Genomic DNA, 286,136 nt, shown 5'->3' on the forward strand with positions numbered 1-286,136 from the left:
AAAAGACCATCAGGCTGCAATTGCTGTGGATTGTGAGAGACAGGGCCAGCCTGACCATGAGGCAGCTTGGTGCCCAGCATTGGCGTACCCAGGATCAAAACTGGGGGGGGGGACACCAGCCACACCCCAGCCACGCCCCCAGCCACCCAATTGGCTGGCTGGCAATGACGTGGCCAGGATCCCTCCAGGAGGCATGGTCAACATCCACGCCCCCCAGAGGAAAGGGGGCCATTTCCAAGGCAGCACACGGATCCACCAGCGCTTGCACTCCTGCCTCGCCCGCTCCTTTAATGGCAGCGGTGACTAACATGAGGCAGCAGCAGCAAAACTGTCGCCGTTGAAGAAAACCTGGACCTGGACCAAATGAGGTGCCGCGGAGCATTGTGGGGCAGCACTTTCTGTGCTGTGCTCGCTGTGACTTGAAGGAGTGTGGGCTGAAGTTAGCCCAGGTCCAGGTCCAGGTTTCCCTCGACGAAGGCAGCTTCGCTGCCGCTGCTGCCATTTCGCTTCAGCCAAGCAGGCTGAGGCGGAGCACAACAGGCAGCGTCCCTGCCTGTCCTCTCCAGCTGCCCTGCTTCTGGGGGGGGCAGCTGCCCCCCTGCCCCATGCTGGGTACGCCCATGGTGCCCAGCATGGGCAAACTGCCTCTGGTGCAAATCCATCCAGAACACAGAACACAGCTCCATCTAGACCAGTAAAACTCCCAACTAATAGCACTTCCATCTTGTCTGGCTGAAACTTCTGCTTATTTACCCTCATTCATTCCATAACCGCTATCCATAGAACATGGTTCTATGCAGCTGCAGTTTTTAATTAGTAATAAGAATAATTAATTTCCCAATTTATAACCCTGCACCTTCCTCCAAAGGAGCCCAGGAAAACATTTCAATAGGAATACAATTAAAACATCTAAAAACAGTTTAAAACAACCTTCTGAAAAGATGGAAGGAGGGTGTACTTGAAAATCTTCTCTACTGAAGTTAGTAAATTCAATTCAGCACTCTAAAAGCATATTATGGCTGGTCAAGCTATTTGTGGTTACAGCAGCATTGTTTATTGTGACTCGCTGTCTTTATCCTTATTATGCATTTGGTTCTGGCGAGAGCTGTTAATGAAGATGCATGAGATTTCCAGCTCAACCATCAGATTTGCAGCCTGTTTTTCAGCAAGAAATATTTTTGGTCTCTCTATGGAAGATCGTAACAGGCGGCATTTCCAATTAGCTGATCATACTTGCCTTTGTCTTTTAAAACAAGAGATTGGGGGGGGACATTTCATGCTAACGGAGGGATCTGTTATATGAGCATTTGCATATTCTGTGTCTGCAGATGTTAAGTATCACCATCGTATAAAAGATGGCTCCGTCTTTGGACTGTACACCTGCCATAACCTTAGCCCAGTCATCACAGTGGAAACTTGTTTGTGTCAGCTGTGGGGGGAAACGCTTCCGCCTATTTGTTTGTTCTCCTGCCTGTGCTCTGTAAGAATGATATCATGGATCTTTCTGTCTGTCTCAGGTCTGTAAGCATGTACATGCATGTGTTTAGCCAGTTCCACCCTAAGAGAGCCAGTGTGGTGTAGTGGTTAAGAACGGTAGACTCGTAATCTGGGGAACTGGGTTCACGTCTCTGCTCCTCCACATGGCAGCTGCTGGGTGACCTTGGGCTAGTCACACTTCTCTAAAGTCTCTCAGCCCCACTCACCTCACAGAGTGTTTGTTGTGGGGGAGGAAGGGAAAGGAGAATGTTAGCCGCATTGAGACTCCTTTGGGTAGTGATAAAGCGGGGTATCAAATCCAAACTCCTCCTCCTCCTAATGTCTCAGGATGACATTTATCTCTGCATAAAGCCAGATTTATCAAACATAGTACCTTTTTTTTAAAAAAAAGTTTCTCAAATGCAGTTAAAGATCTCTCAACCTCTCTTTTAGGGATTCCTCATGCAGGTGGCACTGGGGTCTAAACCACTGAGCCTCTCGAGCTTGCCGATCAGGAAGTTGGCGGTTCGAATCCCCGCGACAGGGTGAGCTCCCGTTGCTCGGTCCCAGCTCCTGCCAACCTAGCAGTTCGAAAGCACATCAAAGTGCAAGTAGATAAATAGGTACCACTCAGCGGGAAGGTAAATGGCGTTTCTGTGCGCTGCTCAGGCTGCTGAGATGCTGAGGGGCAGGTTGTGGACAACGCTATGGGTGCCATGTGGTCTGTGCTGTCCCCTCTGTGCTAGCCTTCTGCCCTCCAGTCCTTTCACAAGTATTGGAGTAAGCAAGTACTGGTCCGGTTGGGTTCTGTATGTGACTTAGCAGAGGGCACCACCTTGTCCTTCGCCTCAGGTAGCAAAATGTCTTGAGCTGGCCCTGAGTGCTAATAGAGTGCCGCGCTGCCCTCCTCCATTCCAGTGCTTTCCAGATATTTTGGACTTGTAACTCTCATCGGCCTCAGCCAGCACATTAAATAAGTCCCTATTTTCATGAAATGTTACTGCAGGAGAACTCAAGTGGCCTTAGGCAATTTCTCATCGGCCCTCTACATCTGTAGCATGGCTATGATGTGCCAGATTTTTACAGGATCATTGCAAAGGCAGAGGCCAGAAGCTGCCCCTGCCTTATCAGGATTCGATCTCAGCCTGATCTTATTGAGTGTCTGTGGAATTCTTAATCTGTCCGGAAGTATGAGCTGCTTTTCCCCTCTTCAGTTTCCTGCACATGGGGTGTGGGGTGGGGACCTGCCTCCCTATATCTCAGACCATTGTTCATCTCTAGCAAGTAGTGCCCGTGTGGGAATTCTACAGAGATCATGAAGCAATACAGCTCATCTGTGTTGCTGTTTTTAAAAAGGAAAAGGGGGGGTAGCAGAGGAGAGAGCAAAGCCAGCCTCCAGCCAGCGGAAAATAGACTATGCCAAGAGCATATTGAAAAGCTGTCTTCAGCCCGGGCTGGCCAGTTTAACAACTCCATTCCCTGTTCCAATTTGCACACTAGGCTCTTTGACGCAACAGAAAAATGTTCCCTCCCTGTGTGTGTGTGTCCACCCCCCTGCCCCCGTTTCCTCTGAAACCTGCCTGGACAATTTGGGTTTTATGAATTTTTCTCTTCAGATGCGAGTTGATGTGAGGATATCTTCTTGACCAGTTCATTCCATGAGGCTGGGTTCTCTCTTCCCCGCCTCCCAGCACACACTCACCTTCCTGTTTTCTGTCAGGAAACTGGAAATGAACACAAGGCTCTCATTGCAGATCTGCGCCTGAACTCCTGACCATTTGACAGTCAAGTGCTGCCCTGGCAAGCGGCGTTTGCAACTCGGTGGCGAGTTAGCAATGCTCAGGAATTAAAAAGCCGGTGAGCCTTAAGTGTGGGTTTTAAAAAATCTTTGCATTTTAAAGAAGTCTTCCGTGATCTCCGGTGTGTCTTATGAAAGATAATAAATTATCCTCATTTTGAAAAGTTGGAACAAAGTTACATCTTGCATCTCTCAGAAGACAGCAACGCCCAGCAGCATGGAAAGTACATGTAGGACATTTGCTTACAATTTTGTAAGTAACAAAGAATTTTAGGATAGTCAATTTTGGAAGATGTATACTTTTGAATTCCATACCTGTCTAGTAATTTCCTTGTAACCTGTACTTGCCTGGTACGGTAGGCTTTTATCTGAAATGCTTTTTAAATTGATCAAAACAGCAGTGCACTTTTTAAAGGAAAAGCAGACGAAGAAAATACTCCTTTCTCTGATCTCTGACAGAGGTAAGTTCCTTGTTCTCTCATATTAGAAAGCATATCTTGAAAAGAACATGCCCGTTCACAACTGGGCTGCATTTACAATGTTGTCAGTTGCCATTTCTGCAAGCCAATTAAAATTAAATGCATTTTTTTAAAAAAACCCAACACTATGGATTTCAACATCTTACTTGCAGCAAACTCGAGTGTTTAATAAGGCTTAGTCCTTATCTAGTTTGTGCGTTTAGGATGGTTACATCAAGAACTCCAGATATTTATCAATTATAACAATGAAATTATATGAAATTGCTTTTAAAAAAATAATCTGTTGAGAAGTCAGATCTCCTTCAGCATGTGGCAAATGGATTTTGTGTATGAGTTACCAAATTTAGGATGCCAAAGAAGATGGACAAGCGTAATGTCAAGCATTTCACCTTGTGGGGATTTTCCAGTAGTGTATGAGCTTATTTTGTTTCAAAGCAGACCGTATGCATTTCTTATTTAATAGTTATTACCAGGGTGAACCTCATGGGTGATGAGGCAACTGCCTCAGGTGACAGGATCCGCAGAGGCACCAGATCCCAAACCCTGCTTGTTCCCAATGTAAATCTTCACTCAGTCCTTCTCCCCTGGCGAGGAGGAAGGTGCCATTTTGTGGTTCACCTCAGGAGCCAAAATGTCTTGGGCCAGCCTTGGTTATTACTTACAGAATAGAGATTTGCAAATATAATGACCCAGGGCTCCAGGAGAGAAGATCACAGCTATTTTGCTCCTCTCCTCCGACCCCACTGCTGTGAAGTAAACCAAGCCATGATTTCGTTTAACATTAGGTCTGAAACTGGGCACCCCTGTTTAATTTGCTCATGGCTTTTGAAGATGGTAGTCCAGGCATGTCAAAGTCTGTTTTGGGCGCTGCTCTGGTTCGCCTGAAGTGGCTTAGTCATGCTGGCCACATATGACCCAGAAGCTGTACGCTGGCTCCCTTGGCCAGTAAAGCGAGATGAGCGCTGCAACCCCAGAGTCGTCCGCGACTGGACCTAACAGTCTGGTGTCCCTTTACCTTTACCTAAAAATTTATAACATGATTTGGGAATTCAAAAGATATTTTGGTTAAATTAATATAATTTAGTTTTGCTTGGTAAGTGAAAAGTGTGTAAAATTGCATAGGATTCATTAAAAAAATTATTGCCAAGTACCAGTACTTGCAGTTATATTATATATCAATATTTATTATTAAGCATTTTCTGGAATTTTCCGGTAGTGAAATTAAAATTATTTGCTCTTCCAAAAGCAATTTATGTGCTTCTTTATTATACTTATCAAGCTAAATGTTGTTCAATCAGAAAAATAATAATAGCTGAATAGAATTCCTCATACCCAAAAATGTATTTCTAAGACCCAATGACACACCCTACCCACCGACGGAGGAACGGGGGGGGAGCATACTGCCGCCGGCACCATTGGGGGAGTTCCATTGCCACCTCCCCGGAGATGCGCCGTGTAGCCCCCACCGTGCTGGGCACCAGCCCCCGCGGGTGGTGTGACACGCCCCCAGGATGCATGCCACACCCCTGTGGGCGGTGTGCCATGCCCCTGGGACATGCGCCACACCCCCACGGGCAATGTGCCACGCCCCTGGGACGCACACCATGTCCCCGCCTGCTCTCTGCCCCCGGTGCCAGGGCATGCAGCTTCACCACTGACCCTACCAGGGCTGTCCTATCATCTCCCCTGATCAAAACGCTCAGAGAGACCTTGAGATGAAGAACGAAATCAAGGAAGGATCCCAAAGAGGAAATGTTTTAGTAATGGGTGACTTCAGTTACCCTCCCACAGACTGGATACACATGTGTTCCAGTCACAATAAAGAGTTACTCTTCCTCGATACCCTAAATAGTTGTGACTAGAACAGTTTGTCATGGAACCAACCAGAGGGAGAATGACTCTCGACTTAAGTGGCACCCAGGACATGGTGCAAGACGAGGGGATTGGTAAAAGGGAATTGAAGCACAAATTCAAGAGGGTCAAGTAAGTCACTCCAAAATACTTGGGGTTACTTAAAACACGATATTAGAAGCTCAATTGGTGTGCATACAGCAGATCAGGAAAGGTACCACCAGGGCCAAGAGGATGCCAGCGTGGTTAATAAGCAGCGTAAAATAAGCTATTTGAGGCAAAAAGGCTTCATTTGAAACAATGGAAGTCTTGTCCAAAAGAGGTGAACAAAGAGGAGGAACACAAACTTTGGCAAAAGAAATCAAAGGAGACAATAAAGGTTGCTATAATAATAATAATAATAATAATAATAATAATAATAATAATAATAATAATATGAGTGGCAAATGTAACACCAATATTTTAAAAGGGATCCAGTGGGATCCTGGAAATTACAGGCTAGCAAGTTTAACACTTGTCCCTGGAAAACTGGTGGAAAGTGTTGTGAATGATAAAATAACCAAGCGTATAGAAGAACAAGCTTTGCTGAAGCAGAACCAGCATGGCTTCTTCAATGGTCAGTCTTGACTCACTAACCTATGGTATTAGCATTCTTTGAGAGCACCAACAAGCATATTGTCATAGTGTACTTGGACTTTAGAATAGCATTTAACATGCTAAGCTTACTCAGGAGTGTTTCATCAACGACTCCTGAGTAAGCTTAGTATTCATGGAGTAAGACAGGCATCCCCAAACTGTGGCCCTCCAGATGTTTTGGCCTACAACTCCCATGATCCCTAGCTAACAGGACCAGTGGTCAGGGCAGATGGGAACTGTAGTCCAAAACATCTGGAGGGCCGAAGTTTGGGGATGCCTGGAGTAAGGAGAATTCCTCTTGTGGATCAGGAACTAGCTAAGTAACAAGAAGCAGAAAGCAGTAGGAAGAAACAGAATTCTCCCAATGGATAGATGTGGAAGTGGAGTCACCACCAAGGATTGGTATCGGGGCCTGTGCTTTTTAACTTGCAAACAGGTAGGTCTTCCCCCTGGTGTCAAAATAGCAAGTGTCAGCATACAATCTGCTGCTAGTATAGTAGACAATTTTGCTCATAACATGTATCAAAGAAGCATGTTATGAGTCAGATACTAGTTACAGGTAGGTAGCCATGTTGGTCTGATGTAGTAGAAACAAACAAACAAACAAGCAAAAATTCCCCCTTCTAGTAGCACCTTAGAGACCAACTAAGTTTGTCATAGGTATGAGCTTTCGTGTGCATGCACACTTCTTCAGATACACTGAAATAGAAGTCACTGGACCCTTATGTATAAACCCAGATGCCAACTTTGCTGCCACATACACCCGCACAACACCATTACTGGCCCCAACAACATCAAACATACCATCTCAGGACGATTTAATTGCTCATCTTCTAACATCGTGTGTGCCATCAAATGCCAACGGTGCCCTTCAGCTCTCTATATTGGACAAACAGGCCAAACCCTATGCCAAAGGATAAATGGACATAAATCTGATACCAGGAATCACAAGACAGAGAAACCAGTAGGAGAACACTTCAATCTCCCAGGACATTCTGTACAAGATCTCAAAGTACCTGTCTTATTACAGAAAAATTTCAGAAACAGACTGGAAAGAGAAGTTGCTGAATTGCAACACATTCCCAAGCGTAAAACCATGGAGAGACCTGGTCTGAATAAGGACATTGGATTCTTATCTCATTATACATGATAAAGCTTTCTTATGCCATCTCACCCCTTGCTTTTTCCTGCAAGACCAATTGGAGTCGTTAACAGTCGTTAACAGGTTTACCACACCTATCAGCCAATCACCCATTCCCACCACCCTTCTGAGTAATACCCCTCCCCACCCTCTCACTATATATAAGGGTCTGGTGACTTATGTTTCAGTGTATTTGAAGAAGTGTGCATGCACACAAAAGCTCATACCTATGACAAACTTAGTTGGTCTCTAAGGTGCTACTGGAAGGGAAAAAAATTATTTTATTTTTTGTTTCGATGAGTCAGATACATTTGTTTTCATAAGATGCAAAAGGAATATAGTATATGATAATTTGAGAATTATTGTGAAAGAGCTCATTTAGTGAAAGAGCTGACAAATAAGGCTATAACAGATGATCCTGAAAGTGTATGCAGGATGGCACCTGCTGTATACTGTAGTATGGATGTATCTGCACATGCAGATGTTTTGGAGGAGTCAATTGATTCAACTTAAAGATACATTTAAATTTAACAAATCTGTATTAAGATACCTGAAGGAGCGTCTCCACCCCTATCGTTCTGCCCGGACACTGAGGTCCAGCGCCGAGGGTCTTCTGGCGGTTCCCTCCCTGCGAGAAGTGAGGTTACAGGGAACCCGGCAGAGAGCCTTCTCGGTAGTAGCGCCCACCCTGTGGAACGCTCTCCCATCAGGTGTAAAGGAGATAAAGAACTAGACGACTTTTGGAAGACAGCCCTGTTTAGGGAAGTTTTTAATGTTTGATGTTATATCGTGTTTTTAATATTCTGTAGGGAGCCTCCCAGAGTGGCAGGGGAGGCCCGGCCAGATAGGCAGGGTATAAGTATTATTATTAATTAAATTTTAACTACGGTAGTTTTTTTTTTTAAGAGAAACGACACTATCTACAAAAAACCCAAAAAAACCAAATGGCGCTGTGGGTTAAACCACTGAGCCTAGGGCTTGCTGATCAGAAGGTCAGCGGTTCGAATCCCTGTGACGGGGTGAGCTCCTGTTGCTCGGTCCCAGCTCCTGCCAACCTAGCAGTTCGAAAGCACGTCAAAGTGCAAGTAGATAAATAGGGACCGCTACAGCGGGAAGGTAAATGGTGTTTCCATGTGCTGCTCTGGTTTGCCAGAAGTGGCTTTGTCATGCTGGCCGCATGACCTGGAAGCTATACGCCAGCTCCCTCGGCCAATAATGCGAGATGAGCGCGCAACCCCAGAGTCGGTCACGACTGGACCTAATGGTCAGGGGTCCCTTTACCTTTACCATGGAATGATGCTGCAATCATTAAACTAGCACAAGATGCACCTATAAAGTATTATCACTTTTCAAATATCCCAGTTTGAAAATCCCATTTTTATTACTCAGGGTTTTTTCCATTTAAGTAGAAAAGAGGCAATCTTCCTTGTCTCTTATCAGGTTTTTCTCATACCTTGTTGCACAAACTGTTCCCAGAAGAGGTAAAGAGGTCACGAGGAGAGCTCTTTCATACAGCAGGACCTCCAGAGTCTGTTGTAGGCAGATTGGGGGGGGGACTAATCCCCCCTCCAACTTGCTGCTGTCTTTGCAGCGTAATTACCTGTGTTTTAAAGATTGCTTCAGTTCCCTAGGACAACCACAAACATTTAGCAGAGCATGACCCCAGAGAAAACCCTTGATCCAACTGGCTTTAGGCAATCTGCGGCTTGCTAAAGCTTGTAGGTGAGTTTGTGGGACCAGCCACCAATACCCCAAGGCCCTTACAATTGGGAAACACTGGCCTGTGAGCACTCCAATGGGAGAATAGCCTTCACCAATGGTGCCATGGGCTTTGAAGACACTCGAACTCAGGACGCAAGGGAGAAACATGTGAAGAGGAAGGCACGCTTGGCAAACCCTCACCGTGATCAACTCCTGCGCGGAAACCTATGTCCCCACTGTGGAAGGACGTGTGGATCCAGAATTGGCCTCCACAGTCACTTATGGACTCATTGTTAAAACCGTGTTTATGGAAGACAATCTTATTTGGTTACGAGTGATCGCCAAAGAAGAAGAAGACCCTAAGGCCCCATTTGCACTTTACATTTAAAGCAGTATATGCTGCTTTAAAAAGCTGTGACTCCGCCCCCCCAAGAATCCTGAGCACTGTAGTTTGTTAAATGTGCCGAGAGACCCCTATTCCATAGCTGCCAAGTTTTCCCTTTTCTCGCGAGGAAGCCTATTCAGCATAAGGGAAAATCCCTTAAAAAAAGGGATAACTTGGCAGCTATGCTATTCCCTTCAGAAACCTACGATTCTCAAGAGTGGTTTAACCACCAACCCATCTTTCCAGGGAAGACTGGGAACTGTGAGTGTAAAAAGGGTCTCCTAAAACTCTCAGCACCATTAAGAAACTACAGTTCCCAGAGTTCTTTTGGGGAAGCCATGTATGACAGCTATTCATAGACAGGTATTCATGTTGGTTATCTTTCCAAGAAATATCAACAACCTCAGGTATGCAGATGACACAACCTTGATGTCAGAAAGTGAGGAGGAATTAAAGAACCTTTTAATGAGGGTGAAAGAGGAGAGCGCAAAATAGGGTCTGAAGCTCAACATCAAAAAAACCAAGATCATGGCCACTGGTCCCATCACCTCCTGGCAAATAGAAGGGGAAGAAATGGAGGCAGTGAGAGATTTTGCTTTCTTGGGCTCCTTGATCACTGCAGATGGTGACAGCAGTCACGAAATTAAAAGACGCCTGCTTCTTGGGAGAAAAGCAATGACAAACCTAGACAGCATCTTAAAAAGCAGAGACATCACCTTGCCTACAAAGGTCCGTATAGTTAAAGCTATGGTTTTCCCAGTAGTGATGTATGGAAGTGAGAGCTGGACCATAAAGAAGGCTGATCGCCAAAGAATTGATGCTTTTGAATTATGGTGCTGGAGGAGACTCTTGAGAGTCCCATGGACTGCAAGAAGATCAAACCTATCCATTCTTAAGGAAATCAGCCCTGAGTACTCACTGGAAGGACAGATCGTGAAGCTGAGACTCCAATACTTTGGCCACCTCATGAGAAGAGAAGAATCCTTGGAAAAGACCCTGATGTGGGGAAAGATTGAGGGCACAAGGAGAAGGGGACGACAGAGGATGAGATGGTTGGACAGTGTTCTCGCAGCTACGAATATGAGTTTGACCAAACTGCGGGAGGCAGTGCAAGACAGGAGTGCCTGGCGTGCTATGGTCCATGGGGTCACGAAGAGTCGGACACGACTAAACGACTAAACAACAACAATCTTTCCATCAATCTTCCAGCATCCAGATTACTGGAGGCATCTGATGTGCTGTGTTTTTGCCAGTTAACATCAGGAAACATTACGAAATAGTAAAATATTGTATGCCACAGGGTTGCCAAGACTCCTGAGATTCATACCTTGAGATAAAGTGGAGTCTGATGGACAAGCCAGGGATATAGGAAACACTGACTCTCCTCTCAAGCAAACACTGACTCTCCACCCTAAGATTTTACCTTCTGCGCTCAAAGTCCCTGAGTATATGACCACCCAAATCTCGGAGACCTGGAAACTCTGAAGCATAGAAAGACCGTAGTAGACCCTGTGCTAGGGAAAGAATATTTTAGAAATGGGCTCTTGGCTGCCAAGCTCCCATACCAAATATATTTACTTTCACCTTGGCAGCCTGCCATATCCCCAAAGCCTGGAGCGCATAGCAGTAGTTATAAGGACGAAGAGAATGGTATGTTTTGATGGTGACTTAATTTCTCAAAAGAAAGTGCAGTGTAGAAGTTTGAAAGTGACATAAAAATGCAGGAATTTTTTTTAATCAGGAGAGATTTTGGCAACCAAGTAGGCGGTTTTAAATTTAATTTTTCTTGCATTTCGCGCCTCTGACTTAGTGATCTCTCTAGTCCACAAAAGCTTCTTCTAGCATGAATTTTGTTTGTCTTTAAGGTACCTCAAAACTCATGTTGTTTTTGCTGCAACAGGCTAACATGGCCACACTTTCTGGATATATTATTTAGTACTCTGTTGGCATTTAAGTCATGAGTAGACTCTTGCCTATGAGCCTATTCCATGATTCAAACTTAAAGGAAGTGATATATCAGGCTTTCCCAAAATTGTCACCCACTGTTGTTGGACTACAACTCCCATCATCCCTATGGTCAGGGATGATGGGAATTGTAGTCCAAAACCAGCTGGCGACCCAAGTTTAGGAAACCCTGAATATATATGGAGAGGGGGGGAGGGGGAGTAGCTATGTCAGCCTGCTGCAGCATATACATTTATTTAGACTTTAAGATACTGCAAGAGTCTAGGTTTTGTTGTTTTTGTAATTTCTATTATTACTTTAAGAGACTGGTGTGCTGATTGATGTGTGTTGTACGAAGCCTGGCCATACTGAAGTGAAGGATAACACGAACGTTTGCTTCGCAGCAGGGCTAACTACACTAAATTAGAAAATGTTGCCAAATGCACGCCTTGAGTTGTGCATATGTAAACAGCCCACATGCAAAACCTGCCAGACCGGTAACACAGGTTCAGATGACAGCAACAGACCTGTGTCTTTCAAATCCAGTATGTCCAATCATGTATTAAAGTGCAGGACCGGGGTCTCAGTGAAGGGGCACATGGGTGCCAAACAAATAATGCATTTGGAATACAAGGTGTGTTTACTAGCACTCCCTTGGGGCCAGGGCCAACTCCAGACATTCTGGCACCTGAGGCAGCCCCCCAAATGGCAGCCCCCTCGGCGCCAGGGTAGAAGGGGTGAGGGAAGATCTACATCAGGAACAAGGGCTAATAAATATTGGCACCGGGATCTGCTGCCCCAGTGGATCCTGCCGCCTGAGGCGGTTGCCTCATCTTGCCTCACGGGTGGGCCGGCCCTGCCTGGGCTCACAAGCACTGGCTTTTCTGGATGACTGAGGATCCCATCAGTGCCCAAACATCATTACAAACATGCAAAACCAAGTCGCTTCCCTTTAAATGCAAATAGCAGCTTCAGAGGAGCTGGTTTCGTTTCAAGAGTGGCAGGAAGAGAAATGCTCAGTTAGGTGGGCTTTGACCTGATCAAGCAGAGCTCTGCTTATGTTTCTTCTCACTGCTCCACACAGGTGGTTGCTATCATATCTACGGCCGACACAAACATACTTCTAACACTGAATTATGTATATTTGCTTCAGCATAGAAATTACTTTTGCACCAGGCTAAGTGCCAGCTCAAGTAATTAAAAACGCTTATTACGGAAGATCTGGAATGTCACCAAGGAAGTCCAGGAACACTCCTCTGGCTTCTCATTCCAACAGGCCAGTGTAAGTACGTACATTGTTTGTACAAACTTGCCACAGTGAAACAGAGAACTTGTATTGCCTCTAGTTTCACATCTGATATGGCCCAGGCTCACAGAAATGATGAGTTTTGTCTGGGATGGTCAGCGACAGATACAATCGTGCCTGAAAGCAAAGCAGATGGTTTTAGGGATGGCGGTGATGCAAGTGAGCTTTGAGATGTTCTCAAGATGTGCACTGGCATACTTTGAAAAAGCAATTAGGAAGACCATGGAAAGATGATCACTTGAGAAATGGTTATTTATTAGCCACAATTAGGGTTGCCAGACTCAATAGAGGACAGGACTTCTGTGCCTTGAGTTGCCCTGCTCTCTTTTGAGTCTGGAAACCTTAAAGAGAAACCAGGAGACCCTTTGTTTAATTTCCAAGCAAAGAGTCTGCTGGTTTCTCTTTAAGGTTTCCAGACTCAAAAGAGAGCAGGGCAATTAAAGGCACAGAAGTCCTGTCCTCTATTGAGTCTGGCAACCCTAGCCACAATAGCAATGTCTGCTGTAGTAGTACTCTACAAAGTCAGCTGGAAAATGCACAGAGGTTTATTCTGGATGCAACTGAAGCTCTGTTATACCTTTTGATGAAAGCTAATTTTGTCCAGGCTTGCGCACTCTCCAGTTTGTATTCCAATAAGAAAAATGCAGCCTCGCCTCAAAACTTGTTAATTAACAGCACCTACTGGGCCCTTTAAGTCTGATTGACTGAAATTATATCAACCTTTGCTTCCTCATTTGTTGCTTTCCCAATAAAGCAGAACCCAGAAGCTGTGGGTTTACTTGAAACATCTGTAATAAACATTGTAGCAGATTCTCATCTTCACCGAATGCTTCCTGTCTCGGAACAGTCTTATCTTCTGCGCCAGACAATGGAGCCTCGATAAAGGTACAGCCCAATCGCCTTAATGGAAGTGGAATTAAGTTAGCAGCACAAAATACTAAAGAGGGACTGGGAAAGTCTTCAGTTGTGATCTCATGTCTGGGAAAGGAAACTCGATCCATTATGCTGAATGCAAATCTAGCATGCTGTGCTCATGCAACCTCAATGAAAAAGTCGTTTCATTCAGAAAGCGTAATGTGAAATACTGTAATAAAAATAGGGGGGGGGGAGGTGGGATGGTGGTGGTAGTCCTGGAAGTTACCTAAAGGAGTAGTAGAATGATGTAATGGCCAGTGGGAGGAGGCAGAGTCCCTCTTCACTCAGTTCCCCCTGCCTTTGGACATTAGAAGAAAGTGCAAAGCTGGCTGCTGAAAATTCCTTTTGCTGAAGAACCCTGCAAGGAAAGATTAAGGCGGACAGAATAACCTTTCCTGTAAGTTTTTCACTTCTCTCTCTGACTGTTAGCATGTGTTATTTGGACTAAACTCCCATTGCTTGGTCCCAGCTCCTGCCCACCTAGCAGTTCGAAAGCACATCAAAGTGCAAGTAGATAAATAGGGAAGGTAAACGGCGTTTCCATGCGCTGCTCTGGTTCGCCAGCAGCAGCAGCTTTGTCATGCTGGCCACATGACCCGGAAGCTGTCTGCGGACAAACGCTGGCTCCCTCAGCCTATAGAGCGAGATGAGTGCCGCAACCCCAGAGTCGGACACGACTGGACCTGATGGTCAGGGCCCCCTTTACCTTTACCTTTTTTAAAAGCAACACTCGCTTTTGCTCTGGCCTCTCCTTTCCCTCCTCTCCTTTTCCTGTCACCCCCCCCTTGACATTATGATTCTAAGGTCTTTGGGACAGAGACCCATCTCTTTTTTGCCATTCCATTCATGAATACCGATGACGCTTTCTACGCAAAATAATAATATGCAGTGTTAAGCTGTTTAGCAAAGCTTCCTGGAGTTTAAATCGAAAGCATGTTGCTGGGCAGTGTAAAATGAACAATTCAAACCGTACCTATTTACCTGGAAGTAAGCCCTATTGATTTCCAGGTACATTACTTTCAAGTAGAGGGATATAGTAGTGGGACACAAGTTTATGTCCTATATATGCACATGGAGACAGACATTGTGCAACAGAGCTTCCAATATATAATGTGACAGTTGAGATTCCTAATTACCGGTATCTAGGAATAGAACAACACTGTTTAAATTTCCACAATGCACAATTACGGACGTACTGGGAACTTTCTGCTCAGATGTTATAGTAGGTGTTATTTTTCCAGTACTTTCTGATCCTACACTTTCTCCAAGTACTTCAAGGCCATGGCCACAGCCTCTTCCCTCCTACCCCCAACCTCACAATGTTATCATGTTGGTGGCTTCGAGAACACTGTCCAACCATCTCATCCTCTGTCGTTCAGCAAACCATGAGTTAGATTTCTTCCCCCACGAGGTACAACCTCAGCCATGCTACCCCCTCCTAGCCAAAGAGAACCAAACAGATCCATGCAAATTTAAGTAACTGTACTACCTAACTACCAAAGATTTACAAAGCAGGTAGAATTTCAACTATTTGCCTCTTTAGTGTCCTTTGACTTATGTTCCCACCTCCTAAACAAACAGGAAAAACAGGATTGTCCTATATGAGAATGAGAATGCCTTTGGATGATAACATCAAAGTTTTGCTTTTTAGGGGTCATAAGACTCTTTGCTGTTTTTGCTCCAACCGACTAACTCTGGCTACCCCTCTGGAAATTTAGAAAATAACTAACACATGAGATAACAGGGTTTATTGTGGGAAAAGATGCAACTCACCTGAGAAAAGCTATACACAGAATACTGGGGCCTGTGTAGTCATTAGGGAGGGGTTATTTATTTGCAGTCCTTTTACTTTGCTGTGTCCCCACCTGAAATCGCTCAAAGCCCTAAATGTGTACCGGAGTTACAAGAAAACAAATTAGCATATGGAAATTGCATGCAAATTTATGCCATGGACCTTTTAATAATCTAGCGACACCCCTGCCATTGAATGCCCCCTGACCTTTCATTGAATATTCCTCCCCCGCCCCAATAAGTTCCAAAACAGGGTGGGTGGGTGGGAGGAGAGCTGGTGCAGTAGGGAAGGATATCTGAATAAGGGCCTGTATATTTAAGAAAGTATTGCTCTTGAGAACCATTTGGCAGTTGCTGTTTGAAGAGCTCTCTGACCAAAACCTTGAATGTTGCTGCCGCTTTAAGAAATAAACAGGAGTATTCATCTAAACTGCTAAGGTGTAATTTTAGTTTATACCCGTTAGCACACAACTAATCCTTTCACGGCTTCTATCACTGCTGTCAAAGGCGTAATTGTGGAAAATGAAGTGTAGGGACACAGCTGCATTTCATATTCCTTGTGGACCTCCTTCGATGAATAGATATCTGTCAGAAGCCACTTTGCACTTGGGAGACTGGAGGGTAAATGCCTAAAAGAGGGGAAAGGTGTTAAGCTGGTTTTTTTCCATTTTTTATTAAGGGTTTTCTTGGTTTGCAAAGATGTGTTAAGCTGTTGACACTGATACAGGAAGAATGGAGGGAGAGGCAGGCCTCAGCCTGGTGCTAAAACTCAGTAGCTTGTTTTTTTAAATTAAGAATGCCCAATGCATTCCAACCGTAGGCAGTCCTCGGGGCCAAGCAAATGACTTAAAAATGGATGTTCAAACGCATATAAATAGCCATAAGAAATATGAAGTAAAGATGATGTAATACTGCAAGAATGACACAAACAGATTTTCCGGAACATTCACACAGTGCATTTCTAAGCGCTAAGAAACCTGGAGGGATGACCATATGACGGTGCCGCCTGCCGAGCTTACGCTGGCTGGCAGTGGTTCCTTAGGCTCAGGAAGAGGGTCCTTCCCATCATCTGCTATATGAATGGCATCCCATGAAACGGTTAGCAGACATTGCAGCTTGGGTGAACTAGATTGGAACAAGTTTCTGGAGTTCAAAGGCTTTATGCATGCAGGAACTATTTATAGGATGAGTGGTGAGTGGAGACAGAAGGGAGGGCAATAGCAGACATCTTGTCTGGAGACAGCAGCAACATGGCTCAGTTCTTTAAGGTGAAGTTAACTTCGACATAGAGGCTTACAAACAAGTGCTGGCTGGGTTGCTAGATGAACAGTGCCCACTGGTGGTTAAAAGTAACACATCCAATAACTGAACTATGGCCTTCTCGGTAGTGGTGCCCTCCCTGTGGAACACCCTACCTTCAGATGTCAAGAAGGAAATAAACAACTATCTGACTTTTAGAAGACATCTGAAAGCAGCCCTGTTTAGGGAAGTTTTTAATGTTTGATGCTTTATTATGTTTTATATATTCTGTAAGCCACCCAGAGTGGCTGGGGAAACCCAGCCAGGTGGGCGGGGCATGAATAATAAAATTGTTGTTGTTGTTTTATTATCAATATAATCAGCAGTTTCCATCAGCAGAAACATCCCAAAGCGGATCAACAATAAAACAACTGCGAATCCAAAGAGATACAGGCTGAGATAAGAATCTCCACTTGAAAGGCTTGCTGAAAAAATGAGGTCTTCAATAGGCACCAATAGAGAGAATAGAGACGGCACTTATCTGATATGTAATGGGAATGAATTCCAGAGGGTGGGCTGATTCCTACAACACATAGAATGGACCTCCTTGTGAGAAGATGCAGAGTACTGTGTACAGTAATAAGCTGGGTATGTAATTTGTGATATGGTCTTTTAGGGCGCCATCTGATTTTTTAACTGGATGTGCCAAGGAAGTTGGGCCTTTCAGAGGTTGCTGAGCCATGCTCACCCCCTGCACCCCCAAGGATGAAGAATAAGACATTTACAAGGTAAGGACCATGTCCATGATATCAATGTAAATCATTTGCCACCTTGTGAAATGAACATTGGAATTAAAAAATCTTTCAAGCATCATGATTGTGGAAAACTAATTTGACTTGGGTAAAACATTCAAAAAAATAGGTGCTAAGCTTGAACAGGGCATGGGGGCGGGGGGGGACACTTGTACACCACATTGCCTTTCCCTTTCTTAACACGTCAAGGCTGAGCTTTCCTTATATCACTGTGGTCACCGGAGGCAGATCTGTTGGGGCAAAGGAATCACTGCCCCACCAACCTCAGCCTGCTGCCAGCCAGCCCCCAGCCCCACCCCACAACCAGACTAGCCATTGCCTGTCAGCTTCTCATTCTTTAGTCTAAAACAGGGGTGGCCAGCTTCCAAGAGATTGCGATCTACTCACAGAGTTAAAAACTGGCAGTGATCTACCCCCTTTTTGGGGTCCAGGTCAAAGTTGTTGAGCTTCTTTAGGGAGGAGGAAAGTGATGCTGAGCTTTTTTTTTTTTGGAAGGAAACCCTTGTTTTTGGTGGTTCCGCTCAAAGTTGTTGAGCTTTTTTGGGGGAGGAAAGCCCTATTTTTTAAGGGGTGCAGGGCAAAGACGTTGAGCTTTTTTTAGGGGAGCCAAAGTTTTTTAGCTTCTTTGGGGGGGAGCCACTAATCTACCAGTGATCTACCACAGACACCCAGTGATCTACTGGTAGATCATGCTCTACCTGTTGGACATGCCTGGTCTAAAACATGGGTAGGCAAACTAAGGCCCGGGGGCCAAATCCGGCCCATGGACGGTCCAGGAATCAGTGTGTTTTTACATGAGTAGAATGTGTGCTTTTATTTAAAATGCATCTCTGGGTTATTTGTGGGGCATAGGAATTCGTTCATTCCCACCACCACCACCCCCAATATAGCCCGGCCCCTCACAAGGTCTGAGGAACAGTGGACCGGCCCCCTGCTGAAAAAGTTTGCTGATCCCTGGTCTAAAAGATCGCCTCACCTTTGATATATGCATCTGATCTGACAAGGGCCTCCTAGAGATGCCAACTTATCAGAAAGCCTCTTGCACACAGTATAGTTCAGTACTTTATTACGGCCATAGGCCCATATCAAGATATCAACACAAAACAATGTACATCGTACAACAGAACAAAACAAAGCAAAAGTAAACAAAATCAATTCCATTCATAAAATCCTATCCCTATAAATATTATAAAATTACAATTACAAGGTAAAAAATATCACTTAGATCATCTGGTCACCACTATAAATCAAACATTAGGGCAAAAAATCAATAATCATAAAGTAACCCATTTTTCCTCTTGTAGGATAGAACTGCAATCAGGTATCTAGCTACAAGGAGTGATCTACTTGGCTCATTATCCTGTAACAGATATGTTAACTGGGATTCCGAAGTCTTATCCAAAGTTTCAGATATTAAGGGGGATAAAAATCTGGTCCGAGGGACCATGTGCAAGGGGCAACAGAATAATATATGATGGAGGGATTCTATGGATCTGTTGTCACATGCACACAGAACTGAACTCTGACCTTCCGAGAACCTATTATTCACAACATTGCAAGGAAAGACATTAAATCTTGCCTTAATAAAGGCAAACCTATGGGCCGCGCACACAGTATAGGAATCGGACCCTTTATGCATTGCGGCACCTGCCCTTTGGAATTCCCTCCCCTGGAATACTAGGCAAGTGCTGTTACTGTAGTGTTTTCAGTGCTTGTTGAAGACCATCCTCTTTCGACAAGCAAGGACCTTCCTCGGTCCTGTACCTGTACTGGAATTGCTTTTAATTGTTTTGTCACTCTTGCGCCTGCTGCCCTGGGCTCCTTTGGGAGGAGGAAGCGCAACATATAAATGTATATCTTCACCTCAGCGTTTCCCACGTAGAACTCAGCAGCAATAGGACGAGGGCAAAACTAGAAGCTCTGTCTGTCGTTGGCTCTGCTTGCATGCCTCTCTGCCTTCCGCTCTCAATGGGCAGCAGCTGACATGGACAGAGATCTGAGAAGTACATTGCGGCCAGCTCAGACTTCCTCTCCAAGCAAAGGCCAGTCACACAATTCAAACGTCCACACTAAATAACACAATTCCAGATGGGTGCTATTGACAATGAATCAACTGGAGTACCAAGTTCAATGAGTCAATTCACAGAATCGCCGTGGATGGAGAGGATTTGGGTGGGCCAGCTTTATCAGCCAAGAGGCAGAGTTTTAAAATTGACGTTCTCTAACACTGCAGCAGGTGGCGCTGTGGTTAAACCACTGAGCCTAGGGCTTGCTGATCAGAAGGTCGGCGGTTCGAATCCCTGTGACGGGGTGAGCTCCCATTGCTTGGTCCCAGCTCCTGCCAACCTAGCAGTTCGAAAGCATGTCAAAATGCAAGTAGATAAATAGGAACCGCTACAGCGGGAAGGTAAACGGCGTTTCCATGTGCTGCTCTGGTTTGCCAGAAGCGGCTTTGTCATGCTGGCCACATGACCTGGAAGCTATACGCCGGCTCCCTCGGCCAATAATGCGAGATGAGCGCGCAACCCCGGAGTCGGTCACGACTGGACCTAATGGTCAGGGGTCCCTTTACCTTTACCTTTACTTAGGTCCTACATTACCACTGCAGTAACAGCAAGAAATTGAATAATCAGAAACTACTTATGTAACTGAAGACTAGGCGTGCCCCGGGGTGGGGTGGTGGGGCTCTTGTTCAGAAAAGAAACGAGGGGATGCCTTTTTTGCCATCTCAAAATGCTTCTTTGCTCCATTTCAAAAAACCATTAATTAAAAATCATTGGCAGTTGTCCATTAAATCAGCCATCAATGACACTACTACAGATCCAGGAGTCTTTGCCCTGAGAACCTTTTGGTGGTCTCAGAAGAACTTCCAGTGGGCCCCTTTTGAGACAGTCTCCACCCGACCTTTATTTTGGATCACATAACATGAACCAAAGAATACCATCCTTGGAAGGCCCCAGTGCAAAACCCAGGCTACATTGGCTCATTAAGTACGTACCGAGAGCCCAGACAATCAACCTACATTTAAAAAATAAAATAATGCACCTCTGAAGGAAGCTATTAAACACCGGGCACTAGGAAACTGTTGATCAGGTTTCATTTCCACAGATCATATCTTGCAATGAGTCAGACATGAGTAAAACGGCCTCTTTTGAAGATGAATTTCCTCACACAGTGTATTCATCTAATTTGCCTTTCAGATCGCTCTCCATTGCTGCCAGCCAACAAGACTGAAACGGCATCGGCTGATGCCATTGAGTTGCCTCACACTGTTGCCTTTTTACGCTTGCCTTTTGATGCGTGCAATGCTGCCCTGTTCCCTCCACATTACCTGCGTGCCGCTAAGAGAGCATTCGTCAACGAATCCAGGTGTGCCCATGCACGCAGCTTGCAAACTGGGTCCTGGGAAAAGCTGCTGCAGACCTTAGACCCGGCACAGGAGGGATATGTGGGCGCTGCCGCCAGATGCTTAGCAGAACATGGTTCGCCGAGGGATCGTGGCATGGCTCCCTCGGGTGGCCGTTCTGCTGGTGGTCCTCTGTTGTGCGGTGTCCGTGCTCTACATGCTGGCCTGCACCCCGCGAGGGGACAACCAGCAGCTTGCCTTCCCCAGAGTCAACAGCCCCACGGGAAAAGAGGAGTACCAGGCCATCTTGCAGGAAAGGGAAGAGCACCACTGGGACTACATCAGCAGCCTGAAGAGGCAGATTGCAGAGCTGAAGGATGAGCTCCAGGAGAGGAGCGAGCAGCTGAAGAACATGCAAGGCCACAGCACGGACTCGTTGGGAGTGGGGATAGACCAGCGGGACCCCGAGAAGCCCCAGAAAGCCCTCTTGCAGTTCCTGCATTCCCAGGTTGACAAAGCCGAGGTGCACACGGGGATGAAGCTGCCCAACGAGTATGCCGCGGTGCCCTTTGAGAGCTTCACCCTTCACAGAGTGTACCAGCTGGAGATGGGTCTGACGCGTCACCCCGAGGAGAAGCCGGTGCGGAAGGACAAGCGAGATGAGTTGGCGGAGGCTATTGAGCATGGCTTGGAGACTTTGAACAGTCCAGAAAGAAAGAGCAACACAAACCGCCGGGCGTATTCCCCCTCTGACTTCATAGAAGGTGTGTATTCTTGGGAGTCACTCAGGGATTGGTGAGGGAGTTTCTTGGAGGGGATTCCTTAGACAAGGTGGGAGGCTCCTTTTCTATCCTCAGGTAGAAGCTAAGCTAGGCTTGAATGGGCTTGTAAGTGCCGGTGTTCCAATGTCCCTTTGGTAAAGCTCAGTAGCAAAATACAGAAAGACTCTAAAAACTGAACAGTAACAACAAAGGGCCAATTCTACCTGGTGCCTATCTCTCTGATTACTTTCCCCAGATAATCCGTATCTGTGTTCCCAAATCACATTTTGGGGGTGTATAATTCCCAAACATCTTAGGTAAATACCTAAAAGGCTTAGTGCGTGAAATGGGTTTTTAGTGAAAATGAAACCAGAACACTTATACAAACACTCTGATGACAGAAGGCGGCCTGTTTGAGGCAAATTTTGCTTTTTAAATAATTGTATCACATTTCTAATTACAGGTAGGTAGCCATGTTGGTCTGAGTCGAAGCAAAATAAAAAAAATTCCTTCAGTAGCACCTTAAAGACCAACTAAGTTTTTATTTTGGTATGAGCTTTCGTGTGCATGCACACCTCTTCAGATACACTACTTCTTCAGTGTATCTGACGAAGTGCGCATGCACACGAAAGCTCATACCAAAATAAAAACTTAGTTGGTCTTTAAGGTGCTACTGAAGGAATTTTTAAATTTTGTATCACATTTGTATCCCATCTTTCCTCCAAGGAGCTCAAGGTGGCATACCTGGTTCTCTTCCTCCCCACTTTTTAACCTGCCAACAACCCCGTGAGGTAGATTAGGCTGAGAGACTGCGATTGGCCCAAGGACACCTAGTGAGATTTGTGGCCGAGCAGCGAGTTCAACGCTAGACTCCCCGATCCTAGTCCACCATTCTAACCATCACACCACATAGTGCAGAATCTGTGGGTTTTTTTGGCAAAATTCCCCCCCCTACCCACATCCACTACTTATCAACCCCCCCAGCCAACCCCAGATGTTTTCTCCCGGGTAGTATGCTTTCAGATATTGGAACCCAGCTTAGCGCAGGGCAGGATGACAACGGAAATTAAGCTTTGGGGGAGAAAGCCACAGACACAGGTTTAAACCAAAGGCCCTACTGCCATCATTTGAGCCTTGTTAGGTACAGTGGTAAAGGTAAAGGTAAAGGGACCCCTGACCATTTGGTCCAGTCATGACCGACTCTGGGGTTGCGGCGCTCATCTCGCATTATTGGCCGAGGGAGCCGGTGTACAGCTTCCAGGTCATGTGGCCAGCATGACAAAGCCACTTCTGGCGAACCAGAGCAGCACACTGAAACGCCGTTTACCTTCCCGCTGTAGCGGTAGCTATTTATCTACTTGCACTTTGACGTGCTTTTGAACTGCTAGGTTGGCAGGAGCTGGGACCAAGCAACAAGAGCTCACCCCGTCGCGGGGGTTTGAACCGCCAACCTTCTGATCAGCAAGCCCTAGGCTCTGTGGTTTAACCCACAGTGCCACCCGCATCCCATGGTACAGTGGTACCTCAGTTTAAATATACAATTGGTTCCGGAAGTCTGTACTTAACCTGAAGCGAACTTTCCCATTGAAAGTAATAGAAAGTGGATTAATCCGTTCCAGACGGGTCCGCGGAGTACTTAACCTGAAGCGTACTTAACCCGAAGTATGAGTGTAATTGGTTCTGGAAGTCCGTACTTAACCTGAAGCGTACTTAACCTGAAGCGAACTTTCCCATTGAAAGTAATGGAAAGTGGATTAATCCGTTCCAGACGGGTCCGCGGAGTACTTAAACTGAAAGTACTCAAACCGAAGTGTATTTAAACCGAGGTATGACTGTATATCTAATTTCTGCTAAGTGCAGCAACCAGTTTTTGTGTTTCATTTTTTTATACTTGCAATCAAATTAAAAATACAGGCAACAAAAAGGAAGAATAAAATATAGCAAGGTCGATATTTTGAAGAAAAAATGAAAGGGAATGGGAAACTGAGGAGCAAAGTAACTGTTGACCAAGTTTGGGTGTGCAAATTATTTAGCTGAATCATAAGGGGAAATGAGCATCTATATTTGCTTGGAATGTGGTCAGAAACTTGGAAGACTTCTATATACAAGAAAAAGGGAAATCACGGCACCTTTAACAGCTTTTTAAAATAAAACAATGGAAGGCCTTCCTTTCTGCACTTGCTGAGTAACTTTGTATACAGTATAATCACTGCATCCCAAATTTGATCAATCTACTGCTGTTGTTTGGGAGATGTCCAGCACGACTTCAACCTTCTCTGCTGCACACAGTTGCTTAAGAAGCAATTTTGACTGATTTTCTTTCCTCTCGGCACTCAGAGGCAGCCTTCTTAAGAAAAAGCAAAGCACAGGACAAACTCTTCTGGCTTGCATATCAATAGCAAAACTGCTTAATTGTCTCCTGAAAGTCTAGCATAGAACTTCATCCCACCTGACGCAACTCCTCTAGCTGCAAAGTCATCTACATTCCTACAGAAGAGAATAACAACACAGCTTCAAAATTAGTCGACTTCTTAACTCTTTCAGTGGCAGTTCCTTGCTTCAGGATTAGGACTTCCACTCATGAGAACGGGAAACACACCAGTTGCTGCAATGGCTTTGTTGAAATGTGTTTTTAAAAGTGTGCGGCTTTCCAAAGGATGGCGTATAAAGCAGTTTTATGCAATTCTTTCACAGAGGCTGTGTTGATGACACATGCTTTCTGGTTTTTTTAGGGGTTCAGGCCAAAGTTGTTGACCTTTTTTAGGGAGCGGGGAATGACCCATTCTAGAGGCCGGCACAGGGAGAGTGGGCGGGGCTGGAAGGGGACCAGCGATCGACCGCGATCTACAAAAACCTTGCAGGGATCGACCTGTAGATCGCAATTGACATGTTGGACATCCCTGTACAGTAGTATTGCATGGGATTCGGGGGCTCATCTAGACGAACCCCTGGCAATACAGGAATCTCAGCTAAAGCATCCATGACAGATGGCCACCCAACTTCTGCTTAAAAACCTCCAAGGAAGGAGAGTCCATTACCTCCTGAGGGAGACTGTTCCACTGCCGAACAGCTCTTACCATCAGAAAACACTTCCTGATGTTTAGTCAGAATCTGCTTTCTAGTAACATGGGCTTGAGAGCAGGAGAAAACATTCTCTGTGCGACAGCCCTTGAGATATTTGAAGATGGCTATCATATCTCCTCTCAAGTCTCCTCTTTTCCAGGCTAACGCTAAACATACCCATCTCCTTCAAGCGATCTTCATAAGGCTTGGTTTCCGGACCCTTGATCATCTTGGTTGCCCGCCTCTACACACGTTCCAGCTTGTCAATATCCTTCTTAAATTGTGACACCTAGAATCGGGCAGAGTATTCCAGGTGTGGTCTGACTAAGGCAGAATAGAGTAGTACTATTACTTCCCTTCATGGGCATAGCCATGATTTTTGTTGGGGGGGGGACATGTCTTTTGTTAGGGAGGGCAGAACCTTAGTTTGCTATGTATTTTCATTGATTTTTACTGATTCAGCTGCCCCTCTTTGCTCCCCCCTCCGGCTATGCCCACACTCCCCTTGATCTGGACACTAGACGTCTGTTGATGCAGCCTAGAATAGCATTAGCTATTTTTGCTACATCAGTGAGGCCAAGAGGGGAGGAGGTCTTGTTGTCTGGGCAGCCCAGGACTTCCATACACACTGCCCACGCTTACGCCTCCACAGTCCCCCCCCCCGATGGTGCACTCTTCCATTGTCTCTTGAGATGGACAGATGCCAACAACAGCAGCAGCAGCAACAACAACAACAAATAACACTGTTGACTCATGTTAAGCTTGTGGTCTACTAAGACCCCTATATCCTTTGCACATGTGCTATATTTTTGCAGCTGGTTCTTCCTGTAAAACTTTACATTTGTCCCTGTTGAAATCCATTTCGTTTGTTTGCAGTATTATGGGTGGATAAGTGGAATTATATCAGTGTTGGACCACGAGGAAGACAGGCTTCAGGGAGGGTCTACTCGGCTGGCGCTGGTGTCAGCTGTTAGCTGGGAGACTGAACAGCCTCAGCAAAGCCCAGCTCATGAGGAGACCCTCCCTGGAGCCCAAAGAGGACCCTTTTGGAATGGGAAAATCAGACGATATCTAAGGGAAGCTGCAGCATCAAAACCTTTGGGAAGCAATTTGACTGCCAGTGCCAAGGAGATTTCCCAGTAAACACACTTTACACAGTGGCGGAGGAAGGGGGCAGGGGGGGCAGTCTGCCCTGGGTGCCATCTCTGATGGGTGACAAGAAGGGACCCCGCCGACAAGAAGCTGCCACCGCTGCAAGCGAAGGATCCTGTTGCCACGAGCGGAGGACCGTGCCGCTGCCGCCGCGAGCGGAGGATCCCGCTGCCCATACCACACTCAAGTGTGCGCCCTACATAGCGCCGCCGTGCATGCGCCATGTGGGCAGTTTGCCCCTCCCCTGTGGGCAATTCGCCCCGCCCCTCGACACCCCACCCCGGGTGCCGGAGAGCCTTCCTTCGCCCTTAACTTTACAGAAGGCTACTCAAATTCTGCGCTGTTTTTATAGTTGAGTTTACACAAATCCCAGTTTGTAATGTTGCTTTGTCTTCATCTTGCTTGACAAGCCCTCTGAGGGCCAGCAGGAAAAGTCCCTAAATATGTGTGTCCCTCCCGCTCCCCAGCCAAAGCACCCCCATCACAAATATTTAATAACCAGCCAATTTCTCTCTTAATTAACTGCCTACTTTATGTGAATCAAATGGAATGGGAACAGCTGTTGGGACTGAAGAGTGTCTGAAAAACCAAAACAGAACTTTGCTTAACTCTTCCCTTAAACATTATATTTTTCCTTGCTAACCGCTGCATTCCCCTTTGTTTTCCTGACAGGCCTTCGCCGGACAGAGAGAGATAAAGGCACCCTGTACGAGTTGATATTCAAGGGAGGCAAAGCATATGAATTCGAGCGAATTGTCCTATTCAGACCATTTGCCCCCATCATGAAAGTTAAGAAGGAAAACCTCAATATGGCCGACACCCTTATCAATGTCGTAGTCCCACTGGCTAAAAGAGCCAGCAAGTTTCGGCAATTCATGCAGAATTTCAGGTGAGTAAAGTTGCATGCTCTCACTGCCTTCCCACATCCATGCCCCAATACTTCATCTTTGGTAATAATGGCTTTTCTTACAAATATGCAAGCAGAGAATCAGCACAGGAAAGGCTGCATATTTTGTTTCGCTTTAATTATTTACAATTTTATTAAGTTTCTTTCAGGTTTTACCTTACCCTTATCCCCTAGCTTAGCGGAAGAGTACAGTCAAACCTTGGTCTCTGAATGCCTCCATTTTAGAATGTTTCAGCCAGGGGCGTAGTTAGCTGCTCTGGTACCCGGGGCGGTGGTGGCGGGGCGATCCGCCCATGGGGGTGGTGTGGCACGCTGCCCATGGAATCCGCCTGGCGGATGCAAGCCCCATGCTGCCATTTCGGGCAGCGTGGGGGCCCAAGCTACCACGTCACTCCCAGGAGAGACGCGTGGCTCGGGAGCGCTGCAGGCCAGGCCCCGCAGTAAGTGCCACCCCTGCGGAGTGCCATTTTGTCACCCCCTCAGGGATGACACCTGGAGCGGACCGCCTTCCCACCCCTTCCTACGCCCCTGAATACTGAAAACCCAGAAGTAAGTGTTCTGGTTTTTGAACGTTTTTCAGAAGCCGACACAGCTTCCTCTTGAGTGCAGGAAGCTCCTGCAGCCAATCAGAAGCTGTGCCTCGGTTTACCTTCGACAACCAAGGTTTGGTTGCTTTTCATGCCAAAGGCCCCGGTTTCATTCCTTGGCATCTCATGGCCTTACCTTCCAAGTCCCGGACTGCAGAATCTGGGACCGGCAGCCGTGTGACACCGGAAGTTGCGTTGACGTAACTTCCGGTGTCACTTTGCCCTTCTATGGGCAGCAAAAATGGCCGCCACCGGCTTCAAAAGTAGCTTCTACACATGACCGGAAGTGTGTCAACACAACTTTCAGTGTCGCCCCGCCCATCTATGGGCACCAAAAATGGCCACTGACGACAGCGGAAGTCGCGTTACGCACTTCCGGTCATGCGTAGATGCAACTTTTGAAGCCGGCGGCGGCGGCCATTTTTGGTGCCCATAGAAGGGCAAATCAGAAAGAAAAAAAATGGCCGCCGGCAGGAGAAAATAACGGAGAAAAACGGGAGACGAAGTGATACGGGGGACCATCGGGAAAAGGTAAGTAAAAACAGGGGTTTCCCGGGGAAAACGGGGTACTTGGCAGCTATGCTCATGGCTGAAACTTTGTACAGTACAGGATGAAAAAAGAGCAAACCAGGCTGGGTCTTTAGGCTCTCTCCAGCTACTGCAGAAAAATCCGAGTCCCCAAAACCCAGTTTTAACCAATCGTATCCAGGGAGGTGCATGCACATAAATGCACACAGAGTGTCCCTGCCCTTCTATCCCCGCATCATATAACACATGATACTCAAGCCGAAACTATGAAAACCACACAAAACCAGTAGAAGAACTAGGGGGTGGGTGGGCGTTACTGTGGCCAGATCATGCATAATGGAAGGAAGGAAGCTTAAGCATTTACTTCTGTTCCAGGGAGATGGGCATAGAGCAGGACATGAGAATTCACCTCACTATAGTTTACTTTGGGAAAGAACAAATGAGCGAGGTCAAAGGAATCCTTGAAAACACTTCCAGGTGAGTACGAACCCGGGTGCCGTCCTTTCATCGGAAATCAAAGGGAAAACATTAGTGGCAAAGCCATGTTTTTGTTTGGGTTGGAAGGCCTGTTTTTGTACCAGCAATGTTGCATGACCCGGCTGTGGTTTCTCAGTGGAAAGAGGAAACCGCTTTGTTGTGTCTACATGCTCAGAGGCGCATCTCATCACATGTTAACGCCTAATAATAGTTTCTGAAACTGGGTACCTGGGCCAGACAGAGTGGGAGGGAGCAGGAGAGCCTATTGGCCTTGGCTCCAAGCTCAAATGGGGCCTCAGATTTAGACACTTGTTAATTTTTTAGCATTTGTAAGTTCCACATTTTTTAAAAAAATTGCTCCTCAGACTAAAATGTGACACACGCTGTCAGTTTTGAGCTGCCACTTTAAGCAACTAAGAGATGCGATTGGGCAAAAGCCTTTTTTTAAAGGTTTTGTTTTGTTAACTGCTTTAGTTTCTGTCATATGAAGGAGGTAGAAATGCTCATAAATAACAGGAAAAAATATACCTGCTCTAATGGCAGTAGCTCAGGAGCCTCAAAAGCTGGAAGAGGCAAAAGCCTTTCTAGACCTGAAAGATGGTCAGCTGGATACTTGGATCAAGCTCAGCTCCCTGTTAGGAAAAGAAATTCCAGTTAATATTATTATTACTATCTACTAGATCAGGGGTGGCCAACTCTCAAGAGACGGCGATCTAGTTTCAGGATTAAAAACTGGCAGTCATCTACTGTACCTCTGTTTTTTAGGGGTTCAGCTCAAAGTTGTTGAGCTTTTTTTAGGGAGAAAGGAGCCCTGTTTTTTAGGGGTTAAAAAAAGCTTTTTTGGGGGGGGGGAACTTCCATTTTGGGGGGGAAGGGGGTTAAAGGCAAGGGACAAAGGGGTAAAGTCACTCACAAAAGGAGCGCTATGGATGAAAACAGCAGCACAGAGAAAGCTCCGTCTTCCCTTCCAGAGATGAAACGACAATGGAGGGCAGGGCTAGGGGGCGTGGCAGGAGTTTTAGCGACGCTAAGGAAAGGGAGCCAGAGATCGCAATCAACCTGTTGGACATCCCTGCACTAGATAAACTCGTTTCAGAATTTGTCCTGCACTACCCACCGGTGGCGCTGTGGTCTAAAGCACAGAGCCTAGGGCTTGCCGATCAGAAGGTTGGCGGTTTGAATCTCCGCGATGGGGTGAGCTCCTGTTGCTCGGTCCCTGCTCCTGCCCACCTAGCAGTTTGAAAGCACATCAAAGTGCAAGTAGATAAATAGGTACCGCTCCGAAGGGAAGGCAAACGGCATTTCTGTGCACTGCTCTGGTTTCACCAGAAGCGGCTTAGTCATGCTGGCCTGGCCACATGACCCAGAAAAACTGCAGACAAACGCCGGCTCCCTTGGCCAGTAAAGCGAGATGAGTGCCGCAACCCCAGAGTCGTCCGCGACTGGACCTAACAGTCAGGGGTCCCTTTACCTTTACCTATCCTGCAAGATCTGTCAAATGTAGCTGAGCCTTCTAGCATGTGGAATTGTAAATAGTGGCAACCAGAGGGAGTGGAACCATTTCCCTCTGAGCTTGAGCAAGTGCCAACATTTATGACACTTCCGTGTCTACTAAAAACACATTTGTACTCTCAAGCCTTGTCTCCGGCAAGATGCTATACTCTTTAATGCTGCCCTGAGTTACCAGCTGCTTTCAGTCTTTTGTGATGCTGGTGTCCGGTATGTATTTTAAGATTGCCGTTCACCAGCTCGAGACTGATGTGAAGGGCAGTCTAGAAAAGTTTGAATTTAAATATAGACTAGTTACAGGTAGGTAGCCGTGTTGGTCTGACGCAGTCAAAACAAAATAAAAAAATCCTTCCAGTAGCACCTTAGCTTAAAACCATTCCCAAACTTAAAACCATGGAGAGACCTGGTCTGAATAAGGACACTGGATTCTTATCTCATTATACATGATCAAGCTTTCTTTAGCACCTCAGCACTTGCTTTTTCCTGCAAGACCAATTGCAGTCGTTAACAGTCGTTAAGAGTCATCAATAGGTTTACCACTCCTATCAGCCAATCACCCATTCCCACCACCCTTCTGAGTAATACCCCTCCCCACCCTCTGACTATACATAAAGGTCTGGTGACTTCTGTTTCAGTGTATCTGAAGAAGTGTGCATGCACACGAAAGCTCATACCTATGACAAACTTAGTTGGTCTCTAAGGTGCTACTGGAAGGATTTTTTTTATTTTGTTTTAAATAAATACTCTACTATATTTCCCAAAGCACATTTTGTGGTGTGGTTTCTCATCAAGGCACAATCCAGCTCAGCCAACTTAGCATTCAGGATTCAAGGCCATTCCAGCAGCCACCACAACAAATCTGTTTGTCATTAAGGTGCCACAAGACCCTCTTATTCCTTCACTGGTGACGAGTGCTCCTGTTCGGTGCACAACTCATACCTCTTCTTTGCTTTGTGGTTCCTTTTATTTCCCCAATATATTATTTAGTAATGCAAAAAAAGGCATTATATTGTTTTTTCAGCAGAAAGTACTGTGCAGATCACACTATTACATTAAACTTAACAAAAAATAACGAGTAAGATCAACTACCTTCCCCAAATCTTTGATTCCGAAAAGGCAATAAAAACCACCCTTATTTCAGTAACTCTATTTAAATATCTTGTTACGTTTTCTCTTGCATGATTATACCTGTAAGTTATGCTTATGTAGCAATGATGATTGGATCTTAAAGCAATATCCCATGATTTCCTGAACATTGCCCAGAATTATGTACCATTTTAAAAACATGATGACATTACCAAAAGCTCTGCACTTAATTGCCCCATATTCTCCAGCATTAATCATCAGGCATCCTTTATAAGTGCTTCAATTTGTGGGTGATTAAATACAATAAATAAAGGTAAAGGGACCCCTGACCATTAGGTCCAGTCGTGACCGACTCTGGGGTTGCGCGCTCATCTCACATTATTGGCCGAGGGAGCCGGCGTATAGCTTCCAGGTCATGTGGCCAGCATGACAAAGCCGCTTCTGGTGAAACCAGAGCAGCACATGGAAACGCCGTTTACCTTCCCGCTGTAGCGGTTCCTATTTATCTACTTGCATTTTGACGTGCTTTCGAACTGCTAGGTTGGCAGGAGCTGGGACCAAGCAACGGGAGCTCACCCCGTCACAGGGATTCGAACCGCCAACCTTCTGATCAGCAAGCCCTAGGCTCAGTGGTTTAACCCACAGCGCCACCTGGGTCCCTACAAATACAATAAATACCCCGACTTAAAAAAATATGTATCACATTTACTGATGTCAGAGTTTTATATATTTTATTCCCTATTCAGTTCTAGGTATTCTCCTGGATATTAATTCCCAGATCCTATTTGGGGGGAATGTTGTTGTTGTTGTTGCTGCTGCTGCTGCTTATTTTAGCTCTTTATTTGTCTTCCTAAAGAGGCCAAATAATGCTTATGTTGGACTACTGCAATGCGCTCTATGTGGGGCTACCTTTGAAGGTGACCCGGAAACTACAACTAATCCAGAATGCAGCAGCTAGACTGGTGACTGGGAGCAGCTGCCGAGACCACATAACACCAGTCTTGAAAGACCTACACTGGCTCTCAGTACGTTTCCGGGCACAATTCAAAGTGTTGGTGCTGACCTTTAAAACCCTGGCCTAAACGGCCTCAGCCGAGTATACCTGAAGGAGTGTCTCCACCTCCATTGTTCTGCCCAGACACTGAGGTCGAGTGGCGGTTCCCTTACTGTGAGAAACCAAGTTACAGGGAACCAGGCAGAGGGCCTTCTCAGTAGTGGTGCCTGCCTTGTGGAATGCCCTCCCATCAGATGTCAAAGAAATAAAGAACTATCTAACGTTTAGAAGACATCTGAAGGCAGCCATGTTCAGGGATGTTTTAATGTATTTTAAATCTCTTGTTGGAAGCCGCCCAGTGGCTGGGGAAACCCAGCCAGATGGGCAGGGTATAAGTAATTGATGATGATGGTGCCATTCCTCCTTATATAGATCAGCCAACTTCAAGAATTATACCTTCATTCAGCTGAACGAAGAGTTCTCAAGAGGGAAAGGCCTGGACGTGGGTGCACGGTTTTGGAAAGGAAGCAATGTTGTCCTCTTCTTCTGTGACGTAGATATATACTTCACAGCAGAATTCCTCAACACATGTAGACTGAACACACAACCAGGTATAGCTATCCTTAGATTTAGACCTTGGTCTGTTTTGCCAACATAGAGCGCTCATCCATGCTTGTCCCATGCCTGCAAATCATAGATCCAAGTGTTTCTCCGCTTTTCTAGGCATGGGTCCAAGTGGTTTTGCCTTTGCCCCGCTGCTTTCCCCTGGAAAACCCACTCTTTAGTGCTAAATTGGAACAAATGGCAATCAGCAGGAAACCCGACTGCTTCCCCACCCCCATTCAGTGCTAAACCACGGGCTTCCCTGGGGGAAAGTGGTGGGGCAAATGGAAGTTTGGATGAGCCCCTTTGACACAAGGTTAGTTGGGATCCCATGCACTCAGCAGTAAAGTTGCTACCCAAACGATATCCACTTTAATCAGCAGAACAAAGAAATCCAAAAAGTTGGATTCTTTTTCTACAAAAGGATGCAAACCCCCAAGGGCACTTAAATTGAAGGCTGTGAACAACACATTCCAGAAAAAAAATGTACAGTATATGCAAACTTAGCACAAATAACCCAGTTTTTTCCACACTCTCTCATTTTTAGGGAAAAAGGTGTTTTACCCAGTTCTTTTCAGCCAGTATAACCCAGGCTTAATTTATGGACACCACGATTCCATTCCACCTGTAGAACAGCAGTTGGTAAGTAAATGGGTTAAATGGCTTTAAACGATGTTTTAAATCCATATATACTAAAAAAGGCGCACTTAAACGTTATCCCGCCTAAAATATGGAACCGTTTCAGCTCAAAATCTTTTTAAAATTGTGACGCACCAATTAGAAGGCCAAGGAGCTTAGAACTGTGGTTTAGGAATATGCTGAGAAAGGGCTGCAAGGGAACTTTCGGACTTGTCTCTATTTTCAGGTGAGATTCGATCACCATCAAATTCATGTTGCGCAGTTATAGTTCATTGGGAAGTCTTGTGCAACAAATCTGTTCCCCCCCAAAATTGGACTTTTTGAAATAAGGGGGCGTGATACGGAAATGCATTGGGGAGTTTGGGACAAGGCTCGCTTCGATGCAGCATCAGCTAACACCCCCCAGATAAATCAGAATAAATGCTCATTAAAGAGGCAACATCATCTAATCTGCCTGCAAACAAATCAGGATGAACACGCAGTAATGATGTCATCTCAAAGCGGCCTTAGTATTCAAATCCCAAACCTCAGCTTGTCTGAAATCAGCAAAAATATGAATACAGTCATACCTCGGTTTAAGTACGCTTCGGTTTGAGTACTTTCAGTTTAAGTACTCCACGGACCTGTCTGGAACGGACTAATCCACTTTCCATTACTTTCAATGGGAAAGTTCGCTTCAGGTTAAGTACGCTTTAGGTTAAGTACTCCATGGACCGTCTGGAACGGATTAATCCACTTTCCATTACTTTCAGTGGGAAAGTTCGCTTCAGGTTAAGTACGCTTCAGGTTAAGTACGGACCTCCGGAACCAATTACACTCATACTTCGGGTTAAGTACGCTTCAGGTTGAGTACTCCGTGGACCCGTCTGGAACGGATTAATCCACTTTCCATTACTTTCAATGGGAAAGTTCGCTTCAGGTTAAGTGCAGACTTCCGGAACCAATTGTGTACTTAAACCGAGGTACCACTGTAATGGACTATTACATTCCAGGGCTACCTTGAGACACTCTTTCTCTGTAGCCTCCCCAGGCTGCAGGGTGGGGATAATAACAATGGCCTGCATTTGTATTAGCAGGGCAAATTTTAAAATGTTTTAAAACTCCACAAGTCCACTTTTTTTCATACAAAATAAAAGTCAAGAGTCCAGGAGTCTTTGCTTCTACTTTGTTTGGTGCTGCTGGTGACTGCTGACCAATCCTGGATTTCTCCATGATTTCAAGCATCACTAACAAGCCTTGTCTCCAGATGATGGAAGTGTCAGTCTACTTACTATCTATCTATCTATCTATCTATCTATCTATCTATCTATCTATCTATCTATCTAATCTATCTATCTATAGAAGTCTATAGCAGCATGAGAGTTTCAAGGAGGGATCCAGTAGCAGATTTATTTGTTATGGATATAGCTAAAAACGCAGGTGGCGCTGTGGTTTAAACCGCAGAGCCTAGAGCTTGCCGGTCAGAAGCTCGGTGGTTCGAATCCCTGCGACGGGGTGAGCTCCTGCCAACCTAGCAGTTTGAAAGCACGTCAAAGTGCAAGAAGATAAATAGGGACCGCTACAGCGGGAAGGTAAACGGCGTTTCCGTGTGCTGCTCTGCTTCGCCAGAAGCGGCTTTGTCATGCTGGCCACATGACCTGGAAGCTGTACGCCGGCTCCCTCGGCCAATAATGCGAGATGAGCGCCGCAACCCCAGAGTCGGTCTCGACTGGACCTAATGGTCAGGGGTCCCTTTACCTTTACCTTTATAGCTAAAAGCAAAGACTGTGTAGGGACCTCACAGACTAGGTGGACCAGCTGAAGACATGCTAAGTCCTTATTGTGTCTCTGATTCTAACATGTGCGATGTAGCTCTTAGAATATGAAAGAACGGCAAAGGTGACAGATAAGGGAGTGTTAACTGACTGCAGCTGGAAGCAGCTATCGCACAGGGATAAATGATCTTTATGTGAAATATGCACACACCTTTCTTTCTTCCAGGTTATAAAAAAGGAGACAGGGTTTTGGAGAGACTTTGGTTTTGGAATGACTTGCCAATACCGCTCTGATTATATCAACATTGGTAAGAAATGAAATCAAATTAATATTAATTTAGATATTAAATCCGATCAAGGCTTGTTCCCACAATGCCAAATTGGTGCTACCTTTATGTGGGGCACAATCAAGCCTTTTCTCTGGACCCTTAAGGCTCCCAAGCCATTTTGGGAATACTGTACAGTGGTACCTCCGGTTGTGGACGGGATCCGTTCCGGAGCTCCAGTCAGATCCCAAGGTTTCCGTAACTGGAGGTGCTGCTTCTGCGCATGCGTGCGGCGCAGTTTCTGCACATGTGGGTGGCGCGTAGAGTGCTTCTGCGCATACGCGCATGGCGAAAGCTGGAAAAATACTTCTGGGTTTCCCAAAGGATACGTAACTGGAGGTGAATCCAAAAGACTATTGGAAGTAAAGAAACACATTGACTGTCAGCGCAGTTGATTTCTCGCAGTGGCAACCCTCTTGAAATACTTTCCCATCAACTCCAGGGCCCACAGGTCTCTCTCCGTGTACCACAATCGCATGAAACCTGTCTTTTCTTTCTTAGGAGGATTTGATCTCGGCATCAAAGGGTGGGGAGGAGAAGATGTACATCTGTACCGCAAATACCTTCACAGCAACCTCCTTGTGGTCAGGACGCCTGTCCGGGGCCTCTTCCACCTCTGGCATGAAAAGCACTGCCTGGACGAGCTGACCCCGGAGCAGTACAAAATGTGCATTCAGTCCAAGGCCATGAATGAAGCCTCTCATGGCCAGCTGGGGATGCTGTTCTTCAGGCGGGAGATCGAGGCTCATCGGCGCAAGCAGAAAGCAAGCCATAAGAAGTCTTGAAGCCAAAGAAGGCCTTACTTGGAGATAAAGACCAAGAACCTCAATAGCTGACTCAGAAGGGTGTTCCCAAAACCACACTCGCAGGAGAGGAAATGCTCTTCTCTTGGTTATTCCTTGCGGGGCTTTTGATACCACCTTAGCCTTTTATCTGTGCCACACTGCAGCATTGGGCGATGCCATTGTGGCATGGAGAATAGCTTTCCCCCAACCCCTCAACGGTTTGATATTTGAAGGACAAACAAAATGGTTTTCCAAACTTTTGACTGATGCTGCAATAGGATGACACAAAGCTTTACATTTTATCAAATGGGTAGCGAGGTGCTCCTAAACTTGGATTGAATGAAATCCCAGGTTGATCTTTACAGAGTGGAGGCCAGAGGAGCCTGCAATGTTGAAATGAGCTTACTGACGATAGCCCCGATCCACTTTTTTCTAGACCAGTGGCCCTAGATAGGGAATGCACACACATATCTGGGCCACGTGCGCAACCAACCCAATTCAACAGGCGTTATTAGATAAGCACCATAACACAATGACTGGGGTCCGGGTCCGGGCTCTCTTGCCAGACAAGCATTTAGATGTTTATCCAACGACTCCTAGCAGCAAGAAAGCGAACAATGAAAGTGGAATGTATTAGCTCTATATGGAAGCCAACACCATTATCACAATTCTCTCTCTCTCTCTCTCTCTCTCTCTCTCTCTCTCTCTCTCATATACACCCACCCACACGCCTCAGAAAGCCATATCTTCTGAACTTCTGCGGAGTCAGTAAAGATAATATGGTCACTTTTCCTTGAGTGCTATCAGCTACAGTATCCTTCTTTGCTTATCCTCAACAAGCACACTTTGGGTTTTGTGTCCCTTTGTGCACACTTAACATGCAAAGAGCTGCTGAGATGTAGCACAATTTTAACGGAATTGCAAAATGTTTTTGTGAATAGATCTAACGTCGTCAAGTGGATTGGTAAATAAAGCCAAGAGGGCCTTTTACCTAGAAGCACCAGTCCTGACTTGCACTGAACCTCATAAAGTTTGGAGACATTAAGGAGAGATGGATTTAACAGACAATGATTTTTTTCTCTATGACTTGACATTAATATTAGCTGACTTGGATTTTTCTTACTCTTACGCGCTTGAGGTTCCAGCCTTTCAAACAGAGCATCATTTAAATACAGACACAGATGAAAATAGAAGGTATATATTTCCTGACATACTGGTACCTAGCTGTACAAACAATTAGATAATACTGATAATTGAAAAGCAAGGCTCTATAGTGGAGCCTTGTCCAGATTCTGCACATAGAAGGCAAATAGTCTCTTTTAAAATTTCAGCCACTTTGTCTTTCATTTTGGCAAATCTTGATCCAGAGTTTCTCACTCCAGGCCCCTGCAGACAAGCAGTATTTTTTATTCTGCAACATGTTACTGACTCAATAATAGTGCATTTAGCGATGGATTTATACTGGACCGTCCACACATGATTCCACTTTATTAGTCGTTCTGCGCTGCTTCCTCAATGGTATTGCAGTGGCTGCTGTCTGGAGGGGCACTCTTTGTACTATAGCTCTACCAAAGCAGGACAAAGAATAAACTGGAACATTTCTGGTACAAAAAGTGACAGGACTTTGGGAAAAAGTAACAGGAAGTGCACTGATTGGAAAGGAAGCAGTGTGTCCACCCTGAAACATTTGAAGGCACAAACAGTATTGGAAGTGGAATCAAGTACGAACAACTTTCCCAATCCCATCATGAAGGCACAGTGGGGGCCCAGCCACACTTTTCCTTTTCACCCCTCGGTTGAGTGCTAAACCACAGGTTTTCTGGGGGAAAGCAGTGGGGCAAAGGCAAAACCACCCAGACCCTGCTTTCAAGGCACAGGGGAAGAAGCGTGAGTCTAAAAACGGTGGCCCTCCACAGTGAATTGAAGAACACAATTAAAATGGGATTCAGGCAATGGACGAGTCCATTCCTTTACAGAGAGACGGCTTGGTTAAAAAACCCACAACATCTCCCAGCAAAAAAATAGCAACACTCCTTTTTAGCAGCCCTATTTCCATACCAAGAGCCGGCATTCAAAATCCCCATCATTGCACCCGCAACACATGAGCATCCGTTGCGAAGGACTGTTCTTTTATCTGCTGATCATTTACTCTGCAACAGTCTGTAATGCATTGGGTGCTGAAGCAGGTAGTATGTCTGTCTGGACGGCTGTGGAGTAATGAAAGGCAAACAGAGCGTGGGGACAAATTTCCCTTCATGCACGCTGGAGTCACTTAGCATCTGCCACCTGCAGAGACTGAGCATCTAGCGAGTTCTGGAGAGGGCTGAAACTGGGAGAACTCTCCTGCATGGATGTGCCACACTGGCAGGTTTTAAAGGCACCCCAACAACTGCAAAGACAAAACGGGGATAAGCCAGGGGGGACAGGATTTCACCGGGGTCTGATTGCAGGAAATGCAGGCAGTTTGAAGATACGAACAGAGGCCTTACTGCTCTTGTCCACATTCACTTGCCACTGGCTAATGGGAGCAACCCTATTTCTGCATTTGTGGCTTTCGCTAATAATACAACCCTTTCAAGTATTTACAGGAAATGTGAATTACACTTTGGAAATGTTCTATGTCGCCTGATTGAACAGGAATACACAAGGGCAGGATTCAGCCTGAACAAAGGTGTCTATGGAAAGTTTTAATTGCTGTAATTATCTTTCAAAATAGATTTATTCTTTTTGCTATTTTCTTTACGATTCTGCCTCCTGTTCCTTTGTATCTTCTTGTCACTTGCGGCAGCTATCCAGCTATTTCAATTAGCAAAACGTACTTGCACCATAACTTCGCCGTTTCCGAGGATATTGTAAAAGCTGAAGGGAGCTAGCTCAACTTCTGCCCGCTTCACAGCTATCCATTCAAGAGAGGTTCTTCACATGGTAGAGGATGGAAATGTCAGGCTTCACTCGAAAAGATCAAGGTAGTCTGGCTCCTCCCCTTGCTGGCCACAGGGGTAACACAGAATCTCTTTTCCAAAAGAGGTGATGGGCTCCTCCTAATAGGAAGAAAGCCAGTACAAATTTAGGTTCCAGGGGTCTAAAATCCTCCACAATCAGCCATTCACTAGATACTGGTCAATCAGTTTAGAATCCTAGAATTCTAGTGCTGGAAGAAGGGACTCTGAGCATCATCTAGTCCATGGATAGGCAACCTAAGGCCTGGGGGCCGGATCCGTCCCAATCACCTTCTAAATCCGGCCCGCAGATGGTCCGGGAATCAGTGTGTTTTTTACATGAGTAGAGTGTGTGCTTTTATTTAAAATGCATCTCTGGGTTATTTGTGGGACATAGGAATTCGTTCATTCCCCCACCAAAATATAGATAGATAGATGATAGATAGATAGATAGATAGATAGATAGATAGTCCGCCCCCCCACAAGGTCTGAGGGACAGTGGACCGGCCCCCAGGTGAAAAAGTTTGCTGATCCCTGATTTAGTCCAACCCCCTGCAATGCAGGAATATGCAGCTGTCAAACCTGCAACTTTGATGTTATCAGCAGCACGCTCTAACCAACTGAGCTATCCAGGCTGGTAATCAAAGCAGGCAGATGAGCAGCATTTAAGGTAGCTGAGGATACCATCAGTAGATATCAGTCTAGCTTGGGGTAAACAGAAATCTGATTTCAGACAGCAATCATGGCGGGCTCTTCGCCCAGTGGATTCGAGGTCAGCTTTAAGACAACATATACAGTGGTGCCTCGCAAGATGAAATTAATTCGTTCCGCGAGTCGTTTTGTATTGCGAAAATTTCGTCTTGCGGTTTTCCAATTTAAACAAATCAAAGCAAAAAAATTCGTCTCGCGAATCAACAAAAAGATCGGAAAACGCTTTCGTCTTGCGAGATTTTTTGTTGCGCGAGGCATTCGTCTTGCGAGGTACACAAGACTTTTAGAACCACGTGTACATTCCAGCAAGTGAACTCCTGGAATAAACTATAGTAGTAGCCATGCTTTTTTGCTTTGTGTGTCTGGAGATCTACTTCTCCCTTTTGTGGGGTGGGTGGGTATTGTTTTCTATAAAAGTGGTGCACAGACATTCTTCTCTTTCAGTTTTCATCATTCACCTTGCTCCAAAGATAAGAAATATGGAAACATTTTAAAAAGCAGTTGTAGAACTGCTCTGGTGAAAGGAGGGGGAGTGATATAATATAAGCAGGGGTGGCCAACTCCCAAGAGACTGTGATCTACTCATAGAGTTAAAAACTGGCAGTGATCTACCCCCTTTTTGGGGTTCAGGCCAAAGTTGTTGAGCTTCTTTTAGGAAGGAGGAAGGCCCATTTTTGAGGGCTTCGGATCAAAGTCGTTGAGTTTTTTCAGGAAGGAGGTAAAATGCTGAGCTTTTTAAAGGGAAGCCACAGTTGTTCAGTTTCTTTGTGGAGCGCAAATGATCTACCAGTGATCTACGGCAGACGTCCAGTGATCTACCAGTAGATCACGACCTACCTGTTGGGCATGCCTGTAATATAGTATGTCCATATCACCACAAGTGCCAACCAACAGGTACTAAGGGAGCAAGCCAACAAGCAGGCCCACCCTCCAGGGCGGGGGCACTTTACCTTTCCCATCTAGAACTGGTTCAGTAGCCTTGAAGCAGAAAAGGGCATATTTGTATTCACAACAGTGAGGATAATCCCAGATTGGGACCAGCTCCTTAAAATGTTGCATCGTTCTTTGTCCTTACATTCTGATAACACTTAAAAAGGTAAAGGACCCCTGACAGTCCAGTCCAGTCCAGTCACGAACGACTCTGGGGTCGTGGCGCTCATCTCGCTCTATAGGCCGAGGGAGCCGGCGTTTGTCCGCAGACAGTTTTTCCAGGTCATGTAGCCAGCATGACTAAGCTGCTTCTGGCGAAACCAGAGCAGCGCACGGAAACGCCGTTTACCTTCCCGCTATTTATCTACTTGCACTTTGACGTGCTTTTGAACTGCTAGGTTGTCGGAGCTGGGACTGAACAGCGGGGATTCGAACCACCGACCTTCCGATCGGCAAGCCCAAGGGCTCAGTGGTTTACACCACAGCGCCATCCGATAACACTTACAGGGCACCTAACATTGCATTAAGTCCTGCAGAACAGCATTTCGTGCAGCAAGAAGCTTCAACATAGTCATAGGATGAGGTGACGTTGAGCATTACGAGAGGCGCACCTTGTGGTAATCGACCAGGTCAGCCAACGTTGAATGTTGCTGCTGATCCACACCCAGGAAGCTGCACGAATCCCCGGATGCGTCTATCAGGAAGTGCTTGCAGCCTTTGGCCGACAAATACGAGAGGACGTAGCCTTTGATCTTTTCACTGACCCGGATCAGGAAGCTCCCAGGTGCCAAACCGCTTAGAAGTTCTTCTGCTTTCTTGGTGGTTAAAATGCCTGTCCCAAAAATGAAAGGCGAGAGCTAAACAAGAGAAAACTATTTGCTGGCTTGTTGCGCATTGGAAGGATGATATGAAATCTCCTCTAATATAGTGGACCAGCTCCCAGCCTTTTCAGTAGGGTGGGTCATAAAAAAAAAAAAAAATCGAAAAATTCGTAAAAAAAAAATCCGGAAATGTTTCCTCCCTTGATCTTATCTCAGGCGTATGGTATAAACACAGTCAAATTTCAAATTTGGGACAAATCAGTTAATATTTAGACCCTGCTCTTACAGATTGAAATTTTGCCTCACTACGAGTAATAAAAACATAGGAATTTGACTCGGTGAAGGAGGTTACTAGAGCATCTAGGATAGTTATTGGAGAGAAAAGACGTGATGCTACCATCAAATCAACAATGAACAATCACTCTAAATTCCCAAAACAAGAGACAAAGAAGGACTTTGCACCAAAACAGACGTTAAGTGTAATGCATAAAAGCATATTTTTAGCATGATATAATATGGTGTACATGTACAATGTATATATTGCATAAGGCATAATTTTATTACAGTAATTACACAAAATGTAAGCATTTAGTACAATTTATACCAAGTAATTAAGTATAATGTGATGTTTTGACGCAACACATAATATGAGTGGCATTTTATTGTTCATGTTTACTTGTTTAGTACACCGTTTGCTTAATTGTTCCATATAAAAAACCATTGGCTTTTCATGTAAATTATAAACATGCTTTATCTTAAATAAATAAATATTGCAGAAAATAATAGTATGCAACTATTATTGCTCTACATAAAACCTAAAATTTATGTTTATTAGTTCACAATTTAGCATACTGAGAATTAAATAAGTCAAATTCCTATGTTTTTATCATTCGTAGTGAGGCAAAATTTCAATCTGTAGGAGCAGGGTCTAAATATTAACTTATTTGTCCCAAATTTGAAATTTGACTATGTTTATACCATACGCCTGAGATAAGATCAAGGGAGGAAACATTTCCGAAATTTTTTTTTTATGACCCACCCTACTTTTCAGTGACCTGACTGGCTCAAGATCTCATTAGCCATCAGACCACTTTCCCCCAGCTTAACTTTAGACCTACTGTTGAAAAACCTCTTTCATGGCCTCCCTAAACACTGCTGGATTAAGTCAAAGCTATGTGTGTCAATACACCTGCTAGGCAGAAAAACAACATGGGGTGCCATAGGGCTTGTGCTTTCCTGCTTCCCTTTCTGTTTCCAAAACAAGAGAGAGAACACCTTGTTCCCATCTCCCACTATGATAAAGCTGGACAGGCATGAACCCTTGACTCATAATTTCGACGACTTCCAAGATCCCTGCTGAGTCTGGTTGGTCTTCCTTGGAACCCAAACACGAAAGCAAGGAATACTGAATGAAATCCCACTTTTTTTTGTTAGTTCACCATGTGTTACACGGCTACACTGTTAATGGGATTTGTTCCCATCCCAGAATTCTTATGCAGAAAGCGAGCACACTGATTTCCTGATGAACCAATGAATACATGGGAATGATTCCCACGAGAGGTGTGTCAGCTGAGTGAATGGTTCGCAGAGGCTATCTGGGATCGTTCATCATTGCAGTGTCCAGGGCACTTAATTTATGGTGTAATATAAGCGAAAAAGATGTGCCTACCCCAAGGAGCTCACAGCCTACATATGGGCCACAGGAGAGACAATAGGTTAAGGAAGGCTGAGCATATGATAGTATCAAGAAACCTACAAATGCCCCGTCTTGCAGTGTGTCAGGAGTCCAGGTTCCCAGCTTGATAACGCAGTAAGCGTAGGTAATTAAAAATGAGGATTTATTGCAAAAACAAACAGATAGCTCCGGACAAGCCTCTGGCATCATTACTCAAGGTGACACTTCTGAAGACTCCTTCTGGCTGCGACAGAAGATATTGAACTCATGACTCTTACGTCTCTTGTTTTGTTTCCAATCTAGCAGCCCTCCCATTCACCAACTCCTCAGACTTAGGGGATCAGCCCCACCCTCTTCTTGTTCTGAGAGGCTGTCTCTGGATCTATTCGCTCCTCTTTGTGCTTCCTGTGAGTTTTGACTGTCTTCTGGCCTGCTCTCCGCTACTGTCTTATCAGTCTGCTCATCAAGGTCAGGCAGAGCCAAAGTCTGCAGCTGTTGGCTCTCCTCTGCTTGATCTGAGCCTCTCTGTTCCTGGCTGCTTACTGCAGTTGGCTGTAAATCTTTGCTTGGAGCTGGCTCATTCCTGACACAGTGGTCCTTAGCTTGGGCTCCCTTGCCCTATGAAAGACAGGAAGACCAGGTACTCACCATGGAACCAAGGTGCTACCTGGCCCGTGGATTTCTCAAAACCAGCTCGGAGAGGCTGCTGCTCTTCTTTGAACCACCGAATGATGGCCTCCTGAGTAGAAGTGGAGACAGTCCTTTGTACTGTGTGCTTCCTGTTGTCACAATAAGAAGAGAAAAAGAAGTGGGGAGCAGATTATGATATTTGAGTTTGCACTGGATTTAAGTTCAGTGCCATTGCAAAGATAAGCTCCTTTACAAAAATGCAAATCATGATTTAGAATAAATTGTGCCTGTTATAGATGTTTCGGAGGGTACGTGGACCGGACACCCTTCTAGGAGTCTTGTCACAAGGGCTGAACCAAACTCTCTCCTGGCTTCCCACCACTGCCAATGACCTCTTGCTTCCTTTCTTTAATTTGGGACCCATCTATTTGTCCAGCCAAGCAATAAGAGGATGAGGCAAGCAAAGGGTGTTGACCCCTCTCCTTGCTCCCTTCCATGCGTTGATCACTTAGAGAGGGCTGATAAAGATAAGGCCCAGGAGGGTCATGGCAGCATTTCCAAGGAGCTGCAGGAGTTGGCAGCAGGCATGGGGCCACCACTAGTAAGCCCAAAGATTCAAAGGGTGCTTATTCTGGCTGAGATTGACAGGAGCTGTACCCCAAAACATTTGGAAGGCAGCAGGTTAGTAAAGACTGTTCAACACGTCCCCCAATTTACTTCAGGTAAGAAACATTCTCATTCCCTTTTAAGGTTTTTTATTGGCTTTGATTTTCCTTATATATATATTGGATTCAGTTAGGTCTCATAGGCATTTAATTGTGTGTCATTAACACGTAAACATTGTGTGCTTTAAATGTGCTCCAGGAAAAACCCAGCCTGCCCACTCATCACCAGCCCTCTGCCAACATAGCTGTTTGTTCCTTCATATAGCCTACTGTGGCTTTTTGTATAACTCTAGGAAGTGTGCCAGGCCACGTCAAAATAACTCCCATTGGCCTTTTTCGCACAGAAACACTTCCCCTGGATGGCCAGAGGCATCAGTCACCTCAGCTAGTCACATTCAGGTGTGTTCAAGCCTGATGTAGCCGAACTATGTCCCAGAATTGCATTTTAAAGGCCAATTGCACCATTTCAACAGCTTCAGTATCCATATAGATATATACAGAGTACAACGTGCTCAGGAGGAAAGGGCTCAACAGGAGGAAGAACAATTCAGGTTTCCTTTCTGAGTTCTCCCTTGGCCTTCCCCTCCTCACCAGCCGCAGGAATCCCATGCCTGCATGAGATGTTGCAACACTCAGAGGGCAACAGCTTCTCCCCTACCGACTTAGTCAAAGCCTTCAGGGTTACTAACCTGTCTGGTTTGCCGTTGGTCATTCCGGAACTGAGATGCTTAGGTTTCGGTGGCAGAGGAGGAGGAGGAGGAAGTGGTCGTTTCTGCTCCCCTGTCTTAAAAACCGCGGAAACCCCCGCTACTTTTCCTTTGCGGGTGCCTTGCAACGACAGCCTCTTGTAGTCATCCCGGGCCTGTCTGGCGAGGGAGCGCCGCCTTTCGTCGGCTGCTTTTGCCCGCTCCACTGAAACAGGGGAAAGGATGTTGTTATTTGCTCTTGGATGGAGGTCCAGACAGGGGTGGAGGAAGGGGTGCGGTGGGTGCGGACCACCCCGGGTGTCACCGGGGCACTCACCACGGGGCATGCAGGGCGCCCAAGCCACATTTCTCTTCTGGGAGAGATGTGGTGGCTTGGGTGTGCGCAGGCTCCACACTGCCCAAATGGTTCACCTGCTGCCTTTCCCCCAGCTGTAGGGCAGCTGAGTGGGAGGAGGCAGGCAGACCCCACCCCTAGCCCCGCCCCAGGCACCCGAGCGGCTTCCTCCACCGCTGGTTCCAGAGGCAATTCTGGTACTTCTGAAATTTCAATGCGCACAAAAGGGCGAAGAAAGCCAGACAGAGCAAAATAACAGATGGAACATGATTTGGCAACGAGAATGGGGATTCGTACTGAACCCAGTCAATGCTGTATTGCTGCCTTGGTGCTGACTGCTGTGGTTTCATGGTAGTTCTCCAGAGGTCTTTCCCAGCTCTGCTATCATCTGCTATCCTTTTGGTTGCAGACACCAAGGACTGAACTAAGCCCATGGAGGCTTAGTTTAGTCAGAATCAAGTATACACACCCCAAGTTAATGCCGAATACATTACTTCTGGTAAATGAACCACCATAGAAGGCTGTTAGAAGGCCATGGAAATTTATGTCCCAGGTTTTCTAGACTCGTCTACCCATGTACTATCTGAAACCAAAGGGGCATATTGGTTGCCAGATGTATTCAACCAACCACCCAAACAAACAAACAAATGTCTTTATTGGCACCACAGTATAAAACGTTTCAAGTAACTGGAATAATTAAAAAGACAAAGGTGAGGCTATCAAAGGTTATAAGGTCACACTATGGTTGTGTGCATTTGGATATCCAGGCATAGGCAAACTCAGCCCTCCCGATGTTTTGGGACTACAACTCCCATCATCCCTAGCTAACAGGACCAGTGGTCCAGGGTGATGGGAACTGTAGTCTCAAAACATCTGGAGGGCTGAGTTTGCCTCTGCCTGTGGTACACCCTGTCTATTTCCCGAAAGGATAGTTTGTTGGGAACCCTTTCGGGCAAAATTGTGACTAAAAAGGAAGGAAGCTACTAAAGCAGTAATATCTTTGTCCCGATCTGCCAGGAGAAACCTTAATTTGGCTTCTTCTCGGAGTTGTGGGCCAGAGGTCCAACATTTTGCTCAGCATCAGTTGCCGAGGTCTGCTGTGTAAAGGGCAATCTAAGAGAATGTGGTTCATTGAATCAGGTACTGAAAAACGGGCTTGAAAAACGGGCTTGAAAAACGGGCTTGAAATGGAACGTGTGAGAATCTGCCTTTGGATTGAAATATATTGTTTTCTGCTCTCCCACCCCACTACAAGGCTATTTAAGCTTGAGCATCAAACTCTTCAGTCTTAGCAAAACCAGTGGGTCCCTGGTGGTGAAGGTGGCTGCTGGTCTTGGGCTTAGATTTTTTGGCACCATTTATAAGGAGCCATGTTACGGATTGGTTACAATACCACCAGTAACATGAAATGTTTAAATTAGATAGAAATAATGGTTTTTCGGACCAAAGCTCACAACTGGAAAAAGAACGTCTACAAAACAAAGAGAAACTTTTGTCTAAAATGTAGAATCTGTTATTAGAATGAGCTTATTAAAGCCTCAGTGACACACTGGGTACTAGATATAGGACACAATATAGATTTTAACCTCTGGGAAAAAACTCTGGAAAAGCGACTTGAAATTTACAGCATGCTATTTTTTGAAGGAGAACTACCGGTACTTGAAAATGATTCACAGATGGTATTTAACTCTGAGTAGGCTTGCTAAGATGTACAAGACAGAATCAGATAAGTGCTGGAGATGCAAAGAGGTGGAGGCAATGTTCTTTCCTATGTGGTGGACATGTAAAAGGGTAAAAGAGTAATAGGGAAAGATCTATAATGAATTGGGGGGGGGGAATGTTTAAAAGTACTTTCCCAAAAAAACCCAGAATCCTTTCTGTTGGGGATAATTCAGACTGAAATTCCCAGGTGTCAGAAAAGGTTATTATGTATGCTACAACTGCGGCCTGCATTTTGTTAGCCCCAAAATGGAAAATGAGCAAGGTCCCAACCAAAGAAGAATGGCAACTTAAGTTGACAGAATATGCACAACTTGCAGATTTAACATATAGATTAAGAGAACAAGAAGAACATACGTTTAAAGAAGATTGGGATATGTTTATTGAATATATGGGAAATAACTGTGTACAGGTGAAAACGCTGGTAGCGTTAAGATAAATTCAACAGTGTAAATAAGTTTTGGTGGATGCAATAATGGAATACTGATTGGTATAAAAGGTAAAGGTAAAGGGACCACTGACCATTAGGTCCAGTTGCAGACGACTCTGGGGTTGCGGCGTTCATCTCGCTTTACTGGCCAAGGGAGCCGGCATACAGCTTCCAGGTCATGTGGCCAGCATGACTAAGCCACTTCTGGCGAAGCAGAGCAACACACGGAAACGCCGTTTACCTTCCTGCCGGAGCAGTACCTATTTATCTACTTGCACTTTGATGTGCTTTCAAACTGCTAGGTTGGCAGGAGCTGGGACCGAGCAACAGGAGCTCACCCTGTTGTGGGGATTCAAACCGCCAACCTTCTGATCAGCAAGCCCTAGGCTCTGTGGTTTAGACCACAGCGCCACCCACGTCCCACTGATTGGTATAGTTTTTGTAAAATATGCAGGGATTTATGATATGTAGAATGAACCATGGAAAGAGAAGAAGGGAAGTCATTGATATATTAAGGATGTAAAATGAGTATTTTAAATTGTAACACAGAAAATTTAATACAAGAGAGAGAGAGATTTGGCATCATTTTGAGGAGCAGGTTGGAGTGCAACTCAACAGTCAGTGGGGGAGAGTTTGTTGGTGTGTTTGAGCCCACTGAGGTGTGTTTCTGAGCCTCCTTCAGCTTCAGAAAGGAAAGTTGGCTTCGCCTCTGTTTGCACAGCTGTTTGCTCATGGCTTTTTAATATGGGCGTTTCTTGGTGCCAAGACTGAGCCTCAGATTCACACACAAGGGGAAGGGAGGCGGTACAGCCTTTGGGGTTCTCCCTTTTCTTGGGGAAGTGGGAGGCTTACATACACACATACATTGTTGTTGTTGTTGTTTAGTCGTTTAGTCGTGTCCGACTCTTCGTGACCCCATGGACCATAGCACGTCAGGCACTCCTGTCTTGCACTGCCTCCCGCAGTTTGGTCAAACTCATGTTCGTAGCTTCGAGAACACTGTCCAACCATCTCGTCCTCTGTCGTCCCCTTCTCCTAGTGCCCTCAATCTTTCCCAACATCAGGGTCTTTTCCAAGGATTCTTCTCCTCTCATGAGGTGGCCAAAGTATTGGAGCCACACATACATATTGGGGCATAATCAGGCTGTGTACACATCATATATTTACAGCACATTTAGAAAATACTTTCTCCCCTTCATGTCCCCTCCTCACACCAGGGCTGCCTGTGCCAAGAGACGGAAGCACGAAGCTGCAGGAAAGGGAGAGGGCAGCAGCAAAAAAAATGTGTCAATCTGCCACTGGATCGAATTGCTGGAGATATGATAACCATCTTCAAATATCTAAAGGGCCACCGCATGGAAGGTGGAGCAAGCTTGTTTTCTCCTGCTCCGGAGGGTAGGACTCGAACCCATGGCTTCAAGTCACAAGAAAGGAGATTCCGACTAAACATCAGGAAGAGCCTTCTGACAGTGCGAGCTGTTTGACAGTGGATCAGACTCCCGCGAGAGGTGGCGGGCTCTGCTTTACTGGAAGTTTTTAAGCAGAGGTTGGATGGTCATTTGTCATGGATGCTTTAGCTGATGTTCCTGCATCACAGGGCCTTGGACTGGATGGCCCCTGAGGTCCCTCCCAACTCTACAAGTCTATGATTCTATAGTTCTATAATTGTCTAGAGGAGTGGTGGGCTCTGCCTCTTTGGAAGTCTACAAGCAGAGGCTGGACAGCCACATGCTGGCAACAGTCTAGCCTAGAGCTGGTCCAGGAATAGAGATCTACACCAGGAACAAGGGGGAAATAAAGATCTGCATTGGGAACAAGGCTGGGAGGAGACCAGCAGCATGTCCTGTTTGCTATAGAGATGGCATGGGTTGGGGGGCTGCTGAGGAGGTGACAGATTCAGCCTCCAAGAAGCATGCTGCAATGGCTTCAACTGGCTGGCTAATCCAGGTGAGGGTAGCTAATGGGATGGGACTTAGTCAATAGAGGCCAACACTGGACAGCAACTCCCTTCATCCCAGGCACCAAGAGTTTGAGACTCAGGTGAGAGCTGAGTGCAGGGTGGGGACCAAGGTGGACAAATGACCCCAGAAGGAGCACAATGTGTCCCCCAGCAGAGGTACTCACACACACACACACACACACACACACACACTCAGCATATATAACAATGAAGAAAACAGAAGAAAGGGAAATAAACTATGTCCAGGAATGGATTCCAGCCTACACTCACTTCCTCCGACAATTCAGTAAAATTATTACAAGCCCAGAGAGAAAACAGAACAGAATTTGAATGCCCAGTCCAGCACAAAACAGATTTTCCCTCTTGATCACCAACTCATATCTCTAATTGCTCCTTGCAATGCAGAGCTCTGCACAGCCATCGCTCTCTCCCCCAGAGCCTATGAAATGCTGGCAGTCGGTGTCAAGCCCAATCCATGTTTCCAAGTTTATTGAATAAGGCAAAACTATTCAGAGGAGGAATTTAGGACACAACCCCCCCCCAGCCACCTTTAAGTTAGGCATTAATTTTTCCAGCTATAGCAATTCTCCAGAGCCTGCTGTAATCAGCTCTCCACTATTAATCAACTCGAATCTCTCCAATATCAAGCCAGTTCCAGTCTGGCAGCAATAAGCTGAAACGCTACCTATTTAAACAGAATTTTAATGTGATTAAGTTGCTAGATCCTCGTGCCAGTCAATAAAGCTGTGGCCTTTTTTACATTCCGATATCCTGAGTCTAGTCTCTTCATTCCTTGTCTATCTGCATTGCTGCCTTGCAATGATAGGGCATGGAGCACATTATCCCTCAGCGCCACCTCCCAGGCAATGCAGAAGAAGCTGACAAAATTATTCAAGTAGGAAGGAAAAGCCAGAGAAAGACCTTTGCCTGCCTGCCTGCAAGAGCCAAATGTGTTTGGAAAAAATGGATGGTGCGGGCACTCACTTTTGACTCTGGTTTGGCAGGTTTTTGCATTTTTTTCAAAACCTCTGTTTAACCAGAGGTAAGATTGAGATTTTACTTTCTTGGGTTCCATGATCACTGCAGATGGTGACAGCAGTTACGAAATTACGGTAAAAGACGCCTGCTTCTTGGGAGAAAAGCAATGACAAACCTAGACAGCATCTTAAAAAGCAGAGACATCACCTTGCCAACAAAGGTCCGTATAGCTATGGTTTTCCCAGTAGTGATGTATTGAAGTGAGGGCTGGACCGTAAAGAAGGCTGATCGCCGAAGAATTGATGCTTTTGAATTATGGTGCTGGAGGAGACTCTTGAGAGTCCCATGGACTGCAAGAAGATCAAACCTATCCATTCCGGAGGAAATCAGCCCTGAGTGCTCACTGGAAGGACAGATCCTGAAGCTGAGGCTCCAGTACTTTGGCCACCTCATGGGAAGAGAAGACTCCCTGGAAAAGACCCTGGTGCTGGGAAAGATGGAGGGCACAAGGAAAAGGGGATGACAGAGGATGAGATGGTTGGACAGTGTTCTCGAAGCTACGAACATGAGTCTGACCAAACTGCGGGAGGCAGTGGAAGACAGGAGTGCCTGGCGTGCTCTAGTCCATGGGGTCCCAAAGAGTTGGACATAACTAAATGACTAAACAACAACAACAACGAACATTGGGACAAAAGAATTTGCAATGGCTGTTGTCGTTGCAGGTCTGTTACTCTGTGTTTTAAAAAATATTTTGAATATTGTGCTTTTATTTCCAACGGTATCTTTTAGGTAACTTGGTAAACATGAAGGTGCAGCACATGCAGGTTGCAAACAAGCCAACTTCTCTCAGACTTTCAAGCCCCTCTCCCTGTCTCCAGTCAGACCAAGGTAACCTTGCAATGGAATTTCCCCAGGATTCAGGAAATGCATACAGGGGAAAAACAGCAGCTTGTGGCAGCCGTGTGTGTGTTGGAAGAGGTGGAGTCAGAGAGAACAGCTGCACCGGAAAGAAAGCCACTGAACCAAAGCAGGGCAAGCCTGAGGCTGACAAACACCAGCAACTTCTCACCAGATTAAATTCAGGATAGGCTTTTGTTCCTTTTGTGATATAAAGGTTGGTGACAGGAGTGGAGTATTTTAGTACAAGTTATTCAGCAATGGAGGTGGCTTGCTCATATTTGTATGTCTCCGTTTCTGATCTCTGTGCTGATAGTTTGGAAATAAGCAAAAATAACAAACAGGAGCCTTAGGCTGTGTACACGTTACCTGGTTAATGCTCAGCCTGGGAAGAGGGGCTGGTTGTGAAGCCGCTCCGCGAATTGTAGCTCTCAGCAAACGACAGTTCCTAGGATTCTTTAGGGAAAGCCAGGCGTGTGCAAAGTGGAATGGTACTTGCTTTGAACGGATCCTAAATTTAATCTGATAGGCATCATCCTAAATTTAATCTGATAGGCATCATCCTAAATTTAATCTGATAGGCATCATCACATAAGAGATCTAACAGGAGCTTACAAGTTTCCAACCAAACAGGATCTTCTTTGTCCAACTTCTCCATTGACTCGTAGGTGCGATTTAGGGTCACTTCCTGTGCTCTGCTCTCATTCACAGTTGTATTCATTTCCTCTTCTTTCCTCTGTCATATATATATACATACACACACACAAAAAGTATTTTGTTTAGTGTGACCCTATCTACTTCCTGCATGGCAATCATATTTACAGGTAATGGACAGTTCAGCAATCCCTCTGATAAGGGTCATAAACTTCTAATGAGGTGATTGGCAGATGAGTCGACAAAAGCTTTAGTCACCTATCAAAATTTGTCATCTGACTAATCTTTAGGGCCAAGGGATCGCTGTTGAGCAACCATGTAAATGAGCCTTTGCCCAACTCGATGATTCAGAAATGCAACAGGATGCTGGGATATCTTTTCCCTTGAGCTGCACTTTTAATGGCAGGCGTCTGGCAAATAAAACAGGGTCTGCCAACATGGTTCCCCTCCAACATGCTGTGGTTCCAAACGACCAGCATCTCTGCCCCACTGACCATGCAAGCAGGGGCTGATGGGAGTTACTCTAATAACCTCTGGCCAACAGCATGCTGGCTATCCCTGGAATAAGGGATAATTTTCAGTTTTAGATGGAGAGGTTTATCCAGGCATGCTTGGCGGGGACATGGGATAGGGCCTTCTTGGTAGCTGCTCCCAAACTTTGGAATTTTCTCCCGAGAGAAGCTAGACTGCCTCCCTCCTTGCTCTCCTTCCTTCCTCAGGAAGCTGAAGACTTTCCTGTTCCAATAAACTCTTGGGAACTGAATGCTTTTAATGAGGGGGCTGGTGCTGTGCTGTTTTGGTTGTGTTTGTCTGTCTGTTACACACACACACACACACACACACACACACACACACACACGTACGTTTTAATTCTATCTGTGTTTAATTCTTTTTTAACGATTGTGTTTTTTCTCTTAAGCTTTTTAGCTGTTCTTATTTTTATCTGTCAGCCACCTCGAGTTCCCTGTCGGGGAAGGTAAATATATAATACAGTGGTGCCTCAACTTACGAATTTAATCCGTTCCGAAGGCACCTTCGTAGGTCGAAATATTCGTAAGTCAAAAAGCGCCATTGGAAAGACGATTTCCCATTGGAAACGGAAAAATTCATAAGTTGAAGAAACCCTATCTAAAACCACCGCGGTTTCCGTTTGGATGTTGAGAAATTCATAAGCGTGCGGCCATTTGCCCCATTCATAAGTCGAAAAATTCGGTTGTCGGGTCGTTCGTAAGTCGAGGTACCACTGTATCTATTCAGCAGCTGCATTGCAGGGGGTTGGGAAAGCCTTTGTGGTCCTTCCCAACTCTGCAGTTCTAGGATTCTAGGATTCTATTCTGTAAGGCTTGTTACTGTAATGACTTTAAAAGGGTTTCCGCCTGATGATGGCCTTCGGTGCGAGGTGGGTTGAAAACAAATAAAACCACTCCAGATATAAAGGATTTGGTGACAGATGACAGTATAAGATTTCTTAAAAACTATTCATTAAGTGGCAGCTTTGCTTTCAGTGTGTACATATAAACATGTGCGCGCGCACACACACACACACACACTCTGTCTGGTCAAACAGATTTTGTAGGTATTGGGCGTTCTACAAAACTACTTTATTAAACTGGATAATGGAATGAACACAGCATGGGGCATTATGCCTTTTATACACCACTTTCAACAGCGATTTTGTAAATGGCGCCAACTGCTGAGGAGGTTGGGAGATGCCTGTCCCCATTCCATGTCTATTAGTTACTACGGTCTACAAAGTGTGAGAAGCTAGTCTGTTCTAGGGCTTCCGCTTCTTCTTTAAATGAAAGCGGAAATCTTTGAGAAGCGGCCGTGCCCCAAATTTCTGCAATGGCTGAGCACTGAGCATTTATACGATTTACTTACAATGTGCAGCAGGCTAGTTGTCTGGTTTGCTAAATGTGCAGCATCCCAATTTAAGGGCCTTGGGGTGGGGGGTGTTTAAGATCACACTTGTCTCATGATTTGATTTTCATTCAGAAGCATGGCTTATATCTCTAGGTGATTCCTGCATTGCAGGGGGTTGGACTTGATGACTCTCGGGGTCCCTTCCAACTCTACAATTCTATGATTCTGAGACTAGGAGACAACAGTGAATACAGGCAAAATGCAGTTGCTTCCATAAGTTCCTTACCTGCCACAAGCCGTACTTCCTTGAATGATTGATAGAGTCTGCCAACATCTGTTCTATACCTCTTGGCTTACTTGTGGGAGCCTAAAATTCAACCAAACAGAAACACAGGATTGTCAGCTTTTCAAACCCTGATTCCAAACCTTGAATCTAATTGTGTTTCAAAACATACAGGTTGAAGAATCATCCACAGTCATAATCAGAATTCTTGAATTTTTAGGCCCACAGAGGAGATACATATTTTGCTTCATAGTGGTGTAACAGAATGGAGAGAGTGTAAATGAGGGAGACCTGGGTTCAAATCCTCACTCGCTTGTGAAGCTCACAGGGAGATTTTCAGCCAGTCGCTATTGCTCAGTCTAGTATACCTCACCCAAGTTGTTATGAATTAATGTACCAAAATGGCTTTTAAGCGGTTTACAAGTATAAAATCGATCTTAAAAGCCATTAGTGGTGGACGCCATTGAATATTTGGACATGAATCCAGGAAACACAGCTGCCTTTGTGCTAATCGATGCTGAAAAGGCATTTGATAACGTCTCATGGAAATTCCTCGAACAATTAATAGAAAAACTTGAATTGGGACATATCAATCTTAAAGGCAATATACCATAATCAAATAGCGAACTTAATTATAAACAATGAAATGACTGATTATTTTCCCATACAAAAAGGAACAAGACAGGGGTGCCCAGTTTCCCCCCTTTTATTTATACTAATATTGGAGGTGTTAAATGAGGTTATAAGAAAAGAAGATGAAATAAAAGGCATACCCTTAGGGAGAAATATTAATTTACAGTATTTGAAGACAACTATAACAAAACTTGGAGAGAAATAAAAAACCAACTGGAAATTTGGCAAAGGCTAAAATTATCCATATGCGGTAGGATTTCAACTATTAAAATGATTGTTTTACCAAAGCTATTGTTCTTGTTCCAAATGCTCCCGATAATTAGCAAATATGACAGTTTTGAAAAATGGAGAAAATATGTTTCATGATTTATATGGCAAGGGAAGAAGCCAAGAGTAAAGTTTAAATTATTAACGGATACCAAAGGGGGGGCCCTTTGGACTGCCGGATCTGAAACTATATTACCACGCAACCTGTCTCGGATGGGTCAAAGATTGGGTCATGTTAAGTAACACAGAGATTTTGGATGTGGAGGGATGGAATAATCGTTTTGGTTGCCATGCTTATTTGATTTATGATAAGGTGGCTGTAAATAAGGATTTCTTGAACCATATAATCAGAAAGCCCTTATACAAAGTATGGGTAAATTATCAATGGCTACTGGAACCAAAGATACCCTGTTTCCATCAGAGGTATTAGCGGTAAAATAAATATATACTGTATGGAAAAGAAATGGCCAACATACCAACAATTATTAATAAAAGAACATGGTGTTTTAAAACTAAAACCATACGAAGAGATTAAGGATTACTGCAATATCTGGATACAATACCATCAAATAGCCCATTTGTTTAATGAAGATAAAAAAATAGGTTTTGAACAGAAAACTTCTAAATTACAAAGCGAACATTGCAGTCAAATAAAAAAAAAATATCGAAAATTTACAATCTACTCCTTGAGTCGGAATTGAAAGATGAAGTAATAAAAGAAACAAAGATAAAGTGGTCACAAGATGTGGGCAAGACAATACATTTAGATAGGTGGGAAAAAGTATGGAGTGTTGACATAAATTTCACAGCTTGTTATTTGATAAGAGAAAATATAATGAAAATGCGTTATCGTTGGTACCTCACCCCAGTAAAATTGGCAAAGATTTATAAAAAAATATTCAAACCTTTGTTGGAGATGTAAAGCAGAGGTGGGAACAATGCATCATATGTGGTGGGGGTGTAAGGTGATTAAACACTTATGGACCAAGATACATGAAGGGCTGAAAAGAATATTTAAGAGCACAATTCTCAAAAAGCCAGACGCATATCTGTTAGGCTTAATAACCAACGATATTCCCAAAGATAAAAAGAGTATATTCCTCTATGTGACAGCAGCGGCCAGATTACTAGTGGCAAAAAACTGGAAAAGAGGAAAAATACCAGAATTATCAGAATGGAGAATTAAGATTTGTGAATTTATGGAAATGACAAAATTAACAGCATCAATTAGGGGCTGCCCCAAGCAAAAAATTAAGAGAGAGTGGGAGTGTGTAGAGATATATACACTATATGGGATAATATGGATATGGAAATCAATTTTAACATAAACGTAAAAGGAAAGATTCGCAAGAATATAAGATGATATTATAAAGGATAGGATTATTAACTAACACAACAAGAAACAATAACACAAATACCAATAAGATCTCATATGGGTGAGGGGAAGTCAGGGGGGAGGGAAGTAGAGGGTGGTATTTGGAAAATTATATGTGATATGAAAGAAAAATGATTGTGTTTTTAATTGGAATTACAATTTAGGTTGTAAGTCCCTCCCCCCTTGTTTTTACTTCTTTTTCTGTCACAAAAACTTTAAATAATATTTATTTTAAAAGCAAAAAAGAAAAAGCCACACATAATGAAAATATACCAAAAGAACCCACCCCTGTTAAAAGGTATAACCATTAAAACACTTCAGCTAGGGAAGGAAGTTCAAATTCAGGGGAATTCTTGCCTAAACAGGTGTGTCTTCAAGAGCAGGCAGAATGCCAAGACTGATGGGGCATCTCACATTTCTGTAGACTAGGGGTGAACAAAGGCTTGATTATCCATTTCCTTCCAATGTAAGGAAGTGACCTAGCTAAGCCTGGCAGGACAGCTTACTCTATGGCATTAACCCCTTCGTGCATTCATTGGACTTAAGCACATTGGTGATCTGAGACTGGTTATCCCACAAAATCACCCTTCCACAAAGATGGCAAAGCACAGAACTTAGTCACAGAAAAATGCTCTTCTGTATCTAGGAATATTTAATGTTGCTAAAAACATAGCAGCTCCATAGTCACTGCTGGGTTGTAGACCAAAGTGGTAATGAGCAAGTCCCATTTCCCAGAGCTAATTAATTGTGCAAGTGAAGATCTAGAAGTGTGTTTAATGAAGCTGAAATATACTCGGAGTCGAGAGTGAATTTCATGCTCTTTATTCAGCTCATAGTCATCAAGGAGGAGAAGAGAAGACGAGTGGCTCTTTTCCCAAAACCATCTGCTTATATACATTATTTACACAATGGGCCTTGCGTGATTGGCTACTTCAGGGCTACACCTGTGGGCCAATTATATTGTGGATTGACTTCTGCCTGCAACCTGATTGGCTGCTCCTACAGGCCAATCAGGTAGCAGATTCACTTCTGCCAGCCGCCTGATTGGCTGCTCCAGCAGGCCAATCAGGTTGCGGATTCACTTCCACCTGGAGTTGGATTGGGTAGCTCCCGCTGATTCTGAATCCTATTGTTCTAGGATTCAGCTCAGTACATAACACCCCTCCCCTCTAAGTTCCAGTCCTGCCCGGGAAGTTGCATTCGTAGTCCCCAAGGTCTGCTGGCCGCCTCCGTGTGCGTTGTGGCCTGGGGTGTTCCTTGGTCAGGGGTTCTGGTTCTGGCTCGTGTTCCGAGGCTGCTGGCTGTGCCGGGGCTGTCTGGTCTGGCGCCACTGAACCACTAGGTTGTAGCTCTGGTTCCGGTGTCCTTCCAGCCTCGGGGCGCCCCTCTGTGCCTACTGCTTCTGCTTCCCCTGCCCACCCCTCTCGCTCTACGGGCCTCACTGCCCTGCTGTCCCCTTGGGACCCCTCTGTCCCGCTCTCCTCCCGGGTTCCTCCTGGGAATCGTCGCCGTAGCTGGTCGCAGTGGCGGCGCCAACATTGCCCCCCTTCCGTTAGTACCTCGTACGACACGGGACCGGTCACCTTGGTGACTGTGGCGGGTACCCATGCTGGGCCTGCCCCAAAATTCTTTGCATACACTGGGTTCTGGGCCACAAATGTCCGGGGGTTCCTGCCTTTCCCCACCACTACCTCATCCTGAGCTCTGTCAGGGTGAAGTCGGTCCAGTCTAGTTGCAAGGCGCCGGCCCATTAGTAATTCAGCTGGGCTCCGGCCCGTCGTTGTGCTTGGGGTGCTGTGCTGTGCTAGAAGAAATGCGGCAAGGCGGTATTCCCAGTCCCCTTGTGTCATGCGGCGGAGGCTGTCCTTGGTGGTCCGCACCATGCGCTCCGCTTGGCCATTGGTGGCAGGGTGGAATGGTGCTGAGCGGATGTGGCGGATGGCGTTCTGCGCTGTGAAGGTCTGGAACTCCTCTGACGTGAATGCGGTTCCATTGTCCGAGACGAGGGTGTCAGGGAGCCCGTGGGTCGCAAACAGTTTACGTAGTACCCGGATGGCTGCCGCCGTAGAAGTGGATGGTACCAGTGCGACCTCCAGCCATTTGGTGTAGGAATCCACCACTATGAAGAATGTTTTTCCCTGGAAGGGGCCAGCGAAGTCCACGTGCAAGCGTGACCATGGATGTCGGGCGGACTCCCAGGGCTGGACTGGGGCCCTAGGGGGATCCGGGCGGGATTCTTGGCAGGTCTGGCAGTGTTGGACCCAGGCCTCTATCTCTCTGTCAATCCCCGGCCACCACACATAACTCCTGGCAAGGGCCTTCATCCTCACTACCCCTGGGTGTGTCTCGTGTAGGGCTGTGAGGACCCTTTTGCGGAGGGGCTGGGGAACAACAACCCTGCTTCCCCATAACAGGCACCCCTTGTGGGCCGACAGTTCATGTTTGCGGTTTGTGTAGCCAGCGAATTCTGGCCCGGGGCTGCTGCTGGGCCATCCTCGCCACACCCAGTCCAGGACCCGGGAGATGACCCTATCTTTTGTGGAATGGTGCGCAACTTCTTGTGCCTGAATGGGTCGGTCGGGAAGCAGCTCCAGGGTCATAACCTCTTGCGCAGGCGCTGGGTCGGGGCCTGTTTCTGGTAGTGGTAGCCTGCTGAGGGCGTCTGCGTGGCCCATCGCCTTCCCAGGGCGGTGGATTAGTGCATACTGGTAGCCGGCAAGGAAAATTGACCACCTGAGGACACGTGGAGACAACACTTGGGGGGTCTGCTTCTCAGGGGCAAACAGGCCAAGCAACGGCTTGTGGTCAGTCACTATGGTAAAGGGCCGCCCGTACAAGAAATCATGGAATTTTTTTACGCCCTTCACGATTGCCAGACCCTCCTTGTCAATCTGTGAGTAGTTTCGTTCGGCTGCAGCAAGCGTCTGGGAGAAGTATGCCACCGGCACCTCTCTTCCATCCGGGAGTTGGTGTCCCAGGACAGCGCCGATGCCATAGGGAGAGGCGTCGCATGCCAGCACCACTGGCAGCCTCTCGTCGAAGTGTGCTAAGACCGAGTTCGAGACGAGCAAGTCCTTGACTGCCTGGAATGCGGACCTTTGTCGCTGGCCCCACACCCAAGGGGCCCTTTTATCTAGGAGTCTGTGTAGGGGCTCCGCTACCGCTGCCTTATGGGGAAGGAAGGCATGGTAAAAGTTCAATAGTCCCAAGAATGACTGAAGTTCGGGCTTGCTCTTGGGCGCTGGGGCCTCACAAATGGCCCGTACCTTGTCACCGGTTGGATGGACCCCTTCTGCGTCCACCTTAAATCCCAGAAAGTCCACCTGCGGCACTCCCAGTAAACACTTTTCCCGCTTCACCTTGAGGCCCGCCGTCTGGAAACGGTGCAGGACGGAGCGGAGGCGGTCCTCAAATTCCTCTGGTGTGGGCCCGGCGATCAGTACATCATCGAAGAAGGGGGTGACGCCAGGAATCCCTTTAAGGAGAGAGTCCATTAGATTCTGGAATATGCCTGGTGCCACGCTAACGCCAAATTGCAGCCGCTTTACTCTGAATGCCCCTCTGTGCGTCACAATCGTCTGGGCCTCTGCTGTGGCTTCGTCCACAGGCAACTGTTGATACGCTTGGGCCAAGTCCAGTTTGCCAAAGATTTTTGACCCAGCCAGGGTGGCGAGGACATGGCTGACCACTGGCACTGGGTATGCATGGGCTGTGAGAGCCTTGTTTATGGTGTATTTGTAGTCTGCACAGATGCGGACCGAACCGTTAGGCTTGACGGGTGTGACAATTGGAGTTTCCCAGGGGGCGTTGGGCACCGGCTCCAGCACTCCTTGCTCCACGAGCCGGTCCAATTCCTCGTCTATGCGGGGTTTCAGGGCGAACGGGACCCGGCGGGCCTTGTGCCTGATGGGTCGTACAGCGGGGTCTAGCTGTAGGGCAATGGGGGGTCCTGTATATCGTCCCAATGCCCCATCGAAAACCCCTGGAAACTCTTTGCATATGGCGTCCACGTCCACTTGTAAGCTAGTGCGGTTCACCCCGGTAACGGCTAGCCCCAGAGGTCCAAACCATGCCAGTCCCAGTAAGCTAACGTAGGGGCCCTTAACTACCAGCAAGTCCAATTGTTGCTTTCGCCCTCGATATTGCACCCTGAAGGTTCCCACCCCCATAGTAGGGACCTTACGTTTCTGGAAGTCCCGGAGGGTGAATGGGGCCGGCCTTAGTTTGGGACCCCCATTAGGGCACAGTTCCCTTAATGTTCGGGCCGAGATTATGGATAGAGTTGAACCCGTGTCCAGCTCCATGCGGCATGGGGCTCCCTCTATCTGTACCTCTATATAAATTTTCTCTGTGCTGGGATGGGGCAACTGGAATACCTGATAGTCCGTGATCTCCGTCGAGTTGCCTTGGTGCATGGTGCCGTGTGACCTGGGGCTCCTGGGTCGGTCATCTGATGCTTGTCGACGTGTGAGTCGAGCCCGACACACCCGGGCGATGTGTCCTAATTTTCTGCACTGCCTGCACTCTGGGTTGCGGAAACGACAGGTCCTCCTCTCGTGGTTCTCCCCGCAGCTTGCACAGTTCCCTCCTTCTCGTCGAGGCTGCTGTGGTGTGTGTGCTGCTTGAGTGCGCCGCTGTACTCTGTGTACTTCCTCCTTGTCAGATTCGGATTCGTCGGTGAGGTCTTCGTGGTAGACCCTCGGTTGGGATGGCGGGGCCGGTCGTGCCTCTTGCGTTGACCTCTCGGCGGCTTCGGTTGCCAGGGCTTCCTCCAGAGCAATCTGGAACGTGAGGTCTTTTTTGGCGTAGAGGCGTCGTTGCAACATCTCGTCCCTCAGGCCACCGACGAGGCGGTCACGAAGCATGTTCTCCAATTCTGAGAAGTTGCATAACCGGGCGGCTTGGCGGAGGGAGGTCACAAACCCAGTTATGGTTTCCCCCGGGGCTTGCCGCTTTGCGTAGAAGGCATTTCGGCAAGCTACCACCGAGGGCTGTGGTGAGAAGTGCTCCTTCAGCCGTTCCATTATTGTTTTGTAAGAGACGGTAGCGACATCTCTAGGTGCAAGGAGAGCCCGGGCGATTTCAAACGTCTCCTCTCCACAGACGCTGAAGAATGTCGCCCTCTTCATGGCATCGTTGGTGACTTCTTTCGCTTGCAGGAGGAAGTTGAAACGGGCGGCGTACCCTTCCCAGTCTCCTGATGCTGGTTTGAATGGCGAGAAGCTGCTGTCGGTTGCCATTCTGGGTTCCTTGGGTCCTGGAGCTGAAGCCTGGATGCACGGTGCGATGCAGCGGTGCAGCAGGTGGCGGTGCTGCGGTGCAGTGCGTGGTGGCGGTCAGCTCAGCAGGATCCCACCTTCGTCGCCAGTGAAATATACTCGGAGTCGAGAGTGAATTTCATGCTCTTTATTCAGCTCATAGTCATCAAGGAGGAGAAGAGAAGACGAGTGGCTCTTTTCCCAAAACCATCTGCTTATATACATTATTTACACAATGGGCCTTGCGTGATTGGCTACTTCAGGGCTACACCTGTGGGCCAATTATATTGTGGATTGACTTCTGCCTGCAACCTGATTGGCTGCTCCTACAGGCCAATCAGGTAGCAGATTCACTTCTGCCAGCCGCCTGATTGGCTGCTCCAGCAGGCCAATCAGGTTGCGGATTCACTTCCACCTGGAGTTGGATTGGGTAGCTCCCGCTGATTCTGAATCCTATTGTTCTAGGATTCAGCTCAGTACATAACAGAAGCCAACTGCTTTTTTTAACCCAAGGGGCAGAAGAAGGGCCAGTGACTAGTTACCAAGTTTGACCTCCAAATTCTGATTTAAGCACCTCTGTCAATGCAGTAAGGAGAACTCCCATCCTCCTCCTGCCTGGTGACCGACCTACTTAACAAACATTCCTTCCCATTACATATTAACATGGAGACAGACTCGTTCAGCTCTCAAGACTTTTAAGAGAAAACTCGGCAGGGGGTAAATTACTTGTTCTCAAGCAAGAAATATTACAGTGAATCCAACTTCATTCACATACTGGGAGTCCTTGGAGCACCCCAAAATTGCCTAACCTTGGCTCCCATAGGTTCAGGTCGGGGGTCACAAGCAAGAGACTTCAGCCAGGAGATTGAAGCAAGACAGCGGCCAGTAGGCCTGATCTTTATTGTTGCAACAAGACTTCCAACCACCACATGGAAGAAGCAGAGAGAAGCCCCCGAACAAAGGATGCCCCCCTTTCTTACAAGTTTCCCAAATTACCCATAACACCCTTAGTAAAACATCATACATTTGTCATAACTATATCATAAACTGGGAGAGGTCTTCTGACAGATACCTGAGCACCAGCCTGGATTGCCCTTTCCCGCATATGACCTCCAGATTCCAATCTTTAGGTGAAACAAAGGAAAGTATTTACATTTTCCTGTTTTCCCAGCCAAGTTAAACACACCCTTTGTTTTGACTGAGACCCCAATCCACTGAGGTTGGGTTTGGATTGTTCTCGGAAGGACTACCTGTCTGGCACTCAGGTGCAAGGATGCCAGCAATTATCACCCACTCACTTCAGAGATTATGGCTGCCCCTATCCATGTCCCAAGTTGCTGAAAAACTCCAGGCACGCCTGGAAGAAGTGGACCATTTGGATCCCTTCCAGTCGGGATTCAGGCCTCATCATGGGACTGAAACTGTCTTGGTCGCACTGGTTGATGATCTCCGGCGGGCTAGGGACACAGCTGAGAGCTGTTTCCTAGTTCTGCTGGATCTCTCAGTGGCTTTTGACACCATCGACCATAACATCCTTCTGGACCGTCTAGAGGGCTTGGGAGCTGGGGACACTGTTATACAGTGGTTCCGCTCCTTCCTCCTGGGCCGTGTTCAGAAAGTGGGGGGGGGTGAGTGCTCAGACCCCTGGGCTCTCACTTGTGGGGTGCCTCAGGGTTCTGCCCTCTCCCCCATGCTTTTTAACATCTATATGCAGCCGCTGGGAGATATCATCAGGGGGTTTGGGCTGGGTGTTCATCAGTATGCGGATGATACCCAGCTCTACCTCTCTTTCAAACCAGAACCAGTGAAGGCGGTGAAGGTCCAGTGTGAGTGCCTGGAGGCAGTTGGAGAATGGATGGCGGCTAACAGATTGAGGTTGAATCCTGACAAGACTGAAGTACTGTTTGTGGGGGACAGAAGCCGGGCAGGTGGGGAGGACTCCCTGGCCCTAAATGGAGTAACTGTGCCCCTGAAGGACCAGGTGCGCAGCCTGGGAGTCATTCTGGACTCACAGCTGTTCATGGAGGCGCAGATCAATTCTGTGTCCAGGGCAGCTGTCTATCAGCTCCATCTGGTACGCAGGCTGAGACCCTACCTGCCTTCAGACTGTCTCGCCAGAGTGGTGCATGCTCTAGTTAACTCCAGCTTGGACTACTGCAATGCGCTCTACGTGGGGCTACCTTTGAAGGTGACCCGGAAACTACAACTACAATGCGACAGCTAGACTGGTGACTGGGAGCGGCCGCCGAGACCACATAACACCGGTCTTGAAAGATCTACATTGTCTCCCAGTACGTTTCCGAGCACAATTCAAAGTGTTGGTGCTGACCTTTAAAGCCCTAAATGGCCTTGGTCCAGTATACCCCCATCGTTCTGCCCGGACACTGAGGTCCAGTACCGAGGGCCTTCTGATGGTTCCCTCGTTGCGAGAAGCCAAGTTGCAGGGAACCAGGCATAGGGCCTTCTCGGTAGTGACGCCCGCCCTGTGGAACGCCCTCCCATCAGATGTCAAAGAGAAAAACAGCTCCCAGATTTTTAGAAGGCATCTGAAGGCAGCCCTGCTTAGGGAAGCTTTTAATGTTTGACAGACTATTGTACTTTAAGAAAATTCCTTCCAGTAGCACCTTAGAGACCAAGTAAGTTTGTCATTGGTATCAGCTTTCGTGTATATGCCACACTTCTTCAGATACTGAGATATTGTACTTTATGATTTTGTTGGAAGCCGCCCAGAGTGGCTGGGGAAACCCAGCCAGATGGGCGGGGTATAAATAAATAAAATCATCATCATCATCATCATCATCATCATCATCATCATCATCTTCAGGCCAAGGCATACACGGTGCAGGAAAGCTGTGATCAGATCTCCCATTTTGAAAAAGACTTCAGGGGTCTGAATTGAATGGGGTTGTGGTGCTGGCTTGTAGCTAACCCTTTCGCCTGCTCAGAGTAGCATTCCCCAACCTGCTATTAACCTTGCTGAGGATACAGAAATAAACTTTCATTGTTGGATCTGTCTTATCCCCCAGCTATTAGCAGCTTCAAATGAGAGGATTCGAAGCAGAATAGCTGAAAGTGGGAAAGGGTTAACCCTCCCCACTACCCCAGGTTATAGCCCTGATCCAGTTTGATGGTCCCCATGGCAGCTTTAAAGTCTTCCAAAAGTATGACAAGATCTGAGTACATATATTTCCATTCATGTGTAGTTTGGCCCCTTAAGCTTTGGTTTCAAGAAGGCACCATCCAATTCACAGTGTATCTCTCTCAATTTCAGCCGAACATTAACATTTGAGTAGTAACATAAGACCAGAAATTTACCTGGGCATATTCTTGATTTCTGGCATTTTCAGGAACTGGTTCTTTTTTCACCCCTTTGCACACATCCAAGTTTGCGAGGTTTTTACCGCCTCCTTGCGATTCTGACCCAAACTGGGTGTCTGATGGAAAATGCAGAGGTGACGTGACAGAATGTTCTGTGAAGCCTTCCGCTAGGTTTCTTCTGTAAATGGACAAAAAGAGGATTTTGGGAAACGAAACAAAAAATTAGAATGAGCTTTAGATCAACAAATTGGGGAGGCCAGGGATGATAGGGAGATGATGTCATGCATACAGCCCCCCCCCAAAGGGTCATTGTCTCACACTGAACGCGTATTAGCATGCAGTGTGTACATGTGGACGAGGCGAAACACATGCACTCCCACCCTCAGCACTCCCATCATGCCAGTCCTAACATTCAAACCCTAGAGGCGTAGGGAGAAAGCAATAACCTGAAGATGGACAACTTACCAAGTCATGTTAGCAGCATTTTTAGAAGGCTCCCTCCCTGCCTCCAAGAAATTGCCCCGGAGGCAATTTTAAACAGCTCCCGTAAGCCATGTCATTTTATGAGTGTAAAGTAAAGGACCCCTGACAGTTAAGTCCAGTTGCAGACGACTCTGGGGTTGCAGCGCTCATCTCGCTTTACTGGCCGAGGAAGCTGACATTTGCCCGCAGACAGTTTTCCCAGGTCATGTGGCCAGCATGACTAAGCCGCTTCTGGCAAAACCAGAGCAGTGTACAGAAATGCCATTTACCTTCCCGCCGGAGCGGTACCTATTTATCAACTTGAACTTTGACGTGCTTTCGAACTGCTAAGTTGGCAGGAGCAGGGACCGAGCAATGGGAGCTCACCCCGTCATGGGGATTCGAACCGCCGACCTTCTGATCAGCAAGCCCAAGGCTCAGTGGTTTACACCACAGCACCACCCATGTCCCTTTTATGAGTGTAAAGTAAAGGTAAAGGGACCCCTGACCGTTAGGTCCAGTTGCGGACGACTCTGGGGTTGTGACGCGCATCTCATTTTACTGGCCAAGGGAGCCGGCATACAGCTTCCGGGTCATGTGGCCAGCATGACTAAGCTGCTTCTGGCAAAACCAGAGCAGCGCACGGAAACACCGTTTACCTTCCCGCCGGAGTGGTACCTATTTATCTACTTGCACTTTGATGTGCTTTCAAACTGCTAGGTTGGCAGGAGCTGGGACCAAGCAACGGGAGCTCACCCCATCGTGGGGATTCGAACCGCCGGCCTTCTGATCAGCAACCCCTAGGCTCTGTGGTTTAACCCACGGCCTAGAAGTCTTCAGCAAACAAATAAATAAAGGCTCAAGTACCAGAAAATCAGAACTGGCCCTAGCAAATGGGGACCATTGGATGGATGTGTTCACCAACTTACAAAGTAGCAGCGCATCTCAGGAAAGAGCCAGAGGCAGGTTACTGCCTTCCAGCCAGCGTCAGAGGCGGGGAGGCTGTAGCTCAGTGGACAAGCATTCACTCTGCATGTAAAAGGTGTCTGGTTCTGCAGCCTTATTAGCTGATAAGGGTTCTTAAGTTGCGCCCAGGCAGGGACAGAGACAGTCAATAACGACACTGGGGTTGAATCCAGAGAAAGAATAATTTTTTAAAAATTATTCTTATTTAAGAGACTCTTGGTGGTCAAGCTTCACGACAAGAGTAAAGAAACAAAAATTTGCAAAGCTTCTTATACACTTCTTGGGCTCTTTTCCCCTCCTCTGTAAATGTGTGCACGCAAGGGGGTCACAAGTACATATAAGGAAGATCCGTGTCCGGTCCTGTGCATAAACACATGCTGACTCATGCTACCCCGGTAGCATCTTCCAGCAGCCTTGAGTAAGAAGACTATGCGTCAAGCATAGCAGCTTCCAGCGTCAAGCTCATCCACTGATAAGCCCCTCTCTGTGTTCCAGACAAGGCCAGCTCTTAGCCTTGATAGCAAGCTGTCTCACTGTTACATTACACTTTGGCACACAGAGAGGCAAAGAGGAAAGCATTTTAAGCAAGACATCCCAGGGATAGGAGGGGGGGTTAGCCATACAGTCAGAAATCATACAATGCAAGCAATGCAAACTATAGGATCAGATCTAGCTCAATAACACAATTGGCAAACCCCTCCCTTCAGTTCAAACCCTGGCATCTCCAGACATCCCTGCCTGAAACCCTGGAGTGCTGTGACCAGTCGGTGCAGACAGCATTAAGCTAGATTGGTCTGGTTTGCTAGGTTCCTATGTCATGCAGGATGGCCATTCTGCTAGTGGGAATAAAGGTCTTGAAACTGACAGCCATACTCAGAACTACACTATTTCCCTGTTACTTCTTTTGTTAAACTCCACCCCAGTCTCCAAGCGGTGCAGAGGTATCAGGGGTACCAGGCATGCTTGCCAGGGTCTGTGTTCCCTTGGGGGACAATGAGGCACAGCGGAAACTGTGGTGTCTTTATGACATATGGTTTCTTGGCACATATATATGTATACCTGTGCCTTGATGGGGTGTGTGCAGAGCATCCACATCCCAAGAGGGTCCGGTTCCTTCCAGCCTCAGACTTCAAGAGACACCAGACATCATGTCTGACCCTCTCCGCTGCATAAAACAGATACCCTGCCTCATGCTCTGGCTCCCCACTCCAGCTTGCAAAACTGACATTTTTTTCTGTTCAGTTACATAATCCAAAAGGAATTCCTACAATCTTATTAAAACCATGGGTAGGCAAACTAAGGCCCAGGGGCCGGATCTGGCCCAATCGCCTTCTCAATCCGGCCCGCAGACGGAATCAGTGTGTTTTTACATGAGTAGAATGTGTCCTTTTATTTGAAATGCATCTCTGGGTTATTTGTGGGGCCTGCCTGGTGTTTTTACATGAGCAGAATGTGTACTTTTATTTAAAACACATCTCTGGGTTATTTGTAGGGCATAGGAATTCATTCTTTTTTCTTCTTCCCAAAATATAGTCCAGCCCCCCACAAGGTCTGAGGGACAGTGGACCAGCCCCCTGCTGAAAAGGTTTGCTGACCCCTGCTTAAAACCCTTTTGTCACCACCTACTACAGTGATGGGCAACCTTTTGAGCTTGGTGTGTCAAAATTCGCCAAAAAACCAAGCATAACTCGGGTGGTGTGTCACTTCGAGAAAAAAACCCACAATTTCATGATATTTATAGTTTAAATAACAAAAATGTATAATTCTAATATATAACTGTATTTAATAAACTAAAAACTAATTATTTAACCAAACCAAACCAAAAACCTCTTATTTATCACAAAGTGCCCAGAGTCGTTGAGCTTTTTTGGGGGAGCTGCTGGAGGTTTGGGGGAGCTGTTGGAGGTTTTTTTGGGGGGGGTGCAAAAGCTGCTTTGCTTTGGGGGGGGTGTGCCCCGAAGCTGCTGCGCTTTTTGGGGGGGAAAGAGAACAGAAATAAATGACGAATAATACCTTCGCTGGAACTAACACGCAGCACCGACATAGTCTGCCAAAGCGCCAGAAAAAACAGCACAGAAAGGGTTAAAAAACCAATCTCTGGCTACCAGCAGCAACAACAACAACAACAACAAAGGGACCCGGGTTTTAACAGCAGAGACAAGCTGTAGCGGAGACAAGCTGTAGGAGGAGCGGGAGAACAAATGGGGGGGGGAAACAACAATAGCACGAATGGGCCAATGGGGCACGTGCCAGCAGTGAGGGATCTGCGTGTCACGTTTGACACGCATGTCATAGGTTCGCAATCACTGACCTACTAACACATAGCTGCAGGACCTACCCCTCCTTGTCTGACATAGTCTTCCTCTTCCTAAAGACTTCCTTGATGGGTTAATGCTGAGACCATTATTAGCTTTGTTCCTCCAATGACCCACACTCAACTAACTATGCCAACATGAACTGGACCCAGCAGAATTTGGCACAATTTAATCAAACCTTCATTCATTCTAACTTTTACAAAATTCAGGAATTATGGGGAGCATCTAGCAGCCAGGAGTTTAGGGGATCCTTGCTCCCCCTCCCCCCCCAAACAACAACCTTTTAACACTATTAATATTTTGAGTAGGCAAGAGAAGTGCATTTGGAACTGGATTTCACACTCACACAGCATAAATTGACAAAGGCAGGTCTTTAAAAGGCAAATATGGTTTGCAGAATCTTTCACCTGAACCAAGCGGTTCCCGGTTTGTACTAGTCAGTGCCTGATCCCTTCGTCTGTCAGGAAAAACCAGCCAGCCCGACCGGTTGCGCCAGATTTTTAAGTATTGTTCTGAATGTTTGGAAAGCCATACCAACCTTTTCGCCCCTGCTTCTTGAAGCGACTGCTGCTTCACTTTTTCAGCAAGGAGGTCACTGCAGAGCTGGTCATATGGCTTGTCCAGGGAATGCTCGCCCATCACCCACACCCAGACGTCACCGTCTGCTCCGAGCTTCCACTGAACGGATTTCCCATGGACTGCAAAACAAGAAACAAGGTTCAGTAGGAAGGCCCCATGAGAAGGGGCGTGTGACCCAGTCCAGTCCTTACTGCACAGACTTCATCCCAGCACAACCCATGATGGAGTGTGGGTTTTCATAGCTTATTGTCAGAGCGCATGGCTGGCATAATGAAAGCCCATTTTCAGTCCCTAGCAGCCAGTTAAAAATTTCATTTAACAGGCCTGGGAAAGACCTGCCTCTGTCTTCTGCTGAGATGGGCTGGCAGAACAGACAACCCTAGGTTAAATGCACCAGTGATCTTATTCTATAAACTGGGGGGTCTGCGACTCTCCAGCTCCTTAGTTATCCCAGTTCCTTTGACCAGAACACACCAGGTTTACTTCTGAGTGGCTGATTATGACGTTGTGTGTTTCATGCAAACAGTTTCCACAGTAATCTCCCAGCAATGTACAGTCATACCTCGGGTTTAAGTACACTTCGGTTTGAGTACTTTCAGTTTAAGTACTCCACGGACTCGTCTGGAATGGATTAATCCACTTTCCATTACTTTCAATGGGAAAGTTCGCTTCAGGTTAAGTACGCTTCAGGTTAAGTACGGACTTCCAGAACCAATTACACTTATACTTCGGGTTAAGTACGCTTCAGGTTGAGTACTCCGTGGACCGTCTGGAACGGATTAATCCACTTTCCATTACTTTCAATGGGATAGTTCACTTCAGGTTAAGTACGCTTCAGTTTAAGTACTCCGCGGACCGTCTGGAACAGATTAATCCACTTTCCATTGCTTTCAATGGGAAAGTTCGCTTCAGGTTAAGTACGGACTTCTGGAACCAATTGTGTACTTAAACCGAGGTACCACTGTAAATAAATAGGCCCACGTTTGTTTGGATGTGGTAGCTTGCAGGTTTGCAGTTATCATAAGGAAGCTTGCCAAGTGGAGAATGAGAGCCTATGGTATGGCTGATTTATGCTTTCATCACTGGGATTTCCGGTTCCTCCAATGAAACACACCCTTATTACTGTTATTGATCTGATGCTTTGACACAAACACAATTGTATTCCTGTTACGGTACTTGGATTCCATTTATTGTAAGCCACCCTGGGAGGTCTTCAGAATCAGCTCCACTGAGATACCAAGGGTGGTAGTTTTACTCAGAGTAGATATTAATTGCCAGGTGGTGGTGGTGGGACGACGACTGCAATGGCTTCCATTTTGTTTCTGGGCCCAGTTCAAAGTGCTGGTGCCAACCTATAAAGCCATAAATGGGTCAGGACTGCAATATCTCAAGGACTGCCTGTCTCTATATGAACTGACCTGGACATCTGAGGTCCTTCTTTGTGTGCCTCCTCCATGAGAGGCTTGGAGGGTGGCAACATGAGAGCGGGGCCTTTTTTGTGGTGGTTCCCTGTTTGTGGAATGCTCTCCCCAGGGAGGCTCGGCTGGCACCTATGTAGCATACCTTTAGGCGCCTGGTGAAAACATTCCTCTTCAACCAGGCCTTTGGCTAATTGGTAAACAATCTATGGCCTTTTAGACTGTGTGTGTGGGTATCGCTTTTGTTTGTTATTATGTTATGTGTTTTTGTGTTTTTATATTGTCAACTGCCCTGTGATCTTCGGAGAAGGGAGGTACAGAAATTTAACAAATAACAACAAAAACAAAGGGGGAAAGTTAGGCAGAGTTGCTTCATTTCCATGAGAAAGGAGAGCTGTGTGTGACAGCTGAGGATTTTCTCCCTATGAGTGATCTACTAGGAACTGGACCTACCTGACCCACTTCAAAATAAATTTACTGAACAGCCTGATGCTTGTGTATTTAATGTATCTTTTACTTTCTTGGGCTCCATGATCACTGCGGATGGTGACAGCAGTCTCGAAATTAAAAGACACCTGCTTCTTGGGAGAAAAGCAATGACAAACCTAGACAGCATCTTAAAAAGCAGAGACATCACCTTGCCTACAAAGGTCCGTATAGTTAAATATATGGTTTTCCCAGTAGTGATGTATGGAAGTGAGAGCTGGACCATAAAGAAGGCTGATCGCCAAAGAATTGATGCTTTTGAATTATGGTGCTGGAGGAGACTCCTGAGAGTCCCATGGACTGCAAGAAGATCAAACCGATCCATTCTGAAGGAAATCAGCCCTGAGTGCTCACTGGAAGGGCAGATCCTGAAGCTGAGGCTCCAATACTTTGGCCACCTCATGAGAAGAGAAGACTCCCTGGAAAAGACCCTGATGTTGGGAAAGATGGAGGGCACAAGGAGAAGGGGAAGACAGAGGACGAGATGGTTGGACAGTGTTTTCGAAGCTACAAACTTGAGTTTGACCAAACTGCAGGAGGCAGTGGTAGACAGGAGTGCCTGGCGTGCTCTGGTCCATGGGGTCACGAAGAGGCGGACATGACTAAACGACTAAACGACAACAACAGTGAAGCATAGTGACTGAGGAGAGAGCGAAAGACCTCACCTCAAATCTCACCTCTGCAATGATCTCACCAGGTGGCCTCAGGTAACTGCGGCTCTGTCTGTCTGTCTGTCTGTCTGTCTGTCTGTCTGTCTGTCTCTCTCTCTCTCTCTCTCTCTCTCTCTCAGCCTTCCTTCCCCCTCCATCCACACAGACTTCTCCCCTCTCAAATTTAGGAATAATAGTACTATTGACCTGCATAATAGGCTTCTTATGATTATTAGTGATCAAAAGACTTCCATATAATGCTTGGTATTAACCTCCATCTGTAGGGAAGTACTTTATTACACCCTACCCCAAAGCTTCACCTGAAAACTTGCTTGAAGGGCACAATAGAAATCTTAATAACAAATAACAACAACAACAGCTCATTTTCTTCCCACTAGATCTCAAATGCCCACGCACCAAACAGAGCCGCTTGTTGACTGACCTTTCTTCACTGCCAGCTGTGGCGAAGTAACCGGGACTTCTCTTTCCTTCCACCTTCTGATCTGCTCCTGCCTCATCTTGAAGAACAAGATTTGCTTCTGCTCCTCGCTCAGCTCTGCCAGGAGCTCCGGGTCCACGTACATGTCTGCCAGGATCTGCTTCAGCATGGCTGCAGAATGCTCCTAGGCAGGAACGGAGGAGACCTGTGGCGCAAAGACTGACCCCCGGGGAGACAGGAAAAGTCACTCTTCTCCTCGCCTGGCCAGGAGAAGCGCCTCGGTGGCCAAAGGGGAAGCAGAACCCTTTTCCCACCCAAGAGACACAGCAGGAATGCAGGCTGCCCAAATGGCAATTACACACTCCCAAATAGCTGCACCTATTTTAGCTCCGACTTCCTGCAAGGACTTAAAAAGTAAACAGAGAGCTCGCAGAGGAAACAAATAAATCAAGGACTTGGCTGCCCTTGGATGGAAACTGAGCATCCGGAGCTAAGCAGCCCTTTCACCTACCTCTCTCTCCATATACGTGAACAAAACAACAATTAGGTTAGAAGGATGCTTTGAGCTGACAAGAACGCCTCTGTCAAAGCACTCCCTGCATAGCTAAAGTCACAGGTGTGGCTTACCTCTCTGACTCAGCAAACTGTGCTGTTAGGAGACCAGGAAGTTAATGCATCAACCTCGGGAGAGAGGTGAACCGTAACCTTTCTCCTCACTTCAAATCTTAAGAAAGGAATCTCTGGCCAATGGCAGAAGAGGACGTGCCCACAGGTAAAAGTGATAGTGACAATGAGTAAACACCAACGGAAAGAAGAGAGGTATTATTCTTCCTGGTAAACAGGCATGCACATGGGTGCAATCACACCAGTTCCCAGCACTTGTGACAGGTGGAATTTCTTGTGCCAACAGGGCCTTCCCACCCAATGTAAATAGCAGCTGGAGGGGGGGAAATTTTTGGACTGCAGTGGTTGTGTGTGTGTGTGTGAAGCTTCCCCTCCCAGTGGCATGGGCTTGGGGGGGGCAGGAGGGGGCAGTTGCCCCCCCTAGAAGCAGGGCCGCTGCCCAGCCTGCCCCGCTGCCCTCCGCCACCCGGTGCCGTCCCCCTTCTCCCTGGCTGGCTGTGGGGCGGGTGGAGGGAAAGCCAGCCAAACGCTTTGCGTGGCTCTGGAGTTTTCCCTCCACCTGACCCACAGCCAGCCGGCTAGAAGGGACGTCTCCCTTCTCCCTTGCTGGCTGCGGGGCGGGTGGAGGGAAAGCCAGCTTTCCCTCCACCCGCCCCGGCGATCACGGAGGGGGAGGAGGGGATCGGAACAGCCCGATTTCAGGCTGATCCTGGCACCCCCTCGCCCCTGCTGATCGCGGAGGGGGAGGAGGGGGTAGGAGCCGCCCGATTTCGGGCTGATCCTGGCGCCCCCTCGCCCCTGCCGATCGCGGAGGGGGAGGAGGGGGTCAGAGCAGCCCGATTTCGGGCTGATCCTGGCACCCCCTCGCCCCTGAACGACCATGGCTTTCCTTGCCCCACTGTGGCCCCTCCCCCCGTGCCTTGGCCCCACCCCTTGCCCCCCCTAATTTTGATCCTGGCTACGCCCCTGCCCAGTGGTCCATTTGCTCCCTTGCTCCCATAGCTGCTGTTTACATTTTAAAACAATGCACATTTTAATTGCATCAACACCATTAATATCGCAACGAGTATGGCCCAATGTAAACTTGGCCCGATGTCAAGACAAGCTCAAAGAGGGTGGTGGTGAGAAGTTAAGTGGAGTTATCAAAACCACTCACAGGACACAAAGATTTTACTACGTCAAAAAAAAAAGTTTTTCAAATTTAATCATGGGGTAGCGGTAGGGGCACACCTCTTTTTTTAATTCAATCCAATGATTCAAATATGAAATCCACCCATGTCTAGAAAATTGTCCACCATGCCTGGGCATAGAAAGAAGAAGGTAATTTTAGACAATTAAAACTTTTGCAATGACAGAAAAGCACACCCAGGAAGAAGTATAATTATCAAATACTTTGCAAATAAATAATCACAGGCTAAGACACGTCACACACACACACACACACACACACACACACACACACACACACACACACACTACCAGCATTCTCCAAGTGCTGATCCATAGGCAAGAGGAAGGTCTCAAGGCTCGGCAGGCTTGGGGACAACTTGAAGGTTTGCAGAAGTACAAAAAATATTTTGGGTAAAAGAACCAAATGGGCATCCCCTGCAACAGCCCAACAAGAAGTGGACTGAGCGTAGGCAAAGAGCATTGATTGATTGATTGATAGGGGGGGTGGAAAACAGGGAGAGAATGTGGAAATAAAGCATTCCTGATAGGCTTGGGGCATAAGCAGAAGTGATCTATGCATAGCAGCTGGCTTTGTCATCCTGGTGCTCCCCAGAGCTTTGGGGCAGCAACTGCACTGCAGCATTTTGTTGCAGGTGAGTTTTTGTCACTCTCTCTCCAACAGTGAACTTTGTGCTGACAGGACTGGAGCCAAAATGGGGCGCTGAGCAAAAAAGTAGAGAGAGGGTGGTATCCAGATGCACTCAGACAAGCAATATACCTATTTTTAAAACCAAAGGAGGCATAAAGGCAAAGCAGGAATAAAAACAAGAAGACCGGAGCAATGAGGTAGCCCACAGGAGTCATAGACAATAAGTGCTAGTTGGAAAATAATAAGGGCTCCTAAAACGTTAGAATACCCCGGAGGACAGAACGAGAGGAAGACTGGAGCACTGAATAGGAGCACTCAGATTAGTATCCACCTTTTAATGCAACAAACCATGGAGTCTAAATATGACCAGGTGAGTCTGCATTAGGACAGCAGCCTGGGATTTCATGTTTTGAGTCATTGCTGATTTCCCTACCACTCAGAAGGGCTTCAGTTTGATCCTGATCTGCAGACATAAGAAAGTGCACCTCTAACAAACAGGGAGATAATTATACACTTCCTTACATGAGGGATACTGTGGTTAGAGTTAGGGTAGTTGTTTGGCTATTTTTAAGCGCTTAAACGTGCCCTTCGCATTGGCTGGGTCCCGTTCCCCCCCACACCCCTTGCCCCGGCCAACAGCAATAGCTGCAACAACAATATAATTCAAGAGTCTTGGCGAAAACATGTTGTGCATCTGTTTGAGGACAGTTTTTGGGAAGAGAACTCTGCCTTGCTGAGGGTCCGTGGAAGAGATGCACTTGGTAAGCACAGATTCGGTTATTGTACTAAATTTTGTTTGCACACTAGAAAGGAAGCCTTGTGTTCGTAGCAGCTCTGTGACACTCTTTTCTCTCTCCAGTGCTGCTGCATCTTACAGAACTTAAAGCTGAGTTTCTAACATGTCAGTCAGTGCAGACCATAATGAGCTAAATGGACGGATGATCTGATTTTGCTTCTATATTTCTGTCTACACACACCTGTACCTTGTACATGTGATACTGAGTCGCTTCCTGGCAAAGATGTGAAACTGGAGTAGCTCAGTTGGTAGAGCATGAGACTCTTAATCTCAGGTTTGTGGGTTTGAGCCCCACGTTGGACAAAATATTCCTGCATTGAAGGGGGTTGGACTACATGACCCTCAGGTTCCCTTGCAGCTCTGTGGTTCTATGTGTGTATGTTGATAGTGTTATATCAATTGTTTGCACGAATTTTGTTGGGTGTGTGTCGCTGCTATTGGCGTTGTTGTTGTTTTTTGTTTCTTTATTTTAGATTTTGCTGTGATTTGTGTGGAAATTGTTCAGTTTGGTTGTGTATTTTTAAACATTTCATTTATTATATATGAGTACTTTTTTTATGCAGTAGTTATGTATTTTCAATGTTGTAGGCCGCCTTGAGCATGGTTTGAACTTTGGAAAGGCGACATACAAGTAAAATTATGCATGGATGCATGTATGTATGTTAATGTATTCCCCTGGATATACACTGGGTTTTTATTTACTTAACACTAACATTTATATTACGGGATGTGGGTAGTGCTGTGGTCTAAACCACTGAGTCTCTCAGACTTGCCGATTAGGAGATCAGCGGTTCAAATTCCCGTTACTGGGTGAGCTCCGGTTGCTTGGTCCCAGCTCCTGCCAACCTAGCAGTTCGAAAGCACGTCGAAGTGCAAGTAGATAAATAGGTACCACTCCGGCGGGAAGGTAAACGCCGTTTCCATGCTCTGCTCTGGTTTCAGTGTTCCGTTGTGCCAAAAGTGGCTTAGTCATGCTGGCCACATGACCCGGAAAAACTGTGTCTGCAGACAAACGCCAGCTCCCTCGGCCTGTAAAGTGAGATGAGCGCCACAACCCCAGAGTCGTCTGCGACTGGACTTAACTGTCAGGTGTCCTTTACCGTTACCTTTTATTGACCATATCAAAATGCTTGGTCCTAGGATAGTAATGCCAACAGGTGACCCAAAAGCTGGTTTTGGTCTCCGAAGCCATTTTATGCGGCCTCCGGTAATGAACCTATCATATTTTAAACAAGATGTGACAAAGCATTTGTCTAAAGTTGCAGTGGTAAAATGGGTTGGGTTGGGGAATCAAAGTTGTAAGACAGAGAGTCACTCTCCTACATTCCATTGCCTCCTGTAACATTCACAAAATAACAGGGGATTTAAAAATTAAGTACTTATATTTAGGGGTTTTCCTGGGGGGCCCGGTACTGAGAGGTCTTGACTGCTAACATGACACCAACTTTATTTTTTGTGCAGCCCGACTCTAATAAAGGGGGTTTCTTTTGTACACTTTCGTCTGCCAGAATGCTGCTTGGTGAACAGAGCTATCCCCAAGAGATTAAAGGGTTTGAGATTCGGGCACTGCCCCATATTCTGCTCCATCTAAAAACATGTTTGCAAATGTCTCTTAGTAAGGTGGTCCACAAAGGGAAGAGATGTTGAGCAACTTGGTCAGGTGCATTGTATGTTAGACATATGGAAATTGCACAAATTAGTTCCTTCCTGGAAGGCCAAAGGCAGCAACACTTCTGAATACCAGTTTCTAGGAACCCAGAGAGGGGAAAGTTTCCCCTTAGTTCTCAGGTCCTATTTGCTGGTTTCCCCACAGGCATTTGCTCCTCTTTTGTGGCTAACGCAGGCAAAACAGTCTGATTATGATTGTATAGCAGACATTATTGTTTACCCAATGTCGGCCCACAGCGAAGTAAGTAATCTATCGATATCTTGCTTTTCTACCCATAAAGCATTAACACACACACACCTATTTAAACCACTTTGCCTGACTGGTTCGACTGTCTGACAAGCAATCACATTTACAAGCACTGGCAAATATTAAATAGATGTTTTTGGTAGGTTTAAAACCCCAAGTGCCAAGTTCCTTCTAGGAACAGGAACAGTAAACAGCTATTCTTGCCAGGCTACATCACTTCTTCCTTTAAAAATAAATAAATCAGTTTTCGTTCAAGATTTCCTTGTGTTACAAAATACAGTCATACCTCGGTTTAAGTATGCTTCGGTTTGAGTACTTTCAGTTTAAGTACTCCACGGACCCGTCTGGAACGGATTAATCCACTTTCCATTACTTTCAGTGGGAAAGTTCATTTCAGGTTAAGTACGCTTCAGGTTAAGTACGGACTTCCAGAACCAATTACACTCATACTTCAGGTTAAGTACGCTTCAGGTTGAGTACTCCGCGGACCCGTCTGGAACGGATTAATCCACTTTCCATTACTTTCAATGGGAAAGTTCGCTTCAGGTTAAGTACGCTTCAGTTTAAGTACTCCACGGACTGTCTGGAACGGATTAATCCACTTTCCATTACTTTCAATGGGAAAGTTCGCTTCAGGTTAAGTACGCTTCAGGTTAAGTACAGACTTCCAGAACCAATTGTGTACTTAAACCGAGGTACCACTGTAAACAAATAGGCTACATCAGTTCTGACTGCAAGTGTGTCTGTTGTGGAGGGGCAAACAGCAGAATGCTCTCCCAGGTAGAAAGAGTGCCACCCAGATATACTCCCCTCCTACAAATATTTCACTTGGTGATATTGAACAGGGGGCAAAAGGAAGAGCTCAAGTCTCCCCTTAACCTCAGACCCAGAATCTTGAGCCCAATGAACAGGCTTCTTCGGTAGCAACTGAAATGGCAAAATACTGCTTTGCTCTTTCGTTGGCAGCCCCTCGCAATGATGAAACACGCAGACCTGCATTTTCTCCTCGGAATTATCCTTTCTCCTGCGGTGAGTATTCCCCAGGTCTTCAGTCCCCAGCATCTCTAGTTAGGGCTTGGAGAAACTTCAGTCAGAACCCTGGAGAGCTGCTGCCAGTCAATACTTGAGCAATGTGGCAGCTTCCTCTGCGATTCCTATATGTCCTAATGATCAAGCCAAGGGAATCGAGTGGCATTGTGGTCTAAACTATGGGTAGGCAAACTAAGGCCCGGGGGCCAGATGTGGCCCAAGCGCCTTCTAAATCCGGACCACAGACGGTCCAGGAATCAGCGTGTTTTTACATGAGTAGAATGTGTCCTTTTATTTAAAATGCATCTCTGGGTTATTTGTGGGGCATAGGAATTCGTTCATTTTTTTTCTTCAGAATATAGTCCGCCGTCCGCCCCCCAAGGGCTGAGGGACCGTGGCCCGGCCCCCTGCTGAAAAAGTTTGCTGATCCCTGGTAAACCACTGAACCTCTTATGCTTGCCGATTGGAAGGTTGGTGGTTCGAATCCCTGCGACGGAGTGAGCTCCCGTTGCTCTGTCCTAGCTCCTGCCCACCTAGCAGTTCGAAAGCACACCAGTGCAAGTAGATAAATAGGTATCGCTGGGGCGGGAAGGTAAACGGCGTTTCCGTGCACTCTGGCTTCCATTGTGCCAGAAGCGGTTTAGCTATGCTGGCCACATGACCTGGAATGCTGTCTGTGGACAAACAGTGGCCCCTCAGCCTGAAAGTGCCACAACCCCAGAGTCGTCTGCGACTGGACTTAACCGTCCAGGGGTCCTTTACCTTTACCTTTTTATGATCAAGCATTGGAGGAAGGGCTGGGGATGCTTCAGTTCAACGCCTGTACATAGCTGCCAAGTCTCCCGTATTCCCAGGGAAATCCCTGTTTTTCCAGCTGTTCCTAGCTGAAAAAACGGATTTTTTTTCTTTTTCCCCGGTTTATTCTGGCACGGCGGCTATTTTGGAACTGGGCGGAGCATGCTCAGAAACGACTTTTGATGCTGCTCTGCCCAGTTCCAAAATGGCTGCAGTGCGACTTCTGGTGCGACAGCCATTTTGAAACTGGGTAAAGCAGCATCAAAAGTCACTTCTGAGCATGCTCCGCCCAGTTCCAAAATGGCGGCAGCGCTACTTCCGGTCTGCTACTTCCGGCCCGGTCCCTTATTTCTCTGACAGCAACTTGGCAGGTATGCGCCTGTAGCATGCTTGCTTGCAAGTAGGACTCTGAGATGGGTGATTAGACATTATGCCAGTGGTGCTCAAACTGTTTTTCTCCGAGCCACACTTTCAGAATAAAAATTTACTCACGCCACCAAGTTTTTTAATTATCGACCTGTCAATAAACATCACTGATTATTTTATTGTCCTGTTGACAACAGGACATCATCTTCCTGAGGGCAGCAGACTAACTTGGGGGGTACAGGGCAAGCCGCAAGGTATATGTGCCCACCTCCCCCAGCATTTCCTGCGTGTGGGATCTGCTTCACACTGCCTAATGGTAGGGCCGGTGTTGGTAGGAAATCGTTAAAAGTCCTTAACAGGAACAGCAGTCTACGCTTTACGTAACACAGGCAAAGTATTAATAAGATGATAATGTATACAGTTGTACTTTAGATCTCAAACGCCTTGGCTTCCATATTGGCTCCCGAATGATCGGAACCCGGAAGTGAGTGTTCCAGTTTTCGAACGATTTTCGGAAGCCGAACACGTGACGGGCCTTCCACTGCTTCCGAGTTTCCTGCAGCCAATCAGAAGCTGCGTTTGGGTTTCCGAACATTTTGGAAGTCGAACGGACTTCTGGAACAGATTCTGTTTGACTTCCAAGGTACGACTGTATCTGCAAGAAAGGGGTCTTCCTTTGGAAATGAAAAAATTAGCTACAGGTTTTTTGTTTCTGCTTATTGAACTTCTCTCAAAAAGGGTAAATCCAGATTAAATGGATTGAACGACGCATCAAACAGCCTTAATTTCCTTACATTTAATTGGTTTTTAAAAAATGGCTCAGCTGTCCCTTTCCAGGTGCATCAGATATTCCAAAATCCCTTGGGCATGTTGGATGCCCCTAATCAGGGCTTTTTTTCAGCTGGAACTCTATTTCGGCCCCTCTCAGGTGGGCGCCATTGCCATTCTAAGAGAATGAGGGAGGTTTTTAGGGTGAGTTCAGGCACCTCCTTTTCTAGAAAAATAGCACTGTCCCTAATGATCACCACATATTGCAATAAATTTGTGATTATATATTGTGTTTCTATTTCTTGGGCAGATTGTGGCAACCTATCCCGTTTCAGACCACGGGGCTCACTATTCAAAACTGGTAAGTGCAAAGTTCAGCAGCAGCTGTTGTTGTGTTAAAATTAACATGCACTTTAATTAAAATTAAAATTTTAATTAAAATTAATCGATGAAGCAATTAAATACATTAAAATTCAATTTTAATGTATTTAATTTTAATATGCACTAAACGAAACACGGAGGTCAACATCAAAAGAGATGTTGTGAAACATGTTTCAAGTATAATTGCACTTCATCAAGGGAAACAGTGCCTCCTATATCCTAATTATGCATAAGTTAAACTGCATAGCAAAAATTTAGCCTTTCTTTGATCCATTCAAGCTTTTTCCACCTCCCATGCTGGCCAGACCATTGTCATTCAGGAGGACTGCCGGCCTTCAGCAATAAAGCAGCGAAATGATGTATAGTCCATTAACCCCAGAGCTTAAAACTATGCAAAACATTGCTTCCCTTCTGAAGGCAGCCACTAGCTGCTTCAAAGGGACTTTAAAACACTATTGTGACCTGCTGTGTAAGGAAATAGGAATTAAAACTCGTGCCTCTCTGAAAGTAAGTCCAGAAATAGAGTGTATGTGTTGCAAAAAACAACAACTGCAAATAATCACACAGGCATTATTTTTACATGTGCACCTAGAGTCTAGACATATAAAAATAACCTTCCCTTCCCTTGTCCTTCAATAGGTCTCAAGAATCAACAGCTACAAACCTTTCCCGCAGCAGGTATAATGAATCTCTTACACCAATCGCTGCTAGTTTGGAATGAAATAAAATTGGAATTTTGCAATCTATTCCAAGATACTGTTCAGATCATACATACAGAACTGTTTTGCCGATAAGTCTGCCCGCCTCTTCCTCAAGTTACGGTTTTCTGCTTGTGTTTTATCTGTTTTGGCTATATCTTTTACCCCCCTCACCCTGAGATAGGTGTGTGTGGAAACGATGCATAAATACATAAAATAACAAATTACACACAAAATACAATGGGGCAGTGGGTAAATAAAGCAGCATTTCGGTCTATTTAGGAAGCGGTAGGTACAAATACCCCCTTGTGGTGCAGAAACCGAAAACTGAGGCAGTATTAAAGGTAAAGGACCCCTGACAGTTAAGTCCAGTGGCGAACAACTCTGGCGTTGCGGTGCTCATCTCGCTTTACTGGCCGAGGGAGCCAGCGTACAGTTTCTGGGTCATGTGGCCAGCATGACTAAGCCGTTTCTGTCAAACCAGAGCAGCGTACTGAAGCCCCGTTTACCTTCCCGCCGGAGTGGTACCTATTTATCTACTTGCACTTTGATGTGCTTTCGAACTGCTAGGAGCTGGAACCGACCAACGGAAGCTCACCCCGTTGCGGGGATTTGAACCACCGACCTTCTGATCGGCAAGCCCAAGAGGTCAGTGGTTTAGACCACAGTGCCACCCACAATAGGTCTCCCCAATTGTCTGTGTTCACCTGACAATGATGGACCTTGAGGTGCCAATGGACTTCTGGAAATGTGGGATTTATTTATTCAGGGCAGAGGTCTTCCCCAGCAGGGAGCTACCCGTTCCGCCTGCAAAAAGTTAAGGTGGGCAGAAGCACTGTTGGCTGGAGGACAAATGGGGCATCCTGGAGGAGGAGGGGGAGCGCTGAGCTGGCTTGGGACCCACTGGATCCCATGCCAACTGCACTTCCATGACTTGAAGCAGTGGGATAATAATAATAATAATAATAATAATAATAATAATAATAATAATAACAACAACAACAACAATATATTATTTATACCCCGTCCATCTGGCTGGGTTCCCCCAGCCACTCTGGGCGGCTCCCAACAAAACATTAAAATACAGACATCAAACATTAAAAGCTTCCCTAAACAGGGCTGCCTTGAGATGCCTTCTAAAGGTCTGGTAATTGTTGTTCTCTTTGAACTCTGGTGGGAGGGCATTCCACAGGGTGGGTGCCACTACCGAGAAGGCCCTCTGCCTGGTTCCCTGTAACCTGGCTTCTCGTAGTGAGGGAACCACCAGAAGACCCTCGGCGCTGGACCTCAGTGTCCGGGCAGAACGATGGGGGTGGAGACGCTCCTTCAGGTATACTGGACCGAGGCCGTTTAGGGCTTTAAAGGTCAGCACCAACACTTTGAATTGTGCTCGGAAACGTACTGGGAGCCAATGTTATGTGGTCTCGGCGGCCGCTCCCAGTCACCAGCCTAGCTGCCGCATTCTGGGTTAGTTGTAGTTTCCGGGTCACCTTCAAAGGTAGCCCCACATAGAGCGCATTGCAATAGTCCAAGCGGGAGATAACTAGAGCATGCACCACTCTGGCCAGACAGTCCGCGGGCAGGTAGGGTCTCAGCCTGCGTACCAGATGGAGCTGATAAACAGACCAGTTGCTACACCAGCTCTAAGTTGGCACAGCCCAGAGCAGTCTTTTGCCTGCTTCTCCACCTTCCTCCCTGGGAGGAACCAGACTTGACAGTGGTTTTGCCGCCCCATCGCCCCCCTACGGTTCTCCTGACCAGGGCTTGGATTGCGCAGTTGTTTTTCATTTTCTCACCCTGCCCATTTCACCCGCGTATTAGCAGGACAGAAAAGGGAAAGAAGGTTGACCACTCCTTATTTTTGTTCTTCCGCTTTCCCACAGGTGATCCTGCCGCAACAGCTTTGTGTAAGTGTTTGCTAATCTCCAAACTCCCCTTCAGAAAATCTGCCCAACCCTTTCCTAAAGAAATGAAAGTCTGCTATCTTACATATTGAAGCCAATGTTCATTAAAGATATATACCGTTCACCTGCTCGGGGCAGCCATCTGAGAGCACTGATGTTTCTTTCCAAAACTCAGAGAGGGAAAATGAGGACTAGTACCTTGTTTTGCAGATTTTAGACATCATGCCAGATCCATCTCGAGAAGGCGGCATGAATCCTGACTTTTCTGTTCCTCTGTCTCTCCCCTACAGAGTGGAGCTCGCCTGCCTTTTGCAGACAGCAGTGACAGCAGCGGTAGCCTAGGCTACTGGGCAAGTCGCTGCACGTTCCAGAGACTGGTAATTTACCCATAAACTTGTTTTTGTCTCGCCCAGGGATGGGCAACCTGAGGGCTTAATGTGGCGCGTTGCTCTTTGGCCTGCTTTAAAAAGGGGTCACGCATCGAGCAGGATCTGTCCCTCCCTTGCTAGCCTCCTGGATGAGGAGGAAGGCGAAATTAGAAAGAGAGAAGGGCGTGTGTGTGTGTGTGTCTCAGAAAGTGAGAAAATAATGTCCGTGCCACCAGAACAGGCCCCTGCGGAGGCGGCACTCAACTAAGTTTTACTCAAAGTAGACCCACTGAAGCGAATGAACATCACTAAGCAAGCTCTGCTGATTTCAGTGGGTCTTCTGTGAGTAAAACTTTGCTGAATGCTCCCTGTGTGTTTCACAGCAACAGCCATCCCTTCCTCGCTGTTTTAATATTTGCTCAGCTGCCCTCACGTCTGGTTGGGGGAAATCAAGCAAGTTGAGATTTGGGTCCAACTTCCTGTTTCTAAATCACTTCTCGTAACTACATACACCTGTAAGATTCCTAAACAGGTGACTTTTTTTAAAAAAAAATGTAAGGCTCCTGATTTATTATTTCACCTGCACTGAAAATTACCAATAAGACAAAACAATCAACGGGGCTCAGAACTGTGTTCTGATTTATAATGTGATGCGCAGGATATAAAATTGTGATGGCATCCCTAATAATGAAGCACTGAGGGCAGGTGTTGGGGCCCCCACAGCTACCTGGAAACAAGGCAAGCCTGGGAAGATTTTCAACCTGAAAAACAAAAAAGTAGCCATTGCTGCCCTGTGAAGGGAATTTGAACACACAATGGCTGGATAAACACCATCCATAAAGCTATTGACTCCCCTGCCAATAATCTGGGAACTGTAGTTTGTCAAGGGTTCTGTGAGGGGCAAACTAAATTTTCCAGGTTTTTTTTTGGGGGGGGAGTCATGTGTTCCAAATTCAAATGTTACACAGGGCTAGGCGTATTTGAGCAAATCCGAAGTAAGACTTTTAACCTCTTCCCAGAGGGAAGCATGCAAGCCTTGGGAGCAAGCCCTGCTGAGAGGGCCATAATAATAATAATAATAATAATAATAATAATTATTATTATTATTATTATTATTATTATTATTATTATTATTATTTATACCCCGCCCTCCCCGGGCAAAACCAGGCTCAGAGCGGCTAACATCAAATGTATTAACATATTAACATAAAATCGGGCAATCAATTAAAATACATCCTAAAATCAGATCAGAATAAAATCCAATCAGATGGCAACCCGCAGATTAGGGTTGGGGACCTTAAATGCTCACCAGGCCTAGCTGTTTGTACTGAACTTATATGGGCCTGTGAGAAAAATTGGGAGGCCACTTTCATGCAAGTTCTTATGAACGGGGAGGGGGAGTCAGGCTGAACCACGACCAAAGGCCTGGCAGAACACCTCTGTCTTTCAGGCCCTGCGGAAAGATGTCAAATCCCGCAGGGCCCTGGTCTCTTGCAACAGAGCGTTCCACCAGGCCGGGGCCACGATCAAAAAGGCCCTGGCCCTGGTCGAGACCAGTCTAATCTCCTTGAGGCTTGGGACCTCCAAGATGTTATTATTTGCGGGCCGTGAGATCCTCTGTGGGGCATACCAGGAGAGGCGGTCCCGTAGGTACGAGGTACTTAGTATTTCAGACAGGGCAGATAAGCGTGGTGAAAAGCGCAAGTTGTGAGGGCTGTTTTCCTGCATCTGTAATGCCTACAGCCGCTCAGTGTTGCACTGCATCCAGCAATTGCTGGCGGCATTTCCCGAACCACAAGCCACACAGTGTGATTTGGAACAGTATTGAAGGCAGTGCTGGAAAGAGAAGTTACTGCATTTTCACAGCTCTTAAAATTGTAGCGTATTCTCAGTAACACAGTGCCACCTTGTGGGAACAGGTAGGTAGCCGTGTTAGTCTGGCATAGTCAAAACAAAATAAAAAATGACAAACTTAGTTGGTCTCTAAGGTGCTATTGGAAAGAAATTTTTTTTTTATTTTGTTTCGACCTTGTGGGAAGTTTAGGTTGATTACAACGCACTAAAAACGTGCTGAAAAATTCTTGAGGTAATAATACTCAGTGACGAATTCTTTCAAACCGCAGTGATGCTTTGGAGCAGATCCTTATCCTTTGCTCCTAGCTGCAAGAGTGGCCTGGATCCGTACATCTGAGAAGTGTTATATACTCGGGGTATGTAAGCTGGGATAGGTAGATTCTATCTGTATTCCAGAATACCTCAGCAGAACAGGCAGAGAGCATTTTCGTCCCAACAGCCCCAAACCCCAGTGTATGAGAAGGGTAGACAAAGGGCTGCAGGATTAAAGGAAACTTAATAATCAGGGAGGTTGTTAAATGTCTTACTTATGCAAGAGGCCATTTTACTTCTGGTGTGTTTACTGCCACGCAGAATTAAAGATATATAATAATAATAACAATAATAATATTTATACCCTGCCCATCTGGCTGGGTTTCCCCAGCCACTCTGGGCGGCTTCCAACCGAATATTAAAAACAGTACAGCATCAAACATTAAAAACGTCCCTAAATAGGGCCGCCTTCAGTTATCTTCTAAAAGTAAAATAGTTGCTTATTGCCTTGACATCTGCTGGGAGGGCGTTCCACAGGGCGGGTGCCACTACCGAGAAGGCCCTCTGTCTGGTTCCCTGTAACCTCACTTCTCGCAATGAGGGAACTGCCAGAAGGCCCTCGGTACTGGACCTCAGTGTCCGGGCTGAATGATGGGGGTGGAGACGCTCCTTCAGGTATACAGGACCGAGGCCGTGTAGGGCTTTAAAGGTCAGTACCAACACTTTGAATTGTGCTCGGAAACGTATTGGGAGCCAGTGTAGATCTCTATATTAAAGATGGCCTTTCTCTCCTTCAATGAGTGATTTTAAGTCATATATTACAATATTGGGCAATTCTATTTGTAAGGCAGATCAACATTACCACCCATTGCAAATGTAGGCTAAGGCTGAGAGATGAGTAGCTTGCCTAAGTCCATCTAAGTGAGTTCGTGGCAGAGGCAACCCTTGTGCTGGGGGACTTTTCAGTTTCACAGCTCCCATTTCCTTGGCTCGTTTGCTTTCAACAGGCATCTGTATTGAGGCTGCATCATGGAATCATAGAACTGTAGTTTAGAGGGACCCTGCGGATCATCTAGTCCAACCCCTTGCAATGCAGGAATATGTAACTGTCCCCTATGAGGCTTGAACCTGCAACCTTGGGTGTTATCAGCGCCGTGCTGTAGCCAACTGGTAATATGCAAACTCTTGATTTGATGAGCCAGTTGGTTTGAGCAAGTTGGCTTCTATTGGTTGGCAACTCTCACCACAAAAGGTTCAGTCCAGCATGTTCACAATTCTTGCATTTTCTTCACAGCCCAGCCAATGGCTCCACACAATGGCAAAAACCCCCAGAAGGCAAACAGACATGTTGGCAATGAAGGCCCCAAACGTTCCGGCATCCAGCACGATGAAGCCGGGTGTAAGAGTAGACCTCCTTGGAGCCACATCACCATTTACTTTTCTGAAGATCCACACTCCAAGCTACTTGCCGGCCCGGCCCAGTAGCATTCCTGCTGCATTCACTCACGCCAAGCCCTTGGGACCCGATTCAGAGACCCGAGGAAGTGACTACCCAGTGATTACGAGAGAGTCTCCTCTAGACAGCCTAGCTACAACACGCCCCACCTCTCATACCACCAAAGAACCCAGAGGGGATGCTTAACCAGAAATCCACGCATCCTGGTTCTATAAAACAGCCCATATATAACTGGGCTTCTGGTACTGAAGAGACAGCTAATACCCAGGAGCATTTCCGGTGTGATTTGCAGCCGATTCCAGAGAAAATGTAGGGGGAACGGAGCAAGCCCATTAAACAGGTTCAAATGACACTTCTGTAACTTATGCATGCGACTTGAGAAAATTTGCATTGTTTATTCCAATTCTCTCAGTAATAGAACTATGCAAGCCATGAAGCTCTGCCGCTAACCACTATTCCTTCTTACTCAGCCACCCATCAGGCTTCTGCAATTTCAACAGGCCTTGCTCACGGTTTGGAGCGCAAGATCACAGCTTAACCACTAGAAACCTATAGGGAGCTAGAGTTCTCGGGGAAAGGAATTCTGCCCTCGGTACTATGTTGTTTCATCGAAAAACATGGGATTCCTGACACAGGGAAGTGCAGAATGATGACGGCAGTAGCAGGGAAAATGTGTGACTCTTGCCTCCTGTCTGTCCTCCGTATGATTTGACAGCAAGATTTCCCACCCATTCATAATTTCCATTTATTCCTATTTTTCTCTCTTAAGGACACCCCAATGGGGAACTATACATTTAATTTAGCCAAGGATGGGCCATCTAGTTGCTGTTACACGGCAATGTCCATCATCCCGGACAGCATGGCAGGAGCCGAAGGGAGTTTGAAAAGTGGCACAGTGCCCATCTGAAAAGCCACATATATCTCATCCCTGATTGCCCTTTGATTTCCTGTGCTGGTTAGTCCTCCCACGGTGAAAAATTGGTGATGTTTTGCAATTTCAGTCTTTCCTAAATAATAATAATAAAAAAGCAAAAGACACTTGAGTGCATTCTTATACTATTGCCACAATAAGCCTTTCAATGCTCTGTTCATTTTGGCATGATAACTAATCCACCTGTTGACCAGGGGAAATCGGGTAATTGGTGTTTCACTGGATAGGGCAAAGACCTCTAAAAAAAGTGTGCAGGCCTTTCAGCAGGAGCACTGTTTTGTGGCCTTGCCACTTTTGAGAATTTCTGCCCCAACTGTTGTTGGCATGTGCCTGTCTCAAGAGACAATGGAGTGCGCCAACAGGGGTGAAGTCAAATAGCTGCGTTAGGCAGCTGCCCAAGGCACAAGCCTGGGCAGCGCATCTGGAGGTCCTGGGCTGCCCAGAGGGTAAGACCACCCTCTAGGCATCGCTGATGTGGTCCAAAGGAAAACAGTGATATGTTTGGCACTAGCTTGGCTGCAGGAGTTGATGGAAGGAGGCGTACAAGGCGCCATCCAACCATCTTAAGGACTCCACTCCTGATTTGTGTAGGGTTTACTCCTTAGCCTTTTCTTCTCCTGAAGATATCCCACAGGCAGGGGAGGTTGAGGATCAGAGTTTTCCTTCTAGATGAGCTATCTTCCCAGGTTTGACCAGCCCCATCTGCCTCCTTTTAAATCTCACCCTGATGGTCAGGGTCAGATGTCCTAAACTCAACATAAAACAACCCCATGGCGGAAGCTACATAGTCAGCCTGGCGCCTGTGTTAAATAGAACTGCTTATTTTTTTGGGGGGGGGGAATGCATGGGGTAGGTGTCTTAAGAAGTATGCCCTGCCACATGTTACAGATCTGGCGGAAAAGACAGTCACGGAATATATAAGAAGAACAAAAATTAGAACCCAGCCGTGACAAATCTCTGAAACGAGATGTAATTTAGTGAAAAATACTGAACTTAAACTAAACACCACTCAAAGAATATAATGGGTATAAACCTCTCAAAAGACTAGATGAGATAAGGACATAAATTTACAAAATAACCTCTGAACTAAAGACTTTAGTTCAGAGGTTATTTTGTAAATAAATTTCAAAATTACATCTCTAAATTACATCTCGTTTCAGGGATTTGTCACGGCTGGGTTCTAATTTTTGTTCTTGCATGTTACAGAACGGCAGATTACACCTTTGTAATTGGACAAATTGCACAGAGGCAAGGAAGATTCTTTGAGTGGTAATCTGAAATTAAATGATTATTTAGAAGACCGCTTTGGGACGTGTATAATTTGCATGCAATTATACACTTGCAAATTCTGTTCCTATGATATAGCTTTAAAACTTCTGCACAACCTCTTACTAGTAATGAATGCATTTTAACAAAGTATTCCAGTTAAAAAGAGGCCTCGGGGGAAATGTTAAAAAGGGCTGGGAAAGACAACTGCTTGTGGAGCAGAAGAGCTGCTACAACACAAGACTTGACAAAAGCTTCCTAGGAACTACCATAACTTGCCACTGTGAATTAGGGCTGCTGAACTTCAGTCCCTGAAGTTAACTGAGTTCTGTGGGCAACTAGTTCCTGCAGTTTGCAATATTGAAGTCTCAGCTTTGTGACACTCTGGATGCAACCCTTCCTGTTCCTTGCACATAGAAGCAGATATATTGGTTAAAAAAAACCCAAAAGCAACCCATGTTGGACAGCAGAAAGCCTTTTGCACATGGAATATCCATATTTCCAAAGAGGGATTACAATATCGAGGTAGCATTCCAATTTATTTTGCTGCAACTCAGCTTATGTTACCTGTATCTTGACAAACTGGTAAGTACAAAATAGAGTATCTAAAAATACATTTTTTTGTATAGCATTGGCCTAAATCCTACTTACTTTAGAGTTAAGAAGTAACTGTTCTGTAAGCTGAGTCAATAATTGGAATGAACAGAAACAGCTCTACAAATTTTGCAAACATCTTTACCAATTTGCCATGTTTCCCTGATAGGTGCTATGTTTGATAGCATTTTAACAAGTCAACCTTTTTCTTTTTCTAAAAAAAATTAAGACTATTCCAAATACAGCAGCATTCAAGAAACATGATTTAAAGCAGTCAGAAGTAAACCAAGTAAATGAATACTAAATAGTTATAGCATCTATTTTTATTACCAAAACAGCAAGTTGATGCAGCAACTGCACTTAATTTCTCTTTTTAAAAAAATCTTACCTATTGGGCGCAAAAGTCAATAAATTATAATTGATCAGTATGTGATTTTAATAATAGAACAAAAGGCTTGTTTTTAACGTGATAATCTGGTAGCATCTTAAAAACTTTTGCATGGGTTTTTGCTAAGAATAAAAAAAATCTGCTTTAATATGCTACCAAATGCTGCTATTTGTCTACGGAAATCCCTCCCAAGTTGATTCGGTTTCTCTTTTTCTTCTGAGGTACAGAACGCAGCCATTTCAGGTGCAAGGCACTCAATGCTGTACAGTTCCTCTCACTCAAAAACCCACGACAAGCAGCCAAAAGGTAAAAAACCCTTAACTTGCCAGTCCCCATACACTCCAGTAATAATTTGAGTTCTCTCCATGCTGAATACAGGAAGCAATGATTTCATTCAACAGATGTTAAATCATATACATACCACATTTAATCACACCGAAGATCCAAATTAGATAATGACAAACACATGGAACATATGCAAATGCCAACACGCTTGGTTAACCAAACTGTTACCGCCAATGCTTCTGGAAAGCATCTAAAACAGCTCCTAGTGTGTTAACAATTTGGTTCGGATGTGCGTGTAAAACTTAAAACGGGAGACTTCTGTTTCAGCTACAAAGCATTTTTCAACTTCACATCAGAAACTCAGGACTAGTGATCCTTCCGCTTCTTTAACCAGGTATTTTGCATCACAAGGCCATCAACATTTATTTTTATAATGCAGTACAGGATTCCCATATTTGACACAATAAAGCTTAATTATCTTCCTCGTCGTCTTCCTCATCCTCCCCTTCATCTTCCTCCCCTTGGTCGCCAGATTCCAGTTCATCGTCATCTTCAACCTTCAAAAGAAAAAAGAGGTTGCGGCATTTAGTTAACGGATTAAAAAGTCTTTTCCATGTCCAATAATTAACTGGACAGCTTTTTTAAATGGCATTTTTAAAAAAACTGCATTAATTTTACTGGGGTGGTGGTGCTGTGCTTTTATTACGTATTTTGTGTTTTTATCTTGTATTTTTATGTTGTGGACCGTCCTGAGATCTATGGATGAAGGGTGATATACAAATTAAATACAAATAGTTTTAAACTGTAAATAAAATGTTTTGCAAAAACAAGGCGTTTACTAAAAACTGAAAACAGACATTAAAACTGCTTTTGACATAAATACTTGCAAAACCGTGGATGAGAAGAGGAGGATGAAGCGCCTCCTCTGAGATGGTTGGAGCCTATGTGCTACAGCACATGCATGCAGTACTAAAGAGAACAGTCAATGAAAATTGAAGCAGGACAGCCTTTATTCCAAATTAGTTAATCCAGAATACTTCTCGTCATCAGAGCAGCAAAAATGTTGCCAATCTACACCAAACCTTGGGCTGTTTGCTTTCCATGATTGGAAAAATGAAATGCTCAAACCTAATGAATGTTCATCTTACCCATGGGTAGGCAAACTAAGGCCTGGGGGCCGGATCCGGCCCAATCGCCTTCTAAATCCAGCCTGCGGATAGTCCGGGAATCAGTGTGTTTTTACATGAGTAGAATGTGTCTTTTTATTTAAAATGCATCTCTGGGTTATTTGTGGGACATAGGAATTCGTTCATTCCCCCCCCCCAAATATAGTCCGGCCCCCCCACAAGGTCTGAGGGACAGTGGACCGGCCCCCTGCTGAAAAAGTTTGCTGACCCCTGATCTTACCGATTCTCCAAGCTCCTTGAGTTTATCCTTTAATGCAATTATTTTCTGATCCTGATCAGCCAGGAGCACCAGGAGATCGTCCTGTTCTTTCTTAGATTCTGCGACTTCTTTCTGTAGCTTGCTTTTCTCGTTTTGCAAAATAGCCACTGTACTGTTGGATGAGTCCAGCTGCTGTTTCAGTGACGCCTTTTCGTCCCCGTGGGCCGCAATTTCATTCTGGCAGGAGAGGGAAGGGGAAAATATTAGCATGCATCACTGCTAAAATTGCTAACGCCACGCAGCTGATACCAAAACACTACAGTATATTCCTGCGTATAAGACTACTTTTTAACCCAGGAAAATCTTGTCAAAAGTCAGGGGTCGTCTTATACGCTGGGTCGTATTTCTTATACAGTGAGTATATCCCAAACTCTATATTTTAACTGGAAAAGTTGGGGGTCGTCTTATACGCCCAGTCATCTTATACGCCGGAATATACTACTTTAATATGAAAGCTATCCTGGATGTCCCAAAAAAGGGCTTTTTAAAATAAAAGTGACCCACTGTAATCAGTCTCCTGACTTTCCTTCCCTCCGTGCTCAATCCATATGGACAATAAAAGGAGCTAAATGGACACAGATTTCCCACGTTGGGAACCACGGAACCAGAGGAAGGTTGGTGTTTGAAGATAATGTGCCCTTACTACAGTGGTACCTCAACTTACGAACGACTCGACAACCGAATTTTCCGACTTGCGAATGGGGCAAATGGCCGCACGCTTACGATTTTTTTGACATCCGAATGGAAACTGCAGCAGTTTTAGATAGGGTTTTTTTGACTTACGAATTTTTAGATGGGGTTGCTTCGACTTATGAATCTTTCCGTTTCCAATGCATTCCTATGGGAAATCGCGTTTCCAATGGCGCTTTTCGACTTACGGATTTTTCGACCTACAAAGGTCCCTTCGGAACGGATTAAATTCGTAAGTCGAGGCACCGCTGTATATCACCATGAAAAACGTGTGTTAGCCTTCCAAAATATTCCCTAAGGAACGCCAAAAATCCTTCAGTAGTAAAGTTACACTTTACCAGTTTATTTTGACACCTCTATGGTAACTAATTATTCTAAGCAAAAGAACTTGGTAAGGCGGTCCTGCTGTCTCCAGCTAAGGGGTCTCCCAGCAGTGGGCAGAGATTTGTTTAATCGAGGTGTTGAACTTGGGGATCTCATGCAAGTGTTCTACCAGTGAGCTATGGCTCTTGAAAATCAAGTATCTCAGGGTGATTATACAATCCACTGAATGTGAACACGCAGGTCCCGCTTACTAAAAACAATGCCCTCCCAGGAAATAATTCGTTGGGTGAGCATTTGCATAATGAGTCCACGATTTCCATTCTTTCCTATGGGAACATTTCTAATTTGTGATATCTGCCCCTCCCCCACCCCAATGTTGAGTTGAGCAAGGATGAAGCCACCAGTTCAGCAAATCTTAACTGAACACTTAAATTAAAAACGTAGTATTTTTTAATTAGGAAACAAACCTTTAGTTCTTTATTCTCTTGCAAGAGCGCCGAGAGCCTTCTTTCCAAGTCAGCTGTCTTTGCTACCATAATGGTGCCATTGTCTCCTGATACAGGAACTGGGGTCACACTCTGCAAAACAAAGAACACTCAACAAGACTGACAGGGTGCAGGAGATATATTTGGTCCAACACCTGCAATGTGTTCTGTATGGCAAAGTACAGCTAACACAACAACAAATCAGGTAATCTGTGTGAACGTGGGCCACTAGAGCTTATGTGGTACTGTATAAGAACAGACTATCAGACTATGTCTATTTATGGATTATGCTGGACAGTTGAAGGAGGCAAGAGGACTACTACTGTTTCTTACATCCCATAGAAACAATACAAGGACAAAAAGATGAGAGTGAAAGTCTTATATTACCAGTTTTTGAAGCAGTTCTTGCTTTTCACTCTGAAGTTTAATAATGTCGGTGGACTGCGACTGGGTTTGGGCCCTCAGGGTTTCAACTTCCTGTGAAGGGGAAAAATAAATAAATAAATAAATAAATAAATAAATAAATAAATTATGCTGCTAAGATAACAGCATTGTTTTCAAACAGAAGCAGGAAATGGAGCCAACGGGGCGAATTTTCCAGAGGTTTGGAGAGCATCATCAATGCCCACAACTCATTTTCATCAGACACCAGGGCAGCTGCTGATGCTGTGAACTGGTGTCCGAGACGCTTGATAGAGGTTTAATCCAGATCAAGGTACTCCTGGTCAAGAGAGCGTGGTGCTGAAATAGGGATCCAGCCTGTTTTGGATGGGGTTGCGCTCCCCTTAAAAAAGCAAGCTTGCCGGTTTTTTTGGGGGGGGGGGGGCTCTTGGATTCGGCTTTGCAACTGGATGTCCAAATAGTGGTTGTGGTCAGAGATGCTGTCAGGTGTCAGAGGATCGAACCCCCACGTTAGGTTGCCAGGAATGGATAAGACAGGGAAAGTTTTTACCGTGCTTTTTATTCAATATTTACAGAGAGAGACTTGGAATAATGGCATTGCTCCAAGTAAAGCTCCACCCACCCCCGTCTTTCCCACTTCTTTGTCATTGCTACGGATGCTGGAAAGTGCCCTCTGCCTTTGAACTCTTTGCTCTACTACTTTCAAGGCTCGCCAGGTTCTGGGAGAGGGGTGGGTCTGGAATGCTTTCTAAAGACACTGTTTCCATCAGCTGTCACCCTCCTGGTGCTTCCTCTTCCTCCTTCTCCTCCTCTCCCATTATTTCCCAGCTTTCTCCCTCATCTTCCTCTGAGCTATGACCACCCTCAAACCCCCGTTGTAATTCTGAACTGTCTTCTTCTTCTCTGGAAGGGTCAGGCTGGAGAGGCCGTCTCCACCATTCCTCCTCTGCCCAGTCCCCGACAGATGCCTTTGCTCAGCCTAAGCTGGTCCACTTAGCTGCAGTTGCTCCGGGGAAATTCAGACTTGGTCATGGTAACGCATACCTTAGTTACAACTACACTAGTCGCGAACGACTCTGGGGTTGCGGCGCTCATCTCGCTTTACTGGCCAAGAGAGCCAGCGTTTGTCTGCAGACAGTTTTTCTGGGTCATGTGGCTAGCATGACAAAGCCGCTTCTGGCGAACCAGAGCAGCGCACGGAAATACCGTTTACTTTCCCGCCGGAGTGGTACCTATTTATCTACTTGCACTTCGACGTGCTTTCGAACTGCTAGGCTGGCAGGAGCAGGGACCGAGCAATGGGAGCTCAATCTGTCGTGGGGATTCGAACCACCGACCTTCCTATCAGCAAGCCCAAGAGGCTCAGTGGTTTAGACCACAGCTGTGCCGCTTGGCTTGCCACTTGGAAGGTCGGTGGTTCGAATCCCATTTTGAGTTTATTACAGTAATCGAATGTAGATGTAGGGGACGCGGGTGTGGGCACACTGTAATGAACTCAAAAGGCGACTACCCTTCAGCAGTGTTTGGAAACTTCCATTGATACAGTCGCAGCAGCATGGATGCTAGTGAGTGCTCACTCAGAGTATCATGAAATTCCCTCCATTTCCAATGTTTTGGCATGCTCCGTTGCTATGCAGCCAAAATGGTGCCATGCATGCACACCAGGGAGGTATAAGTAGGTTCCTAAATGATAAGCACTGCTTCCAACGACCCGAAGGGTGGAATTATCCCCCTACTGTGAGAGAGAATGGCTAAATAAAGACAGCAATGAACTTCTATTACATATGTGACTCGGACCGTTGCACTGGATAGGGGCCTCTTTATGGCTTTCCGTCCTCTCCAAAGCTTTCCTAATGGAGGAAGCACAAGGTGTTGCTTCCCACAAGCTTCCTGACCTCTGCAGGTCAGCTGCCTTCTTGTTGCATATTCGGCTGGGCAATTAAGGCTTGTGACAAAAACGTAACAAAGGTAAGCCTGGCTCTCTTCCCATCCTAATTACCTCATCCAGGGGAAAGGGGCAAAACCATGGGTAGGCAAACTAAGGCCCAGGGTCTGGATCCAGCCCAATCACCTTCTCAATCCGGCCCGCGGATGGTCCAGGAATCAGCGTGTTTTTACATGAGTAGAATGTGTCCTTTTATTTAAAATGCATCTCTGGGTTATTTGTGGGGCCTGCCTGGTGTTTTTACATGAGTAGAATGTGTCCTTTTATTTAAAATGCATCTCTGGGTTATTTGTGGGGCCTGCCAGGGGTTTTTACATGAGTAGAATGTGTCCTTTTATTTAAAATGCATCTCTGGGTTATTTGTGGGGCCTGCCTGGGGTTTTTACATGAGTAGAATGTGTCCTTTTATTTAAAATGCATCTCTGGGTTATTTTGGGGGCATAAGAATTCATTCATCCTCCCCCGCCAAAAAAATATATAGTCTAGGCCCCCACAAGGTCTGAGGGAGAATGGACCGGCCCCCTGCTGAAAAGTTTGCTGACCCCTGAGCAAAACAAAATGTGCTGCTAAAAGCCCTAAATCTCAAGAGAAGGGCCTTTAAATTAGCCATGTTGAAGAGCAGGGCTAGGAACTATTGGGGGGGGGGGAGAGGGTGGACACCCCTCCCACCAGAAATAACAAGCTCAGAAAAAAGAGATTTATATAATCCTACTTTTCGATCAGGTAAGGATACTTTCACAGATTGCAACTGGGGAGGAACCATGTTCTCAAACAGCAGCAGTCACGACAAAATATCTTATGGAAGCAACAGGAATTCTTACTTTATATAGTTCTGTGTCAACCTCTGGGCCACTCGGTTTGTTCGTTTGCGAAGACTGCTCTGTTGTTGTTCCTCCTGCTGCAGGCGAAAGCTTCTGCAAATATCAGATATTAACGAAGGAAATATTTATGTTAAAAGGATAAGGATTTTTTAACAAAGCACTTGCATAAATAGCATCCTGAGAAACTCAAACTTTTTCTTTTTCTTTTTAAAAAGTAAGCCCTTTTGGCTTCAGTTATAGGCTGTCAAGTTTGTGGCAGTGCCTGATGGCGTCTTTGAAACAAGAAGATACTCTGCAGCATTTTCAGTGATCAGAAGGATTCAGGATGTAGTATAGACCATTGCCACTCTGCCCACAAACAGCAGATACAAAATATGCAATATAATCAAACTGCCATACATGGCATGGAACTCAATTTTCCATGCAGGTGTTGGTGTTGATAGTTGTTGTTGTTGTTGTTGTTGTTGTTGTTGTTGTTGTTATGTCAGCTCTGGTATAGGGGTATTTAAAACCAAAATAAGAGGAAGGAATAATGCCTCTTCCATCCTGATCCACTACTTGACAGTTTGCCAATGAACAAGCAGTACTGCAGACTTTACATATTGTTTGTGACTACACTGCTTCCATTATTTAACAACTGTTCAGAGAAATGCTGCAACTAATCCAGGGGCGTAGCCAGGATCAAAACTAGGGGGGGGGCAAGCCATGGTCGTTCAGGGGCGGGGCCAAGGCACGGAAGGGGAGGGGCCATGAAGTGGGCGGGGCTAAAGGGCCAGCGGGCCTGATGACATCGTGGCAGTGGCAGCAGCGGCCACCTTGTGCTTCTGGGGCTGGCAGCGTTGGCGGCTACCCTGCTTGGCTGGAGAGGACGGGAGGGTCGGGCAGGCGAGAGGGGGTGGCAGGGCGGGCGAGGGCGAGGCAAGACACGGCCGCAGCCACGACGGCTCTGAGGCGTTGCTGCATATCAGCATAATATTTCAACCATGGTTCAAGCCCCACCTTAGGAAAAAAATCCTGCATTGCAGGGGGTTGGACTAGATGACCCTTGTGGTCCCTTCCGACTACAATTCTATGATTCTATTGATATATTACCATAGCATATGCATCGTTCTGCTTTCTTGAATTGTCCTACTCCTAGGCATAGCATCCAACTCCTAGAGGCCTAGGTGCCCCCCCCCCCAATTACTGGTAAATACCGTATTTGAAAGAGTCATCCCCCCATGTTGATGGGCTTTCTATGTGGGGCTTATCTGCCCCCCCCCGGTATTTTATTAAGGATGGAAGAGGGAGGGAAGGAAGGAAGAAATAGAGAGAGGGATAACTCATATTTGTGGGTGCCTCTGGGTGACGCTGTGATGCTGGAACTCTGCATGTACAGGAGCCTTGTAAGCAGCTTTCTCTCTGCTTGATTTACAGCAGGCACGTCCAACAGGTAGATTGTGATCTACCAGTAGATCACTGGATGTCTGTGGTAGATCACTGGTAGGTCACTGGCACCTCTAAAAAAAGCTCATCCAAAATTTTCCTCCTCCCTCAAAAAAGTTGAACTATGACCTGAAGCCCTAAACAAAAATGGGCCTCCCTCCCTCCTAAAAGAAGCTCAACAAGTTTGACCTAAACCCCCCAAAACAGGGCTTCCCTTCCTTTAAAAAAAACTCAACAGCTTTGACCTGAACCCCCCAAAAGGGGGTAGATCACCCCCAGTTTTAAACTCTGAGTAGATCAGAGTCTCTTGGGAGGTGGCCACCCCTGATTTACAGTATACAGATGCAGGAGGAGGGGCAGACTGGAACACCAATGCTTTTTATAAACATCACTGTCAAAGCTACAGCCTCCCCCCTTTCTTATTCACTTCTTTTTAGCCTTGCAGAGCCACCTTAGTCAAATTGAATCCTCTGAGTCTGCACCCTCATTAAATCGCCAATAGAACTCTTAATGCTCCTGAATGCTCATTAACAACTCCCACTTAAGAACAATAGGGTGAAATGGTCAGCTATCGAATCTTGCCTGGGGATATATGCTCCATAGTCTTAACTGCTTAACTACTGGTAGCCACTTTGCTTTATTTATTTGATGTGTTTTTGTTACTGCTATGTCCCCCCCCCCCCAGCAAGCGGAGACTTAGCTGCTCTTGCTAAAGCAAAGCCCTTTCCACTTCAGTTTTTGGAGGGGAAAAGTGCTGGTTATGGTCTGTAAAATACATTAATTTTTTTGCTTCTGGGGGGGGGCAGCTGCCCCCTCCTGCCTACGCCCATGAACTAATCAGTGACTATAATTATAAAGTTGGAAGCATTTACTATGTGTGTCTCCTTACAATTCAGACATTGGGACTCATAAGATTATTAGGTCAGCATATCTATTTTAGCCTTGTGAGTACATATGTATAGAAGCCACTTACATTAGTGGACTGATTTTTTAAAATAAAAATAACCTTCAATAATGGCTGTGAACAACCAACAGGTTTTGATAGCATTTAAAACAACAGAGAATTGTATGTCTCAGCAGTTAAGATCTGCCAGAGTCCCATCTGAAGACCACTTTTGGAGATTAGGATATTTATAGCAGTGGTACCCAAACTATGGACTAAACATGCATGCTTTACTATTTTTTAGGCAGTTGATGAAATCTGTCTCAATTCTCTTTTGCCTTTAACAAAATAGCTTTCAAAAACATCCAAAGCCCATTTAAAGGCATTTCTTTGTACTGGTGTTTCGAGGTGGTTTTATCAGCTGTTTTTATTTTTACCTTTTGTTATTGCATTACGATGGGATAAAAGTCTTACAAACAAACATATCCATACTGCAAGTCACGTTCCTTCCCATTAGCCACTCTGTTCAACTGAGGAACAAAAAGTGACAAGGGGACCAATGTCTTCTTCCCCTGGTATCAGGAACTTGCCTGCCTTCTGATCTGGGAGCAAGAAAACAAGCCTTTTCCGATCATCATTTTACCCTGGAAAAGGTAGGACTGGAATTTTCATATCAGGTCTCAACAGCCGACACTCATGTACTCACCAAGGTTTCAATCAAAGAGTCTCGTTCCTTCAGTTGTTCCTGCAACAGTTCAAGCTTGTGTTTCCATTCTTCTATCTCCCCTTGCAATTTGCTGATTTCTTCCGGCTGAACGCCATTCATTTGAGCCACATCGCCATGGGAACTATGATGCTGGTTGTCTTTTCCTATTAGTCAGATTTGAAAATGACCCTTTTGTAGAGTTCCGGGACAGAAATTCCCACAAATATTTCCCATTCCCAAACTCATTAAAAACCTTTCCTTCCTTAGAAACGGTACTATGAGCTAGGTAAGGTAAAGGTAAAGGGACCCCTGACCATTAGGTCCAGTCGTGACCGACTCTGGGGTTGCGCGCTCATCTCGCATTATTGGCCGAGGGAGCTGGCGTACAGCTTCCAGGTCATGTGGCCAGCATGACAAAGCAGCACATGGAAACGCCGTTTACCTTCCCGCTGTAGCGGTTCCTATTTATCTACTTGCATTTTGACGTGCTTTCGAACTGCTAGGTTGGCAGGAGCTGGGAGCTCACCCCGTCATACAGATAATTATGTCTCACTGTCACTTAGTGTCAGAGTGGGCAGAGCGCGGAGAATTGGCTGCTGGCAGTCTTATCAAGAATGCTGGACTAAATGACCCTTAGTCTGATCCTGCATGGCACTTCTGCTCTTAAGCAACAGTATCACTGAGGATCCGTTGATACACATTCGTTTATTGATGCAATTTATATCCCACACTTTCAGTAAAACGTATTTCCAGTGTAGGATTAGTGATGCCTTAACTGTTAAGAGACCTTGAATATGTACTTTTTAAAAAGACACACACACACTGATGGGTTACAGGGAATATAGTGACAAAAAACCACATCTGCACAAGACTGGTGTCTGCACAGTCCTAGTTTCAGTTATTAGAATCAGTCACCAATAATGCTTTAAGGCACAGGTTCTACAAAGATTTCTGCATTTTCTTTGAGGGACATATAGATCATTTTGTATGCACACCATTTTTCTTCCAGTCAGGGGTCAGCAGTGTAGAAGTCTTCAGACTATGAAATATATCTATAATCATAGAAGACTTCTTCCCTACTAATTTCTACCTGGGGAGTCAATCAGGGATAATTTGAGGGGGGGGGACAGAAAGTTTACACAAACACAAAGAGATGTCTACTTATGTGCATTGTGCCAACTTCTTCCTAGCTTGGGACAAGTAGGGAAGAATAGTACCTGGACTCTGAAGTATGACTGGTACTGGCTATCCCTTTAGCCAACAAAAATATGCCACAAAGCCACACACACACCCTTCTTTTTTGCTGCACTTGAGATGTGAAAAAGCAGCATAGTGATTAAATCCTGCTGGGCTTTTTCTAACCACTATGGTTGTGCAAGAGCCAGACCCGATAAGATGAAGCTAAGCGTCCATTCAGTGGGTTATCTTTTGTGAACCCACTTTTGAATGCAGCGATTGCGGAAAAGGAAGAAATAAACTCAACCACACAGTTTTAATGCCAGTTCTGTGGGAGTAATGGATAGGATTCCAATGAAGTTCCAAGACCAGGATACCTGGCCATTCACTGCATCTTTTGTTCCTACAATTCCACCTTACTAACTCCTCTGCCTCAGCAGTGCAGGTTTTCACCGCTTTTCTCACCGACAGCTTTATTTGTCACCACTCCCAGTCCCTTGTCTTGTTTCAGTTTATAGGTCCCAGAAACCCAATATAAACTAGTACAGCGGTACCTCGACTTACGAACGACTTGACAACCGAATTTTTCGACTTACGAATGGGGAAAATGGTCGCACGCTTACGAATTTCTCGACATCCGAACGGAAACCGCGGCGGTTTTAGATAGAATTTTTTCGACTTACGAATTTTTAGATGGGGTTGCTTCGACTTACAAATTTTTCCATTTCCAATGCATTCCTATGGGAAATCGCGTTTCCAATGGCGCTTTTCGACTTACGATTTTTTCGACCTACGAAGGCGCCTTCGAAACGGATTAAATTCATAAGTCGAGGCACCACTGTACTAGTTTCACACATTTCCCAGGGCTGCTCAGACAATTTGCATCAAAGTGAAGTGAAAATGCGCCACAATCTGAATTTGACAGCAAAACCTATACAGGACACAGCTAGCAGTCATACCTAGCTGTACTTTAAGGAGATTGTATTGGTCCTTGTGTTGCTGAATCTGCGACATTTGCTGTGTGACTGTTGTCTGAAGCTGCTCATTTTGAACTTTTATAGATTCTACTTGTTTCTTCAATTCCTCAAGCTCCTGATCCTGGAAAATAAAACAAGAATCTACTTAATGGAATCTTGCATTCATTCTTTAATTCTGTCGATTGCTACTGTTATTTATTTTTTTTAAAAAAAAAATCACCACAAAAATTAAGCACCCATAGGCATTCACCTATAGACATTTGCAAAGGAACTGAGCTCTAACTGCTTATGCTTATACAGAATGCCACACAATGCCACTGGTCTAAAATAATGCATGCAAATGTCTGTGGTTTTGCATAGGGTGCTTGTGGGTGTAGTGGCCCTGTGCAATATCTTTTATAGTATAAGCAGTTAGTGCAACATTCCCGGATACAAACAAAACTGCCTATTCCCAGAATTTAGGGGAATCACAGGTGTCAGCGCACCCAGAGTGCAATGGATCAGTCCCACCCCAAAGCTGCGTTTCGTTGAGAGGCTCGCAAGTTCTAATAATATGTTTAAATAGCATGATTATGGTAATGGGTAGTTTGGCCCTAATATATACCACCTTAAGCAGATACAGGGCCCACTAGTGCTAAGATGAAGCTAAGATGTTTGGTTTTTTTACCTGAACTCTAATGATGCTTTTGTAGCGTGTCACTATGTTGTCGTGTTGTTCTAAGGACTTCTTCACTTCCTCTTCCTGTTTATCTTCTTCACTAGACTTATAAACTGCCTTTGTTATAATGCCTGTTTAAAAAAAATCACTTCTTTTATTACACATTCTAAGCCACATGGTTTTGAAGCAATCCCAATGCCTGTTCAGATATAGAAGTTTAACAGGAGTTAGCCATTTTAGGGATTCTATCATCGAAACAGCCATTCAAGATGCAATAAATGTGTTGTTGTAGTATGAAAAATCACTTGTGTAACCAAGCACTTCAGTAGATCAAGAGTATGACCTCTGTTGGGGTTCCCTCTTAGCATATTTTCTTAGCTCCCAATGGAATGCCTTTCCAACTGACATATTCCTGGTTTTTAAATCCAAGCCCCTCTATAAGATACTTCTGTTCGTTGTTGCTGTTCTCAACTGATCCTTGCTCACTTTCCCTTTTCTTGCTCCCTAGTGTGTTATCCATTTATCTATAGACTACAAGTCCACAGGCATGGTCCATCTTATTTTGCAAATCTTTGTACGGTGCATAGCAATTTTACTATTTAATAGATCAACTACAACCTTTACAGCAGATAATGTAGCCTAATTTTGTAAGAGCCAATCTACTAGCTGCCAGGAAAAAATGAATGAAAAACCACATTCTCAGATGCAGAATGGATCAGAACATGTTATCAAGAATTTCAGCAGGTAAGCCTCATTGTGCTGTAAACCAATTGCACCATCACCTTCTCACAAAAGTAAACACACACGATGCAGCAAACCCTCAAATATTAAGAAGCCAAATTAACTGGCCTTACAGCACACCGCAAACATAACAAACCTATTGTACTTCCTGTGTAAAATTGTTTGCCTCCAGCGTCATAACATGCTTTAGGGTTGCAGAAAATTAAAAACCTTGAAAGGTATAACTCAATTAACTTTACATCCAATTCTGAAAAGGAAAGGCTCTAAATCTTTCAAATCTAATTGTCTTAAGTAGTAAACACAAAACTCAAGAGAAGCGAAGTAACATGTCTCACCCTCTAGCTCCTTTACCAGTTTAGTAAATTCATGATCAAACATCATATGGTCCGGGCTAGAAAAGCTTGGCTGAGGTTTCTGAGCTGCTCGGGAATAGAATTCATGTTTGCTGATGAATCCCAATTTCTCAACAAAGTTTTCCTTGCCAATCCTCTTTTCTATCAGTTGCTTTAATTTCTCCCTGAGGGTGAGAGATGGATAGTGTAAAACCACTGTGAACTGCACAAAGATGCCCTCTTTTTCATTTCACCCCACCGGCCCACCGTAAGCAAATTCCTATTTAACAAATAAGTTATCTCAGTTATATCAAAGGCAACAGAGAGTAGCACAAAGTGGTAGAGACAGGTGTGCCCTCAGATTTGGCAGTGTGAATGGAGTGCAGAGGGCGAATTGGAGAACAGATGAGTTTACAAAACCGTAAAAGCACTATTTCAAGAGCTTGGAAATAATGAGCTGAAGAGAGACTACAGTTAAAATGAACAGGATTGGTTTTGCATTTCAATGTTGAGACCCAATATTCAGTCGTGTAAGAGAAATATGACTCATCATGCTAATGAACAACTTTCTAGCTGTTAATTATGGCGGAAAACATTTGACCCTACCAAAGTTTGTAATAATAAAATAAGTTTAAGTCTGTATCTAATTTTCTCTGGCTTAACCATATTGGGGTGTGTGTGTGTGTTAGATTAGATTAGAAAATTAGATACAGACTTAAACTTATTTTATTATTACAAACTTTGGTAGGGTCAAATGTTTTCCGCCATAATTAACAGCTAGGAAGTTGTTCATTAGCATGATGAGTCATATTTCTCTTACACGACTGAATGTTGGGTCTATTTCCTAGTCTTTGCCCTGAAAATTATATTAGAATAGACGAAGGGTCAGCAAACTTTTTCAGCAGGAGGCTGGTCCACTGTCCCCCAGACTTTGGGGGGGGGGGCGACTATATTTTGAAAAAATAATAAATGAACGAATTCCTATGCCCCACAAATTACCCAGAGATGCATTTTAAATAAAAGGACACATTCTACTCATGTAAAAATACAATGATTCCTGGACCGTCCGTGAGCCGGACTGAGAAGGCGATTGGGCCGCATCCGGCCCCTGGGCCTTAGGCTGCCTAACCATGGAATAGACTGACCACATTTGTAGGAAGAGGAATGAAACTGCACTCCCCCCCCCTTTTTTTTTTACATAGGAGATACAGTACTTGGTATACCAGGAATTGTGGCCATGACACAAGTTTACTCTTCACCCTTTCCAAGTACTCACTTCTTATAATTCTCGAGTGAGTTGTCGTTGTAATAAATGGAAATTCCTAGTAAGAGAGCACACAACCCTTGGACTAAGTGCTCCTCTTCTCCAAGGTTTTCCGCTATCTGTCCTGTCAGCTAAAAAATTGAGTTAAGGATGTGTAGACATTTCATAGACAGGGCCATTCTAATTCTTGTACAATGCTTTTTTCCCTCTTTTACTAATACTAGCTTAATCAAGCACAAGTATATTTATTTGTACCGCACCTTTCCTCCCGAAGGAGCCCAGGGTGGCAAACCCTTCCACTGAAGCTTACAAGTGCACATTCAAAATTAAAATCCCTGTGAATTTATCTACGCATCCAAGCCTATACCTGTCAAAGACTCCTTAAGAAATTGACATAAACTTGTCAGTTTGCATTTCTTAGTGCAGAAAGTATTGATCTGATGTGTAGAGATCTTCCTTATTCTACTTAATTCAAGAGGGTTCTGGAAGCTTCTCTGTGTGAAAGAAGCAAGCAGAAGGTGCATGATATTTGGGTTATTCCCTCAGAGAAACAGAGTACAGCTGGTTTAAACTGGTTCTGTTATCTCTTTCTGTCAAGGTCCTGCTGACTATAAAGGATGGCCAGAAGGAGCCCAGGTTCCACACTTTCTCTTTCTATCTCTCTTCCTTCTGGTGTAGTGTTCTGTACATAGTATGCTTAGTGTTAAGGTTTAGACTTATTATAAGTTACTGTAAGTTAAGTCTGCAGGAACTGGATTTCTTATGAACAGTGCCAATCCTGAATGTATTGGATTTGTGACCATTATGCTAATTGGCCTTCAGTAGCAGTAAAGCTCTGCTGGATGAAATATAATTGCCTCTGGTCTATATTGGGGGGAATCCTGCAACGTGTTTTAAGTTTTTACTCTGCCAACTATATAATGGAATCTACTCTGGATCAATATGGAGTAGAATTTCAATGACAATACTTCCATCAGACAGGTGGTGCTTTGAAGTCCCAAAAGTCATCACCTTACATGGCTGTAATGCCAACACCAAATCAACACCTATCAACTTTAGCCTGTGAAGGATAGAGGTCAAGTTCACCACCTGTGACCTAAAGTGTTGGGGCAGCTCTGTAGGTTATGCAGAAAATATTATTTCTACAGGTATAGCAGTTTCCTGCAGCAAATATGTGAAATGTGGGCAATGTGTACACTTGCTGAGATACAGTGGTACCTCTGGTTAAGAACTTAATTCGTTCCGGAGGTCCGTTCTTAACCTGAAACTGTTCTTAACCTGAGGTACGACTTTAGCTAATGGGGACTCCCGCTGCCGCCGCACAATTTCTGTTCTCATCCTGAAGCAAAGTTCTTAGCCCGAGGTACTATTTCTGGGTTAGCGGAGTTTGTCACCTGAAGCATCCCTAACCTGAAACACCTGTAACCTACCTGAAGTGTCTGTAACCCAAGGTACCACTGTACCTGTGTTACCGGAAACACCACATGTACTACCTTGAGTTCCAAGAAAGGAGGGATGTAAATGTATTAAATAAGGAGGTAAATACTGCATTGCAACACTAAGGTGTGGGGTCTCCTTACTTTGGGACTCACATACAGAAACTTGCGCTCCTAAAGAACATTTCCTATCATAATTCAGAGACATTAATTGCTAACATGTAAAAGGATACAAATGGAACATTGGCCGAATTGTGCAGAAAATGTGTGACAGCAATGGGGCAGTTGCTTAGCCAGGTACAAAGCAGCATTAATAATCCAACTCTTGTCTGCACTTTGCTTCCCTGGAAGAAACAAACAAACACATAAACAACAAACTTTTACTAGTATTTACAGGTTTTCTGTTTCTTCCACGCGCCGTTTCTATTTTGAAGCCTGCAGCAGTCTTAAATGTTGGGTATCCAGAACAAGACGGGCACTTTTTAGACAATTATTAAAATTCAACAATTTCCTCTATTAGGAGTGAGTGTGAATACTTATGTAGCAAAACTGGCAAAGTCCACACACAAGAGGGAGATATCAGAACACCCGGAAGATGGAGAGAAGAGAACTGAAGGTTTGCAGAAGTACAGCTGTTGTTGTTGTTGTTGTTGTTGTTTTGTTGTTAGAAAACAAGACCTTAAGGGCTGGGATGGGGAGAACCCCTCAAAACAGCTAAGTCTCAACAAATGAAACTGATTTGTAAAAATGTTATGAGAGACATTGCACATATCTTTGTAAACAAAATAAAAAAATTCCTTCAGTAGCACCTTAAAGACCAACTAAGTTTTTATTTTGGTATGAGCTTTCGTGTGCATGTGCATGCACACAAAAGCTCATACCAAAATAAAATAAAATAAAAACTTAGTTGGTCTTTAAGGTGCTACTGAAGGAATTTTTTTATTTTGCTTCGACTCAGACCAACACAGCTACCTACCTGTAACAAGAAAACCAAGAAAACCTTTAGTAGTAGTAGTAGTAATAATAACAACAGCTAAATGAGGACCAAGCATGGGCAGTAGCCACAGAACGTTGAACCAATTGTTGAGGTGGGGGAGAGAGAAGGGAGTGGAATTTCCTGGCGGGAAGTAGCTGGTGAAAACTGGAATGAAGCTGCAGCAGCCCAAGAAGCATAAAAACACTTCTGATCAGCTAAACATGTGTGTGTATCTTTCTCCATCATCCTGTGCTCCCTTTCTCTCCTCCTCTTTGCTCACCTGAGATAAACAGGAGTACAGAAGGATGCAGAAAAGAGACACACACATAAGAAAAGCGAAGAGAATCACACCTCCTGATTCACACGGAGAGCCTGCTTTTGACCCCCCCCCCAGAGATGGAAGTGAGAGCTGTCCGTAGATATCAAAGAAGAAATAGAGTATCTTGGCACAGCTGTGACAGGATACCAAGCGTGCTCATCCACACACACCCCCCCAAAAATAAAAGATACAGAAAAAGGAAAAGAATTCCAATTCACTCTAACTCAATTGCTATTCAGTGCAAAACAGTTTCCGGTGCAAATGCAGTTCATTATCCCCACACTGGTTAGAATGGGCTATTACTGGGAGAAAGTGGCGTGTGACATCCATGCGGTTTAGTTCACACACTGAATATTGCAGACCAGGCTCTGAGGGGTTTAAGGCAACCCTGCAGTGTTGCTCAGAGGTAAGAAACCGCTTAAATTGGGAGTGAGAAATCGAATACAACAACTCTGTCATATTGAGGCTGAAGGCTTGGCTAGAGAGCAGCAGCCTTTTTAGTGCTGGGTGTGTGGTTGGTTTCAACTCCCAGTTAAATATTCTCCATACCTCTTAGGATCGCAGCAAAGATTAATCTACATGAATTGCCTCCTCAGACCTTCCTCTTAGGTCAGACCAAATACTCAATTGTGTGCAGAAGCCGCATGCATATAAACTGGTTAACCCTTTTAAATGTTTAAAAACAAAATAAACAGATTAATGAATATATGAATATTGCATACAAAAGTCAAGTCTAAATCAGAGCAGGGACGCCTGTCTTTTTAATCAGGTCCCTCAGGCTCAGGTAACACATGCACACCAGATACCCTGCAACACTTTGCATAAGCCTTTTAGGTAAAGGTAAAGGGAACCCTGACCATTAGGTCCAGTCGTGACCGACTCTGGGGTTGCGGCGCTCATCTCACATTGTTGGCCAAGGGAGCCGGCGTACAGCTTCCAGGTCATGTGGCCGGCATGACTAAGCTGCTTCTGGCGAACCAGTTGTTTACCTTCCTGGAGCGGTACCTATTTATCTACTTGCACTTTGACGTGCTTTTGAACTGCTAGGTTGGCAGAAGCAGGGACTGAGCAATGGGAGCTCACCCCGTCGCGGGGATTCGAACCGCCGACCCACAGCGCCACCTGTGTCCCTTTTAATGGCCAAGTTAATGAACACTACCTTCCAGTCTTGGTTTAAATGTAAAGTCCCCCAGCTTCTTAACCATGGTTAAGCAACTAGCAGACCCCCCCCTTAGGTTAATGAGTTCTGTTTCCCCGCAAATTACCCCTTCCTGTTGCTAAGATGAGTCTTCCACCTGCATCTAGTTGAACAACAATCTCGATAGCTTTAAGCCAGATTTTAAGACCACGGTTGGAGGCGAGTTTCACACTTTGTTTTAAAACAAAAGGAGGTAAAAAACACTTAACATTTCATCTGTGCTGAGTTGAATGCTAACTATGGCTAGCTCTGAAAAGGGAAGGAAGGGATCTTAGTGGGAGAGGAGGGCACAGGCCTGAAGCGGAACTGGGCAGGCAGTGGGAGAGAGGAAGGTGCGCTCAAGCCAGCCCCTTCTGATACCTTAACCCTGGTTAAGATACTGGGAAATATTATGCCTGCACAGAGGGGTCAAGAGAAAAAAAATGTGCAAACCAAGATGCTCAATGCAAAACCCTGCAAAAACTTAACAGCAGTATGAGAAAGGGCCTTGTTTAATACTGACCACTCATTTCAAAGAAACAGAAAAGAAGCAGAAAGAAGCACACTCTCTTGAAATGAGGGCTTTGTTGTTGTTTTTTAAAAAAGCAAAGCACTGCCTTACTGATTTTATTGCTGCCTGTATTTAGAAAGCAATGACCTAGCATTGCTGGTCAGTTAATTGGAGGGTTCCTGCTCATACCCCCAAAAGAGTTCACCTTCAAGTAACAAAACCCCAAGGCGCTTGTTTAATTTTGCATACCTCTGCAGCAGTCAAAACATCAGCTGACAAACTAATCTGTCTGTTCTATTTCTATACTGGAGATGATTTACCGAAACAAGCAAGCTGTCTGTTTTTAGATGAAGACCTTTATGGATGGAGGATTGCGTGCTGAGATTCCTTCATTGCAGAGGGTTGGTCTAGATGACCCCCAGGGTCCCTCCCAACTCTAAAATTCTACGATTCTAAGATGAATTATTTCCTTCGTGCCGCAACAGAACATTAAGGTCTCAGTCCACAGAAACCAAGGCTGCATCCCATCTGGGAACAGGCTCCACTGAATTCACGTAGATATGCACCTACTATTCCACCAAATTCAGGCACCCGTGGATCTGAGGACTGTGCAGCGTGGGGTATAACTGTTCCCCCTATGCAGCTCTCGGAAAGAGTGCTGCATGTTAATTTCGTATAGATTGTTATTTTTTGTAGACTACTACTTAATAGCTTCAAATGCTGATTAAACTTCTTGCAAAGGTGACATGGAATCCACAATGAGAGAGAAAACAGTCTACCCATGGCTGTGCGAAGCCTCCCCTTGTGGAGAAAGAAAGCACCGTAACAACGCAGTTTCCCACACCACAGTTCCCAAGAACACCAGCAGAGAAAGAGAGCTTGTTACTGGAAATAAAACTGGGCAGCAACACCAAACTGTTAAGGAGGGGAGGGGGAAAAAACTTCAAAGCAGTTATTTCATAAAACACACGGCAAAGCTAAGATAGCAGAAACACCCTAGTGTGATCCAAGCTCCAGGCGCACCAATACATACCCGTCTGTCGATCTTATCACCCTGTGAATCATACATTAAGAATGATAAGGGAATGTCATAGGTCTATTATACACTTACACAATGGCAGGGTTAACTTCTAAAATGTTTTGTTTTTGTTTTCACTGATGTGAGCTGCCCCATGTATATTTATATCGAAGGGCAGCATACAAATCTATAGATTAAAATTTAATAAATTAGCAGTGGCCATTTCTGGTGGAGCCTGATTACTACCCTATTTTGCATGAGATGGAAGGCAGCACAGGAACCCAGAGGTCTGGTGACTCTGCAGCTTACATAAGTCAAATCTGACTCACGGGCTTCATATTGCACTTGTATGCAAGCAGCTACCCATGTTGTCCCCCCCCCCCAAAATGCAAAAAAAGGATATTGCTCATTACATAAGTAAGTAGGCAATTGTGATTTATTGCCCTCCATACTAAGCAAGAGAAAAGCCTTTCAAGGCGTATTGAGGATCAGTGTTACTTTTTGCAATGGGCAGATTGGGGGGCGGGGGGACAACAGGAAGAACACAAACCTGTTTGGCCTCTGCTTGTTTAGCAAAGTAGAGAGTTAATACAGGAATTCGTGTACCTACACAATTCTTGGCATCTTGTTAGAAAGCAACTCAAATGCTAATATTGCCCAAGCCCCCTTATTATGCATATTTTGATTGCCAGTTCTGTTGAAGGCTTGCAGATCAACTTGACTACATTATTTAGTTCTCAGCAACCCACCATTCTTTGTGTTATATAACCCACAGATGTTGCTTGTTATGCCAGAGAGCCTGACTTTACTCATCCTATTATGCCAAGCAAACTAACTGCAATTCAACAGGAACCGAAAGAGATCATGCGCAACCTCTTGTGTCCAAGATAATTCACTAGACACCTTGACTTGTTACAATAAAAACAATTAGCATGAAATTTTAAATGACCAGCAGCCTCCTTTCGACTCAAGAGAACGGCACTTCTCGATAGAAAGCACCATCATTTCCCAGCTTAACAAGAGAACTATTAATGTGAGACAGACAAAACGTAAACGCTGTACCTGAGACAGAATGTTGGTGCATTGTTGGAGTAAGGACACTGGAGGGTTGCCAATACTTGTTGCCAGCTGCACTCTTAGCAGCTGTTCTTTCAGAGTGGCGTTTTCTTGCAAGGCGTGGGCCAGTGCCACAGCCGCGCACCAGTTGGAAAGAGAGTCTGTAGAGAAGAGTCCTCCACAGAGCAGCTGTCCAGCCGAGACGGAATTCCCAGTCGCTGCAATAGCAGGCACACAATAAAACAAAAAATGTATTTGAATTATAAGAAACAATTAAATCCCTGGGAGTTCATTTAAAATACATCCGAAACATGTCAAATACAGTTGTACCGTAATCCGTTCCAGGAGGCCATTCGACTCCTGGAACTGTTCGGAAACCAAGGCGCGGCTTCTGATGGGCTGCAGGAACTCCCTGCAGTCAATCAGAAGCCGCGTTGGACGTTCGGCTTCCAAAAAACGTTTGAAAAACCTAACACTTACTTCCAGGTTTTTGGCATTCAGGAGCCAGAACGTATGAGTACCAAGGCGTTCAAGAACCAAGTTACGGCTGTGTATGTTCTGAAATGGCAGCGATGCACTAATTGCAAGCAGGACATTGCCAGCCCACAGGATGGATTTTTTTTCCCCCTGAAGAGAGGAGAGCATCCTAGTGTCTGAACTGCTGAATGGTAACATATCAAGAGGACAGACGATTTCTCCTGCAGCAGAGATGCTACTTTCGGCAACTGGCGTCTCACTCCCAGGAAATCAATAATGCTCAAAGCTTCACTATAGTCTGTCCGACTTCCTCCCTCCCTGTTCCACCCAACATTCCATTGCTATGCAAATTGAAATGTAAATAAAAACTTCTAACAGTTCTCTTCTGTGGAACTGATCACAGTGTTGATCGGTGCACCCTCTGCCCTGGCTTGCTTGATAGCAGCAAGACCCAAATTCAAGATATTGGTACTGATGTACAAGGGCCTTACGTTCTAGAACCCAAATACCTGAAGGCAGAGGTTTCCAAACTGTGTGTCGTGACACGTTAGTGTGTCGGCTGTCAGTGTGTTGGCTCGGGGCTGGAAAGGGGTTAACCTCTGGTTTGCTAGTAAAACTGAATTACTACTGTGTCGCGAAATGATGCATGTCTAAAAAGTATGTCACCAACTTTAAAAGTTTAGAAAGCTCTTTTGGTCCTTTGGACAGATGTATCTTAATGTATGCAACGGCAGCTGCGAGATTATTAATTGGGAAAAATTAGAAGAGCAAAAAGGTATCCACTAAAGAGGATTGGCAATTAAAAATGATTTCATATTATAATCTGGCAACAAAGGAAGCAGAAATCAAAGGGATAAAGGAAGGAAAAAAGAATAAACATTGGGGAAAATTTAAAGGTTATATAGCAAATTCCATGGAGAATGTCGACCTCTCAAAAGATCTATGAAGGCCCATAATAATGAATAATAAAATGCATAGTCAGAAATCAGGTATACGTATGAGTAAAAGAAAAGGAAAAAAGGCACAACATGAGATTGGCTGGAAGCACTAAAGGGTGGGTGGAGGGTGGGGTGGTGGTGGGGAAGCTTATGAGTTTGTATCTTAGTTAATTTGAGTTAATTTTTGATTATTTAGTTTTAATGTTTAATGACCTATTGATTATTTGATTATTCATTGTGTGATTATTTTGAATTACTGTATAGTAATTCCTTTTTGATTTTTGATTTATAATTTCTGTAAATTTTTGTGAAATACCAATATATATATATATTTAAAAGTTTGGAAAGTTCTGTCTGAAGGAGTGCCTCCCTCAACAGAGTCAGACCCATGCATTAATACAGGCATCCCCAAACTGCGGCCCTCCAGATGTTTTGGCCTACAACTCCCATGATCCCTAGCTAACAGGACCAGTGGTCAGAGATGATGGGAACTGTAGTCCAAAACACCTGGAGGGCCGAAGTTTGGGGATGCCAGCATTAATATCTGCAGGGGAGGTCCTGCTCATGGAGCCATCAATGGGCAAGGCCCACGGGGGCAGCAACTTCTTTGTGATAGCTCCCTGTGTATGAAAGTCTCTCCTGCCTGAGATTAGTCTGTCCCCAACATTGGTGAATCTTCGGCACCACCATGAAGGTTCTTATTTTGCCAGGCATTCGGTGATGAATTGCACACTGTTGCTGAAAGAGCGTGTTTTTAAAAGTGGCAAGGATTTGCTGCAGTTTTAATTATTGTTTCAGGATTCTGTATACTTGCATGGTTTTAAGACTGCTGTTAGCTGCCCTGCTCCAGTTAGGAGGAACGGCTGGGTGCACATTTAAATAAAGTAAATCTAAGTATAATTTAAGACATAAAACAAATAAAATTTAAATACGGTAAAGTGTCCAAAGGAATTCATGCCTAATTACACCAGAATGAAATCGTGCTTAATTAAACCTGAATGAATCCACGGAGGACCAAACATATGGATTTCCACCCTATGCGTGGTCACAGACCTGAGACTTACCACCCAGTCCAATTATTTATGCTTGCAGGGTGTGATGATACTTGCGGCTTCCACAGAGCCGCAACAGATACAGATCAGAAACTGGTCTCATTTGGACACTCAACTCAATAAGCAAGGGCAGCTCTGCCCTTGCTTTGAGCTTGTCGCCAACCTTTTCTTGATTTAGGGAAAGAAATGGGAGAATTTTCTCATAATGGGAAGCACTCCGAAAATTAAGACTTCTTCATCCCCCAGAAAAGCAATGCCTTTGTACCAAGCCCAACCCTTGAAACTGCTGGGAGAAGCAAATACCGGAGCTGGTTGTAGAGAACATACAGGGCTCCCTTGCTACAAAAGCTCCACTGCGTCTGTTTTCAGGCACAATTCAAAGTGCTGGTTATGAGCTGTAAAGTCCAAATGGTTTAGGCCCAAGCTATCTGAAAGACCGTATTCCCTCATATGGACCTGCCCAGGCTTAAGATCTTTGGGGGGAAGGTCCTGCCACTTTCACATGCATGCTGGGTAGAGATGCAAGAGAGGGCCTTCTCAGTGGTGGCTACTCCCAGACAACTTTGGAACTCCCTGCCAAGAGACGTTAAGACTGCCTCCCTCCTGGTTGTCCTTCTGCCGCCAGGTGAAGACCTTTCTATTCCAACAGGCTTTCGGGAACTGACTGCTTTTAATGAAAGGGATGTGCTGTTTTTATTGTAATTATATGTAGGGTTTTACTAGATCTTTTATATGTCTTATACTTTTACTTCTGTTAATGTTTAAATGCTTTTTAATGATTGTTTTTTCTACGTTTTTAGTGGTTTTCGTTTTCATATGTACTTGAGTCTTGTCAAAAAGGTGGGGCAAAAATAATAGTAGTAACGATAACGATAATAATACTTTGATCTAGTGCTAATCCTAGTCCTCTGGTCTCTCCACAAATATTAAGGCTTGCTCATAAAACTACATATTTAAAATTCTATACCATCAATGGTTGAAGGTAGAAGTGTTGACACAATTTCTCCTTGCCCCTTCTCGTTCTTGTACAAGAAGCACTGGAAACAATACAGGACTGCACAACGCAACACAAATGGTTGTCTTTCATTCACCATCGACATAAGGAGTACTACAATTGCAGGCCTGTCAAGTTTAAAAGAAGAAAATCTATGAGTTTGAGGTTTTTTAAATGTATGCAAATATAAAAACAATAATACTCTTGGGGACCTGAATTTTTAACAATAGTACAGTCATACCTTGGTTTAAGTTTGCTTTGGTTTGAGTACTTTAAGTATTCCGTGGGCCCGCCTGGAACGGATTAATCCACTTTCCATTACTTTCATTTTTTTTAATTTTTTATATATATATATATATTTTTATTAGTTTTACAAATCACATAAAAAGGAAGAAAAAGCTGTGCCATACAAAAAAGAAAAATAAACCACAGGTATCCATTTACAGCTTGCATTCCTCAAATAAAATTATCATTTTATACAGATTGTCAACCTGGATTTATGTCTCAAATTACAACATTTTTCTTCCTGGTCTATGTTTCCCTCTTCACCTCATCTTCCCCAATTCGACCTCCTCCTCTCTCTCTTTTGGTTTTATTTCCATCCGATTATTTTCGTCCCATTATATGTTTTACCAGATACCCTTTTCCATTTTATTCTTAACTATACGCTTACGTCCTGGTTACATACCCTCTTGTTGCATTTTGTAATGGCCATCTACCAGTTTTCCCTTTTTTCCCCCTTTTTTTTCTCCTTGGTCTTTCTTTACTTAAATCTTACAATAATCTTTCCTACAAGTTATGAATTTTTCCCATTCTTTTTGAAACTTTTGTTGTTTTTGATCTCTGATTCTCCCCGTTAACCTCGCTAGCTCTGAATATTCTATCAACTTCTCTCTCCCGTCTTCTATCGTTGGCACTTCCGTTGTTCTCCACTTTCACTTTCCATTACTTTCAATGGGAAAGTTCGCTTCAGGTTAAGTACGCTTCAGTTTAAGTACTCCGCGGACTGTCTGGAATGGATTAATCCACTTTCCATTACTTTCAATGGGAAAGTTTGCTTCAGGTTAAGTACGCTTCAGGTTAAGTACAGACTTCCGGAACCAATTGTGTACTTAAACCGAGGTACCACTGTAATAATTGATCTATATGCCACCCATCTGACTGGGTTCCCCCCAACCACTCTGGGTGGCTTCCAACAAATTGAAACAGCAGCTAAGAGGAGACATATCAACCAATCAGAGGCTGCTCGACCATGTAAGCACATCCATTATTATTTTTACTTATTAAATTTGTATACCGCCCTACATCTGAAGGTCACAGGGTGGTTCAAAACATAAAAACACAAAATGAGGACACAAAATACATCTGAATGAACAAATGAATCAATACACAAGCACTAGATTCTTATGCAAAGGGAAGAAACAGTTACGCTGATTGCAACAGGTGCTTATGGAAGTCCTCTTTTACAGACTGAAAGGAAGTCTTGCATAAGTTACGAGCACAGGTAACTGACAGGATGCACTTCAGATGGCAGTGGACTACAACTCCCATGTTCCTGGACCACTGGCTACCTTGGCTGGGGCAGATGGGAGTGGGGAGCCCAACGCCATCCAGAGGGCACCAGGGTGGCTACCCCGACTTAAGAGGACTACAAAATAACAACAACAACCCTAGACCTAGTGGCCTGTACAGTGGTGCCTCCCTAGACGAATTTAATTCGTTCCACAGGTCTTTTCTTATAACGAAAAAATTCGTCTAGCAAATCCCATAGGAATGCATTGAAATTTTTTTGATTTTTTTTTTTGCCCATAGGAACGCATTAATTGAATTTCAATGCATTCCTATGGGAAACCGCGATTCGCTAGACGAAAATGAATTCGTCTAGCGAGGCAACCTCTGCTAGAAAAAACCTTTTGTTAAGCGAAAATTTCGTTAAGCAGGGCATTTGTTAAGCGAGGCACCGCTGTACAGCTATAAAGTTTCAGCTCAATGAAATGCCAGCATTGCCATTAGAAAACAGGAGAAGCATTGATTCCCCAGCGATGATCAAGTGATGTCTTGATTCTCCTTTGTTTTCATGAAGGGCTGTGGCTTGGTGGTAGATCACATGTTTTACATGCAAAAGGTCCCATGTTCAATCTCCAGGTAAGGCAGGAAGAGACGCTTGTCTGTTTCCAGTGAGCGTAGAAAATATTGATTTAGATGGATCAGCAGTCTGGTCTTGGTACAGTGGTGCCTCGCTTAACGAATGCCCTGCTTAACGAAATTTCCGCTTAACGAAAGGATTTTTCGAGCGGAGGTTGCCTCGCTAGGCGAATTCGTTTTATGAAAAATTCGTCTAGCGAATCGCGGTTTCCCATAGGAATGCATTGAAATTCAATTAATGCGTTCCTATGGGCAAAAAAAAAAATCAAAAAAAAATTTCAATGCATTCCTATGGGATTCGCTAGACGAACTTTTCGTTATAAGACCCGTGGAATGAATTAAATTCGTCTAGCGAGGCACCACTGTATATATAAAATGCACCTTCTTACATTCCAAAGTTCTTCTGAGTAACAACCGTAACCACTCAGATCAAATGCTAACAGCACTCAAAGCTAAAATGCAATATTAACCCACAGGGATCAAAGAGAAATCTATTTCGCTGCTGATGTTTTGTTAGCTGGCAAGAAAATGCTTCCTTAAGCTCTTTCCCCCTTGCATAAAGGGGTTCTCTGTCTGCGGACTCCAAGCACACATGCCAAGTCGACTTCCCACCCAAGTAGCTATGCTCTTAACAGGAACCCGGCACACCTACCTGTAAGGAGCTCTGCTTAAGCAGCCAGTGCCCCTGCTTTCACTCTGCTGTGAAAGCTAGAGGGGGTAATCTAGGACGGGCTATACAGAAGCTGAAGGAGGATGCACAGCTCAGCAGCAGAGCACATGTTACCTTCGGAAGTCTCCGGTTCAATAACTGGCTGCCTCAGTTGAGGCTCTCAGGCAGCAGATCTAAGATGGATTCCTGCCAAAGGGCCCTGGAAAACTGCTGCAAGTTGATAAAACTTTTCAGAACTGGCGCCAACCTTTAATCCCAAGTACTTCTAACTGAAAAAGCCACTGGTGGATACAACTTATTCTTGAGGTACAAAATCAAAGGGCCCAACCACAATGAGCCATATGGATCCATGTTCAGCCTTGTCATGAAGGTAGCTTCACAAGGCTGCTGCAAATTAAGCTTCATGAAACGCCAGAGACTTCTGTTTTTGCCCCTGTTTCTGATCACATTTCTGGTTTTACACCTATTAATTCCAGTTGCAAACATCTTGCTATTTATGTTCTCAATAAATGGCATCAAAATTTTCCTTACCCTACCTTGGTGGGTTTGAAGGTGCATTTACTGAAGCAAAGTAGTCTTGATTCATTTGACACCCGCGAATGACCTCCGACACAGTGTTAATGGTCTAGAAGGCAACCAAGCAAAAGCAGATTACTGAACCATCAGAACCGAGAGCTGTGCAATGAACTGGTCCCAGCTTCAAATCTTCAGAATTATGCAACGCTATAAAACATGCACATTGCTTTGTGTTTCTGTATGTGCGAGCACATGCTTTCTGCAGGTCTTGTTCTCTGCATGAAGCTGTTTCAGTGAAGATTGCAAAGTAGGCAAAAGCAAAGAGCGGGATTTTCCGAGGGCGAAAAGAATCCCTTTATTTGCCAGTTCAAATTATAGGGAGGAGCAAGGGGAAGGGATAAATGATCCAAGGCAGAGCAACCTCTTTAGTCTCAACTGTACCATCACAGTTTTTTTATGCATTAATTATAATGCATCTGGGTTCAGGCTCATCATTTGATGACTTGCCTGTGTGACAGAGACACTATAGCATTTGAGCATCAAAGAATCAGAGAATTGTAGAGTTTTACAATTCTACGAGGATCATCTAGATTCTAGCCCAACCCACTACAATGCGGGTAACTCCTGCCCAGTGTGGGGCTCGAACCCATGACGCTGCGATTATGAGTCCTGTGCTCTCCTGACTGAGCTATTGATTCACAAGTAATGCTGTTCAGCAACAGCTCACATGCTGATCACTGAAAAAATAACTCAGCATCCAGTGATAAGTCATGCCTGTGTGAACTGAGACTGTGCATCACTACTAAAACGCATTCAAGGAATTTTGACTGAGTTCATAGTCTACTGTTGGTTTTCTTACACTTTAATGCTTAAAATGAAGTAAAAAAAAATTCCTTCCAGTAGCACCTTAGAGACCAACTAAGTTTGTTATTGGTATGAACTTTCGTGTGCATGCACACTTCTTCAGATACACTGAAACAGAAGTCACCAAACCCTTATATATAGTAAGAGGGTGGGTAGGGGTATTACTCAGAAGGGTGGTGGGAATGGGTGATTGGTCTCTAACTTAGTTGGTCTCTAAGCTGCTACTGGAAGAATTTTTTTTTTGTTTCGACTATGGCAGACCAACACAGCTACCTACCTGTGTCTTAAAATGAAGGCTATTCATAACAATGGAACTATATAATAATAATAATAATAATAATAATAATAATAATAATAATAATAATAATAATAATATTTATACCCCGCCCATCTGGCTGGGTTTCTCCAGCCATTCTGGGCGGCTTCCAACCAAATACTAAAATACAATGGTCTTTCAAACATTAAAACCTTCCCTAAACAGGGCTGCCTTCAGCTTCACAACCCCAAGGACACATTTTCAACATCTCCAGCAGACTCTTATGTTCTTACTAGTTGCAGGGGGGATCCCAAGCAGGATCCTGCTTGTGAGATTCCCAAAGGCATTTGTCTGACCGCTGTGAGAACAGAATGCTGGACTAGATACATGTCTGGTCTGACCCCGCAGCGACCTGATCTTGAAAGCATGCAAAGCTATGTCATCCTCTCCTTGCTTGATCAGATCTTGGACCATCTGTTCTCAGCTACACCATTTATTGTTACTAAGTGCACCACCTTCCTTCTACTCCCTTACCTCAGTAAGAATATCAGCCGGAACTCCAGTTGCCATCAGGATCGTACAAAGCTGCTGCAGCAACCCGCAATGAAACATGGCTCTCTGACAACTGCTCGTGGCACCAGGGGGATTCGTGGGGGAAACCAGCACTCGGACCAGCTGAAAAGGATTTCATACAGCATCACACACACATGCTAAAAATCCACCCAAGGAACTTTCCTTTTTCACTTTTTCACAAGGCAGAACTATGTAGAATTACATGAAAGTCAAAGCACACCTTCATAGTGATATAGAGGTGAACACAACAGATCAGACCTCAAGACACTTTTTTGCTGACCATCACATTATGCTGAGAAGCATTTACCTGGAGCATCAGATGAAGATTGGTTACTTTCTGAGCTGACCACCCAGCATTGTCGTCACCGACTTCAAACCACGGCTTCATGCGCTGAATATAGGAACCTTCCTTAAAGAAATTCTGATTGGAATTGTTGTTCTTCAACAAATTTTGCAGCAAGAGAAGACAATCCTCCACAACTATGCCTGAAAGGACATAAGCGTCAAAGCACATTAGTTTCAACAATCAGAATTGCTCCGTAAAATTTCAGTGCCACATAATACTACAGTATTGCTATCATCTAGGCCAGGCATCCCCAAACTGCGGCCCTCCAGATGTTTTGGCCTATAATTCCCATGATCCCTAGCTAACAGGAGCAGTGGTCAGGGAAGATGGGAATTGTAGGCCAAAACATCTGGAGGGCCGGAGTTTGGGGATGCCTGATCTAGGCACTGAAAAGACTACAGTGAAGGTGCCTGTTATCAATAGTTAGGGAGCTCCAAAGTGTGGGGGCTGACATACTAAAAGAATGATTTCTTACAAAAAAAATTAAAAAACAATTAAAGCAATATTTTGCAAGGTGAAGAGCAAGAAGAGCAAAGAGTGTAAAATTAAAACCGCAATACCCTAATTAAATGCCATTGGAATAACGGCTCTCATGCAGCCCAGTGGATCAGGGAGTCAAAGGATTAAGCACAGAAATTCAGGAGTAGAATGAACGGGTCAAAGAACTAGTCTCCGACATGCCCCCAAATGGCTCCCCCATCACACTTTTAGGCTATGAAGGAAACTATGAGCACTGTGTTATACTGGCTATTTAAAATTATGCTTCATTATCCCACCACAAAATGAAGTAATAAGGTTTAGGCTTTGATCCGCAAGCTGTTCAAACTCTTTTTTCTCCCCCTTTGTTCCCTAGAATTCAGTAAGACATTGCAAGAAAGAAAGCGGGGAAGGGTTAACCAGGATTCCTTAAAACCAGATCTGAAAGTGAACAGGTTCATGTTTGACATTCAGTGCTGCATAAGCTATGACGATAGAGTACATCTTTCAAGCCATACCTCCGTCACTGTTTCCCTCCTCCGTTATGATATCCAACAACCTCTCAAAGGCATTTTCAAAAGCGACTATTTTCTGGATGGCTGCATTACTTTTTGTCAACTGCTGAAGTAACAAGACACCCTATGGGAGAAGAAGGCAGACAGAAGTGACCAACAAAAATCTGGCGACTGGGCCGGATCCAGCCCCTGGGCCTTAGTTTGCCTACCCATGCTTTAAATGATACATCAATGTTAAAGTGAGCAAGGTGTGCTGATGTGTGTGTGACTGTTAGGATTTACGATCTCCCTCTCACACCAAGAGCCGGCAGGCTGGGGGTTTTATGACGTTTAGATTTAATAGTATTTACACAGTAGTTTCAGCCCGAGCACACAGCTCAATCTTTTCACTCGATGAATCAGTTGAACCCACTGAAGGGCGGGTTTGTCGCCAACAGGATACCCTCCATTGGCTGCCCCTCCCTCTGTTGGCCTGGTGCCAAGCCTGGACTCTACGCCTCCTCCTAGTACGAGGAGACTCAGGAGCAGCTTGCCCCATCTCTCATGAGAACGTGTCTGAGAGCTGTGGCCCCTCTGCCTGCCTTACGCTGTCTTGGGAATTTACTACATGCGTTTCAGGACCGCCTCACTCTCCACATGGGAAGAAAGGAAGCCTCTGTCTCCTTCTGCCTGCCACCCCCACCCCCGTCCTCAGAGCCCTCACTGTCACTCTGGGAAGTAACATTCCAATCCTGACAGTGACACAGGTGCCTCCTAAGACTCCCAAGAGTCTCAGATCTTCAAATTCAGAAAAGGATTCCTATGTTCCAACTTCTTTAGCTGCGTAAATTTAATTATCTGAGGGAGTTTCATTTAGCTCTCTGTAAAAGTTGTTAAGTCCATGCTGCGTTTTATGGTTTAAGCTGTTATTATTATATTTTAGGACCATAAAACATTGGTTTAAATAAAAAAAAGTTCTGGTGCTTACAAATCCACACATGCACCAAAAAGCATATTAAGACATCCGCTTTGGAAGCAGCAAACACAGTCTCACATACTGTGCCATCCCCTCCTTTTATATATGTATGACTAAATGCCAAAATGGGCCTCTGCACAACTGTATTAATACGTATACATCAGGGGTTGTCAACTCTCAAGAGTCTGCTATCTACTTTCAGAATTAAAAACTGGCAGTGATCTTCAGCTCAAAGTTGTTGAGCTTTTTTTCGGAGGAAGAAAGCCCCGTTTCCGTTTTGGGGAGGGATAAAGGCAAGGGACAAAGGGATAAAGTCACTCACAAAAAGATCGCTATGGATCGAAACAGCAGCACAGAGAAAGCTCCGTCTTCCCTTCCCTTCATACAACAATGGAGGGCAGGGCAAGGGGGCGGGACAGGAGTCAGTTTTAGCGACGCTAAGGAAAGGGAGCCAGAGATTGACCGTGATCTAACAAAACCTTGCAGGCATCTACCAGTAGATCGCGATCGACCTGTTGGACATCCCTGGTATACATAATACATATTTAAAATATAGCATAATTAAAATTATGTAATTAAAACACAGTGATTAAAGGCAGGGATTTGGGTCAAGAGATCAAGGGCATGCCTGCATGAACAGGTGCATCTCCAAGAAGAGGCAGAATTTCAGTAGAGATGGGACCGTTCTCATTTCTGCAACGAGTGCATTTCACAGCTGCTATGTCATCAGAGAATAAGCCTGCCTCCGTGTGATATGAGCTGTCAAGTTAGGACAATGCAGATGGAGGATTGGCCAAGGACCATGGGGTGGGCTCCAGAACGACAATGGCACCCTTGCTGGGAGTGGCACAGTCTGCTGGGTGGGGGGCTCCCTCAACCTGCTCTCTCGTTTCATCCATCCCCACAACAAAAGCCGCAAGCCCCAATGCCCTCTACATCCCCACCTCCCTCTCCCATGGTGCTTGTTGCATTGCCCAGTACTGGGAGCAGCTCTGCCTACCCAGAGGGTTTCTCCCACGAGTTTCAGCCACCTCCCAGGAGACAGAGACACATCCTCTGTCACCTGGTGCCAGGAGGAGTCAAAAGAGAAGGGATCAGAGGGTGAACAACTAACATGTGACTTATTCTTCAAGGCTGGAAGGATCAACACCCACTATCCATTACACAATGCCCTGAAGATCTTAATGTGCTTTCAAAACTTGAACAAATCTCTTACAATCAATAAACTAGTTTGGGTATCTATTTGGACATATAGACTGCTCATATCAATATACAAATTAGGATTGCTGCGTTGCTCTTATTGTTAATGTAAGTTGCCACCCCCCCTTTTTAATCTGTTGTACTTACAATAAAAATGAAAATATAATTAGATACAACTGTACATCCTATTATTTTCTACTTACATCATTCCGTATGACCTCTCTAGAATCTGCTAGCAGGTCCATCAGCCTTGAGACGCCTAAAAGAGAGAACCGTGACAAAATATTGTTATGCCCAGGCATATAAAGCTGCCTTAACCCAAGTCAAAATGTATGCAATATGTTGTTGTTGTTGCTGCTGCGGTTGTTTATTCAACTTATCTGCCATCCAATACAAAGTCTCCAGGTGGCTCACATATACAATAAAAACAACTATTATGTTTAGCAACACACACACAGCACGATTATCAAAATTCCTCAAAAGCCTTAACCAGCTGCTAAAAGCCAAACACTTTCTTCTCGTCTAACTGGCAATGGATCTCAAGGGTCTCAAGCAGAGGCCTTTCCCAGCTCTACAAATGGAGATCCATTTAACTAAAAATGCCAAGAACTGAACCTAAGAATGTCTACATTCACAGTGTGAGATGTGTTTTAACCTGTTAAAACAGGAACTTCTGGAATGGCTTACCAGCATTCAGAGAACTTTAAAAGCTGTGGATGCTCCCCTTTGTATCACTACAGCCTAGCAGATGTTCTGGCTACATTTCAGACACAGACACTTTTTCCTGTGTTCAGGCTGCTCTGGATAGAGCATTGGATTCAGAGGTTGGAGGATGCTACTGGCCTTATCCCTGAGAGGTCAAGTGGCCTTGAAGGCATGAGGCACCTTTCACCCGTTTACCTGATGACTCTCTCCTGGATGAAAATAGCCTGGCCACAGTAATTACATCCTGGTTAAATATCCCGTTTGGATTACTGCAACGCAGCCTAGTTCAGAAACTAGACAGTAACTTATCTGCTGTGTTCTGTGCTCAGCGGGATCAGGCATGTTGAACATATCTAGTCAGTCAAATCTTGAACAGCTGAACTAGCTTCGGATCAATTTCTAAGCCAAATTGAAGGTGCTGGTTTTAGCTTTTAAAATGGCTTTAGAGCACAGTATTTCAAGGACCACCTACCACATGAGTATTTGACTTAACTATTAGCATCCTCAGAAGCCCTCGTGCTGGACCACACCACACCCCTTGGTGGGGTGGGTGTAGAAGCGGAATAGGACCTTCTTTTGGTTGTGGCACTTGCTGAGGGAATGTGCTCCCCATAGAGGATTGCCTGGTGCATAATTTTATCTTTTCTGTACCAGCAAAAATCTTTTCAAGACTTTGATCTCTCTCGGAGGAGAGATTCCCCGCTATGTCCCACACAGAACGAGAACAGACCAAATGTTGGAAGGATGGCACCCAACGCCTCTTGACCCAGTTATCAATTACAAGATCTTCAGGTGATCATGAAGATGGATAGGAGGCACTTAAGAGATTGTCTCTTCAGGTCCAATGCAGAAAGGGATTTAACCACGATTGCCTCTACCAAAAGTTCACCACTTATCAAAACGGAGCACATCCAAGCTAGTTATCTGACAAAGCTAGTTATCTGACAAAGCTCCCACTTGCCATACTAAGAATCGCTTTTGCAGAATTAAGATTCCAATCGATGCCCTCGGTGGTGGTGGATGGTCAGTACGGCAAAGTACAGTACAAGGAGAGACTTTGTGTGGGCAACCTTGCGTAGAGGACCTGTACCACTATTTATTGCAATGCCCGCTATATATAGAACCAAGAGACCGATTTATAAAACCCCTGCTTACGAATGGAACAAACTCGAACAGGGCGGAAAGGGTGAAATGGCTGCTGAGTGATACTGATGACTTCGTAACTTATAAAGTAGCACTATATGTGTTGCAAGCTAAGAAGAAAAGAACTAGATAAAATAGCGGTCAATTGCAAAGGTGATTCGGATATTTAAGCCGGCACATTCTATCTGAGAACCCCCTGCTATTCTATCGTATGCAACAAATATTTTCTAGGAGACGTGACCATGGTTTATTGTATTTGCAGTGCCTGATGTTTTTATGGTTTTTATGGTTATTGCTGTTTTTCCTTTGTGAATGATGCCATGGCCTTTGGCTAGTGCAATAAAGTTCATGATGATGAAAATCTTTTCATGTGTCCAGGCTTTTTAGTATATCTTGATGGCTGGCTTTATTTGGTTTTTAAGAAGTTTTTCTTTTGCTGGTCTTTCCCTGCCTTATTGTAGGGATTTTTATTGATGTGGTTTTTTTTAAAAAAATCGTAAACTGCTTTGGGAAATCGCTACATCTGAAAAGGTGTATAGAAATGTTTTAAAATAAAATAAATACTTACCCATGGGGCTGACTAGTATTATCTGCTGCACTTGGGGCCCCTGCTGTTTTAATAGCACTGTAAGAAGTTTCACTCCAGGCCACCGGACGTGAAAATCAAATTCCTGCAAGTCAACATGCCTAAGCATTAAAATCCACTGTATTTCGTTGCTTACGATTATTCTGGCCAATATTTGTGCTACTGTTTTACCAAAAACAACAACAACAACAGCAACAAAATGATATGCTCTGCTTCTGTCAAAGGAAGTTTACTTTCTAGTCTAAATTACAGCCAAATTCAGATAATCATAACATCACCAACATTTGTGTAGAACTTCATACACATAATCAGTAACCCTTACAAAACCCTGCCAGGCAGGCCAGTATTATTCCCCTATTTCAGCCATCTAGCATGCTCACAACAGGGGCAAAAATTTGCAGCAGGGACTTTCTGGTTCATAACTTTGCCACTTTAGTGCAATTAATTTATAATTTTGAAAATTCAATTGCTGTTCCTGGGTACTCTGCTTTAACCCTTGGACTGATCTAACAATGCTTGAAGGCACGCACTGAAATTGAGAACAAGTTGCTATGCTACTTAAATGAAAGGATTGTTTTTTTTACATTTACATCCTGCCTTTCTTCCTAAGTGCTCAAACTACCATGGCTCTTCTCTTCCATGTTATCCCCACAACGTGACACTGAGCCAATCCCCCAGATGGTGCCACAACTGAATGAAGATAGGAACCCTGACTTCCCAGGTCCTAGTGAAACATCACTTCCTCTACAACCCTTCAAATGATGCTTTCCCCCTAGCCTGGCTCTGTGACTGGATTTGCTGGTCAAGTAGGGAGACAGCAGTAAAAAGGAGCGGGCAAGATCTACCCTCCCCTCCCCACATTAATACAGCTTTGTTCATGGCAATATCAGCCAACAAATTTGTATGCTTACTCTATGACTATAGAAGAACAGTTCTCACCTCCAAATAGGTCAGCAGAAGAGTGATATTGTCTTGCTGTTTAATGAAAAGCTCTGTAAATTGACTTCCAAGGTCTTCTGTCTGTTTCTGTGAATTTTCTTCTGCAACATTAACAAAGGTTCAATTACAGCAAAGCTTCAATCAACTCCATAATTGCCAACAAGTACAATTTGAGGACGCGGGTGGCGCTGTGGGTTAAACCACAGAATCTAGGGCTTGCCGATAAGAAGGTCGGCAGTTCGAATCCCCGCAACGGGGTGAGCTCCTGTTGCTCGGTCCCAGCTCCGGCCAACCTAGCAGTTCGAAAGCACGAAGTGCAAGTAGATAAATAGGTACCACTACAGGTAAACGGCGTTTCCGTGTGCTGCTCTGGTTCGCCAGAAGCAGCTTTGTCATGCTAGACACATGACCTGGAAGCTGTACGCCGGCTCCCTCGGCCAATAACACGAGATGAGTGCCGCAACCCCAGAGTCGGTCACGACTGGACCTAATGGTCAGGGGTCCCTTTACCTTTACCATTTGAGTAAACATAATAAAAAATGCAGCTTAAGAAATAACTGTCATCCACCAAACTATCAATGTTACAGAACTAATTTAATGTGCACTATAACATTTCACAGCTACAGGTGTGAAAGTTAACAAGGACTTGCTGAAAAATGCTGAAGACAGTAAAGAGAGAGCTATATTTACCAATAAATTGTTCATCACTTCTATCCCAACTATCCTTCCAGATGTTCACATTAATCTCATTGGGCCTGCTCTTTGCAAACATTAAATATTTAAAAAAACATTCCACGTGGGTATTTAGGAATAGGGCATCAACCATGGCAATATTACTACTGTGGCATATGTTGCATCTATTTATGAATCCAAAGCATATTTGCTCCAAGCCTTCACCCCCTATTAGCAAATCTGCTAGAAACTCAACTTGTAGGATTCTGCTGTCTGACCCACCACTGACCCCATTGCATGGGCCATGCTTCTGCTTGCAGCAAATTTGGGAGCATCTCACATTCGGTGGCAGCAGGGGAAGTTCTTCTTGAAGCTCACATCAAGAAAAAGGCATCTAAGAGATCAGGGGTCTTGTTTAGCAATGTACTTTGCACATTTAGCTAGTATAATCTTTCACTTTGAACTGTGCCGAAACTATTTTCAAAGAGGGCCAGATTTGATTACATGAACATGCGTGAGGGCCGACCAAAGTCGTTGAACTTTTTTTAGAAATTTGCACCAGGACATATACTGCCACAAGGACCAGATTAAATCAATCGGCGGGTCACATTAAGCCCCCAAAACAGAATTTGGACATGCTTGGTTTACATCACCCAGACAAGAGCTTTGTTTTTTGTCCACCACAATAATTTATTTTCTACATCATTCCCCTATAAATAGCATATGTATTCAGTGATGTGACACGCAGAAAGAAAAACTGAGGCCTCCACTTTGCTTCCTCAGAGGCAATGTGTTAATAATTGCATGTTCATGACAAACACAATTACAGGTATTCGAGATGTACAATGCTTTACACGGCAAATACAGTATGATGGAAATGCACCTTCATACTCAGCAAAACCATACTCAAAGGATGATACCTTTAATATGAGATCACATGTACAGTTCCCTGCAGTGAAGTATGAAAATGTAGCTTATCTTGGAACAGTTGCTTTTTAAAAAAAATTCAGAGAGAGAAAATGAACACACTGGTACCTTGGTTGTCGAACTTAATCCGTTCCGGAAGTCCATTCAACTCCCAGAACGGAAGTCCATTCAACTCCCTCAATTGGCAGTAGTAAAAACAGTGATGCCAAAACAGGGCACATTCACTTAGGTAGCACTAAAGGGGCCTGTGTCTACCAGAGAGAGGGCCTGCTCCCATAGCATTGCCCAACACTATGGCAGCAAGCCTGTCTCATGAATTTGTGGCAAGTATCTGCCACCCCAGACAGGACAGATAACAGCTGTGATCTGAACAAACGGGGAACTTACTTACTATCACAGCAGACACATGGTACCAAGGTAAAGTAAAATGCAAAATGAAAGAGAAAAAGCTTAAATAAATAAAAAGGAGGGGGAGGTTGTTTAAAAATAATATTTAAAAAAGCTCAAAATGAAGAGAAAGTTCTAAGCAACCGTGATCTGAGTTGTGGCTGGGGACAGGCCTGCTGCCAAAGCGTTTCATTGCCCAGATTCCAAATGTTGCACCGTGCAGGCACAAAACATGCATGTGGGACTCAACTCCACATGAAGAAAAAATCACCGTACAAAAGTGACATCCTATTTGCCATAGGAGGGATTCACATTTTGGATACATATTCACAAGTAAAGAACATTCCCAATTTGTAGAACTTCCTTTATTTCTGAAGCATTGGAGAAACATTGTCTTGTGTTTTTTAATATAAACAGGTGCAAGAAAAACTGCCCATTTATTAGCTCTTGTGGCTTAACTGAGCTATATACTCTTGCTCTGCTACTGGAAGAGGAATCCAAGGCTCCTTTGACTTTAAACTTATCCCATTCCATGTATATCTTGCTATGAAGAGAAAATAGTGAGTTTTGTATCATAAAAGCCTACTGGGGACATCCCTCCATGAACACCAATGACAGCAATGACAGAATGGCTTGGCTCAGCCGTAACATATCATTAAACTAAGCCCAAATATTTTATGCAATTTGGACAATGCTATACTTGTGGCCTGTCCTAGTCACAGCTTCCCATTCGTGTCAGCTAATTCCTCATTCTCAATGGAGAAGAAACAGCAGCATGATCTTCAATATGGAAGGGGAACCTCTCAATTTTGACCACGTGTATGGTATAGAATCGGAGACGGCTGGTATAACCTTTCCAAATAAGGTGTTCAGCAATTTATACATAGGAATTATGAAGGCCAGGCCCACTGGCTCCCAGCCAGCACACCTGAGAATAGAGTCTGAAGTGCTGAAGGCCATTATTTCTTCTTGCAGGTTGTTATAGGCAAGTTGTATGCTTCTAGACAGCATTTTTACTTCAAGCAGTATGTACTTCTCCCTTTTTTCAGTCCTCTTGTTAGCTATTGCTTTCTTGTCTAGTTGCGGGACTTTGGTCTTCCAATGGCAACTTAAGAGATAGGCTTTCCAGGAGTTAGGAAAGTGGACCTCGCCCTTTTGGCTTGGCCGTGTCTCTACTTACTTATTTTTTGCTGGGCTACATCTCTACCTAGTTCACTTTGAGACTTGTTAGGCAGACTCTGCTCCCCTGAAGCCTCATCTCTGATCTTCTAAGTTGCACCAGGTTCAGGAGGAGCCATCATCCTATTTTCCTTCTTATCGCCTCTAGCTCCTTTTAACCTCTATTCCTCAGGCAAATCTTCTTTCCTGCTAGCCATAACCCTTCTTTAACCTCAGAAGGTCAAGCCTCTCTTCAATCTGCTCCACTCCTCCAGTCGCTCTGTTTGTGCTAGTTAAGAGCTAGGGAAAATCCAGGAAGGGGCTGCCAGAGGAGGAGAGTGAGGACAGTGTTGGCAGCCACAGCCACAATGGAAGCATGCAATTTTGTCCATTTGTCCCACTGGACACACCAATCTGAAAGTTAAAGTTCCTCGATGCCATCAATTTTTTTTCCAGCTTTGAAGACACTGATCATCGAAGTTGACATCGAATCCAGTGGGCTGTAGCCAACCAAGTTCTACACACCGATAGACGCAGTGAAATTAATCAACCCAAGTCAGTCATGTAAAGTAACTTCAGTGGGTCTACTCTGAGTAGGACTAGCACTGGCTAAAACCCAACCAATATACCAATGCCATATTCCAACATTATATTCCTTATCTTCCAAAATGTTGAAATAAACCGACAAGAGAAAATCCAGGAAAGGATACGGGCAAAACAATATGTTAATAGTAAGAAAGCCTCATGTGCATATCAATATTATACTATTAACCATTATGCTATTAACCAGGTTACAATGAATTTGACATCATCAGTACAGTATTGCAATGAAGTATTTTAAGATTAGTCATTTGATATAAAAGTTTTTATTACAGAAGATGCCTGCGACATGATTCCAAGTGGACCTTGGAATCAAAGTGCTGTTAAGATGCATGCTCATGTACACAGCGTTGTTTAAAAAGGACACTGCAAAAATATACTTTTGAACTTCAATTGCTATAAAATATTTGCAATTCTGCAATTTCATATTGCCCCCTTCATAATGAACTCAACAATCTTAGTAACAAATGGAATAGTATTTCAGGTGTATTTTAATTCAGTATCTAACGTTGCAAGACACATTTCTCTCCATCAGTTATCAATTTGAGCAGTCACATGGCTCCCCTTTGACATGAAAGGGCCCGAAACAGTTGCAAAATTTGAAAGTGTAAGAAGAGAGGGCTAAAACACTTGCAAAAGTCTATCTACACAGTATCCTTTTAAAAACCGATTAATGGTGCTGTGAGTCAGTTAATGCTTAGAACTATGGCTAAAGACACACCATGCTAATATAAATTCAGGTTGCTTTACCTTCAGAATCATCTGTAAAGGCAGACAAGAAGAGAGAAAGATTCAAAAATTAAGCAGATTTCCATTTAGTACTGCACAAAAGATTGGTTAATGGCATGAAATTGATTTCAAAAGGAAGAACTACGGATCAATGCTCACTACAGGGGTTACTTGATTAGTTTAACTCAGGCACCCCTAAACAAATTTAGTTAAAAAACATCCTCTGGAGGCTCAGCGAAGATTCCACAAACTTGTCCTCCCTAAACCTTGATCGCTACGCTGATGTTTCTACACTCTCTAAAGAGCCAGGTATGTCCCTGTCCTCATCACCTCCCATGGGATACCTTGGTTTGGCCAACTGTCATCAAAGCATATTCGCCAACAAGAATGAGGAGACAGCCCTCCTGATGGCGAATATGCTGGCATAGCCCTCTGCAAAACTGGGCCTAACTAGGGGCAACTGCCACTTGTTTCTTCCCTCCCTGGACTGTAACATAACTGAATCCACTGGTTTGCCTATGTCCCTTCTTTCTTTTATTGTTTTGTGATGTATTCTGGTGCTTCAAAGCCAAGTTCAGTTTTAAGCATTTAACAAATAAATTATCATCTGCTCAGAGAATATATAAAGTATTCTCAACATTCCTTCATTGGTTTGCATTTCACAATCTATTAGCGAAAATTACTTATGAAGAATCAATCCCAGAACCAGCAAGATATTGTCATGCAAGTAAATATTTTGGCACATTCAAATATGTCTATACAGTGCAACGAGGCCGAATTGAAAGTTGGAAGCTCTGTCAATGCACATTCCATTATTCACCATAAAATGAAATATTCTAGAAAACTACCTGCAAGCATTTCTATCTTGAATTCATGTAAAAGGCAAGAAGCTATTTTCATCATGATTTTCTTCCTTTTATTTTGTAAACATGGTACAGCTTCTCAAAAACCTAGCAGGCCTCCAACTCATCAGGAAAAGCACTAAAAGTCCTGCAAGAACTCGTGATCCTCCAGAGTTGCTCCTGCCCAAGTCAGCCCATAAACTGTTGTACTTGTACACATTTGAAGGATCAGCAGGGACATGAAAAACATTTGGTGGTGTGTAATCTGGCGCCTGTAAGGGACGTGGGTGGTGCTGTGGTCTAAACCACTGAGCCCTTGGGGCTTGCTGATCAGGAGATCGGCAGTTCGAATCCCCGCGACGGGGTGAGCTCCTGCTGCTTGGTCCCAGCTCCTGCCAACCTAGCAGTTCGAAAGCACATCAAAGTGCAAGTAAGTAAATAGGTACCGCTCCGGCAGGAAGGTAAATGGCGTTTCCGTGCACTGCTCTGGTTTCGGTGTTCCGTTGCGCCAGAAGCTGCTTAGTCATGCTGGCCACATGACACGGAAAAACTGTCTGTGAACAAACGCCAGCTCCCTCGCCCTGCACAGCGAGATGAGCGCCGCAACCCCAGAGTCATCTGCGACTGGACTTAACTGTCAGGGGTCCTTTACCTTTTTAACCTGGCACCTAGTACAGGTCTTAGTGAAGTCCAGTAGTTCTCAGAGCGTTAGCACCAAGAACATGACCAAAGGCTCTGAACAGTAGATAGGGACAAGGTGCAGAAGAGTGGGTGGCCACATTTGGCCCTGTCACATGTTAATACAATCCCTAGATCTTAGCAAACTGTGAGAGGAAGCAGTAGCATTGATTAACTCCTCTTTTCCCACTTCCTTTTGTGGAGAAACTAATATTCTCATTCATAACGAGCCATCATTTGGATCTCAGGAATATGACCTTGGGAGAGATCTGCAAACTCTATTCCACAATTACAAGCAAAAAAACTCCTATGGTACAAGTCACTTGTTTCCTTCTGTTCTCCTCTTATTTGTGTAACCTATGAAGGGCTCTCATTCAGCCTTTTGAGAAATGCCCTTCACTGACTTCTGAAATGATCAGGTCAGCTAAATCTATGTCCTTCTGTCTGAAAATCAGTAACTTTATAGTGCTCCACAGAGTGTTGCTACAAATCCCAACAGCTGCAACCAACCAGCTGCTGGTTTTACCATACGGATGGAAAGAGCATTCATTGTCCTGCTTACTTCAAATATTCAGAAAGTGGGCATGTGTGTTCTGATAAGCTTACTGAGCCCTAGATAACCCAAAAAAATGGGACATGCTTATTCATCTAAGTTGTTAAGAAGCTAAAATAAAAAAGCAAGTGTATACCTTGTTCCTCTTCTTCCAAATCATTCGAAATGATATTGTAGAGCGTATCCAAAGCATAGCCAATTATTTCGGAATCTGAACTGTGAATACAAGCACAATCTCTCACTGTATTAAAAGCGACACTAACACTAAAAAATAAATTAAAAAATCATCCGTACAGATATGATATCTCTTATGGGGCTGTGACTGTCTTATTGGCCATTATTGCTCTGCATCTTTCCAAATATAAAACTGATATTTTTAAAAGCTTTTTGGCCTTGCTGAGGTTAACTGAAAACAAATGGATGAGGCTGTTTTGGACTTTGGTAAATGCGTTCTTATTTTAAAACCCATACAATTTCATCATTTTCACATTAATTTGAATTCAACTGCAGCTCACGCTACATGACACAGAAAGTGACTAATGGGGAACATTTGCTTGCATACTTTTAGATTTTCTGTAAGATGCTTACCGATCTGTCTGGAGAACATGGATAAGATGAGGCATAGCTTGAACCCCCACTTCCAGGCGATATTTCTGTGAAATTGAAGAACAGAAGTAACAACTAAAAGAAATCTCCGAGGACATTCTATACAAGATCTCAAAGTAGCTGTCTTATTACAAAAAATAATAATTCAGAAATAGACGGGAAAGAGAAGTTGCTAAATTGCAACTTATTACCAAACTTAAAACCATGGAGAGACCTGGTCTGAATAGAGACACTGGATTCTTCTCTCATTATACGATAAAGCTATTTTTAGCCATCTCACCCCTTGCTTTCTCCTGTAAGACCGACAACAGGTTTACCACACCTATCAGCTAATCACCCATTCCCACCACCCTTCTGAGTAATACCCCTCCCCACCCTCTCACTATATATAAGGGTCTGGTGACTTCGGTTTCAGTGTCTCTGAAGAAGTGTGCATGCACACAAAAGTTCATACCAATGACAAACTTAGTTGGTCTCTAAGGTGCTACTGGAAGGAATTGTTTCATTTTGTTTCAACTAAAAGAAAATTACAGAATTCTCAAACTGCCACCAAGTACGGTACTATTAGGTGTCATACACAATTGAAATTTCATGTAAGGGACAAAACATACATACCTTTGAAAGAGATTTTAGTGCACGTACAGCATCCCTGCGATCATCAAGTAAGGTTGAAGATGCTACTCTATCACATAATTTCTGAATCTATAAGAGAAATAAAATTAAAGTATTTCAAAAAGTCATCCGTTGCTTGTAAACATCTTCTCACTTCTGCGTTGAAGCTCAAACTGTTCCTTCAGCCTCAGTGCAAAAGCAAGCATCAAGGTCAGACCATGGCTTCACACAGCTTGGTACTGTCTATACTGACTAGGAGTAGCCTTCAGTAGTTTCAGGCAGGAGTCATTCTCAGCCTTTCCTGGAGATGTCAAAGGCTGACTCCTGGAACTTTCTGTATCCATAGCATCTGCCCTACCACTGTGCTACAACCCTTCCCCACACACAGGGTGGCATTCAACTAAGTTGGATTGAGAGTAGACCCACTGAATGCATGACCATGGCTAAGTTAGGCCCATTAATTTCAGAGGGTCTACTCTGAGTAAACCTTAGCTGAATACTCCCAATAGACTCTAGAAAAAAAGGAGCAGCTAGAATTACTGTATAGTTAGGAATGCTTAACCCACATCCAAATAATTTTTTAAAAATAATGTACAGTCGTACCTCGGGTTACGAACACCTCGGTTTGCGAACAGTTCGGGTTACGAACTGCGCAAACTGGAAGTGTTCTCGCCGCGCATGCGCAAAGCGTGAAAATCGCGCTTTGCGCATGCGCAAAATGGTGTTGCGCATGCGCAAAATGGCGTTGCGCGTCGCGTTCGGGTTACAAACTATTCGGGTTACGAACTGCGATCCGGAACGGATCGCATTCGTAACCCGAGGTATTACTGTATTTTGAACTTGCGCGTGCCATGACTCACTTGTTTTGTTAAAGTATCAACTACTCAACAGTATGTGCCAAATGAAGAGATCAAGAACAAAAGAAGACTACAAGTTTTTTATTTTAAAGATATTAGAAGCATATATTTCTACAAAGTATTTTCACTCCCTCAGGTGTTTTCCTGTTATGCTTATTAATTATATAGCTTGCTCACCCAAGTTGTGCCCATATGTATGTACAGTATGTATCTGTATATGTGTGCACATACACAGTACACAGCAACATAAACACCGTTCAGCGGCCACCTTCCCTGAGCATTAGGTAAGTTTGCTCGAGATGATGCAGCTGCAGACCCAAGGCTAAAGAACACTGGTCCACAATGACTGACAGCAGATCTCCCAGCCCTACCTGGAGATGCCAGGGATTCAATATGGGACAAGAAGGTGCACTACCACTGAACTATATGGCCCAAAAGTTTTGCTCCACTCTAACATCCATCACAAAGTTCTCCTGTTCCTTATAATAGCATATTATAGCATTTTAGGCTTGACATGAAGTCTCATCTTTCCTTCTTCCATATTGTTCTAAAATTCAAAACAAAATCAATCTGGGCATGCTGCAAATCTTAAAGGATAAAGAACCAGGCAAAGATGATTAACACTTTCTCCTGCTTCAGCTCAACTCTAACAGTGGGGAGGGGAGCTACAGAATACCCATATGTTTTCCTCACACAGGTTAACAAAGCTGTGTTTTTTTTGGGGGGGGGGACATAAACTGATAAGTAACTGGTGGGGGAAGATGATTAAAATAAACTCGCCATGCATCCTTCTCTCAGACTTGCAGCCTATCAATACTCATGTACTGTAGCTTTTTAAGAAAAAGAAAACAGAGGAAAACAAATGGAACTCTACATAATGTGTATTTTGTGTGTCAAGCTGATTTTTCAGTCCTACACCCACACGCTATATTAATTGCAGACAATAGGTTTTTGTTTAGTAATCAACATGAAGATGCACGTAATCTCTCAAAAGTTTTTAGCACGGCAAAGCAGTGGCTACTTTCCTGGCAGCATATCTGAGAAACAAATACATACTCGGAAGCCTCAGAAAATGCAGGGAGTTGTTTCTCCTTTGACTCTTCAGTACGATCAAAGGCCACAAAATATCATCTTTTACTGCAGCCTCTGCACTGAGATAAATTTCATATAGCTCTGAATGGAAAGGAGATTCCTGCAGTTGAGAAATACTCACTTGGTCTGAAACATATCATATTTGATGTCCATATGAAGTGTGCTGGGTGTGCATCATACATAGAATAAGAGGTTACTAAACCCTCATTTATAGTGCGACATAAATCCAGACTACTCCACACAAATTACACAACAATGTACAAAAAGTCAGTCTGGTAAATTAATTTGTATTCAAGTTATGTCTGTACTGGGGACAAAGGAGACGGGAAAGAGTGGTGTTAGGGGTAATATATAATCACACAAATGTAGAAAGCATTTTAGCAGACTGCAGCGTAGAGCCGGCAAAGATGTGGTTACCCAAACTCTCTCTTATTAAATGGAAAGGCCTGGTAAAGTAGCACTATACGGACGACAAATATACTTCACGCCAACTAAGTGGACATGACAGTGGGTGGGACAACAAGTTTGAAAAAGCAGATGAGGTCAAACAGCGGTATGTAAATGGCAAAGTGGCATTATTGATTTAATTTGCATACTGCCTTCCACCCGAAGATCACAGGGTGGCTCGCAGCATAAAAACACAGAACACATGAAAAAGAACAAGGATATAAGATGTCAATCAGCCCAATATAGAAATAAAATAATATCATCGCCATATACCAAGCCTGCATACCGCCCTTCTCCCGAGAACCACTGTATAAAAACCACATTGAAAAGCATAGCGACAAACAGGCTATGTACACGCAAGGCCAAAACCCGCGTGTTACACGTAACGTGTGATGCAGCCCCGGGTGGCGTGATGGGCGGTGAGGAAGTGCGGGGGCGAGTGAAACAGGGAGCCAGCCGTCGGGCAACCGGGCGCCCCAAGGGAGGGACTTCGCCGCGGAAGGGCGACACGGGTCGCCGCCGGGGAGGACCTGCGCGAACTTCCCCGGCGGAGGCCGACAGGCTGAGCGGGCGGACTCACCGTCTCGGCTCCGGAGGGCTGGGGCCCGGAGCTCTGGCCGCCCATGACGCCCCGCAAGAAGTTCATCTTCCCCGGCCGGCCTTCCCCGCCTCACCAGGCTCCCTAGGCCGCGGCTCCTCTCCTCGGGCCGCGTCAGCTCCCGTCAGCAGCAGTAAACAGCGCCGCCAGTGCGCCTGCGCCAAGACGTGGCACAAAGGTAGCCATCCTACGGAGAGAGACGCCGAAGAGGCACCCCGCCTGAACTTCCGGTGTCGGGCAACAAAGGTAGCCACCCTAGAGAGAGGAAACTTGTAGAGTGACATATCGCCTCAACTTCCGGCTTCTGTAAACTTCTCTCTCCCCGAGGTTAGGAGTGGAAACTCGCCCATGGAGGGGAAATCGAGGGCTTTTTTGTTTTGCTTTTTTCAGCGCAGGCTCTGATTTGGGGCAGCCCTCCTCATGCAGAAGGCATGGCTTGGCTTCAGTTATTATTTCATTACATTAAAAGCGTTCAAAATTGCAACGTGTCTGCATGGAAAGTCAGTGGAGCGCAGCTGCTGCTAGGCGTGGCGGGGTTTTTTAATTGGTTTTGTTTTGCTAACAGAATGAAACGATAAAAATAAACAATGCCATGTGATAGAGAAACCTTTGAAATAGTATACGTTTATGAACCCCTTTCACTTGGTCCCACATAGGACAGAATGGAGTTTGTCGGGACAGATACTTCATTTAAAGAATTAAAAAAATAGCGGGTTGTACTAAACACACATATAGAGTCATGAAATGTTGTTTAGTCGTTTAGTTGTTTAGTCGTGTCCGACTCTTCGTGACCCCATGGACCAGAGCACGCCAGGCACTCCTGTCTTCCACTGCCTCCCACAGTTTGGTCAAACTCATGTTAGTAGCTTCGAGAACACTGTCCAACCATCTCTTCCTCTGTCGTCCCCTTCTCCTTGTGCCCTCCATCTTTCCCAACATCAGGGTCTTTTCCAGGGAGTCTTCTCTTCTCATGAGGTGGCCAAAGTATTGGAGCCTCAGCTTCAGGATCTGTCCTTCCATTGAGCACTCAGGGCTGATGCATGAAATACATGCATTTAAATGTGAATAGCCCATTCCCACCCACAATTATGAATTCAGTTCCCTGGTATTTTTTTAAAAGCTTGCTTTATTTAGCAAATACCCTATTTTGCTTTTCCCAAAGTCCGTCAAACTGTCAACATACACAGAACACTAACTTTTGAGTTTCCCCCGGCCTCTTTCTCAGCACCCACTCAGCAAAATAAATTGGGTTACTTTCCTTGTGTGTGTGGAATGCAAGATATGCTTAGAAAGTTGAAGTAATTTCAACCTGTTTTGGTATTTTAATTTTTGTAGTTGTTTTTTTCTTGGTTTCACTGTTAACTTTTATAAGCTGTTCTGAGGCCTTTTTTTGCAGTCAAATAGTGTATGCATTTACAGGATCTTTAGGCACATGAATAGATCTTTAGGCACCGGGCACAAACATTCCTCTTCTTCCAGGCATGTGGCTAATTAAAACAATCTAATTGGCTAATTAAAACAACCAAATCCCCGCAATGGGGTGAGCTCCCATTGCTTGGTCCCTGCTCCTGCCAACCTAGCAGTTCAAAAGCACGCCCAAAAGTGCAAGTAGATTAGTAGGTACCGCTCTGGAAGGAAGGTAAACTGCATTTCCATGTGCTGCTCTGGTTCGCCAGAAGTGGCTTAGTCATGCTGGCCACATGACCTAGAAGCTGTACCGGCTCCTTTGGCCAATAAAGCGAGATGAGCCCCGCAACACCAGAGTTGGTCACGACTGGACCTAATGGCCAGGGTTCCCTTTACCTTTTAAAGGTATTTTAAACGGTGTGCGGGGAGTGGGGGTTATAGGGCTGAAGAGCGGCATGTAGCTATAAAATAAAATAATAATACCGATGATGATGTTTCTAAGGCCCTGGGACTCAGCTATACGGCTGCAAACAAAACATTGTGAATGTTTTGTACAGTGCGATATACAATTTGTGACACTAGATGGCGACTGTGAGTTCTAGCAAATTCGCTGCCTTCTCAAAACGATTTTTTATGATTAAAAAAAGGATTTTCACAACGTTTTTAACACGCGTGTAGAGTCCACCCAGGTTCAAGACCGGCTCTGACAGGGGCCGGCAGTGCGGTCGAAACGGAAACGCTTTCCTTTTCTTGAACGAGAGAACGTCGTCACTCGTCCTGCGACGGTGCTGTAACAGCGACCTTTGACCTGGGAAACGCAATCGGGAGGAAGTGGGTGGGCGGAAACCATAGAGATGAAGCCGCAACTTCCGGCGAAAATTTGAAAAAGCTACCATTGGCCCGCAGACCTTCTAAAAAACCTGAGTGCGCGTGCGCACGCGCGTGCGCCTTCTGCTCCGGCGGACTCTGACCCCGCCCACGTCCGGGCCGCCCTCCGGAGGCTGCGCGCGCGCCACCTCCCCCCCCCATTCCTGCTCCTCCTTATTAGAGAGAGAGCGAGAGCGGACGAGACATCCGGTTCCGCCCCGAATCAGTGCTTGTGAGGGAGGGAGGGAGAAAGAGAGAGACGGACGCGCTGCCCCAGTCGCTCCTCCCCCCGCGCCCTCGGCCGGGAAGCGAACCCCGGACCCTGAGACGGAGAAAGAAGAGCATCTAGGTAACGGGGTGGAGAGGGCCGGGCCGGACGGGGTGGGGAAGGCCTGCCTCCCGCCTTCTCCCGTGAGAGGGTGTGTGGGAAGGGGAGAAGCGGGGCAGCTTCTCCTCAGAAAAAGAGAGCGGGAGGAGGAGCAGGAGCGGCGGCTGTCAACAGCCCTGCAGGCCCCTTCCCCGGGCGCTCCGGGGGCCGAGAGGGGTGCAGGGTCGGTGGCTGCGCGACCTTCTTCCCTTCGGCCTCGCCCTGAGGGGGAAATGGGACGAGGAGGCGCAAGGAGTAGCGGTAATAATAATAATAGTAGTAATAATAATATGCAATAAGTCCTCTTTTAGGCGCCCACGTAGCTTGCGGCAGCATCTGCAGCTACGAAACCGCTAGCCCGTTTGCAATGCTAAGCAGGGTTCAGACTGGATGGGAGGGAGAGGGAAACGCGTGCTGAGATTCCCTGCATTGCGGGGGGTGGGCTAGATGACCTCCGGGGGTCCCTTCTGACTCTTCGGATCTGTGATTCTATGATACAAAAGCCACCCTTTGAAAGAGTAAGATTGTGAGTGTGCACCTCTCCCTCTCCCCCCCCTCTCTAATTTTTGTATGTACAGTACAGTTATGCGTGTCCCCATATGAGCACACATACACACACAGATTCCTTTACTGTGGGGTCAGTGACAACTCCCAGATACTTAGAGCTCATGTGGCATCTTTCAAGTTCCCAGCACACCAGAGTAGCATGCTTCTTGGCATAAACAGCCCTGTAAGGTAGGGATGGAAATGCTAAAAGTTTGTGGACCTCCAGGTGATATGAGTGTTAGGAATCCTATAATGGTTGGGTTGGAAGAGACCCTGAGGGTCATCCAGTCCAACCCCTGCTTCAGGATGGTAAAGGAAAGTACTTCTCCACACAGAATATGGTTAGGCTATGACAGACTCACTCTCATAGGGGAGGTTGTGATGGTCCCCCAACCTGGATTGCTTTCAAAGAGGATTTAGTCAAATTTGTGGAGAAGAGGGCTGTCAAAGGCCACCAGCCACGATGGATTTCCACTGCCTCTGCAGTTGCAGGCTGTCATGCTTCTGAATACCAGTTGTGGTTGGAAGCCTCAGGAGTGGAGAAGGTTCTTGAACTTGAATTCTGCCTGTGGATTTCCCATAATAGGTATCTGATCAGCTGCTGTGAAAACAGGATGCTGGACTAGATAAGGCATTGGCCTGTTGCAGCTGACTCCTCCTAAGATCTTACAAGAGTGAGAGTGACTTGCAGTGGCTAAGATCTTAAGTGGGGGTTTCCTGTTTAATAACACTTAGCTACTGTGCTACATTAGCTTCCATTTCACATGTGAAAATTGGTGCTATGAACCTGTCTTGTCCCTACTGCCACATCGAGGATTGCTGAGCTTGTCAACCCCACTATAACAAATTGCTTTAACATTTTCTTTTATCTGTTGACAGTTGTACTTATTTACTGGGCATTATAGCTGGTCCTAGACATGATTTGAAAACAAAGCTCTGTTTGGTTAAAAACATAATAATACATCTTAAGGGAATTATATTTTTTTATCATAGTTCTGAACACTACCCTTACTACCTTAATGTTTATTCCAATGCATTCATATGCAAATACCCTAGAGACAAAAAATAGATCTTCCTTCCATTCAGAAAAAAAACCCACAACCAGCAGCTTTACTGCGTGTATGCATGCTAAAAGATCCATATACCGGTAGTTCCTCATCCAGTTTTCTATTGTAGCTAACCAAATGCTAATGGAAAACCCCCAAGCAGAGATGAAGTGGAGAGTGTGGGATAGTTTTACTTAGAAGTGTATGGAGGGCCAGGCTAGACTGCAAACATTAACAGGGTGAAGCTGCAATTGTGCTCTTACAAGAGCCTCTTGTTAGCTCTTCCTATAGGGCATAGGGGCAGGAAATAGGTGAATTAGGCACAAACCTCCATGAGGGAAGTATTTGAATTGGGGCCAAATTCTCCTTTTGCATGTCAGACAACAAGTGGTCATGCTAAAAGATAAGTGGGGAGGGAGAAGCAAGCAAAACTGGAATCCAACCTTCACTCTCCCTAAACAGTTTCCCAACCACTCAGGCACAGCAGGAGGGCATATTATGGGGCACAGCTTCCTTGCCCAGCAAAGACCTAGAGGGTTGCACCAGGAACCCCAGGTTTCACATACAGGTGGTCCCAAGTTCAAACCTTGACTGCCATTTCCCACGATAAAATTCTGGAAGGACTTTGTATACCTAGGATGCCTTGGTTGAATGCAGAGTCTTGAGCCATTCAGAGGAAATACCACATCAATCAATTGTATGACTCCCACGTGACCCAGTTTGCTTTTGCAGCACTCAGTCCCTGCCATATAACCTAGCCACACTATTCCACATGTTCATATGCATTATTGTCTGGTACTGCTGTTTATTTCCTCACTATGTCTTGAGGAAAGACATGTCCCCAATTCTCTCCCCCAGCAACAGACTTACTCATTCCTTCACATGCCCACTGCATAATTCATCACATCAGAAGTAACCAGGAGGCTTTTCAACTGTTAGGGGTCTCAACTCCCTTACCTCACTGGAATTCAAATGGCCAAAGAAGGAATATACTACACCAAGACCTGGTGGAAAAGAAGTCTTTGAGCCCCTTTCTCTTCATAATTCTATCCTGACACAAGCTCATTTGAATAAGAACCAGCAGGCGTGGGAAGCAGGGTTCGAAATTAGCAGGGCACCAGGCACATTTCGTGCCTAAAGATACTCCATTTGTGAGCACCTCAAAAGGTCTGGGTTCCATTTTTTTGAAAACTGAAGTATGGTACCAATACAGTGTATGGTACCTCTACTTACGAATTTAATGCGTTCCAAACGCACATTTGTAAGTAGAAAAAAATTGTAAGTCGATTCCCATAGGAATGCATTGGGAGAAAAAAATCGTAAGTAGAAAAAATCCTATCTAAAAATTCGTAAGTAGAAAAAATCCTAAACCGCATCCAAGTTCCTAAACCGCATCCAAGATGGCGGACGGAGCGCCATTCGTAAGTAGAAATATTCGTAAGTAGAGTTATTCGTAAGTAGAGGTACCACTGTATTTTTTTGTAAACACCAAATTAAGCATGTAGTTCTTTTAAAAATGTGATATTAACAATGTGTCACTTATGTGAATTGCATATTAGTTCATGCTTATCAAAATAATAAATAAAAAGTGTTGCCGACCCCCCCCCTCAATGACAACTAGACATTCTGTTTTGGCACCCACAATCCAGGTCCCAGGAGCCATTTGGCTCCTAGCTTTTCTATCCCAGTTTCTAACACTGGTGGGAAAGGGTCCTTGGCTCCTAAACCCCATCAACACAGAAGTGGCAGCTGTAACAAAGCGGAATGAGATCTGGAAGCAGAAAATATGAACATAGATGCCAGTCACCTTGTCTCAGCAGGGCTCCTTCACCTTTGCTATGTGGCCAACAGCAAAGGAACAGGTGTACTACTCCATAGTGCTCCATCTCTGTGTTGGCTAGGGCTTCAACAATACATAGCAGCTTACAAAAAAATACAGGAGCTTAGTAGAACAGGAAAGTCAGCAAAATAAGGAATAGCACTGGTCACTGCTGTTACTAACATTGTAGTCCTATCATGTAGTGTTAGTAGGAAATGTCCTTAGAGGGTTGCCTGTGAGCCAAGAAGAGTTGGGGACGTTAACGAGCAAATGGTCAGGAATCTGCAACATAGGCTCTGCCTAGTCTCAGCTTCATCTAGCCTTTCAGAAGGGAGCTATCACTGAGACAGTACTTGCTCTTTTTCCTGTGGAAGCTGCAGTGGAGTTCTTTGTGCAATGTCTACTTTTTTCAGACTGTGATCCTGGAAGGCAAAAGGAATCACGATTGTTCGGCTGGCACTAGCAGTAGTGGCAACACAAAACTTACCTCCACCTGAGTCTGTGTCACTACCCCACCCCCACCGCACCCAGTGTGTACTTAGCTTTGCATGGAGACATCATTACTAGCTTTTGGGAGAGGAAGGCTTTGTAATGCAAAAAGTTTAACCAAAAAGGTGTTGTCATGTAAGCATGTAACCTCCCATCCCTGCTGTTACAGATGGGTGTTGGCTACTCCCGAGTAAGCACTCCACACATTGTCTGGATTTTCAGAGTTTTATTGTGCATTCTATATACAGTGGTGAGATGTCTCAAATAATGTCTGCTCAGCCTGGGGCAGAAGCCCGCAATGGCGTCTGGTGGGCTCTGACCTAGCCTTTAAGACGGGGTATCCAAACACCCCTCCTCCTGGCTCTACGGTTCCTCCGTGGTCCCAAACCAGGCTCCTGAGGTGCCGTTCTACCTACCCCCTCCTTTCCAGCCCCTGCTGAAGCTAGCTCCGCCCCTGCTTCCCTGCTCCCAACCTGGAGTAGAGCCTCCAGGACTCTGCAGAGCCCTGGAAACGTCTTTCCCACTTCCTGGTTTTCCCTCCCAGACTTGCTGCTCTTGCTGCTGCTCTCCCAGCTGGTGGAAGTAAGCAGAGTGGGCTGCTCTCTGCACGCCCTCTCTCTTACACCTTGCTTAGTTTTGTGGGGTTCCTTTTCCTTTTCTCCCTTGCTGGGGTAACAGAGCAGCAGTTCCTGTTGCATGTTTGCTTCGGAGTTCCCTATTTAGAGGTACCCATAATACTATTTAGAGGATAAGCTTTTTGTGGAAAGTGCTCTTTCACTTTAAAAAGGGTAAAGGTAAAGGGACCCCTGACCATTAGGTCCAGTCGTGACCGACTCTGGGGTTGCACGATCATCTCGCATTATTGGCCGAGGGAGCCGGCGTATAGCTTCCAGGTCATGTGGCCAGCATGACAAAGCCACTTCTGGCAAACCAGAGCAGCACACGGAAACGCCGTTTACCTTCCCGCTATAGCGGTTCCTATTTATCTACTTGCATTTTGATGTGCTTTCAAACTGCTAGGTTGGCAGGAACTGGGACCAAGCAACGGGAGCTCACCCCGTCACAGGGATTCGAACCGCCGACCTTCTGATCAGCAAGCCCTAGGCTCAGTGGTTTAGCCCACAGCGCTACCTGGGTCCCTTCACTTTCACTTTAGGAACATACAATACTGTGCTACACATGTACTTAGCCAGACCGTTGATTCACCTACTGTCTCCACCAATTGGAAGGAGCTCTCCTGTGTTTCATACTCACCATGTTACCTGGAGTTGAACTTGGGACCTAGGTGTTCTACCACCAAGCTATGTCCTTGCATAGCTCTTACCAGGAAGGTGAATGCCAGTGGTACAGGTTTTCCAGAAAATTTTGGATTGGAATTTTTTTGTTGCCCTAAGGCATTTGAGTTCTGATTTAGTGCATTTGTTTTGACTTACTTTTTATTTTTGTTTATTAAATGTGTGCTGTATTAATTTTACATGGTGTATGAACATCTCTGAATGTTTTCCAATATTCAAAATGTTAGAACTGATATTTGTCCCCCGTCCCTCCACTGAGGTGCTCCAAATATAGTTTGAAACATTGTATTCAATCAGATTCAAAACTTCACTTGAAAATTACTTTTATTGGAATATTTGTAAATAATTTAAGGTTTAACAATTCAATAACATACACTTTCCTTCTGTGGCAGAGGGGGGATGAAGGCACTGCAAATGTTAACATATGAACTTTATCATGCCTAAAGAACTGTGCACAAATCAGTGTGCTTCCTACAGTCACCTTATTCCAGAGTATTGTATCTATTCAAATGGTTCAATTTGAGTTGAATTGTATTCATTATATGTTACATGACATACCAAATTTAAGGAAGACACTGACAAACTGGTGTGTGTCCAGAGGGGGATGACTAGAATGCTAGAATGGTCAGTCTGGAAACACATGCCGGACAGAAGTAGCTGGGTATGTTTAGCTTGGAAAAAATAAGATTAAAGGGAGACACCGTGGGGGTCAAGAAGAGAGAGCAGCAGTTTGACTTCACCCCCGGAGGTGCATTCCATTGTCTCTTGAGACAGACAGATGCCAACAACAACAATTGACTAGTTGCATGGGGTGGTGGAGTCAACAGTGGTTTAGCCTGGGTAGTACATTGGGGCATGGGGCTTCACATCAAACCCTAAAGCTCTCCAGCCAGCATAAATACAGGCTTGCACTCTTAGCCATCTCTTTGATAAGCTGGAAAGCCCCCAATACTTGAGCATTTCTTAGTAGGGTGCTTCAACCCTGTCATCTTCCTGGTTGCACTTTTTTACATCTTTTCCAACTCTATATCATCTTTTTGTGATGGAGCAACTGAAATTGTAGGTAGTATTCCAAAGGCAAGTGCTTTATAGATCTATTTATATAAATGTGATATGATAGCAACTGCTTCATTTTAAATTCCTTTTGTAGTAATTCCTAGCACGGTATTTTCCTTTTCCATTACCACCATGTCCTTAGTTAATGATTTTCACAGAGCTGTATCCACTGTGGTCGTAATATACATTTTTTTTGTTTAGTCACCACATGTTCAGATCTCATCAATATACAGGTTTTCCCCCCTCCAACGTGTATCAGTTTTCACTTAACTTGCATTGAACCTAACTTTCATTGCCTATTCATGCAGTTGGGAGAGATTTTTGAGCTTCTATTAGTTGGCAACCTGAATCATTTGCTGTTCTCTGCAGACTTGGCCATTTTAGTGTCTCCAGATCATTTATGAACAAATAAGATACTATCAATATCTTATAGAATGATTCATTGTACTTCCCCATCATAGAAATAATGTTATGTTATTTCAATTCTTTGCTTCCTGTTCTTTAGCAAATTAAAGAATCCCTGCCCTTTCTCCCATGACTGCTCAGAAAACTTGAGTGAGGGACTTTGTCAAAAGCTTTTTGGAAGCCAGAGTATAAAAATTGAATCATGCATATCTATATGCTTGTAAAGCCCTAAACGGCTTTGGCCCTGTATACCTGAAGGAACCTGAAGGAGCTTCTCCACCCCCATAATTCAGCCCAGAGGAGCTTTCTTGTGGTTCCCTCACTCAGAGAAGTGAGGTTACAGGGAACCAGGCAGAGGTCCTTCTCGTTAGTTGCGCCTGCACTGTGGAATTCCCTCCCATCAGATGTCAAGGAAATGAACAACTATCTGACGTTTAGGAAATATCTGAAGGCAGCCATGTTCAGGGAAGTTTTAAATGTTTGATGTTGTATTGTGCTTTAATTTGATAGCCGCCCAGAGTGGTTGGGGTAACCCAATCAGATGGGCGGTATATAAGTTTTCAATAATAAATGATTATGATTGTAGAAAATGAAAGCTTGGCAAGGCAGCACAGTATACTCCACTTCGCCAAAGCCATGTTGTTTTTACTCCACCTTCCTTCAACTTCAGCCAATGTGGCCAATGATCTGAGAGTTGTAATGCAGGAGTATCTGGAGGACCACAGGTTTCCCGTTCCTGATTTAGAATCTAAATCTGCAGTCCTGGGAATAAGCCCCTTTGAACATGGTGGAACTTACCCTGGAGTAAACATGCATTGGCTCAGAGCATTGGGCATCAAAGTAGTACATTCCCGGGACTGTATATCCAAATAGTGCAAGTCCCACGTTGGATGTGCGTCCCATGGACATGTCATGGAGAGGGTGGTCAGATGGTGATGGGAATTGGGACAGGCCAACCCAAGGGAAGGTACTAGTGGGTTGAGAACTTGCAGCCCCAGGGAAATTGCCAGTGGATTGGGAGGAGGGGATCCAGATTCAGGAGAAGGGCCTAGTGGCTTGTCAGAGATGGACTTCCCAAGAGATACATCACCAGCTGTGGAGGTGGTTCCAGCAGCACCATACCCTGAAAGTGAAGAGAACTCCCCTTGGCTATGTCATCTCCAAGGATGCGAAGGCAACAGCGCTGGTGCAAGCAGACCATATATGCCCAGCCTCTATAGAGGAGTTCCTGTTTGCTTCTCAGTCCCAAGCTTGGGATGTCAAATGCATGAATGTGCCTGCTTCAGTCTTCAAAAGTAGAGGGCGGGCGGCACATCAAATGTAGGATCAAATCTTAGTTAAGCCTAGCCATGTATCTTAGTACTCTGCCATGCTTTAATGGCTTGTAGCCTGTAGACTCATGCTTGGCTGCTGTATGAGTCAAACTTTCAGAACAGTTTGCATTCTGAGTCCAAAGGGGACTCAGGATATCGAATAAATATTTCAAAATTAAGAATTGCAGCTGCTGCTTGTAAAAGCTGTACCTGCCCATCCCAGCTTTTATCAGTCATATGTAAGTTAAGTGAACACTTGGAAGGGGGAAATTACAGAAACCTTAAATTCTTTTGAAATTGAATTTTGCTGGATAGGAACTAATTTCCCCCCTCCCTGCAGTTATAAGGTTCTACTGCATTTAATGTTCATCATCCAATAGAGTACTGTACATTTCATCTCACGTTGTGTGTGTTCTCTTGTGTTATAGCCTTTGACACTGTCTACCAAAGAAATGGTGATGGAGAAGCCTAGTCCGCTGCTTGTAGGGCGGGAGTTCGTGAGGCAGTACTATACCCTGCTAAATAAAGCCCCCGACTTCTTACACAGGTAACTTCTAAATATATCAATAGCTGATGTTGTCTTGGCTGAAGTAGCAAGTTGAATTTACCCCACTCCCCTCAAATGTTTATCACCTTCTTAACTTGACTGTATGGACTAGTTCCACCTTGATGCTTTTATTTTCTTGTATGCAGCCCTTATAGTTTACTAAAGGGTGGCTTTAAAAACTTTAAATTAAACAACAAGCATAGCCAACTTGGGCTGTGTTTATTTTGTGTCCCATAATTTGTTTCATGCACAAAGAAAATCCACCCTTTCAAGCCATAAAAATATATATTTTGAAGTATGGTTTTAATTTAGGTTCTGACTAAAACAGCTGTTCTATCTAAATTTGAAGTGTTGTTTTCTTAATTAATGAAGCCCACAATTTTTTTAAAGGATAAGCAATCGAAAAAGCAGCTGAACAACACAAATTGGGAACATTGAGAAAATAAACAAAGCACAGATACCCTGCCTCCTATTCATTTGTATTTATTTATTGAAGGCTTTGTTCAACCAAGTCATATTCAGTATTGACACACTGAAATCATTGGACTTCGTTTGCTTATAACTAACAATTCCATTGATTTCAGTGGGCCTACAGGTGAAACTTGGAAAATTAGAATATCATCGAAAAGTGCATTTATTTCAGTAATGCAACTTATTATTTTTTTTCTTTTAATTTTTACAAATGCTTTCCTTTGGAAATTCCACAATAATAAAACAAATAGTTACAATAATACAAAAATAAACATCACTATTACATTTCATTAATTACATTCCATTTATAATTGACCCGCCTAACGACAATTACAATTACAACAAATAAAGGCTTGACATATCTTGCTTTGCCTGTCATGCATCTATCTCATATATTGGTTTCACCTTTTAAGTTGCGTTACTGAAATAAATGCACTTTTCGACAATATTCTAATTTTCCGAGTTTCACCTGTAGATTGGGCATGGCTTAGCCAGATACAACCCTATGAAAGTATTATACAATTATACTCCCAGGGTGCTTTGGAAAGAGGAATAAAACAATAACAATGTGAATGCAAGAAAATACAGTAAATGAAAAAGCCGCAAAATCATAAAAGCGGCATGATACAGCAAGATTAAAATTGTTTCTTTAAAAGCTGGTAAAATAAAAAGGTCCTTACTGGTGCTAAAAAGATATTAAGGTAAGAGACCAAGCAAACCTCTCTAGAGATAGTATTCCACACTGGAGTTGCCACTGCTGAGAAGTCTTCTCATACCCTCCCCCATTACATTAGAGAGAGGGGGGGAGACGTTTACAAGAGGTCCTTCATTGAGGATCTAAATATACGGGTAGGTAGCTACAAAGACAAGCGGTCATCAGCCAATCTTATGTTCCAAACAATGCCAAATTAAGCATACACACGTTCTGTTGATATGTAAGAGACGTAGAGAAGTTATTTTGAGTGATCTCATAAATACAATAAACAAATGTTTTGATTGGGAATTCCATAGTGCAGCTGATAACAGTGAATCTTGCTGTCAGCAGTGGTCAGCTGATCAACATTTACAGCAAGCCTTGCTTGCCAAGGCTCCAAATTGTTTCCATGATGGTGGATGTGGAACATGTGGGTATAGTTTGGAGAAAACAGCCTTGTGGGCCAAATTAGGACTCCCACTGGGCCTAATTTCACTTTGCAGGGCAAAGGTTCTCCACTATTGTACCAGTTTTCAAAAAAGCTACTTCAGAGTTTGCCTATCAACAGCAGAGACTGAAAACACCCTCTGTTGACTGACAGAATTATAACACTGTGGTGTAGCTTTTCAGTTACTCTCCACTGGCCACAGTTTCTTTTCTGTTGCCATGATTTTCTTTTATATGCGCCAGATCAATCTTTTGTTGCAAGAAAACTCCTTGCAATAAAGCTCATTCTCCATGATGCATGGCTGAGAAGCAGCAGAAGACCTGTTACATCCTGGATGCCTTGAAGTGATTTAAGCTATTCTGACCCAAGAGTTATTGATATCAGCCAATGAGAGTGAACTGTAAATGGTTAAGCATCTCAACTGTGGTTTCTCGACTTCCTGTGCCACACAGTTATAGAGAATGACAAGTGCTGTAAAGAATTCAACATGGGCAACAATTTTGAACTGTGAAATGGAACATCTCTTTCCCATCAATAAGTGTTGAGATAAATATGCATCATAATTATCCCAGAAAATGCATATTACTAACTGATGCTGGTTTTCTTCCTACTGGGGTAGTCTGCTGCTAATCAGATGATTAATAGGTCTGTACTTCAACATAGCGGTAGCTGACACAATGCTCAAGAAAATTAAGAATGTCAGGGGTCATTACATACCCATTTACTGTGATGATGACCGAGCATTTCTCTTGGTCTGTCTTTGTCTTAGGATTTGGGTCGCAATCTGAATGTGTGAAGAACTTGGGCAGTAGTTCAGGAGTCATTGCTTCTCTTATTGCATCTCCTACCATTAGATTTGATTGTATTAGCATCTTGGAAGCTTTCAGAATTTCATGAACAAGAAATGCTGAATCATAAATGCATATTGATGTACTCCTTACAGCTGTTTCCAGTTTCAGGCTGCTCTTGGATACCAATATATTGTTTGATTAGTTTTGTATTCTGTTGGCTCCACTTAAAAAGTTACTAATGACTTTGAAATTATTGGTGTTTTTTGGTTGGATGTGGGCAGGGGAGATGAGGGAGATTGTATTAGAGCAGGCATCCCCAAACTGCGGCCCTCCAGATGTTTTGGCCTACAATTCCCATGATCCCTAGCTAAGAGGACCAGTGGTCAGGGATGATGGGAATTGTAGTCCAAAACATCTGGAGGGCCGAAGTTTGGGGATGCCTGTATTAGAGCTTTGGAGTACTGTATTTTAATTGTTTTATTTAGCGATAAATATTATTTCCAATTTAAAGGCATATAAACTGACCTGAACTCTGTGGTCATCATCTGAGGCCCTTCTTCGTGTGCCTCCTCCATGAGAGGTCCAGAGGGTGGCAATACGAGAAAGGGTCTTTTCTGCAGTGGCTCCCCATTTGTGGAATGTGCTCTCCAATGAGGTTTGGGTGGCGCCTTTGTTATACCTCATTAGGTGCCCAGCAAAAAACCTTCCTCTTTAAACAGGCCTCTGGCTGTTGTGGCCTTTGAGATGTGTTTGTGGGAGGTAAGGTTATTGTTTTGTTTTTGTTTTAACTATTTATTTTATGCTTCTTTCCTGGTGTTTTTATCTTGTGAACCGCCCTGAGATCTGGTGAAGGGAGGTATATTAAATTTAATAAGTAATCCAAATTTTAATACAGAGAACAAATAGCAAATAGCAAAAAGTAATCCTTAATTTCAGAACTGTAGATATCAGCGTTGTATTTTAATAACTTAATGGCAGAAGAACCCTTATGGTTACAGTTGATATTGTTCTGGCTCTGACCATATTAAGTGATCTCCTTTAGGACTGTATGTACCCACAGATAACCTGGAATTATGTACACTGAACCTTAAAAGATGCAGTTTGTTTCATCCGTGTATCTTTATTGCCCCGGAAAGGGATTTGGGTGACGTTGCCACCCCCTGAACACCCTAGTAGTTTCCCTTGAAACTAAACAGGTCAAAGTCTGGTCAGTTCCAGAACAGGAGAATTCTTGGGAACCATTTGTTTTTATTTTATGTATTAATTTATTAAACTTGTATTCCACCCTTCTTCCGAAGATCACAGGGCGGTTGACATAAAAATACAAAAGGGAAACACAGAATGCATAATAAAACAAAAGCAAAACAAGCCAATACCCACTTATGTCACCTTGGGTACCATTATGGAAGAATGGTGGGATATCTTTTAAAAGAAACTTTCGTAAGGTGCCTAGATACCAAAACTGGATATAAACCAGATTTAGCGTTATCTTATAACGTTGTTGTTGTTGTTGTTTTGGTATGGGCTTTTGAACTGCATTAGAATTTTATTGATTATAAAGGTAAAGGGACCCCTGACCATTAGGTCGTCGTGACCGACTCTGGGGTTGCGCGCTCATCTCGCATTATTGGCCGAGGGAGCCGGCGTATAGCTTCCAGGTCATGTGGCCAGCATGACAAAGCTGCTTCTGGCAAACCAGAGCAGCACATGGAAACGCCGTTTACCTTCCCGCTGTAGCGGTTCCTATTTATCTACTTGCATTTTGACATGCTTTCGAACTGCTAGGTTGGCAGGAGCTGGGACCAAGCAACGGGAGCTCACCCCATCACAGGGATTCGAACCGCCGACCTTCTGATCAGCAAGCCCTAGGCTCAGTGGTTTAACTACAGCGCCACCTGGGTCCCTGGTTTATTGATTATATCAGGTTTTAAAAACCATATAGTCCTCTTATCTAAAGCTTACAGTAAACTTCCTAGCATTCTCTTTTTAATTTGCTGAAAACCAGATGTGCTCCTATATGACTGTCCTAAACCTCATGCTCGAATGTCTTTTCAGGTTTTATGGCAGGAATTCTTCTTATGTGCATGGTGGACTGGATGCCAGTGGCAAACCACAGGAAGCAGTGTATGGCCAGGCTGTATGTACCTAACGAATTATTTTATCGTGTTCAGTCACAATAAATAAAGGCATAGCCTTTGGCAATACATAATGTTAAATACTGTGTTTCCATTAGATCAAGAGCAGTAATCTAGGGAGAGCATGGTCATTTGTTTGCAGCAGCAAAAAGATTAGGGTTGTATCCAATGCAGAGCAGAAACCTATGGGCTTTTTTTTGTCCTGTATGCTGATTTCTATAGGCTTGCTCTGAGTTTGGCTTAGGTGGATGCAACCCTTAGCTGCCAGATGCTGGAAACAATTATCCCCTGCAGTGTGTAAAAATATGGGAAATATGATATACCATCAAATTTCAAAGAGGAATAGGGATGTAAATGGACATTGAAAGAGAACTCCAGAAATGGTGAATACTGTTTAATTTTTTTACCCTGAACCTCTCTAGGGTCAAGTGGTGGGGCACATCCATTTAACATTTCTCCTACCTTTTAACAGAGGGGGGTGTCCTCCGGAGCAAAGGTGTGGACATTTGTGTCCGCCAACTTTGTTTCCCAGAGTGCTGTACCACAGAACACACATAGGAATGTGAAAAAGCAAAGATGGTAGGCACAATTATGTGGAGCCTTTGCAGGGGTAGATTTGTTAAAGTTGGGGAAAGACAGACAAGGCTTCTGAAAAGTTTCAAATACATTTGATTTCCCATAGAGTTTCTTGCTTGGCAGTGCTAATTGTAAGAGGCTGATATCCAACAGGCAATATTGGGCTTGGATGTGGGAAACAACTTCTTTCAAGGCCTCATGGTGTGCCATTGGGTCAGGTCAGTTATTTCATATGCTTCAGAGGCTTCTATGGAAAAATGAATAATAGTGACCTATTTAACAAGGCAGTATAGAGATTATCAACTGCCTAGGGCTTTGGGTTTTCAGTGTTCTTGGTAATACTGTACTGGATTTTTTGTTTTCTTTCATTTCTGTTACTTTAGCAATAGATGTTCCCAGTTTTTAAAATAGAACCTGATCTTTGACTTCATCAACTGCCAGAAAAAGAGCTCTAGTCTTGAACCCACAATCAAGACATGTAGATACAAATCCATGTCTTTGTATCCATGCAATATGCTCTTAACAAAGCTAGACGTTGGGCTCCCTTACTCCCATCAGGACCCCCAGCCAGCATGGCCAATGGTCCAGGGTAATGGGAGTTGTAATCCAACCGCATCTGGAGGATGCAGTGATACAATTGTGATGTGGTAGAACATGCTTCAGTCTTTAAAAAATGCACCCAGAGTTTCAAAATATTCACTCAGCACTTGGTGGGATAGCTGCATATTGCACATTGGAATATGACACATTTTCTATGAAGGTGATGTAGTTCCACACCTGTAGTCTTCTGATTTTCTCTGTTGTCATCCAGATTTGGTATTTTCAGGGAAATGGCCAGCCCGTTCCTTGAAATGTTTTAAGACAGCCCGGGATCCCTGATTTCATGGTTGCTGCCCTGAGGCACATGCTTTCAAAACTATATTAAAGACTATTGCATTGTTCTCTTGCTTTCCTAATTAGACACTTAAAAAAACAACACCTAAAGCAAAACCTAGGCCAATTACATGTCCTCCTCCTCCTCCTCCCCCAGGATTTTAAAATACTAGATTAAGTTTATGACCACATGAAAGAACTGCAGTGTAGCCTATTGGCCTGCAGCCAGAATCCTCCTTGTATTAATTATGTAAATAAAAGTATTAAAAATATACCTAGTTTTTACTGGAAAATAGAGAGAATTCTCGAAGCTATGAACATGAGTTTGACCAAACTGCGGGAGGCAGTGCAAGACAGGAGTGCCTGGCGTGCTATGGTCCATGGGGTCATGAAGAGTCGGACACGACTAAACGACTAAACAAACAAAAAGAGAGAATTAGCTATGAAGATAAGCATTGAGTTTTCTTGAAAACACTGTAGCATGCTCTACAAATTATTATTATTATTATTTCTATCAGAAGTGCATTTCACCTACATAATGTGGCACAATAGCTGTTGAGCTACGCATCTGATGTGCAGAAACGTCTAAGAATTTCTTGGCTTTCCCTTTAGATTCTTGAAGCAGAGAAGGTGTAGGCAGTTTGAGTTGCTCATGGCTGGGGCCGAAGCAAAAGGTTCAGAGTTTCACTAAATTTCTGGTGAAAGGTCTGTGGAATTTCATGGAGGTTGAGGCAGAAATCCTTGCCCCATCCTTCTTCATCCTTTCCCAAACCACCTAGTGAGTGAAAGTGTATGTGTGTTCTCTCTCCTCCTCCTCCTCCTCCTCCTCCTCCTCCTCTTACTACCTTCCTTCCCTAGGACTTTCCCCCTACTCTTTGTAGTGTTTAACCAGGCTCCACCATTCAGGCACTGCTGTTGCAAGTACTGCTGCAGCCTTTCCCTGGCCTGTGCTGAGAAAAGTTTACTGGAGGCTGATCTGGATAGCTAGAATGGCTTCTTTATTTGCTTGTCAGGATAGTGCCACCCTTGAGCAAGCTAACCAGCTGCATGGCTCTCTCTCAAATGCATTGAATGGAACATTGCAGCAGACTTAGCTGTAGCCATACAGTGAGGCACCAGGGCAGTAGGTCAGTGGCTGTACAGGTGAGCAGGAGCCTTGGAAGAGACAGGAAATCTTAAAGGGCCACATCTTCGCTGCCACATTTTAATTTATGTTAAACTTAGTTATGAAGCTATGTAGCATTATGGAATTTTATCAACTAGCTTGTATCTTCTACTGGTCATTGACCAAAACACACACACACACACACACACACACAGAGAGAGAGAGAGAGAGAGAGAGAGAGAGAGAGAGAGAGAGAGAGAGAGAGCATTTGTACAGATAGAAGAGGAAGAATGTGTCTCCCATGCTCTCTGCATTAATTCAGCATTTTTAAAGCAATGCATTCAGTATTAAGAGGCCCTAACAAAAGAAAAGATCTATAGTTATAAAAATCAGGCACTGAGAGCTTGGGGTTTTATTTTTATTTTTTGGCTAAGTGGGATTCAAGTTTCTTTTATTTTGTCTCTAGGACATACACAAGAAGGTGATGTCCCTGCAGTTTAGTGAATGCCGCACTAAGATCCGCCATGTGGACGCTCATGCAACTCTGAACGATGGAGTAGTTGTGCAAGTCATGGGGGAGTTGACAAATAATGGGCAGCCGATGAGGAAATTCATGCAAACCTTCGTACTGGCTCCAGAGGTAAGTAACCACAGTGAACTTCAAGCAGCAGGGCCCTAAACACGAGTTGATCCCAAACGATGGCCCTCACTTCAGAAACGTTTCAACCATCTGTGGCTGGAACAAACCTTGCTAGAGTAAACATAGCACTTATTTCTGCAAGCTTGCTTTGGTACCTCCACCAGCAATCTTATCTAGGTGTACATAGCTGCAATTATAGCTTCCAGGTAAGGGTCATTCATATACTGTGTGTGTGTGTGTGTGTGCGTGAGAGAGAGAGAGAGAGAGAGATATGCCAAGTGTTCCAAAGGAATTGAACATTATGGCTGAGAAGTCTTACATTTCATGCCTTTACATGACTGCAAAAGGGAAAGGACAACGGAATTTGAAAGCAATATGTAGCATTGCCAGTGAGTTAGTTAATCAACAGTTGAGTAGTTGTTTTTTACCCATGGTGTGTTTGTTTTTACAGGGGTCTGTTCCAAATAAGTTTTATGTACACAACGACATATTCCGTTATGAAGATGAAGTATTTGGTGACTCTGAAGCTGAACTGGATGAAGGTAAGGGAACCGGTCAGAGTGGGGACGTAGGAAGCCCTGCTAGCTCAGACTAAAGGCCTCTCTGATCCAGCGTTCTGTTCTCACAGCAGCCAAACAAGATGCCTATAAGAAGCCCAAAGGCAGGACTTCAGGGGAGCAGCATGCTGGAACTGAGAAATTCAGATAAACCTGAGCACAACTCACTGTGGAAACTGCATACAGTCATATCTTTAGTTGCATCCGCTTCATGTTGCAGATTTTCGGGTTGTGAACGCGGCAAACCTGGAGGTGTATACTTCCAGGTTTCGCTGCATGCGCAGAAGAGTTCTGCGCGCTCCGTGCATGTGCAGAAGCACCACTCTAGTTGCGGACTTTTCGGGGTCCCTGGAATGGATCGTGTCCATAAGTAGAGATACCATTGTAGAGGCAATCCAAGCTGAGCTAGAGCATATTTCCACAAACATTTTGTGCTCCAGGTCGAAGGGTTAAGACCCTAGCCTTTGAATAAAAGTGTGCTTATCTAAGTGCTGCTCGGTTGGTATAAGTGCCGGTGTGGCCTAGTCCTACTTGGGTTATTGTTGCCACAATCCAGCCTGGTAACAAGCCCTGCAGGCAGTTGCAATTTTGCACTTGGCAGAGTCTGACTAGATTATTCAAGATTCTAACCTGACGCAGTTATTTGTCTGTTGTTATCCTGAGCCAGTTCCCACAAAGGGCAATTTGAATGACATTTGAATGAATCTGATTGATATTATCATGGCTGTTGTTGACCCCAGGGGGCTGACCGTTCTGTTACCCTTTCATATAATAACTATCAACTTGACAGGAATTCTTTCTTTCAGTTTCCAGTAAGAAAAGATCAGAGAGATGGCTGCTAGGAGTAAATTGTAGTCCCCCCCGGGGGGGGGGATTTTCTGTTTTTTAAAAAGCAAGTCTATGTGCAGAAATGCAGTGGTGTGGGGGTGGTTAAGCTGAGCATTTCAGTAGTATTGTGCTGTGTGAGTCAGATTTCATTCAGAGACCGAGCACGTGTTCCTCGGGAAAGATGAACGAGAGAAGGGAGCAGGCGACTTGATGGAGGTGGAGCCAAAGAGAACTGCAATGTTCTGTGACTCCTCTCTTCAGTAAACAGTTTATTTCCATAGTTGTACTTGTTGTTATCGAGTCGTCTACTTCCAACCTAAATTACTTTCCACTGGCTGAATGCAAAGAAAGTCTTGATGAGGCAAAGAAATAAAGGAATGCCAACTATTTTTGAATGGGAAAGATTTCTGAAATAGAGCATAGGACTGACGTATAAATTGTATCGTTCAGGATGCATTTGAGTAAAACACTTTATGTATCAGGTGCATTGTGGTGGATTCTTCTTAATTTGACGGTTTTCGGAATTTGCGGCAGATTATTCAGTTAGTGTGCTGTAATCGATCTTAGGAAGGGACGCGGGTGGCACTGTGGTCTCAGCCACAGAGCCTAGGGCTTGCTGATCCGAAGGTCGGCAGTTTGAGTCCCTGCGACGGGGTGAGCTCCCGTTGTTCGGTCCCTGCTCCTGCCCACCTAGCAGTTCGAAAGCATGTCAAGTGCAAGTAGATAAATAGGTACCACTTCGGTGGGAAGGTAAACGGCGTTTCCATGCGCTGCTCTGGTTTGCCAGAAGCGGCTTAGTCATGCTGGCCACATGACCTGGAAGCTGTCTGCGGACAAACGCCGGCTCCCTCGGCCTATAGAGCGAGATGAGCGCGCAACCCCCCGAGTCGTCTGCGACTGGATCTAATGGTCAGGGGTACCTTTACCTTTTCAATCAATCTTATAGTCACAAATGAAAGTGCCTTGATCTTGAGTTCCTCTTTTTGATAGTAATACAATGCACAGCAGGTGTATCTATTCCGGATTATAAACCTATGTACAACCAGTGAAAGCTGTGGGTGGAATTCAGCATAGTGCCAAGTCCCTGGGGTATGCATGTGGAAAATGAGGTCTGCTCACACAATAAAACACCCCCCCCATCCCCATACGCGTTCCATTCCTCCACCCTTCCGGTGCAGATTTACGGGGTGCACAAAAGGAGGAGAAGGGAGAAAGCCCCACCGTGTGAGCAGGCACACGCCTGTGCGGGCGACAATTTAGTTTAATCCAGCCCTCAATTATAGCTTTCCCTTTAGTCATTTAAAGTGAACAGTCGAGTCTAATTTTGCTTGGTGCCTGTTTATGGGGTAGTTCAAACACATGATTTCAAATACTTTGGTTGGTTCTGGTAATCAGCCTAAAGTTGTGGACATGGCAACCCTGGTGTTCCCAGCTTTTGGGGTGGGTGGGGCCTTGTTCCTGCCAGCTTGCTGATCTTGAGAGGCACTCTACACACAGCTCATGGTTATGAATGATGGAGCTTTCAGTTCAAAACTCAGGGGTTGGGTGGGGGGGATTGTCTAGTCCACTTTGAATTAGGGGGCATTTGATGTCTCTGAGATGCAAGAAAAATTGTCTAACCTCCTTACCTACCAAATTTTGCTGCCCTGTGAATTGGAGGGTACTTGTTCATTGGTTAAAAGACTTTAATCTGTTAATCTAACTAACTAAGCATTGCAGCTCTACTTCAGTCTGTCTGCACTGTTTCATATTATATACAACGTTGTTGCTGTCAGTAAAGAAGCACCTTCCTTTAAAAGTGCTGTTCTCCTACTTAATTACCAATAGTTAAAAAGACTTTCTCTCTAATGTCTTAGAGTCAGAAGATGAAGTAGAAGAAGAACATGAAGAAAGGCAGCCATCCCCTGAGCCTGCTCAAGAGAATGCAAGCAATACTTACTACGATAATCACCCTGTAACGTAAGGCAACTTTATATTCTTACATTGCAACCAGCCTATGCAAAACAAGTTTCATTTTTTAAAATTATACAAATCCCATTTAACAATATTGAGACATCCTGTTTTCAGGTCTTTTATCTTTATCCTGCGATGAAGTCTAATGTAATAATGTGTGGAACTTACAATCAAAAGGCGTTGAAAGATTGTTCACATTGTATTTCTGAGCAACAACATACTACCTCTGGAAGATTTTCGTAAGGATTATTGCCTTACAGTGATTCTTGTAGTGTATAGAGAAATCAGAATATACGGTAATTTATGTGAGGCATGAATGTGTATCCCTCTTTTTAAATATTAGGCAGATGTCGCCCCGGTTGTCTTTTTAGTGCCTACTTGAAATCCTTCCTCCTTCAACAAGCCATTTTAAGTAGAGATCTTTTCCACTCTGCGTCTACGCTGGAGATGGAGATGAGGAACGGCTTAGGGAGCTGGGTATGTTTAGCCTGGAGAAGAGAAGGTTAAGGGGTGATATGATAGCCATGTTCAAATATATAAAAGGATGTCATATAGAGGAGGGCGAAAGGTTGTTTTCTGCTGCTCCAGAGAAGCGGACACGGAGCAATGGATTCAAACTACAAGAAAGAAGATTCCACCTAAACATTAGGAAGAACTTCCTGACAGTAAGAGCTGTTCGGCAGTGGAATTTGCTACCAAGGAGTGTGGTGGAGTCTCCTTCTTTGGAGGTCTTTAAGCAGAGGCTTGACAGCCATATGTCAAGAATGCTTTGATGGTGTTTCCTGCTTGGCAGGGGGTTGGACTGGATGGCCCTTGTGGTCTCTTCCAACTCTACGATTCTATGATTCTATGTTTTTTTAGATGTTTTGTCACTTGTGTGTGAGCTGCCTTGGGCTTTGGGGGAGGAAGGGTGTGACAGATACATATATAAAAGAAAATGTATTTCACTTTTGGTTAATTTTACTTGTAACCAAAAATTACTGGCTTATGTATACAAGCAGTAAGTGCTAGGGCTGTAAGGGGACGAGGTAATTGATAAGGCAAACTTAAGGCAATTCTTGGGAATCATCTCGGAAGGAAATTAATTTGTTAAACTGTGTTTCTTGGTGAGCACACTAGTTGAGGAATGGCTATGTAGGTTTTTTTTTATGGCACTATAGGAATGATGGATTTCTCCAGCTATCAGAAGTCAAAGTTTAAGGGGCTAGTGAAATGGTGCTTCAACAGAAAAGAGTTCAGCAAAATCATGGATTGCAGAATGGTTGAGATGCATATGCAGCATGGGGTAAAGGGTGGTAGGGTATACCGCCAGCTTCCCCCCCCCCACTGTTAGCTACCGTTGCTCATGTCAGTATATCTAGTTCTGCTATCTGTTAGCATTTTAGGTTAATAAAATCTTGATAGCTGACGATGCATCCAATTTTCCTAGTAATGGAATAGAAGAAACGTTGGAAGAATCTACTCACGAACCTGAGCCTGAGCTGGAATCCGAATCAAAAGCTGAAGAACTAAAACCTGAAACGGAAGAAAAAAATATTGAAGAGCTAGAAGAAAAGTCTCCATCCCCACCTCCTGTAGAAGCAGTTTCTCTACCACAAGAACCACCAAAGGTTGGTTAGGTTTCGATGCTTTGTGTAACTAGATTGAAGATGGCTGTCCAGCTCGGATTGTGAGGAAACATGGGTAGCTATAATCACAAATAGAACTGGTGGGAGTAGCTTTTTTGCATTGAGTATTCAGTATAAATGAGTGTTCCCATTGCCCTGTCCTTACAAATGGACATTCACATTACTTATAGTCCAAAGCCAAATGAAAAATGTTTCTAATGGGTACTGAGGCTAGTAAATGTATTTTAAGAACCTTCTTAAAAATCAAAACTCATTAGTCCTCTTGATATAGGACAGCAAGTTTTTTTAACATAATTGATTCTTTACTGCTTTCTTACAATGTAAATTGAAATGCGTCCAGTCTCATGATTCCCTTCCCTCCCAGCAGAAGGGAAGAATATTGCAGGCACTGTGCTCTGTTATGACAGCCTACTAATTTGAGAGCTTTGGGAAGAAGTCACAGTAAATTTACCCACAAGGTTATGATCTTGAATACTTACATCTATTGCTTCTTAGCTACCGGTATGACATATTTAGCTGTTACAGAGTAATCACGTTTGGTGCCTCTGGATGAGACTCCTCCAGGAGAACGTTCTATAAATAGGGATCACAACCAATTAGACCCGTTCCCTAATTGTGCCTACCTAACCTCTGGTATAAGGGCACCTGTAGAAGGATCTTGGATCAGTTGGGATAAGTTGATTTGGAAGAGGTGGTCCTTCAGAGATGCTTTAGTCCAAGTCATAAAGGCAACACTTGAAATAGTTAAAGTAATTTCTGGTCCACTGACAAGCACCATTCAAACACTCTGAATTGTGCTTGTCAGTGAACCAGCAATCAGTTTTAACTACAGTATTTCAAAACGGACAAGGTACATTCCTTATACAGTGGTACCTCTACTTACGAATTTAATGTGTTCCAAACGCACATTTGTAAGTAAAAAAAAAATTGTAAGTTGAATCCCATAGGAATGCATTGGGAGAAAAAATTCGTGAGTAGAAGCAACCCTATCTAAAAATTCGTAAGTAGAAAAAATCCTAAACCGCATCCAAGATGGCAGACGGAGCTCCATTCGTAAGTAGAAACATTCGTAAGTAGAGGTACCACTGTAACTGGTCCCAGTCAGTATTCTAGCCTCTTAGTTTTGAATCAGCTGAAGCTTTTGACTGTTCAAAGCACATCCAGTGCTTTACAGTAGTCTAAATGGGAAGTTACCAAGGGGATCTGCCTATATCCTTTCTGGTGGGATCATAGCTGTCACACCAGCCTAAGCTGGTAAAAGGCACTTCATGCTACAGATGCCACTGGGTTGTAAAAATTGAGAACAGAACCCAGTAGCATATCTAAACTGAGCTGCGATAACTAGGAGAGGTCCTAGTTAGGCAAGACCTTGGTTGGTCCTAATTGCACCTAATGACAGAAATGATATCGTATGCTACCCCAGTTAAGACTGATAGGGAAAGTGTGAGGGAATTTGGTCCTGAGAGCAAAAGGATTGTGGATAGTGCCCTGCCCTTTGGCCTGGTTGCAGTCTCTGAGAATATTAAGTCTGTACTAGCCCCCAAAGAATGATAAAGCATGAAAAATGTACCAGTGCATAACTGCCCTCTCTTTCACCCCCAGTTTAAGTGAGTATAGGATTGCAACCTAAAGTGATGAACATGATCTGTTGAAATGAATAGATAACTAAAATGGTAAAAACATTCACAAACTGTTTTGCTGACATCGTACAGTATTATGATTGCACTTAATTCTGAGACTGTCTTGCCGTAGAACAAATGTTTCTATCGGTCTAGTTTTCCCGTAAGAAATGTCCGTGGTTTTCCATGATGAGCAGCCCAGGTTTGTTGCATTTCCTGCAGGCTTTCTCTTGGGCTTCAGTGACCAGTAAAAACCTGCCTCCTAGTGGTACTGTTTCTTCCTCTGGAATTCCACCCCATGTTAAAGCACCAGTCTCACAGGTAACCAGTCTGTGAACACCTTAGATTGTCTGCTTGTTTACATCTACAAACTGCTTCACTAACAAAGCAAGTTACAATTTCTTGAATTATGCCAATTGGCTGTTTAATATATATATATCCCAGCACCCTGTACCAACTTATGACTGTTTTGTAGACTGGTTCATTCATTTCTTACCAGCAGTGCTGTTTTTCTAGAGAAAGAGGTGCCAGAACTTGCCATGAACTTTTCTTATTCTCTTACAATGGCAGTGGCACCCACTTGAGAGGTGCTGGAACTGAGCCCTGGCAAGTTCCGGCTGAAAAAAAGCCCTGCTTATAAGTATTATTGTTCCCTCTCTTTCCAGAATGTTTGTGGCAGTGTGATATATAAGTTGTCTGAAACAAGGGTGTAGAGGGGATCCCTTGGGGGTCATCCACACTTTCGTTTGAACCGTATTTTGAAAATCTGGGAAGTTTAGGTGTGCATATTTAATTATTCAGGATATCATAACCAGTTACTTTCTTTAAAACAAAAACAAAAAACTTTATTTTTCTGTTTCAAAAAATACATAAAACAAACAATCCCTGTATACTCCCACGCCCAAGAAACATTCCATGCACATGCTAAATAAATGATACAGTCAAACATTAAGTGGGTTTGTACAATAGTTTGGAGTTGATGATAGCAGTTAAGGGTCTTCTGTCTTAACAGATTGTCCCAGAGTGAGTCATGAGTAGTTGGAAAGGTAGTTGAATTCATCTTTCTGCACCTTATAATTACTAGAGAATGCTTTGTGGAGGACACGGAGATAGGTTTAAGCACAATGCTGCTGCTTTCCCCCCAAAAAAACTTGGCAAATCTGCATAAACACCGCTACCATACCAAGAGGCAAGGTGAAGAACCCAGCTCTGGTAGAAGATATTTAAGGATGTCACACTAGCAGTATAATCAGACCCTTTGACACAGCCCACTGTTGCACGCTTAGCTGAAATGAATAGATCAGTGGTTTTCAACCAGTGTGCTGTGGCACCTTGGGGTGCCTTGAATAATGGTCAGGGGTGCCACGGGCAACACTGGGCTCTGTCCCTTTTTCCTTCCCTCTCTCCTCTGATATCCTCTTGTGTCTCTGCCTCCCAAAAGGCTTGCACAGCTGTTTGTTGCAGCAGCCCTGGCTACTAGCTCCGCAAGCGAATGGTGCCTCTGGGGCTGGCCAGGGGCTGCTGGTTGCCAGGAGCTGAGGCGGTCTCGGAGCAAGCAGTTCAGGGAGCCCAGCCAGCCCTTGCTGTTGGAAATGGACAGACAAGTCCCAGGCCCCTGTGGGGCAGTGTGAGGAGGCACCTCTCTTTGGGGGCAGCTCAGAGACTAGGGGCGGCAGCAGCGGCTGCCTGGAGGACTCCCAAGGAGAGAGGAGAGGAGGCTGAGGGAACACTCCACAAGGAAGGGGTTTGAAAAAGGGTGAGGGGCTGTCAGCTCTTCAGGCAAGGGGTGAGCCCCACAGGGGTGCCACAGTCAATAATATTTTTTTATTTATACCCCGCCCATCTGGCTGGGTTTTCCCAGCCACTCTGGGCGGCTTCCAACAGAATATTAAAATGCAATAGTCTGTTAAACATTAAAAGCTTCCCTAAACAGGGCTGCCTTTAGATGTCTTCTTCTAAAAAGTCTGGTAGTTGCTTTTCTCTTTGACATCTGGTGGGAGGGCGTTCCACAGGGCGGGTGCCACTACCAAGAAGGCCCTCTGCTTGGTTCCCTGTAACTTGGCTTCTCGCAGTGAAGGAACTGCCAGAAGGCCGTCGGAGCTGGACCTCAGTGTCTGGGCAGCACAATGGGGGTGGAGACTGAGAGCCAATTTAGATCTTTCAAGGCCAGTGTTATGTGGTCCCGGCGGCCACTCCCAGTCACCAGTCTAGCTGCCACATTCTGGATTAGTTGTAGTTTCTGGGTCACCTTTGAAGGTAGCCCCACATACAGCGCATTGCAGTAGTCCAAGCGGGAGATAACCAGAGCATGCACCACTCTGGCGAGACAGTCCGCGGGCAGGTAGGGTCTCAGCCTGCGTACCAGATGGAGCAGATAGACAGCTGCCCTGGACACAGAATTAACCTGCGCCTCTATGGACAGCTATGAGTCCAAAATGACTCCCAGGCTGCGCACCTGGTCCTTCAGGGGCACAGTTACCCCATTCAGGACCAGGGAGTCCTCCACACCTGCCCGCCTCCTGTCCCCCACAAACAGTACTTCTGTCTTGTCAGGACTCAGCCTCAATCTGTTAGCCGCTATACATCCTCCAACTGCCTCCAAACACTCAAAAAGGACCTTCACCGCCTTCACTGGTTCTGATTTGAAAGAGAGGTAGAGCTGGGTATCATCCGCATGCGGATGAACACCCAGCCCAAACCCCCTGATGATCTTTCCCAGTGGCTGCATGTAGATGTTGAAAAGCATGTAGTTGGTCAAGAGAGTCGTGGACTCAAAAAGGTTGAAAACCTTTACAGTAAAACATTGCTGGCAGTGTGTATAAGATTTATAGTTTCCCGAATGTTAAATCATTAAGTGTAAAGCCATCTATTGACATGGGCATAGGAGTTTGAGGAGGCCACCCCCCTCCCAAAGTTGATGGGCACTGGCATTCAAATGGGTGTGGGTGTCTGTTGTGTCATGTGATTGATTATGTGGGGTGGGGTTTACCTGCCCACCCCTCAAAATATTTTACTGAAGTTGGCCTGGACATGGGCTCTCCCACTAATGAGTCGGTAGGCTTGGTTAGTTAGTGTAGAAAGAAGCCACATGTTTTATTGTCATCAGTCCCTTTAACACTGAATACCAACAGGAATGGAGCCAAAGTTGGGTCATTGAGAAATAAGAGGGAGGTATTGGCTTGTAGAAAGAAATAATAATAATAATAATAATAAATGCATTTAAAAACAAACACTCCCTAGCTTTACAGTCTTAACAAATTAATAAAGATACAGCACACAAGGGGAAAGGGATGAGGAGGGAAGAGGAATATAAAATTCAAAACCCAGACCCCAATTTCTAGGCAGTTGTTCCTATATTGACCAGCTGGCTTAGTTCATAGCTCAGTGGCAGGAGGTGCCTGATGGAGCTTGGCCTCCAGGAAAGCAGACGCCGTGAACTCTGCTTCCGATCTCTCCCACCAAGGCAGCCTGACGAAATGGCTGCCCACAGATGACAGCTGAGGGAAGAGGAGGCCTGATGCAGCTGGTCTTTTGCAGCAGAGCCAATGGGGGGGAGCTCTGCTTCTCAGCTCTCCCAGTACTTAACACGGCATGGTGCTTAAGAAGGCCCCTGACCTTGGGGGAGGGGGGTGGCTTTTCAGGGTTGCCAGGCTTCTGACCCTTCCTCATCACCACCAGTGCTTTGGGCCTTAGCTAGTCTGAATAAGATGTACAGTGGTGCCTCACTTAACGAATGCCCTACTTAACAAAATTTCCGCTTAACGAAAGGTTTTTTCTAGCGGAGGTTGCCTCGCTAGACGAATTCATTTTACGAAAATTTTGTCTAGCGAATCACGGTTTCCCATAGGAATGCATTGAAATTCAATTAATGCGTTCCTATGGGCAAAAAAAAATTCAATGCATTCCTATGGGATTCGCTAGATGAATTTTTCGTTATAAGAAAAGACCCATGGAATGAATTAAATTCGTCTAGCGAGGCACCACTGTAGTTTAGAACTCGATTCAGTGTTCTGGTTTTGTTTTTTTTTGTTCTATAACAAAAAGTAAGCCCTACAGTCCTGGATTGGTACAGAGGAATTCATTATAAGTAGAATGTTTTTCCAACTACAAAAAACAACCCCCCCCCCAAAAAAAACAACAGCAGCTTTATTCTGCATTTATGAGTTGCTCTGCTTTGGCTGTCCAAGTTATCTTTAGGATTTTTGCTAACAGTGCATTTTCTCGTTCCAGCAAAGAGTAGAAACAAAACCTGAAACCCAGTCTCAACCTCCTCGTGTGCGTGAACAGCGTCCGCGGGAGCGGCCAGGCTTCCCCTCAAGGGGCCCCAGACCAGGTAAAAAAAAATCCAAGCCACCAGTATTACCAATTTGGCTTGCAGTGGCTTTTCTGGATTTTCCTTAGAAAATCAGGTCGTTCACCTGGTTCGACGGGCAGGTTTTTAAGCAGAGGTTGGATGGCCATCTGCTATGGATGCTTTAGTTGAGATTCTTGCATAGCTGGGGGTTGGACTCGGTGACTCTCAAGGACCCTTCCAACTCTACCATCCTATGATTCTGTGACCTACCCTAAGTTCTCTAGCTTTAAATTTGAATGTGAAAGGCCCTTTTGGCCTTGAAGCTACATGAAAATTACACACATACACATGGGGTGGGGAGAGAGATTCCCCCCCCAAAAAAAAACAAGTGAACAGTTTCTGAAAATATGTTCTTTAAAAAGGCCCACCTGTTTTCCTCTAAGAACAAGAAGAAAATACATCTAGCTAAATCTAAACTTGACTATTTACCTATCTTAAGTTAATACAAAGGCTTTTCCATTTTTGCTGGAGTTACTCTTCTAGTTACATTTTCAGTCTTCTCTTTTGCAGTGTTCCAAGTGTGCTCTCCTAACTTCCACAGTGCTCCAGCCCCCTTTATAGTGCTTCAGTGCTCTATTTTTGCTCTTTTTAATTCTCTCCTTTATATACATATGTTACTTCAACTTTCTCTCCTAACCTTTTAGCCTGCCAGAAAGGGAATAGAATCCAGGAAGATGTTTCTAGTCGCTGATACCTGTTAGGTGTCTCTCTTGCCTCCCCTTAAACCTTTTAGGCTTCATTTTCTCCTAACTGTGAAGTCCCCGGCCAAATTTTGACATTCCTGGTTACAACAGATAATAAGCAAAGGCAGCATCCATTTTATGAAATAGAACTGAACATGGGATTGAATCCAGAGTCCATTCTCGCCAGTAGGAGCACCCCATATGTTTGTAAGCTGACTGCTGTTTGCGTCCTGGTTGTGTATGAATGCAGGTCGAGGAGACATGGATCAAAACGAATCAGACAACCGACGAATAATTCGCTATCCGGATAGTCATCAGCTCTTCGTTGGCAATTTACCACATGATATTGACGAGAATGAACTGAAAGAGTTTTTCATGAGTAAGTGACACATCAGTGACGCTTGAGGTGGTGGGGATTCTTGCTAGTCACATATTAAGTTCCCTCTCTAATTAGCATTGCTGAAATTGCCTTCTCAGTAAACTGACTTGCTGTTTAATAGATATTATACATTTTTTCCATAACCACCTACACCCTGCTTTCACAGGCTTTGGGAATGTTGTGGAACTTCGCATCAATACTAAAGGTGTTGGAGGAAAACTCCCAAACTTTGGCTTTGTGGTGTTTGATGACTCTGAGCCGGTCCAGAAGATTTTATTGGCAAAAGTAAGTAATCTACTCTAGTCCCCATGTGATAAACTAGTGTTAGATTCTGTTTTCATTACTGCACATGACCCATTGAATTCTTACTTTTGTAAGTCCCCACCCACTTCACATTCATCCATCAATGGATTTCTGTGAACCAGGAATAAGTCAGTGAAAGACTGGCTTAAAAGCCTTTCTCCTTGAGGTGCTATGGGGTTTTTTTTGTAGTTAAGTGTTCTGTGTGGAAAAAGCTTAATAATGCTATTTCCCACTTGCAGCCTGAAGTGAGAAGAGTCCATTCTATCAGAGGGGGTGGGGAGAGGATCTGGCTGTAGGCCTGTTCAGATGGCACTTGCCTGCCTTTTGTAGATCAATACTTCACAGTGAAGTCTAGGAATAAGTTTTGCACTTCCTCTGCTTCCTCCTCACAGCACATTTATTGTAGTGGCTTGGAAAAAAACAAATGGGAATCTCCCTAACTCCGCAATCCAGACCTCAATTAAAAGAAGGATTTGAATTGAAGCTTTATGAAGAGGCCACAGTTAATGTATAGCAGGTGATAGCTGAACTGATGAGAGGCAAAGTGCAGTGTAAACCAGTCCCTAGTTAATGTAATAGTGAAAATAATCCTCTCTTATCCGAAAATAGGTCACAGCTATTTGTTTGCGACGCCATTGACTACAGAGAGTAATCTAAATTGCAAAGTGTTATTACTGAAAATTACCGCTCTCGAAAGGAGTGAATGAGGATAGAGATTTGAGGGCATAATTTAGATACGGCACGAAACGGTTGATTAGAACGCATACAGAATTACAGTGTGCGGTAGAAAGCGGCAAGAGAATAACTTCACAATATTTCAAAATAATAGGAAGCAGTGCTATTTTTCTAGAAAAAGAGGTGCCAGAACTCACCATGAACACCTCCCTCGTTCTCTTAGAATGGGAATGGCACATACCTGAGAGATGCCAGAACTGAGTTCTGGCTGACAAACCCTGATGGGAACTCATTATCTTGTAATATTTTTTTTAAAAAAAATTACCAGTTCCTTACTGTGTTTGGATAATCAGCTCAATTGAGAATTGGCCGTCCTTGCACCCAGATCCTAGACCGGAAGAAAGGAGTGATCTGGGATAACTAAGAACATGCATTGCTTCTAAAGTGGAGTTTTGTAAGGAATGTTCAAAGTATGGCAGCTTCTGCCTGGTAGATTTCTGCCATCCATACAAACAACATTGTCACGGATGGTGCAAAATACCGTCCACTGGGTCTGTGTATTGTAGCTAGCAAGATAACAGTAATAAGAATTGCTAATGATATGACACCTGAATGCTAACTAGCATTGTGACTGACACACTCTAAAGAAATGGCGCGTTCTGATGTGGTCTGCCAATGTCTGTCAGCAGTTAGGTTAGCTATGCACAGCATAACTCAGTAAACTCTAATGTTGCATGCATGACATGGAGTTGATGATGATGATTATACCCAGCCATTCTGGGAGCCTTCTGCATATTTTCTACTAAGTGAGCTAATGGACCTCTTTGGACACTATAAAACTAGCTAAGCTTTTGGTATTAACGCTTTTATCTTCTCCCTCCCTCCCCACCTCCCGCCTTTTCAAGCCTGTTATGTTTCGGGGTGAAGTGCGCTTGAACGTAGAAGAAAAAAAGACCAGAGCTGCTCGTGAAAGGGAGACCCGAGGTGGTGGCGATGACCGCAGAGATATCCGGCGCAACGACCGAGGTCCAGGGGGTCCACGTGGCATTGTGGGTGGTGGAATGATGCGAGACCGCGATGGAAGAGGGCCTCCTCTAAGGGGTGGCATGGCCCACAAACTTGGCTCCGGAAGAGGAACTGGGCAGATGGAAGGCCGGTTCACAGGTCAACGTCGTTGAAGACCCAAATGTTGGCAGGCAGTCTTGGCAGTGATACATTATTCGTCGTGTTTGCATTCTTGTTAATTTTCTGGCTTTGGAATGTAACACAGCCTTTTTGATCATTTCTTTGATGTGAGAAACATCCTTTGGTTACCAGTTAAATTGAGGTGGACGTTCTTTCCCCAATTTCACAAAGAAGTCACACTGTTAACGTATAACTTAGACTTGGAGATTAAGGACTGAGAAATGACCATTTAAACTTTCTGCGGCAACAACTTTAAAAAAAAAAAAGGACAAGGGCGTGCCTAATTTGAGTTAAGGTCCTTTCAGTAAAAAAAAAAAAAGCACCCTTCTGCTACACATTTTGTGTAAGTGTTACTGTTTCTGCCTATTACTGTTGGAAACGCAACTAGTGCAATCTTTGCAATTGGAGAAGCTTGCCCTTTTCTCCCCCTTTTAGAACACTTGGCTCCAAACAACTCACGTTTTTATGAACTCAAAAGCGCACTAATGGGTATTTGACTCCTTTTACGTTGACATCTGCTGAAAGCAGCAAGGAAAAAGTAGCTTGTGAAACGATGCAGGCATCCGCTCTGCTTGCTCTGACCAATATATGTACACACACACACACAAACCTTAACGAGACTACAAGTATGTTCCAGAAGGAAACCATTTAGCTGTAAACACAAATGTAAAAACTTCAAAAAATCATAGTCCTGAATACAAAAAAGTTTTTTTTTCTTTAAAGGATCTAATGAGCCTTTCTCCAAAACAGGGATGGCTAACTGCTCAACACACTCTCCTCCTCCCTTTTCCCCTTTCTGTAAGCAGTGTACAGTGAAAAATTGTCTCTACTGTATTGAGGTCTCTGGTAATGTAATAAGCATGATGGTGCCTTCTATTAAATACATCATTCCAGTGTTGCTGGTGATTTTGTACAGTATAGTGGTATGAATGGCTGTGCTGCAAAACTTTTAACAGCTGTAAAAAAAAATTGTTTATAAAATCATTGTATAAAAATTGCAGTATCTTTAAATCGGTAAAGGTTACTGGAATATTATTTGCCTAGCTCTACGGTTGACATGTTTCTGAAGCCTTTGAAGGAGGGAGGAAAGAAATGGCTGCATTTTTTAACAGAAATGGAGTTGCGGGAAGTGTGTGTGCATTCTTGCATAGACAAGTCCAAAGTTAATCAAGCACGTACCTTTATTTCAAGTATACTTCGGATAAGCCTACTTAACATAAAACTTGTTACACTCAAGGATACTGCAATTTTCACAGGGCAGGAGAATAGCTCAAAGTAATTGCTATTTCCGGTTTTTGAACTGTCGTCACCCATTTTGCACAACCTCGAAGCGGCTTTGATGCCTCCACGGCTCAGATTTGTACATGGAGGGAGGACCTCCTCTTGTGTATTTGGATTTTTTTAGAGCGTCTTGAATTTTGGTGAGAGGTTTGCTGTTTCCAGGTTCCTGTTTGCATAGATCACACATTCCAGAAAACTGCAAATGTAGCAAACGATACTCCGCCCGGCTTCACGCTGGACAGCTCAGTAAGCCTCATAATTACTCTTGAGGAGGGGAGGCAAAAGTATGTGACCACTCAGAGCTGCTCTAAGCATGGGAGACCTCACTTGTTTTAATGCAACAAAAATGCCTAATGCAAGGAGCATTTGGTTAAAAGTAACCATTTGCTGTTTCCTATGAATGTGGAAAATCTTGCCTGTGTGTTAAAGGGAGTGGGGGTGAGTTTGCATTATTCTCTCCCCCCCCACCCCCCCAAAAAATAATAATTGAGGTCTTCCATGTTTGACGGTAAGTCTTGCACTATTTTCATACACTTTCTGGGACACATTTCTCTTATTTCCGTGGTTATTTGGGGGTGTGTGTGTTTTGTGTTGAACTGTTTCATTTTCAGATGATGCCTGGAAATGTAGTACTTGAATGCCTCACCACAAACCATAAACCTTTAAGTTTGAAAGCCTTTCCTTTAAACTGCTGTTCTCAGCAAGCGGTTTGCTTACCAGTGTTTTGTGTTCCTTGAACTTTTTTTTTTTTTAGTGCTATGGTATTGCCCTGTGATCTTAAAAAGAAAAAAACTCTTAAAAGGCAAATGGCACTGGAGAAATAATCAGAAAAAAAATACGTAACTGACAATTAGAGGAGCTACTGAGCCATTCAGCTTTCCGGCCGGCTTCTTTAAATGCCATGAAATAACAATATTGGAAGCATACACAGAAGTTTACATGGTGACTGTTCGCCTACTGTACTGTGGACTCATAGTGTTCTTGTCCCTCCTTTCAATAAATGTACCTCTAGAAGAAAAAAAGCAACAGATCTCCTTTGACCTGTTATAAACTGCTGATTTGTTGACAATGGGGGTAGTATTGCTATAATTGCAGTCCTATTTCAACAAACTTGCTTTAACCATCTTTTTGACTTTAGTAGGTATGCAAGACAGTGGACTACCATCTTTATTGCTGTAATGTGTTGAGCATTATATGCTAGTAGAATCTAGTTTAATTGTTGCAGGTGGGAAGTATTTACTTTTTAAGTTTCCATTTCTGAATGTGTTTTGACTAAACATACCAATAAACTACTGATGTCTGCAGCATTCATCAATGGTCCCGAATTCTCTTCTCAGTGGAATTGGTGTTCCTCCGTGGCAGTTATCTACATGGAAAGGCAATCGTGCCGGTGCTGTCGATGCCAAAACTGCTGTTGATCTGATCATTTAACTAGCAGTGGATTCTGCACCTTGCAACAACTTGCATCTTGCGCTGTCAACCCTCATGTCGAAATTCTTTGTGCTGTAGCTGCTATGAAAATATATGCACGTTGACACGGTTGTAATTGTCCATCATGCATGCTGAACCCATGGCCCTTTCTAAACCTACTAGATCTTTTATGCCAGCAGAAGAGCAGAGTCTTTGTTGTAGGACATTAAGCAGAACTTATCACATGTCCATTGCCTTTGGTGTTGAATTCTCTTCTTCTGCTTCTTGCTGTCTAAGACGAAGGCTATTCTTCCGCTGCTGCTGCTTCACCGAAGTGCCTGTCACTTACGGAAAAGTTGACATTTTCAAACTGAATTTGTCTCTTCTATCTTGAGGTCCGGTTCATGCAGGCAGCTGATGAAGTGGTGAAACTATCCCTGGACTGTACCACTCAGTGACATTTTGATGCATGTGTGGGGAACTCAAGTCTTGACAGCTCATAGGCCTTAAAACAGCATGTTTTGTTGTACCTGTACACTTCCATTGTCTCCCGAGACAGAAGCCAACAACACTTTGACTTCTATCCGTCACAAACGGCTAGTTCAGCACCAAGCTGGTTATTTTGTGCAGTGATGATAAAAATCTTTTGCATTCCAGCAGAGGTCCCATGGCTTGGTGCGTGGCGAAGGTCCCAGGTTCAGTGCCCGATCTGTTCGAAACCTTGGAGCTGTTGCCAGTTAGGTGAGACTAAAGGCCAGGTAGTTCATTAGTCTGACTTATACAAGTCAATGTCGTCTTTTCACTGCAGCTCTCTTGTGAGTCATTCATAGATTCTGCATTTCTCTGGCTGAAAGCACCAAGATCTCTGGATATGGAGATGTCTGGGTGCTAGGCTGGCTGGCCCCTCCAGCTTTCTTCAGCAACAAAGCAGAAGAGCTTATTTATTGCATTTATATCCCACCTTTTTCTTCAAGGAGTACATAGTTCACCCTCCTCCTCCTCCGTTACTCCCTACGACAGCCCTGTGAGGTAGGTTAAGTGGCTGCAGCTGGCCCAAGGTGTCACCCAGTGTGCTTCATGACTGAGGGGGGGATTTGAACCCTGATCTCCCAGGTCCTAGTCCATTGGTAGGCAAACTAAGGCCTGGGGGCCGGATCCAGCCCAATCACCACTGAAATGCAGCCCACAAATGGTCTGGGAATCAGTGTGTTTTTACATGAGTAGAATGTGTGCTTTTATTTAAAATGCACCTCTGGGTTATTTGTGGGGCATAGGAATTCGTTCATTTTTTTCCCTTCAAAATATAGTCCAGTCCCCCACAAGGTCTGAGGGACAATGGACCAGCCCCCTGCTGAAAAAGTTTGCTGACCACTATCCTAGTCCAACACTAACCATGACACCACACTGCCTTCCAGGAGTCCTCCTGCGATGGGGCAGCTATTTAAATCAAGTAGGGAAATATGGGGAAAGCAAAATGTCACTTAGAGAAGGAATCTGAAATATTTCCCTTGCTTTATTGTGGACTGTTTTGTTTGATGATTTATTGTCTTGTAAGCCACACTGAGATTTTTCTCCCCCTTTATAATGCAGTATAGAAATGAAATGAAAAAAATAAAAATAAAACCCTAGACATTCTGTTGTGGCAGCCATAACTCAGCTTTAAGGTGCTATTTGGCAATTAGCTTATATATCTCGGATTCTAACAGTGACTGGGTCAGACCTTGGGCCCACCTGATTCAGTAATATCTACAGGGATGAGCAGTGGCTCTTTGGGATTTCTCCCAGCTTTCCAGGGCTTTTCTTTTGTACACCCAAGATCCAAGTGGATTTTGCTCGCAGGAATGGGGATAAACAAGAACCTACCATTTTCTATGGTGGGACGGTTATACAGTCCAGCACTTCTAACTCCCGACACCTCCCTCCTCTGTCTTCTGCCAGTTGACGCTTCTCAACATGCGCTGACTTCTCACCCTTCAGCTTCTTGGGGGAAAGCCCATAAACCCATTACCAATGTGAATTTAACACTCATTTTGGTAATGTTTTTTCTTCTTCTTTTTCGAGTCAACCCTTTTCCTGTCCCTATCGGAGCCACAATGGGCCCAGGGTGTCTGGCTATTAACCAGAAGGTTTCTGCTTTGAGCCAACCTAGGGTTTCTGCATTGCTTGGGGTCCCTTCCAACTCTATAATTCTATAACCTCCTTAGGTCTTTTCCTTGTTTTCTAGGTACTGCAACAAAACAGCTCAGTCTGTAGAGCATGAGAATCTTAAATCTCAGGGTCATCGGTTTGAGCCCCATGGGCAAAAGATTCCTGCATTGCAGGGGGTTGGACTAGATGACCCTCGGGGTCCCTTCCAATTCTACGATTCTATACAGTGGTACCTTGGTTTAAGTACACAATTGGTTCCGGAAGTCTGTACTTAACCTGAAGCGTACTTAACCTGAAGTGAACTTTCCCACTGAAAGTAATGGAAAGTGGATTAATCCATTCCAGACGGGTCTGCGGAGTACTTAAACTGAAAGTACTCAAACCGAAGCGTACTTAAACCGAGGTATGACTGTAATCCTATGCTTTAGATGAGCAGCAAGCCTTGCTTACTGCTACCTATAGAACAGTGGGCACCCTAGAATTACAGCATCGTAGAGCTGGGAGGGACCCCAAGGGTCATCTAGTCCTAGGGTTGCCAGACTCAATAGAAGACAGGACTTCTGTGCCTTTAATTCCCCTGCTCTCTTTCGAGTCTGGAAACCTTAAAGAGAAACCAGCAGACCCTTTGTTTAATTTCCAAGCAAAGGGTCTGCTGGTTTCTCTTTAAGGTTTCCAAACTCAAAAGAGAGCAGGGCAATTAAAGGCACAGAAGTCCTGTCCTCTGTTGAGTCTGGCAACCCTAGGACTAAATGACCCTTGGGGTCCCTTCCAGCTCTATCTAGTCCAGCCCCCTGCAATGCAGGTATCTCAAGGAAATCATCCCTGACTGTCGGCCATCCAACCTCCGCTTAAAAACCTCCTGGGAAGGGGAAGAGCCCATCACCTCCCGAGGGAGACCGCCCCACTGTCCAACTGCACTCGCCGCCGGAAGGTTCTCCCTGATGTCCTCAGTTAAACAACGGAACTCGCTGCTGATGGAGGCAGCGACGGCCACCAACCAAAGTCGCCGGGACTGAGTTCTGTTGCGGGCCGAAGACTGCTGTGCGGCAGGCATGCATGCAACAGCGGCGTGCCCACTGCGGCGAGGGTCTCTCCCGCACAGGCTGCGAGTGGAGCTCTAACCACCACCTGCAGCTTCTGCACGAGCCGCAGCCCCTTGTCGCGCGCGCGTCCGCACAGCCTTCCCCGGCGGCGCGTGCTGTGTGCGCGTGTGCGCGCGAGCGTGTTGTGCAAGCGGCAGGCTGGCCGTTGCCCCTGGTTACCGCCCGGGCCTCAGCGTTCCATTCGCGCGCCGCCCGCCCCCGCCCGCTCCTGCAGCTGCCAAAGAAGCCTCTGCGCCGTCGGAGGGCGTGCTGCTGGCGGTGGCACGGCGGAGAGGGCTCGCCCCGGCTCTTGGAGGGCGGCAGGTGAGTAACTCCGGGACGTCTCCGGGGCTGCGCGTGCTTTTCAAGAAGGAGGTGCGGGCACCCACCTCCGAGGAGCCGGAGCAAAGGTATTTTTGGGGGGTGGGGGTGGAGGGGTCCTTCGACACGCAGGAGTGCCAGCTTGGCCCCGCGACCATGGGTGCCCGGGGCTGTGGGTGCCATGCAGGGAGCATGGCCCTGGCACCGACATCTGTGGGTGCTGCCCAGCTCCTTCATGGGGAATTTTGTGGGTGCTCGGGCACCCAGGGCGCCAGGGAGTCGGCACTTAGGTTCGACAGTATGCCAATCCTCCCGCCTGTGCCACTGCCACCCCAAAGGAAAGGGGAGGGAGGAGGGGGAGCGGTGGCTGTGCCTCGCAGCCGCTTCCCTTCCTCGCACGTCGGAGACGCTGCCAGGAGAGTCTCCTGCCATCTCTGCCCAGGATCGGGCGCAAAGGGGCTGGATCGCCCCTTGGATGCGCTGCCCAAAGATCCAAGGGGCAAGGGCCGGCTGAGGCCACCACATCGGGCCTCTCTACAGGGCCAGCAGATCCTGGCATAGATAATAGAATGGTAGACTTGGAATGGGTCCCAGGGGTCATTTAGCTCAACCCTCTGCAATGCAGGAATCTTCTGCCCAACATGGGGCTCGAACCCGCGGCCCTGAGATTAAGAGTGTGCCTCTCTACTGACTGAGCTATCTTCGCAGTTGCTTCCTTCCATCTTTGTTCCTCCTTCCTTCCCTCACTCCTTTTGCCCTGGTGAGGAGAGAGGGGGCTGTTTTTTGTGGTTCCCCTCAGGTGCCAAAATGTCTTGGGCTGGCCCTGGGTCCAGGGGCAGGTGAATGGAAGGTGCAATGGTACAGAGAAGAAGGGACAAACAGGGAACCACAGGCACTGCCAGCTCCTTAAGGAGGCCAGGTGAAAAAGAGGACTGGTCATGTACAACCTGTAAGATTTGTGTAGTTCTTGTTTGGATCAAGCCTAATAGGACAATTCCAGAGGATGCTGCAGGACTATTCAGATAGCCCAGCTGGTAGAGCATAAGACTCAGAATCTCAGGGTTATGGTTTCGAAGCCCCACGTTGCGCAAAAGATTCTTGCATTACAGGGGGCTGGACTAGATGGATTATAATTATAATTTTTATAATCTTGCTACAGGTGCTTTTTTTTTAAGCCAGCAAAGTGCCATACTTTTAAAATTTGGGTGAAAAATGGTGCTGATTCTGTTTACCATTGAATACCCCTAGAAAAAAAAGCACTTGTTGTTTAGTCGTGTCCGACTCTTCGTGACCCCATGGACCAGAGCACGCCAGGCACTCCTGTCTTGCACTGCATTGGTCAAACTCATGTTCGTAGCTTCGAGAACACTGTCCAACCATCTCGTCCTCTGTCGTCCCCTTCTCCTTGTGCCCTCCATCTTTCCCAACATCAGGGTCTTTCCCAAGGATTCTTCTCTTCTCATGAGGTGGCCAAAGTATTGGAGCCTCAGCTTCAGGATCTGTCCTTCCAGGGAGCACTCAGGGCTGATTTCCTTCAGAATGGATAGGTTTGATCTTCTTGCAGTCCATCAATTCTTTGGCAATCAGCCTTCTTTATGGTCCAGCTCTCACTTCCATACATCACTACTGGGAAAACCATAGCTTTAACTATACGGACAAAAAAAAGCACAGCCGATTACTAAATTTTATGCACTGTGTCTAAGCTACTTTGGAAAGCAGCTTATATAAATATTTTTTATTTTATTTTATGAAGGATTTGCCGATCAGCTGCTGCAAGGTGATAGTGTATTTGTGCTGTCTCGTAGTGTTGTTGGAAAGCAGGGGAAAAGATTGGAGATGCACCCCTGCTCTTGTTGGGTTAAAGATTTTTTCCATACATACCTGCTGCATTGCTGTTTTAATAGTAAGTATGAACCGTGTGTTTCAAGTTGTCTGCGGAAATTGTTTTTATGCTGCTGTTTTGTACCTTTATGAGTTATTGTTGACAGTTTTAATTGTAGGCTGCCATTCATGTGTTTTGTCTTGAAAAGGGAAGGGTATAAGTTCCTAAATAAATATAAAAAATGGCGACAGGCATCAGATTTGAAATACTAATTGGCTTCAAGGTGGTCAGCTAGGGCCAAGAGTGAACAGGCTAGGGAACTTGGAATGGCAACGGTTCCCTTCCTTTTCTGTGTACTCTTTCGACAATGTGATTTGCTTGAAATAATATAAAACCAAGGGTTCCCAAACTGTGGTCTGTAAGCTTCATTCATGTGGTCCATGGCATGTCCATTGTATTAAATAATCATTGTATTCCCCGCCTCTCCTTTTATATTCTGTTATATAACAGTTCAAATGGTTGTCTCAATTGCTAAGGCAGGGGTCCCCAAACTACCCAAACTAAGGCCCGGGGGCCGGATGCAGCCCAATTGCCTTCTAAATCCGGCCCGTGGACGGTTCGGGAATCAGCATGTTTTTATATGAGTAGAATGTGTTCTTTTATTTAAAATGCATCTCTGGTTATTTGTGGGACCTGCCTGGTGTTTTTACATGAGTAGAATGTGTCCTTTTATTTAAAATGCATAGGAATTCATTCATTATTTTTTTTCAAAATATAGTCCGCCCCCCCCCCCCAAGGTCTGAGGGACAGTGGACCGGCCCCCTGCTGAAAAAGTTTGCTGACCCCTGTGCTAAGGCATTGAAAAGGGATATTGGACAGGTAGCAAATGGAACACATTTTCTGTCACAGGCGCCAAAATTGTAGGGGTGCCAACATCCGCTGCACGCTTGTGACCCATATATGCGTCCCTGAGCTCCTTTGAGAGGAAGGGTGGGGTGTAAAGTTAACAATTAATACTATTATAATCCACTTTTCAGCCTTAAAAGGAAAAAAAATCTTTTAGAAACAGGCAGTTAGCTTGCTAAGGCAACCATTCACATTGCAAGTCAGACATGTTTACAAGGGTGACAAATGTAAGTTGGTCTCAGCTAGCCAACCATTGTGTCTCTGAACCAGCAAGGCTTGGCTTTCTCGCCCCCTGCAAAATGGAGGCAAAGAAAGTGGATCCTCTTCCCGAAGGAAGTTGGGGTGGGTGTGATCACAAAGGGGAAAGAAAGGGACCGTGAGATGATGCTTGTTCGATCTCCTCTCCAGCATAGCACAGAAACCTAGCATCTTTTAAAAGAGGCAAATCTCTTCCTTCTTGTGTTGGCATTGACTTTTTGAAAAAGCATTCCTGAAACTGGAAAAGTGATAAAACACCTACGATAAATGAGTGGCAGGTCCAAATGATAGAATATCTGCAGTTGGCTACGATGACAGGGAGAGTCAGAGGATATCCAAAACTGAAAGTACAGAAGGAATGGAAAATCTTTAAAGAATACCTGGAAAACTATTGTAATAATAAATATCTCCTGGCAGAACTAGAATGATTCTTGTAAAACAAGAAATATAATGTTTTAGTTATTTGTTAAAAACAAAGAAATGCAATATACGGTAGTAATTTGGAACTGTGTGTGAAAGAACAATAGAAATAATAATACAATGAGTCTAATCGGAAGTTAAATGTATTTTTTTATTCTTTTTTATTCTTTTCTTTTTTCCTTTTTCTTCCTTTTCTTCTCTTCTCACTTTTCCCTTTTCCTTTTCTTTCTCTCCCTCCTTTTTCTCTTCCTCTCTCCCCTTTAGTCTCTTTTCTTTCTTATCTGCTAAGAAAGAGACAAAGTTAAATATGAAAAGTTGACTACGGTAATTCAAAGCGATGTTTTGTAGTTTGTTAACAGATGGCCAACGGTAGCGAATAGCAAATTGATTTATTGTTATTGTCGAATCTTAAATTAAATTTATTAATAAAGAAAAAAAGAAAAAGCGTTCCTCCTGCGATGGAGGCGTACCGGAGGCTATCCCAGTTGGTTGCCTGAATTAAATTTCTGCTTACCGGAGGCAGCTTTTGGACTGTGTTTTTCAAACATCCTGTTGTTGTGTGCAAGGCAAGCTGCCCTCATTTTAAAAAAGCATAACGAGTGGCTTCGTTGTGTGCACGGTGACGCTGATTTCTCTCTCGTAGCCAAGCGATTCATCATCTGCTTGAATCCAAATGGAAAAGTATGAGATCCTTGGGCTGGTGGGAGAAGGAAGCTATGGAATGGTGATGAAATGCCGGAACAAGGAGAACGGCAGAGTCGTTGCGGTCAAGAAGTTTTTGGAAAGCGAGGATGACAAAATGGTTAAAAAAATCGCCATGAGAGAAATCAAGCTTCTCAAGGTGAGCTTACCCTGGGGATCTTCAGAGAGGCGTAGCTCTTTTCTTTAATCAGTATAAGTTACCTGGCTTTGAATACTCACAGTCAAAGTCAGGTTCGCACAGAACAATTGCCAATATCTAACTGCATTATATAACAGTAATGTGCTTTTTTTTTAAAAAAAGAAATAATTTCCGTAGGGGAATTTTTTAAAATGTTTTTTATTTTTAAGAAATAACTTCCATAGGAGGTATTTTTGAATGGGACTTGACAAGCCGGCGCAACGTTGTTCTGGGAACGCATTTTATCTGCATTCATTCTGCAGCTCAGCTCTGATTTTATACATTTAGGCAACTTTGCGGGTGGGTGCTGCTGGTTTCTGTAACTCCACATGGTAAGATTTTATTCGATACAGCAGCGTTTCTCAACCGCTGTTCCGCGGCACACTAGTGCGGCGACGAGAAGAGCAATTTCCATTGTCACGTGCCTGGCGGCCGCCAATATACAGCGCTAACCCGCCGGAAAGCAATATTTCTCCTCCTCTTTCCCACAGCTCAGTGCAAACGAGCCTGGCGGCCGCCAATACACAACACTGACCCGCCGGAAAGCAATATTTGGCAAGTGTTTCTTACAGTCATAATTATAATATAGGGCGGCACAGAGTTAATTTTTTTAACTTTTTTAATGGTGGTGGTGATTTTTTTCACGGAACAAGTGTGCCGTGGCCCAAAAAAGGTTGAGAAACACTGTGATATATGGAAAAGAACTGTAGAAGTTTAAAGACACTTGCAGGCTTGAAATAAATCCTACGAATTGACTTTAAGGACTAGATATAAAGGAACTGCGAGATAAGAATTGATTAGAAAACCTATTGAGGGGAGGGAGGGAAGTCAAACTCGGCGGAGTATTTCCAATAGGAGATTGTGAGAAGTGTAAAAAGAGTGATGTATGTATTGTGTTGTATTGAATGTTTGTTTGTTTTGTTTAATGTTTTTAAATGTGTTTAATTGGAAAAATCTAATAAATTGTTATAAAAAAAGAGAGAAACACTGCGATACAGCTTCCCACATGGTCTGGGCAATTGTAGCGCGAATATTGGGCACTACACAAATTCTAATCTGTGCTTGAAAGATTGGGAACGGGATTATGTGTTCCCTTTTCTTAACACCTCCACTCTCCAGAACAACCCCCGCCCCCTGCTCACCTTAACCATGGTTAATTGGTCCTTCTAACCAAAATCTTAATCAGACTTTGAAACTGACTGCTGTGGTTAAGATGGAAGTTGGTTAGCATTCCCTTCCATTTGTACCAGATCTGGTGCAATGCTTTGCTGCAGCAGCACTACCCAGAACTAAGCCATGGTTTGGCTTAGGGTTACATGAAAACCTGGGCTCATGGTTTGTCTCACTCCCAGCAAGCCACAAGTTGTAACCAAGGTCTGTTCTTGGCTTACAGCTTGTGGGTTGTCTGGGGGAGACAAACCGTCATAAGCTTTGGCTTGCATGCTCTTGAGTACCCACACATTTGCTTCTTCATGTTAAGCCATAGTATTGCTTAGCATTAAATTCAAAGAAGCCAATATGTTCTAAACGTTGTTAGGCCAAGGGGCATAGCTGCCAAGTGTCCCGTTTTCGCCGGGAAACCCCCCTTTTTTCCTACCGTTTCCCGGCGGTCTCCCGTATCAGTTATTATCCCGTTATTCCCCCTTAAATCCGCTTCTGCCGGCGGCCATTTTTCTGGTGCCGCTTTGCCCTTCTATGGGCACCAGAAAATGGCGCCGGCGGCGCCGGAAGTCGTTTCTACGTGTGTCCGGAAACGCGTAGACACAACTTCTGGTGGCGCTTTGCCCTTCTATGGGCACCAGAAAATGGTGGCGCCGGAAGTCGCTTTTACCTGTATCCTGTCATGCGTAGATTAGAGGCGACTTCCGGCGCCGGCGCCGCCATTTTCTGGTGCCCATAGAAGGGCAAAGCGCCACCGGAAGTTGCGTCTACGCAACTTCCAGTGTCGCGCAGCTGCCGATCCCGGATTTTTCCGTCCAGGACTTGGCAGGTATGCCAAGGGGGCTTCCCTTTCCAAATTCCCTTATACAAGTTAGCAACCAGAACCAGGGCAGTTCTTCACCTTCAACCTCTTCTGTCAATTACATTTAGCTGTATGTATTAAAGGTTGCAATTCTAGTACTGCGGAATGAACTGGTATTTGAGAGTGGTTGTCAGGATTCCTGAAGCAATGTGCATGTCAAGCATTTTGAGTATAATTTTTAAAAAAGCATTGTGTGAAAACAAAAGCTGCAATTCTTTGTCATGTTTATTTGGGCTTGTCAACCAGAAGGTCGGCGGTTCGAATCCCCGTGACGGGGTGGGCTCCCATTGCTCTGTCCCAGCTCCTGCCAACCTAGCAGTTCAAAAGCACGTCAAAGTGCAAGTAGATAAATAGGTGGGACGGTAAACAGCATTTCCATGCACTGCTCTGGTTTCGGTGTTCCGTTGCCTCAGAAGCGGCTAAGTCCTGCTGGCCACATGACCTGGAAAAACTGTCTGCAGACAAACACCAGCTGCCTCGGCCTGTAAAGCGAGATGAGCGCCGCAACCCCAGAGTTGTCTGCGACTGGACTTAACTGTCAGGGGCCCTTTACCTTTACTTTTTAAGCCCCATTGAACACAGAGGGACTTGCCTCCAAGTAAACATGCACAGGATCAGGCTGCAAATATTATTCTCTGTTTCCTTAGCATTGTATGTGTTCAAGAGGCAATTATGGTGAGTGTTTTCAGACACCCTGTCTGCTATTGGATGCATGCTGTAGTTTTGTGACGCATTTGCTGTCTCCTGATAGCAATTAAGGCATGAGAACTTGGTGAACCTGCTGGAAGTCTGTAAGAAGAAGAAACGATGGTATCTGGTGTTTGAATTCGTGGACCACACAGTCCTTGATGATCTCGAGATGTTTCCAAATGGCCTGGATTACAATAGAGTTCGGAAATACTTATTTCAGATTATAAAGGCGATAGGATTTTGCCATGGTCATAATGTAAGTAAGCTATTACGTCCGCTTAGTTATTTGTGTTGCTGTGCTGTTTGTTCTTGGTCAAACACATCCGATTTATCGATTCAAGGATTGGAGCTTTAAGTTTCAAACGTGTGCCACAGTAGTAAGAATTAGTTCAAATTACCCAAGTTAACAGTTGGAATTATCATTGCGACAAATCTAATTTTGAGCGTTAGCTGGGTAGAATGTTTGCTAGATGTGCCGAATTTGTCTACTCAAAAATACCTTTGCTTTTGAATTTCTGACAATTTCGGACACAGCTGTGGTGTAATTTCGGGGTTTTCACTACAGTCTAGACCAGGCATAGGCATACCAGGCTCGCCAGATGTTTTGGGACTACAACTCCCATCATCCCTGACCACTGGTCCTGTTAGCTAGGGGTGATGGGAGTTGTAGTCCCAAAACCTCTGGAGGGCCGAGTTTGCCCATGCCTGGTCTAGACTGATGACCTTGGAATAGAACAAACTGAGGTTCTTAAACATCTTGCCATCTTTTTTGTCAAATTGTTTGGCCTCGTAATTTAAGACGCAGTATGACTTATTGCACAATATGGATTCCTCCGGAAAATAGGCATAGATGATAGTATATGAATGTTTTTGCATGTAGCTTTTATGCTCATGTAAGGTAACAGTTTTCATGGTCTCCTCTTCTTGAACATTCAAAAAATCTGCTTCTAGGATCAGGAACGCAGTGTTTTAAAAACATTCTGCATAATCGGGAAGCCTGAGAAACAATATTTCTAATTATGTGGACAGACCTTTTAGTGCAGGGAGTTCTACTTCATTCCATACATGTTAATGGATAAAAAGGATTTGCTTCAGCTTTTTTGCCTTGTTGTAGCAAAATTTTATTATGATTTTATTGGTGTGCTTCAATTTGCATTAATATATTTAAAGCATGGTGTGTGATGTGATAAAGATGGAGTTTTTATGCCAGTAATTGCAAATCCTCACTTGATGTTGCAGTCATCAAATTAATGAATGTTTTCATGTGGACTAGCCGGCCACCTTGGCGCTTAAGTGCAAAGAACCTGGCCTAATCTAAACACACACTCATGGTTGGTTTGTTTTTAAGATCATACACCGAGATATTAAACCTGAGAATATATTGGTCTCCTATTCTGGAATTATCAAACTCTGCGATTTTGGATTTGCTCGAACCCTGGCAGCCCCTGGCGAAGCTTACACAGATTACGTGGCAACGCGATGGTATCGTGCTCCTGAGCTGCTGGTTGGAGATATCAAATACGGCAAGTAAGGAATCGTAGAATACAGTATTGGGTTTCCCCTACATTTTCAGGAATAGATCATTATTACAGTCATACCTCGGTTTAAGTATGCTTCGGTTTGAGTACTTTCAGTTTAAGTACTCCACGTACCTGTCTGGAATGGATGAATCCACTTTCCATTACTTCTGATGGGAAAGTTCGCTTCAGGTTAAGTACGCTTCAGGTTAAGTACAGACTTCCGGAACCAATTGTGGTTGTAAACCGAGGTACCACTGTATTATTAATAACAACAGAATTATTGCTGTTCTAGCTCTGTGGGTGATAAATTGCAGCCAAAGCAAGGTTTGGGTCACTGTGGGGAGGCTGCTTTTGGCACCATCCTTGTAATTATTATTATTATTACTATTATTATTTATTACTTATTCTCCCATCTGGCCGGGCCTCCCCAGCCACTCTGGGCGGCTCCCAACAGGATATTAAAAACACAATAAAACATCAAACATTAAAAACTTCCCTAAACAGGGCTGCCTCCAGATGTCTTCTAAAAGTCAGGTAGTTGTGTATTTCCTTGACATCTGGTGGGAGGGCGTTCCACAGGGCGGGTGCCACCACGGAGAAGGCCCTCTGCCAGGCAGTGGCGTCGCAAGGGGGGGGCGGGGGTGCGCCCCAGGTGGGGGTGACAAGAAGGCACCCCGCGGGGTGCTGGGCCCGCCACCCACCAGGCGCGGCGGCATGAGCAGCCATCGCACTGCCGCAGCCACATGTGCAGGATCGTCCATTCGTGGCGGCAGCTGTGAGCAGAGGAGCCTGCCACCATCCGTACGACATTTGAGCAGCGCTGGTGGCAAACCACTACATACAACGCATGTGCGGTGTCATACGCATGCGCTGTATGTAGTGATGCCACACATGCGCCCTACGTAGTGTCGCCACGCGTGCGCAGGCGGCGGTTTGCCCCGCCCCAGGTGTCGGTTAGCCTTCGTTCGCCCCTGCTGCCTGGTTCCCTGTAACCTCACTTCTCTTAGTGAGGGAACCGCCAGAAGGCCCTCAGAGCTGGACCTCAGTGTCCAGGCAGAACAAAATGGGGGTGGAGATGCTCCTTCAGGTATACTGGGCCGCGGCCGTAATGAATATAAGCTGCTTCAGGTGTAGCCAATCACAACAGCTACCTGTCATTGTGGTAAAATGTATTTTTTGGCTGAGCTGCCTCTAAATATGGTGCCTGTTTTCCCTCCCCAGGGCTGTTGATGTGTGGGCCATTGGCTGCCTGGTAACAGAAATGCTTACTGGAGAGCCTCTTTTCCCCGGAGACTCGGATATTGACCAGTTGTACCATATTATGAAATGTTTGGGTGAGAAAGCATCCCTTGTTTTCCTCTATGCAGTCAGCAGAGCTTTGGAACCTTCAGAGAGCCTGAAATACTAGCGTTGTTGGATGAGATTATGATGATCAATTCCTAAATCCACACTGGGAGCCAGTGTGGTGTAGTGGTTAAGAGTGGTAGATTCGTAATCTGGGGAATCGGGTTCGCGTCTCCGCTCCTCCACATGCAGCTGCTGGGCGACCTTGGACTAGACTTCTTTGAAGTCTCTCAGCCCCGCTCACCTCACAGAGTGTTTGTTGTGGGGGAGGAGGGGAAAAGGAGATTGTTAGCCGCTTTGAGACTCCTTCGGGTAGTGATAAAGCGGGATATCAAATCCAAAGTCTTCTTCTCTTCTTCTTGGTCCCAGGTTGTAAATCCAGATGGCCCTTCTATGAGGTGCAGAGTTGACAGCAAGAGATTTTGCATGTCATTAAGGATGGCAGAACGCAATACCGTAGGTCTGATCCATGTAGCACAACTGGATTATGATTTGTAATAAAAAATTCACGATTAGGAGTAATTTATTATCAGCAGCAACCTGTTTGTCTCCAGGACACACACTGTTGGTTTACAGAATAAATAAAAAAAGCAAATAAAAGAAGAACTACACAGTTATCCTAAAGCAAGGTAATTGGAAACAGTAGATTGAAACACCAGGTTCAAAGCCAAGCGCAGAAAACTCGGGGATCAAATAATCTGGCTTAAACTGTTTGCAGTTTTGCATTCTGAAAACTGAACAGTCTTATAAATGATGATTAATTCCAGGTAACCTAATCCCAAGGCACCAAGAGTTGTTCTACAAAAACCCTCTTTTTGCTGGAGTGAGGTTGCCTGAAGTCAAGGAACTCGAACCTCTTGAAAAACGATATCCCAAACTCTCTGTTGCCGTCATAGAATTTGCTAAGGTAGGTGTGTTGCCGATTCCTTAGCTTTACATTTTGTTCCTGTTGGCACAACCTTCTGTTTGTTTTCAGGAGCCCTTGATAATGAGCTACGGAAATGGATTGGTGGGATCTCAACTGGGAGCTGAGATTGGGACGTAGCCCACTCAGCCTATGCAGAATTGCCTTTGTTCAGGTGCTAGAGGCGTTTTCAGACACAGAAAGGAATACAACTGCCCAGTATCAGCCCCTGAGATTGGCAGGAAGTATAAAGCCCCTAAATTAGCCAGGCTTGGTATAAATACCTGAAGCCTAACTGTAAGGGGGAGGGCTTACAGAGAACAGCCCTCCCTCATCCGAAGCAGCCCGTCTCCCAGCAGTCACGAGAGCGAAGGGTCTGATGGAGGGAGTCAGGAAACGGGAAGGGAGTGTCAGGCCTCTGGCAACATCCAAGAGCCCCTGCTCCATAGGCAGGGAGAGAGGGAGGGGGAAAGAGAGGACAGGAATCAGTCAGAACGGAGACCCTTCCCCCCCCCCCGACGCCGGAATTGAGGAGGAGGAGAAAAGGGAGGCGCTTCACAGTTCCGAGGCTTTTATGTTGGTCTAAAACGCGGAGGGGGCAGTGCAGGAATCTGACTCGAGCGAGTAGACATGAATCCAGCAGTTCGTTACCCTGTAAATAATGTGCACTAATAAAAGCTTCTGAAAGACAAGCATGTGGAAGGTCGTTACTCAAGAGTAGTCACAACAACCCTGACACTAACCTTCTGTCCTTGCCTGGTCAGCAGACCAGTACTTCTCTGATTTTTCCTTTGCAATGTCCTTACAACCCCATAACATAGCAAACTGTTTTTAAAAGCCCTCACCATTTCCAACGTCGTTTGTTACGTGGTATGGGGAGAGTAGCTACGGTTTGCCTGAAACCTTGGGGGTGCAGAACTACTGTATATTCCAGCGTATGACGACTGGGCGTTTAAGACGACCCCCAACTTTTCCAGTTAAAATATAGAGTTTGGGATATACTCGCCGTATAAGAAATACGACCCGACGTATAAGACGACCCCCGACTTTTGAGAAGATTTTCCTGGGTTTAAAAGAAGTCTTATACGCAGGAATATACGGTAGTTGTGTTGTTCTTTGGATCCTGGCAAATATCAATGAAATTCAACCTTTGGGGTTTTCCTCCCCCCCCCCTCCACTGTATTTACAAGAAAATTTTTGATCTTATGCTAGCAATGTCTGCAGACTGATCCGGACAAAAGGCCATCCTGTACTGAGCTGCTACAGTGTGATCTGTTCAACAAAGATTCCTTCACTGAAAGGTGTGTGGCTTTTCCTTGTTCAGTGGAGCTGGGCCTTGAAAGGAAACAGTACCGAGAATTTGGGGGCATTGCAGTTGGTTAAGGGTTTCCTATAACTCCCTGAGTGCCCATAATTCCCCGAGGGGAAGAATGTGTTTCAAGTGGGCTTTAAAGGTACATACTGGATCTCAGGGGATGCAGGTGGCACTGTGGGGGTGCAGGTCGTAAGCGTGTGGCCATTTGCCCCACTCGTAAGTCGAAAAATTCGGTTGTCGAGTCGTTCATAAGTCGAGGTACCACTGTACACAGAGAAATTAATTTTTTAAAAGTTTCATTTTGTGCATGTGCCCTTCTTCTTCAAACACTAAAAATAAAGGTTCGCTCAGGAACTTAAAGCAAAGATCCAGAAGGAAAGAGACCACCCTTTGCCCAAGAAATCGAAAATAAGCAGGAAAGACAAAGATGATTCCGGTGACGAAAAGAAAACGCTTGTTATCCAGGTTTGTGGAACTTGGTTTATTCTTCCATATTCCTATCTGTAATGCCTTGTTCTGAATCAGACCATCTCTCCTGGTCTTGTCTCTACTGAAGTTCTCAGTTAAAAGTCGCTGAGAATGGAGGAGAACAAGAAGGAAGGAGGATAGTTCCTGATTAGGAAGAATTATTGTTGGTAATGCCACCAGCAAATTCATGCCATGCAAGATAGATGTCAAAGAGCCAGCAGGCAGTAAATCACACTGTTCAAAGTTGGAATTAACTCTTCGTTAGCAAAAACACTGTTATAAGGGGGCAAAAATCTGCTCTTTTTCCCTTATGGGGTATGCAAGAGCCCGTATAGAGTCCTTAAGTGGGTTCCTTATTGGCAGGAGAAAATAACAGAGGCCAGCCAGAGAATATTGAATCATAGAGTTGGAAGAGACCACAAGGGCCATCCAGTCCAACCCCCTGCCAAGCAGGAAACACCATCAAAGCATTCTTGATATATGCCTGTCAAGCCTTTGCTTAAAGACCTCCAAAGAAGGAGACTCCACCACACTCCTTGGTAGCAAATTCCACTGCCGAACAGCTCTTAATGTCAGGAAGTTCTTCCTAATGTTTAAGTGGAATCTTCTTTCTTGTAGTTTGAATCCATTGCTCCGTGTCCGCTTCTCTGGAGCAGCAGAAAGCAACCTTTCTCCCTCCTCTATATGGCATCCTTTTATATATTTGAACATGGCTATCATATCACCCCTTAACCTTCTCTTCTCCAGGCTAAACATACCCAGCTCCCTAAGCCGTTCCTCATAAGGCATCGTTTCCAGGCCTTTGACCATTTTGGTTGCCCTCTTCTGGACACGTTCCAGCTTGTCAGTATCCTTCTTGAACTGTGGTGCCCAGAACTGGACACAGTACTCCAGGTGAGGTCTGACCAGAGCAGAATACAGTGGTACTATTACTTCCCTTGATCTAGATGCTATACTCAGAGAAGCAAAGCAGCTAGTAAGGCTCTATTAAATTGTTGCAAAAGGGTCCCCACTCACCACACACTGGAGGGAGGAGAACCCTGAACAATGGTGCGCAAGCCCTTATATAGACTTTTGAAATTGCCCACCCTGTAGCCCAAGACCACCCCCTAAAACATCATACACACATCACAGAAGGAGGCGGGTCTACAGCAGAAATCCTGTTTGCCAGGATACCTATTTTTTAAATAATTTTTTTCTTTATTTTATAAGATAAAGATGAAGAAAACATACAAAACAAATACAAACATACACACACAAAAAAATCCACCTTTCATCTTTCACATGGTCTCAATTACATTTTAGGGTGACTTCCTCCGATCTTTCACCTTCTGGGTTCATTTCTTCAATTCTTTTAACGGTTTCATGTATTTACCCTTTCTCATTCCAATCTTATTACTACATTATCAACTTTTGTTTCTAAAAAACATATAACTAACTTATATAATCCCTCTTTACCCCCGAAAACCTACAAATATTCCCCTTGGATTTCTAAAGCTTATATCTTACAATATTTTTTCAAATAATTTTTAAATTTCTTCCAATCTTCCTGCACATTTTAGCAAGCCTCACCGGTGTTAGATACCATCTATACATCATTTTCATCATATTTTCTTTCAATACTGTAGAAGCAGTAGATTTAATTCCTTTCTTCCACAACCGCTCCCAGTCTTCCAACATGATATTATGCCCCAAATCCTTAGCCCAATCAATCATAACCGATTGATGGTTAATTCTTTAGTTACTGAATGCAGGTCACAGGCTTGCCCTATTCATACACAAATATACCCTAAAGACAGGATTTGCAAGCAAAAGACAATGGGGAGGCTTTCCCATTTCCTTTCTCCTTGCAGAGAAATATCTGAGGTCAATTTGGGAGAGTCAAAAGGGCTTCAGGATCGCTCTCCTGTACTATTTCAGACACGTGGTTTATATACTTATGTATGTGTTTGCCTTGTATGTTTGATTTATGTTTGGAACCTTAGAAGAAGAGTTTGGATTTGATATCCCGCTTTATCACTACCCTAAGGAGTCTCAAAACGGCTAACAATCTCCTTTTCCTTCCTCCCCCACAACAAACACTCTGTGAGGTGAATGGGGCTGAGAGACTTCAGAGAAGTGTGACTAGCCCAAGGTCACCCAGCAGCTGCATGTGGAGGAGCGGAGATGTGAACCCAGTTCACCAGATTACGCCTGATCAGCTTATCCCCAGTCATTCTGGACCCATGTATCAGTTATGGAGACTGAAAGTCCGGGCCTCCCCAGAGTCCCCCGTCCCCTCTTCTCCAGGGCTTTCCCCAAGCAACCTGACACTCATTTTTTTAACACTATGATGCTTGGATTTGAAACAGGACTTCGGCGTGGAGCCCAAACTGAAAGACTCCAAGCTGTTCAGAATGAAGTTGTCCAAGGTTGACCCCGAGAAATTGGACAGATCTTCAAATGCGAGTTTCCTGTATGAGAGTGGAGCTGGGCAGGTCAAGGCGATTCCTTCAACAACTTTGAAAGATTCCAGTAGCAGCCTGGATTATGTGAAAAATCCCGGCACGGTGATCCCTCCCATTACACAGAATTATTCCACCATATCCTCCAGCATCGGTGGAAACCCTGGCTTGGGTTCAAAACTGGGAATGCATAATTACAGGTACAGTAAAATAGCAAAGCACCTTCATTCTAGCATAGTTCTGTCACTGTATGTTGAGCTTGCAGATTTCCTTGCATCTTGCCTAATCCAAGCTAAGAGCCACTTCACACGTTACATTTATAATTATACAAGAATGATTATACTTGCCTAACCATGTAACTGTTTTAACAAGCACAGTAGCTCGTTAGGGAGCTGTGATTGGCTGCACCAACCTGCATGGTTGGTGCCGAGAGGATATTGTTGTGCAAAACAGTCCTTAATGGTTAGCACTTTCTACAGTGCTCTGATAAAATAGTCAGCATGCTTTCAGTGTTTCTTAATATATTATCCTTGAGTTGCAGAAAGGGGATGGGGGGGTCGAGGGCTGAAGTTTGCTGGTCCTAAAACCACTGAGTACATTTGTGACTTGAGGTGAGATTTGAGTCAGGGCTTGACACAGCTTTGTTGAAGTGAATGGATCAATCCCGGTGATTCATGGCTTTTGGTTGGCTTTTCTGGGGTCCAGGATTTCTGAGTCCTTAGTATACCTTTTTAGGACAAAGTTAGGTCCGTTTTCCATAGGACATGTCCTGAATAGGTACTTACTTGGGCTACTGCAATGCGCTCTACGTGGGGCTACCTTTGAAGGTGACCCGGAAACTACAATTAATCCAGAATGCGGCAGCTAGACTGGTGATTGGGAGCAGCCGCCGAAACCACATAACACCGGTCCTGAAAGACCTACATTGGCTCCCAGTACGTTTCCGAGCACAATTCAAAGTGTCGGTGCTGACCTTTAAAGCCCTAAACGGCCTCAGTCCAGTATACCTGAAGGAGCGTCTCCACCTCTGGAGACCTGAAGGAGCGTCTCTCATTCTGCCCGGACACTGAGGTCCAGTGCCGAGGGCCTTCTGGCAGTTCCCTCGCTGCGAGAAGCCAAGTTACAGGGAACCAGGCAGAGGGCCTTCTCGGTAGTGGCACCCGCCCTGTGGAACGCCCTCCCACCAGATGTCAAAGAGAAAAACAACTACCAGACTTTTAGAGGCCATCTGAAGGCAGCCCTGTTTAGGGAAGCTTTTAATTTTTAACAGACTATTGTATTTTAATATTCTGTTGGAAGCCGCCCAGAGTGGCTGGGGAAACCCAGCCAGGTGGGCAGGGTATAAATAATAATATATTATTATTATTATTATTAATTATTATTATTATTATTAGTATCCCATGTGCACGATCGTGGATTTTTTAATGTGTGAGTTCTTCCCATTAACTGTGCTAGAGTGGGAAGCCAGCAATAAGCATGTTGACACAACTTCCATTTGCTAATTAAGTGGCCTAATTAAGTCCAAGTAAGTCTTCTGAGCTTATAGCTTCCTGCTTATGGGCTTCCCAGAGGCACCTGGCTGGCCACCGGGGGAAACAGGATGGTATTCTCGAGATACGACTTTTGATTTGATTGGTAAATGCTGGATTCAGAGTGGAGCTCATTGTTTTGCTCCTCTAAAGGCCTCTAACAGGTCTTCCTCACTCCTAGCCATCCTGCTCCACTCTTTGATGTGGAGGGCTGAGGAACCCGTGTGATTTTTAGGGAAGTGGCCCACAACAGCTTATGCCACGATAAATCTTCCAGTCTTTTAGGTGCCCCACAGCTCTTTGAACCGAGCCAGAGGCCTTGTCTTCATAACTCTGCCCTGGGCTTGCTGGCTAGTATTTAATTTCTTCCATGGGCGTCAAGGTAATGAAGCAGACCTTCTTGCTCCAGCAACGTTTCTGCACGATGTGTGCTTCCCAGCCATGCCCAGAAATAGTTCTGTCTGTTAGCCATGATGCAATGTTTGGAAATGGTTTTTTAAAAAATAATTTTAGGTGTTCACACCCTCTCTGGATTTTGTGTGTGTTGCATTTCCAGGATTGATGAGAAGTCTAAAAGATACCTCAACCCTTTCATAAAGCAAGGGAAAAAATCACCAGTGGGACACTATAGCATCAACTTGACAGCATCGGTAAGCTCTTTGTAAAAAAAATCTCCAGTGAGAGCAAGCATATTTCAGAGACTCCTGTCACGGGACGCCTTGTTCTTAATGCCTGTCCTAGGTTTGAATTCAGTTCCTTTCTCTTTGTCTGGGAGTTGGTCGTGTTGCAATTCTTGGCTAATGTCCTAATGCGTTTTCTGCTTGAAGGGCATGATGGTTGGCAATAGGGGTGGTTGGCTTTTGCTGCCCAAGGGACTGAGTCCTTTAAGTCCACGATGGGTCAGAGATGAATGGATGGAGGCAGGATGCAGAGAAACATAGCTGTCAAGTTTTCCCTTTTCTCGCGAGGAAGCCTGTTCAGCATAAGGGAATTACCCTTTAAAAAAAGGGAGAACTTGACAGCTATGCAGAGAAAGCAAGGCAGATCTTTATTTTTCTGTTGCAACAAGAGTTCCCTCCCCTCCTGGCAAGGAGGCAAGAGAGACCCAGAACCAAGAAGAAAACCTTTCTTTTAAGAGTTTTCATTTTGGTGTGGAGAAAGGAGGGCATCCCCTCTACAAAAAGTCAGTAATTACATCACACATAAGGGGGGGTTACTGTGGCTCAGGCAGGCCAAGGTGTGATTTCCCTGAGGATTTAGTAAGTTTTATATAGTTCCAGACACAGTTTACATTAGCATTTGATAAGACAATCAGGATGCCCCTCAGACATCCCTCAATGCCGAGCATCTGGGCTATGACAATTAACACAAAGGAGGTTCATAGATATAGGAGAGGAATTCCTTCAGGAACTTCCCCTGATTGCTATCTGCCTACGCAGAGGAAATCTTTGGAGTCTTTAGAAGAGCAAAGATGGCTTTTGGATTGCTCTCCTGTACTATTGTCATAGCTGCCAAGTACCCCGTTTTCTCCGGGAAAACCCCGATTTTACTTACCTTTTCCCGATGGTCCCCCGTATCACTTCGCCTCCCGTTTTTCTCCGTAATTTTCTCCTGCCGGCAGCCATTTTTTTTCTTTCCGATTTGCCCTTCTATGGGCACCAAAAATGGCCGCCGCCAGCTTCAAAAGTCGCATCTACTCATGTCCAGAAGTGCATAGACGCGACTTCCGGTGTCAGCGGCGGCCATTTTTGGTGCCCATAGATGGGCGGAGCGACACCGGAAGTTGCGTTGACGCACTTCCTGACATGCGTACAAGCGACTTTCGAAACCGACGGCGGCCATTTTGGTGCCCATAGAAGGGCAAAGCGACACCGGAAGTTACGTTGACGCAACTTCCGGTGTCACACGGCTGCCGGTGTCACACGGCTGCGAAACCTGCCAATGCAGGGGAAATTCCTTTCCGGCCCTTCAACAGCGGCCTTGTCGTAGCAGCGCCTGCGTGCGTGTACACCTGTGGAAGAAAAGAACCTGTAATGCAAGCATTAATTTTTTGGGAGTGGAGGGTGGGAAAGCTCTGGAGCCGTCGACTGCTTCCCAGGAATGACTCTGCTTCAGCCGTGTTCAAGGTAAGGTTACCTCCTCCTACCTGGCCAACCCCCCCCCCCCGGCCACGCCTCCCCGAGCTGGATTGGACAGCTACCTGCATGGGCGGAGACTACCAGTATCCAGCCCGGGAAGGCAGTGCTGGCCTCCGAACTTGCAGGGCTGCCCCAGAGATCCCAAGGGGCTGCATGCGACCACGCAGAATGTGCCTCCCCTTTTATGTGGGGAATGGTCATTATGGAAAGTGGCCTTAAAAAAAGTACTGAATGTAGACCACGGATTAGGGTTTTGGTTTTTTGTTTCAAGCAACGTTTTCTTCATGTTTTTTGCCAATCAACTGCTTGGTAACAGGTCTCGAATGAAAACAACGTGCTTCAGACAAACAAGAAAAGATGGGAGTTTTCCAAAACAGATGTACGTTTGCCAGAGCTTAACTACGGCTATCTCCCCGAACTCAAAGGTGTGGACGGTAAGAGTTCATGATAGACATTCAACCAATTATGGGGTCTAGCTGCTAAATAACAATGATACAGTGGTACCTTGGTTCTCAGACTTAATCTGTTGTGGAAGTCTGTTCCAAAACCTAAGCGTTCCAAAACCAAGGCACACTTTCCCATACAAAGTAATGCAAAACGGATTAACCCGTTTGAGACTTTTAAAAATAACCCCTAAAACAGAAATTTAACATGAATTTTACTCTCCTACGAGACCATTGATTCATAAATGAAAGCAATAAACAATGTACTGTACTATAAAATAAAACAGTATTGTAGATGATAAAAATTAAAATTAATTTTTTTCTTACCTGCACTGATGATAATCATTGTCTTGATGGGGGGCTTTTATCCATTTCTGGATAATCAGTAACTGAACTGGGATCCACACAGTCTCAAAAACAAATTAACTGAAAAAGCCTCAAAGCAAAAAACGCAAAATAAATAGCAAAAACAAAAGCACCAAATATAAGCTCCAAATATCGCCTCAGAACACTGCAACCAGAAACAGAAGGCTTGAATTACAATGGGGGGATGGGACAAATTAGCAGCGCAACAGGAAACATAGGGGGACTCAAAATGGAGCATACTCGGCTTCTGAAAAATAGTTCGAAAACCGGAACACCTACTTCCGGTTTTGCAGCATTCGGGTTCCAAGTTGTTTGTGAACTAAGCTGTTTCGAAAACCAAGGTACCACTGTCTTTTTTAAAAAAAGAAATGGGAAAAACATGAACCACGAATGAACTTTATGAAATTAGACTGTCCATGAGAAAGTAAAAGTACGTATATAAGTATATGAAGTTTTGCCATTGCCTTAACCAGTTGTGAACAAGCAGCTGAGAAAAGCGTGTTCTTAGATTCAGCTTTAATGTTTCACATTCCTGAGATAGTTCTTGGAATTACTTTGGAATTACTGATGTGCTTCCAACTTGCACAGATAAGTTCGTTCCAAAAATGCGCTAAATAATGCATGTGTACAAATGCTCATCCCATAATGATCCACCCATTGGCTTGTACAGCAGTTGTGAGGAATCATGCTTCATCTTTAGTCCAGGTTTTCCCATCCCTGCCTTTTGTGGTCAAACTTCTACCAAAAAAAAGGGCGTGGAAACGGGGGCAAAGTGGGGTGGGGGCGAACCAGCTAAGCAGACATGAACCACGTTCAGAGAAACACACGTAAATATCAAAATAGCTTTTAATGTTTGCGTAAGCCAAATCAAAAGAAAAACATGTGTTACGCTGCGAGCCACAGGAAGAAGAAACGACTTTCGCAAGAAAAGAATGACGATAAGATTATGTGAAAACAAATTGTGTTGCCTCCTTTCATAGCTCGGAATTCCAGATTTCTGAAGAAAGAAAACAAAATGGTTTCCGAGTCTCGCATGCCGTCTCTCGCCACAATAGATCTTCAGAACCCGAGCCTCACCCTGCACCAGGTACTAAGTCGCTCAAGAGTTTGGGAAAGAGGTTAAGTCTCCAGCTATTGAGCTAGTAAGTCGTCTCTGTAAGGTGCCTATCTCTGCAGTCCATGCCTTAGAGAAGTGCCCAAACAACAGAGGTCCAGGTTGAGCCTAGTTGGCCCTTGTGCCATGTGACTCCTGTTGGCTTCTTGGAAACCCCTGCTTCGAGACTCCACTGAAGTCTTGGGAAAAGAGACGGCGATTTTGTAGTGTTTTGATATGCCAGCGTTCGTTCTCCTTGCCCTGCCTTTTAGAAAGCAACAGGTCCTACCTTTCTGTTAGTGTGAGTACAGATTCCACATAGCAGGCTTCCATGTAGCCCACCAAATGGGCTACCACAGAGCAGAGGCGGAGCCAGCTGCTCCGGCACTCGGAGCGGTGCACATGGTGTGCACCCAGGGGCGGGGCTAGCCTCTTGCAGGGGCGGGGCTAGTGTCCAGGGGGCGCCACCCGTGGTGAGCGTCCCAGGGGGTGGGGCGACGATGTCACTCCATAACATCCAGGGCGGACCGCACCCCCCACGCCCTCCTTCTTCCGCCAGTGCCACAAAGGCCAAATTGCAAAAACAGGCTTTTGGGACTCTCCTCAGCCGCACCACCTCTTCCCAGGCCACACCTCTCACTGGCCCTGCTCTGCACCCCCCTCAGCTGCATTTTGCCTGGCTGGAATGTGCCTCTAAACTCTGCCGCTGTACGGTGGTAAATTTCGCATTTGTTGCTCCACGCCCTTTTTGCCTCAGGCATGTGGGGCCCAAAGGATGCTCAGGAGAGAATGCAGCCCTCTGGGTGGAAATGTCCCCCCCCCCTGCTGCAAGGCATGTGGGGAGTCGGGACCTTTCCCGCTTACCTGGCCTTCCAGGTGGAGCCAGCAGGTGAGCGAGTGCCACAGCTTCCGGTTCAACTCCTAGGTGGGTGTCCCTGCCAGGGGAGTGGCCACCCTCTACCTTGACCTCAAAATATTTTAATACCTGTATTTTGTTGGAAGCCACCCAGAGTAGTTGGGGAAACCCAGCCAGATGGGCGGGGTATAAATAATAAATTATTATTATTATTATTATTATTATTATTATTATTATTATTATTATTACTATTATTACTGAAAGTCACTACAGCAAGATGTGGGATCCTTGATAGCTCTGTTGGTAGAGCATGAGACACTTTATCTCAGGGTTGGGGGTTCAAGACCCTGTGTGTTTGGCAAAAGGATTCCTGCATTGCAGGGGGTTGGTTGCTGACCCTCGTGCTGCCTCCCAACTTTGTGATTAGCTTAGGAAGTTTTAAAAGGGGGTTATGTAAAATAAGTTTTAATTCACAGGGAGTAGGTCTGTCCTTTTGTTTTTAGAATGAGATTTTTATTTTAAAATTTCCATAATACAGTAAAACAGCAGCTATAAAAAATACATGCCAAATAAGTAGAAAATTAAGTCCTCTCTCCAAAGTAATTCCCGTATTAGCTCTTGCCACCCACAGAGCTACCCACCCAGCCTCTCACCCTGGGAGACCAACATTTCCCTGTCTCTCATCCATCTAGAGCAGGGGTCAGCAAACTTTTTCAGCAGGGGGCCAGTCCACTGTCCCTCAGACCTTGTGGGGGTCAGACTTTTTTGGGGTGGTGAACGAATTCCTATGCCCCACATATAACCCAGAGATGCATTTTAAATAAAAGGGCACATTCTACTCATGTAAAAACAAGCTGATTCCCGGACCGTCCGTGGGCCGGATTTAGAAGGCGATTGGGCCGGATCTGGCTCCCGGGCCTTAGTTTGCCTACCCATGATCTAGAGCAGGCATCCCCAAACTTCGGACCTCCAGATGTTTTGGACTACAATTTCCAACTTCCCCGACCACTGGTCCTCTTAGCTAGGGATCATGGGAGTTGTAGGCCAAAACATATGGAGGGCCGCAGTTTGGGGATGCCTGATCTAGAGAGTAGGTCTATCAGTGGCTGTTAGCCATCTTGTATGGCACTTCCATATTGGGAGATAATATTTTAAGAGGGCCTCCAAGTGGTTTATAAAAAATACCTCTGAATATCAGTTGCCGCAGACAGATGTGGTTTGATTGAAACCCAATTAAAATTTACTCAATTTGCAGGTATCTGGAATATCTCTGCAAGACGCTTCAGAAGCCACTTTCCCCAGAGTAGAGCATTAACGTCAAGTGAGACGGAAGGGTCTCGATCCTGCAAGTGTCTGCAGTGCTTCTACACCCCTGTTGCCTTTTGGGAAGTGCGGAATCCCTTTGAGGAGGATATACATGGGAGCAGGGGGTGGGGCGTGTGTTTTCACCACATTCTAGGTAATGGCAGCAAAAGGAAACAAAGATTCCCAGTTTCTTTACAGTTGCCAAGGTGCTACAAGACTACAGCTCCCTTTAAAGTATAATGTATATAAAACGTCATGAATTATTTCAGTGAGTCTGGGGGAAACGATACCAGTCATGGCAGAGTCAGGCTTTTAAGAGTTTTAAGCCCAGCGTCTTTTTCCAGAAGAGGTCTGGGAGCAACGTAGCTATTTTTTCAGAATCCTAGCACAAATGTGAAGCGCTTCAGTACTTGAACGACTCCCTAGAACTCGTTAACACTTTCTCCAGGAAAGAATCTTTCATCACATGCAAATGTTGTCAAGTGAGACGTGGAAATGTGTGTTTGTAAACTGCTGAGCATGATGTGCTGGGCAGAGATTTCCTGCCCCAACTCCCTCACGGGTGTCTGCTTTTGTGTTTTGCAAACGTGTTTTTCTTGCTTGGTGGAGCTTTCCATTCTATAATCCCACTGCATATACAGTGGTACCTCAACTTACGAATTTAATCCGTTCCGAAGGCGCCTTCGTAGGTCAAAAAACTCGTAAGTCGAAAAACGCCATTGGAAACGCGATTTCCCATAGGAATACACGGGAAACGGAAAAATTCTTAAGTCAAAGCAACCCTATCTAAAAATCCGTAAGTCGAAAAATCCCTATGTAAAACCACCGCGGTTTCCTTTCGGATGTCGAGACATTCGTAGGCGCGCGGCCATTATCCCCATTTGTAAGTCGAAAAATTTGGTTGTCGAGTCTTTCGTAAGTCGAGGTACCACTGTACAGCAAACTCCCTTTCTGCATAATGTGCAGATCAAAGCCCTAAGAACTCAGTAATATTAAAACGGCCTTTGCAAATTCCTCTTTCATCTTACGAGAAATGAATATTTCATACCTGCAGTATAGCTATAGTCATCCGTGAGGCCAATAGTACAGGAGTAGCTTTGTCAGAAACAGCTTCCATGATGCTGCAATGTTAGGTAATATAGTTTTTGCAATCTCTAAAGGAAAGAAAGCATTTCAACTGTTGTCAATGCTGACTTGCGCGTGTGGTGGCTACAAAACAGATTACCTGTACTTCCAAGCAGTTCTCCTCTGGTCCCCACTAACCATAATAAGATGTGTATACAGCGTTGCTGCTCAGATTGTAAGAGTACCTGAAATCTTCTGTAGCAGTTCTGTATACGTACATCTATGTTTCCTGGTAGGATTGCATAGATTAAACTCAACAAAAACATCATATCACTTCTTGTCGACTTCTTAGAAGTTATGGAGTTGCCCTTGTTCCTCATTTCCCCCTTCATTCATCCTAGGCTTGTAGCTCAAGCATGATGACTATTTTCTCCTGGCCCTGATATTTTTCTTGTGGATATTTTTGTGTAAATTGAAATAAATGTCATTCGTGTGCACATAATCCAGCCATATACAGTGGTACCTCAGTTTAAGTACTCAATTTGTTCCAGGGAGCCATTCGCTCCCCGAAAAGTACTTAATCCAAGCATCATTTCCGCTTGTGTGCAGAGCGCTTCTGCACATGCCTGAACCGCGCAGATCACCTCTGCTCATGCGTGTGCTGCGCAGATCGATTATGCACGCACCACGGAACCCGGACATAAACACTTCCAGGTCCGCAGAGTACTTAAACCGAAAGTACTCAAACCGGAGTGTTCTCAAACCGAGGTATGACTGTAGAGGGAATTGTGCACATTTCCTGGTCAGTATGCATAATCTTCCAACATGCCTTTTCTTAATAGCAGCATGGGGGTGGGGAGATATTTCCATCAGAATTGTGAAAGGGGAGGGAAGGTTTAGAACTGGCATCCCCAAACTTCGGCCCTCCAGATGTTTTGGAGTACAATTCCCATCATCCCTGACCACTGGTCCTGTTAGCTAGGGATCATGGGAGTTGTAGGCCAAAACATCTGGAGGGCCGCAGTTTGGGGATGCCTGGTTTAGAAGCTGTGCTGAAAAGAGAGCTGGACTTTCGGGGGGGTTAATATTTAGCTGGAGCCCCACCCCTCCTTGTTGCTCAGTGGAAGGGTACGATTGTAAGAGTGTAAGATTAGACAGGGGGCCAGATTACACACCAAATTACACTTCAGGGTGCAGATTACACACTTCTGAACAAGAGAGGTAGGGAGGAAAGGCATTTTGTTATTTATTATTATTATTTATTATTGAATTTCTATACCACGCTTCATCTGAGGATCACAGCGGTGGTTTACAATATAAAAACACAAAAATAGGTAGCAGTAGCAAGCAAAAAAAATACCCCCCGCCATAATTTAAAAGGCCATAGATTGGCTAAGGCCTGGGAGAAGAGGGATGTTTCTGCCTAGCGCCTAAAGATATGTGACGAAGACAACAGCTCAGCGACCTTGGGGAGAGTATTCCACAAGCGGGGGAGCCACTGCAGAAAAGGCCCGTTCTCATGTTGCAACCCTCCAGACCTCTCGTGGAGGCACACGAAGGGCCTCAGAGGATGATCTCAGGGTCTGGGTAGGTTCATATGGGGAGAGGCGATCCTTGAGGTATGCCAGGTTTGAGCCTTTTAAGGCTTTATAGCTCATGCTTCTTGGAGACCCTGCATGCTGACTGGATAATGTGTTTATATTTCAGCGAATGCGCAAAACGCATTTGAGATATTCACTTCCCCCAAAGCCTGTTAGAGATTATGCATGATGGCTGAAGAACATATGAAAATTCAGTTGATTATACTGTATGCACATTTCCCAAGGCCTGTTGGAGATTATGTATTATTGACCAGGAAATGTGCAGAGCTCCCCCTTTATGGCTGGATTGTGTGCACATTCTCCTTGAGTTCTGGTGAATGTATACCCCCCCCCCCGCCCCATCCCATCCCATCCCGGATAATGTGAATTGACAAGAGGCCTTTCTAAAGAGCTTATCTGAGAAACCTCATCCAAGAAGTTGGAAAACTCTTGTCTGTAAATAATCTGTATCTGCAAGTGCTTTGCTTTGTAGCTCACCCTTCTTTGCACATTTGCAAGCTCTGGGCACTGTTGACGTTTTAAGTGTATAGATATGTGACGCTATAAAGCACTGTGTACATTGGTGGGACAACACTAACAGAACATGTAGCATTTTATATCTACAACACAGATTTAAACTGGTTTGATAGTGACTCCTTCTCGCCACCAGATATTGGGAACTGGAATTCTTTAGAGAGAATTTTCAACGCTGTCCACACGCTGCAGTTCCCAGGTTCTTTGGGGGAAGCCATGACAGCTAAACTGGTATAAAACCAATACATTTTTACAGTACAGAAATGTCATTTGTGTTTCCTGTTGGAGTGATCTGGTCTCCACTTTTAAGAGAAACACAAAAACACGTGGATCATATTGCTATGCAGTCAAGTCATCAGGCAATGCAGATAATGAGGGCAGCTTTAAATGAGCAAGCTGTGTTTTATTTTCTAAAGCTTCTTGGGATCTTAAACATGGATGCCGCTTGCTCGACTACTTTCAAGGCAGCAAATTTGGAAAAATAAAATCGTACCTCATTTGTTCTCAGTATTACATTGTTAACAGTATGCTCCCAACTGTTATATTGAAAAGATAGGATGAAAATAACATTTTAAAATAATAAACAAGGACTATCGTGGTGCGGCCAAGTCATAAACCCAGCTTTCTTAACATAATTGCTGCAAATACCGCCCTGCCTCCTGATTGGCCGCTCTTGGTAGAATTGAAACAAATATGCTTGGCAGGGGGTTGAACTGGATGGCCCTTGTGGTCTCTTCCAACTCCATGATTCTATGGCTTGGGTTAGCTGACCGGAAAGCTCATATCACCACACAATATGTCCCTTGTTCCATATTTCTGCTACTTTATTTTGTCCTCTTAGAGCAGGCATCCCCAAACTTCGGCCCCCCAGATGTTTTGGACAACAGTTCCCATCTTCCCCAACCACTGGTACTGTTAGCTAGGGATCATGGGAGTTGTAGGCCAAAACATCTGGAGGGCCGCAGTTTGGGGGTGCCGGTCTTAGAGTAATTGTCTCCGTTAACAAATTCACTTTTCCTTGCAAATCTTAAACGATCTACGAATCTGCAGCAGCATTTGGTTTTATAAAGTAACTTTGATCTCTGTGTCAGTGTCCATAGGCTTTTCCCACCAAGAACTATTGTTTTGCTATAATGGGCATTCCTTCAGACGTGACAGGGAAATTTGAATAATGCATGTCGAGGTTTGTTTATTAGGCATATTGCAAGAATGGTACCCAGAGTGCCAGCGTGGTTGATAATTATGCTGGTTGAATGCAATTGCTTTACCAAAAGTAAGGGTTGCACAAGTCGCATGTTCAACATGTGACCAACATTTTAATCAACAATTTGCACTCATAAGCAATGCTTTTTTTCCTGGGAAAAAATGTTTAGGGGTACTCTCATTTTCCTACTCATATTGAAATACTGCCCCTCAATGAGGCCAAACTTAGATTCACGAAATGTTTAGGGGTATGCGTACCCCTGCGTACCCCCAGAAAAAAAACACACCACTGCTCATAATTATCAGCAGCCCATTTTTTCGAAGAAAATGGACTTTGGGCAACTCACTCTCTTTCAACCTTGCCAGCTTTGTCAAAAGTGTGGTGATGTGAAGGTAAGACGAACCCTGCTCAGTGGGTTTAAGCTAAATGTGAACACAGAACGGCAGCCCAAACCAGTAGCCAATAATAAGGACTAGGGTAGGAAAATCCAACAATTATGCTGGGTATAATTAGAGATGGGGTTGAAGTATGAGCAAGGACTCGAGTATGACAAAGGTTTGGGTCAATATTTTAGGAGCTGAAATAGAAGGGGGAACCATTGCTCCTGAATCTCTAAACATTCCAAGTTAGCAGTGGGCAAGAACAAGTAGGAGAAATTAATGGAGTCCAGGGCCGTCTTACCCATAGGCGCTAGGGGTGCGGGGCACCTGGGCGCCAGGCTCTCAGGGGCGCCATGCCGAAAGTCCGGGACCCAAGTGATGAGTCTGGGGAAGACTCAAGAGTTTAGCTCCATGGTGGGCTCTTTTGCAGGCAGCTCTGCGCCTCAAGCTGAGGCAGCCAGCTAGCTCTGCCCTCCTGCATGCCTGGGACTGGGCAACAGGGGGGGGGCAGATCTTTGTACCCTGGCACCGCCTATGCTTAAGATAGCCCTGATTGAGTCTGTATGGAAACTACACCTAGGGAAACTAGAATGATGAAAAAATGGGGGCTAAATAATGTTTGGGGTGGATAAAGAGCTGCTGTAGTAGGACTAGGACGACTGATGCCACAAAAACCCCGTTCATATCCCACCTCTGACATGAACTCGCTAGATCGTTTGAGGCAAACCACTCAGCTTCCATCCGCAATATGGGGTAATAATAATGAACTACTTAGTAGGATTGTAACCAGATTATTTGTGCAATGCTAAGAACAAATAGAGGCAAATGCTAAGTACTAGCATGTTTCCTACCTTCTAGGAAGTGTTATCTTCAGTCCTTCCCCCTTTAACTGACACGAGCTATTGCCTCTTACTTTGGAAAACATTTCTCGCTGGTCTATTAAAATCGGTGTATATTTTTAAATGCAGTCTCCTATCACAGGGACGTTTTTATACTTAATTTTGTTTCCAGGTTGTTGTTGTTGTTTTTTAAAATTACTGATGGCAACATGCTTTTTACATGTGCTGGATGTTTGTTTTTGATGCTGCCGTTACAGCTTATAGCTAATAAAATCAATACTATTTGTGCCAGAAATACTCTGCCTTCCTTGTGGAGTGGGAGGAAACTTCCTTTGCCAGGTGAAACGTCTGTCAGGAATTCATGGTGAAACCTTCAGTATATTCTGTTTAACTCCTTTGTGGATTGTAAGATGTGCTTATTCTACACCTGAACCCTCTCCAGGGTGACAAGAAATAGCATCATCTTTATACAAATATATACCTCTCCCCTCAAAAGTGTTACCACAAAAATACCATTTTGATTTCAATGCTTGCTTAATAACCTGTAATTTCTGAGCGCTGTGGCTTTGCAATGTTCAGACATGTACATCTCATTCTTGTAAATAAAAGCCTTAATCAAATTTCTGTCTGGCTTTGATCACTATTTGGATAATTTATCCGAAAGAACCCGTGTTGCTAAAGGAAGAGAATCCATTTATTTGAGCAGCTTGCAGTCCGTTCTGTTAGAATACGCAGCACGGTGATTTGACAGTAGCTGGTTCGACATCAGCTCTACATGATACAGGCTGTAAGAATGTGTAGATTTCAAAACCGCAAGTATTTTCAAAAGACTATTTCCGCGTACGGTAATGATACAGTGTCTAAATGTCCCGATAGGTTTGGACAAGAATCTCAGTTCTTCCTCTGGCAAGGACTTGCCCATGTATGCAAACCCAAGCCTCAAATAGATGGTTGTGGTCTCATTTCCAACTCCTGATTTCAGAAATTCTGAAACTGGGCAAAACCAGGGGGCATAATTGGTGAAATTCAGCACAAGAGAAGCCGGTAGCGAAAAACCAAACTCATTCTATTTGCTCCTTTACCAGAGATCAAACCTTACAGAATCCCAGCTAGTTTCCTTATAGAATTTCAGATTTCTGGGAGAAACAACCATTTGCTACCAAGAACCTTTTTCCAGCTCTATCCCAAAGGAATCTTGCTCACCTACCTGTTCACAAGTAGATCTTTATCTCAGATTCAGAAACTGAGCAAGTCCACCTGCAGATTTGCCCTTTTCTGCTAACCTGTTTGCTGGCTTAAGTCCAGGATTTAAATTCGTTAAAGTGTTCTCTGTTGTGGCTTGGGGGGGGGGGTCCGGAGTAAGTACTGCTCGATCCCACAGGGAGTCCTTTGCTCTGTTGTGTGTCTCCTTTCCTTCACTTCTCTTCCGAGGAGTCCTCACTTTGGGATTTGCCATTCCACAAGGGGTAATAATGACGGGCATGTCTGTTAAAGGGAACGAAAGCATGATAGAAAGCGGGACGTCTGGGTGGGTAAAAAGGCCTCCAATAGAACAGCTGAGGTGCGGCCGCTGCTGCCACAATACGGTGAGTTGTCGCCTTCCTGGTTTTGGGGGTTGTGGTTCTTGCTTTGGTGATCGGCGATGTTGGTGTTGTTAATGAGAAAATTTCGCAGTTGCTTTCCTCCCTTTCCAGCCTGCTGGACCGTTTTGTCAGCCCTGTTGCAAATGGAGTTTGTTAGAAAAGTCTGATACTGTTTGATTATATAGGAACATTTCTTGCAGATTGAGCCAACATTAATAGATAGATAGATAGATAGATAGATAGATAGATAGATAGATAGATAGATACATACATACATACATACATACATACATACATACATACATGATAGATATTAATAATATATATATATACAGTGGTACCTCGGTTTATGAACACAATTGGTTCCGGAAGTCTGTTCATAAACTGAAGCGAACTTTCCCATTGAAAGTAATGGAAAGTGGATTAATCTGTTCCAGGTGGTCCGCGGAGTACTTAAACTGAAGCGTTCATAAACTGAACTTTCCCATTGAAAGTAATGGAAAGTGGATTAATCTGTTCCAGACGGGTCCGCGGAGTATTCAACCTGAAGCGTACTTAACCCGAAGCATGGGTGTAATTGGTTCCGGAAGTCTGTTCATAAACTGAAGCGTTCATAAACTGAAGCGAACTTTCCCATTGAAAGTAATGGAAAGTGAATTAATCAGTTCCAGATGGGTCCATAGTGTTCGTAAACCGAAAATTCGTAAACCGAGGTGTTCATAAACTGAGGTTCCACTGTAATATATATAACTCTAGACCTTGTTAAGGCCTTCCTGCACAACTAGGGAGAAGTGGTTTAGGTCAGGTGCCAAATTGTCGCACATGGTGCCTGCATTTTAATAATAACATAATCATATTTATATTGCACTTCAGAGTGATGCAAGAATTTCATTTATGCTTTTGCTTACAACAAGGCAGGGATAGAGAGCATCAGATCCTCCATATATTGTGGAACTGTTAACTTCCATCTGCCCCATCTATCATGGCCAGTGGTCATGGATGATGGGAGCTGTAGTCCAAAAACAGCTTCTCCATCCTTTGTTGCAAGGCAAGCCAACATCCAAGTGCCCCTGCTGGGGTTTGCAAGGAGGCCCGAGGTATAGCGGCTTGTCGAAAGCCACCTGGGTGATCTTAAGGAAGAAGTGAGACTTGGGGTTGTACCTCCTTTTCATTGCTGTGCTTCCATTTCAAAGCTGTGCTTCCATTTCAGGGGTGTCTTATTCCAAACCCTCAAAGCACACCTTTTTGTGACAGGAAAGGTTCTCTAATGCCTCAGAGAGTGCATTTACGTCCACCTTCTCTTGTTCCAAGTTGCATGTGTGCTCACATCCTTGAGATAAAGGGATTGCACTCTTTGTATGGAGATCTTCAGTATACAGTATATATGATATCTATGATCCAGTACAGTTATATGGTATTTAACTCCCATTTATTTTAATTTAATTGTAATGCATGGAACTTGTGCGTTAGATGTAGAATTTTACCAAATATTGTGAAAACATTTTTTTCAGTGGTTTTGCTTCTTCCACCGTCTAGACAAGCTAAATATTTGCTCTCTCTTTAATGTAATAAAAGTGAATACTATCCATATACCGTGTTACAGTTTGTATTCTGGAGGAACTGTATGTAACATTCTAGAGTAGACTTTGCCTGTGCAGTCTGTAGGGTAAGAGGTAAAGGGACCCCTGACCATTAGGTCCAGTCGTGACCGACTCTGGGGTTGCGGCGCTCATCTCGCTTTACTGGCCAAGGGAGCCATTGTTTGTCCGCAGACAGCTTCCGGGTCATGTGGCCAGCATGACAAAGCTGCTTCTGGCAAACCAGAGCAGCGCACGGAAACGCCGTTTACCTTCCCACTGTAGCGGTACCTATTTACTTGCACTTTGACGTGCTTTCGAACTGCTAGGTGGGCAGGAGCTGGGACCGAGCAACGGGGGCTCACCCCGTCGCAGGGATTCGAACCGCCGACCTTCTGATCGGCAAGCCCTAGGCTCTGTGGTTTAACCCACAGTGCCACCCGCGTCCCGTCTGTAGGGTAGACTTAGCCTACAACATTTCCCTGCAGTCCTTGTTATTGTCCTGTAAAAGACATCCACATGTTTTGCTTATTTCATTCTCATACTTACTTCTTGGGTCACATCCCACTGGGAACTCAGTATTGTCAATGCGCTCACCGTCTGCCGTGGCCAGCTCAACCGTGACATCCTGGTTTTCTTCACCAGAGAAAAGACTTGAATATTTTCCTAGAAAGATTAGAGCCTAGTTTATTGTGGCAGGAAAAGCATCATGTACACCAAAACGTGCCCAGCTTCCCAATGCATTTAGCCTCGGACTCTGTAAGGAAGATGTGTCTGCTTCTCAGTCATACACAGTGCTGTAGTGAGGCAGGAATTGTGCCGTCCCAGTACTTGCCCCCCCAGCAGGAGCAGAAATTGCATTTATCTGAAAGAGGACAAACCTGGTCTGCAACATGATCCTTTTTTTAAAAAGGTAGGCTAGGCTCAGACAGTGTGGGACCCAGGTGGCGCTGTGGGTTAAACCACAGAGTCTAGGGCTTGCTGATCAGAAGGTCGGCGGTTCGAATCCCTGCAACGGGGTGAGCTCCTGTTGCTCAGTCCCAGCTCCTGCCCACCTAGCAGTTCGAAAGCACATCAGAGTGCAAGTAGATAAATAGGGACCACTCCGGCGGGAAGGTAAACGGCGTTTTCGTGCGCTGCTCTGGTTCGCCAGAAGCAGCTTTGTCATGCTGGCCACATGACCCGGAAGCTGTCTGCGGACAAACGCCGGCTCTCTCGGCCTATAGAGCGAGATGAGCCCGCAACCCCAGAGTCGGACACGACTGGACCTGATGGTCAGGGGCCCCTTTACCTTTACCTTTTTACACCACCTTCTTATACATTATGAATTGAGGGACTATATCAACTATAAATGAATAGACAAAGGGCCCTGCGTTTCCAAATTATGTGATATTTTTGTAGTGTTTTCCCCACAAGCAGCACCTCAAAATTTACTAGAATTGCCTATGTAATAAGCTCCAAACAAACTAGGCCAGCCTTAAAGGTATCTCAAATGAGACAGATACTATCTTCACATGTTAAAATCACAAAACTGCCCCTTCCCTACAACAACCTGATATTTGACAGTTTAATATCTGGTATTTGCAATACAGCTGTCACTCATGCATCACCGTACACACATATGCTCTTGAATGCTGAATTACAACGGGAAAATATCACAACCACACAAGACTTACCTTCCACAATGGACAGAGCTATCCAGAAAGTCAGCCACCTGCAGGAGAAGCCAGCGGTTTGCTTGAGAGACATTTTCTACGCTCTGAGCATCTCAGCAGCCCTGCCTTTAAGAAGAGCGGATGAGTCAGGGCCTGGCACAGCTCTCCGCTGGATTAGTTTGCAAAGTTTGCAAAAGTGGACCACAAGGTAAAGAGCGAAATGCTTGGCGCTGCCTTCCTGCTTTGAATCAGAGCATTAAAGAGTAACCCCACCCCACCAGTTTTGTCTGGGTAGAATTTTTTTTGAAGCGTGTTCCAGGAGGAATGTTTACATTTATCGAATACCTCTGTTTTCACCTTGGTATCAGAGAACGGGATGCTCTAGAGAAAAAGGGCAAATGGCTGACGGCTTAATTTGAAGCTCCACCAGCCAGACTTTGTTCTTGCAGTTTAGGTCAAGGGGAGTCTGTAACCTGGGACAGCAAGTTTCCTAAACTCCATTCAGGAGGTGCCCGCTCCATGGAATGCCTTCCCATCAGACGTGAAGAAATAAAAAATCTACTTGACATCTGAAGGCAGGCCTGTGCAGGGAAGTTTTTAATGTTTGTGGTTTGTTGTGTTTTAATAGATACCCAACTCCCTCAACCATTCCTCATGAGCCTTGGTTTCCAGACCCTTCATCATCTTTGTCACCCTACTCTGCACACACTCTAGTTTCTCAATATCCTTCTTAAATTGTTTTACCCAGAGGTAATTTAATGAGCCTGTACCCAGGCAAGCAGGCACATGCAATTGTGTCTAAATTATTTGGACAAATCTCAAAATGTCAGGTGGCCTGTGTTTCTGGGATCTACTGCTAGTGTTCCATGGAACTGTTTCCCTCCATACATGCTTGGGTGCAGTTGATGCCAGCATATGGTATATAGATATATGAAAAGAACAAATGGATGAATACTTTCCATCATTTTCTCTTTGAGTAACACCAAGCAGGAAGTCATTGCTGAAACAGAGCTTTTAATCCTTTTTTGCTGCGACTAAATTGTGCTTCAGTCCTGATGACTTAGTAGTATGCCATTTCTTAATTCCCCAGGTGCCCTGACTGAGAAACTGAGGAAACACTGGCCAGCAATGACTCACATGCCATCTAGTAGTTAAAAGCTCAAACCTATGAATGATACATGATGAGCATTATTTTCCACCACAGTGCTGGTACCTAACTCATTTAGAGGATGGTTGCAGAGATATAGTATGATGGCTGCTAGAAATTTAGGTATAGGACAGGAAATATTGCCAGTTTCCCCCTTTTTAAAATTGGTTTAGACACACATAAAGAACAGGAACAATACACACAGAATCACGAAGGGCAAGGTAAAAAACAGAAGCCCATTCAGTGATTCTTAACACACTATGTAGTTTTTACTACATTCCACCTTTTAAAAATGTTCATTACAGGTAGCACAAAGGTAGCAAATACCAAACAATACTGAGGAGGGAATCTTTAACCTGGGACATCTGTTTTCCCTTGGACTTAGGTTGATCCAGACTTAGGTTGCACTCAGGTAAATAAAGCTCACAAGCCGCTATCAGACATTATGAGCCATTTCTCCTCCTTCTGTAAACACATTGCCAGAGATAGCCAAGGTGGCTCACTGTTACACCGGCTTGGTGTGGCAATGTTCCTGCGGTGGCGAGAGCAGCAGCGCATAAGGAAAAGGGTTTGTCTGTAGTTTAAAGGTGCTGGGAATTGTAGCTCTGCAAGGGGTAAACTATAGCTCCCATGATTCAGGGTGGGGGCGAGCAATATATGTTGTGTACACACAGTCTCTGCCTGTCCTTTTCCATTCACACTCTACTGCCCTGAGGGCCAGGCCAAGACGTTTTGCTGCCTGAGGTACAGGGCCAACTGGCAGCCCACCCCCCAAAGTCCAGGTGCATAGCGGTTGTTGTTGTTTAGTCATTTAGTTGTGTCCGACTCTTCGTGACCCCGTGGACCATAGCACGCCAGGCACTCCTGTCTTCCACTGCCTCCCGCAGTTTGGTCAAACTCATGTTGGTAGCTTCGAGAACACTGTCCAACCATCTCGTCCTCTGCCGTCCCCTTCTCCTAGTGCCCTCCATCTTTCCCAACATCAGGGTCTTTTCCAGGGAGTCTTCTCTTCTCATGAGGTGGCCAAAGTATTGGAGCCTCAGCTTCACGATCTGTCCTTCCAGGGAGCACTCAGGGCTGATTTCCTTCAGAATGGATCGGTTTGATCTTCTTGCAGTCCATGGGACTAAACGTGATCCACCTGGAGAAGGAACTGGCAAGCCACTCCAGTATCCCTGCCAAGAAAACTCCACGGACAAAGACAACAGGCATAGTGGTACCCAAGGCCAAATAAGTTAATTTGGCACCTGAGGCAGACAATCTCCCCTTCCCCAGGTAGTAAAAATACAGCAATAATGAATTAAATAACAACCCTTTTATGGGACCCAAATTCAGCTCCCCAAGGCTCACCTTGCTTTGAGTGTGTGAGGCTAGACCTCCCTCTCGCTCTCTTCCCTTAAACCACATCATCTTCTTAACTGCTAACTTTCCCATTTGATTCCACATTAGTAATGCCATATGGACAATTTAAAATTCACTGGTTGCCTGGTGCAGATGGTATCGACCTGAAAGTTCTGAAAGAGTTCAAATGTGAATTTATATGTTGCTCCTAACATCAGCCTCCATACCTGAGAAGTGGGCAATGTGACACTTTTTTTTTTTTTAAAGGAACCAAAGGGATTCGGGTAATTAAAAAATAGCTGACTTAACATCTGTCTGGAGAAAGCTTTATGAAAGATAAAATTACCAAGCCTATAGAAGAACTGTCTTGCTGAAGCAGAGCCAGCATGGCTTCTGCAGGGGCAAGTTCTGTCTCACTAACCATCTAGAGTTGTTTTTGTTTTGTTTTTAGAGTATGATCAAACACATAGAGATGATCCAGTCAGCATTATATACTTAGACCAGTGGTTCTCAAAGGTTGTGGTGCGCCACCCTGGTGTGGCAGGAGAGGATGGCGATATGTCAGGAAGATTCAAGGATAATATATTTTGGGAATGATTCATGTTCTTATGTAGCTGCCTTGTTTTATGCTTTGTGGATGTCCTGTGATCATATTATAAAGTAGTTGTGTTCTATGCTAGCTATAAATAAAGAAATAGATAGATGATAGATTATAGACAAAGAAAGAAAGAAAGAAGGGATAGATGATAGATATCGTAGATAGATAGATGATAGATAGATGATAGATATCTGATGAAGTGTGCATGCACACGAAAGCTCATACCAAAATAAAAACTTAGTTGGTCTTTAAGGTGCTACTGAAGGAATTTTTTTATTTTGTTTCGACTCAGACCAACATGGCTACCTACCTGTAACTAGATGATAGATAGATGATAGATGATAGATGATAGATGATAGATGATAATAATAATAATAATAATAATAATAATAATAATAATAATTTATTATTTATACACCGCCCATCTGGCTGGGTTTCCCCAGGCACTCTGGGTGGCTTCCAACAGAAATATTAAAATACACTAGATAGATAGATAGATAGATAGATGATAGATAGATAGATAGATAGATAGATAGATAGATAGATAGATAGATAGAGGTAGGTAGCCATGTTGCTCTGCTGTAGTCGAAACAAAATTAAAAAATTCCTTCCAGTAGCACCTTGGAGACCAACTAATTGTATTGGGGAGGGAGGGAGGGAGGGAGAGAGAGAGAGAGAGAGAGAGAGAGAGAGAGAGAGAGAGAGAGAGAGAGAGAGAGAGAGAAGCAAGCAAGCAAGCAACCGCACAAGCAATTCATTTCTTTCAAAGAGTCACTTGTAAATGCAAATCTCCCTTTCCTGCCTCTGGCACACGATCTGCATTGTGCTGCATCTGTAGTACCTGTCTGTTATCAGTTGGGGTTGCTCAAGCCATGGTACAAGGACTGCATGGTGTCCACCTGACAAAACGCCTTTCTTCTCAGTGGAGCCGTCCCTGAGAATTAAGAAGGTGCCCAGTTCTGCTTGGTTACGTGTTTCATTGATACATCAGCGAGTGGTGACTATTTCTGGAAAGCTCATAACCCTGTTCACATAAGCCTCAATCTTTAGTGCCAGACAGCATTGAGTGTACAGTGAGCGTTGCAGCTTTTAGACTTTGTACAAATCTCTGAAGCTCCTGTGGTCTCCCATATGGTGTGTCAAAGCCCCTCCTCATAAATAAGGTAGGGGAAAAGGGGGGGGGTAATTATAAACCACCTGGGATGGAAGATTTGGAGATTAGTTATGTCTCAGCCGTCAGCTTAGACTGTTCAGTCCAGTCACACCTAGGCTACTCCCACAGCTAAGCATTCAGAGGTAGCTTTGCGGTTTTATTAACTATTGTATTGTTGCTGTTGTTTTTCACTTATTCACTGTATTTCCCCTTAAGAGTTCCCAATATGGTGTATAAACATAAAGCACAAATAAGAAGAACGGATAAAAGAACACCAATCGTGATAAAATCGCTAAAACACAAAATATCAACTCAAGCTGAAAACGTATTCTGACAAAATATTCACTAGTACCACCGTGCAGCCAGTGTACACCAGGACGTAAGGAGACTTTCTAGCAATTGAATCACTTGATTTACCAGGGAAAGATGGTAAGGGGTGCCACAATAGAGAAGGCCCTGTTCCTCATTCTCACAGATTATATATGTCAGACGGAGCATGGAGCACATCTTCTCTGGCAGATCCAAAGTCTGGGGAGGGATAAAGGCTGTGTGCACTCCGGCTAACTCTGCACCCAGTGTGCTCCCACTTCTGGTTTGGGAAGTAGCATGTGCATGATGTTAGCCCCAATCCATAGCTATCCTGCATCCTGTCGTAAAATACTATGTGTCTCCCCCGAAACCAGTTTCAATCTGAATTTAGAAAAAGAATGGCCTAGCTAAGCGATCTCTATCAGATAACTACACTTATCCAGATCCTTTGAAGGAAGCCATGCCGGTTAGAGGTTTAAAACCATAAATAACATAAATAGGAGAGCCAGTGTGGTGTAGTGGTTAAGAGCGGTAGACTCTGTTTCCATAGGGGGAGAGCTCTACTTATTCTTTCCCTCTCTCTGTTGGTGTTCTTTCAGGGCTATGTGTGGAGAGCCAGTGTGGTGTAGTGGTTAAGAGCGGTAGACTCATAATCTGGTGAACTGGGTTCGCTTCCCTGCTCCTCCACATGCAGCTGCTGGGTGACCTTGGGCTAGTCACACTTCTTTGAAGTCTCTCAGCCCCACTCACCTCACAGAGTGTTTGTTGTGGGGGAGGAAGGGAAAGGAGAATGTTAGCCGCTTTGAGACTCCTCCCCTCCCCCTCCCCTCCCCTCCCCTCCCCCTCCCCTCCCCCTCCCCCTCCCCTCCTCCTCCTCCTCCTCCTCCTCCTCCTCCTCCTCCTCCTCCTCCTCCTTCTTCTTCTTCTTCTTCTTCTTCTTCTTCTTCTTCTTCTTCTTCTTCTTCTTCTTCTTCTTCTTCTTCTTCTTCTTCTTCTTCTTCTTCGTGTCATAGTAGGACAAATTGCCCCTAGTGGATTTTGTCCCTTTAAGCAACCGTTAAAACCTACCCAATGAGCTGAGTAAATGCCGCAGCTTTGCAGTTGTCCTGGGCTTCCGTGGGCTCCACCTGCCGCAGACACATTCTTTGCACCAGAAATGCAACTGCCTCCAGGGCAGTTAGAATCTCTTTCGGGGGGGGGGCTCCCAGTATTTTAATAGTTTGCTCTCCAGAGTTCAACGGGAGGGCTGTAACCTGACATGGAAACAGCTGAAAAGCCATGTGTGCTATGTGGCATTTTCTAATGGCAGTTGTTGAGTTGTTCTGGTCCGTCCATGTAATTCTATTCCAATGATGCTGCAATCTCTGGCAGATCATATTAGATCCAGTTCACCTGCTGCCATTAGGAGAGAGTGTGTATATTATGAACAATTTCAAGTTGCTTCCATGTGTGGAAGCACAGTGTTGAAAATTGCCTGCAACTGGGCAATACAAGGCCAGTTGAGATGGTTTCTTCCAAAGGTAAACTCCACAGAACATTTGTTATTAGAATCTTAGAATTGTAGAGTTGGAAGGGACCCTGAGGATCATCTAGCTGACCTATACAGGAGTTGAACCTGCAACCTTGGCGTTCTCAGCATCATGCTCTAACCAACTGAGCTATCCAAGGTATTACTGATTAACAGAATGAGTTCCGTATAATTTATGTATGGATGTAGACAAGCAGTAAGAAATAGTCCACATTCAGCTGGTAATTCAGTACTCAGTGAAGAGAACAGTAATGTTGCCTTTTCTCAACAGCTTTATGCAAGCAAGGTATATATGGGGTGTTAGGAGAGAGGCTGGACCCAGGTGGCGCTGTGGGTTAAACCACAGAGTCTAGGGCGATCAGAAGGTCGGCGGTTCGAATACCTGCAACGGGGTGAGCTCCTGTTGCTCGGTCCCAGCTCCTGCCCACCTAGCAGTTCGAAAGCACATCAAAGTGCAAGTAGATAAATAGGGACCGCTCCGGCGGGAAGGTAAACGGCGTTTCCGTGCGCTGCTCTGGTTCTCCAGAAGCAGCTTTGTCATGCTGGCCACAAGACCCGGAAGCTGTCTGTGGGCAAACGGCGGCTCTCTCGGCCTATAGAGTGAGATGAGCGCCGCAACCCCAGAGTCGGACACGACTGGACCTGATGGTCAGGGGGCCCTTTACCCTTTTAGGAGAGAGGCAGTACCTCTGGTGGGGGACGACTCCTCCTGCTCCTCCTGGGCTAGTTTGTCCACTTTTGGTCTCCATCCTGCACTCTCACCTGTGGCTCCTAGAAGCTGTTAGCATTTGAGGGGGGGGCGCTACACCCTGGGAACACCTTCACCTGCCCGGCTAAACCAGGTGAGGGCAGCCGATGGGTCTCAAAGCCTTGGTGAGTTCAGGCTGTTCGTCAGGCTGTGGCGAACTGAGCAGATGAGACCAAGAGTGGGTCCAGTGGTCAAGAAGGTGGTTTCTGCACATGCTGTAGAGGGAAGTGAGGGGCAGATGGGGCTCGTCAACCTACAGACGGATGCCGACAATAAATATGCAAGCAATTAAATATGCCTTTGTGCATCTGTGTAGTCAGTCATAGCCAATTTATTTATATACCGCATATTCCACAAATAAATCTGTGCTCAAAGGGGATCGCTTTGATTTTGCTCTGAGAAAGAGGTGCTCTTCAATTCCTCACCCCACCTTTGGGTGAAGCTGTTTCTGTGTGATACTTAGAGTCAACATATTAAAATGTAAACCACACACAGCTGTCACTTCAAAATCATTTAATTCTTGCCCAGCCCTTTTACGGCAAAGTTGGAGAAACCTTGAATGTTGTTGGACTCCCAACGCCCCTCAGCCCTCGCTGGTGTGTCTACTGCTCTATAATAAGTCCACTCATTCCAGGCTCCAATGAGATGGGCTTCAGGGTATTCTAAAGCATTGTGATAGTGTGGTATGCTGGTTTGACAGCCATGGACAGAGAGTCCCTACGGAGGGTGGTGAAGACAGCACAGGATAGCATGGGCTGTCCCCTGAGTCCGCTAGATGTTATCGTGGGAGACCGTTGCTTCAGAAGAGTGAGGAACAATCTCAGGGATGACTCCCACCCTGGCCAGCACCCTTTTAATCTCCTGCCCTCCCTCGGGCAGGAGATGTAGAAGCATAATAAGCCACACCAACAGGTTAAAGAACAGTTTCTACCCAATAAAGTATTTCTATTTCTATTTACATTGCAAATACGTCTGTCGAAAGATAAACCACTACAGTATCAGAATGTTGGTCATATATATCTGGTGCATTGGCAAAGATATCACCTAAAGTATGTCAACAGCAGGCAAATGCTGCTTTTCACTGAACAGCAATAATTAAAACAAGCTTTTAAAAAGTAGAAAAAGCCCAGCCCGTTTCACCGTTGCTGTTTTCAGAGCTTGTTGTTGGAGTCGCTGTCTTGATCCATTCTTGTTTTTAGATTGATGGCAGTTGAACTGTAAATTCCTGAAACGCTCTGCACAGTTGGGCAGCTGTACAAACTGAAAATATCCTTACAGTGCAACCTTATGCATGTCTACTCGGAAGTAAATCTTGTCAAGTTCAATGGGCCTTACTCACTGGAAGTGAGTGTAGAATTGCAGCCTAGAATGTGTCTGGATAAATTTGACACCACCCATGCGCAAAAGCAAAGTATCCACTGGCTTGGAGGAATCCCAAGGTTTGCATATATTATATTATATTATATAATAATATCTCCCTTCATCCTAAGATCTTAGGGCAGTTCAAAAGATACAATAAAATACATTTTTAGAAGGGGAAAAACCCCTAAGTGGGCCAAACCCTAAAACAGCCCAATGAGACATAAGTATGCTGCAGTGTGTGTGTGTGTGTGTGTGTGTGTGTGTGTGTGCGTGTGTGTGTGTGTGTGTGTGTATGTTTTGAAAGGAAGACCGGAGCTGGAGCTGGAATCCTGAACAGAAGGACTCCATATTGCAAGTCTCACTCGTAAGCCCCAATAACAGCCTCTATGGATATTTGATGAAAAAAGCAGGACATAATTTTCTAAATGTTGTTGTTGTTGTTTAGTCGTTTAGTCGTGTCCGACTCTTCGTGACCCCATGGACCATAGCACGCCAGGCACTCCTGTCTTCCACTGCCTCCTGCAGTTTGGTCAAACTCATGTTCGTAGCTTCGAGAACACTGTCCAACCATCTTGTCCTCTGTCGTCCCCTTCTCCTTGTGCCCTCCATCTTTCCCAACATCAGGGTCTTTTCCAAGGATTCTTCTCTTCTCATGAGGTGGCCAAAGTATTGGAGCCTCAGCTTCAGGATCTGTCCTTCCAGGGAGCACTCAGGGCTGATTTCCTTAAGAATGGATAGGTTTGATCTTCTAGCAGTCCATGGGACTCTCAAGAGTCTCCTCCAGCACCATAATTCAAAAGCATCAATTCTTCGGCGATCAGCCTTCTTTATGGTCCAGCTCTCACTTCCATACATCACTACTGGGAAAACCATAGCTTTAACTATACGGACCTTTGTCGGCAAGGTGATGTCTCTGCTTTTTAAGATGCTGTCTAGGTTTGTCATTGCTTTTCTCCCAAGAAGCAGGCGTCTTTTAATTTCGTGACTGCTGTCACCATCTGCAGTGATCAAGGAGCCCAAGAAAGTAAAATCTTTCACTGCCTCCATTTCTTCCCCTTCTATTTGCCAGGAGGTGATGGGACCGGTGGCCATGATCTTGGTTTTTTTGATGTTGAGCTTCAGACCATATTTTGCGCTCTCCTCTTTCACCCTCATTAAAAGGTTCTTTAATTCCTCCTCGCTTTCTGCCATCAAGGTTGTGTCATCTGCATATCTGAGGTTGAATTTTCTAAATAAATTTCACTAAAGTGTTTTTGTCAGAAGAATGAAAATCATGCTGCTTTGCAAATATGGAGCACCGAGGAAAACAGCCCTTCTTCCTAAACCTGCAGCACCTGCCCCACATTGAATCCAGACCCCTTTTTGCATTGATGACGTGATTGATTGATATTTATTACGGCCATTGGCCCATCACACAACAATTTCCCATACCAACTTATATGTACTTAAACCTCCAAATTTAAAACAGCCAAAAACTACAAAAAACAAACAAAACAGAAACAGAAACAAAAAACCAACAACATACAATACAATAAATTTGCAACATAATCATCGCCCTCTGCTCATAAATTAATAAAAGACATCAATGATTATATCACCTAATTACATCCTGAAACATAAATCATGGTTTAAAAGGGTTATCCGAGCCGCACAGGAGTCCATTTTTCTTCTTTAGGGATAGGACGCTGATCAAGAATCTGGCAACCGTGAGTGATCTTAAGGGGTCTTCATCATTTAGTAGATATCTCAGTTTGGCTTCATTCGAATCATCGGCGATTCCCTTTAGATATGGAGCAAGAAACTTGCTCCTGGCCGAGTACAGCCCAGGTGTTTCATAAGGTGAAACAGTTTTGCTGGTCCCAGGTGCTCTGTCCTCCTCATCTGGATCTGGGCCTGAAAGACCAAGTTGGGCAGGTGGAGGTGGTCAACATTACTTTCCAAAGAGCAACAGGCGGTTGGAGGATGGATGGCGGCTAACAGATTGAGATTGAATCCTGACAAGACAGAAGTACTGTTTGTGGGGGACAGGAGGCGGGCGGGTGTGGAGGACTCTCTGGTCCTGAATGGGGTAACTGTGCCCCTGAAAGACCAGGTGCGCAGCCTGGGAGTCATTTTAGACTCACAGCTGTCCATGGAGGCACAGGTCAACTCCGTGTCCAGGGCAGCTGTTTATCAGCTCCATCTGGTACGCAGGCTGAGTCCCTACCTGCCCACTGACTGTCTCTCCAGAGTGGTGCATGCTCTAGTTTTCTCTCGCTTGGACTACTGCAATGCGCTCTATGTGGGGCTACCTTTGAAGGTGACCCGGAAACTACAACTAATCCAGAATGCGGCAGCTAGACTGGTGACTGGGAGCGGCCGCCGAGATCACATAACACCGGTCCTAAAAGACCTACATTGGCTCCCAGTACGTTTCCGAGCACAATTCAAAGTGTTGGTGTTGACCTTTAAAGCCCTAAATGGCCTCGGTCCGGTATACCTGAAGGAGCGTCTCCACCCCCATCATTCTGCCCGGACACTGAGGTCCAGCTCCGAGGGCCTTCTGGTGGTTCCCTCATTACGAGAAGCCAAGTTACAGGGAACCAGGCAGAGGGCCTTCTCGGTAGTGGCACCCACCCTGTGGAATGCCCTCCCACTAGAGGTCAAAGAGAACAATTACCAGACCTTTAGAAGGCATCTCAAGGCAGCCCTGTTTAGGGAAGCTTTTAATGTTTGATGGATTTTTGTATTTTAGAATTTCTGTTTTTTTGGAAGCCGCCCAGAGTGGCTGGGGGAACCCGGCCAGATGGGCGGGGTATAAATAATAAATTATTATTATAAATTATTATTATTAAGTGATTAAGCTTCCTTAGCAATGGTACTGCCTGTCCAGTGCTGAAGCCTTAGATTTGTCTCCAGTTTGTTTTATAACTTTCCTTAGAAATATTTGATTGAGTTACTTTTTTAAAAAATAAAGCTTAGAGTTTGGAGATGTTCTGGTTTGGGGCCTGGTATATGTGTACCTCCATTGCTGACCCTGCAAAAAAAAAAAAACCATTTATCTAGTCCCTTTTGAAGAGCTTCTTGCCCATTTGACTAGCAACTGCCACCAATTATATTGTGGGTCATGTTTATCAGATAGTCTGTAAACACCTTTTTTGGAGTGGAATGGGAGGGCTGACACTTTTTGCAATCTGGGGAAGTGGCTACCTCCCTGTTAATTATCCCCAGAATTGCTTCTTTGCTGCCAGACAGAACCTATCTTGTGCATTTGGGAATTTGGTGAGAAAGACTTGCCTGGTTGGCTCAGGAGAAATGGCGGACAAGAGATTAGGGGTGTTTTTTTTCCACTACAGCGTGTACCCTTGCAGCATGACCCTTGTCTGAGATAGTTCCTGCTTCAAGTCAAATTCCTTTCTTCCTCCACATAGAGTCAATTAGCACATTCCACATCTGGGATTGGGAAGGTAAGGCTCTTCTGGGGGGGGGGGAACCAGGTAGAGAATCATCTCCACAATAAGGAAATGTACTTGGCCATTTTACCAGGCCATCAAGGTAATCATCATGAGTTCCAGTGGTTTCTTAACTTTTTGTTGTCCAAAACTACTACTACTAGGTAGAGGTAAAGGGGCCCCTGACCATCAGGTCCAGTCGTGTCCGACTCTGGGGTTGCGGCGCTCGTCTCGCTCTATAAGCCGAGGGAGCCGGCGTTTTTCCGCAGACAGCTTCTGGGTCATGTGGCCAGCATGACAAAGCTGCTTCTGGCGAACCAGAGCAGCGCACGGAAATGCCGTTTACCTTCCCGCCGGAGCGGTCCCTATTTATCTACTTGCACTTTGATGTGCTCTTGAACTGCTAGGTGGGCAGGAGCTGGGACCGAGCAACGGGAGCTCACCCCGTTGCAGGGATTCGAACCGCCGACCTTCTGATCAGCAAGCCCTAGACTCTGTGGTTTAAACCACAGCACCACCTGGGTCCCATACTACTACTACTACTACTATATTTATACCCAGCCCATCTGGCTGGGTTTCCCCAGCCACCTTGGGTGGCTCCCAACAGAATATTAAAAACACAATAAAACATCAAACATTAAAAACTTCCCTAAACAGGGCTGCCTTCAGATGTCTTCTAAAGAAAAGTCAGACAGTTGTTGTTTATTTCCTTGGCATGTGGTAGGAGGGCATTCCACAGGGCGATCACCACTACCGAGAAGACCCGCTGCTTGTTTCCCTGAACCTCACCTCTTGTAGGGAGGGAACCGCCAGAAGGCCCTCGGAGCTGGACCTCAGTGAACTGAATATACCATCCCACTCCTCCAACACTAGGAATTTAATTCATGAAAGTGTGTTGTGCGATTGTGCAAATCCTGAGTACGGCAACTAAAAACTGAACACCAATCTGTTCCCAAGTGTCACAGGGCTCATTTCTCCTTCGGCTCAAGCTGTATCTAGAGGCACCAACTCTCTTGACTGTGTTACACGCAGGTCACAATAGTCTCTCCACTCTCATTTTTAATAGCAGGGGGCCAGTTGGACTTGCCCTTAAAAGGTACTATGTTGGTGTGATATTTTTAGATGCTGAATTAGCTTTCAGATAGGAGCTGCAGACTATGAGAGGGAGTGACGTGACCCAGCTAAGATTCTAAATCTATTGCCTGTCCCCATGGTTACAGTTTCCTCTCCTTGACTGGGATCAAGCATAACAAGAGACCACAAACTTAATCTTGGTGAGAATGTAGACTGCCTTGCTTAACACAGAAGGAAGATGAGCAACAAAGAGCACAGCCATCTTTCCCATAGGGCTTAGTGGTGCATCGCGCCAGGGCGCTGGTCTCTCAGGGACACCCTGGCAAGTGGGGGAGCTGCACAGCTTTGCTGGCGGCCTCCCCTTTCCCTGCACGCCCACCAGCTGCACCCTACCAACCATAAGATGGGCGGGCATGTAGCTTCCCTCCCAAGCATCCTCGGGAGGACAGTGATCCCCGCAGAGGCTTAGGATGGAAGCTGTGCCCTGCCAACCATATGGTTGGCGGATGTGCAGCTTCCCCCCCAAGCCTCTGTGGGGATCGCTGTGCCGCAGCGGCATGGAGGAGAGTTGTGCCCCCCCCCCCAGATGGCTGGCAGTGCGCAGGTACGGCCACCCCAACACTATCCGTGGTAATTTGGGGGTGCTGGGCAGATATTTGCACCCCAGAGCCGCATCTGCTAAAGATGGCCCTGACAAAGAGAATAAAGTGGGAAATGATGTACAGTGTAATACAAGGTCCTTGTATTCATTTCCTCATATGAAACTGCCTGGGTTCTGAGATCTTTGGAGGAAGTCCTTCTCACAGTTCCACCACCCTCAGAGGCACATTTGGTGGGGACGCAGGAGAGGGCCTTCTTGTGGGATGTAACATCACTGAAGCAGTCATATACAACATGTCAGGGACACGCCCAGCAGAGAGGAATCTTCAGAGGAAGAGGAATTGGCTGCACCCCAGTCGCCAAGAAGTAGGAGGCGTAGCAAGCAATTAGAGCAGAGGCGGGCCAGGAGGCGGGTGCATATATCTGGCCTTGGGAAGGGGTCAGAAGCCAGTTGAGTTAACTGACTCTGATGGCGAAGGATGAGTTGTGGGAGCTTGGACTGCTGTAAGCCTGTTATTGAGAAATAAGCCTCAGCTACTTAAACTGCCAGCGTTCCGTGTCTTGTATGATCTGTGGTCTAAACCACAGAGCCAAGGGCTTGCCGATCGGAAGGTCAGCGGTTCGAATCCGTGTGACGGGGTGAGCTCCCATTGCTCAGTCCTAGCTCCTGCCAACCTAGCAGTTCAAAAGCACATCAAAGTGCAAGTAGATAAATAGGTACTGCTCCGGCGGGAAGGTAAACGGTGTTTCCGTTAGTTGCTCTGGTTTCGCCAGAAGCGGCTTAGTCATGCTGGCCACATGACCCGGAAGCTGTACGCCGGCTCCCTCGGTCAATAAAGCGAGATGAGCGCCGCAACCCCAGAGTAATCCGCGACTGGACCTAAAGGTCAGGGGTCCCTTTAACTTTACCTTACTTAAACTGCCAGCGTTCCATGTCTTATGTGAGAGAAGCGCTAAACCTGACGCCAACATTTCCTGTTTGCCCAGAGTGGACACACAGGGGAATGTTGCTCCAGCCAGGAGGACATCCTGTCACACCTGATCTGGAGCATCCTCACCCTGTGTGTGACCAAGTAGCAGACCCTACAAAAGGGCTGGTCACACAGCCATTTCCCCTTTTCCCCCTTATTGCATTTTCCCTTATGCTGTCTGCCGGCTCTCAATCAGCAGTACATGGGCTCATCCCTCACAGAGGCATAGCTGCCAAGTTTTTCTTTTCTCGCGAGGAAGCCTATTCAGCATAAGGGAAAATCCCTTAAAAAAAGGGATAACTTGGCAGCTATGCACAGAGGATGAACCCACACTTTCCTCTGTAACTGTAATTACAAGATAAAACCTGCCTTCAGGACCACACTGTGAACTGAATGTAAGTAAACCTTATCATTCCTTTTAAAAGAAGACTGTTGTGTCATTGTTGTTTTTTAGAGGGAACTAAAAGGGATTTACCAGGAACGATCCAATCTGGACAAACCAGACTGAATTGCTTAACTCAAATGATTCTCACGAATCCATCAACTAACTTCCTGCAACGTACAAGGGAATGTGCTCTGCTACTAGCTCACTAGCGTGAGTGAGGAAGGATAATATTTAATCAATATATCCTCTCCTACTATCCTCAGCATTCCCACACTTCTCAGTGGTGGTTTCTCATAGTCTTTGGAACTCCCTCCCTAGAGAAGGTAGCCTGTCTCCCTCCTTGTTGTCCTTCTTGTATCAACAGGATTTTGGGAACTGACAGCTTCTAGTGCAGCGTTTCTCAACCGCTGTTCCGCGGCACACTACTGTGCCGCGAAACGGTGGCTGGTGTGCCGTGACGTGCGGCTTGTTTCCCGGGCGAGAGCGCAAACCTGGCTGACGAGAGAAAGCTCCACTTCCGCCACCCCCGCACGCCGTTGAGGAGCCAGAGAAAGGACTACAGTTCCCAGGGGCTCCTTTCGGGCAACTGTTCTCGCCGCTTGCTCTCGCGAGATGGCCTGGCGCCGCTCTGTTCTCCAACCCCACCTCTCGCAAGTTCGCGCTCGCTTGCGGCGCGGTGGTTGAATGTGGGGCGGTGGCGGCGATGGCAGCGCGCTCCGCTGCCTCGTCGTCTCCTCCGACGTTCGTCCGGAAGCTCCGTAAGTGGTGGATCCTCCGAAGCCCCTCTCCCTTTCAGGCTAGTGGAGACGAGCGCGCTGGAGCCGCAGCCGCTGCTTCTAGGGGCGCCGGAATGAGCGGCAGAGGGGAACTTTCTTCCAGGTGTGCCGCGTGATTTTTTTTAATGTAACAAGTGTGCCTTGGCCCAAAAAAGGTTGAGAAACACTGTTCTAGTGAAAGGGCTGGTGCTGTGCTGTTTTATCATAATTGTTGTATGTTTTAATACAGGGGTAGGCAACCTAAGGCCCAGGGGCCGGATGCGGCCCAACAGCCTTCTGAGTCCGGCCCGCAGATGGTTCGTGAATCAGCATGTTTTTACATGAGTAGAATGTGTCCTTTTATTTAAAATGCATCTCTGGGTTATTTGTGGGGTCAGTTTTTACCTGAGTAGAATGTGTGCTTTTATTTAAAATGCATCTCCGGGTTATTTGTGGGGCATAGGAATTCGTTCATCCCCCCCCCCAAATATAGTCCAGCCCACCACAAGGTCTGAGGGACGGTGGACTGGCCCACGGCTGAAAAAGGTTGCTGACCCCTGTTTTAATAGATCTCTCTCCTGGCAATAGCTTTGTCCTTCCAGTTGACACATTTGCATAGCTGCCAAGTTATCCCTTTTTTAAAGGGAAATTCCCTTATGCTGAACAGGCTTCCTCATGAGAAAAGGGAAAACTTGGCAGCTATGCACATTTGTTCTCGATGGTATAGTCCAGGAGTGGTCAACCTTTTTATACCTACTGCCCACTAATGCATCTTTCTTGATGGTAAAATTTCCTTACCACCCACCAGTGCTCGATGGAAGGATTCAGCTTGTGCCATATAGAACCCCCATGGACTGCTAGAAGATCAAACCTATCCATTCTTAAGGAAATCAGCCCTGAGTGCTCCCTGGAAGGACAGATCGTGAAGCTGAGGCTCCAATACTTTGGCCACCTCATGAGAAGAGAAGAATCCTTGGAAAAGACCCTGATGTTGGGAAAGATTGAGGGCACTAGGAGAAGGGGACGACAGAGGACAAGATGGCTGGACAGTGTTCTCGAAGCTACGAACATGAGTTTGACCAAACTGCGGGAGGCAGTGCAAGACAGGAGTGCCTGGCGTGCTATGGTCCATGGGGTCACGAAGAGTCGGACACGACTAAACGACTAAACAACAACAACCACCCACCTAGAATCCTGAAACGCCCACTAGTGGGTGGTAGGGACCTGGCTGACAAGTCAATCAAATATGCAGTATGCATATATAACATAGAGTTTGCAACAAAATAAAAAAAATTCCTTCAGTAGCACCTTAAAGACCAACTAAGTTTTTATTTTGGTATGAGCTTTCGTGTTCATCAGCTACACTGAAACAGAAGTAACCAGACCCTTATGTATATTCAGAGGGTGGGGGTGATGGGAATGGGTGATGGGCTGATAGGAGTGGTAAACCTGCTGATGACTGTTAACGACTGCAATTGGTCTAGGGGGGGGGAAGCAAGGGCTGGGGTGCTAAGGAAAGCTTGATCATGTATAATGAGATAAGAATCCTGTGTCTTTGTTTATTCCAGGTGGTTCCATGGTTTTAAGCTTGCTAATGAGTTGCAATTCAGCAACTTCTCTTTCCAGTCTGTTTCCGAATTTTTTCTGTAATAAAACAGCTGCTTTGAGATCTTGTATAGAATGTCCTGGGAGATTGAAGTGTTCTCCTACTGGTTTCTCTGTCTTGTGGTTCCTGATGTCAGATTTATGTCCATTTATCCTTTGGCGTAAGGTTTGGCCTGTTTGCCCAATATAGAGAGCTGAAGGGCACTGTTGGCATTTGATGGCATACACAATAGAGTTTGCAGATTTTTTTAGATGTGGTTGATATATTGTTTGAATGTTGGAAAAGCCGTCTGTTGCTGCCGCAGCAGGAAACATGCTGATTGCATCTGGTTTTAAGGTGTATGTTGCCTGGCCTAGTTGCCTTTGGAGATAAGATCATTGGACCTGGATTGTTCTCCATGACTTGGCTCTTGACGGCTTCTGACATGGAGATGCCTACACAGTTAAGTGCCTGGCTGCCCTACTTCCTGTCAGCCTTCATGAAACAGAGCTGCCACTCAGTGTCCATTAACAGACAAGTGACCAATTATTTATGTTACATCTAGACACTAACACTTCATGGCTATACTGTAATAAGAGCCTGAGGTGAACCAATCAGATGTTGCCATCGATGATGACACCTCTACATACCTGTTCCCTTATCTGCGGGATATACGCAGGGCTGCAAAGTGGCAAACCCGGAGGCGATCTTCTATAGAACATCATCTCATTTGACATCCTGCCCGCAACAGATCCCCATTGGAACAGATGCAAGGATGGCCAGAATCCAGCGGCTTCTGTTAACGACTCCAAGGTTTAATGGATACAGTAGGCCTGTTTATGCTTTTCAGAACAGGGTTGCCAACTTTGCAATTAAAATGCTGGCATGGGGTCAGGGATTGGGATTCCCGCAGCAACAGGGCTATTAGCAATGAGTGTACTTCTTCCCCCTACATTTTTGGGGCCCTGAAGCTTGAACAGTCCTGGGGGCCCCTTCGCAACGAGGTCTGTGTTTTATCTTCTTCAGTGGGATTGTTCCACGACAGATCACCACACCTTTACAACGTCTGTGATGCTGGGATTGTTGAAATATAGACAATAAAATAATAATAATAATTCATTATTTATACCCCACCCATCTGGCTGAGTTTCCCCAGCCAAATTAATCAATTTGAGTTGTGCAACTCAAATTGGGTCTACTACTAGACCCAATTCTTTTAAGCTATGTCTTTTGGGCCAAAGGACTTTGGAGGATGTGCAGGAAGGTGGAAAGCAGAGTCGAGGCAGAGCTCAACCACCCGGCTTCGAAAATGGGTGCCGAGCAGCTGAAGCATGTGCTGAAAATGCTCCTGCGTGTCTGTGCGCATGTGTGAACCCGAACCAAACATGACCCTTGGTGTCAAAGAGGTTGCCTACCCCCCTGACCTAGATGATTCACCTAATAATTGGCTGGCCATGAGTCTTCTACTTGGGCATGCTGCTTGAGCCGATGATGGCAGCTCAGCTCTATGCTATTGGCCTAGCAAAGGTAAAGGTAAAGGGACCCCTGACCATTAGGTCCAGTCGTGACCGACTCTGGGGTTGCGCGCTCATCTCGCATTATTGGCCGAGGGAGCCGGCGTATAGCTTCCAGGTCATGTGGCCAGCATGACAAAGCCGCTTCTGGCGAACCAGAGCAGCACATGGAAACGCCGTTTACCTTCCCGCTGTAGCAGTTCCTATTTATCTACTTGCATTTTGACATGCTTTCGAACTGCTAGGTTGGCAGGAGCTGGGACCAAGCAACAGGAGCTCACCCCGTCACAGGGATTCAAACCGCTGACCTTCTGATCAGCAAGCCCTAGGCTCAGTGGTTTAACCACAGCGCCACCTGGGTCCCTATATTGGCCTAGTAGCTGATGCTAATTATCTGGCCCCATTTCAATCTAGATTCTGGCACACGTCATCTAGTTGTAACCCTTACAGCTGTAGCATAATTATTACCCCAGATACAGGAGAGGCGTGCTCAAGGCTGCCTATTGGTTTCACGGCATAGGCAATATTAAAACCAGAGATTTCTGATTCATAACTCAAGTCTCCTAACCACAATGCTTTGGCACCTCTATGCTGCTACCTGCCTAAGGCTAACCTCCTTTATAATATAAAAACATGAAACACGTTATGGCAGTTCCTACCTAGAATTAGGAAAGGGCAAGTGCCCTGCAGCTACATCCAATGAACTACTTTGGGATTACTGTTGGGTGTTAAATATTTTTCACGTGCTTGTTTTTCAATTTGTTGCAAGTTAACACAATGAACGCTGTTCATATCTGAACTGATTGGGTGAGAGGCGATTCATAGTCGACTTAAATTTAAAAAAACCCCGAGGTTAGGTGGCAAAACACATGCTGCCGATTGTGAATGGCAGCAGCACACTTAAATGGCTGGGTTCTCCTCCAGCAAGCATGGAAGCAAATGTATAGAACGCAGTATAGTAGATGCCCAGGGCTAGTTCCCAGGTTTCCCTCTTCCCGCTTTTAGCCATGTGCTCTTTAGCTCCCTCCCCCAAACCACTCCCATAGTTCCTGCGGGCAGTACATCTTTTTGAGTTTTTCCATCACCCCCTAATTATTTTATTCAGGCTTGCTTTCTTGTATGTGCTTAAGACTGTGCCCTCCATACTCTGTCGGATGATGACAGCGGCATTTGAAATTTGCCAGGCGCATTTTGCCATTTGCAACCAAATGAAGATGCCAGGATGGCGTCTGACGTCTTCATCATCTGGAGGTGAATGCTGGAGGGGGGGAATCACTGGATCTTGGCTGTTTTCACACACTAACAACAGATCCTTTAGAATTCTATGAGCGATATTTTATCTGCACAATCAGAATGAATTTCAGGAACCAAAAAGTCGTATTGAAAAGTACGACTTTTTGAGCCGCCTGGTCCTCAAATGGCGAACTAGACGTTTTGGCGACTGTAACCCTGGTTTAAGGAGTTATATATCCGAGTTTCTAACGCTGGCATGGCATTACTCTGAAGGTTCTGTTACAGAAGAGAGCTAAAATTGGGGGGGGGTTAGCTGCCAAGTCTCCCCGTTTTTCCAGCTGTCCCCAGCTGGAAAAACGGATTTTTTTTGTTTTTCCCCGGTTTATTCTGGCGCGGCGGCCATTTTGGAACTGGGCGGAGCATGCTCAGAAGCGACTTTTGATGCTGCTCTGCCCAGTTCCAAAATGGCTGCAGCGTGACTTCTGGTGCGGTGGCCATTTTGGAACTAGGCAAAGCAGCATCAAAAGTCACTTCTGAGCATGCTCCGCCCAGTTCCAAAATGGTGGCAGCGCTACTTCCGGTCTGCTACTTCCGGTCCGATCCCTTATTTTTCAAGAAGGAACTTGGCAGGTATGGGAAGACCTACTCCTAGCCCCAAAAGGCCTTGCACCTAGACGTGATCAACAGCTTTGCAAAGCAAAAATGGGGAAGCCCTTTATTAAAGGTTAGTAAGAAAGCAAGGCTTTGCACACAATCCCGTTCACTCTGCATTTAATGCGCTCCCAAAGCTGGTTTGGGAAGTGGCACACGGCATTGGCCACAATCCATCCTCATCCCATCATTTCTTTTGAAAGACTGTGTTTTGAGGCATTTCCCCCAAAACCAGCTTCGATCCAGACTGAGAAAAGCAACGGCCTAGCTGTGCTTAGGGACCCAGGTGGCGCTGTGGGTTAAACCACAGAGCCTAGGGATTGCTGATCAGAAGGTCGACGGTTCGAATCCCTGCAACGGGGTGAGCTCCTGTTGCTCAGTCCCAGCTCCTGCCCACCTAGCAGTTCAAAAGCACATCAAAGTGCAAGTAGATAAATAGGGACCGCTCCGGCGGGAAGGTAAACGGCGTTTCCGTGCACTGCTCTGGTTCGCCAGAAGCAGCTTTGTCATGCTGGCCACATGACCCGGAAGCTGTCTGCAGACAAACGCTGGCTCCCTCGGCCTATAGAGCGAGATGAGCGTTGCAACCCCAGAGTCGGACACGACTGGACCTGATGGTCAGGGGCCCCTTTACCTTTACCTTAGCTGTGCTTTAAGCTGGCAATGTGTACAACCCCCCCCCCAAACTCTGTGCTAACTTCTGTTTAACAGGTTTAGTAAAGGTAAGGGACCCCTGACCATTAGGTCCAGTCGCGGATGACTCGGGTTGCGGCGCTCATCTCGCTTTACTGGCCGAGGGAGTCAGCATGCAGCTTCTGGGTCATGTGGTGAACCAGAGCAGCGCAAGGAAATGCCATTCACCTTCCCGCCGGAGCGGTACCTATTTATCTACTTGCACTGGTGTGCTTTCGAACTGCTAGGTTGGCAGGAGCTGGGACTGAGCAACAGGAGCTCACCCCGCCGCGGGGATTTGAACCGCCAACCTTCTGATCGGCAAGCCCTAGGCTCTGTGGTTTAGACCACAGTGCCACCCACATCCCGTGTTTAACAGATTTACTTCTATAGAAAAGCAGCATGAAAGAGAGATCTTTATTATTGTCAAAGTTTATTTGTAGTGCAAACAAGTAGCCGTTTAGCCTCTGGGAGGGGGGAATCAATTTTTTTTCTTACACTGTGCACTAAATAGTTTTGCATAAGAATCTTCCTCCATCCAGCTTTTAATGCAAAAAAGTTGCCGAGACAAGAGTGCTACGAAACAGAAAAATGAAAGAACAGAGAAACACAGGTGTGCTGCTGGAGGTTCATCTGGTATCTCTGCCATCCAGCACAGCAGCAACTTTTTGAAATTAGGGGCTGTGGGAGAATCATTCCTTCCTTCCTCACTTTCCCTGCTTCTAGCCACACACATGCTGCCCTGTCTTTTTTGGGTTTGATATAAAACAACGAGGGAATCCCCCCCACCCCCAATCTCTGCATAATATGTTGTTCAAACCTCATTGTGACAGCAGATTTGCGTGCAAAATCAATTCAATTTACCAATGTGATTTTGTGCCCTTTAAAATGGAATGGAAGGAGATTAAAAAACCAATACCTGGTAGACTTTGGATACTGAGAAGGCAGAATGCAACACTGTAGTACTGAAAATGTCTTTTCTGAAATGGAATCCTTCTTTCCTACTTTCTATAATGGAAAATACATCAAAGGCTTGTGTCTAGGGTTCAAGCTTAATATTAGATGACATCGGCTGGAAGGAACTCAATAATGCAGAATGAGGGGTTTTACTTCGCTACATTTGCATTACAAGCCCACCTTTTCTGCTTTTTTCCTAATCTATATTTGCACAGAGAGGCTCAAAAGGTGAGAGGACCCCCTTATCTAGAGAACACACTTCTGAAAAACACGTCTGAACTGACAAAGGACAAACTTGGGGTGTGGAAAAATAGCCCTTGAGAGTTTGCTTTTCCAAATGGTCCCCACAAAACAAACTTTATTGAAGGCAATTCCATGGAGAGCCTCTGTATTTGGGAGGGAACAATAACTTCACCATGAGCTGGTGGGCTCATGACTTCACACTGGGCTTCAATATATTTCCAAAAACAATTGCCCAAACTGTAATAGATTTTTGTGAAAGGAGGCCCCAATGAACTGGACACTAAAAAGGCTGGGGAGGGAAGCAGGAGGGACTGCCATTTGTGGCTATTACTGGAAGTGTGACAATTCTGCCTTTCTTTAACAAAACATTGAACAAGAACTTCAGTGCAGTATCAAGTTGCTCCAACCTTCAACTGAATTTTAATCAGAACGCTTTCTTAAGGAGACAACCCGGAAAAGGCAATTAAAGCAAGAATCAAGACCTGCCGTTTAATTCTCGGAGACGCCTGAGCAACTTCTACCACGAATTTTTGCTATCTGACAACTCTAAAAAGGTCACGTTCTTCATTGCAGGTTCCCTGTTACAACTGAGTTGCTGCGATCTCAAATGGCCGCAGCAGCCCTGGTGGCGAAACTCTCCACGGACTTCATCCCTTTTTGCAGGAATCCTAATCACTTTGCAGAACGTTAGGATTTGGAGGCAGTGGCTCCCGCGAGCAAGTGTTCTCGCAGCTACGGATTCCAACTCTTGCCCGATTTGTTGCTGAACGCTCCACTCTGGTTGGCTCGTTTTTCATTTGGTGGGTTTGGGGGCCCGCGCTGCAAAGAGATATGGTGACAACACATCAGCAGAAACAGCAGGAGGAGCAACAACATTGTATGCGGAAGGATTATCGGACCATGGCGCTTTTAGTGAAATAAGTGCTTCATAAATACACGAGCAGTTTTTGGCTTTGATGGGTCTTCCTCCATTTAAGAGTCGTCATAGAGAGGGTTGTTGTAATTGCCCCAGGATCCATAGTCATGGTCATCCAAGAGTCTCCCATACGAAGAATGCCTGAGGGTGAAACAGAAACAGCACCGTACTCTGGTCAGCCTATGCTTATTACAGAAATGTAAGGTTCTGGAGTAAAAATTATAACCATAGCCATCCCTCTTTCACCTGCCTCCTCCCGCTGTCCTTTTGGGGATTGTACTTCCGTTACTTAAACTTTCAGGCTGATCAGACATTTAAAAGTGCTTGTGAATGGACTGCTATCTGAGAAGATCAAATGGTGATTACAGTGGTACCTCGGTTTAGGAACTTAATCCGTTCTGGAAGTCCGTTCTTAAACCGAGGTGCGCTTTCCCTAATGAGGCCTGCCGCCGCCGGTGCCCTTCCACTGTTCGGATTCCATTCTTAGACTGAGGTAAAGTTCTCAAACCGGGACACTACTTCCGGTTTTGCTTTACGACGACCTTTGTCAACAATTCCTGGACCGGCTCTGCATCCCCAGAAGGAGACCAGAGCGGGAAATCTTACAATTCCTATTGTTGGGGAAGGACCAGGAGCTCACCAAGATGGTGGCTCATTATCTTCATTTGCTATTTTCTCGTCGTTATAATCTGCAGACGTCTGAATTATTAGAAGCCCCAATGTCATGAAAGTGGATAGCGGAATACTCCCTTCTCTCTCTTAACACAGCGTTTGCCACAGTGATAGTTTTAATCTGCTATTATTTTGTTTGCGTGTTTGTTTGATGCCAATAAAGGTTTTACCGAATACTTCCGGTTTTGCGGAGTCCGTAAACCGAATAGTTCGTAAAGAGGACTGTTCTTAAACTGAGGTACCACTGTAATTAAAAAAGTAGATCTAAGGATCTTAGTAGACCACAACCTTAACATGAGTCAACGGTGTGATGCAGCAGCTGTTCTAGGGAGCATCAACAGGAGTCTAGTGTCCACTTCAAGGGAAGTCATAGTCCCACTCTATTCTGCTTTGGTCAGACCCTATTTGGAGCACTGTGTCCAGTTCTGGGCAGCACTACTTAAGAAGAATATTGACAAACTGGAGGACTATGTGCAGAGGAAGGTGACCAAGATGGCCAAGGGTCTGAAAACCAAGCCAAGGAATGGTTGAGGGAGTTAATATGTTCAGCCTGGATAAAAGGAGACCAAGTGGAGGTTTGATAGCCATCTTCAAATATCTAAAGGGCTATAAGACATAGAGGATGGAGCAAGCTTGTTTTCTTCTGCTCCAGAGGGTGGGACCCAAATCAACGGCTTCAACTTATAAGAAAGGAGATTTTGACTGAACACCAGGGAAGAAATTTATGACAGTAAGAGCTGTTTGACAGTGGAGCTGATGGGCTCTCCTTCCTTGGAGTTTTTAAAGCAGAGGTTGAGTGGCCATCTCTCATGGATGCTTTAGTTGAGATTCCTGCATTGCAGGAGGTTGGACTAGAAGACCCTCAAGGTCCCTTCCAAATTCTATGATTCTAAGTTTCTCATCTGTGGTAGCCTGTTGTCAGTTTACTGTTGCATTTGTTGACACTCCTATTGCTGGGCTTTTGCACAGCTTCTGTATGCCTCCCTAGGAATAATTTGGGATTGAGTACTCTTCGTCAGATGTCTATGCTATCTGGGTAAGAAGTGAATTTTATAGGGGCTCTTCCCACTTTCAGCTGTGGAGGAGTGACTGTAAGAACCATAGTTATAAAGCCAGCCTCTCCCCAAGGAACTACTGCCTCCCCTCTAAATAAGGGCACCAATTCTTACCTGATCTTCAGGAATGCGGCTATGCCGAACACCAACAGAACCACTGCAATCACTACGATGGTAATAGCTGCAATGCTGCCTGCATAGCAAAGGAGATCACAGTTTCACCTTCAACCATCCAGATTATTTTTCATCTTATGATTCAGTCCACAGGCACACTGCCCTCTAATGTAGAAAACGCGGCAAACCAAGAAAGCTTTGAGCACGGAGAGCTCAAAGCATATTAAGCGCCGACTCCAAATCCTGTGATTTTAAAATCTGCACACATGCAGACAGAGTTTGAGATTTAAACAGCGTGGGGTAATTATAATAGCCACTAGGACGGATATAGCGCCTTTCAACCGCTTCTCTGAGGTCAGTCCTATCATCCTCCTATTTAAGCAGCAGAGGTGAGGGGGAGAGAATGGTTGCTTGCTCAAGGCCATCAAGTAACATTAGGGCTAAGAGATTTAATCTCTGGGGCTTTGAACTTCTGCGTTCAAAGCTTGTGCGCTCTTATTAAGTGGCTAACTGCTATTCTAGCTTTTTTTTATACTAGCTTGTAAAAGCAAGGAGAGGGATCGGGGGGGGCACATTAATTTTTGTAGTGGGGGAAAAACCAACGGCTGCCTGAGTACTAGAGGCCCTCTATCTGCTCTTTCTCTCCTTGTTTCATTCACTAAAGACAGCCTACCGTAGTAGGTTCCATGTGTTCAAGGTACTTTCAAAGTCAAGGCTGGAGAACCCAGGGCTGTCTTAAGCGCCCCTGGCGCCGTGGTGCGACGGATCCCTTCGGCGCCCCCTGCCCCGTTTCCCAGCGCGGTGGGCAGGCACAGCGCGGTTGCCGTGGCGGGCCGGCACCGTGGTGCCCTGCGCCACCCAGCTTGGCCGTAGGGCCGGCCCTGGGAGAACCTGTGGTGATTTATGTGGAAACTGTTCAATTTGGTTGTGTATCAGGCCCGTCGTAGCCATAGAGGCTAGAGGCGCTGTGAACTACGGCGCCGGGCGCTGGAGGGCGCTGGAAGGGCGCCAAGTGAGCGCAGGGTTCCGGCGATCTGGCCAGGACTGCGCTCCACGAGCTGAGAGGCTGCGCTGCATCTCTCTCCTTCTCCGAGGACTCCGTGCCGCATCTCCTCCTTTCCCCCGTGCTGGGCTCCACTCAGTCGAGCTTTGCTACCGGCGCGCGCGCAGCGCCCAGACAGCTCTTGCTGGTCCCGTGGTGCGCGCGCTGGTGGCAAAGCTTGACTGAGCGGAACCCAGCGCTGGGGAAACGAGAAGGAGGAGCAGCGCAGAGTCATCGAAGGTGGCCTCCCGCTGCTGCCATGGTCCATGTGGCACTCCCGGGTCCTTGGAGAGGCTCTGGAGCAAAGTCTGGCTGCTCAGGAGCTGGTTTGGCCAGCAAGGCGGGAGGGGGCTGCCTGTAGCCCACCAGCTCATAGAAGGGCGGCTGCCTCAGCATAATCGCTTTGGTGCTGCACTTTCAGAGGGGGGAGCTGGAGGGACCTTTGCGCCAGGGCGCTGGATGGGCTTAAGACGGCCCTGTTGTGTACTTTTTGATGTGTTTAATTTATTGCTTATGACTATTTTGTTATATTTGTAATTATGTCAATCTTTTCACGTAGTAAGTTGCCTCGAGCGTGCTTTTAACTATGGAAAGGTGGCATACAAATAAAATGATAATGATATTAAGGATTTATTTACAGCTTTCAAGAATGATATCTGCAACTTCCATGATTATGATTTAAACTCTACAGATGAATACAGACATCACTCTAAACCATGGTTAAGTTTAAATTTGCTCTGGCCTGTTGTGTGAATTGACAAGACGTGGTTTGCAATCGGCTGGCAAACCAGAATTGGGAACTACAGGGAGAAGCCGCCTCTCTCTTTAGAATCTGTTAATAATTTATATTTTATTCTTGGCTTCTTCCCCTGCCAGATAAATTTAGAGATATATTTTTGCCACTCTTTGAAGTGACTGAGGATCAGACAGAAGCATTATAACCCTGGTTTATTCTAATGATGATCTGGCGTGATGCATGTATGGAGTGATGGGAGAAACACAATAGTTGTGGCCATCACTCTACAAGCTGCTGCATCACATACAGAAAGTAAGAGATAGGAATGCACCTTCAAAGTTGAGGGCCGAGAGGACGGCTAAAGAAAGCAGACAAACAACTCTAAACCATGGCTTGCCTATTACCGTATATATTGTAGTTTGGGTTCTATGCTATGGTGAATAGCAAACCATGGATTATTACAAGTTCTGCACTGAGTCCATTTTTCAGAAATGTTAAAATGTATCAGGGTGAACAGAAATTTTTTTAGTGGGTGTGTTCTGTTGTGTATTGTTATTAATTAAATTTACTGGTTGCTTTTGCTTGCCAAAGGCAACTCAAAAGTGACTTACAAACAAAACAAACAAACGAAAACCCACATAGATATATTAACACCCCAAATTAAAACAATACATTAAAAACACCCCATCCACTCTTAAGAGGCCACAGGCCTGGTTGAAGAGGGAAACGTATACAGTGGTCCCTCTACTTACGAATTTAATGCGTTCCGAACACACATTTGTAAGTTGAAAAAAATGGTCAACACAACCATTGCCGTGCAAAGCACGGAAACAGGCCAACTCACCCGAACTCAAAGCCCGCTGAACTTCTTGTATGGTTACCCCCACAGAGAACGTGGTACTGCCAGTAGAGGTCACTGGAGTAGCCTTACTTGACAGATCCACTTGAGAAGAAATAGTAGCCCCTTGCGTGGAGCCCGGGGAGGATGCTGCCGCAGATGTCTCTCCAGATGTTGTCTCTCCAGTAGGGAGTTTGCTCGAGGACACAGCTGCTGGAGATGTTTCTGCACTCGGCACTTGGGTGGCACCAGCGGTGCTTAGATAGGTGGCGTTAGTAGGAAAAGGGTTGGTGGACGATCCATTTAGAGTAGGCGAAGAGCTGACTGGTGCGGTTTCTGAGTGAGGAATGGTGCCGGCAACTGGTGTCGCAGAGGCTGATGTGTCTTCCGTGGTTTGTAAGCCAGTGTTTGGCTGCGGTGATGAATGAGCTGCTGCTGAGCTACCCGGGGCTGTTGCTCCTGAAAGGGACGTTACAGCCGAAACGGGGTTTGCACTCAAAGCTTCCACTGTGGTGGTAGGAGCAGTGGTGCTATCCTGCGTCGAAAGTCCCCCTGGGAGTGTAAGTGTCACGGAGGCTCCTTTCTGGGTGCTCAAAGGAGGGCCAACACTGGTTGTAGCAGCGGGATCATTCAATTCTGTTGTTCCTGAGCGAACCGTGCTTGAGGGAGTAGGTGAAGAGGCACAGGAGACATTTAAGCCTGCACAGGTGAAGCATACGCACAAATATTATTACCTTCTAGATTTATAACCAGTTGGCCATATTATTCGCGTGACCGGGAAACAGAATCTGGAGGGGATGGGTGGGCGATGCAGGTGGATTGGAAGGGCTGTGAAGGAAGGGAGGAGGCTAGATTCTCAATGACCAAAGCAGGGATATTGCAGGTTGAGTTCCTCAACCCAACAGTGCCTCTGAATCACCCCTATACATTCTCCCATCTAAATGAATGGTTTAACTGAGTCCTCCGCCGGGTGTTGCCAGCTATCAGAAGGCTACATATCTGACTACTGGAGAGAAGACCTTTTCTGTGGTGGCACCTCAGTTGTGAAGTTGCTTCTCCAGGCAAATTCACTTGACACTATCGATGCATTTTGAATGCCAGGCAAAATTTGCTTGATTAATAAAACCAGGATTCTTTTATTACTGTTTGTAGAGGATCCCACCGCCATATACCAACTGCGGCAGATCCCACCTACCTACACACTCTGTAGTAACTACCGCAGGTTATCTTTTGGATTTTGTGTGAGGAAATACTTACTCAGGCAAAAGTTGAACGAATAAGAAATATTTGTTATATAGAACAAAGTGGATAAAACAGGCACCCCCAGACTTGGCCCTCCAGATGTTTTGGGACTACAATTCCCATCATCCCATGTTAGCTAGGGATGATGGGAGTTGTAGTCCCAAAACATCTGGAAGGCCGAGTTTGGGGATGCCTGGGATAAAACAAAGGATGTTATCAGGAGATAATGTCCTTTCAGGAAACAGTTAACCTATTAATAATTATACTAAATCTAATGGATGTGACAGGCTTCTAATCTAGCACAGCTTCTTTTAAACTTCAGTTGCTTAAGTTCAATTATTACGCTTCAGGTAATCTAGACTAGAAGGTAAATAAATGCTCAGCTTGTTTCCAGTTATTCCACTTCCGTCCCGTAACTCAGTTGTTGCAACACATCTCACTACTTTGGTTCTTAAACAAGGTGGCCCTTTTATCAACCACACTCCTGAGGTGCTTCCAGAAGTATAACGGACACAGGGGGTCACCACACCCCTTTTAACTGGTTTTGGGCTCTTTTCTATCTAGGAAGACCACTCCCCTCGTGACTGGGATGAGACCCAAGTAGCCTTGTACCCTCACAACTTCTTTTTCTCCTGGCTCAAACTCAGCCCTCTGTGGATCAAGGATTCAGTTGTCAGGGGCTAGCCTCCATAATTCCTAGCTTCTCCCCACGCTCCACCCCGACTAGCATAAGCAGGGTCAATTGTGAAAAGTAAGGGAAACCGGCAAATCTAATCAGCCCATCCATGCTGCAAAATTCGGCTGGTGGAAAATTTACGACTCCTGGCTTCCTTTTTGTTTCGCAAAGCGCTCACTGAACCCTGCTTAGTATCTGCTTGCCCAAAAGTCGCATTTCTCCCGCCGAGCTGAGTCTGCATCACTAAATCAAGCCTAATTAACTTCCTGTCGTCAAAGGGTGAAGACAGGCGTAACATTGCAGCGGGACCGCAGCGCAGGGCGAGAACAGACCTCAGTATGACTTTGCAATTTGTCCCCCTGCAGCTGCACGCCAGCAAGGTGAATGCCGGCTCCTCCCTCGATCTTGGCCTCTCCTCTCACGCCTCAAGGCAGGCTGACTATCTTTCAATAAAACTAAAGTGAAAGCAGCCCACCCACCCTGGCTTTATTTGCTCGTTAGATGAAAAAGTGAAAGCCTTCCAAACCGGCCAAACTACTCCAGCGATTGACTGGGAAGCTGTGCCGGCCAACTGGTGTCAGCCACAGCTGTGGTTTCCCCAGTTGAGCGGAGCAGATTCTAAAAAGCCGCAGAACACTTTTATAGTTCATCTAGAACAGGGGTGGCCAACTTCCAAGAGACTGCGATCTACTCACAGAGTTAAAAACTGGGAGTGATCTACCCCCTTTGGGGGGGGGGGTTCAGGTCAAAGTTGTTGTGCTTTTTTTTAGGAAGGAGGAAGGCCCATGTTGGGGGGTTGTTTCCATGTAAAAGTTGTTGAGCTTCTTTAGGGAAGAGGAAAGCAACATTGAACTTTTTTTTTAGGAAGGAAAGCCTGTCTTTGGAGGTTCGGGTCATTTTAGGGGTGCAGGGCAAAGATGTTGAGCTTTTTAAGGGGAGCCAAAGTTTTTTAGCTTCTTTAGGGGGAGCCACTGATCTACCGGTGATCTACCATAGATGTCCATTGATCTACTGATAGATCACGATCTACCTGTTGGACATGCCTGATCTAGAAAAACAGCAAATGCAATTCCAGCCCCCTTTTGCCTATTGCTCTGAGAAATCTTGCTTTCACCCAATTTTCATTCCCCCAGCAAGCAGAGAAATTTTTCGAGTTTCACCTGTAGAGGCTAGGTGCCAAACAGCATCTTAAACCAGAGTTACATTCCCCATAATGGAACGTCTAGTTGCTCTTTCGGGGCAAGACGGCTCTAGACTCTTATTTTTCAAATGAAGGACTGATTGTGATTGATTAGCAGTTAAACAAATGGCTAGTTTAGATGATAACCTTGAACTAGGCTGAGAGCTTGGAGAACTTAAAAGAAGAAAAGTCACTTGATCCAGGGAGAGTCTCTCTCTCTCTCTCTCTCTCTCTCTCTATATATATATACACACACACACACACACACACATACACATACACATACACACCGGCTGATTCCTACCTCTTCTTCTAAATGGCCAATTCATAACATAAGAGTATGCTTCACAACTGTGGGGAGGGCAGTGGGAAGAGGGGGGAATGTAAAAATAAGCTACAACAACTGTTCACTACTCTTGCTCAGGCTGCACAGAGGCAACACTTTGGTTCCTGAAATTCACTCTGATTGTGCAGATAAAACACAAACAGGATGGGGTATAAGTGTGTGGAGCAGTCCCTATCTGATGATCCCAGATGGTGGAGATGTCGGGCACGATCCTGGCACTCAGGCATCTTCACTTGGTCGCAAGTGGCTGGTAGCCCGGTCCAAAATGTGCCAGGTGCCTGGCTAATTTCAAACACCGGCAGTGCCACCTATTTGCCAAGAGATGGCTGCACAGGTGGCATTGTGGGGTCAGCTGAGAAGGTGACAGATCCAGCCGCAAGAAGCGATGAGTTCCTTGGAGGCCGGCTGCCCCTGTGGATCCTGAGGCCTGAGGGTCATCTCACTTTGCCTCATGGGTGTGCCAGCTCTGGCAGAAAGCCTCTCTCCTCACCCACTGTTACACCGATTTCAATCGTGGAAAATGAAACCCAACGTAACAGTATGCTTAGGCAATCCACTCATATGAGGATTTTAAAAGAAAAAATAAATATCACAATGTAATTATTATTTATCTGGACCTGGGTGGTATTCAAGCACGTCAAATGCGCCCGTCTTTGGACAGAACTAGATCCTGAAATTATACCAATTGTTTCTCTCTCCACTTGCGTGACAGGAATTGTACTGTCAAGAACTGTCGCTGAAAAATGTGGGGCTAATAATATACGCACTCAAGAACAATTTCTTTTGTCCCTGTGGAAGCATATCTATTAAAGGTCATTATAACTTTTGTGCTAGGAGGACTACATGTTGATGAATGAAATTCCTGAACCTTCTGTACTTCTCTTTGGTGGCAATGAAAAAAATAGCTAGTGTCAAAACTTTCCAGTCCTTCTGAGACAGTTAATACGTCTGTTTGCTCCCTCACACTTACCGGTAACCATTTGAGGATCAGAAGACACTGATCTGAGCATTTCAGATAATCCACAAATTTCCCCCAGTCCCCCACCCCCAAGATTTCTAAGAGGTGTGTTATTTTTAAACTTCAAGGGAATTGGTCGTGGTGGGTGTGAATATAGTTCCAATATTTAACAGGGGGCACAGCAGGTTCATCATCCATGGCTTTGCAACTTGTAGAAAGTCAAACACAGGCTCAGTTGCCAATCATAGAATCATAGAATCGTAGAGTTGGAAGAGACCACAAGGGCCATCCAGTCCAACCCCCTGCCGAGCAGGAAACACCATCAAAGCATTCTTGATACATGCCTGTCAAGCCTCTGCTTAAAGACCTCCAAAGAAGGAGACTCCACCACACTCCTTGGTAGCAAATTCCACTGCCGAACAGCTCTTACTGTCAGGAAGTTCTTCCTAATGTTTAGGTGGAATCTTCTTTCTTGTAGTTTGAATCCATTGCTCCGTGTCCGCTTCTCTGGAGCAGCAGAAAACAACCTTTCTCCCTCCTCTATATGACATCACAGCCTCCCCCACCAGTCATGTATTAGATAGCCACTCCTGCTTATATTCCAAAGTGCCATATTTACCAATAACTGTATAAATACACCCACACCCAATCTTATTTTAAAAGCTCCACAGATACGGCTGCAAAATTCCCGCGAGAACTGAGGTGGCTTCCTCGAGTCAACCATACTGCAAGCGTGCAAAAACCACCCCTCAAAAACAGGATCCCAAGGCAGAGGAACATACGATTGCACGGATAGCGATGAGGGTTTTTCCACATGAGACCTACTGGTCTTAAAATGTCATGTCGGTCTCTTTCCTTAATAGATTGTTTCCTAAAAGGAAAATGCAATGTATGCTGGAGAGCTCAGGACGGGGGAATCTCTTTCTGGAACAGATCAGGGATACACACCAAGGATACAGTCAATCGTGAATTCTTTATCATTTGGATTTAGTAAATAAGACATCCCTTGCTTTTGTTTGAACGAGGTGTCATTCTTTTGATACCAGTAAAAAGGTAAAGGGACCCCTGACAGTTAAGTCCAGTTGCGAACGGCTCTGGGGTTGCGGCGCTCATCTCGCTTTACAGGCCGAGGGAGCCGGCGTTTGTCCGCAGACAGTTTTTCCAGGTCATGTGGCCAGCAGTGCTAAGCCGCTTCTGGCAAAACCAGAGCAGCGCAGAGAAACGGCGTTTACCTTCCCTATTTATCTACTTGGACTTTGACGTGCTTTTGAACTGCTAGGTTGGCAGGAGCTGGGACTGAACAACGGGAGCTCACCCCATTGTGGGGGGATTCGAATTGCCGAGCCCAAGGCTCAGTGGCTTAGACCACAGCGCTACCCGTGTCCCTTTGATACCAGTACAGTATATTAAAAATGTTTGGGGACGTGGAGTACAGTGGCAAGGCATCTCTGAGTCGCGCTGAGACCGACTGTGGTGCTTTCTCGCCAGTCCAAGTAGGGAATCCTGAGCTAGCAGAGTCCATGGTCCAACTCTGTAGAAAGTAGCTTCCTAGGTTCCTAGAATTGATGCTTTTGAATTATGGTGCTGGAGGAGACTCTCGAGAGTCCCATGGACTGCAAGAAGATCAAACCTATCCATTCTGAAGGAAATCAGCCCTGAGTGCTCACTGGAAGGACAGATCGTGAAGCTGAGGCTCCAATACTTTGGCCACCTCATGAGAAGAGAAGACTCCCTGGAAAAGACCCTGATGTTGGGAAAGATTGAGGGCACAAGGAGAAGGGGATGACAGAGGACGAGATGGTTGGACAGTGTTCTAGAAGCTACCAACATGAGTTTGACCAAACTGCGGGAGGCAGTGCAAGACAGGAGTGCCTGGCGTGCTATGGTCCATGGGGGTCACGAAGAGTCGGACACGACTAAACAACAACAACAACAGGTTCCTACAGTCTGATTAATGCACTGGCCTTGGTTTAATTATTTTCAAATGCAAACATAATAATTAAAAAAATAGGCCCTGGTTAACTCCAGCCAGTGATCAGCATACAACAACAAAATAAGTAGCCGATGGAAAATAACGCAGCCTGACTTTTTAAAAAGCATGTCTATATATAAACAGACAGCATATGCAATTAACCTGCCTTCTAGGTTGCCTCCAGCAGATAAACAACTTGGCTTTAAAAAATTCTACAATAGGATACATTTGCCCCGAGAAGTCTATGGTTTTGCCTTTTGCCTTTAGCATTTCAGGTCAAGTTACTGAAACTGTGTTTGGGAGTTGGGGGTGGGATAGCTTTTGACACACTATAGTGGCTTCTCAGTCTGAAGCCTGTCAGCTTCCCTACTCCCAACCCTCAGAAGGCTGAATAGTTGTTTTAACTGAAACATCAGCTGCTTTTTAGTGTTTGTTAAAAGGTAAAGGTAAAGGAACCCCTGACCATTAGGTCCAGTCGTGACCGACTCTGGGGTTGCGCGCTCATATCACATTATTGGCCGAGGGAGCTGGCGTACAGCTTCCAGGTCATGTGGCCAGCATGACAAAGCTGCTTCTGGCAAACCAGAGCAGCACATGGAAACGCCGTTTACCTTCCCGCTATAGCGGTTCCTATTTATCTACTTACATTTTGATGTGCTTTCGAACTGCTAGGTTGGCAGGAGCTGGGACCAAGCAACGGGAGCTCACCCCGTCACAGGGATTCGAACCGCCGACCTTCTGATCAGCAACCCCTAGGCTCAGTGGTTTAGCCCACAGCGCCACCTGGGTCCCCTTAGTGTTTGTTACTGCTGATCAAAATTTAACTAGGTTTGGGGGCTACTTGTGTTATTACATTTCTTATCACTGGTTTAGGTTTTGGGGCTGCTTGGTGGACAGGAATATGGGCAAGAAGTAGAAGGGAGTAATTTTCTTTTCTTTTCAAACTGCCCTTCAACAAATAATAAGTTTCGGATCTTACTGGCTGGTGAAAGGCCTGTTTGCTCCATCTGTCTTCCAGCATTAGCTGGTTGGCGCTTGATAAGGGTTTTGGGTTGCCAAAGATTCTCTGGAAAAGCAGCAGCAGCAGCAACAACAACAACAGAGGAGGAGTTATGAGGGCCACTCAGAAACTGTGACAGTGAACAGATAAAAGGCGGTTTCCTTCTCCACCCTATCCGTGCTTATCCGGTCCCCTTCGGAGAAATACAGCAGCAGCCCTAGTGGCTTTAGCAATGCAAGAGTCTGGTAGCAAATTGCTTTGCTAGTCATATTCATTTTATATTGGTCATTCCCGTTTGCTGTAATTCCACCAGGGGTGCTAATGATGGGAGGGTCAAAGCACACGGTTTGCATGCAAAATGTCCTCTCCCCAATCCCCAGTAGCTGCATGCAGGGCTGGAAAAGATGCCAGTCTGAAACTCTGTCGGTCCAAATATTGGCAATATGGTGCTGGATGAGCCAATGGTCTCACTTGGTACAAGGCAGGCATCCCCAAACTGCGGCCCTCCAGATGTTTTGGCCTACAACTCCCATGCTTACCTTCCAAGTCCCGGATTGCAGAATCTGGGACCGGCAGCCGTGTGACACCGGAAGTTGCGTCGACGTAACTTCCGGTGTCGCTTTGCCCTTTTCTATGGGCACCAAAAATGGCCGCCGCTGGCTTCGAAAGTCGCTTGTACGCATGTCAGGAAGTGCGTCGACGCAACTTCCGGTGTCGCTCCGCCCATCTATGGGCACCAAAAATGGCCATCGCCGACACCAGAAGTCGCGTCTATGCACTTCCGGACATGCGTAGATGCGACTTTTTAAGCCGGCCGCGGCCATGTTTGGTGCCCATAGACGGGCAAATCGGACAGAAAAAAAATGGCCGCCGGCAGGAGAAAATAACGGAGAAAAACGGGAGACGAAGTGATACGGGGGACCACCGGGAAAAGGTAAGTAAAAACGGGGGTTTCCCGGGGAAAATGGGGTACTTGGCAGCTATGCTCCCATGATCCCTAGCTAACAAGACCAGTGGTCGGGGAAGATGGGAATTGTAGTCCAAAACATCTGGAGGGCCGAAGTTTGGGGGTGCCTGGTACAAGGCATCTCCCCATGTCCCTATGATGGCGGGATTCTACTACAGTATTCCTCATGCCTGCAACAGAATTTTTTTCTCCAGTGAAAAAGCTCCCCTCTGCTTGCCTTTCCCCCTTTGCAGAGCTAGCAGGTGAGTTTAGGGCAGGCATAGGCAAACTCAGCCCCTCCAGATGTTTTGGGACTATAACTCCCATCATCCCTAGCTAACAGGACCAGTGGTCAGGGACGATGGGAACTGTAGTCTCAAAACACCTGGAGGGCCGAGTTTGCCTATACCTGGTTTAGCGGGATGAATCACAGAAGGAAAATTGTCAAAACCGTATCCCAGAGCATGGGTAGGCAAGCTAAGGCCCGGGGGCCGGATGTAGCCCAATCGCCTTCTAAATCCGGCCCATGGACAGTCCAGGAATCAGTGTGTTTTTACATGAGTAGAATGTGCCCTTCTATTTAAAATGCATCTTTGGGTTATTTGTGGGGCATAGGAATTCGTTCAATTCCCCCTCCCCAAGGTCTGAGGGACAGTGGACCGGCCCCGTGCTGAAAAAGTTTGCTGGCCCCTGTCCCAGAGAATTACCTCTCTGAGCTGCAGGGCAGAGCATCCCCTACAGGGCTGTGAATGAGCAAAAAAAACCAAACAGCCAGATATCCTAATCAAGCCTCTAATGTTTCTGTCTGGCCCTCAGCCTGAGTGGGATTAAATTCAGAAACAGAATGCTGGTAGAGCCATTATATTCTGAATGATTCCCTGCACCAATTAAGGTTTGATGTAGGGACAAAACCGGGGGGGGGGGGAGAGAGGAGAGAGAGAGAGGCATATTGTTATGTTTCAAGCCACGGAAATACAGTAGCCGCTGTAATTTTCTGTGAAGTCTGTAACTTGAGACGTTGTCTTGCTGCTGCGGTGGCAGGCCCCCAGGGATGTCTGAACTGGTTTTTAAACCTAGGCATTGCCAAAATACAATCGAGATTTGCTTGATGACAAGCCTGTAACATTCTGTAATTGACAGAACGCATGCAAAGGGCAAGGCTGTCCAAGAAAACAGAGACAAGGCAGATATGTCTGCTTCGAGGGTGGAAAGACCTTGCAAGGAGCTGTCACGAACTGGCCGTTACTAAAATGCGCTGCAACTTATTGTTATCGGGACACTTATTTTCTCACATCTTCATTTCTGTACAGTAAAATGTCAAGATGGCTTTCTTTTCCTCTTACTTATTTTCCATAACCCCCCCCCCCAAAAAAAATCACTGCTCTGGAGTGCTTTTCTTTTTATCTCTCTGCTTAATAAGGTTCGTATTTGCTGAGAAATTTAACCTGTGCTGACGTCGCAAGATTGAGCGTTGTGTTTGCTGAAGGCAGGGTGAAACTATTTGTGACACAGCTATTTCCCTGATCTAAAATTTGCCCTCCTAAACCTGCAATTTGAGCCTTCCTATTTTAACCCTGTGAAGCTAATAAGGGGTTTTCTGTTTTGTTTTGCAAGGCGTGGGGGGATTGAATCAGGGAAATACCATGGGAGAAAAGGATCAGACCCCCCCCCCCTCTCCCAGTGCCAATTCCCTAATCAAAGCTTACAGTCTCCTACAGCTGCTTTGAAGTTAAAACAAATAAACAAGCTGAATGCATGTGGAAAATTCTGGTCATGCCTTGTCTGGCCCTTCCATTCCAGATATGGCATTTAGTGGTTCTCCCCAGTCGCACAATGGCAGCAATAGATGCTATTATTTAAAAATTCTTCTCTTTTCTCTTTTATTTTCTCTGCTCTGTGGATCCCATCCCGTAGCTTTCGGATATCTCAAATTGGGGTTTTTTTTTTAATGTAAATGTAACCTCTGGTTCATTTGAGCACATTGAGAAATGACAGTACAGTAAATGTTTTAAATGGAACGACACCTTGCGCAAATGGAAAAGGCCACCGGCACAAATTTTAGCATACATGTGTGCTTTTATCCAGTTATAAGGAACCTTGCTTCTCCGGCTGAAACTTTGTAGTACAGCCGTACCTTGGTTCTTGAACAGAATGCGTTCCGGAAGTCCATTCGACTCCCGGAACTGTTCAAAAACCAGGGTGCGGCTTCTGATTGGCTGCAGGAGCAGCCACGCCCGACGTTCAGCTTCCGAAAAATCGCCCCAAAACCGGAACACTCACTTCCAGTTTTTGATCGTTCGGAAGCTGAAACGTATTAGTTCCGAGGCGTTTGGCATCCAAGGTACGACTGTATTCCCAAAGTGATTTCAATATTAATTTGCAACCTTCTACCAGCAGGTGCCACCAAACGATGGTTTGGGAAGGTGGGTCAGGGTGAAGAGTGTTGGAGAAAACGCCTGTGGTCAACTCACCTGCTGGCAGAGGGATCTATTCTAGACCTTTATTTACCAGGTCTTGGTGCACAAGCCGGTTTGGCAGGTAAGGAAGGGCAAAAGGGAAGGAAGAGACTTTGCAAGACAGAGGGAGGCAGGAGCAAAGGGTCAGCACAGAGGGTTCCCTCCCCACACGCTGATGACCTGTGAGCCCCAATGCATTCTCCTATTTTTAAATCAAACTTGAGCTTTTGTTTTAACCACTGAGCAAATTCTCTCGTGCAAAGTCTTTAAAAATGGGCAAAGGTGGTGTGAATTGCCCTTGTGATAATCTCTATCTATATGATGGGCATATACTAAAATCAGACAGCAGCCGTAACCAGGTGTTTTTATTATTCTGTTGAGAGAACACACTATCTATCGCCTTGCTGCTGCGGCTAATAATCACGTTTGCAATGCAGCGTTAAATCATGGGTTACTTATTATTTTTCACTTGTCCTTTTCTTTGCTAGAACTGTCCATCTGCCAAGAAGCACTTGTTTCTAGGCCCCCTCTCTCTCTAGCTGGTCCTAGGACAGGTGGTGCAGCAATAAAAATGCAAGCCCGCTTGCAAAGCTAAGCAGGGTTCCGTATGGTTTCAAACTGGATGGGAGACTGAGTGTTGAGATTTCCTGCATTGCAGGGGGTTGGACTAAATGACCCCCTGGGTCCCGTCCAACTCTACAATTCTATGATTCTAAGCACTTGCTACATTCAGGTTTTCCCTTGCTGTGTCTGAGGCAGGCATAAATGTCATAAAGCACGTTTCGTGATGTAATTTATATCCAGCCAAAGTTAAGTATTGAGTGGTAGTTGACAAAGTGAGTTTCTTTTCTGCTGCTTTTATATCGATTGAGATTAATGCGCCTGAACTCTCTGCTGCGTTATGCTGCAGAATTGGCACCAACATAGATATATTAAGACTTTCCTTTGGAGAAAGTCATTATGGGAGATGGTAGACTTGAGAGGCTATATGCTAAACTGCAACCAATACAATGCAACCGCCCTATGGCATGTGGGGAAACAACTGCCAGTCTCTAAATTCACACGTCATGGGTTAGGTAGCAAGGCACTCAAAACCACTTGCCCCTGTAACAACAGCAACCAGTTCTGATCTTTAACTGATGACAACCACCAGTACATGCTGCCCAAGAGGACTAAATTCTCGCTGTCCCAATCATAAACAAGATAATAAATGCTGGAAATGTAAAAAGCAAGAAGGAACCTTCTTCCACATGTGGTGGATGTGCCCCCAAGTGAGAGACTTCTGGGAAAAGTTTTATAATGAATTTAAAAAAGTGTTGAAAAACACCTTTGTTAAAAAACCAGAGGCCTTCTTACTTGGGATAACGGGAGATGAAATACCTAGGAAGGATGTTACTTTTTCTTTTTGTATGCCACAACAGCTGCAAGAATTCTACTTGCAAAGAATTGGAAGAATGAAGAATTACCAACAGTGGATGAATGGCAGAAGAAGTCGATAGAATTTATGGAACTGTCTGAACTGACTGGGAGACTCCGGGATCGGAGTGAAGTAGCAGTGAAAGAAGATTGGAAGAAATTTAAAATTTGTTTAAAGAATAAACGTATAATAGATTAGAATCAGTGGAAGTGAGGGAGATAAAATAGAGGTTGTAGATAATACAATGGTGTGAAATAAGTATTGATAGAAGTTAAGGACAATTTAATTAAGAAGCAAGATCTAGATAGAATATAAAAGGATAAGATATAAAAGATTAAAGAATTAAGGTATAGTTAAAGTAACAATTAGAATTTATATAAGATTTAGAGTTTACTACGGAGGATATGTAAAGAATCGCAGAAGGGGGTGGAATGAGGAAGTCAATAGATTGGAAATAAGGTTTATAGTTAGAATTTTTGTTTTTGCATTTTTGTATATTCTTGTTTTTTTATTTTTTATGTTTTGTAACTCTCTTTGTGTGTTTTGTATTTTTGTATGTTTTGTTGTTTGAGAAAATCTTTAATAAATACATTTAAAAAACAAAAAAATTCTCGCTGTCCCAAATCCAATCTTATTTCTGGAAACAATGCTCACTTTCCACCATGGCTTGGTGGGCTGCTTTGAAATACTGGCTTAAGATCTCAGCATTTGGCCTGGGGAAGGGACTACTAACCAACGAGGAGTTTATCAGCCCATGGCTGAAAACTATGGCCAGAAAAGCCACCTCAATTGGACAGTCACCATCCCTTTTGTACCAGCTGGGCTACGATACCGCCCTTGTATCCCTGAGGCAAAGGCTTTGGGACATCTCACATAGCAACTGTGATCCACATCCAATGTAATCTGTGGCCCGGTAGCAGCTGGAATACAATACAGGCACAACTTTTAGTTAGCCTCATATCTTAGGAATTTGTCTGTACCCACCTATCGGCGTTTATTTACCAAAACTAGATTAAATGTATTTCCATCGGAAGTTCTAAATCAGGCATCCCCAAACTGCGGCCCTCCAGATGTTTTGGCCTACAACTCCCATGATCCCTAGCTAACAGGACCAGTGGTCAGGGATGATGGGAATTGTAGTCCAAAACATCTGGAGGGCCAAAGTTTGGGGATGCCTGTTCTAAACGGTAGACTGAGAGGCATCCCCTACCAGAACAGGCTTTGTTTATGTTCTCAGGATGTCGATTGGATGAACCATATCCTACTGCATTGTGGGCAGTATGGGCAAGCAAGGGATGAACTGATCAAGCCCTTACTAGCAAATTTGCCAGGAAAATCTGAAGCCTCCCGTATTAAATACCTTCTGGGGGATAGGTCAAATGATATTACACTGACCGCGGCAAAGTTTCTTTCGGAGGTCGCAAGAAACAAAGACCATCACGCTCTAGACATAACAAAATGACTACCTCGGTCTCTTTCGCCCGTTGTTTGGTTGTTTTAACTGTACCTTGTTTTGAAACTGTTTTGTGGGTCTATGGACCGCAATAAAGGTACTGTATTTGATTAAATTATCGCTGAGATGCTAAACCTGTGCCTAGGTCCTGGGATGTACCACATCAGACCGGAATTTGCCCTGCCACACACTTCCGCCCTCCAAATCCCTGCACCTGGAAAACCAGCTGCCGGGGAGGAGAATTCAAGCAGAATATTCTCCTTGATATACCAGTTTTCTATCTGCAGGTGACTTTTAAGCATGCCCCCACCGGAGCCCCCGCCTGTACCCTGAAGTGGTACAACTCAGGGGTGCACCAGTTCAGTAGGAAGCAGGTCATCGTCTCAAACCCCTGTGCCTTTTTGGCTGCAGTTTTCTGAAAATCCTAGGATTTGGCATGAGGATATTTTTGCAGGGACAGCAATACAGAGCTATAATATTCCCCCCCAGCATGCTCTGTTATACTAGGAGTCGCGGAAGGAAAGAAGGGAAGGTTTCTTCTAAGTTTCCCGTAAGAAAGACTTATCTGTTTATGATTGAGAGCAGCCTGCATTCTCTCCAAGTAATTAGATTGCATATTCTTGGAGTCACGCAGCCCTGTCGGTCTTGCGTAAATCACTCTCCATAGCTCTATAGTTCTGGGCAGCTGCTGCTTAGGAGATGACATCCCATCACCACATTAATAAGCTTCACTGCCAGGCCTATTTTATTGAGTTTACTGGTCTCTGCTTTCTGTCACCGGAAAGGCACTGTGCAAGCCATCCGATAACTCCGCTGGCAGGCTTGGCCTCGACCGCGATAGCACACAGCCTGTTTTTGTACGGTGTTTCCACTATGAATATGCATTCAAAAGCAGAGTGTGTAGCAAAAGCTATGGGGAAAGGGATGGGAAAATGCACTGGATAAGTGTGGGATAACAACTCCTTGGCACAGAATCGTCTAACCTTCCCACAAGCAAATCAGAATGAATGATCAATATATAGTTGACCCTCTTTTCTTTTGGCTAATGTTTTCTGCCACTGGGGAGGTGGTAATTCTGTTATGGATGTTTGTATGTATGTGATGCAATAAAAGGTTTGATGATGATGATGATGATGATGATATATAGTTGATGCTGTCTAACCTCCTTGCAAACTTTGTGCCAGGGTGGATAAAAAAAAAAATCGGATTTTTTGATTTAAATCGATTTTTTTGATTTAAATTGGATTTTTTAAAATAAAATGCTTTTTGAGGAAAATATATTACCATCCAAAGGTTGTTCCATCATGAAATAAAGATTAGTTTTTAATTATGTAGAATAAGGTTGTATATGTTTAATTTTTGGGGTAAATAAATTCCATTAATCCATTCACAATGTCATGCTCTTCCAGAGGTTTTTGTAAGATTATTGGGCAGTTTCTCTGCCTACAAGATATTATCACAGATGCTTGGTTTACTTTTGCAGTTCGCAAAACTGAATTTGACTCAACAGAGATCACATGCCTCTTCTTCACAGCAAAAATGTTATAATATGAACAGAGTTGAGAAAAAGACCTTAATCCTATTGTTCTACAAACCTATGAATACAGAAACAACCCCTTCAGTGCTAAGTTTCAAGAAGTTCAGTGAATAGAATAGAAACAATATTTTCTGATTGTTTGGAGTGGACAGTATTTAAGTTTTTCATATATTGTTTTTGTTTAGCCAAATTAGTTAACAAACATGGATGTTTGTTTAAGCAAATAACATATGCTGTAATGTTATTGTTTCAGTTGAATAAATCTATTTAAATTGTTATTATTAAGGTAATGATTATTTTTCTCCTTCCTAAGTACAACAGTAAAGTTGTCCAAATATGAATTATTAACCTATTAAACTGGGGATAAAAAAACTAATATGAAAAGTTGCTATTCTAAAAATCTTCATCTACTTGCATATTAAAGTTATACCAGCAAGAATTAGTCTTTATGTAGAAAACTATGATTTAAATCAAGCCTTACTGACTAGTGATTTAAATCATGATTTAAATCGGTTTGATTTAAATCAAATCCACCCTGCTTTGTGCCAATAAATCAGGGTGTATGCTCAAATGAATAGGTTGCCTGAAGCACCCGTTGTCCTTGGTGGCTGGCATTTAAATTTTTGAGGACAGTGGTTGGACTGACTGGAAATAGAAGTGCAACCAACCTTCTTTCTTTTCATTCTCTGCTGGAATCCCTGTTGTGGTTTTTTTTGGGGGGGGGTGTCCTCTGTGTGTGTGTGTGTTTTGTTTTTTGGGGGAATGGTGTATATTGCTTTCCTTATTATTTGTTTAATATTATTTTGGTGCTGAGCCCCCCCCCCTCCATATGGTGATGGGGTGTTGCCTGTTTGTATTTCCCTTTGTTTTGGTGGTTTGGGGCATTGTGTGTGTTTTGCCAGTTTGAGCACTGCCTATCCTTCTTCTGTGAAATGGGTACATTTTTTTGGTGACCGTGACAGTTCCTTATATTGCATTCCTATGGGATTCGACTTGCAGTTTTTGCGTTCGGAACACATTAAATCCGTAAGTAGAGGTACCACTGTATTTCCAGAATGTGCTTCCCCTGACAGGGCCTGAAAAGATTGTGGAGCCCTGTTTCAGTCTGAGGGAAGTACTGACCTGAGAGACAGTATCGTCCTTCCACACAGTTCCCATTCTGTCCAAAGTGGCTTTAAAGGGATTGCTTCCCAACTGTTGCCAAACAAAGGAGACGGAATTGCACCTCTACTGACCCCAAGAACTCGGAGCAGGTGTATTGGACTGCACCAGCCCGTTACCTGGCGGATATCCACTATGTGGAATACCGCAGATTACTTGCTGCGGCTAGACTGAATGTCCTTGATTCGGCGGTTTTGAGGCGAAGATTTGGAAGAGTCCCATACGGTCAGAGAATGTGCCATTGTGCCTTGGGTGAGGTAGAATCCACAGAACACATTTTACTGAGTTGTCCCTTTTATAATGATTTAAGGCAGTATCTTATAGCCCCATATTTATCTCAGTTTAGTTCCCAACTAAGAGAACGGCAGGCAGCATATTTGCTAAACAAGCCCACTGGGAAAATAACCTTCTCGGTGGCTAAATTCCTCTTCTTGGCGCTCAAGTGTCGGAAACGTATAATCGAATGTCTTGATGTGGGTTACCTGTAGGAGGTTTAGTAGCGCGGTCATACCCCATTTATGTATCCCTCTGATGCCTTCAGTTTTATATTTTTATATTTTTATGTATCCCTCTGATGCCTTCAGTTTTATATTTTTATATTTGTATTGAGAAATCTTTTTTCCTTCTGACTATCGGTCGAATAAAGTATATTGATTGATTGACCCCAAGAACTCAAGAAACCAGCTGTATAGCGGGGAACTCCAAAAAGAACTGTAAAAGCAAACGTTTTGGGTCCTCGAGTGGGCTCAAAAGCCACGCTGCTAAATGTTGAACTTATTATTGAATGATTATTCTTTTCATGTCACCACAGTGCCCTCAGGTCCCAGCAGCCAGGCTTCCGATTCCTGAAATTGTCTAGTTTGCTGTCACCCGCCTGTACATTAAAGCAGCAACAGGGCACTAGTTCGGAATTCAAACTCATAATGAGGCAACTGGCTCATTTTGTAGCTTTTCATCTCAGCATGAGCTTTGATCTCATTAAGACAACAGTTCCATAGCATCAAATCCTTCTAAATTATTCTTCGCCACCCTGCTTTTCAAAATGGAGTGTTTGTTTCTTAAGGCACGCTTGTCTTGCGTTTAACAAGCATGAGGAAAAGAAAATGCCTTAACAGTTAAATCTCAGTTGCAGTCCACAGGGATTTGAAGAACCATTATCCACAAAGGGGGGGGGGTGGACCCACAACTAGTCATCTAAGGTTTTTTTTTTAAAAAATAGCAATGGATTTCTTACAGGGGTCAAAGCAAAGCGCCACACTTTTTTTTCTAGTGGGAACCAGAATAGATCCAGAATTATTAATTACAGTGGTACCTCGGTTTACAAACTTAATCTGTTCCGGAAGTCCGTTCTTAAACCGAGGCGCCCTTTCCCTAATGAGGCCTCCCACCACCGGTGCCCTTCCACCGTTCGGCTTCCGTTCTTAGACCGAGGTAAAGTTCGCAAACCGGGACACCACTTCCAGTTTTGCGGAGTTCGTAAACTGAATCGTTCGTAAACAGAGCTGTTCTTAAACCTCCTGGCAAATAGAAGGGGAAATAATGGAGGCAGTGAGAGATTTTACTTTCTTGGGCTCCTTGATCACTGCAGATGGTGACAGCAGTCACGAAATTAAAAGACGCCTGCTTCTCGGGAGAAAAGCAATGACAAACCTAGACAGCATCTTAAAAAGCAGAGACATCACCTTGCCGACAAAGGTCCATATAGTTAAAGCTATGGTTTTCCCAGTAGTGATGTATGGAATTGAGAGCTGGACCATAAAGAAGGCTGATCGCTGAAGAATTGATGCTTTTGAAATATGGTGCTGGAGGAGACTCTTGAGAGTCCCATGGACTGCAAGAAGATCAAACCTATCCATTCTGAAGGAAATCAGCCCTGAGTGCTCACTGGAAGGACAGATCCTGAAGCTGAGGTTCCAATACTTTGGCCACCTCATGAGAAGAGAAGACTCCCTGGAAAAGACCCTGATGTTGGGAAAGATTGAGGGCACAAGGAGAAGGGGACGACAGAGGACGAGATGGTTGGACAGTGTTCTCGAAGCTACGAACATGAGTTTGACCAAACTGCGGGAGGCAGTGGAAGACAGGAGTGGCTGGCGTGCTCTGGTCCATGGGGTCATGAAGAGTCGGACACGACTAAACAACAACAACAACCACAACCACAACCACTGTATTGCTCAGTGATGAGAGTTCATTCTAGACGATGCTGGTATCTCATTTATGTACAGGGCATGTGAACACATGCACGGTTTCTGCAGGAAACAGCTGTCCCTATGTAAAACTAGCGGGGGGGACGGACGGCTATGGTGGCTGAGTGGCTAAGAGTGTGCATATATAGCAGGGAACCATTTTTCTCTGTGTATAGAGGAATACGTCTCTGTGTGCAGCAGTGACAGGTGAGAAGGCCAACACCACGAATATAGTGTTTTGCTTTGGGCCCATAGGAGTCAGGTTACCTGTTTAATAATTTTTATGCCTCTCCCTCTAGCATCAAGGCGGAAGTCTACAGAAGCCGCGCCAAAGCCCAGCGACAACAGGAGTGTGTCAACAGACAACCAAACACAACAGTGAAACTGACAACAGGCTACAAGCACCCATTGCAAATTCTACCACAGATGAGAAACGTTGCACCATGGGATCACAGAACTGGCTCACAGAATTATAGAGTTGGGTCGCCTAGTCCCGTGGTTCCCAACGTGGGGCACAGGCCCCCAAAGGGGGGGCAATCTGATTTTTAAGCGGGGCAATTCGAGAATGAGTTATTAACAGTGAATGGCCTTTTAGGCTTCCTGCACGTGAATAGGAGTTCACTTTTTGAATAACCAGAATTATATGTCACCAGGGGGCGGGGGCATCAAGATTTTAGAGATGCTTAGGTGGGGTTTTCCAAAGAAAGGTTGGGAACCACTGGCAAGGCAGGAAACTTGTACAGTAACGCTGAAACACCTGTAAAATTAAAACATATTCTGCCAAGGGGCTGAAAAGATGTCAAGAGGTGATGGCAGGTGACCCCTCCCCCAAAAAAACACCCCCCTGAGGAATTGCTACCCATCTCACCTCAATATAGAGGGATATAATCTTGGGTAGACTTGGGATTCCAGTCACTAACTCTCTCTCTATATACAGTTGTACCTCTACTTACGAATAACTCTACTTATGAATGTTTCTACTTATGAATGGAGCTCCGTCCGCCATCTTGGATGCGGTTTAGATAGGATTTTTTCTACTTACGAATTTTTAGATAGGGTTGCTTCGACTTACGAATTTTTTCTCCCAATGCATTCCTATGGCATTCGACTTACAATTTTTTTCGACTTACGAATGTGCGTTCGGAACGCATCAAATTCGTAAGTAGAGGTACCACTGTATATAACATGTTTATATGTTTATTGGTTTATATGTATGTTAATTTTTATAATATATATATATATATATATATATATATATATATATATATATACACACATATATACACACACACACACACACACACACACACACACACACACACATTGCAACATAGTTGTGCAGGGGGTGGAACAGGCTATCTTTGAGGAAATGTGATGATTTTTTTTTAACTGAACCTGGAAGTCATCGGTCAGAAATGGAAGGAGGGAAGGCCCATTGTTCCACAGCGCTACAGGGGTCAGAAGGATCACACCTGCACAGATGGAAAGAAGATTCTGGACCAACCAAAGATGAGTGGCAGATTAAACTTAACAGGAGCAATAAGGAAGCCAGAGGAGAGAAACTTTTATCAGAGACTGAGGCGAAATTGTAGATTATTTGAAATGCCATTGTACGCACCAAAGTTCATTAGCAGGATTAACTTAAACCAAACAGTTAAAATGAAACTTAAAAGGAAACCAACGAGTAGTTAATAATTGGAGTAATGAAGAAAATGCAGTGTTATAAATTAAAATAAAATAAAAAACCGCAAAAGGGGAGGGGGGGAGTCAAAATATTTTTGTTTATTGCAATATTGGATTTGTATTGTTGTCAAAATATTTTTTAAGGGAAACTGAGAAAGGAAACTGAGAAATTATAAATATAATTTTAAAAAACCACATGCATACACCCATTCCTTAGGAGCAGTCATGTGCAATGCCAGCTGAGCTATTCTGCACTCCACTCCTGTCTTCTAAACTCTCTCCCCGGGAGACTGAGTCCCAGCCAGACACCCTTTCATTCTCTTGGGCTTTGATAAAGGCTTGCGTTGTTTTCTGATTGTGCTTTTATTTATTATGTTTATCCAAAGGTTTGTAAATCTGCTCTGAAAGATGATACTGAAGTGCAATATATGAAGCGTTTTTTAATAAAAGAAAAAACGAAACGAAGAGGTACGGTACCATTGCTACGTTTCATTTCTCCCACTTCAGGCAAGTCACAACTGACTAGATGCAGTCAGAGCCAGGCTTCCTAAATCAAGAAGGAAAGAAATATCTATTTGCCCTCCATAAAATTAAGGTAAAAAAAATAAAAAAATCTTAAGATCATGGTGAAAGGAGAAAATACGCAAAGCCTTGGGTCAGTAGGTTGCCCTGCTGATCTCATAAACGCTCACTAAAAGGTAAGACTTATAGCCAATAGACCAGGGGTCAGCAAACTTTTTCAGCAGGGGGCCGGTCCACTGTCCCTCAGACGTTGTGGGGGGCCGGACTATATTTTGAAAAAAAAAAATGAACGAATTCCTGTGCCCCACAAATAACCTAGAGATGCATTTTAAATAAAAGGACACATTCTACTCAGGTAAAAACACCAGGCAGGCCCCACAAATAACCCAGAGATGCATTTTAAATAAAAGGACACATTCTACTCATGTAAAAACATGCTGATTTCCGGACCGTCCGCGGGCCGGATTTAGAAGGCGATTGGGCCGCATCCAGCCCCCGGGCCTTAGTTTGGAGACCCTTGCAATAGACTCAACCGCCCAGGTAATTAGGGGCAAGGAGGAAAGTTCTCATTCCTTTTCACTCAAGCAAGATTCACAAAAGGCTAAGCTGTCCTTAAAGCGGCCTGCAATTTCCTTGGTGAATTTTGGACCTAGAAAGTTACAGGATAACTAAGGAAGAATTGCATGGTGCCAAAAGTCATTCAGTATGCAGAGGCGGCTACAAACTCGGGTGGAGAGCAACAAACGGCTGCTGCATCTTACAAGTAACTGAGTTGAAGCTAAACCCCCAAAAGGGATCCAAGTTACCTCTTTTTAACTATTCAAAAGTCTAGGGGAGAAAGATTAAAATGCTATTTTGGATTGCAAGGGGATGGCTCTTTGCAAAATAACTTGATTATTTAGAAAACCAAAAACAATAAGAAAATTGAAGTAGGGAGGGACCCGGAGGAACATCTAGTCCAGCCCCTGCATTGCAGGAATATGCAGTTGCCCCATGCAGGGATTCGAACCTGCAACCTTGGCATTATCAGCACCATGCTCAAACCAACTGAGCTATCCAGGCTGACATAGCTGAAGGTGCAACCATTTCACTGCACACTTTGTCAGGTGCATGAAAAGTTATCAAATGGATGGGGGACTGCGTGTCGAGATTCCTGCATTGCAGGGGGCTGGACTAGATGACCCTCCGGGGTGGGGGGTCCCTTCCAACCCTACAGTTCTGTCCTTCACCAGCAGGTGTCTATACACACATCATGGTAACAAGAAAAAAAAGGAACCGGATCTCCAACAAAGCCTAAAGGACAGAGTGATCCACTCACAGCAGTTGATTAACTGAGAGGAAGATTTGACAAAGGGCCATACAGGCTGTTGTACTGTCAGGAACTGTGCTCCGAAGCAAAGCACGAGGTTCAAGTGAGCTTGCAAAATACTTTGTGACAGTGGAAGCTGCTGGATACCTTTCATCAAGCTGGGCTTGTCCCAAGACTCGCTTAAAAGTCCCAGGTCCCCAGGTTGTTTTGTACAACAATAAATACTGCAGGAACAAAGGAAAGGGCAAATTATCACAAATTATGTCAACAAGCAGAAAAGCCTTTCTGTTTCCAGGCAACCACAAAACCACGGAACAACAAGCATCAGAATTGGGAGACGCCGCCTGCCATTGCTGTCGAAAGAAAGCGGGCACACTGGGAAAACGAAAAGCACAGCTTGAAGAGAGCTTGCAGCCCCAAACAAGACCAGCGACTTGTTTTGAGCGAGCTGCTTCCGACTAACTGTGTTTAGCTAAATTGTAGAGTGTGAGGAAGACTCTACAGTGCAAGTATGGCCCTCTTGACAACAAGAACATGGTTAGCCTGGGGAAACGTAGCAGGAAAACCAATGAAGTGGAATATTGTGGGGATGGTCCAGTATTAATCCATTTGCTGGCATCCGTCTGTCTCAGGAGACAATGGAGTCTGCCTCCGGGGGTGAAGCAGCACTGAAGCGACCTCCCTGGGGCGCAAGTCTGGGCAGTGTGTCTGGAGGTCCTGGGCTGCCCAGATGACAAGACCCACCCCTTCTCGTCCTTACTGCTGTGGTTCAAAGGAAAGCAGAGCAAGACATTTGGCACCTGCTTGGCTGCAGGAGTTGCCCAAATTCCTTCTTTTACACATCCGTTAAAGATCCCGGCCTTGCCTCTCTCTGACGCTGCGGCAGTTCTGCCAACCAGCCACCAAGGCTTCATCCATCTCCCAACCTCCCTTCAAGAACAAAATCTTGTACTGAGTTACTCTGTAATGGCAATTCTCCGAGTCGTATGTTGAACATTTTGACCTTCTGCTGTAACACTGGCTGCTTTCAATTATTTACTGGATGTTGTAGGTAGGCCAATATATCTATCTGCTGTTTCTTAAGGGGAAAAAACATCTCCTGGTTGCGTACTTTGTACTGTGGCAGTCACCTTCAGTGAGCAATGGAATTTTACTATTTTTGGACCCTGAAAGCAAATTGCTTTGGTGACGGCAACTGACCTGATAAACTGTGCGAAACTTCCAATACAAAGTGAACCATTCTTTTAGTACTGCTTGGGAGCAAACTCCATTTCTGGGGCTGGCTGGCCTGAACTACTCCAATACAGTGGCATCTTGGTTGTCGAATGGCTTGGCTCCTGAACAAACTGGCTCCCGAATGCTGCAAACCCAGAAGTGAGTGTTCCAGATTGCGAACATATTTCGGAAGCCAACGTCCAACTGAGTGCAGGAAGCTTCTGCAGTCAATCGGAAGTCACAACTTGGTTTTCGAACGGATTAGGTTTGATAACCAAGGTACCACTGTAAAGGTAAAGGTACCCCTGACCGTTAGGTCCAGCCGCAGATGACCCTGGGGTTGCACGCTCATCTCACTCTATAGGCCGAAGGAGCGGGCGTTTGTCCGCAGACAGCTTCCAAGTCATGTGGCCAGCATGACTAAGCTGCTTCTGGCGAACCAGAGCAGTGCACGGAAATGCTGTTTACCTTCAGACCAAATAAATTTTGCCCTCTCTTAGTTTTCCTGTGACTTGGAAGAACCCCAGCCTGTGGCAGCCAGCCTGCTTCCCTCTAAAATTGCATGCTTCAAAGAAGTACAGAAAAGCCCAATAAAATGGTACTGAGAACTTGAAGTCAGCTTAAAAAGGTAAAGGTAAAGGGACCCCTGACCATTAGGCCCAGTCGTGACCGACTCTGGGGTTGCGCGCTCATCTCGCATTATTGGCTGAAGGAGCCGGCGTACAGCTTCCAGGTCATGTGGCCAGCATGACAAAGCCGCTTCTGGCACAAGCCCTAGGCTCAGTGGTTTAGACCACAGCGCCACCTGCATCCCACTGCCACCTGCGTCCCATAACCTATAGATCAGTGATGAGCAACCTTTTCAGCTTGGTGTGTCAAAATTCGCCAAAAAACTGAGCATAACTCGGGTGGTGTGTCACTTCAAGAAAAAAACCCATAATTTCACGATATTTAGAGTTTAAATAACAAAAATGTATAATTGTAATATATCTGTATTGAATAAACCAAAAACTAATTATTTAACTTGTTTTTTTTTAAAAAAAAATTACTTTTTTTTAAAAAAATAATTACCTCCCCATACACACACTGACTGAGCTACTCTCACAACGGCTACCAAGCCAATACTTAGCCACGAGAGAAGGAGGAAGGCAATGAGGCTCAGCAGAGGCTGCAGAAAAATTCCCTCCGAAGGCAGGGGGTGTTCCTCCCTGGGATGTTGGCAGGAAGCACAGAGGGTTTGAATGCTGCTGCGCCAGCCTAAACAGTTGTCAAACCCGCCCGCCCCCCCCCCAAGCCGGCCCTATTGGCCAGCCAAGAGGCTCGGCACGGCAGCAGGGCTAGGCTGGAGCAGGGGGCCGAAACACGCCTCCCTGCTGAAGCGGATCCCGTTTGCAAAGTCTCCCCTCTTGGAAGAGGAGAGATCTTTCCGCTGCCGGCCGGAGATCGCCGCGTGTCACTGGAAATGGCTCCGCGTGTCAGTGTCATAGGTTCGCCATCAGAGCTATAGATTCATCCTATTGGATGAATTTGCCTAAATCTGTTCCTGCTTCCCCTCAACATTTCTTCTTTTTCATAACTTTTTTGGCTCATGCAAACCTTGATGAAGGATGAACAACTAAACCCCACAACACTGCAGTGCCTCCCACGAATACCAGGGAAACCTTTTCAGCAACTCCTTGGACTTCTGAGATTTCCGCAGGTGTTGCCTGCACACACTGTACTTTCAAGCACACTGCTCCATAAGGGTTAGGTGTGCTTTAAAAGGTGGGGTGAAGACTGCAGTCCTATACACACTTACCTGAGGATACATTACACTGAACTCAGTGGAACTAGCTTTTGAGTCAACTAAGCATGGCGCTTTGGGCTAAACCACTGAGCCTAGGGCTTGCTGATCAGAAGGTCGGTGGTTCGAATCCCTGTGACGGGGTGAGCTCCTGTTGCTCGGTCCCAGATCCTGCCAACCTAGCAGTTCGAAAGCACGTCAAAAATGCAAGTAGATAAATAGAGACCGCTCCGGCGGAAAGGTAAACAGCATTTCCGTGCGCTGCTCTGGTTTTTCCAGAAGTGGCTTAGTCATGCTGGCCACATGACCTGGAAAAACTGTCTGTGGACAAACGCCGCCTCCCTTGCCCAGAGTCATCTGCAACTGGACTTAACTGTCAGGGGTCCTTTACCTTTACCTATAGGTTACGGTTGATGTTGGGAAAGATGGAGGGCACTAGGAGAAGGGGACGACAGAGGATGAGATGGCTGGACAGTGTTCTCAAAGCTACGAACATGAGTTTGACCAAACTGCGGGAGGCAGTGGAAGACAGGAGTGCCTGGCGTGCTCTGGTCTACGGGGTCACGAAGAGTCGGACACGACTAAACAACAACATAGGTTACAATTCAGCTTTCCCAGCATGAAATCTCTACGAAACAAAAAAAGTGGTGGCGGGGACACGGTGCCAAAGGGAATGGGGAACCCATGTGTACACAAAAGGATTACCAAAGAAACTTGAAGGGAAACGGGACAACTTGGGTACAAACTTATTTTTTTAGCTCATGGAATACAGTCTACACAGCTCTGTTTGTGCTGCTGTACTATGCCTACCCTACGTGATGAAGAGTTGAATGTTGTTTGCCTGCTATTTCTGGGTGATGTTGTGACTACTACTGTCAACCAATTACGGAAATAATGCAGTGCAATGCTAATATTTTATGTTAGGATTTACTCATGTTTTCTCAGAAGTACACTAAATAGGGAGTTACAGAATGGTAGTCACCTAGTCCAACCCCCTTCAATTTCCAAACTCTAAAATGTCATGATTCTAAAAGGGATTTATTTACAGTTTTATGGTTTGGTATGGTGTGGTATTTATATGGTTACAGTATATGGCATTTGGTATGTTGCTATGTTTACGTATACATTTTAAAATAGCCTAATGAATATTTTGAAAACTGATCTGGGTTTAGGAAGGATAGGATATTTTCAAAATCGAAAACGTATCGTTGTAGCCACACAAGGAAATAAGCTGGCTGTGGCACCGATCCATGTATAAATGGAATAAACAGCAGCTAAGTGAGAGTTTGCCACCCAATTAATACTTGACACACAGCCAATCCTGGCTTTTCCACTAACACACCAAAACAATAGGTGCATTTGCAAATATATGTTGGACGCAGTCACATTTTTTAGATGTAGGCTTTTACGAAAGTTATGAAATAGCCCTCTGCTATTAATGACTGCACCCCCCCCCCAGCTGAACTTTTCATAGGTATACAACTCTGACACTTCATGGAAGGGAAAATTAGGGAGTTTTTTTTTAACCCTTTGCTTCTTAGTTGCTATTCCATGACATGGGGGCAGCCAACTTACCTATACCTACCTAACAGAGACGAAATAAATCATAGTGTCCATTGCAATTTCCTGCGTAAAACTCTGGGCAGGGAACATACCCTTTGCTCCATATTCTTGCTCTCACTGCCGGCCTCTCCAACAAGAGAGCCACCTTTGCAACGCTTACGTTTCGGTTTCCCACACCACCTCTCCTCTTTCTCCGCCAAATATTTGACTTAAAGTAAGTGCCCCACCCCCGCCCACGAGGACACGCACGCACCCTCCTTCGAGGAACCCGGAGAGATGATGGGCCTGGGCAAATTCACTCCAAACCATTCCTTCGAATGCAAACCATCGGCTTCTAAATATTGCCCTGTTCACTGGCATCCCCCGGCCCTCTTTACTCGCAAGTAAGCGCCACCTGGTTCCAGTGTCCCATACTTTCAAGCGCAAGTGCTTAGTGACTGCAGCCCGATCGAACCAAAAACGTTGCGCTTGGAAATCTGGTCCTCGCGCTCTTTGGGGGAAAGGAAAGGTGCGCGCATTGGTAAAGAAACCCACATTTCCCCCGGGGACCTCCAGACGGCTCCTTCCACTGAGTTTATTTCTGGTCTCTGCCGCCCCCCTCGTGCGCTTCCAAGCCGGTACCAACGCCTCCCAACAGCGCAACGCTCCCTGCCTACCCAAGAAAGCAAGTCGCGTCGCCTTCTGCGCGCCTCTCCCCCTCCTAAGGAAAAGCGGGGTTAAGGACGGCAAGCCTGATTTTTTGAAAAAGAGAGGGAAGGCTCGGAGCGCGCTGCTGCGTTTCCAGCCCCCGCCATGCTTACCTGCCGCCGTGACAGCGAGGAGGAAGGCGGCGAGCGCCCGGCCACCCCGGTGCGCCATGGCGCGCGCCCTGTTGCGCACGGGGGGACCGCGGCGCCGGGAGGGTGGGGAGCTTTGGCGCCCCGCTTGGAGACAGCCGGGCACGGAGCGCGCGCGCCTTGGCGGGCAGAGGAGCTGCTGCGATCCGGAGCCGGCGGCACTTCCTCCGGCTGCTCTGAGGAGCGCGCGTCTTCCTCTCTCTCCTTTCCTTCCTCTCTGGTCCGGAGCTGCTGGTGCTGCAGTGCAACGCCTCCTCTCCTCCTGCTCCTCCTCCCTTCCCCGGGACTCGTCCGCTGACTTCTCGCCTCCCCTTTCGCCGCCGCCGCCGCTGCAGCCGGCCCTCGCTCGGCCTCAGGGCGGCCCCTGCTGGGCGTTGCGCGAAGGCTTAAGCGCCGCGCTCGCCTGTCGGAAGCCCCATGGGAACCTGGAGAGGGGAAAGGAGACGCCAGGCGTCGAGAGGAGCAGAACCATCTTCCCAAGCGCAAGCGGGCTTCTCTTTGTCCCACAATGCCCCGGGCCCTGCCCACTGGATTGATTGATTGATTTTCTATGCCGCTTTTCATTCAAATAAATGTCAAAGAAGCTTACAAACAATAGAATCATAGAATCCAAGAGATGTAGAGTTGGAAGGGGATCATAGTCCAACCCCCCTGCAATGTAGGAATTTGCAGTTGTTATTTATGCTGATAATAATTTAGTAATGATTTAGTATAATGGTTGAGGGTGATTTCTCTTTAATTTTCATTTGATGATATTTTGATATTTTATTGTGTATTATTATATTCTAATAGGTTATTGAATCAAAATAAATAAAAAATCATTCAGTAGCACCTTAAAGACCAACCAAGTTTTTATTTTGGTATGAGCTTTCGTGTGCATGCACACTTCTTCAGGTATCTGACGCTACATCTCCTCCGCCTGTTCCCATGTATTTCTATGGGTTGACCGGAAGAATCTATTGTGATGGCTCGCTGTGCTCCAATCAATAGTCACTCTTGAACAGTGTCCTTAGCGGTTGTGTACTGATTATTACAACAGTATTCCAAAGTCTTTCCATTCACTTACCACAATGTTTTCCAAACCAAATCAGCTGTAACCAGGATTTAAAACCACTACTGATGAGAGAGAGTGTTTCTATTGATGATACTTAAATCCATGAGAAAAGAAACCAGTCATGAGTCAGATTTCTTTTATTTTATAATATACTTTATTATAATCTGTGTATAAAATTTATCAAATAACTGTGCCAGGTCGGGACGCTTCAAGGCTCTTTCACTTTCCTTAAGGGTCCCTCCTGCCTGGGTGTTTAGCTGAAAAACAGGAGAAAAAGGGAAATGGTCAAGGACAATGGGAGTTGTAATCGAGCATCACCTGTAGGAGGGCCCCAGTTCCCCAAACCCTCTTATTAGGGTCCACTTTTTCCCCTTCATCTTACCTGCGCCTTTTGGGGGAGGTTTCGGCAGCAGCTGCATCGGTGTGAACAAGAGATCCTGCAAGAAAGAAGGGATCATTTAAGCAGGGGAGAACTCAGCACTAAGGGATGCTTCCCCCTGTCCCATTATCTCCTTCCCCCTGTCCCATTACCTCAGAGAAATGTATTCTCCGCCTGGGCTCCAGTCCCTCCCGGGATGCGGCGGCTCCCAGGCTGAGTCGTTCCCTCGCTGCAAAGAAAACAGAGACATCAGCAGGCGCCTGGCTCCCAGCCACGCTAGCCCCAGTTTAGGGCAGGAGGGTGGGGGACCTGGGAAGGGAGCATTTCCTCCTACCTGATCTTATTAATGCTCCCCACTTGGCCTCCGTACGGGCGTCTCCCGGCCGGCCTAGCACAGAAGCAGCAGCCAAAGTTTCCTCCCTCTCTGAAATAACTTCAGATGATGTTTTAATGGGAGGAAACTTTGGCTGCTGCTTCTGCGCCAAACCGGGCCGGGAAGGAGCCATGCCCGTACGGAGGGGGGGCAGTGGGGCAGCACTGCGAGGGAACGCAGCCGGGAGCCGCCGGGATGTTATTTGGTTCCTCATCCCGGGAGCTGGACCTGGAGCCTCATGCCTGGAGAAATAAGGAGAAATATGGGATAAGAAGGCAAATAAAGAACCTGAAATGCAATGTATTTCTTTCACCTTTTGAGATTTCATAAGATTTCTCAATCTGGCTCTGTCGGGTGTTAATGTTTGGGGGGCATCATTTCTAAAGGAGGAGGAGGAGGAGGAGGAGGAGGAGGAGGAGGAGGAGGAGGAGGAGGAGGAGGAGGAGGAGGCGAGAATAAGCACAACATGCCCTTGTTTGAGATCTAGGTGGTCCTGGACAGCTATAAGCCTAAATTGAAGCCCACCATCATGGCAGACTACACTAAAATAGTAAACTGAAGCCCAAACATGGAGAACTCTCTATTTCCCAAAATATTTAGGTATGGACTAGTAGGCTGGTATAGATTCTGTTCCCCAAGGCAATAGCCGGGGGGGGGGGAGAGAAGTGGACCACCAAGAAACACTTCCGGTAAAACTACAGGAATCTCTCTAAATCAGGCCTTCCTCCTCCTGCTGGCAATCCCCACCCCTAGCAATGGGAGACCCACTTCTTCCCCCGGTCCAGTTCCACACACCACGTCCGCTTCTGTCGGAACGAAGGAAGGACGTATGGGGAGGGAGGAATTCTGGGATTCATCTCCACAGAAGCATTCCCAAGCAGAGCCCGATTGCCCAATGGGCAGAGCAGGCCTATTTGGCCTATGGCCCCTGCAACAACGGATCACCATAAATACTCTTTGTTTTAGTATTTTGTAAAATAAAAGGCGTATCACAGCATACCTGCACACTTGCGGTTTCCCCCTGGCACCGCTGGGCTGCTGCTGGTGGGGGGGGTGAGGGTGGGGGTGGGCTGGAGCCTTCACCTTTCCTGCCAAACCATGGCCCTGGGAGAGACGAAGGACATTGTATTTTCCTGGCATAAGCATCCACTCTAGGGCACCGGGGGTCCCCAATTATTTTCTTCTGGGACACAGCCCCCTCAATACTCCCTCCACCACCCCCCGTCTGCCTTCCCAGCTCCCTCCCGCCCTGGCTGCTGCCCCCCCCCCCAGCCACATCCCTCCTTCTCCTGCGTGGCACAGAGCAACTCAGAAGCGGAGCAGGGGAAAAGGGGTCAACGGAGGCACAGCCCGACCCCTGGCTTAGAAACGGGGGTGGGGCGAGGGGCTGGGGTGAGACAACCTGCTTCCCCCCCCCCAGCCCTATTTGGCACATGTGGGGAATGGATTCCCTATGGAATTAACATACCACAACTTCGAAGGAGGGTTTATCAGTGGCCCTGCGCCATAGGAGTCGCTGGGGCCTTCTACTCAGAGGAGCTGGGAGACAGAAAGGAAGACAAAAGCAGAGGAAGTTAGCAAACAGTTATTCATAAGAGAGAGAAAATATCACCCGGGGACCAAGCTATCCTTTTTTTTTTTGAAGTAATATTTATTTATTTTCTTCATCAAACAGAAACGTTTACAATTTTACATCTTTACACTTTCCAGTCCACATTTTCGACCCTCCTTTCTCAACAAAAAAGGAGAAAGGTAGGGGAAAGGAAAAAAAGGAAACAAAACAAAACAAAGGAGAAAAAAGAATAACAAATGATAGCAATAAAAAATAAAAAGACTTCCTGTTATCTCCCTCAGCATACTCTTTTCCTTTATCGAATGTATATACAATCAGTGCTATTTCTTTTTACCAGTAGTTTCACATTCCTGTTGCTTTAAACATCCTTTTTTCTACTAATCAGCTCAAGTTCCTTCCCATTTTTACTCAAACACTATCATTTGTTAGCCTGCCAAGCTATCAACAGCTCAAGGCAAGCCAGGGAGCCAAGCTACATGCATCAATGACGGGTGATAATAATAATAATAATAATAATAATAATAATAATAATAATAATAATAATAATGAGCTCCTCTTACCTTCACATTTCTTGTTTGCCATTTTCGATGGGCAGACTGTCACCATCATCTGACAGGCATCCCTCTTGCAGGGCAATTTAAGGCTTTCTTGAAAAATGGCACTTTGTGACATCAGCTGGCAAACAGGCAGCTGAATTAAGAAAAATAAAATCAGGGGTTCAAAATGTGCTGGGATGAGGCCACTGTGGGTCAGGCCAGAGGGTGCTGTTGGCATGTGTGGTTGTGCCTCCCCTGGTTCTACATCTTGCTCCCCTGCCCGTTCCTTTAGCTGCTTGATGGAATCATAGCATGGTAGAGTTGGAAGGGATCCCAAGAGTCATCTGGTCCAACCCCAGCAATGCCAGGATCCTGCCCACTGCTAGCCCTGGCTGGGCTACAAACTCCGACCATCTTCTTACCAGCCATGGGGTGGAGAAAGGGGAGAGAGAAAGGTTTTGCTCTCTGTCCCTCAGGACATGGATGTGAGAGCCACGCCATGCAGCCCGGTCAAGATCTCAAGAGCCGTCACAGGGAGGAAGGACGACGCTTGATTTCTCCTGCTCCAGATGCCCTCAGGACCCGTAGCCATGGCTTCAAGCTACAAGAAAGGAGATTCCGACAACTTCAGGAAGAACTTTCTGACAGCGGTGAAAACACTACGTTTTCGGCGCCCTAACCCACGGGGTCAGGATTCCGCCAAAAATCTGCCAGCGTCTGATTCACTCCAAAGTGGTGCCAAATGTGGGGGGGGGGAGAGGGGCTCTGCAACGTTTGGCGGTGAAAACTTTACATTTCAATGTGCAGCACAAAATAAGCTCACTGGCTCTTGCTCAGCAGCACTGGTTCCAGACTTTGGGAGTTGGGGGGTGTAGACATAGGACTGGATCTAACTAATAACTGATGTTTACCCTTGTATTTCTGTAACAACGGATTTATATGTATTTCTGGGTATGCAAACCAGCTGATAAAGCTGATAAAAAGGGGCAGAAGGAGAGCAGACCAGGGGCTCCAGGGGATTTAAAGGGAGAGACTGCATCAAGAAAACCAAAGTAATTAGAGAGAGAGTGAAATTTAAAATGCCTCCCAAAAGCGATAAAGGTGTTAAAGCACCAGCCACAGGTGCATGCCATTAAAATATATGCAGAAGGGCCAAAGGGAACTTGGATGGTGGAAGAAATTAGAAGATCAGGGATTCTATAAATTAAAAGATAAGTTTGACGAAGAAGGGAATTAAATTACAAAAAAAGCTCTTTTAGAAAAAAATAGGAAAACAATATTGGCTGAAAGTAGAAAGACTTTATGATTTAATAAAAACAGGAAGAGCAGAGGAGACAATGAAGACAGAAATGAAAATAGATATGGTGCTGAACAAAAGACAAATAATGGAGAAAGGGGAGCAGGGCTGATATATAAACTGATATAATACCTCCCCCACACCATCTGACTATATATAAGTGTCTGGGGACTTCTGCTTCAGTGTATCTGAAGAAGTGTGCATGCACACAAAAGCTCATACCTATGACAAACTTAGTTGGTCTCTAAGGTGCTGCTGGAAGGAATTCTTTTATTTTGTTTCGACTACGTCAGACCAACACGGCTACCTACCTGCAATATAAACTGATGATAAAAGACATAGACAGATTGACGAGGATAATCCAGATTAAATGGGAGCAGGAACGTATGATTCATTCAAACACAGCACAAGAAACGATGAAGAATATAAACAATATCAAAATAGAAAAGTATAAGGAATTAAGTAGAATTTTTTTACTAAAATGGTATAGCACCCCGGCACAAATGGCGTACATAGTGAAAGGATTTAGCCCCAGATGCTGGCATTGCGGTCGCAAAGAAGGATTCTATTCACATATGTGGTGGGAATGCAATCTGGTTAAGGAATATTGGCAGAGGATCATAAGGGTAATCTCTGGACTATTCCAAATAAACATAGAAATTAATAGGGACTTGCTATTTTCGGGAATATTGGGAAATAATAAAGTAAAAAGTAACAATCAAGAGTTGTATAAGATCATGATTTTAGCTAGAATGGCAGCTATTGCTCTAGGATGAAAAGAAAACGCTAAGTGGAATATGGAAAAATGGAACGATTATGTTTTTGAGAAATATTTGCACAGATAGCGGCAGAGGATAGATGGGAAAATAAATGCCAAAAAATCACAAACAAGTGGTGTTGTAGGAATTACCCCCCCCCCAATCTTTCTACACTAAATATAGGTTTACACAGTTCCACAAGCACACCCCTTCTTTCACGTAGCCTCCTTTCTTTTATGGCCCCCCGTAAATAAGGGCTGGCCGACACTTCGTCCCTCCGGAACGACACGCTCCCGCTCCCGCTCTTTGTATGGGTAGACCGGATAGACAGCTCTATCAGCATGTTTCCCATGTCTGTTCTCCGTCAATTGGTAGACCGGGTGAACCTACTTTGACAGCTTCCTACATCCCAAATATATTTCCACCCATCATATACTGGACATTGCAACGTTATAAGAAACCCTTTCTACACTTACCTCAGGTGATTACTGACTGGTTTTTGAAGTTGCCTATAACCCAAAGTGTTTGAATGTGTTAACCCATTACTGTCAAGGACAGACCGTTTATCCACATACTGTACATCTAAAATGAAACACTCACGACTCAGGGTTCTTTGGATTCCATCTTTATTTCAGTCTGTATATTAAACTGTATCAAAGGGGGGGATACTGGGAGGAGAAACAGCCATAATCTGGTGAGCGGGACAACATGTACACAGCCTCCTCCCAAACAAGGAAATTCCACCTCCAACTGTGCCAGACAGCCGACCATCTCCTATACAATGGATTTCCCCCTTCATGTGGATTCGGACCAAGCCCAAGTCAATGGACAACCATCACCCTCCTCATGACTGTGCACCTCCCTTTGACCTGAGGAAATATAGAAGGGAGGGGGTGAGAAGGCGCCAGGAACACCTGGCCAGGTACTCACATTACTACCTCTGAACCCCTCCTTTTTTGTGATGATGTCTTGGTGACATTTTAGTGACGTAGACTTAGGGGTGTATCTTGGTGGTGGGGAGCACATAAAAAGGGAAGACCCCTTTTGTTCGGGGTCTCCATCTTGCTTCACTTCGTTGCAGGTGGGGCCCTGTCGCGACAGTCCATCCTTAATCAAGACCAAGCCTACTGGCTGCTGTTTTGCTCTGATATTTTGGCTGGAGTCTTGTTTTGTCCAAGGGAGCCCTCAGATTTTTCCGTTAACAGTGGGCATTTTATAGGAATTGGGTAGAAAGGGGATGGTAACTGATGATGTTAAAAAATGCGATCAAAAACTGTTCTTGTACGCCACCACAGGGGGTAGGTTGCTACTGGCCCAAGTATGGAAGCAGCATCATATACCCTCTGTAGAGGAGTGGAGACAAAAAATAATGGAATATGCGGCCATAGCCACATGGACCGGGTTAGTTAGACACGAAGGAGAGGAAGTTTTGAATTAGGAATGGAAGAAATTTATAGAATATATTGAGACAACACTTTGAAAATTAAAAGAACAAATCAGTAGAGTCGGCACAATTGGTACAAAAAATATTTTTATTGTCATTATTATGGACAAATACATAAACACACAAAAAAGAAGCCTTTCACAATAATGTAATATTCAAAAATGGAATCGCAAGGAACATACATGATTCACAATATGATGTATAATGATTTATAATTGCGCAAAGTTATTTTATCTTAAATTACAAAAGACTGCAAATAATCCAAATTTGAACTGAATATATGTAGAAAGAAAGCTGTATTGTAAAATTTGTTGAGAATGGTGAATATCAATCGTTGTAAAGGGTTTTTGCGGGGGTAAATAGAAAACCAATAAAAATTATGTCAACAAAAAAAAGAGAGAGAGGAGCCAAAACATCTGGAGGGCTGGAGTTTGGGGATGCCTGGACTAGCCCAAGGTCACCCAGCAGCTGCATGTGGAGGAGTGGGGAACATAGTTGCCAAGTTTTCCATTTTCTCGCGAGGAAGCCTATTCAGCATAAGGGAAAATCCCTTTAAAAAAGGGATAACTTGGCAGCTATGGCGGGGAATCAAACCCAGTTCACCAGATTAAACGTCCACTGCTCTTAACCACTACACCACACTGGCTCTCCACACATAGCCCTGAAGGAACACCAACAGAGAGAGGGAAAGAATAAGTAGAGCTCTCCCCCTAGGGAAACATTAAAATAATGAATACAGATGGACTGAGAAAACCTGAATAAACCCAGCACTGTGGGACCACTGGTTTCAGGTGTAAAGAAATGGACAAATAGCATGTGAAATACTGGACTCTGCTGACCCCTGCAGGGCACTATGGAAAACCGCAGTGCTTATACAGTGGTACCCTGGTTCTAAATGCCAAAAACTCAGAAGTGTTTTGGTTTTCAAACGTTTTTCGGAAGCCGAATGTCCGATGCTTCTGATTGGCTATTGTTTCTGGGGCACCTGCACTAATCAGAAGACAAAACACATACCTAAGTATATAAGCCACATGTCTGAAATAGTACAGAAAGCAATCCTGAAGTCATTTTGACTCTCCCAAAGTGACCTCAATATATTTCTCTGTAAGGAGGGAGGAAATGGGAAAGCCTTCTCTTTGTCTTTCTGCTTAAAAATCCTGTTTTAAGGGCATATTTGTGTATGAATAGGGTGAGCCTGTGACCTGGGTCAGGAATTAAAGTATTTACCGTCACAATAGAATGGCCTGACTGCGCAGGTAAAGCAACCAGTGACCATTAACAGATATCCTGGCCAACAGGATTTCTGCTGTAGCCGCCTCTTGTGATGTGTTTCTGCTGTAGACCCGCCTCCTTCTGTGATGTATGTATGATGTTTTGGGGGGTGGTCTTGAGCTACAGGGTGGGCAATTTCAAAAGTCTATATAAGGGCTTGCGCACCATTGTTCTGGGTACCTCCCCCCTGCTGCATGTGGTGAGTGGGGACCCTTTTGCAACAGCTGAATAAAGATCAGGTTTACTAGCTGCTTCGCTTCTCAATATTCTCTGGCTGGCCTCTGTTATTTTCTCCCACCGATAGAGAACCCACTTAAGGACTCTATACGGGCTCTTGGATAAGGGAAGAGGAGCAGGTTTTTTCTATATCACGTGGGTATCCTGCACATTGTCCAGAATACAGGGCTCATGTAGTCCTCACAGCTTACGAAGAGTGAAATTAAGAAAGACACAGCATCATCCTAAATAAAGGCTTTATTGCCAAAAGATGCAGGAAACAGGTGTGTGTGGGTTTGCATGTGGGTCTCCCAAGATACCGAGACTCTTCCCAGGTAGGTGGCACTCGGGTGCTGCTCTTTCACGGTGCAACTCCTGAGATTCCTTCGAGACAGGTGGTGAATGATGCTTGCCGCCTAAAGCCCATCTCAATCTCGTTGCCACCCCCCTGGGTGTTTGGCTGAAAAGCAGGAGAAAAAGGGAAATGGCCAAGCACAATGGGAGTTGTAATTGAGCATCACCTGTAGGAGGGCCCCAATTCCCAAACCCCTCTTATTAGTGTCCACCTTTTCCCCTTCCTCTTTCCTGCTCTTTTTGGGGGGAGGCTTGGGCAGCAGCCACAGTGGTGCGGACAGGTGATTCTGCAAGAAAGAAGGGATCTTTGAAGCAGAGGAGAACTCCGCACTAAGGGATGCTTCCCCCTGTCCCATTATCTCCTTCCCCCTGTTGTAGAAAATACCCCCCCCCATCTTAGTGCATATGAAATATAGGTTCACATTTTTTCACAAGCACCCCCTCTTCACGTAGCCCTCATTTCTCTTATTAATATGGCCCCCTGTAAATAAGGACTGGCCGGGATCTCGCCCCTCCGGAGAGACGTGCGCCCACGCTTTGTATGGGTTGACTGGAAGCAGTGGCGTAGCGTGGGTTGTCAGCACCCGGGGCAAGGCAAGTAATTTGCGCCCCCTAACCCGTGGATTTTAGCACTCAAGTCTCTTCCACTGGATTAGTTAAAGAAACCCTTACCCCCTAAGCACATGTATTGTTTGTTATGAAAATAATGGTGTAATTAAAGTAAAATGCATCTAAATACAAGTTTATTTTCAAACACTTTATTGAGTGATGAGTTTCGTCACTCGGTCCAACCATGAGTGACCAACCAATGGTCAGGGCCGGTGCTAGGGTTTTTTGCGCCCTAGGCGAGATCACCTTCTGCCCCCCCCCCCCCCGGCCAATCATATTTCAAACACAGATGTTTGAACACAGAATGAAAAGCACAGAGTTTGAAATTGTTAATTTATTTTTAAAAAATTGTGAAAACAAGTCATAAAACAATTTCTGATTTATTTTCTCAAACAGAACACAGTTTTAGCAGCATACATTATAATTAATAATAATAATGGCTTAAAATATAGGAATATGTAATTTGGAAATGTCTCTTTTCCACCCTCCTGAGCGGAGGAAAAACTTCATTCAAGTTTGTGTCCTGAATTGAGAGACAGTATGTCAGTTATGACTAATAATAATAATAATGGTGGCTAATAAATATAGTATATAAAATAGAAGCCTGTTCCCCCCTCTCATGTGATGAGTTTCCTTCAAATGTGCCCTAAATACACAGCATGTATGTGTCTGTTATAATTATTATTACAGATGCACACAAGAGCACCTAATAAATAGGAATATATTAAATAGAAATCTATCTTCCCCCTCCTGAGGGGAGTAAAGCTTCCTTCAATCATGTATTGAACTGGGAGACAGCATGTATGTGTGTCTCCTGTCATTATTGTTAGACACACACATTACTAATAATGTTAATATAGAAATATTTATACTTTGCTTTCTCCCAAGGGAAGCTTCCTTTAAATGCATCCTAAATAGGGAGGCAGTGTATATATAAAGAAAAGCTATTTTTTTAAAAAAATAAATAAATCCTAAAATGCAATTATTTGTGAGGGGTGGCATTACATACGCAACATACTTTATACATACTGTATATACACGAGTATAAGCCGACCCGAATATAAGCCGAGGCACCTAATTTTACCTCAAAAAACTGGGAAAACTTACTGACCTGAGTGCAGCTATTGGTACTGTCAGTGTCAACTTTGGGTATTTTCACACCTGAGGTTTTTCTTATTTTTAATTGTTTTATAGCCTGCTTTTCAGCTTCAAAACAAGTCCCTCAATGTGAGAAACAAAAAAGTTAAGAACTACCGTACTTATATAAAAGTAAATTACCGTAAAACGAAAATCATAAACAAAATTTTTTAGAGAAGCAAATCTATACATGTTGTCGTTAAAGTACCACAAGACTGTGGCTTTCATGAACCATTTCATCAGCTGCATGGCAAGCTGTTATGAGATGAGAGGCAGATATTTGCTATTACAAATTCAGGCTGGAAAGACTAGCAATGCAAGATGTATGGTAAGTGTTACTTTGCAGGGCACAACTTCAATTCAAGATCCACATTTTAAAAAAGTTATCTGAGTGGTCTTTGAATTCCTGCATTGCAGGGGGTTGGACTAGATCAGCGTTTCTCAACCGCTGTTCCGCGGCACACTAGATGCTGGCTGGTGTGCCGCGACGAGAAGGGTGATTTGCATTGTCACGTGCCTGGCGGCCGCCAATACTCACCACTAACCCACCGGAAAGGAAGCCGGCCGGGTCACGACGCGGGGTGAGCGCCCGCGTCGTGACCCGGCCGGCTTCCTTTCCAGCGGGTCAGTGTTGTATATTGGCGGCCGCCAGGCACGTGACAATGCAAATCGCCCTTCTCGTCGCCGCATGTCGCGGCAAAATTTAGACAAACTAAGCTAAAATTTAGACAAACTTAAAGAAGCTGGCTGGATGAGCTCAACCTGAAACTTGCTGAGCAAAGGATTGTGCTGGCAGAGAAATCAGCGGCTTGTGAAGCCTTATTACAGGAGATTGCAACCAACACAGCAATTGGCAAGTGTTTCTTACAGTCATAATTATATAGTCAATATAGGGCGGCACAGAGTTAAATTTTTTAACTTTTTTAATGGTGGTGTGCCTCGTGATTTTTTCCATGGAACAAGTGTGCCTTGGCCCAAAAAAGGTTGAGAAACACTGGACTAGATGTCTTCAGGGTCCCTTTCCAACTATGATTCTATAGTCGTGCCATCTATGATTCTGTGTCATTGACTGAACCTGGGACTTTCTGTGTACAAAGCATGTGTTCTACCACTGAGTTGTGAACCTCCCCCCTTTTATTTTTAAAATCCTGTTGCATTGATACTGTCACAGCTGTGTAAAGCAGCCTTTGTCAACCTGGTGCCCTCCAAGAGACTTTGAATCAGCACCAACCAGCAAGAGATTTATTGTATTGAAGTATGTATTGAAGGGGGAGAGAGCTGATATTGCAGCTATAGAACAGAAGCATGCAAAAAAAGGGGAGTGAATGAAAGAACAGCGCTCAAGAATGTGAAGGGTAGGTTTATATCAGCGCCGTCTTTAGCGCCCCTGTCGCCATGGTGCGCCGGATCTCTCTGGCGCCCTATGGCGCCCCGTTTCCCAGCGCGGTGGGTGGGTGGGCGCGGCGTTGCTGCGCGCCGGGCGGGCAGACACAGCGCAATCTCTCCGGCGCCCTCCCGCCCCGTTTCCCAGCGCGGTGGGCAGGTGGGCGCCGCGCGCAGATGCGCAGCGGACCGGCGGGCGGGCGCAGCTCGCGCCACCCTCCTGGCGGGCCGGCGCCATGGTGCCCTGCGCCACCGGGGGTCTACGATGAGCCGGCCCTGGTTTATATTGTAGCAGAGCAGAAAGAAGAACTTATTCAAGCTCCAGTTCTGACATGCGAGGAAAGGGGGCAGGGGGACAAACAAAGTCTCTCTCTCTCTCTCTCTCTCTCTCTCTCTGTGTGTGTGTGTGGCAAAGGGGGGCAGAGAGAAGAAGGATGCAATGAGGATGGGGGGAGATAGAAGAAAAGGAGGACCAGTTTGAGAGGGAAACACCGTGAAGGGGGGGAGTGAGGCGAAAACTGAAAATCCTAAAAGGAATTTAGGGGGGAGGAGGAGGAGTGTGGGGAAAGAGAGAGAGATAAGCATGGGGAAAAGGGTGGAAAGAGAAAATAAAAGAGAAAAGTCACTATCAGGTTTGGATTGGAAAACAGCCTTGCATCCTGTGGAATACACTTCAAATGGTAGATCTTGTTAAAGGAAACCACTTTTTTATCATTCAAACAAAAGGTCAAAACACCCCAACATTTAATTGTTATTTCCTCCGTCCTGTCATCAAAAGGGGGCAGGAAAAAGGACCTTATACATTTTATGAATGAGTAACAGATGGGACTCTAAGACTGAGGAAAATCGTTTTCAGCTCCGGACTTCAAAGGCGATGGAGAGATCAGATAAGACAATAGGTGTGTGCATTCCATGGACTGATCAACGAAAAGCAGCCAGCAAGGAGGCTTTACTTTAACAATTAATATAAAATATATGATAACCATGTTCAAATATATAAAAGGATGTCATATAGAGGAGGGAGAAAGGTTGTTTTCTGCTGCTCCAGAGAAGCGGACACGGAGCAACGGATTCAAACTACAAGAAAGAAAATTCCACCTAAACATTAGGAAGAACTTCCTGACAGTAAGAGCTGTTCGGCAGTGGAATTTGCTGCCAAGGAGTGTGGTGGAGTCTCCTTCTTTGGAGGTCTTTAAGCAGAGGCTTGACAGCCATCTGTCAGGAATGCTTTGATGGTGTTTCCTGCTTGGCAGGGGGTTGGCCCTTGTGGTCTCTTCCAACTCTATGATTCTATGATTCTATGATTCTATGAAAATTGAGATTTTAACCGATTCACAAAGTTCCAGTGCCAGCTCCCCTCTGCTACACAGAACTCATAAATAAAGCAAACCAAGAGCACTCGACCACCCTCCTACCCCTCTTTCCCCCCTAGGAAAGAGACGAGCCCCCACCCCTTACACACCTCTCCCGCTCGTCCCCACCTCCGCCTCCTGAGCAGGAGAGGCGGCAGCAGCAGCAACAACACCATTTCAGCGGCTCCTCAAAAGCTGCCCTTTCTCGCAGCCATGCCCGCCTCTCTCTTTCCCAGCAAGCGTGTCTCTTTAACCGCATCAGGGCTGGGCTGTCCATGCCTCTGCCACCCAACTCTTCCAGCCTCGGCAAGTCCACCATTTCGGAGCCGGCGAGTGGGAAAGCCCCGATAGGGTTAAAGAGGCTGCGTGAGCCAGGCAGGGGCAGAGAGCTGCGAGTGCCAGCGCGCGCCCCCCCAGATGTTGCGCCCGGTGCAGCTAGCCCCCCTTGCACCCCCCACGCTACGCCACTGCTCCACAGTCACTTACAGACTCATTGTTAAAACCGTGTTTATGGAAGACAATCTTACTCAGCTACAAGTGTTTGCCAAAGAAGATAGTTACTCATCTCCTCGGCTCGGGGGCTGTATAACTTCCTCCCAACTCTACAATTCAAGTTACAGTGGTACCTGGGGTTACAGACGCTTCAGGTTACAGACTCCGCTAACCAAGAAATAGTACCTCGGGTTAAGAACTTTGCTTCAGGATGAGAACAGAAATCGTGTGCCAGCGGCGCGGCAGCAGCGGGAGCCCCCATTAGATAAAGTGGTGCTTCAGGTTAAGAACAGTTTCAGGTTAAGAACAGACCTCCGGAATGAATGAAGTTCTTAACCCGAGGTACCACTGTACAAGAAAGGAGATGCCAACTAAACATTTTTTTGGGGGGGGGGAAAGCTTTCTGACAGTAAGAGTTATTTGGCAGTGGAACAGTCTCCCTCCGGAAGTTGTGAACTCTCCTTCCTTAGAGTGGATGCTTTAACTTGAGATTTCTGCATTGCAGGGGGTTGAACTAGATGACCCTTGGGTCCCTTCCAACTCTAAGATTCTATGATTCTATGATTCTATGAAAGCTAGCTCACTAAAATACATACATTAAATACATCTAGTCAAAATAGCAAAAATGCCAACGTTTTAAACAAAGATGTCCGTTTGCAAGATTCAGGACACACCAGACACTTGCCCACCCTAAAGAAATAATGCGCAGGACAGTAGTTTGATAAGGGTGCTAGAATTGTAGGTCCATGAATGGTAAATTACAGTTCGCAGGATTATTTGCTTTACATGTATGGTGTGTGTGCAGATTCAGTTCATCCGCCAAAAGACCGTGGTCTGCTCCTGGTATTGCCATGAATCGCAGCCTTGCCTGCTCAGATTCCCAAAACACTGGGCACTTTTAAAATATGCAATTATCCCGAACAAAAGCAACAGTGATCACAAGCGAATGTGGAGTGTGGTTTCGTTTTGCAGTTTACAAAATCGTGACCGCAGTCCTGATTTGTGGAAACAAACGCCTCGGGATTCCAGAGGGGTGGCCCTATATTTCTCTCTGTTGAAGGAAAAACAACAAAACCCTCCAGGTCACCTTTAAGACAGGCCACTTTATTATGGCATAAACTTTTATGGGCCAAAGTGGGTAGACTGGGAAGCGGGGAGGTTTGTCAGCAGAGAGACCTAAAGGTCATGGAAGGTGCATATTGCTAAGCAGAGTTAAAATGAAGACAACCAGATTAGAACAGGATATAGAAACCTTAGTTTGAGGTTATCGGTTGGTCTGCTTGTTCGTTTGTTTGGTGTATAGACCCACCACACAAACAAGATTATATACAGTGTTTAGTTTTGCTTTTGAAAGCTGCTGTGTCATGTTTCGGAAAGCAAATGTTTAGCTGCCTCTGTATCTAAAGTTAAGGCAGATAAGTTAAACAACCTTCTGTCTAAGTCTAGCAGGCAATTCTCAGCCTGTTTTCTCAGAAACAGGTTTTGCTCACTTCCATGGGGAAGGTTAGCTTAAATAAATGCAGACCCTCCCAAGTGTCCCTATTTCCCAGGGTTGGTCCTGGATTTGCAGAAGCTGTCCTGGTTTCTGATTTGATTCCAGAATGTTGCGCTTTTCCTTAGGATGTCCCTATTTTCACGGGACAAATGTTTGAAGCTATGGAGTTATCTGACCCCTGAGCCATCTGAAGGCAGCCCTGTATATAGGAAAGTTTAAAAATGTTTAATTATGGTTTTATATATGTTGCAAGCTGCTCCAAGCTGCCCCACTGTTTCAATAGGAAAAGCAAAGCCTGCAGGCTTTATTGGTCTCTTCCTCAAGGGAAGTCTACAAAAAAGATGGCTGCTCCCAGAGTGAGGTTTGGTGTTTCTGTAGCTAATAATAAATAAGAATAAGAATACTGACAATGGCAGTGGGGTGAGGAAAAAGGGAGGAGGAACTGAGCAAAAATTGGAGAATACTTTTAAATGTGAGGAGGGACGTTAAATTCTGCTCCCCTCCCTAAGAGGGTTCATATAATTACACAAGCTTCCTTTAAAAAAAAACACCAAGGAAATTGCAAAATAAAGTACTCAGCCTTAGGTTCTACACCATGCAATGAGCATCCTGAGGTGCTTCACATACCGTAGATTCAGCAGCCAGTCATTGCTGACCCAATTTAAGCTACAAGCAGAATAGCAATGCTGCCTGCAGATTTCTGGAACCCAAATAACATTCTGTAACCAAGAGGGAAGTCCTGGATGTGTGTGCGTGTTCGTGTGTGTGTGTGTGGTGAACAATGGTTTCCATTTGAACCGCAGTGTGTGTGAAAGGGTTAAACACACCTACCTCTTGCTAAGCTCCTGTTCATATTTCCCTTCTTCACCACAAACTGTGGTTTAGGCAAGGAAGAAAAGAAATGGATATAGAGGCAGTGGTGTTTTGAAAGTGAAGTGTTACAAAGTGGTGGGACTGGTTCCTAGAGAGGTGAGATGGACCATAGAGAAGGGAAGGTCTGGTCTGGAGAGCATGGGTAGGCAACCTAAGGCCCGTGGGCAGGATCCAGCCGAATCGCCTTCTCAGTCCAGCCCGCGGAATGTCTGGGAATCAGCATGTTTTTACATGAGCAGAATGTGTCATTTTATTTAAAATGCATCTCTGGGTTATTTGTGGGGCCTGCCTGGTGTTTTTACATGAGTAGAATGTGCGCTTTTATTTAAAATGCATCTCTCAATTATTTGTGGTGTGTAGACATCAGGGAAAAGAGGATCTACAGGAGAATGAGGATCACGCAGGAGAAGGAGGGATGTGGCTGGGGGGGGGCAGCAGCCAGGGCGGGAGGGAGCTGGGATGGCAGACGGGGGGTGGAGGGAATATTGACAGGGCTGTGTCCCAGAAGAAAATAACTGGGGAGGGCCCAGGGGACCCTGGTGCCCTAGAGTGGATGCTTATGCCAGGAAAATACAATGTCCTTCGTCTCTCCCAGGGCCATGGTTTGGCAGGAAAGCTGAAGGCTCCGGCCCACCCCCACCCTCACCCCCCCCACCAGCAGCAGCAACAGCCCAGCGGTGCCAGGGGGAAACCGCAAATGTTCAGGTATGCTGTGATACGTCTTTGGTTTTACCAAACACTAAAACAAAGAATATTTATGGTGATCCGTTGTTGCAGGGGCCATAGGCCAAATAGGCCTGCTCTGCCCATTGGGCAATCTGGCTCTGCTAGGGAATGCTTCTGTGGAGATGAATCCCAGAATTCTCCCCACCCCATACGTCCTTCCTTCCAACAGAAGCGGACGTGGTGTGTGGAACTGCACCAGGCGAAGAAGTGGGTCTCCCATTGCTAGGGGTGGGGATTGCCATTTCCTCATGCCAGCAATGGGACAGCCAGCCAGCAGGAGGAGGAAGGCCTGATTTAGAGTGATTCCTGTAGTTTTACGGGAAGTGTTTCTTGGTGGTCCACTTCTCTCCCCCCCCCCCCGGCTATTGCCTTGGGGAACAGCCCACCCCCCGGAGCTGACTCCATGACTTTGGCTTCAGAACTGCATGAATCTATACCAGCCTACTAGTCCATACCTAAATATTTTTGGGAAATAGAGAGTTCTCCATGTTTGGGCTTCAGTTTTACTATTTTAGTGTAGCCTGCCATGATGGTGGGCTTCAGTTTAGGCTTATAGCTGTCCAGGACTACCTAGATCTCAAACAAGGGCATGTTGTGCTTATTCTCGCCTCCTCCTCCTCCTCCTCCTCCTCCTCCTCCTCCTCCTCCTCCTCCTCCTCCTCCTCCTCCTCCAAGATGCTCGTACGAAGGGGGAGGCCAAGTGGGGAAAATTTATAAGATCAGGTAGGAGGAAATGGCCCCTTCCCAGGTCCCCCACCCTCCTGCCCCAGACTGGGGCTAGCGTGGCTGGGAGCTAGGCGCCTGCTGATGCCTCTGTTTTCTTTGCAGCGAGGGAACGACTTAGCCTGGGAGCCGCCGCATCCCGGGAGGGACTGGAGCCCAGGCGGAGGATACGTTTATCTGAGGTAACGGGACAGGGGGAAGGAGATAATGGGACAGGGGGAAGCATCCCTTAGTGCTGAGTTCTCCCCTGCTTCAAATATCCCTTCTTTCTTGCAGGATCTCCTGTCCACACCGCTGTGGCTGGTGCCCAAGCCTCCCCCAAAAAGAGCAGGTAAGAGGAAGAGGAAAAAGTGGACACTAATAAGACGGGTTTGGGAACTGGGGCATCCTACAGGTGATGCTCAATTACAACTCCCATTATCCTTAACCATTTACCTTTTTCTCCTGCTTTTCAGCCAAACACTCAGGGGGGTGGCAACGAGATTGAGATGGGCTTTAGGCGGCAAGCATCGTTCACCCATCTGGAAGAAATCTCAGGAGTGGCACCATGAGAGGGCAGTACCCGAGTGCCACCCACCTGGGAAGAGTCTTGGCATCTTGGGAGACCCACATGCAAACCCACACACACCTGTTTCCTGCATCTTTTGGCAATAAAGCCTTTATTTAGGATGATGCTGTGTCTTTCTTAATTTCACTCTTCGTAAGCTGTGAGGACTACATGAGCCCTGTATTCTGTGCAATGTGCAGGGTACCCTTCATGGATCAATGCCTTGTCGTGGCGAAGGGGCTTGAATAACTCAGAGAAGCTATGAGCTATGCCATGCAGGGCCACCCAAGATGGACAGGTCATAGTGGAGAGTTTTGACTAAACGTGATCCACCTGGAGAAGGAACTGGCAAGCCACTCCAGTATCCCTGCCAAGAAAACTCCATGGACAAAGACAACAGGCATATAAAAGTCATGACGCTGGAAGATGAGCCCCTCAGGTCGGAAGGCGTCCAACATGCTACTGAGGAAGAGCGGAGGACAAGTACAAGTAGATTCAGAGCTGATGAAGCGGCTGGGCCAAAGCCGAAAGGACGCTCAGTTGCGGATATGCCTGGAAGCGAAAGGAAAGTCCGATGCTGTAAAGAAAAATATTGCATAGGAACCTGGAATGTAAGAACCATGAATGGAGGTAAGCTGGATGTGGTCAAAAATGAGATGACAAGAATAAATATCGACATCCTGGGCATCAGTGAACTAAAATGGAAGGGAATGGGCGAATTCAGTTCGGGTGACTATCATATCTACTACTGTGGGCAAGAATCCTGTAGAAGAAATGGAGTGGCCCTCATAGTCAACAAAAGAGTGGCAAAAGCTGTAATGGGATGCAATCTCAAAAATGACAGAATGATCTCGATACGAATCCAAGGCAGACCTTTTAACATCACAGTAATCCAAGTTTATGCACCAACTACCGGTGCTGAAGAAAGTGAAATTGACCAATTCTATGAAGACCTACAACACCTTCTAGAAATGACACCAAAGAAGGATGTTCTTCTCATTACAAGGGATTGGAATGCTAAAGTAGGGAATCAAGAGATAAAAGGAACAACTGGCAAGTTTGGCCTTGGAGTTCAAAATGAAGCAGGGCAAAGGCTAATAGAGTTCTGTCAAGAGAACAAGCTGGTCATCACAAACACTCTCTTCCAACAACACAAGAGACGACTCTACACATGGATATCACCAAATGGGCAGCATCGAAATCAGATTGATTATATTCTCTGCAGCCAAAGATGGAGAAGCTCTATACAGTCAGCAAAAACAAGACCTGGAGCTGACTGTAACTCAGATCATCAGCTTCTTATAGCAAAATTCCAGCTTAAACTGAAGAAAGTAGGAAAAACCACTGGGCCAGTAAGATACAATCTGAATCAAATCCCTTATGAATACACAGTGGAAGTGAGGAACAGGTTTAAGGATTTAGATTTGGTGCACAGAGCGCCTGAAGAACTATGGATGGAGGCTCGTAACATTATACAGGAGGCAGCAACGAAAACCATCCCAAGGAAAAGGAAATGCAAGAAAGCAAAATGGCTGTCCAACGAGGCCTTACAAATAGCGGAGGAGAGGAGGCAAGCAAAATGCAAGGGAGATAGGGAAAGATACAGGAAACTGAACGCAGATTTCCAAAAAACAGCAAGGAGAGACAAGAGGGTCTTCTTAAATGAGCAATGCAAAGAAATAGAGGAAAACAATAGAATGGGGAAAACCAGAGATCTGTTCAAGAAAATTGGAGATATGAAAGGAACATTTCATACAAAGATTACCATAATCAAGGACAAAAGTGGTAAGGACCTAACAGAAGCAGAAGACATCAAGAAGAGGTGGCTAGAATACACAGAGGAATTATACCAGAAAGATATGGAGGTCTCGTACACCCCAGGTAGTGTGGTTGCTGACCTTGAGCCAGACATCTTGGAGAGTGAAGTCAAATGGGCCTTAGAAAGCACTGCTAATAACAAGGCCAGTGGAAGTGATGATATTCCAGCTGAACTATTTAAATTTTTTAAAAATGATGCTGTTAAGGTGCTACACCCAATATGCCAGCAAGTTTGGAAAACTCAGCAATGGCCAGAGGATTGGAGAAGATCAGTCTACATCCCAATTCCAAAGAAGGGCAGTGCCAAAGAATGCTCCAACTACCGCACAATTGTGCTCATTTCACACGCTAGCAAGGTTATGCTTAAAATTCTACAAGGCAGGCTTAGGCAGTATGTGGACCGAGAACTCCCAGAAGTGCAAGCTGGATTTCGAAAGGGCAGAGGAACCAGAGACCAAATAGCAAACATGCGCTGGATTATGGAGAAAGCTAGAGAGT

The 286,136-nt window shown here is 45.1% G+C and overlaps 7 protein-coding genes and 2 long non-coding RNA genes across 36 annotated transcripts; 5 read left to right on the plus strand and 4 right to left on the minus strand.

The window, feature by feature from the left end:
• Positions 1 to 3,030: 3,030 nt before the first annotated feature.
• Positions 3,031 to 38,733, plus strand: CSGALNACT1 (chondroitin sulfate N-acetylgalactosaminyltransferase 1). Of its 8 annotated transcripts, none has more exons than XM_088656198.1 (11): positions 3,031 to 3,735; positions 12,496 to 12,693; positions 13,475 to 13,602; positions 17,339 to 17,450; positions 20,675 to 21,584; positions 26,469 to 26,685; positions 28,194 to 28,295; positions 32,317 to 32,495; positions 33,035 to 33,129; positions 35,107 to 35,188; positions 35,708 to 38,733. In XM_088656198.1, exons 5-11 carry the CDS (start codon positions 20,954 to 20,956, stop codon positions 35,989 to 35,991), a joined length of 1,590 nt encoding a protein of 529 aa, XP_088512324.1. In that variant the 5' UTR covers positions 3,031 to 3,735; positions 12,496 to 12,693; positions 13,475 to 13,602; positions 17,339 to 17,450; positions 20,675 to 20,953; the 3' UTR covers positions 35,992 to 38,733. The 8 variants fall into 8 exon arrangements, with proteins under 8 accessions (XP_088512324.1, XP_088512323.1, XP_088512322.1 ...); XM_088656197.1 differs by having other exon boundaries at positions 12,565 to 12,693; XM_088656196.1 differs by lacking the exon at positions 12,496 to 12,693 and having other exon boundaries at positions 13,472 to 13,602.
• On the minus strand, positions 37,174 to 83,781 carry SH2D4A (SH2 domain containing 4A). 6 transcript variants are annotated; one of them, XM_088656190.1, is made up of 10 exons: positions 83,647 to 83,781; positions 72,357 to 72,572; positions 69,320 to 69,479; positions 65,036 to 65,216; positions 54,191 to 54,271; positions 52,003 to 52,123; positions 45,052 to 45,274; positions 43,716 to 43,846; positions 41,183 to 41,403; positions 37,174 to 39,032 (listed from the first exon to the last, which is right to left on the minus strand). In XM_088656190.1, the coding sequence occupies exons 2-10, from the start codon at positions 72,520 to 72,522 to the stop codon at positions 38,940 to 38,942; spliced, it is 1,377 nt and encodes a 458-aa protein (XP_088512316.1). In that variant the 5' UTR covers positions 72,523 to 72,572; positions 83,647 to 83,781; the 3' UTR covers positions 37,174 to 38,939. The 6 variants fall into 6 exon arrangements, with proteins under 6 accessions (XP_088512316.1, XP_088512319.1, XP_088512318.1 ...); XM_088656193.1 differs by having other exon boundaries at positions 72,357 to 72,537; positions 83,647 to 83,750; XM_088656192.1 differs by lacking the exon at positions 83,647 to 83,781 and adding an exon at positions 72,981 to 73,105.
• On the plus strand, positions 72,998 to 91,400 carry LOC118095373 (uncharacterized). 5 transcript variants are annotated; one of them, XM_088656202.1, is made up of 7 exons: positions 72,998 to 73,125; positions 78,474 to 78,536; positions 80,776 to 80,826; positions 81,486 to 81,524; positions 83,428 to 83,451; positions 83,739 to 83,825; positions 87,217 to 91,400. In XM_088656202.1, the coding sequence occupies exons 2-7, from the start codon at positions 78,483 to 78,485 to the stop codon at positions 87,562 to 87,564; spliced, it is 603 nt and encodes a 200-aa protein (XP_088512328.1). In that variant the 5' UTR covers positions 72,998 to 73,125; positions 78,474 to 78,482; the 3' UTR covers positions 87,565 to 91,400. The 5 variants fall into 5 exon arrangements, with proteins under 5 accessions (XP_088512328.1, XP_088512330.1, XP_060138244.2 ...); XM_060282261.2 differs by lacking the exon at positions 72,998 to 73,125 and adding an exon at positions 74,655 to 75,557; XM_088656201.1 differs by lacking the exon at positions 72,998 to 73,125 and adding an exon at positions 77,437 to 77,501.
• Positions 90,096 to 137,939, minus strand: USO1 (USO1 vesicle transport factor). 4 transcript variants are annotated; one of them, XM_035136578.3, is made up of 25 exons: positions 137,702 to 137,929; positions 134,729 to 134,815; positions 134,096 to 134,160; positions 133,644 to 133,723; positions 126,962 to 127,062; positions 126,005 to 126,107; positions 123,792 to 123,847; positions 121,437 to 121,557; positions 120,403 to 120,581; positions 120,057 to 120,197; positions 118,423 to 118,511; positions 115,045 to 115,199; positions 111,617 to 111,828; positions 110,570 to 110,590; positions 106,787 to 106,897; positions 105,130 to 105,248; positions 103,857 to 104,038; positions 102,790 to 102,911; positions 102,105 to 102,243; positions 99,970 to 100,133; positions 96,956 to 97,048; positions 94,175 to 94,264; positions 93,770 to 93,880; positions 92,250 to 92,465; positions 90,096 to 91,399 (listed from the first exon to the last, which is right to left on the minus strand). In XM_035136578.3, exons 1-25 carry the CDS (start codon positions 137,765 to 137,767, stop codon positions 91,313 to 91,315), a joined length of 2,910 nt encoding a protein of 969 aa, XP_034992469.1. In that variant the 5' UTR covers positions 137,768 to 137,929; the 3' UTR covers positions 90,096 to 91,312. The 4 variants fall into 4 exon arrangements, with proteins under 4 accessions (XP_034992469.1, XP_034992471.1, XP_060138236.1 ...); XM_035136580.3 differs by lacking the exon at positions 110,570 to 110,590 and having other exon boundaries at positions 137,702 to 137,939; XM_060282253.2 differs by lacking the exons at positions 133,644 to 133,723; positions 134,096 to 134,160; positions 134,729 to 134,815; positions 137,702 to 137,929 and adding an exon at positions 127,923 to 131,374.
• Positions 137,940 to 140,218: 2,279 nt separating this feature from the next.
• G3BP2 (G3BP stress granule assembly factor 2) lies at positions 140,219 to 173,365 on the plus strand. 6 transcript variants are annotated; one of them, XM_035135407.3, is made up of 12 exons: positions 140,219 to 140,621; positions 148,758 to 148,876; positions 153,336 to 153,417; positions 156,436 to 156,609; positions 157,061 to 157,151; positions 159,851 to 159,953; positions 161,377 to 161,557; positions 163,417 to 163,515; positions 167,425 to 167,527; positions 168,482 to 168,610; positions 168,777 to 168,895; positions 170,494 to 173,365. In XM_035135407.3, the coding sequence occupies exons 2-12, from the start codon at positions 148,782 to 148,784 to the stop codon at positions 170,764 to 170,766; spliced, it is 1,449 nt and encodes a 482-aa protein (XP_034991298.3). In that variant the 5' UTR covers positions 140,219 to 140,621; positions 148,758 to 148,781; the 3' UTR covers positions 170,767 to 173,365. The 6 variants fall into 6 exon arrangements, with proteins under 6 accessions (XP_034991298.3, XP_034991297.3, XP_088512332.1 ...); XM_035135406.3 differs by having other exon boundaries at positions 140,219 to 140,342; XM_088656206.1 differs by lacking the exon at positions 163,417 to 163,515.
• A 3,457-nt stretch (positions 173,366 to 176,822) lies between these two features.
• On the plus strand, positions 176,823 to 200,527 carry CDKL2 (cyclin dependent kinase like 2). Of its 4 annotated transcripts, none has more exons than XM_035137156.3 (14): positions 176,823 to 177,018; positions 178,769 to 178,918; positions 181,065 to 181,262; positions 184,076 to 184,270; positions 185,363 to 185,541; positions 186,756 to 186,868; positions 187,646 to 187,785; positions 188,995 to 189,083; positions 189,439 to 189,562; positions 191,917 to 192,209; positions 194,095 to 194,188; positions 195,993 to 196,110; positions 197,466 to 197,572; positions 199,690 to 200,527. In XM_035137156.3, exons 3-14 carry the CDS (start codon positions 181,095 to 181,097, stop codon positions 199,747 to 199,749), a joined length of 1,680 nt encoding a protein of 559 aa, XP_034993047.3. In that variant the 5' UTR covers positions 176,823 to 177,018; positions 178,769 to 178,918; positions 181,065 to 181,094; the 3' UTR covers positions 199,750 to 200,527. The 4 variants fall into 4 exon arrangements, with proteins under 4 accessions (XP_034993047.3, XP_088512335.1, XP_088512336.1 ...); XM_088656209.1 differs by having other exon boundaries at positions 176,879 to 177,018; positions 195,993 to 196,101; positions 199,690 to 199,889; XM_035137157.3 differs by having other exon boundaries at positions 176,900 to 177,104; positions 199,690 to 199,889.
• A 6,407-nt stretch (positions 200,528 to 206,934) lies between these two features.
• On the minus strand, positions 206,935 to 210,306 carry LOC148683772 (uncharacterized). The gene is made up of 3 exons (XR_015946689.1): positions 210,178 to 210,306; positions 209,051 to 209,167; positions 206,935 to 207,058 (listed from the first exon to the last, which is right to left on the minus strand). It is a non-coding gene; the product is annotated as an uncharacterized LOC148683772 (long non-coding RNA).
• Positions 210,307 to 231,629: 21,323 nt separating this feature from the next.
• On the minus strand, positions 231,630 to 265,446 carry PARM1 (prostate androgen-regulated mucin-like protein 1). The gene is made up of 4 exons (XM_035101853.3): positions 265,192 to 265,446; positions 237,793 to 238,485; positions 235,171 to 235,249; positions 231,630 to 233,470 (listed from the first exon to the last, which is right to left on the minus strand). The coding sequence occupies exons 1-4, from the start codon at positions 265,247 to 265,249 to the stop codon at positions 233,386 to 233,388; spliced, it is 915 nt and encodes a 304-aa protein (XP_034957744.3). The 5' UTR covers positions 265,250 to 265,446; the 3' UTR covers positions 231,630 to 233,385.
• Positions 265,447 to 280,398: 14,952 nt separating this feature from the next.
• Positions 280,399 to 283,942, plus strand: LOC148683773 (uncharacterized). The gene is made up of 4 exons (XR_015946690.1): positions 280,399 to 280,538; positions 283,379 to 283,455; positions 283,550 to 283,604; positions 283,729 to 283,942. It is a non-coding gene; the product is annotated as an uncharacterized LOC148683773 (long non-coding RNA).
• The last annotated feature ends 2,194 nt before the right edge of the window (positions 283,943 to 286,136 follow it).

This window comes from Zootoca vivipara, chromosome 12 (genome assembly GCF_965207765.1).
Source record: "Zootoca vivipara chromosome 12, rZooViv2.hap1.1, whole genome shotgun sequence".
NCBI classification, from domain to species: Eukaryota; Metazoa; Chordata; class Lepidosauria; order Squamata; family Lacertidae; genus Zootoca; species Zootoca vivipara.

What these genes read in the sequence shown, in the direction of transcription:
- SH2D4A (XM_088656188.1), bottom strand. Translation starts at nt 61,702, where the DNA reads ATGGCAACCGACAGCAGCTTCTCGCCATTCAAACCAGCATCAGGAGAC. An exon ending in GGAAGTACGGCTTGTGGCAG is followed by an intron (nt 52,124 to 54,190) that starts GTAAGGAACTTA and finishes TATATATGACAG; the next exon opens with AGGAAAGAAGAGGAAATGAA. An exon ending in TCCTGTTTGGTTGGAAACTT is followed by an intron (nt 45,275 to 52,002) that starts GTAAGCTCCTGT and finishes CCCCTGTTTCAG; the next exon opens with TGGAGCGGGCAAAAGCAGCC.
- CSGALNACT1 (XM_088656198.1), top strand. Translation starts at nt 20,954, where the DNA reads ATGGTTCGCCGAGGGATCGTGGCATGGCTCCCTCGGGTGGCCGTTCTG. An exon ending in CACCTGTAGAACAGCAGTTG is followed by an intron (nt 33,130 to 35,106) that starts GTAAGTAAATGG and finishes TCTTTCTTCCAG; the next exon opens with GTTATAAAAAAGGAGACAGG. An exon ending in CTCTGATTATATCAACATTG is followed by an intron (nt 35,189 to 35,707) that starts GTAAGAAATGAA and finishes TTTCTTTCTTAG; the next exon opens with GAGGATTTGATCTCGGCATC.
- USO1 (XM_035136578.3), bottom strand. Translation starts at nt 137,767, where the DNA reads ATGAACTTCTTGCGGGGCGTCATGGGCGGCCAGAGCTCCGGGCCCCAG. An exon ending in GCACCAACATTCTGTCTCAG is followed by an intron (nt 110,591 to 111,616) that starts GTACAGCGTTTA and finishes TATGATTCACAG; the next exon opens with GGTGATAAGATCGACAGACG. An exon ending in AAGAGAATAAAGAACTAAAG is followed by an intron (nt 92,466 to 93,769) that starts GTTTGTTTCCTA and finishes CTCTCCTGCCAG; the next exon opens with AATGAAATTGCGGCCCACGG.
- CDKL2 (XM_035137156.3), top strand. Translation starts at nt 181,095, where the DNA reads ATGGAAAAGTATGAGATCCTTGGGCTGGTGGGAGAAGGAAGCTATGGA. An exon ending in GATTTTGCCATGGTCATAAT is followed by an intron (nt 184,271 to 185,362) that starts GTAAGTAAGCTA and finishes TTTGTTTTTAAG; the next exon opens with ATCATACACCGAGATATTAA. An exon ending in GCATCAACTTGACAGCATCG is followed by an intron (nt 194,189 to 195,992) that starts GTAAGCTCTTTG and finishes GCTTGGTAACAG; the next exon opens with GTCTCGAATGAAAACAACGT.
- LOC118095373 (XM_088656201.1), top strand. An exon ending in ACAAACCTTTCCCGCAGCAG is followed by an intron (nt 81,525 to 83,427) that starts GTATAATGAATC and finishes GCTTTCCCACAG; the next exon opens with GTGATCCTGCCGCAACAGCT. An exon ending in TCCTGCCGCAACAGCTTTGT is followed by an intron (nt 83,452 to 83,738) that starts GTAAGTGTTTGC and finishes TCTCCCCTACAG; the next exon opens with AGTGGAGCTCGCCTGCCTTT.
- G3BP2 (XM_035135407.3), top strand. Translation starts at nt 148,782, where the DNA reads ATGGTGATGGAGAAGCCTAGTCCGCTGCTTGTAGGGCGGGAGTTCGTG. An exon ending in TACCACAAGAACCACCAAAG is followed by an intron (nt 161,558 to 163,416) that starts GTTGGTTAGGTT and finishes CATTTCCTGCAG; the next exon opens with GCTTTCTCTTGGGCTTCAGT. An exon ending in TTAAAGCACCAGTCTCACAG is followed by an intron (nt 163,516 to 167,424) that starts GTAACCAGTCTG and finishes TTCTCGTTCCAG; the next exon opens with CAAAGAGTAGAAACAAAACC.
- PARM1 (XM_035101853.3), bottom strand. Translation starts at nt 265,249, where the DNA reads ATGGCGCACCGGGGTGGCCGGGCGCTCGCCGCCTTCCTCCTCGCTGTC. An exon ending in CCTCGCTGTCACGGCGGCAG is followed by an intron (nt 238,486 to 265,191) that starts GTAAGCATGGCG and finishes TCACCTGTGCAG; the next exon opens with GCTTAAATGTCTCCTGTGCC. An exon ending in TCAGCGGGCTTTGAGTTCGG is followed by an intron (nt 235,250 to 237,792) that starts GTGAGTTGGCCT and finishes TTTGCTATGCAG; the next exon opens with GCAGCATTGCAGCTATTACC.